Here is a 243,793-nt window from a genome sequence, read left to right as displayed (position 1 = left end):
TGCCTGTTAGGCCTAATCTTGCAACATTTTAATGATATGCTTGATTTACAGAATGCAAGTAGCTCCATTGACTTTAATCTAGGAGTTTTTAATATATTCAACCCCAAATTCCAACTCCTCTTTTTCTTTTACATGTAAACAGTAGTCTCAAACAAAGACTAAAGCGAATCTGGTTTTAAATGTCACTTTCTCAATCTCTTCTGAGCAAAAGGGCCTAGAATAACTATCTTCTAGAATCAGCTCTCTAAAAGTTTTTTCTTCATCTCCTGTGAAACATCTTTAATATGTCCTATCTTACATTTTCCACTTGAGAAAAAGACAATTTTAGGATTTTGGTCTTTAAAGAAAATGCAAGGGCTTGTATGTAAAAACACTCTGTTTCTATTAATAGTAATAGGTTTCAACTTCAGTATTGTTTGTATCATCGCAACTTCTAGAGGAAACTATTGAGACTAAGCTTTCATTGTGCTAGACCTTGTACATACACATAGTAAGATTCAATCTGCTTCACTGAAGTACTTATAATAAACGGGTAAGTCAAGAAGTATCCGCAATGTATTTATTAAAATTAACACAACAGCAATACAGAACTCATAAGTGTATCATTTTTCAACAAAGTTCCCCTGTGTTTCAACACACTTGGTCCAGCGTTGCACAAGCTTGTGTATGCCTTCAGAAAAAAATGTTTTCAGCCGGGTGGCATGCCATGTATGCACTGCCTCCTTCAAATCATGGTCGCTGGAAAAACTACAGCCTCTTAAAACATCTTTGAGGGGTCTCTCTCATGTTTGCTCTCCAGCTCATAGTGGTGGATCCACGTTTCATCACCAGTGAAAATGAGACTCAAAAAAGTGTCACTTTCCTCATTATACTGGTTCAAAAGGCGGTTACAGATGTCCAAACAGTTACATCTGTGCTGTTCCGTGAGTTGTTTGGGAATGCACCTTGCACAAACTTTACTGAAGCGAAGTTTGTGGTGGATGATTTCATAGGCAGAACCGTAACTAGTCTGCAGTTGGTTTGCCACTTCATCGACAGTCACCTTCCTGTTTTCGAGAATCAGCACGTGGACTTGTTCAATGTTCTTTTCAGTAGTAGATGTGGATGGGCACCCTGATCATTCTTCATCAGTGACACTTGTTCGCCATTTTTGAACAAGTCAGTCCATTTCGTACACACTTTGCTGCGGCAAAACATTGTCACCATACTATGCTGATAGTCTTTGAATTTCTGCACCTCTTACATCTTCAGCCCACAAAAATCGAATCACTGCATGCTGCTCTTCTTTGGTGCATGTGGTAAGTGCAGCAGCCATGTTGACCCCGCTAGTGGTGAAAGTCATCTGAATGGTCAAGGCCAAATATGTCACTACAATATAGGGAGGTTCCATGCTTACGGTTGCATGCAAATTCAGCAGTTGGGCCAATCGCAAAAAAAAAGGTATGAACACTTTTCAGATACTTTTTTACTTATCCTCATATAAACAGACAAGACAATAGAGAGTGGGAGAAAGAAATATTTCAGACAGATATAATAATAATAATAATAAAAGTTCCTAACTGTGAAAACTGAAAAAAGACAAATTTTGAAAAAAATGTCCCTTTTTAGCCATCTGTAGCTATGAGCCCCTTGAACAGACAGAAGAAGGAGGAATTAGGGATTTTCCCATTTCAGCCAAAGTTCAGGTGTCTTGCCATTTATTTTAGTGGGAGCAGAATCAGGCCTTAATCAACAACTCATGATTACATAGGAAGCCTGTTAGGGCATGTCTACACTAGGAAATTATTTTGAAATTTGAAATAACTCCCACAAGAACTATTTAGAAATAGCGAGTCCACTCTATAGGGAAGCCTTGAAATTACTCTGAAACAGGTTCCCTTAATGTGGACATGCTACTTGACAGAGCCCCAAGAAGCACTGGGAGTAATTACTCTGAATGACTCTGTGGAATAGTTATTTTGAAATAGCAACAGTGGAGCATCCACACCACCGTTATTTCAAAATAACAATTTCGAAATAAGAGTTATTCCTCATGGAAAGTGAGTTATTATTTTGAAATAACCAGCTCCTTATTTCAAAATAACAGGATTGGTAGTTTCAAAATAACTCCCTACTGTAGACCAGGGCATTCAGAGCCAGGAACTGAACCTACTTCTTGATTCTCCAGCCAATGCTTTGGCAGTAAGATCATCCTTTCTCTTAGTTCCAATGTTAAGCTCTCAACTTAATTTAAGAATCCCCAGCAAGACTGAGCTTATCAGCAGAAAGTGAGGAAAATGATCACCAATTTTCATCTTCTTTTCAGTTGCTTGGTCTGACACTGATATTTCCTCAAGAAAATTTTCTACATAGTTCAGATACAATAATGGAAAACCTGTTTCCATCAGTTTTTCTAGCTTGACATTTTTTGCTCTATTGGCTACAAATGAATTTCTGGTTATCAGTGTTTTACTCATTTCACTCTCTCTCTTTTTTGTTCTGTGCATTTTTTAGAATTTTTTTTCTCTGTGGCGATTTTATGTTTAATGATAGTTTATCATGTAACAAAATGGCAACACTGGTAAGTAGTGGAATCCTCTCGTGTCCCAGTTATCCTGGATTTATTTTTGGCAGAGAACTAGGATCTATACCTTTTGTGGGTCAGAAAAGAAATAAAACTCCTGCAGGTTCAATTTCTTATAGTTCAGCCTTCTGTAGTCCAGCAGCATCTTTGGTCCTGCATCCCCGTAGGTACTGTCAGGCTGGCGCACTCGCTGGGAAAAACCAAGCCCTGCATTCATCCCCTGTCCTTCCAGAGCTTCTGGAGTGCTGCCAATAGCTCATTTGTGTCACTCAACTTCAGGAAGGGAGGGGCAGGAGCGAGGCTGGGGGGAATCTCAGGGGAAGAGTCAGGGTGACTGTGGAGCCCTGCAGCTGAAGACCTGGAGCACAACCACATGGCCAGTGATGGGAGCCAGAAGTACAGCCCCACGGGGCCAGGAACACAATCCTGTGGCCTGAGACCATGGCCGGCAGTGAGGTTTGGGAACCCAGCCCAGCGACTGAGGGCCTGTATCCTAGACCCCAGGATATGGGGCTCCCCAGCTACCCTGCCTCTTCCTCCTAGCACCTTCACCCCATCCTTACTCAAACAATGCTAGCCCCTCTGCTGCTGCTGGAGTGGAGCCCCACAGCTGGTGGCAGCAGAGGTGCCGGCATTGACCATGCTGGGTCCGAGATTTCCTGGTTCAGGACTGGTCAGTTCCAATGTCTCCTCAAATTTTTTTCCTTCTATGTGCAGAATAAATTTTCTTACGTGCACTGAGGCATGTGCAGATGTGCACCACCAGTAGAAACACACCCTCCCAGCTTTGGACAGAAGAGGGTGCTCTGCTAATAAGCTGGGTGGCATCTGACTCTCTCCTGGGTGGTTCCCACGTGCTCAGCTTACAAGGAACTCTGGTCAGTTCCCGATAGTGCCAGACCAGGGAGCTACAACTGGTATTGTGAAAATAATTATCTATTGTACAGTAGGAAACAACAAAATGGCAATGTTAAAAATTGTCACATCATTATTCTCCTCCTTTGTTCTTTATGATGTGATTCTGAGAACAGTGCCCTATTTCATGCTTTGTCTCATTTTCAGCTTCTCACTAGAATGACTTAATCTATGATTGATTGTGATGCTGGCAGACCAGATGCCTGCTTGTGCCAAGGTCCAAGGCCTCACTGAACACTGATGAATGTATCATTGGGAAACAGTCTGGCTTGTCTATATGCTAGTATTATTAAGACAGGTTTTAGAGATGTAAGAATGTTTGCTGTTTTGTCTTTATGAATAGCTTACAGAAGGCTGTATGTATAAGTCTAAATTATTTGTACCCTATGGCAAAAGTTTCCAGTGCAAATCTCTGTAACTGTGTAACTCATCAAACTGGAAAGAAGCCTTCCATAATGCAAATGGTGGCTTCCTACAGTAGATGTTAGATCTTGTCCTAAGAGAAGGCCTTTAAAACCAACTGAGTCATTGTCAGCTATCAAAAGAACAAAGTCTTTATTAATTGAATTCCTCATCCCATTTAGGAAGAGAAACCTGGGCATGAACTCATCCCACCAGCTTGGACTCTGGGGATGAGGTGCTAAAAAACATGGAGAAGAAGAAAGTTGGTTCTTTTCGCTACTTGGACTCCAAAGGCATAAGGATCACTAAGTATAAATAAAAGTCTCCCATCTGGAATTTGCTTATTACAGAAGTTTCTATTAACTTTTGAATCCTAAAACTGTAATTCATTTGTGTGCATTACCTGCTTCAGCCTCTAAATAATGCTCATTTCTTTTCTTAATTAATAAATCTTTAGTTAATTACAGGATGGCTACAAGCATGGTTTTTGATAAGAGAGTTAGGCATTCACTTGACCTGTGGTAAGTGACTGGTCCCTTGGAACTGGGAGTAATAACTTAATTATAGTTGTGATTTTTCTTGAGGATTCAGACTTACGTGGCTGGTGATATCTAACACACAACTAGTTTGAGTTTTGTACCCTGTTTGTAGACAGACTGCCCTGAGGCTGGCACACGAGTGAGCCACTTCATGCAGTGTGCCACTGATATGTTACTGTATTTGTACTTGTTTGATTTTTCCCCTTTGAATACATGCAGGGATTATTTTGGACCTATATGAGAGATCTGAGTTTCTGGGATTTACCTGAGAACTGGAATTAAACTGATGTGATGGGAATTAACTTGTTATAAATGTACCCTAAGCATGTTTGCCCTGTCTGCACATCTTTCTTCTAAGGATAGGCCCACCGATGGGACAAAAGGGGAAATGGTCTGAGGTCCCAGCAGAGGGCTTGAGGCTCCTGGACGCTGCTAAGAACTGGCAAGGGGGGTATGGCTGACACAGCCCAGTCCCTTCTGCCTGAAGCTCCACCCCTTCCAAGAGCAGGCCCTCCCCTTACCTTACCCAGTGGGCTAGCAATTTGGTTGGCTCCCCTGCCTAAGGCCCAATCACACTGAGGTGACTTGCAAGCTAGCACAAGATTGTACAGACCTTTTACCTCTATGGGTATGTCCCCACTGCAGCTGGGAGTAAGCCCCCACAGCTCAGGCAGAGAGACCATCACTAGTGGGGCTTGAGTCTGCTCTAAAAACACTAGTGCGGATGTTGCAGCTCAGACAGCAGCTCAGACTTTCAAGCCCACCCAGTGCTTCATTTGTAATGAAAGAGGTGCTTGGGCTCAAGCAATTATGTGCTGGGGCTAAAGCAATTTTTTTACTTTCATAATTAACACTGCAAGCCCAGAGGTGCTGGGGCTATGAATTACCAAGCCTACAGGAGCCTTCCCACAAATTAAGCACTGAGCCCACATATCCCTGAGTCTGTCTCTCTGCTGGAGCGACAATATCCACACTACTATTTTGACTGTGCAGGTTCAAGCCCTATTGTCACAAGACTAAGTGGGCTGGGAGCCATGCTCCCAGCTGCACTGTTGATATACCTTTAAAAACTGCAGGCCTGATTTTGTGTTCACTTACACTGATGTGACTAAAGGAATAAATCCCAGTGAACTTGACAAACTCACAAATGGGTAGTCTCCATGGTATTCGCAACAGGCGAGATACTGCCACTCTTATGTGGATTAGTACTTTATTCCATTACTATGCCCCTGGAAACACTTAAGGAGGGAAAGAACTACTCAGTGTGAATAGGACAGAAGAATTTAGAGATTTAAAGGTGTAAAATCCAAATTGAACCTTTGCCATGATTTAGTTTGGTTAGGCAGCAGAATCAATAAATGTACTAACAGACATAATGAAAGACTGACCGCACACTCCTAAATTGTCACTGTACTGATCTTTAGCTGCTAGGGAAACAACAGCACTGTAAATGGACCACAATCCCCCTGGCAATATGTAGTTCCATTTGTTTTTCCGCATGTGGGTCCAGAATCTCAGCTGATGTAAACTGATAGTATTCCATGGGCTTCAAAAGCCCTACACTAATTTACACCAGCTGTGAATGGGGCCATGAAAAACGTAGCTACACTTTTTAATGTTTTAATTTGATTTTTAAAACAGTTGTAACCTGTAGGAAATGGATTTCCTGGCAATAAATCTCTATCTGGCAAAGGCTCTTTTAGTCATCCATCTCATCATTGATTGCCAGTGTTACGGCTGGGTGACACCTTGTTACGATTTGAGTTGACGCTCCAAGGAGATTAAAAGCTGGGAACTCACTCTTCAATTAGCATAATGTAAGCATAAACCCCCACCTAAGATAAAAGGGGTGTGTGAACTCACCTAGCAACTTTTGGGTATAGTTATATGTGTGAGTGAGTGAGAGAGAGAGAGAGCACGTACACAGAAACTGAGAGCAGACAACAGAGAGTGACAGAAAGATAGACAAAAAACAAGCAAGTCAAAGAGTGACCAATGATCACAGTGTGACCCTAGAAAAAAACAAGAGAGTTTTTGAGGCTTTGGGATTTAAGCTAAGAAACTGCTACTTCTGTTCTTGGTTTCTTCTGAATTCAGAGACATGGGGCCTCATACATTCCCTGGAAATAAACAGGATTTCATTAAAAATTACCAAACTCCATCAATTTCTACTTCCAGCTGAGACATCCACAAAGCCCTGAAGTCTGACTTGCTGCTTGGATTGAATAAGGGCTGTGGGGGTGGCTGTCCAGAATCACTTATTGCCTATGAACTTTGTGAAAATTGTTGTTATTAAGATTGCAAACTGGGGATAATTTGGTAACTATTTCCAGAAGAGTGATAGCAGACACAGTTGGTTGATTTTGATGTTCACAATATTCTCAACAGCCCTCTGTAATTTCTTTACATATGTATCGAGATACATATTATGAAAAGTTTTTTTTTTAAATGGCTTTCACGTCAGATTTGCAGATAAACAACCACTTGTTTTGATAAAGTCCACTGAAGCTACTGAGAACTGTAGGGTAGATCACAAACTGGGGAGATGCCTTTATCTGTTGGTAGGATTAATAGGGGGAATAAAGACCTGCACAAGAACAAGGAATAGGGCCCATTAGGAAACACTGACCTGAAGGTCTCTTTGGAAGACCCCTTTTTCCCATCATTGCAGTTTATATCTGCTTCTCAGTTACTGTGATTTGGCAGAGAAGGCTCAAAGGAAGAGTAGCCTATAGGGTTGTATGTTATTGAGCAGAAATTGCTGGGGAGACAGGCTTGTGAATATTTCTCAAATCAATGGCCAGAGCTGTCACAGTTCAGAGCAATTACACACGTATCTCCCATTCCATGGTTCCCCAAGGGGACCCATTCCAGGCTCCTTATCCATTTCTCTTAGGCAGAGACCTCACATTTCTTTCCATCCAACTTGGGATTTTCCAGGTTGAACATTTCCCTGCCTGCACTGTGTTATTCCCAGCAAACCAGGTCTGCATCTGCATTTTGCTCTCTGACCAAGTGAAACAAAGACCCGTATTCCGGCTTTGGGGAAAGGTGGAGATAAAGGTGTAAGCCAACTTTCTGTCTCCTGGATTCTGGGGTTGGAACTGCTCTTATTACTGTCTTCCCAATGCCTCCAAGGTGATAAGCCAAGAAGAGCCAGAACATAATTAAAATATTGGCCTAGATTGTCCCTTTCTGCCCTACTATCTCCTCCCCATAATCTAATCCCATTTCAAAGCTAGTTAGATCAAAACACACTAACAGTTAGAGTCTGTCAACAATGTCCACATGGCCAGTTAGCATGTGGCAGGATAGTGTGGGATAGATTCATGCATTAGGTTATTGCAAACTAAATGTTTTTGTAGATAAGCCTGAGGAAAAATATATCTTCCTGCACCTGCAGCAATCTGGCAGAAATTCTGGTAAACAAGAAAAAATGGGAGTGCATATAAAACAATTGTGATTATTAAGCACTGTAGTTTGATTAAAATGGTGAGTAAGCTTAATAAGCCAATCTATATGGATAAGGTTATATATGTTCAGCTGTATAACTAGCACTTAGTCAGTAATGAACAAATGCCAGCAGGGTATTTGAGGGAAGATGTACTATTGTCTCTCCAAAATCCTTCTGCAGGTTCATTTAGAGATGCCAATACCAGATATGAATACCCAGAATTTTGGATTCTAACCCACATTTTATTTCAGTCCTTTATCTTTATAATGACCCAAACAAACCAGCAGATCTGAACATTGCAGCTTGGCCTATGTCCAGTGTCAGTTGGATACTAACTCTTTGTATAGTGTTGCTGTACACTCTTAAAACAGCTCTGTCCCAATGGTGGTCAGTCTACAGAGCTGAGGGGAGTGATGCTTTGCTGTAGGATCTGATACCTCTGACATTATTGTAGCTGTTTAACTTAAGTAAAGACTGCAAAATGTGGAGCTACAGTCTGTGAAACATTCTGAAATCATTTGAAAGGTAAAGCAAACTACTTGCTATCAGTATTGGCTATGGGGAAACAGTAATGTGAATGTCAATGGCTGGCTGGGTCAAAGTGAAAGCAGATGGATGGACTTTTCAAGGTCAGAGTAATGTTGACAACACGTTTTTATCTTTGGTAAAGAGAATCACGGTGAATCTTAGAGAAATATTGAAAGCACAATGAGCTTCCAACTTGACCTTTTACCTAATACTTCCTCAAATGTCATGAAAGAATCAAAGCTGTAAATTATTTCAGCAAGCTGCCCTGAGCTAAGGAAGTGGCCAAGAAGGAGATGGTTGTCTGCAATGATGAATAATATCACTGAAGGCTAGAGAAAGCAGACAATGGGAACTGATTTCTATAGGTCTTTTGTTGATTTTAACTTATGGTATGTATGTTTTTGGATCTGTAAGTCAGTAATTAATAACTCTGCACTCATCAGGTTGCCTAACGTTTGACTACAATCATCACATATCTCTAAATACTCCTTTATTAATATTGTCAGATAAATTCTCCTTTTAAAACTCCTGGGGCTACGTCTACACTAGTGGCTTCTTGCAGAAGAACAGCTGTTCTTGCGCAAAAACTTGCCTAGTGACTACACTGCACGTGCGTTTTTGCGCAAGTAAATTTACAGTCTAGCGTCAGAAAACCGGGCTTCTTCTGGAAGAGTTATTCCTTTCCCCATGAGTAATAAGTCCTCTTGTGCAAGAGCTCTTGTGCAAGATGGCAGTGTAGACAGGCAACATGAATTTCTTGCGCAAGGAACCCCTATGGCTAAAATGGCCATCAGAGCTTTCTTGTGCAAGAGAGAATCCACACCGCCATAGATGCTCTTGCACAAAAGCACATGGCAGTGTAGACATTCTCTTGTGGAAGACTTTTTGCGCAAGAACTCTTCCGCAAAACAGTTCTTGCGCAAGAAGCTGCCGGTGTAGACATTGCACAGGAGTATAAACAAGCCATTCACAAGACAATGATACTGTAGTGAATCTATAGGTTAAGGTTCACTTTAATTATTTGTATTAAGGAAGTACCCAGAGGGCTCGGTCAAGGTTGAGGTTTGATTGTGCCAAATGCTTCAGACATGTAAAATAGTAAACAGTGCTTGAGCTTACAACCTAAGACATTGATCTTGCAAACACTAAAGTGTGTGCTTAACATTAGGTTTGTGAACAACTCTATTGATTTTAACAGTAGTTTATGCTCACCCAGTTGTTTTTTGCCCATTTTCCATTATAAAAAAAATAAATTGAAACTTAGGTTCAATATTCCAAAGGCCTCTTTTTCAGCAGATTTGGCTGCTGAAAGATCATCGAGGCTTCTGGGGGAATAAAAGTAAGGGAGAAAGGGAGTAAATAGTCCAGCATGCCATGTAGAATGGTGCGATTAAGAAAAAAAAATATTAAATAGAGCAGAGGAAAAGCACTAAACTTGTTCCTCCCATATTTGCATATCCTAGGAACTATTTTTCCTAGTGAAAGAATTTGCTAAAACTGGTCTCCCAACCACAAACTCTTCAAAATGAATGTTTCTAAAAAAGTCTCTTTCTGTACAGCACTTGTCCAAACACAGTAAGACTACCACATTAGCGAGGCAGACTCCCTAGCCCCTAATCTACATTAGAACTTTATTTTGAAATTACCCCTCCCCCCAGGTCAAATTTATAAGTGCAGCATGCACACTACCAGGCCTGTTATTTTGAATTCTGCAGCCTATTATTTCAAAATCTGTACTCCTTTTAATCAGGAATAACATTCATTCCATAATATTTATTTGAAAATAATGGTAGTGTGGACACTCCAGTGCTGCTAATTTGTAATTATTACTCCCAGGGGCTCTAAGTCCAAGAACTTGCAACTGGTTAGTGGTAGATCTGGACATGGAATCCATATTTCCTGATTCCCGGTGCAGTAGAGGATCTAGTAAAGACCTGCTAATTCGAATGGTGCTCCTGTTGGTGCCAGCAGTCCTGCTCTTACAAGGAGTAAGGGAAATCAATGGGAGCATGTCCTCCCAGCGACTGCCCGCTGTGTGGACGGCACCAAAACACGATTTAAAATACTTTGACTCCAGCTACGCAACTAACCTAGCTGGAGTTGTGTATCTTAAGTCAACTTTCCCCTTTAGTGTAGACCTGGCCTAAGAGACATGAGTTAGTGGCAGATCCAGATCTAGAATCTCATGTTGTTCGCTCTGTGCAACTCCTGCCCAATTAGAAAGTTATGAATAGGATTCTAATATTTTCCATGGGTATAAACCCTGAGTAACTCCACTGTCTTCAATGGAGTTGATTCATATTTACATTGCTATCACTGAGGTCAGAGTCTGGCCAGGGAATTCACTACATTTATTTAGAAATATTCATATCACAGGTTACATTTTAGTGCTGCCATTTCTTTCCTCCTTTAATTTTGGTACTAGAAGGCAAATCCTGATTCTATGGATTTGGCTCTGAAAGCTTCAAAAATGTTATCTTTTCAATAAAAATTCTTTATCTGGGCTTTGGATTTCCATGCACTTTTTTTTATCTTGCCTCAGACTAAGTGATTAAAGGAAAATCTGCCTGGCTTGAAAGCAGCTTTGAGAATGGGAGCCTAAAGTAGTTACATTTCCACCACTCAGACAGTTTTTGAATTCTAATTTCTGTTACATTTAAAAATTAATTGTGGAAAACAAACTCCTTGGGCTAGCTGAGTGAAGAGGCAATCTTGTCAGTCAATATTAGGCATGAATCTTCTCTGACTTAAACCTCAAATTTATTTTAATGCACCATGCAAAGTATTTTTGAATTATTGCTATAAACTAAGAAGCTGTAAACTGACTGCAGAACGGCTATTGGAAATCTAATTAGAACAGATTAGTACTTTGCATTCTGAACAAACATTGAGTGAATGTTCACTTCAACCTTATTTAATACACACACATATTTGAACTGCAAGTGGAATAATTTTACATACATTAAAGAAGTAAAATTACAAATAGTGAATTTTGAAATATATGTGGTATATGTCATAAAAACTTTGTTATTCAGCATGTTGGGAGAATGAGGGATTATGGTTAGTTAAATATTCTAGTCAACTAAGAGTTCAGATTGTGATAAGGGGCTCCGATCTGAGGCAGAGGAATGGAGGGTGGGAGATGGTACCAGCTCTTGACTGGAGGCTTCAGGGTGGGGCTAGAAATGAAGGGTTCAGGATGTGGGAAGGGATCTGGACTGGCACAGGTGTTTGGGTGTGGGAGGGGGTGATGGCTCCAGCTAGGGCTTTGGGGTAGTGTCAGGGAGCAGGAGGGGCTCCAGGTTGGGGCTAAGGAGTTTGGAGTGTGTGAGGAGGCACAGAGTTCAGGTTCAGGGAGGGATTTTGGGAGCAGAAGAGGGTTTGGGGCATGGGAGGGGCTTCTGGGTGCCAGATCCAGGTGACGCCTACCACAGGCAGCTCCCTGCAACTGGCAACATGTCCCCTCTGCTCCTACACGGATGTGTGTCCAGGCAGCTCTGTGTGCTGTCTTTGCCCACAGGCATAACCCCTGAAGCTCCCATTGGCCACAGTTCCTGGCCAATGTGACCTGAGAAGCCAGCACTTGGAGAGGAGGGTAAAGACAGTGGCCCCTCCCCCTGACCCCAGCCATTCCTCTGCTTAGGAGTAGCAGGGACATGCCGTCACTTCTGGGGAGTCATGTGGAGCCAGATAGGGAGCCAACTGGACTATAAACCTGCCTTTCAATGACAATCAGAAATTCCAGTTAATAGAACTTTCTGGTTGGTACAGGGCCAGATAACGTAGTCTTTACTGTATCCATATTTGAAACAATAGCTACCTTATAAATTGTGTGCGCTGTCAGAGGGGGCATAGCGAAGAATGAATCTGTTACAGTTTAATTGTCATTGTACTTCATCATGTAGCTATTGCAGTTGATTTGCATTATTTTTTTCAGACAGCAGAACAGTAAAAAATGACGATAGGTATTTGCTTAGTTTATTAATAGCAGTTCCTCAATAGGGATTCTGCAGTGTCTTTTCATTTTAATTATGTGGCCAAGGGAGCAGTAACATTACAGCTGGAAGCTATTTCACTTCAAATTTAAACTAAAGGATTTAGGAAATGGAAGAGACTCCAATGTAAGAGAGTAAAATAAAAAGTAATACAGAGAAAAACAGAACGGGTGCGTCTAGACTGGCAAGTTTTTGCAGAAATACTTTTAATGGAAAAGTTTTTTCGTTAAAAGTATTTCCGCAAAAGAGCGTCTAGATTGGCACGGATGCTTTTGCGCAAAAAATGCTTTTGCGTAAAAGCATCCGTGGCCAGTATAGACGTGCTTTTATGCAAGAAAGCTCCGATGGCCATTTTAGCCATCGGGCTTTCTCGTGCAAAAAATTAAGATGCCTGTCAACACTGGCCCTCTTGCACAAGTATTCTTGCACAAGAGGGCATATCCCTGAGCGGGAGCGTCAAAGTATTTGCTCAAGAAGCACTGAATTCTTACATTAGAACATCAGCGCTGTTGCGCAAATTCAAGCGGCCAGTGTAGACAGTTGGCAAGTTTTTGCGCAAAAGCTGCTGCTTTTGCACAAAATCTTGCCAGTCTAGACATACCCAACTAGTTAGAATGATTCATCTTCTGCCTCTCAAAATAGCTTTCATTTTAAACAAACATAACAGGCATTAAGAACTTAGGAAAAGGGGCAGAAGGTATCAGAACGTATGTTGAATTTTGTCAAGCTAAGGCATTTTCTACACTATAGTCTTTGGTCAAAAGTTAAGTCTGCACACTGCTGCCAAAGTGTTTTTACTCTCCCTTCAACACAGGGCCTTCCGAAAGGGTAAGTCCAACCTGTGTGGACTGCAACACCTATATTTATCAACAGAATAAGAGACTCCTTGGTATTCCTCTTGCTTTTAATGTATTTATAAAAAGTCATCTTGTTTCCCTTTATTCCCGTAGCTAGTTTGAGCTCATTTTGTGCCTTTTCCTTTCTAATCTTGCCCCTGCATTCCTGTGCTGTTTGCCTATATTAATCCTTTGTCATTTGTCCTACTTTCCATTTTTATAGGACTCCTTTTTTATTTTTAGATCATGCAGGATCTCATGGTTAATCCAAGGCGGTCTTTTGCCATATTTTCTATCTTTCTGATGCAGCGGAATAGCTTCCTTTTGAGCCCTTAATAATGTCCCTTTGAAAAACTGTCAATTCTCCTCAGTTGTTTTTCCCCCCAGTCTTGATTCCTATGAGACCTTACCTATCAGCTCTCTGAGCTTACCAAAATCCGCCTTCTCGAAATCCATTGTCTCTATTTTGCTATTCTCCCTTCTACCCTTCCTTAGAATTGTGAACTCTATGATTTCATGATCACTGTCACCCAAGCTGCCTTCCACTTTCAAATTCTCAACCAGTTCCTCCCTATTTGTTAGGATCAAATCTAGAACAGCTTCCCCTCTGGTAGCTTTTTCAACCTTCTGAAATAAAAGTTGTCTCCAATGCAGTCCAATAACTTATTGGATAGTCTGTGCCCCGCTGTGTTATTTTCCCAACATATATCTGGATAGTTAAAGTCCCCCATCACCACCAAATCTTGGGCTTTGGATGATATTGTTAGTTGTTTAAAAAAAGCCTCATCCACTTCTTCCACCTGGGTAGATGGCCTGTACTAGACTCCTAGCATGACATCACCCTTGTTTTTAACCCCTTTTAGCCTAACCCAGAGACTCTCAACACTTCCGTCTCCTATGTCCATCTCCACCTCACTCCAAGTGTGTTCATTTTTAATATATAAGGGAACACTTCCTCCCTTTTTCCCCTGTCTATCCTTCTTGAGCAAGGCGTGTCCTTCCATACAAACATTCCAATCATTTGTATTATCCCACCAATTTTCTGTGATGCCAACAATGTCATAATTATACTTATTTATTAGCACTTCCAGTTCTTCCAGCTTATTACCCACACTTCTCGCATTTGTATATAGGCATCTAAGATACTGATTTGACCTTGCCTCCCAGTTCTGCCCTGACCCTCCTTTCTCTGCCATTATAGCACATATTCCCTCCGATTTCTGACCCATCTCCCAGGTCTCCATGTTCTCCACTTACTCATGGGTTGTTGGATCCTAGTAGATGCTTAAGACAGGATTACTAAGCATAGGGAGGTGACAAATAGCTGTTAGGTGGTCATGGCTAACCTGATTCCAATACAGTTACCATATCAGGGTATATCTACACTGCCACTCTAGTTCGAACTAGTGTGGCTAATGTAGGCATTCAAACTTGCAAATGAAGCCCGGGATTTAAATATCCCGGGCTTCATTTGCTTGTTCCCGGGTGGGCACCATTTTTAAATGCCCGTAGTTCGATCTACCTGCCCGCGGCTACACGCAGCACGGTCTAGGTAATTCGAATTGAAGCTCCTAATTCGAACTACTGTTATTCCTCCTGCAAGGTGGTTTAATGGTAGTTCGAATTAGGAGCTTTAATTCAAACTACCTAGTCCGTGCCGCGTGTAGCCACGGACAGGTAGTTCAAACTATGGGCATTTAAAAATGGTGCCCACCCGGGAACATGCAAATGAAGCCCGGGATATTTGAATCCCGGGCTTGATTTGCAAGTTTGAATGCCAACATTAGCCACCCTAGTTCGAACTAGGGTGGCAGTGTAGACATATCCTCAGAGTGGTAATAGAGATGTAGCCGTGTTAGTCTGGTCTTGCTGAAACAAAAGACAGGACTATGCAGCACTTTAAAGACTAACAAGATGGTTTATTAGGTGATGAGCTGAGGAAGTGGGTCTGGCCCATGAAAGCTCACCACCTAATAAACCATCTTGTTAGTCTTTAAAGTGCTACATAGCTCTGTCTTTTGTTATATCAGAGTGGCGTGTGTTGTGGTGATGATGATTCTGATGAAGTAAAAGTCTTGGGGAAAGCAAGCACTGTTATGGAAATCATTGAGAACCATCATCTTTGAAAACAGAGAGGGGCAAGGGAAACACAAAACTTTCCTTACTTGTTTTGTTTCTTGAGGATAGTCCATATTAGCCTAAGCTTCCTCTCTTCCTATGAACTGCATCATATGCTTATACAAAGTGCTCTTTGGACATTTTAAGCAGCTGACAGGCTGCATGAATTGCACGAGCACTCACAGTATTTGCAAACCTCCACATTCATGTACAATAGGTTTGCATGAACAAATAAGGCAACTGCACACACAGGCTGCATGCAAATACCTGATTTAGACATGCAAATTTGTGTAGACAAGTATAGAGTTTTGTAGGTGTTTGTTTTATATGACTTGTCCATTCTTCAAATCTTTGCGGTAACAGCTTTAGAAATAGGAATTAAACCTTTTTCAAAATCCAGGCACAGCTTTTCATCTGCATAACTGGCAGTTAGATGAAGAATTTAAAGTACCGTACATTAAAACTCAGCTATCATATGGAAACATACAATGAGCTAGATTGGTTCAAAGGAACTTAAATATGTGATTACATTCTTTTGAATTGAATGGGTCTTAAAGCAGATGTTTAAGTGCTTTGCTGAACTGAGGCCAAATACTTGGTCTTCATTTCTAAGGCAATCTATAATATGAACTAGAAATTAATCCATTTTAAAAATCTGAATGGACTGTTCTGGACACTAAAAAATGACTATATTATATGCTCAAGACAGCAGGTTGTGGTTTTCAAACTCTGGTTCTGATTTATATCAGTTTAGTCATATCTGGTGATTCATGATTTTTGCAGCAAAAGATCTTTGACAAAATAAAATGCATTTTTAAAGTGCCCATGACAGGCACTTATAACTCTACTTACTAGGAAATACTTATTGGCAATACAGTTCAGCTAACTGGCAGAGAAACCAATTTGTACCTGGAAAAGGGCCAGTGAAGTTTACTAATTCATGGAGTAATTGTGACCTCTTACTCCCAGTGCAGATTATATTCCTGAACTGTTTTGCCTTGAAGTTTTTTCTTTTTTTGTTTTAGTTATCTTATGATGGGTTGGACCCCCTGGGATGCCACCTGAGGCGCTGAAAATACCACTACACGTATCTTTTCTCCCAGCCTGGACTCTCTTCAACACTGTCTTGTTGAGCTAGGCTCTTAAGCCTCCTCCAGCGAACCACACAGGCAGCAGATATAGACTCAGAGAGCAACTCAGGGAAGACTTGCTTAAAGGACTCGACTCAGCACCCAATTGTCCACCTCCCTTGGGGTACAAACACACTATTACATGAATTTTTTTCTCCCTAACTGTGGAGGAAGGTACACACAACTCTCCCCACCAGCTAGAAAGTATATGAGGGGTTATATTATGAATCAGAAATAAGTGTATTAACTACAGAAAGGTATAATTTAAGTGGATAAAGAGGTGACAAACAGAACAAAGCAGATTACTAAGAAAATAATACAAGGCACACATACTAAGCTAGATTCCCTGAAGAAATTGGTTACAAATGATAATTCCTCATCCCGGATATTGTTTCAGGTAGAATTTTTCACAGGTCAGATACCATTTTAGCTTGGGTCCAGCAGTTCTTCCTCCCCCTCCTCCATTTAAATGCTTTTGTTTCCAAGTGTTTTCAAGTGTCTCTTTGGGTGAAGAACCAGAAAAGGAGCAAACTGAAGGCCACAGTTGTGATTGTTTTCTTCTCTCATCTTATATAGTCTTTCCATAAGGTGGGAATCCTTTGATTTCTCCTACCTCACTGTGGAAAAGTTCAGTATTCCAAGATGCATATTAGTATTAGGTGAACAGGTGTATCCCTTAAGGTTAATTTGCTAGCCTGCTATGTCATATAATATGTTTTCTTTCTTAGGCTGATTTATACTAATTTATTATTACATCCTACTGGTAATGAATCAGACTTTTGGGGGCTGTGTTTTATGAGTTCTAGTGAATGTTGGTCTTATTTATTCATTTATCAGAGGTATAGCGGTGTTAGCCTGTATCTGCAAAAGCAACAAGGAATCCTATGGCACCTTAAAGACTTATGGATGTATTTGGGCATAAGCTTTCATGGGCAAAAACTCACTTCAAGATGCATCAGATGAAGTAGGTTTTTGCCCATGAAAGTTTATGCTCAAATAAATATGTTAGTCTTTAAGGTGCTACAGGACACCTCATAATTATTCATGGTTATCATATATTAAGTAGCCCAATGTCTGTGACTCTGAAATGCTGGCTGTTCCCTCTGGGTGGCACTGTTGCCTCTTGCCATGGCGCTCAGCTGACTTCTGCGCTGTTCAGCCAGGCTGCCAGGCGCGGGAGCAAGTGGCGCAAGCGGCTGTTTGGGGTCCGTCCACCCTGTCGCAGGTTTTGCAGTGGAAAACCTGCAGTGTCAGCAATAGGAGTCACCTAAAATAGAAAATATGAAATACAGATACACAAGTCAATATGCCTAACTTCAGATACAAAAATGATACACACATACAAATAGGATAATCAATTTCAGTGCATCAAAACCTTTCCAATGACACCTTGCATGAATTATCTTGCCAAAAACATCTCAGTTGGCATATTCATAGCAAAGTGTATTTTCATAAAGAATATGTAATATAAAGTCATACTTATGTTAATTAGTTCCCCCCCAAACAATTTTAAAAATACTGTAGTATCACATGAAAACTTGTTACTGAACCAGTAAACTTCAGCTATTAACAGAATGTACATGAACCTGGTTTTAATAATTGCTTTTCAGCGATAGGTGTGATAAATGACTCATAGCCCTTGTTTTCTGACTTCAGTGGAAGCCTTGGAGGAAAGAAATAATTAACTAAATTATATGTAGAAAGGACACTACCTGTCACATAGTAAATATTTGTCACTTAATGTTCCAATTTATAAAAAAAAGAGAACCTTTTATAAGGTTTTTTGTTTTTTAAATCTGCCTAAACCTCTTTCTCACGGATGTGTAGGTTTATTTGCATGCAGCTTAACAAATATTGCAAATTCTGGTTTAAGTTATTGTCTGGAACTTGTACCTCATTAATCTAGCTGATTAATGTACTTGCTTGGTCAGTTACCAGCCCAATTTCCAGGGACAAATTGATTTTCAATATTTTTGTCCTCAAAGCTGACAGAGAACTTCTCATAGAGAAGGTTCCATATATAAGCCATTATATGCCTTCCAAAGTATAATTCATGCAGTTTAAATATACTGTGATGAAGCATTCTTTGTTCAACACTCATTGTAACTTACCTTTCGTACATCATAGCATTTTTACTAGAGTGCTTAGACTGAAGCTTGAATTTCACTGTGCTAGGCAATCAAAGCTACTCCCTGCTCTGACTACCATGTAGTTTATATAAACAGGATTCACAAATGGGATGCAGGGGCACAGAAAGGTGAATTGATTTGTCACATAGTAGATCAATGGAAGAGTCTTCTCATTAGGGCCTCTCCGATAACTGGACCACTGATGTAAGGATACTTTATGAAGAACACCACCTCATTAAACGGTGACGCTACTTGTTAGCTTAAGCAGGGATCTGTAAAAATCTCGAAGACGTGGGGACAGATGGAGAAACAAGTGAAACATTGCTGGGCCAAGAAAAAATAAGATTACTGAGACATTCTGTTCTTTAACCAACAGGTACCCAGTAAGTGTTGGGTATCTTATGTAAACTACATTTAAATTAGTTTTCCTGACATTAGGTCCTTCGCTAAAATATTTGGCATTGATGTCCTGACTAGGCTTGTCATTCGGTCTAGATTTTCCTAGATTGTTCAGATTTTGACAGGACAATCCTTCATCCTCTAAGCAATGAACATTTCCCCAGATCACTTCCGGGCCTTTTGAAACGTCACTGAGTGATGCTATTTTAACACAATAATATGCTATCAGCATGTGAGAAGGGTAAAAAATCATAGAAAATCGGTGTCTTCCACACTGAACAAGGAACTCTATTTAGAATAAAGAAAATGGGATTTGTAAAATTACACTCCCCCCTCTCTCTGCTTCAAAGTAGAGTTCCTGGAACCCCTGCTGGTAGAGTGTGGGTCATTGTCCACATTTAGTGGCTGGTTCACATAGAAGGATAAATCTACTAAAGCTACCAACTGAAGTCAGATGAAGTCCTGATTCATCAAATACCTGAGGGTATGTCTACACTACAGCGCTAATTCGAACTAACTTAGTTCGAATTATTTAATTCGAACTAAGCTAATTCGAACTAACGGATCCAGACTAAAAAACTAGTTCGAATTAGCGTTTTGCTAATTAAGTGGACCCTGAAGCGGGGTTAAGGATGGCCGGAAGAAGTGCCGGCAGGGCATCAGAGGAGGACTTAGAGCGTGGAGATGCTGTCTCAGGCTAGCTGAGGGCTGTGCTTAAAGGGTCCCGACCCCCACCCCGGACAGACAGTTCTCAGGGGTGCCCCGCTTGCAAAGCAGTCCTGTCTTGGAGTGCCCTGAGTGCCCACACTGGGCACATCACAGCACTCGGCCATCAGCCCGGCTGCACTTGCCGCAGGCTGCCATCTGGGGAGAGGAGGTAATTGGGGGGCTGCAGGAGAGCTTCAACCCCCAGAAGCCCGTAGAGCCAGCCCAGTCCTCCCCATCGGGGGCTCATGCCCCATTCCTCCCTCACCTCCTTCCACTTACCCTTCCCTAGCCCCTCTACTTGATGTACAAAATAAAGATAACGTGTCTTCCAAAATGGAATCTGTCTTTATTGAACAAAACTGGGGGAGACTGGGAAAAGGAGGTGGGAGAGGGGAAGAGAGAGGCTGGGAGAGGGGAGGGCAACTAAAATGATCAGAGGTTGGGAACAGGTCCCATATGAAGAGAGGCTAAAGAGACTGGGACTTTTCAGCTTAGAAAAGAGGAGACGGAGGGGGGACAGGATAGAGGTCTCTAAAAGCAGGAGTTGGGTGGAGACGGTGCATACAGAAAAGTTCTTCATTAGTTCCCATAAAGAAGGACACCAAAGGAAAGGAATGGGTAGCAGGCTTCAAACTATTAACAGAAACTTCTTCTTCACAAAGCAAAGAGTCAACCTGTGGAACTCCTTGCTGCAGGAGGCTGTGAAGGCTAGAACTGGAACAGAGTTTAAAGGGAAGTGAGATAAAGTGATGGAGGTTGGGTCCATGGAGTGGTATCAGCCAGGGGGTAGGAGTGGTGTCCCTGGCCAAGGTTTGTGGAAGGCTGGAGAGGGATGGCACGAGACAAATGGCTTGGTCACTGTCTTCGGTCCATCCCCTCCAGGGTCCCTAGGGTTGGCCGCTGACGGCAGACAGGCTACTGGGCTAGATGGACCTTTGGTCTGACCCAGGACGGCCATTGTAAGCTCAGGGCTCAGGGTCGGGGGTCTCAGTGGACCCCCTTGATTCTCTTGCACACCTGCTCCCGGGTGGCCAGGCTGGCAGCTCTCCTGCCCAAGCCGGCCACTTTCCTGTGCCTAGTGTGGAGATCGTGGACGAGGTCCACGATGTCCGCACTAGCCCAGGCGGGTGCCCGCCTCTTGTGGTCCCGGGCAAGCTCCCGGGAGCCGCCAGCCTGGTCCCGGGAAGAGGGGGAGGGCTGGGGGGCATCGGGTGGGTGGCTCGATCCGTGTCAGGTGCAGGGTCTGCTGGCTGGGTGCTGGCAGGCTTGCACCTGGCATGGGCACCATAGCCAGCCTGTGCCCCTTTAAGGGGTCTGGGGCCGGGAGGAGGGCAGACGAGTTTCCCTGGTGTTGGCCAGAGTGGCCACCAGGGAAAGCTGGGGAGGGCTAGCCTCCCACTAGTTCGAATTAAGGGGCTACACACCCCTTAATTCGAACTAGCTAGTTCGAACTAGGCTTAATCCTCGTGGAATGAGGATTACCTAGTTCGAACTAAGCGCTCCGTTAGTTCGAATTAAATTCGAACTAACGGAGCGCTAGTGTAGCGCCTATGAAAGTTAGTTCGAACTAACGTCCATTAGTTCAAACTAACTTTGTAGTGTAGACATACCCTGTGTGTTTTTTTCAGTGTCAGTGAAGTCAATGCAAAAGCAAATTTAAGTGCTCTGCTGGTTCATAGCCTTAGTGCTGCAGTTCTTAGTGTTAACTCTGCTATAGTCGCAGGCGACATGCCATGTACCCTATCCCCAGCTCCCTCTGGTTTGTCTTTTTGCTAGAGCAACATTTCTCAAAGTGGGGTCTGCAGAACACTGGGGGTCCGAAAGATATTTCAGGGGGTTCATGGTCCTCTCCCTTCCCTCCCAGCACCTCCTTCATGCTGGGGAATACCGGGGATGAAGAAGATGCTGTGATAGAGGGGGAGTAGCTAGGACATTGGCTATGTGCTGCTTCTGGATGCGTCTGGCAATTGCAGACTCTGAGAGGAACATTGGGGTCTCAACGTGCTGCCCCTGCCCGAAGTGTTGAGGGTGGTGCCTGTAGGCAGGAACAGCACACATAGACCCTCTGCACCAGTCAGAAGACGCCCAAGGTAAGTGCCACCCCCAATCCTCCCTCTCATCCGCACCAACTCCCCCAGGTCAGAGCCTGCATCCAAACTTCCTTGCAGAGCGTGCACCCCTTCTCACACCACAAACTCCTGCCCCAGCTCAGAACCCATGCCCCCTCTGCACCAGACCACCTGCCCCAGCCTGGTGAAAGTGAGTGAACATGGGAGAGAGCGAGGGATGGAGAGGGATAGAGTGTGTGTGTGTGTGGGGTGGGGAGAGGAGACAAGAGGTGGGTCAAGGGCATGACCTCAGGGAAAGGATGGGTCAAAGATTAAGCAGGAAGGTTTGGGGGGTCCCTGAACATTTTAAATCAAAATGATGGTCCTAGTGGTACTAATGTTTGAGAACTGTTGTGCTAGAGAGTTAAAAAAAAATCCCACCCAGATTCCCAGGTATATGAATGCAGTTTCATCTGTTCATCATCATATAATGAGACCTTGTTGTACTATTAACTCATTCCATCCAGTGTTCTATGTACACTGCTGTTAGAATTTTGGCTTGTGAACACATATTGAAGGAGTTCATCACATCTCTCAACAGTTGTATCCTAAGGTGGTTTGCTTAGCTAATGACACACACACAATACTTAGGCTTGAGAAAGGCATACCTATCTATATGCATGTGCTGTTTCTATGTTGTAGGATGTCATTAGCATTCTGGTCCAGAGTCGCTTGTAGTTTCACTACATGATCATTAATGCAATTGCTACACTGGGAGTTATTCTACACTATTTCTTGCTGATGAGGGATTCCTGTTAGATTCGTTTGTTTTTTTTACTAGCATGACTTTCTCATCTTCTAAGTTTTCCTGTCTCTGAATCCCTGGAAGTCAAAAATGCAGAATTTGTAATTAGCATTTTATTTTTATACCAGCAATGCAAACTGCTGTGGAAAAATGCGGAGATTTTATGATGAGGGTCGTTTGCGAACTGGCTGGTTAACCAACATTGCTAGAAGTAGTATCCAGTAAATGTTCTAGTTCTCTGTTATCCAGATTATTTATCTTATCTTCTCATCTTGGAAACTCTTGAGGAATGTGCTCTCAAACTTTAGTTCCTTTGAGCGCACATAGAACTACAGTGTGTTCTGTGAGAATGTGATGTCTTGTGGAGGTCATGAGGTTCTCTTGAATTGGGGTGTATAAATAAGGAAACTGTCAGTTGAAAATTGCTTTAACGATTCATATAATTTTAAACTGATTTGATATAATAAAGCTGTGACTGGAGGAGAGCAGAGTAAAAGTTTCAGGAGGTGGAGCAGAATGTTCCTGGTACAGGTCTCTTGTGTATGTAGCTCAGAAAGAGACAATACCTCATTGTTAAGAGCATGCTGCAAGACCCACCATTTGGCTACTTTTTTCCTCCAATAATGAGAGCTGAACAAGAAGCCAGCACTAGCTTGTAGGATACTGGCAAACAGTTATCTCTGTTATTGGCCACCCTAAGTCATGTATCATTGTTTCTACTCCTTGGTTGGAAGACCGAAACTTTTTAAGCAAGTGAATGTTGAATAGCAAACAATGCCCCTTTTGGTATGAACTTTTGAAAGTTTAATTATTCATGCTGACATTTGTGAAAATTTTAGGAGCTGAGAACATTTCTTCCAACTATGTGGCAGGTGTTTGGTATTGAATATACTCATGAATCTGTTGCTTTTCAGTTCTGTATTTTTTACAGAATGAAGGCATTAACTCCTCAGATGCAGTCCAATAATGTACATGAAGACATTTCTGTTTTCAGGCAATGAAAGTCTGTCTGGAACACAGGTTAACATTCCCTGTGTAAAGCAGAACACCTTTTATAACTTCAAAAAGAGTTGATGTTAGTTTTTAATTATATATTGCCATGCAAGTGCTAATTTGCAGCACTGGAGAAAGAAGCTTCATATGTGGAGAATAAAGTGAAATTTAATTCAAGAATCCCATTTAATTAAGCATTTTTACACTTTAATAGTTGAATTACCACCCCAAATTTCATTTCCATAAGCAAGGCATGCTTAGAATATCATTATACTACTTTGTCAAAAACATCCAGTCTAATTTCCTCTTTCCAGGATTGTCATAATTCTTAAATTAAATTACAATATTTCCATGATGTCAAAAGCCAAGAAAGTTTTAAAACAAAGGAAGGGGAGTTTTTTATGTGCTTCCTGATAACTAGTAAAACTGATCTGTATGATATGACACTTAGCATACAAGAAACATTATTGGTCAGATTTTCAATAGAGCAAAGGTATGGGGAAATGTGTGGATTTTTTTTTCTTTTTAATCACAACACACTATATTAAAAATTCAATTGCCCAATAATGTGCTGTTCAAACAGTGTGTGAAAGAAGCAATTTCCTCAAGTGAATATTAAAAGGAACATTGTCAAATTGAGTGACGCAAAAAATGGTATTTAAAGAAATTCTAAATGGCTTATCAATAGAAGAGTTTGTTAATTAGCGCTTTAAAATCATCATGGAAAACATGGTATTATAAAATTGCCTGGGCATAGGATAGGACACTGGAGTGGGAGCTAGGAGTCTTGGGTTCAAAACTTAGTTATATCAGGAAATGACCTTGAACAAAGTTACATCACCTGTCTGTCTCCTTTTCCCCACCAGTAAAATGAGCACAATGACACTTTCCATTGGAAAGTGCTTTAAGATGGACAGATAGGAAGGGTTTTATAGCAGAGCAGAGTAAGTGACTATGTTCTGGAGTTGCATATAGGTGCAGAATAGAAACTACAGCATGTTCAGAATGCAGCAGTCCACTTGTGAAGCCGGAAAAAGCAGGAAGAATATACTGCATCCAGCACTGACTCCTCACTGACTTCCATTTCAAGTCTTCGGTCTTTATTCTTTCATTCTCTTGACTTGTAGGAACTCAGCTATTTCCTAGATCACTCCCCCATTTTTGACGCACTGAGGTCCTCTCATTCTGAGACAATGCAGTTTACTGTCTATGGCAAAATTCTGTTTTAAGATGTGATCAAGAGCCATACAGTCAAGCTATTCTTCATACAAGTGACTGGCTTGCTACAGAGCGTGATTTCTGAGCATCCTAATTGTGCGACTGTCCCTGAAATGATTCATTACTCACTCCCTTGAACATTAGTGGAAGAACATTGCAGAAGGTTATTTGTTCAGCATTTTGGGATCACTGAAAGGAAGATTTTAAGGACAATCTTTAGCCAAATAGTAAGAGGGATAATTTGGAAACATTCTTGCAGTTTTCAGTACTAGGAGATACTTGTATGAAAGAATAGATTTTGTTTCATAGGTGGAGCATAGGAATGCCTCTTCTGAAATGAGCTAGATTTGATGGAGATTGGAGGAAGCATTATTATGAAAGCTATAATGCAGTTATATGAATCAATCAGATAGAAATGTAATGGGGGGGGGGGGGGGCGGAATAGGTCATTGATGGCCAAGCCATTTCACTCACCAACCCTTTCATGCATTTTATTTTCTACTTCTTCCATGTGACCCCTTCCTCATCCTTCCCCACCAGACACAGATTCCTTAACCTGACATGTAACACCTCTGTTCCGTATTCTCCCTTGTGCCTCCTTTTAAAAATGCACTTCTTCCAAGAGAACGGCAAAAGAAACAATTTACAGCCCCTTGGGAAAATTCTTCTATCTTCCTTCTCCATTTTAAAAGGCAAGAATAATGTCACTTATAAGAGAAGTGTCTTACCTCCCCATTTATTCCTTCTGCCTCCTTTTCACCTTCCTTTCCCTTTGTTACATTTGTATGTTGTCTACATAGACTGTAAGCTCCCTGGGAAGGGACCACATGTTACTAGATGAACATTCTGTTAGTGCTGCACAACTACTCGCAAATAATGATAATAGCTTATGAATGAAAAAACAGTTATCCTTAACTGATCAAGTGTCCGAGGAGCAACTTTCCTTTTCAAGAGGAATCCCAAGATCATTTTCTGAGTGTCATAGTCCTGGGGGACTAGCTCTCTCTGGCAGACAGAGAGACAGACAGAGAGATGCATAGCTCTCACTAGAGGAACAAAGCCAAACTGCATCATTCTTGTATTCCTAGATTATAGAATGGCACACAGGATCTTCCATACTATTATCACTGCAGAAGGTTCAGTGGTTACCATAATGGAAGCCAAATGATCTATAGGACATGAAGCACCTTACATGTTACTTTAATGCTGAAAAACAGCAAAAAAATTGTTGTATCATGCAAGCAAGGTACTAACAAACTTCAACAGGCCTTTATTTAACAAAGGTGAAACCTCTTTACAAAGCTGCTGCTGCACCCCTTTGTAGCGCTCACTCAGCCCTGGCTCATTTCCTCCCCCCTCTTTCCTGTTTTCTGTGCTTCCAGACTCCCAACAGCCAGTGCTCCCAATTCTAATAATTACAAGCAGCATCTAATACACAACAAAAATTGCCTGAGGAGCTCCATAAATAGTCTGCCAATATTTTAAGAACAGAGGAGATTTGGAGGATGAAGGGGGAGGAATACTTTCTTTTGTCTGGAAATCTGAGGTTCATTGCAGCCTTTGGAGTGTTGGTAGACATGATCTGCATGTTCCGTTAACACCAAGACTTCAATGCTTTTGCTGGGCAAGTATTTTTACAAAGGGTTCACTATAACTGTGAAAGTTCTGTTCACCACTGTTAGGCTAAGTCTAGACTGAATCCCTTTGTCAACAGAGGGATGCAAATCAAGCACATTGAAATTGCTAATGAAGCCAGGATTTAAAGATCCCATGCCTCATTAGCATTAACATGTCCGCCGCTTTTTTCTTAAATGGAGTTTTTTTTTTTCGAAATAAACAGCAGTCTAGACGTGGAGCTGTCAAAAATAAAGCCTTTTTCGACAGATCCTGTATTCCTCAAAAATGAGGTTTACAGAATCTGTCAAAAAAGGCTTTTTTTTTTGACAGATCTGTGTCTAGACTGCCGTTTTTTCGAAAAAACTCTGTTTAAAAAAAAAAGCGGCGGCCATGTTAATGCTAATGAGGCATGGGATCTTTACATCCTGACTTCATTAGCAATTTCAAGGTGCCTAATCTAATCTCTGTCGACAGAGAGGTGTAGTCTAGACACACTATTAGATTCCACATGTCTGTGTCTCCACTTCACTTGTTCATCTAACATGTAGACACTAGTATTCAGTCTGTTAAACACATTTCAGGTAGCCTTGTGTAATGACACAGCACATCCTTCATGTTGCCACGAGAACTTGACTTTCTGCTTATAGATCTGTAAAGAGAACACATTCCTTTCTCTTCTCAGTGTTGCCATTTTCAGCTTATACAAGGCACTGCACACTAGGGTTGCAAGTCTGGACGCTTGGCGGTCGACATCAAAGGCTTTTGTCAACTGCCCCGGTAAACCTCATCTCGCGAGGCATAATGGGGCAGTTGACAAATGCCTTTGATGTTGACTGCGGAGCATCCAGACTAGCGTGCTGAGCCAACAAACAGCTGATCGGCTCAGCGCGGCAGCAATTTTAATTTAAATGAAGTGGCGATTATTTAAATCACCACTTCATTTGGGTATGTCTAGTAAACTAATCTACATGGCTCTGGCAACAGAGCCATGTAGTCTAGACATACCCTAGATGATGTAGAGGGCATACACAGCCAATTTTCAAAGCTTACATTTGTCAAGACATGCAACATTTTACCTCCCTGGCCTTTGATCATCGTGCCCCCTTTCTGCTTGTTGACATGGATTCATACACCTAACATGCCATTTGTATAGCCTATTATGTTAATGAGTTGCAAGATCATCTTCTGCAATAATGGCATAAAAAAATGTGTCCTGAAAAGCCCACTTTGATATTATTGCTTCCATTATTGATGCTTTATATGCTTTTCAGAAGACATGACTCAAAATGTAAGGCAAACTGATGAGCTGTGGGCTGGAGAGATACAAACATAAGCAATAATACAGTACTATATTTCCACTTCAGTAGCTATTCATAGGGAAAAAATAGATTATCTTTGCAAAAATCCTAGGATTGCTGCACAACTGACAGTTGTAAGGAAGTGATAAGACAGCTTGGTATTCTGAACACTGAAATTGCAGCAAAAACTGGAAAGGGCTGAAAAATCAGCATTGGGAAGGGAAGGGGATGAGTCACAGGGGGAACAACAGCTGTATTTTGTACAGGGCCAGTTTTGTCTCCTAGTTACAGCAAGCGGTGACTTGGAGACAGAATTCCTGGGCTGTGTTCTGGGCTCTTCCCTTAAGTTACTCTGTGGACTTGGGTAAATCACTTAAATTCTCCATGTCTTTATTCTTCCACCTGTATAACTAGCATAATAAATACATGGCAAAGTATTTTAATCACCAGATTGAGCTTTGATTGTACTCCCTGTAGCTTTATTATGGAGTCCTTCATCTTCCCCAGCTTATTCAAATTACATCTAGATGTCTGGTCCACGGTAAATTTTATGATTCAGGCAGATTCTATGATCAGAAAAAGTACATGGCATATTTTCCAGCAGATCATTAAATCACTGGCTGTCCAATGGTTTTGGTAGCTGTTGCTGGCTTCTGCTTGTTTTGGCTCCACGCATGGCCTTTCAGGGATCTTCTTTTAAACACATGCACGTGTCATGAAATACTATATAAAACTCTCTTTGGAGGTATGGTTTTACAGGGTGCTCTCATGCTTCTTTTTATTAATCAGTGTATCAGGGACAAGCATATATATATAAACTGGCCCAACTTTCTTCACCTCCTATTTTCTGATTCTATGCATGAACTTCTGGACAGAATTGCCATGGTTTTGATGAGCTATAGACAATATTCTGCCTCATCTCACAGAAGTGTGCTGAGAATGACAGGAAGAGGCATGCTCTCCCTTCACTACAGGACACCTGTATGAAGACTATATGAATGCTGAAATAGGATTCCTTTGAGCCATTAGGCAAGGGAACTGACTCATACTACTGCTAACACTTCTTTGATGCAAAGACAAGTAACCAGACAACCCCTTGCTGGTACCTCAAAGTGGCTACACATGGTAATTGCACATTGCTTCTAACTTGATTTTTATTTCAGATCATGTTGTACAAGGTGCAGTTGAATATGCTAACCCCAGGGTAACAACTAGGCTGTACTGTGCAGGATGATTGTCTCACAGAGACTCCACTGATGGTTTTATCTCCAGGTTTTATGATACAATTCTAGATTAGAATAGCCAAGTTTACCCACATACTTTCAATCCTTTGTTAAGAGACCATAGAGCCTTTTAGAATTGGCACCTAACAATTCAATTTTAAATAGAAAAAACATGCCATGACTATGTGTTTGGTTATAAATAGGTCAAAGTCATAAACACATATTGCCAACTCGTGCTGGTTTTTTTGGAGTCTCACAATCCTTCCTTCCCACCTTTCAATTTTTCTTCAGGGACTATGGGTATGTCAACACAGCAAAGTTATTTCGAAGAAATAGCCGTTATTTCGAAATAACTTAACAGCATCTACACAGCTAAACTGCTATTTCGAAATTAATTTGAAATAGTGGAGCGCTTATTTTGAATTTGGTAAACCTCATTCCACGAGGAATAATGCCAAATTCAAAATATCTAAATCAAAATAAGTGCTGTGTAGATGCTTATTTCGAATAGGGGGCCTCTAGCCCTTCCCAGGGTTCCCTGGTGGCCACTCTGGGCCAAACCAGGAAAACTCTTCTGCTCGTCTCCCCCCCCCCCCCCCCCGCAGCCCTGGAGCCCTTAAAAGGGTAGACTCTGGCCATAGTGCCTGTGCCAGCTGCAAGCCTGCCAGCACAGAGCCAGCATTCTCTGCGCCTGGCCCAGCATGAGCCAGCAACCCACTGGCACCCAGACCTACACCACTCCCCAGGAGCAGGCTGGCAACTCCCAGGAGCCTGACAGGGGCCGGAAAAGGCGAGTGCCTTCCTGGTCCAGTGCGGAGATCATGGACCTGATTGAGGTTTGGGGGGAGGCCTCCAATGTCCATGATCTCCGTACTAGATGCAGGAACACAACTGTCTACAGGCGGAAGGCTGACAGCCTGGCCACCAAAAGCCACATGCACACCCAGGAGCAGGTGTGCATGAAGATAAAGTAGTTGCAGCAGGCCTATGCCAGGGCCACAGGGGGCAGCTCCCAACTAGGGGCTGACCCAGACCCCTGCCCCTATTATGATGCCCTGGACCGCATCCTGGGGAATCAGATGGTCCGTGCCCCAAAGGTGGTCATTGACCTTGGGGCAGAGGTCCCTGACCAGGGCATGGAGGAGGCGGAGGAGAATGACGATGGCTGGGAGTCGCAGGAGCCCGGAGAGAGCATGGCACTCACACAGGACCCCCGAGGCATTACATCAGCCATGTCACCAGTTTCGTCCAAGGCCGGGGAGGCCTCGACATGTGAGAGCCATCACTGTCCCCTTATGCGGGGCGGGAGTGGGCGGAGAGCGAGACCAGGGGCCGTGCATGAGGACCTTGCTGACCACAGAGCACTCAGCAACCTGTGCATGTGTCGTGCCACCCTGGGCATGTGGCCCTGGCTGTGGTCCCACCAGTCGCTGCTGGTGTCCAGGCGCCAGATGTGGCGGGGCACACTGGCATCCAAGTGCTGCTGCTGCTCCTCCTTGTCCCCCAGGAGAGTCTGGAGGAGGACCTGGGGGTCAGGCTGCAGCAGATGCTGCTAGGCAGACTCCAGCAATTGCTGCCAGGCTTGCAGCAAGACATCCAAAATGAGCACCAGAGTGCCTAGGGGCAGCTCTGGCTCCATGGTGCTGATTGCTGTAGTGTCCTGACTCAGGGCAATCAAAGCAGGCAGAAACAATAATACTATGCTGTCCCTCAGCAAGGTAGGCAAGCAAGCAGGGAAAGCTGAGAACCGGCTATCCGGGGGTGTCCCTTTAAGCACAAGCCTCAGATAGCCTCTGTCAGCAGCCACACAAAGTAACTTCTGACCCAATGCCCTGCTGGAACCAGTTTCAGCTGGCCTTAAATGAAATTCAGCGTCCAATCAGTGTGGATGTGCTATTTTGAAATAGCAAAAAGCTATTTTGAATTGCATTTTGTGTATAGACACGTTATTTCGAAATAACTTAATTCGTATTAACTATTTTGAAATAAGATATTTCAAAATAACGCTGTAGTGTAGACATACCCTAAGTGATTATGGAAGAACTTCAACTTCCATTTGAAAAAATAAGTGCCTAGTCCTTCTGGGGATGAAGACAATTCTGTAAAACCAAACCCTTGAAGCCCCAAACTCAGAAGACAAATCAAACGAACCCAACATTCGTAGTCTTATGGGATTTTTTTTTGAAATATGATGTTTTCAAACACTTGAGATTGTAAATGCAGCAAGAAATAGTTAAATTTTTATTAGGCTAGGATACAAGGCAGCTCTTAGTAGTTTGTGCTCCTTTATTATAATTGAGCCCAAATATTTAAATATCAGTAGTGCTTTGATATCCGGGATTGCTTGATCCATGACATTTTTCTTTCTATAGACACTAGCTTTCTGGCTGCCTGTCTCTGCAATAATCTTTTCCCTCTTATTTTCTCCCCCTCACTGCAGGAATCTGCAGATAACATGTTTGGTCTATAACTTTACCCCCCAGTTCCCAGACTGGTCATTTATTTTAAGCACAGCTCTCCCTTGTACCACCTTTGTGAAAGGTGATGGTTTGTTAAGTTGGAAAATGTGAGGAGTATTCCAAGATTAACTAATTTCTATGGTCCTTTATAAGAGACTCAAGGAGGCAAAGAATATTTTTTCCATGCTGCCTCTGACCATGATGTACTCATTAATCTCACAGAATGTGCCAGTGAAACAGCTAACAGCTTTTCCTGTTTGCCTGCCCCAGATGGCACTTCTTAGGAAATTGTGAAGATTGGAAGGTGGCTCTGACTGGAATTTAAACAGGACTGTGCTGCTCCAAAGTGTAATTTAAGTTTTAGAAGAAGAAATAAGGGCCATGTCAATCTCATTAATATTTTCAAAATATGCTATCCAGAGATATGTCTATGCTGCAACAAAACATCTGTGGCTGTCCCATGTGCGCTGGCTCAGGCTCTGGGCTAAGAGGTTGCTGGCACAGGTTGCTGGGCTAAGAAATTTCATGTAGCTATGCAGGCTCTGGGTTGAACCAGTGCTCTGAGTCCCATAATGGGAATGGGTCTCAGACCTTGGGCTCCAGTCTGATCCCAGCTGTCTAGGTCGCAGTTCGAAAGCTGTGAAGCCTAAGCCCTCTGTGTTTGTGTCAGTTGATACAGGACAGGCATGAGTGTTTTATTGCAGTGCAGATGCACCCAAGAACAATTGGAAGAACAGACAGATTATTTTCCTTTGTTGCTTGAACCTTGACCTCCAGCTGTGAGAATCCACAATTTATGGTTAAATATACGGGACTTACATTAGTTTGGAAGTCTTCATTTATGCTCTGGGAGGGAGAGGGGATATATAGAAATCATGACTAAAGATATTTGTGACTAAGGAGCCAAGATCATTTCTACAGTACTTAGTAGTAATTCTAGTAAAGTCACTTAGGCAAATAGCAATGAAATATTAAGATATTCCCAGCCTTTATAAAGTTCTTCCTTCACATATTTCTTATATAGGTCTGGACTATTAACACTCACACTGTTACTGTGCTCCTACAATATTAGTTTTATTTCTGAACCATCACTTACCTGCGTCCAGTAGAAGGAAGTGATCCATAAAGCAATGGAGCTGGAATTTCATCAGCAGGGAACTGATCCTGCTGATCTTATATAAGGAAAAATTCCTGTGTAGTCTTTAGGGGCATGTCTACACTAAGAAATTATTTCAAAATAACTTATTTTGAAATAATAACTCCCAAAATAACTATTTTGAAATAGCATGTCCACATTACAGGGAAGCCTCAAACTTAGTCTGATTCAGTCTCCCTTAATGTGGAAGTGCAACCTCGAATTAGAGCCCCAGGAGGCACTGGGGAGTAATTATTTTGAATGACTCTGGAGAGTAGTTATTTCAAAATAGCAACAGTGGAGCGTTCAGACTACTGCTATTTTGAAATACCTATTTTGAAATAAGCATTATTCCGCATGGAAAGCAGGAGTTATTATTTCAAAATAACCAACCCCTTGTTTCAAAGTAATGGGCTTGGTAGTGTGAATGCTCTGTTTGTTATTTCAAAATAAGAGGAATGTAGACAAGGACAGGGAGTCTGTCCTATGACATGATTCCAGGGGAGGGTCTGAAGTGCACTTATTACAAATGCTTGTATATAATTTTCCCAATTGGGTTGAACATCAGTGATTTTGACAGAGTGGACCAAATTCTGTTTACTTGTTTTGGTGCAACACTAGTGATGTTAGTGAAGCTGTAGCAATGAAAAGGAGACCAGAATCTGATTCATCTTCTGTACTAATACTTAGTACGAGCGTGTGAAGGATATAGCTTTTCTTCTGATCTCCTATTAAGTTGATTTATGCAGTCACAGGCTTCATTCAGCCCTATAACATCTGTAGGTTATGAATCTCCAAGAGCGAAAGGTATAAAAGGGTGCGTCTAACTCATGGTGCTGGCGGGGGTCTCATTCATCTGTGCTCTCCTACCTCAGAACAGACCTTTGGTTCTTCTAGTAGTTTAGTTCAAAAAGTTGCCATCCTCATTTTTACCCTTGCACACTGAAGTAAAGCATCAGAGAGATCCAAAGACTTGACAATGCCATTTTCAAATGATAAAATAGCAAGGGAGATCAATCTCTCTTCAGCCATCATCAGTCAAAGATAGGTTTTAATGAGCTTGAGCTTCGAAAAGCCATGCTCACCACTTGTGACTGTGACTGGCAGAATAAGTATAATTCTCAAAACTATCTCTCTATTAGGAAAAGTGTTCTTGAGCTCTGCATCAGGAATGCATAGAGTACTTGGAGCACAGAGTGTTTCCCTTGTTGCAAAATGAGATGGATGTTGTCCAACTTGACACATAGATCTTTATCACTGACCTTTGAACATATGTCAGCATCCAGTGGAGGTCTGTACAATTGTTCAAGACTGCATTCCTATCTGTCAATAGCTTACTAAGGTCATGCAAAACCTTAGTCCCCAGGTCTTTTAGTGGTGCTTCATTGTGTTTGAATCTTTCTTCTATGGACACTTGGGCATTGTCAATGGGCAAGCAAAAAAAAAAAAAAAAAAAAAACCCTGGAATTTTTCTTCTAAGCTTCCCATCACCTCTTCTCTGTCCTCCCAACCAAACAGTCTTTTCTTCTGATGAGTATGAGTTTCCTTGAATACAGGCTCAACTCCTAAGTTTTCCACTGTTTCTTTGGGACGGTTGATGGTATCTTCAAATCTGTCATCTCTGTAGGCTACAACAAAATCAAGGCAGCTTATCATTAAAGCAGTAGCAGTAATGATGCCTATCTACTGAGTTTGTAATGCCAAACCACAACTGAGGACAGAAATATAGTCAGTTGATCTGGTTTTCCAGGCTTAGCACTTTGAGTCAGATTCTGGCCTTTACCTGACCATGCCAGTTCCATCAGATTATGATAAACCTCAGCCACTTGTCAGCTCACTGGCCTTATGCTGTCATTGTAGTTCTCCCAGCAAGGGTCACTTAGAGGCTTCATTGTCAGATTTGCAAGATTGTCTGTGAGGAACTTCCACCTATTATCAGGAAAACAGGATGTATATCCTTTGCATTACTCCGAAGACAGATACTGAATCTAACACTGCATCTAACACAACCAGGTTGAGGGAATGAGAGCCACAGGGTCCAAAATTATCCTTGCATTCAGCACAGAGATTCTTGCTTGGATGTCACTGTTTCTCCCCTTCGTGTTTGTGCCATTGTTTGGCCATGGCAGTCCTGAAGCTTTATTTTATTGTAATTCAAAATGTTCTTAAACAGTTCTGTTAGGCTTTTTTCCAGGAGAGTTCTCCACAGACTGGAAACAGACAAAGTGTTCCTTTACTTAGATACAGCTGTACAGTTAATGTACTATATTAAACCAATGCAATAAAATTGGTGTAAAAGCTATGCATAGACAAGCCTTGAATTTTAGAACTAAATAAAACTCCTTGCTTAAGAGAAAGTTGTCCATAGACATGCATATTCAGTAAATTAGAATCCTGTGCTTGAAGGGTGTCCTACCAAAAATGACTATCCTTCAGCAGCACCCACAGATCCCTATTTCCATGTCTCTTACATATTTAGAATTATAGATTACTTCAATTCATGATGATTTTCGCTGGCACCACTGAAAGTTAAAATGATTGAAAAAGCGTTTAAGGACTGGGCCATATTATCTGCCGATGTAAATTGGAACATCTTCACTGAAGTCAATGAAGATACACCAATATAACCAGGAATTAATTTGATCCTTTAACACAAGGCTTGGTAAGGTGCTATAAGGCAGTGGTATTGATTAGTGAAATGTTATTTTAAAGGCAAATATTTTCTTTGCCTAAATAGTCTTGAATACCTGTGTTTGAATGATGGTACAAGCGCTATTTTTCTGTTGGCTTGACACAATCTACAAGACATACTATTTGGCTTTTCAGTATAAATCATTGAACTGCACTGATTGATTGTATGTTGGATTCCTTGCTTCCATTTGGCAGTAATGAAAGTAGAACCCAATAGATTGAGCCTGAACAAATTTTCAGCATAGTGCAAAACCACAACTCATTTTGAGTATTTAATGTAATAAAATACCCTGATGATGTTCTTGACAGATGAGTATTTGACTTTAATCACTATATTTTCACTATATCATTATAGTTTAACCTAATGGAAATAAGAGGATTTCATGAGCAGGGCAGCAGAGCCAATAGTATCTGTGGGCTGAGGGCTCAGCTCTGTGCTCTCAGAAGGGGCAGGACTAAGAGCAGATGGGGTAGGATTGGGAGAAGCTGGCCCTCAGTGCTGCCCAGAGCATGGCGCATCCTCCTCTCCTGCCTTTTGTGCTACCTGGAGTGCCAATTTAAAGGGCCAAGGGCTCTGACTGCTGTTACTTTGGCAGTTGCCAGAGCCCCAGGCCCCTTTGAATCGCTGGGCCCTGGGGCAACTCTCCCCTTTGTCTTCCATCAGCCAGCTTGTTGTGGATTGAGTTAAAATGCCAGTGAAATGGATAGGTGTGAACTCACTCTTAAATTAACACAACTATAAGCATGAGCCCCTACCTAAGACAAAGCTGAATTATGAACCAGTCCAGGAGCTTTTGGCTGAATATTGTTTGGGTAGTGGGGTGTGTGTGTATATGTGAAGAGAGTTTCCTAGAGATTGAAAACAGACAAGAATAGGGAAAGAGGAAAAGATAAGAAAGCCAGGTAGGAGCCTGTAAGCAAAGTTTGACCATGGAAAAAGCTAGAGAGTGCTTTTGGGACAGGCACTGGCTAAATGGGCTTGGTGTCAGTAAGCTAAGAACCTGATTTTTTTGTTTTTGTTTTTTTGGTTCTTGGTTTCTTTTATGTTCAGAGATGGCGAACTTTATGTTCAGAGATGGCGAACTTTGTACAATCTCTGTAAATAAAAAAGACTGCATCAAAGAAAATTCCAAACTCCATCAGTTTATATTTCCAGTTGGAACATACTCAAAGCTAGAAACTTTGATTAGCTGCTCAGGTTGAAAAAAGGCAACTATTAGTGATTGTGTACTAAGCCATATATTCAAAACACTGCACAAACATTAATGAATATAGTTACATAACATCTAAATAACTGCCAAGGCAACAAAAGAAGCAGCCAAATACAAAGCGATGTATGCAGTTCTGGTGTGGGTTATACAATAAACAGAAAGATGCACAGCTTAGTAAAAGACAATTACGTTTTCCCTTGTATTTCATGTTTGCATTGTTCTGTTTCAGCCACCTGTGATACTATGTTTAAAGCATTAATTAGAATGTAGTAGATGCTCATCCTTTGCCATTTCTGTCTTATAAGTTTTCTCATTACTGTACATTAAAATATAATTATGCTAACTTAAGCTTCTGCTGATTGGCTTTCTATTGCATATCTGCAGGTCTACTGAGGTTTGACTGTTTCTACAGTTGTTTCCTGAATCATCATAATATTTTCACTCAAATTGCTGACAAGTTAGAAAATAACATATTTTGTCTTCAGATGACTTTACTATATTACTGTTAACTTCCATTTTTGCTGGGCTAAGTCACTAACAGGAGACCATGATGCTGATGACCTCCCAACAGGATTGGAATATTGATGTGAAAGCATCAAATTCTTCACTATCTATTGTCAACTCCCTCTCCTAAAAAGCTGTTTCATATTGTCATGGGCTGTTAAACAACAACAGCAGCTACATTCTGCCCCAGAGTCAGCCGCACTGCAGATTTTAAATGGCTATGCAGTTCTGATATACCCATAGCCATGGTCAGTGTTCAAATGACAGTGAAGAAAAGTAGGGGGGTTCCTGAATGTCAAGCGGTTTGCTTTTATTTAAACAATACAGAGAAGTAAAGGGGCCAAAAATGGATCTCATCTGGACCTGGTAAAAATCTGAGAAAAAGAGGCACAATAATTTGATTAGGCTGACAAAGAAGAGTGTTCCTCACCACTGTTGGCATTCCTATATAGCAATATCATACCAGCCACTTCTACAGTGCCTTTGATTGCAAAGTGTTGGATAAACTAAAATGAATGCACAATTTGTGTGAGCAGTTCACTTCAGCCACTTCTGAAATAAAGACACCTTTGCCTCGAAATGTACCACTTCTTATCAATGAACAGCAATGCTGTGCAGCAGTCAAGAACAAGGAGCAGATTATGAAAAGGGCTTTAGGGGCTGCAGTTCAGGGCCCTGGGCTAAGGGAGTCCCTTAACTTGAGGTCCTACGATGCAGCCACTAAAGCCCCTGCGTGCTCCACTTCTGCCTAGTGGAGCAAGGGAACAAGTGGTTCTGTGCACTGATGTTCCCCCATTTCTACCCTGCTGGAGCCATGTGCATCACCACTAGTAGCACTCATCTGTAGGCTCCACTCTTACTGGTTCCCTTGGCCAGGAATAAGAGCCAATGGGAGCAGTGGGGTGCAGTGACTGAAAGTTCAGGGCCACACGAAGCCACCTGTTCTCACCCAGGAGCTGTGCCAGGTAAGTGACCTAATCCCTTATCCTTCTTGCATCCTCCCAGACCCTACACCCACCCCAACCTGCTCCTGCACCCTACCTCTGCTTAGACGTCGCATCCCTAACCCACTCCTGTGCCCTATTTCCCATCCAGAACCCACACCCCAACCACCCTCACTCCCAGAGCCTCACTGGTAGCCCATTCCTGCACCCTACCTTCCACCCAGCCCCCACACTCCCAGGCCTCTTCTGCACCCTACCTTCCACCCACCTCCCGCACATCATCCCATTCCTGCACCCTTTTCCTCACCCAGACCCTGCACCTTCACACCCAATCTGCTCCTGCTCCCTTCCTCCCACCCAGATCCTGACCTGATCCTCACCATTAGTCCACTCCTGCACCTATCTCCTGCCCAGACCATGCACTCAATTCCTCTCCTGCACTCTACCTTCCTCCCAGAACCCACCCCCATCCTACTCTCACATCCTACCTCCCTCTCTCCTGCACCCCACACCTCCACCCCAGCCCACTCCTGCCCCTTACTTTCCACCCAGAGCCTGCAACCCTAGCCCATTCCTGCACCCTGCCTCCTGCCCAGTCTCTGCACTCCCACCCCCAGCCTACTTCTGCACCCGATCTCCCCCCAGATCTTGCTTTCCCACCCAGCTTCCGGCATTGAATCCCTCATTTTGGTCCCCGCATTGGAGTCTAGGGAGCCCCACAAAATTTACTAGCTCCAGGCCTTCAGAAGAGTTAATCTGCCCTGTCCAGGACACAAAGTGAAACTGAATAGTATATCCAACAGACGTTGCTACCGCTCCAAGAACTGCCATGCATATTTCTATAAGCACTCAGAAAAACCTGGGTTTTACTTCTCATTTTGTGCATGGTACCCCTCCTTCCTGCAGCAGAGTACCCCCAGCATTATTTGCTTTTTTGAAAAATAAGTGATGCGTACAATCAAATGGTCATTGCAAATGTTGATTAGTAAATATGTATTCCACTCCATACTAGCCATCGGCTGAGTCATGTTATTATTTATGATCTATTTTTATTTTCTGATACAGAATAGAAATGAGGATTCTTTTGAATGTGTTACTGATAAAAACATAAAATATTTCTAAAATGTACAGATGATCAAATGGTAGAAAATGACTATGGATAAATTTTAGGGTGTTTTTTCTCAGAGAACTGGAAATATAGATTAAAGAAATTCCTATAAATTCCAGTGATTTGTGTGTCATTTCAATGAAGGCATATTATAGCTCTTTCTATGAAGCTGACCTTCAAATTTTCTTTTGCATATTATTCAAGAAACAGCTGCTATTGCTGTCATAGTAATTAGCATTTACAAAGGAACATTGGTGCTATAGTACAATGTGCCTCCTTTGAAACATACCAGATTTAAACTGAATTTGTTCACTAAAAGCCAGCAGGTGTCATAATTTCCCCAGGAAGAGTCTCTTTCATCCTATTTTGAAACAGTCAAGTTCCCTACGGAATTGTGGAATGTTGCATGTAGAACTAAGTCTGTGTTCTTTAATTTATATTCTAGCGATGTAGTGTAATCATCTGTGTGTGCTCTCTTTGTTGCTCTTTCAAGGTGGAGGTTTAAAAATATTTTATAAATGAAAATATCTCTTGTGCTCTACTTTCATGTTGTGAGATGCAATCCAAACTAATGTGGGGTTGTTTTCACCATCTGTTCTGTAACCTTGGTTGCCTCACAATACTTTGCTATTGTGGGTCTCTATGGCCTGGTCTACACTAGGGCTTGACATTAAATTTAGCTGCCTATGGTCGATTTTCTAAGTGATGCGTCCACACTACCAAGCCAGTTGCAATTCTCTTAGGGTATGTCTACACTTGCACCCTAATTCGAACTAGGGATGCAAATGTAGGCATTTGAAATAGTCAATGAAGCGGGGATTTAAATATCCCACGCTTCATTAGCATGATCTCGCCCGCACTTTACTCTGCTCAACAGCTGTTTTGAAATTGAAAGTGAGCTCCGGGACACGTTAGTTTGAATTGAACCCCTTGGTTCGAACTAACATTACTCCTCAAAAAATGCGGGTGGGGAGGTCAGCTCCCCCAGCATGGTCCTTGAGTCCAGCCAAGACACACCAAGCATCAGCCAGGAAGAGAGTGGGTGGTGAAGGGGCACGAGGAGGAAAAGGAAGAAGAGACTATCCAGCTCTGAGAGCCAGGAGCTGGTCATGAACTGCAGCTGGTCCTTTTCCCCCATCCCCTGCCCGACACCCAAAACATCTTCCATCGATGATGGCACTGAGTTTTGAGGGCACTTCTCATGAGTTCACAAACTTTGTCAAACTACAAGAGGGTTCAGGCATTCAGACAATGGGGTATGAGGTGTGGCACACTCTCTCTCTGCCTACACAGTGCAGGGGGCATGGATTAGCTTGTTCCCATGTCTGCAGATGGAGTGGGAGTCTTGTCTGTGCAGCTCCCTGAAACTCTCACAGAGGAACTTTGATCCTTCTCAGAGTGCCTCCATGCCACGCTGAGGTTCATCTTCTTCTTGGTAGATCAACATGTAGGCGCTCTCAAAGTACAGCACCATGAGATGCACCATGAGACATGAGAATGACCATGCTTTCCAACACACTGGGCTCCATGCCTGCAGTGCTCTGGCATCCATGTATCAAGGCATAAAAAGGCATGAGAACATTGCATTCCCTTTATCTCATGCGGTGGGGGTGAGGGAGAAGGACCAGAGGAGTGCCTTATGGGATGCTGCCAACATAAGCCCCTCTAACCAACCATAGCAGAGTTTTGGACCCAGCAGACACCAGAAGTATAGCCCAGACTGCCAAGCTACACATGGTGCCTCATTTTCTGAGTCAATGGCTGTCTTTGTAATAGGGATGTGCTATTTCAGACAACATTCAATGCTTGCCCATAGTGAGGACACAAACCTTCACCTTCTCAAAATTGGGTGCTCAGAAATCAACCATATTAGGTTCAACCTTCATCTCATGTTGTAGATGTGCCCTCTATGAGCCACTCACAATCAGTTTACCAGCATGCAGATCACATCTGGAGCATTTTTGTACTGGATAGCAATGGTTTGGCACTTGTCACTCAGAAGTCTATCTGTAACCTTGCTGTCCCAGTCTGGCTTCCATCAGCCTAGGCTGCAACCAACATGGTGACCCAAACAAACTCCCAATCACAAATTTTCCCAAAACCAAGAGCTGTGCAATGTCCAGCCCTCTCCAGGACAAATCAGAAAAATCCTCTAAAGACACAAAACACTTTACAAATTATTAGTTTAATTGGAAGTAAAGACACCCTTCCTTCTAAACACATCACTGATTTGGTTTATGATAAAAGCAAAATAAATGCATTAACAAAATATACATAAGATTAAGTGAGTATAAGAAAAAAATAGGAGGAGTTATAAATAAAACAAAACAAAATATTCTTCTAATAGTCTGCAATTTAATCTAGCAAGATGCATGCTTTGTTCAAGATGATTTCTCTCACCAATCATTTTTCTTCCCAGCCATGGCTGACTTTCTCTTAGGATCTTCCACATAAGTACAAGTTGATGACTTTGTCATCTTAGGTGAAAGATCTTTGCCTAATCAGGTTTCTCACCTATATTGCTACAGCTTGAGCTAAAGAGCCATGCTCAGGAAGAAAGTTGTAACACATCAATATCCTCTGGATCAAGCACATGTAACAATGAAAAAATCAGAGGAAGTTGATACACTAAGCCTTTAAAATCCTTAGCTCAATTGACTTGTCCAGGATCATACAGAAAGACAGTTATATAGCTAGGAATAAAAACCAGGACTCTAAAGTTCAAGTTCATGGTCTTAACCAAAAATGAACCTCTCCATATGTAACCATCACTGACTTCAAAATAAGATATTTTGAAATAACGAGTCTACACACAAAATGCATTTCAAAATAGCATTTGGCTATTTGAAATAGCGTATCCACACTGAGTGGATGCTGAATTGCATTTAAGGCCTGCCGGAACTAGGTCCAGCAGGGTATCAGGTCAGAAGTTACATTGTGTGGCTGCTGCCTGAGGCTATCTGAGGCCTGTGCTTAAAGGGACCTGCCCTTCTCCCCTGCCCCCGGACAGCTGGTTCTCAGGTTTCCCTGCTTGCTTGCCTACCTCAAAGAGGGACAGCAAAGCATTTTGTCTCTGCATGCTCTGGTTGCTCTCACTCAGGACACCACCGCACTCTGAAATATGGAGCCAGAGCTGCCCCTGAGCACTCTGGTGCTTCTCGTGGATGTGTTGTTGCAAGCCTGGCTGCACTTACTGCAGGCTGCCATCTGAGAGTCCATTGGGAGGCTGTCAGTATCCAGGAGGCCCTGTGGGAGAGCTTCCACCCTGAGGAGCACTAAGAGCCTCCCTGGTCTGCCCCACTGGGGGTTTGTGCGTCATTCCTCCCTCATGTCCTTCCACTTACCCCCCCTCCCAGTCCTCCTTCCTGATGTCAAATAAAATACACATATTTTCATGAACACAAACTCTCTTTATTTAACAAAATGGGGCTGGGGGGACTAAAACTCTGGTGAGACTGAGGAAAGGAGGTGGGAGAAGGGAGGAGAAAGGATGGGAGAGGGGAGTGAGAAACCTGGGAGGAGGGAGCTGGAAGGGGGAAGCAAGGGGGAGAGGAAGCTCAGGGATCAGGTTTGAGGGTCTCGCTGGACCAATTGTCTCCCAGCACCATGGGTGCAGTGGCCTTGGTGTCCCTGGGGGAGAGGTGAGGGGGTTGAGGGTGGTGAGGGTGTGGAGGGAGAAGTGGGAGGGGGAGAAGGAGTGGAAGGAGGAGCGGTAGCTGGGGAGGCAGCAGGCACTGGAGCGGCAGGAGGCAGCATATTCTGCACCAGATTCTGCAGGTGCTGGCAGATGGCACGGCTCTGGACAAGCTGCTCCTGCCAGAGCTGCAGGTCTTCTTGCACCCAATGCTGGAGGGTGCGGTGCAGGGCTTGCAGTGCCCCCAGGTGCTGCTGTTAGTACCTCTGCAATGCATGAGTGATCCTGCAGAACCCTCGAGTGCAGGTGCATGTCCTGTGCAGGGTGGTGCGCTCTGCATGCGCAGCTAGTGCGGCTGTGGAGAAACAAGAGAAGTGGTCAGTTATCCCTGGGGACACAGTGGGTGAAGCCCAGCTTCCCTCTGCAAGGCGAGGATGACCATGACCTGCACCATCAGAGCCAATGTGCTTGCACCGAGGCCATGTTCGGAATGTCCTGCTGTCCCCGGGAGTGGAAGCTACCTCAAGACAACACCCATGCCCCTGTGCTATATATAGTGAGTGTGTGTGTGTGGGGGGGGGGGAGATGTCCCCTGCCTCTATATAAAGTGGCCTTGTGGAGGGAGGGTGTCCTGCTGTGTCCCATCTCAGAGTATGGAGACTGTCATACCTTTTCATACATACATGCATGTAGCTAACAGGGTAAGTCTCCTGTGTGGCAGACAGCTGGGCTCCTGGCCCTCTCCTCATTCTCCTCCTCTGTGCCCTGGTCAGGGCCCTCTGCCCCAGGGTTGACAACCACCTGGGAGGCACGGACCATCCCACACCCCAAGATGCAGTCCAGGGCATCAAAATAGGGGGAGGTGTCTGCCCCTGCTTGAGAGCTGCCCCCTGTGGCCCTGGCATACGCCTGCCATAACTCCTTGATTTTCATGCGAACCTCCTCTTGGGTTCACATGTGACCTTTGGTGGCCAGTTTGGCAGCTATCCTGCCATAGACGGCCGTTTTCCTCCATTTAGTGCAGAGATCATGGATGTTTGGGGGCATCCCCCCAAACATGAACAAGCTCCATGATCTCTGCCCTGGACCAGGAAGCACCCTCCTTTTCTGGCTCCTAGCAGGCTCCTGGGAGCTGGCAGACTGCTCCTGGGGAGTGGTAGAGGGCTGGCTGCAAGTGGCTTGCTGGCTCATGTTTTGGGGCCACTGGGTCAGGGCAGTGACTGCTGATTCTTGGGCTGGAAGGCTTGGAGCTGGCAGAGACACTGTGGCCAGAGTCTACCCCTTTAAGGGCTCCAGGGAGGGGGGAGGGAGAGGAGTGTGCTTGGTTGAGGCCAGAGTGGCCACCAGGGCACCTTGGGAAGAGATGTAGGTCCCCTATTTCGGAGTAAGTGTCTACTCAACACTTATTTTGAAATAGCAATTTTGAAATTGGCGTTATTCCTCATGGAATGAGGTTTACCAATTTCAAAATAAGTGCTCCACTATTTCGATTTAATTTAAAAATAGTGGTTGGCTTGTGCAGGGGTCGATTGAGGAAGAACTCTGTACGTGTGAAGTATAGGGGTGGTGAGGCCTGCATTCTCCCCCCTTTCCCATTCTCCCCCTTTCCCTATTACTGATGAGTCAGAAGCAAATGTCTAGGAACATACCCCATTGTAGATAAGAGCAGGAACGTAACAATCTTGTTTATCTAAATATACTGATTATGTAAACAAAGTCAAAGGACAAGCAGTACAACTGAGCCATACTGTAACAAGCAATGAGTAACCCCCGGGAATTTCCAAACTGCCACAAACAAGGTAGAGACACAGTATTTAAAGCTGCACCAGAGCACAGCAATTTGGACCTCACCGATGGGCTTTGGGTACTGGTGCTTCAGAAGCTGAGACAGTCTCCCACTTGATCCACAGCCGAAATGGGGTTTCTGGCTAGCCAAAGAGATGTAAGAAATGCCGCTTTTCCTATCATTTTGTTCTTCTAATTAAGGGGCACAGCTGAAAGCTGTCAGGAAATAAGCTTCTTGTGTTTGACAGATGCCTGTGTAGCGTTTTTGTACTTTGAGAACCCAGTGTCGGACCATAGACTTACTCTTGCTGGCAACATTTGGCGCAGCGAGAAGGGTTCTCTTGGTACAAATCGCTCAGCATGTGGAAGAAAGGGAAGCAGATGGGTGAGGGAAAGAGTAGGGTAGAGTGCCAAATTCCAGGCTGGCCGTGCACATCAGCCTGGGCTTTGGTTGCTCAAATCTGGTATGATGCGGTTGTGGTTTGAGGGGGAGCTAGCTGATGGGATCAGTCCCACTGGTTTCCAAAAGGTGATGGAGACATTGGAAGTGCATAAGAAGGATAAGGGGGTGTGTCAGACTGGATGGCTATTCCTAAGCGCACTCCACAGTGTATGTGAAGAGGAGAAGGAGTAAACTATGTTTTTAAAGCAAGTATTGAAAAAGTTTAGGCATGGCCCATGGTCTGATAATACTTTAGCTTGTTTATATTATGCAGACCTTGAAAGCAAATTGGCAAATGTTTACCAACCCTTAATCTCACCCAAAAGATAATGCTGCAGTCTGTCTGTTATGAAACCCCCCGTACTGAGTAGTTTTTAAAGAAAATGTAGCTGCCTGCAAAAATGAACACTTGGCTTTACCTGAGTAAAGGAATCAGAAGGTAAGATGGATAATTAAAAAGCCCATCCTTCCTACTAAATTAGTAATGGACAAAACCTGTGTCCATGGAAAGGAGCCATTTAGCAGGAAAAGCAGGTTCAGGTACAGACCATAAGAAGGAATAAGCATGTGTTAAAGGGTTAAGAGGTTTGGGGCCCTGTGTGGGCATAGTAGAAAGAATAAGGAAAGCAGTAGTGCAGGCATTGGAAAGTTAAATTACTGGGAACGAGGAAAGTTTTCATTTAAGGGATAATGCAAGTGTTTAAGGATATGAGAAGGTGGGAAGTTGACTCCTTGGGAGTGTGGAAGGAATTAAGCAATTGTGGTAATGTATTAGAAGGAAATCTGCTATAACGGACTCCTTGTTTCTGTGCGGCCTCTCTCCTAAGCAATGTGTAGATAATCCAGGCAAAGAAACAATCTAATTTAAATAGTTGGCTATGAACACTTTAGTTAAATTTGCTAAATGGGAAATAAGGGATTCTACTGGAATGTAACTGGTCAAATGCATAACGGGGAATGCACTGCAAATTTATGAATCTGTTTGGTAGGTTTCAAATGAATTGGTTTTATTTTGTTTTGGATAATGCCGTCTGACTTAAAATTGCAAACTGTTCCGCAAATAAGCTACCTAAAACCTGTAAAACACCTGATGTACTTCAAAGAGAAAGCCTTTTTGGCTTGCTAGAAAGGTAACTAGCAAACACCTTTTTGTGCTAAGGAAAATCACTATAGCGGTAAAGCCTCTCAGTTACTATCTGTGAATAAATTTGAAGCTTCACAACAGACAGACTATTAAAAAATTTAGTCTGCGGTATAAAATAAGGGAAATAGAGGCATACCATCTTGAGCAGTGAAGTACTTTCCCCAAACCCTCAAAAGCTGGTTTACAAAACAAAAGCATAAGTAATTATTGGGTAACAGCAGACTAATCAAGAAGTCAGCAAGAATACTTGTAACAGAAAGAAACATTTAAAAATATGATGAGGGTAGGAAATTTTTTCTTTTGTCGTTCAGAACATCAGAAAACGCTGGTACCAGCTGAAGAGCAAAAACAATAACAGAAACTGTTTAGCAAGAGAAAAGGAAAGAAAAAGGATCAGGCCCAATCAAACGGCAACTGTAAACAACTTAGTGGAAGGATAATAGTTTAGTACAGGCAGTCCCCGGGTTACGTACAAGATAGGGACTGTAGGTTTGTTCTTAAGTTGAATTTGTATGTAAGTCGGAACTGGTACATATTGTAGGGGAAACTCTAGCCAAACATTTTTTTTAGTTTTGGATAGCATAGGGAAAGGTTAACTCCCCTCTAATGTTTGTTTTGCTGTCTGTTCCCCTGTTCAGAAGATTTCACATCTATTTCTGTCCCTGTGACAAACTCAGGACTAAAGGAGTAACTCATCAAATACCAAACAGCTCTGCACCATGCTTTGAGCTAATAGCTTTATTTCCACACACCACCCAGGGTTCTAGGAGGAGGGTCCTTTTTTTGCTAACACAATGAGGCCAGCACTTTGTTTGTTTTGGTGGAGTCTTTGTTTGCCCAGGGAGCCCAGCATGTATAGGGGGAGGAGGGGCGGAGAGGATGCTTTTGTCTGCTGTTCGGCAGCCTGTTGCTCAGGGGAGGGGGCAGCCTGTTGCTGGCAGGGGGGAGGGGGGAGGCGTGCAGGATGCGAGGCCGCGGGGGGGGGGGGGGGGGCAGCAGGCGTGGGGAGGCACTTTTCCTCTGCCCGGCAGCTCTGCAGGATCCCTGTCCCTGTGGCCAGCTGCTGCAGGCAGAGGCCAGTTGGAGCCGGCCGAAGAGGAGGAGGAGGTGGATTCTAGGACCCAGGTGAGCGAGCCCCGGGGACGCTGCTGCGCTCCGAGCCCGGCATGTATAGAGGGGAGGAGGGGCAGAGAGGCTGCTTTTGTCTGTTCGGCAGCCTGTTGCTGGCAGCGGGCGTGGGGAGGCACTTTTCCTCTGCCCGGCAGCTCTGCGGGACCCCAGTCGGAGCCGGCCCAAGGAGGAGGAGGATCCTAGGACCCAGGTGAGCGAGCCCCGGGAATGCTGCTGCGCATGTGCGGGAGTTGCCTCACCCCGTTCGTATCTAGGGATCCGACGTAAGTCGGATCCACGTAAGTCGGGGACTGCCTGTAACTGTTTAAGCTAGGTGAATGCTATCTATGTCTCCACAGGTAAACAAAAAAGGGACTGGAAGGTAACCATAAGACTGTTCCTGCTGCAGCTCCTGCTGCAGGCCTGACCTAGGCAAGCAGGCTTTAAAAAGCCAGAGCAGTGCGACCAGGGGAGTGAAGCGGACAGGGGACTGCAGACAGGGGAGTTGAAGAGGGAGTTGAGCAGAGGGAGTGACTGATGGTGATGAAGACCCGTAGCGCTTGTGCCAGTACTTCTCCTGTCTCCTCCACCTGTGCCTGTATCCAGATAAAGAACCTGAGCATGGATGCCTCTACCCAGGTCCTGGTGTGGTCTTGCTGTATTTGTGGCTTGCAATTCCCACTGAGTGATCTCCAGGCTGGGGGAGACAACCATTGTGAAAGGTGCCTGCTGGTGGAATCTCTCAGGCAGCAGGTGGGAGAGCTACAGGAGGAGGTGGCCAGGCTGAGGAGCATTTGAAGCCATGAGGAATTCCTGGACAGTATTCCTGTGGAGTCCACGAAGGTCACTGTCCTAGGATGTGGGACTGTTGACCAGCCACTTATGGAGGAGGCGGTGGTGCAGGGTGAGCATTGGCAGCTGGTTACTTCTGGCAGCGGGCAGTGTTCCACCCCTGCTCCTAACCCTCCCACTGTGTTGTTACATAACCGTTACACTTTACTTTCAGCAGGAGACAAGGAGTCACCCTCCACAGTGGAGGAGACCAGGCCTTGCACCACCAAGGTTGAGCAGTCTCCTGCCACCACTGCGAGGAGGAAACGTAGGGTAGTGGTGGTTGGAGACTCTCTTCTGAGGGGAACGGAGGCACCCATCTGTCGCCCTGACAGCTCATCTCGAGAGGTATGCTGTCTGCCAGGGGCCCGTATCCGAGATGTTACGGAGGCATTGTCGAGGATTATCCGGCCCTCTGACTACTACCCCATGCTACTCATCCATGTGGGCACAAATGATACAGCCAGGTGTGACACTGAGCAGATCAAGTGTGACTACAGGGCTTTGGGAGTACGGGTGAAGGAGTTTGGAGCGCAGGTGGTATTCTCTTCTATCCTTCCTGTCAAAGGTAGGGGCCCGGGCAGAGAGAGGTGCATCCTGGAGGTGAATGCCTAGCTGCGACGATGGTGTCACCAGGAGGGATTCGGCTTCCTTGATCACGGGGTGCTCTTCCAGGAAGGACTGCTTGGCGGAGATGGAGTTCACCTTTCCAGGAGCGGGAAGGCCTTGTTTGGACACAGACTGGCTAACCTTGTGAGGAGGGCTTTAAACTAGGTTTGACGGGGGCAGGTGAGCAAAGCCCACAGGTAAGTGCTGCATGTGCGGGACTGGGAGATGGGTTGGAAATGGGGGGGACTATGGCCTATAATGGCAAGGAGAAAGGAGGGTCAGGGCACAACAGGGAGGCAAGATCAAATCAGTATCTTAGATGCCTATATACAAATGCGAGAAGTATGGGTAATAAGCAGGAAGAACTGGAATTGCTAACCAATAAATACAACTATGATATCATTGGTATTACAGAAACCTGGTGGGATGGGTCGCATGATTGGAATGTTGGTATGGAAGGGTACGGCTTGCTCAGGAAGGACAGACAGGGTAAAAAGGGAGGAGGGGTTGCCTTGTATATTAAAAATGTACACACTTGGACTGAAGTGGAGATGAACGTAGGAGAGAGTCTCTGGGTTAAGCTAAAAGGAGTAAAAAACGAGGGTGATATCATGCTAGGAGTCTACTACAGGCCTCCTAGCCAGGTGGAAGAGGTGGATGAGGTCTTTTTTAAACAATTAACAAAACTATCCAAAGCCCAAGATTTGGTGGTGATGGGGGACTTCAACTATCCAGACATATGTTGGGAAACTAACACAGCGAGGCACAGGCTATCCAATAAGTTTCTGGACTGCATTGGAGACAACTTTCTGTTTCAGAAGGTTGAAAAAGCTACCAGGGGAGAAGCTGTTCTGGATTTGGTTTTAACAAATAGGGAGGAACTAGTTGAGAACTTGAAAGTGGAAGACAGTATAGGGGACAGTGATCACGAAATAATAGAGTTCATGATCTTAAGGAAAGGTAGAAGGGAGACCAGCACAATTGAGGTAATGGATTTCAGGAAGGCAGATTTTGATAAGCTCAGAGAACTTGTAGGTAAGGTCCCATGGGAAGCAAGACTGAAGGGAAAAACAACTGAGGAGAGTTGGAAGTATTTCAAAGGGACGTTGTTAAGGGCCCAAAAGCAAACAATTCCGCTGTGTAGGAAAGATAGAAAATATGGCAAAAGACCAGCTTGGCTTAACAAGGAGATCTTGCACAATCTCAAAATAAAAAAGGAGTCATATAAAAAATGGAAACTAGGACAAATAACAAAGGATGAATATAGGCAAGCAACACGGGAATGCAGGGGCAAGATTAGAAAGGCAAAGGCACAAAATGAGATCAAACTAGCTACAGGCATAAAGGGAAACAAGAAGACCTTTTATAAATACATTAAAAGGAAGAGGAAGACCAAGGACAGGGTAGGCCCACTGCTTAGTGAGGAGGGAGAAGCAGTAACAGGGAACTTGGAAATGGCGGAGATGCTCAATGACTTCTTTGTTTCGGTCTTCACCGAGAAGTCTGGAGGTGTGCCTAACGTAGTGAATACAAGCAGAGAGAGGGTAAGTTTAGAAGATAGGATACACAAAGAACAAGTTAAAAATCACTTAGGAAAGTTAGATGTCAGCAAGTCACCAGGTCCTGATGAAATGCATCCCAGGATACTCAAGGAGCTGATAGAGGAGGTATCTGAGCCTTTAGCTATGATCTTTGAAAAATCATGGGAGACAGGGGAGATTCCAGAAGACTGGAAAAGGGCAAATATTGTGCCCATCTATAAAAAGGGGAATAAGAACAACCCAGGAAACTACAGACCGGTCAGTTTAACGTCTGTCCCAGGGAAGATAATGGAGCAGGTAATTAAGGAAATCATATGCAAACACTTGGAAGATAATAAAGTGATAGGGAATAGCCAGCATGGGTTTGTGAAGAACAAGTCATGCCAAACTAATCTGATAGCTTTCTTTGATAAGATAACGAGCCTTGTGGATAAGGGAGAAGCGGTGGACGTCATATACCTAGACTTTAGTAAGGCATTTGATACGGTCTCGCATGATATTCTTATTGATAAACTAGGCAAATATAACTTAGATAGGGCCACGATAAGGTGGGTGCATAATTGGCTGGATAACCGTAGTCAGAGAGTTGTTGTTAACGGTTCTAAATCTTGCTGGAAAGGGATAACAAGTGGAGTTCCTCAAGGGTCTGTTTTGGGACCCGTACTGTTCAATATCTTCATCAATGATGTGGATATTGGGATAGAGAGTACGCTTATTAAGTTTGCAGATGATACCAAACTGGGTGGGGTTGCGACTTCTTTGGAGGATAGGGACATAATTCAAAATGACCTTAGCAAGTTAGAGAAATGGTCAGAGGTAAACAGGATGAGGTTTAATAAAGAGAAATGCAAAGTGCTCCACTTAGGAAGGAACAATCAGTTCCATACATACAAGATGGGAAGCGACTGTCTAGGAAGGAGCATGGCGGAAAGGGATCTAGGGGTCATAGTGGACCACAAGTTGAATATGAGTCAACAGTGTGATGCTGTTGCAAAAAAAGCAAATATGATTCTAGGTTGTATCAACAGGTGTGTTGTAAGCAAAACTCGTGAAGTCATTCTGCCGCTCTACTCTGCACTAGTTAGGCCTCAGCTGGAGTACTGTGTCCAGTTCTGGGCGCCACATTTCAAGAAAGATGTGGAGAAATTGGAAAGGGTACAGAGAAGAGCGACAAGAATGATTAAAGGTTTAGAGAACATGACCTATGAAGCCAGGCTTCATGAACTGGGCTTGTTTAGTTTGGAAAAAAGAAGATTAAGGGGGGACATGATAGCGGTTTTCAAATATCTAAAAGGGTGTCACAAGGAGGAAGGCGAAAATTTGTTCCTCTTGGTTTCTGAGGACAGGACAAGGAGTAATGGGCTTAAAGTGCAGCAGGGGAGGTTTAGATTGGACATTAGGAAAAAATTCCTAACTGTCAGGGTGGTCAAATATTGGAATAAATTGCCAAGGGAGGTGGTGGAATCTCCCCCTCTGGAGATATTTAAGAACAGGTTAGATAGACATCTGTCAGGGATGGTGTAGACGGAGCTTGGTCCTGCCTTGAGGGCGGGAGGCTGGACTCGATGACCTCTCGAGGTCCCTTCCAGTCCTATGATTCTATGATTCTATGATACTCTTATGGCGGCTGACAAAGGGAGAGAAGAGGGTATGTCTACACTACAACGTTAATTCGAACTAACGGCCGTTAGTTCGAATTAACTTTGATAGGTGCTACACACGCGATCCGCTAGTTAGAACTTAATTCGAACTAGCGGAGCGCTTAATTCGAACTAGGTAAACCACATTCTACGAGGACTAACGCCTAGTTCGAATTAACTAGTTCGAATTAAGGGCTGTGCAGCCACTTAATTCGAACTAGTGGGAGGCTAGCCCTTTCCAGGTTCCCCTGGTGGCCACTCTGGGCACAACCAGGAAAACTCCTCTCCTCTCCCCCAGCCCCGGGCCCTTAAAGGGGTAGACTGTGGCCAGACGGCACTTGACACAGCCAGCCCTGCCAGCAGTCTGTGCCCTGAACCAGTGGCCCCAGGATGAGCCAGGGAGCCAGTGCCAGTGGGCCGTCCCCTACCCAGTCCCCCAGCACCCAGGGGCCATCCAGGGGCCGTAGATGGCGCACACCTTCCTGGACTAGTGCGGAGGTTTGGGGGAAGGCCTCCAACGTCCATGATCTCCGCACTAGGAGGAGGAACACAGCTGTCTATGGCCGCATAGCAGCCGCCATGGCCCGAAAGAGACACAGGCACACCCAGGAGCAGGTGTGCCTGAAAGTAAAGCAGCTGTGGCAGGCGTACGCCAGGGCCACCAGGGGCAGCGCCGCAGCAGGGGCTGCCACCTGCCCCTCCTTCCTCGCCCTCGACCGACTCTTGGGGGGCGGGGAGGGGCGATCCGTGCCAGCCCAGGGGACAGCGAGCTGGGACCAGAGGGCCCTGACCTGAGCACACCGGAGGGGCCACCGCAAGCAGTTCCAGCACCAGAGTCGGCAGGGTCGTCCAGGGAGACCGTACCGGGTAAGCAGTTCGAATTAAGTAGTTCAGGGGGAGGGGGGAGAGGCGGGAGGGAGACCAGAGACCGCACACGTGGGCCATGCCTTCCGCGGATCACGCAGACACCTGTGCACGTGCGAGCACGTGCCATGCCACCCTTGGGCAGGTGGCTCCAGCTGTGTGACACCCAGGGGCCATGGCCCAATAGCACATGCATGTGTGAAGAGACCTGACATGCTCCTGACCCCGGGGCAGGACCCAGCAGGATGCTTTCCCTTCACATGTCCCCTCTACAGGAAGGCAGGGGACATCTCCCCCCCCCCCCCCCGCCACTTTGGGGCAGGTCCCAGTCCCGGGGAGAGCCAGACATCCTGACCATGGCCTCTGTACAAGCACAGCGGCTCTGACAGTGCAGGGCATGGTCGCCCTCACGTCGCGGGGGAGGGGGGGGGGGGGACTGGGCATCATCCGCTGCGTCCCCAGGGAGAACTGACCACTTCTCTTCTTTCTCTACAGCTGCACCAGCTGCTCGTGCAGGGCGCACCACCCCGCCTGGGACATGCTCCTGCACTCGCGGCCTGCTCCAGACCACCATCACGGAGCAGGAGTACTGGGACCAGCACCTGGGGTCCTTGCGAGCCGTGCACCGCACAGTGGAGGCCTGGATGCGGGCAGACCTCCAGCTCTGCCAGGAGTATCTGGCTGAGGTCAGAGGGCTGAACTCAAACCTGCAGGCCCTGCTGCAGAGCATGGTGCCTCGTGCTGGTCCTGCGCCTGCTGCCCCCCCAACTACTGTCCCTCCTCCCACTCCTGCCCCCCCTCCCACCTCTTCCTTCTCAACCCCCACACCCTCTTCCTTAATGTCCACACCCCCTACCTCAACCTCTGCACCCTCCACCCCATCCCTCCGGGGACTCCGAGGCCCTCTCTCTTGCCGTGCTGGGAGGCGGTTGGCTCGGCGAGACCCCCACCCCAATCTCTGAGTTTCCCCTCCCCCTCCTTTCCCTTGCCTCCCCTTCCAGCTCCCTCCTCCCAGTTTTCCCCCTCCCCTCTCCCACACTCTCTCCTGCCCTTTCCCGCCTCCTCTCCCCCGTCTTCCCACAGTTTTATTCCTCCCCCCCCAGTTTTGTGAAATAAAGAGAGTTTCTATTTTTGAACACATGTCCTTTATTTTTTACATCAGGAAGGGGGTTTAGGGAGGGGTAATGGGAAGGAGGTGAGGGAGGAATGGGGTACAAGCCCCCGATGGGGAGGACTGGGTTGGCTCTGCGGGCTCCTCGGGGTGGAAACTCTCCTGAAGCCCCTCAATTGACCCCCCCTCCGGATGGCAGCCTGCAGCAAGTGCAGCCGGGCTGATGGCCGAGTGCTGTGATGTGCCGAGTGTGGGCACTCAGGACACTCCAAGCCAGGACTGCTTTGCAAGCGGGGAACCCCTGAGAACTGTCTGTCCGGGGTGGGGGTCAGGTCCCGTTAAGCACAGCCCTCAGCTAGCCTGAGACAGCAGCTCCACGCTCTAAGTCCTAAACTGATGCCCTGCCAGCACTGCTTCCGGCCATCCTTAACCTCAGTTCAGGGTCCACTCAGTGTGGACATGCTTGTTCGAATTAGCAAAACACTAATTCGAACTAGTTTTTAAGTCTAGATGCACTAATTCGAATTAGCTTAGTTTGAATTAACTAATTCGAATTAAGTTAGTTCGAATTAGTGGTGTAGTGTAGACATACCCAGAGTGTGCCATGTAAAAAGGAGGACTGGGAGTGGGGTCCCAACCCCCCTCCACCGGGTTTGCTTTGCTTTAATTGCCACACTAATGAAATATTTAGCTTTGCAAAACTTATGCACTAACCGTGAAAGGGGCTTGGCCAGAGGTGACAATAAATCTGCAAGTGGAACATCAGAAAATGTGAATACAATCATGCTCACAATAGGGAAACTAGTAACCTCACCCATTGTAATAACAGCCGATTACCCATTTACTCTGGTGCCATGTGCCTAATGCCTTAAAAGGCCTCACAAATACCTGGAGAGAGTCATGTAATTGCATGGGTTGGCCATTAATAATTAAAGACATTCTTAATCCATGCTGTGGTCCTCTTAGGGGGATCGTATTTGCAATTAATGCAACCAGCATCCAAATCACCTTTAAAAGAGGACAGCTGCATACTGACAGCCAAGGAAAATACATTTAAACACAACTATTTTGCATTCTGTAACAACACTGGAATTGAAAGAACCACACAGTCCTCTGTATTAGATCTTGAGTGGGATCTCGTAGGTAACAAACCAAACACTGAAATCAAGTCATGCGTTAATTACACAGGTATAGTGCCAGTGGAAGTCAGGCCTGCCAACTCTGGATGGGGCTTCCCACTTAAAGCACAGACAGAGGTCACCCCGGAAGCATGGCAAATCTTTGTGAAACAATGGCCCATGTTGAAGTGCCCTCAGCTGAGAACGATTAACCGAGTTCTCAGGAACAAGGTAAGAATGGGGCAAGCTCTAGCTATCAGCACACAAGGAACTGTAACAGACTTTTAGATGGCTGAGTCCATCCAGCCCTCTGTGGGAATGGGGAAACAGAGAATCCATGAGAATACAAAGGCAGATATAGATGGGCCATAGCATGATCTTTACCCTTGTAGCACCTAGCGCACAACATGGGTAGGCACCCATGGACATCCCTCACACTCAACTAGTGAGAATGGTAACCTCCCTGCTAGTGTTAAGGTGAGGTCACGTTACCAGAATAAAAGGTGTGACATACTCTGAAGTCGCTGGAAAGGCACTGTACCCCAGCGAATGTTGCATCCAATCTGACAAAGAGATTCTATGTACCTGTCCATATAATCCTTTAGCGAATCTGTCTAGGTTCGAGGTATCTGTTACCAAGAAACGAACGCATGGAAAGTTGGTCTAAATGAACGGTACCTACTGGTATGTGACTGCCCAAAACTACTCCATCGAGTTAAATGGAAAGCCCTGCCCCTCAACACACCTATCCATGTGCATGACAGTCCCTCGCAGGGCAATTCTGACTGTTGATGAGGCATGGCTCTATGGGTATGTCTACACTACCCCGCTAGTTCGAACTAGCGGGGGTAATGTAGTCATCCGCAGTTGCAAATGAAGCCCGGGATTTGAATTTCCCGGGCTTCATTTGCATGAAGCTGGCCGGCGCCATTTTTAAATGCTGGCTAGTTCGAACCCCGTGCCGCGCGGCTATACGCGGCATGGAGTAGCTAGTTCAGATTAGGCTTCCTAATCTGAACTAGCTAAATTCCTCATGGAACAAGGAGTACAGATAGTTCGGATTAGGAAACCTAATCCGAACTAGCTACTCCGTGCCGCGTGTAGCCGCGCAGCACAGGGTTCGAACTAGCCGGTATTTAAAAATGGTGCCGGCCGGCTTCATGCAAATGAAGCCCAGGAAATTCAAATCCCGGGCTTCATTTGCAACTGCGGATGACTACATTACCCCCGCTAGTTCGAACTAGCGGGGTAGTGTAGACATACCCTATCGTACTGCACCAATGACGGGTAACCTAACATGGTATTCGGAATGGCACTACGACAGTAAGTTCCTAGAGGAGGGCCTACAGGCGTTGCAAGTGAAGATCGCAGAGTTGGTGGCCGAGGCCCAGAGATGCATTTGAGAAGGCCGACTGAGGTACACTCAGATAGGAGAAACCGTGGACCAGGCTAATACCAAGTATTCCAAGGCCCTAAACCAGGCAGCCCTTGGTGGGTAAAGTACAGGCTAGGAACTATTTAGAAAAGCTAAACGAACACAAATCCATGGGTCCAGACTTAATACATCCGAGAGTACTGAGGGAGTTGGCAAATGTCATTGAGAAGCCTTTGACCATTATCTTTGAAAAGTCATGGAGATTGGGAGAGATCCCGGATGATTGGAAAAAGGCAAATGTAGTGCCCATCTTCAAAAAAGGCAAGAAGAACTATAGACCGGTCAGTCTTACCTCGGTTCCTGGAAAAATCATGAAAGGGATCCTTAAGGAATCCATTTTGAGGCACTTGGAAGAGAGGAAAGTGATTAGGAATAATCAGCATGGATTCACAAAGGGCAAGTCATGCCTGACCAAACTGATTAGCCGTCGGTTTCTAGCGGAGTGCCCCAAGGTTCAGTTCTAAGACCGGTTTTGTTCAATATCTTTATTAATGACCTGGATGAGGGGATGGATTGCACCCTCAGCAAGTCTGCGGATGACACTAAGTTAGGGGGAGTGGTAGATACGGTTGAGGGCAGATAGGGTCCAGAATGACTTAGACAAATTGGAGGATTGGGCCACAAGAAATCTGATGAGGTTCAACAAGGACAAGTGTAGAGTCCTGCACTGGGGACCGAAGAATCGCAAGCATTGTTACAGGCTGGGGACCAATCAGCTAAGTAGTAGTTCTGCAGAAAAGGACCTGGGGGTTACAATGGATGAGAAGCTGGATATGAGTCAACAGTGTGCCCTTGTAGCCAAGAAGGCTAATGGCATATTAGGGTGCATTAAGAGGAGCATTGCCAGTCGATTATTATTCCCCTTTATTCGGCTCTGGTGAGGCCACATCTGGAGGATTGTGTCCAGTTCAGGGGCTCCCACTACAAAAAGGATGTGGGCACATTGGAGAGGGTCCAGCGGAGGGCAACCAAAATGATTAGGGGGCTGGAGCATATGACCTATGAGGAGAGGCTGAGGGAGTTGGGTCTGTTTAGTCTGCAGAAGCGAAGAGTGAGGAGGGATTTGATAGCAGCCTTCAACTTCCTGAAGAGAGCTTCCAAAGATGATGGAGAAAGGCTGTTCTCAGTGGTGACAGATGGCAGAACAAGGAGCAATGGTCTCAAGTTGCGGTGGGAGAGGTCCAGGTTGGATATTAGGAAAAACTATTTCACTAGGAGGGTGGTGAAGCACTGGAATAGGTTACCTAGAGAAGTAGTGGAGATTCCATCCCTAGAGGTGTTTAAGTCTCGGCTTGACAAAGCCCTGGCTGGGTTGATTTAGTTGGGATTGTTCCTGCCTAGAGCAGGGGGCTGGAGTTGATGTCCTTCTGAGGTCTTTTCTAGCTCTATGATTCTATGAGTCTATGAAATCTATGGTCATGCGCAGTGCCATCTCAGGGGACAGAATACCCTGGGGCTGAATTTGGGTGTTGGTTTGCCAAATTATGTAGGGTGTTTCAATTATAACATTCCTACTGGTACTACTGCTCTACCAATGATTCCAAAGTAAGCTAAAAATGTTAAAATTGCTGTATTTAACTTTTTGGGTTAAAGAACCCTAGGTTAAAAAAAGGGAATGTAGGAACAAGTTTTTAACCCACTGTAGCCAGTAGCCCTTTGATATATAGGTAAAACCTTTGTAACCCTTCTACTGGGTAAGTCCGGCAGCAACCTGAGCCGGGTTCAATATCTAGGGGTCCATCTCACACAGAACCAGCTTGAGCCCCCACCCAGTAACCTGGGAATTTTACGCACCCCTGGGCGCCTCTGAGAGGCAATGCTTCCCCGCTCGCAAGCATAGAGTCTGAGTGTAGGAAAAAAAACATTTAATGAAACAGAGAGAGAAGTCATATGTCATTAACTTGGGAAAATATCACAGAGTTCATAGCCCAAACCACGAGCTAAGGCCCACCGCCAGCCAAGAATCACCCAAAGTCCAACATCCCAAAAGTCTCTGTCCCTGGTCAGTGCCGCCCAGAATCCAAAAGTTTACCTGCAGGGTTTTACCTCCCAACCTGGGCGGAAAGGAGGCAGAGGATTGATAGAGGCACCTTACGTGGTCCGAGGCCGACGGCCCCATCTCTCCGTAGGGTTCTTCTGCAATCTTTAATGCGAGCCACTCCGCCACACTCCACCAGCTGTCTCGATCCGCTCCTACCTGCCGCTCAGAGCTAGCATTGAAACGTATGATCTAATTATACTTCAGACTCTTGCTATATGACATTCATTAAGCCATTTAACCTGGCCAGTGTCCCCACATGATGATAAAGGTGAGTTACTGTGACACCCAGGCAATCAGCATTTGTAAAAGGATATATAAAGGTGAAGTTTACCCTAGTGCAAAGTGCACTGAGGCAGGTTCACATTTAATGAAATTTCTTTTCGTGAGGGTTTAAATGAGATGTTAGCATTATGCATAGGCTTTCTGCTGTGTGAATCTCACCCTGCAGGAGAAGGCAAATGTAAAACCAGCGCCTACTGGTTGTCAGCCCAATTTTTAACTACCTAGATTTCAGGGAATTTCTTTCTCTTCTTTAGAAATTCATGCAACTCCTTTGGTTGAAATTTTCACACACGATTTTGATGTCTCTTCCCTGTGCCTTGCAGAGGCAAGATTTGATCTCCCAAAATGTCACAAAAAAATCTGAACACATGAGGTTAACAAACCTCACACTATGAACTGGCATAAAAATGGCATTAATGCCTGTAATTTCACCTCCTTAACTACTCTTAATTGTCCAGGCCTAGGGACTCTTAAAAACATCAGCTCATAAGAAAGCTGATTGCTATGCTCTCATCTCTCCCTTATAATAAACATCAAAGAAGGCCATTGGTCTTGGGATATCTTTCACTTCTATAGCCTTCTTGTGTAGTGTTGCACTCAATGAGTGGCTTGCTCTTTCTATAGTTTCATAAAAATCCCGCAAGTAGCTCTCCATCCCTGCTGTTCTGGTGGAGGCATGGTCAGGTGACACTGAAATAAGCAGGCATGCTGTCTCAATCTGCAGGCACCTCCCCCTGCAGCTCTCATTGTTCATGATATGCAGCATTAATTTCCAATTTTAGACATATTTACTGGTGAAAGTGGGTAACTGGGGAATATTATCTGAAAACATGCATAATCGGAGAGAAATAAATGAGAGAGTAAGAATGAGGGTGAGAGAGAAAGAGAGAGAGAGAAAAATACTGCGATATAGGTCTAAGTCATTTGTTTTTCAGCTTCCCCAAAAGAGTCTGACTTGCTGTCCAGCATACACTCATATGCCTTTCCCCCCCATTAGTTTTAGCTTATACTAAGGATAAAACTTCAATTATGCTCCTAAATTCATACTTACACATCTGAATAAATGACCTTATTTCCTAGAGTTGGTCACACGTGCGCTCCACTAAATATATTACTATTTATATTCAATGAGTATTGGTGTATCCATTTTCTGATAAATCCCAAAGTGTTAAATTAAACATCAGCTCAACTCAGTGAAATATTATTAGGACATCTCATTATGCAGGAACTGATGTTAAACCAAAATCAATAACTGTAAATGTCTGAATGATGCATATTGTAACTAATTGTTGGTTTTCAATTCTCAACCTGCAAATAAAACAAAGGGTAAGTACTTTAAAAGCAGAGAGATTGCTTCTGTTTCAGAGCCTTAGGGAGGAATCAATTTCTGTTCTTGCCCTCTGACACTGTGTTCCTATGTGATGGTGGCCAAATCACCAAACTTTTCATGGCTGGTCACTAATTGTGTGTTGCACATTTTTTAAATACAGTAAAAGCCCTTGTATCCAGCATGTGGGAGGAATGGGGGGTGCCAGTAAATGTAAAATCCGGGTTAACTAGGAGGGAGAGGTTTAGACTGTGATGGGGAGGGGTGGGGCAAGGGCATAAGTAGGGCTGTGGTGCATGAGTCCTTGTAAGGAATTTGGATCTGGGACGAGACTTGGGTCTGGCAGAAGGTTGGGACATGTTGGGGCTCACAGTGCTGGATGTGGGGTGGGTGCTCATCTTCAGTGGGCCCCACAAGTAGCTCTCCATCCCTGCTGCTCTGGTGGAGGCATGGTCAGGTGACACTGTAATAAGCAGGCATGCTGCCTCAATCTGCAGGTGCCGCCCCCTGAAGCTCCCATTGGCCACAGTCCTTAGCCAATGGGCTCAGAGCTGCACAGTCAACACTTACAGAAGGGGAACAGAGCATGTCTGAAGAGCTGCTTGGCCATGACTCTGCCAGCAGCAGTAGGGATGGGGAGCCACTTGTATAGGTTACGAGGTGAGCACCCGCTTCCAGCACTCTGAGCCCTTCCTATGCCCCAACTCCTACCTCCAACCCCCGCACAGACCCAAACTCCTTCCCAGAGTGCACCATACAGCCCCTTCCATACCCCACCCACTGCCAACTCTGCACCAGCCGCACAGAAATGCTGGTTTACTGAGCTTGCCAGTTAAAATGTGGCAGATAAAAGGGATTTTATCGCATTTCATTTGAGATCCTACAGTCTGTTTTTCATAAGGTTTGAACACTCACAACTCCAACAGAAACCAGTGGGAGCTGTGCACTGACAATATAAAGTATTATGTAACGAGACACATTTCAAATGGGTCATGCAAAATTAGTGGTAATGTCTGATCTTAATTTCTCTTCCTGAGATCACCATCTGTAAAAGATGGATAATAATAACCTCCCACCTCACGGGGGTGTTGTAAAAAGAAATCCATTAGGCTGTGTCTAGACTGGCAAGTTTTTCCGGAAAATCATCTGCTTTTCCGGAAAAACTTGCCAGCTGTCTACACTGGCCGCTTGAATTTCCGGAAAAGCACTGACGATCTCATGTAAAATCATCAGTGCTTTTCCAGAAAAACTATGCTGCTCCCATTCGGGCAAAAGTCTTTTTCCGAAAGACTTTTGCCCAAAAGGGCCAGTGTAGACAGAATAGTACTGTTTTCCGTAAAAAAGCCCCGATCGCGAAAATGGCGATCGGGGCTTTTTTGCGGAAAACCACGTCTAGATTGGCCACGGACGTTTTTCCGCAAAAAGTGCTTTTGCCAGAAGTGCATCCTGCCAGAAAATCATGCCAGTGTAGACGTAGCCTTAGTGTTTGTGGAGCACTCCGATATTATAATATTGAGCACCATGGAAAAGCCCATAAGGAAATCACTAATTCTGTCTTCAGGAAAGTGTGAAATAAATAAGGGCTGGAACCATACATGAACCAATGAGAAATAAATAAGGGCTGGAACTATACATGAACCTTTGAGTGAATGAGAGAGAGTTTTTTAGAGGGCATAGCATGTAATCATTAAAGACTGAACTGTAAGGCATATACATAAGGGGGTAAAAGGTAGCAAAATAAGATTGCCTGGGCAACGTGAATCCTGGCATTTCCTATCTTCTGAGTGCTTAACTTTGCAACATTAACATTATTTTAGTGTAGATTTTGTGTCTTACGTCGGATCCGCAGTTACGAACGGGGATTTTCTCGCCCCGGAGGACTGGAGCGGTGGGACGCCTGGTCCCGCTGCCCGTCTCCTCCGGGGCAAGAAAAGCTGCTCCCTGTCTCCCTGGTCTGCTGGGGGAGCCAGCAGACCAGGGAGACGGGGAGCAAAGCGGCGGAGGACCCGGGGCCGGACCCACGGCACTTCCAGCTGATCTGGAAGCGCCGTGGTCCGGCCCGGGTCCTCCGCCACTTTGCTCCGCGTCTCCCTGGTCCGCTGGGGGGGGGACGCAGCTAGTGCCCCCCCCCCCAGCAGACCAGGGAGACGTGGAGCAAAGCCCGGGGCCTGTGGTAGAGCAGGTGGGGTGCTGCCGGTTGGTCCCGCAGCACCGCTCCTTGGCACTACTGGACCAACCCGGCAGCACCCCAGCTGCTCTGCCCCAGGAGCCCTGATTCAGCCGCTGCTGATCAGTTTCAGCAGCGGCTGAATCAGGACGCCTGGGGCAGAGCAGGTGGGGTGCTGCTGGGTTGGTCCAGTAGCGCCGAGGAGCGGCCACGCAACTGGACCAACCCAGCAGCACCCAAGCTGCTCTGTCCCAGGCGTCCCCAAGTCAGCCGCTGCTGAAACTGACCAGCAGCTGACTACAGGAAGCCTGAGGCAGAGCTGATCTGCCCCGGGCTTCCTGGAATCAGCTGCTGATCAGTTTCAGCAGCAGCTGACTTGGGGACGCCTGGGGTTCTTAAGTTGAATCTGTATGTAAGTCGGAACTGGCGTCCAGATTCAACCACTGTTGAAACTGATCAGTTTCAGCAGTGGCTGAATCTGGATGCCAGTTCCGACTTACATACAGATTCAACTTAAGAACAAACCTACAGTCCCTATCTTGTACGTAACCTGGGGACTGCCGGTATATACTGTATAGCTTAGAAGCATTAGCAGAAAGACTTAGAATTACTGTGGTAAGCTTATGGAAATTCTGTCTAAAGATTGCAATATAATGTAATGAATCTAAAGTGGGATGATAACTAGTAATGCATAAGAGGACCACTTTAAGTGGCTGATTGATATATATTACACCACCTGAACTAGCCAGCTGGTTTTGAGCAATCATTTGAATCTTTCAGGGATTCCATAGAACTCAGCTCATTTTCAAAAGCAATTTGTTTACAGGAAATGAAACCAGTGAAGTGCAACTGATATGGGGACCAAACATTTGAATAAGTCTGGTACAAACTACATGCTTTAAGAATATGAACAGGAAAAACATAATGGCAAACTCTGGTGACTATCCTCCTTGAGGCTGTGAATATGTTGCTTCTCATAACAGTCTTCATCCAGCAAAACAATTAAGCATGCACTGATGTAAGAATTTAAATTAACTGAATGAATTCTCCTCTGACAGCTAGCTGGGAGGGAGAGAGACTTGGGGAGCAAACTGTATTTACATGAGCACACCGACTGTGCTTAAAATATCAAGCAGATAGAGTGCTACTGCTCAAAATTATCAACTTTGGTTGGTGTTGGGTTAAAAATCATTTTCATACTTAATGCAGAGGGAGTGAAATACTGTTATCAATGTGGCTGGTATTATTGCATGAACACAGAATAGCAGGACTGCATGAAACCTATCCCAAAGGAGGGGGTGACCCTCAGCTGAATGGATCTTGTTAAGCCAATGGCTTGAATACCAGAGCACTCTGATAAGAGGGGTGGTGACAAGTGTCCCAGCCAGAAGGTGCGGACCCTCCCGCAACAGCCTTCCCTGGATTGATTTAACCTATCCGCCCCCACTATTCAAAGAGCAAAAATAGACTTCATGAAAACAGAGTCTCTTTGTTATTTTAAACTAGAAGATTTACCTGGTGTTCCTCAGGTCCTTAACTCTATCTATCTATCTATCTATCTATCTATCTATCTATCTATCTATCTATCTATCTATCTATCTATCTATCTATCTATCTATCTATCTATCTATCTATCTATCTATCTATCTATCTATCTATCTATCTCTACATTGCATTCCTCTTCCAAGAGAGGAATGCAAATGCAGACAAGCGAAATTGCAAATGAAGCATGGATTTGAATTTCCTGTGCTTCATTAGCATAATCATGTCAGGACGCTATTTCGAAATGCCCTATTTTGAAAAAAGAAATGCTGTCTAGATGCAGTTATTTAGAAAGAAAACCCTTTTGAAAATTACCCTTAAAACTCATTTTATAAGGAATAAGGGTAATTTCGAAAGATGGGTTTTCTTTTGAAATATCTGGATCTAGACAACATTTTTTTTCAAAATAGGGTTTTTTGAAACAGCAGCCAGACGCGATTATGCAAATGAAGTGTGGGAAATTCAAACCTGTGCTTCATTTGCAATTTCACTCAGCTGCATTTGCATTCCTCTCTCGAAAGAGGAATGTAGTGTAGACATACCCTATCTATCTGGAAAATAAAATGAAAATGCACATGCTTCATTTAAATCATTGCTCTGGGGTGAGGCTATGGATGAGAGATTCAGTATGCAAGTTGAGAGAGGGCCAGCTCAGTACTCTCTCACCATAGCAGATGTGAGAAGCACCTGTCCATGGCCGCTGCAACTCCAGCAGGTACAGTTGGGGGAGGGGCGCATGTCACCTGGCTGGGGTAGGTCCAGGTTAGTCTGCCTCCCAGCTAGAGGGAGGAATGGAGCAAACTATGAACTTTCCCCTCACTTCCTGATGAAAGGGGACAACCAGCAATGTTTCCATATGAATCAGAGGGGTGAGAAGTAGGAAGGGAGTTTCACTCCCCCTCTCCCCCTCCAAAGGGCACCTGAAGGGTTGGAAGCTCAGGGCTGGGGCAGTCCTGGACAGGGTGAGGGCATGTCACCAGCCAGCTCCTGTCACTTGTCTGGTGATTCTGTATCTTTTCTGTATGGTTTTATGAGAAGCAATCCCATTCCAGGCACATCCCATTGTCCTGGCAAACCGAAACCCTAACCATGCTTTAAGTTTATGATAAATGGAAGCTGTGTACCAAATTTGGTGATCCCAAGTCTTTCTTTCCATGTAGTAGGAGTTCTCGAATGGCGAGACAGACGGATGAACAGATGGATGGATGGACAAACAGACGGACAGACAGACAGGCAAACTCTCTCAAATATATAGTAGATGCTCAGCCAGAGCTGAAATCAGTTGTGGTAAGACAGATTGTGTTTCTGCCCTGCCTGTTAAGAACTAAGAACCAGTGAAAGCTGAAATCACTTGTTTCTGCCCTGCATACTGAGAGCTAAAAATTACTGTTAGGCTGAGGCAGGCAGAGGTAACAGCAGAGAAGCAGGTGGTAGCAAAAGGTGACTGACAATCAGCTGGCAAACAAGTATCTGGGGAGGCTCAGTGAGGGGATAGCAGGACAGGTGATGGAGAGGTGAGGTAAGAGGCCAGCAGGGTGGCTGTCTGAAAGGCACAATGAAAGTGGTGAGCAGGCAGCTGGCAGGAGCAGCTGGTGAGTGGCCAGCAGGGTAGTGGGCAGTGAGTGCCCAAGCAAGTAAGGTGCCTCTTTACCTTACTTCACTGTGCATGGGATGTGAACTCTCCAGAGGCCCCTTTGAATTCTGGGTCTGCTCTAACCAAGGACAGCAACGGTGAGTGGGGTACAGAGGACAGTTCAGCATGTCAAAGGGACTGTTGGATTGCTGGACTTAAGAGCCCAAGGGAGAAAGGACACTGCCCAACTTACAGGGGGTGGATCGTTTGCTCATGGTTTATGCTGATGAACCCTGTTTGGGGTGTTTCAACTTTTATTCAAAGTTTATTTTCTACACTCAGACTCTGTGCTTCTGAGCAGGGACTCTCAGAGGCACCCAGAGGTGGAATGTAAATTTCCCACATTACTGGGTTGGGGCTCAAGCCAATTCTGTGTTATATTGATTGAAAAAACCTGATAGATATTGATCCCACCCCTTGCTACCAGGCGCCACCTGACAGAAGGTTACACTTAAAGTTAAAGACTGGAGCAGTCTAGTTGAAATAAGTGGGATGACTCCTTTACTTAAAATTAAGCACATGCTTAAGTGTAGTGCTGGGCTAAGTATACAATTACGATAAACCACACACACACACACACACATATATGGTTCCCGCCCCTTTCCCAGTCCAGTTATACCACACGTTCCAAGATGGAGCAGTGTAAGATTGCTTATGTTAGTCCTATTTTTTCTCTGTGCCAAGAAACTTCTCTTTCAGCGCTTTGCTGCTTGCCCTCCATATACTACCAAAGGAGAGAGCTGGCCTGGAAGTATCCCTATCATGTATATAGTTCTCAGCTGTATGATAACATGGAATGGGGATCATATTAATTTTTATTTAAGGAAAGAAAGGATCTTGCACAAAGGGGGGGGGGTTGCACAAAAATGGTGCCGCCTACACAGCGCTTTTTTGCACAAAAACCTCTTCTGCAAAAAGGATTAGAAGATAATATGCAAATGAGAGTGTGAGATATGCAAATGAGCGCTCCATTTGCATTTCTTCTTCCGGAAAAAGTTTGTAGTGTAGCCATAGCTCAGGTGACAGTCTTTTAGTGGCAGGTCAGACAATTGCACCTACTCCTCTCTGGTATCTACAGAGTTTTCTCTGCTTGCTAAATACAGAACCAGCTATCACAACACGCTATTTTTATGGCTCATCCCAATGATTATACCTACTGCAGCAGTGCACAGCAGATTGTCTTGTAGGTATAGCAAACTGCAAGAACACATCACACCAGTACTTTTCCTAGTTGTCAAATTAATTCTGGGTTTAAGATACTGATTCTTATTATTGTTCTTTTGCCAAGTAGATAGCAAAGATCCAGGGCTTTTCAGGTCAGCAAAGGCACCATTTATGATGGGGAGGGGGTGGGAGTGGGTAGTAGCCCCCCTACCGAGTATGAATCCCTTGGATTTTTACTTGAGGTCTGCTTAAAGCCCATGCCCTGACTCCACAAGCAATTCTTAAATGCAACAGAATTTGAGCTGCTTCTTGTTTTGTCTTTGGAGCAGGGAGTTTGTTATAAAAAGAGGAAGGCAAGGTGATTAAGAATAACAAAAGGCTGGGCATTCAGGCATTTGAAGGATAATTAGATCACCATGAAAACATTACCAGGTATTCCACTTAAAAGATAGGGAGAGGGGAATGAGTAGGAATGAGTATTGTGCTGCTGGGATTTGCATTTGGATTACTGGTTAAGCTTACAAATGTTCTTGAAAAACGGGTGAACAGGGACTAATTCAAAGCTGAACTACAAAGGGATTTCACAAAATTGGGTGATTGGGCAATACGAAGGCAGATGGAATTCAGTGTCAATAAGCACATTAGGAAAGGAATATATAATAAGACAAAGTACCATATTGCCTCTACATAAAGTCATTGTATGCCCACATCTTGAATACTGTATGCAGATCTGGTCAAGCCATCCAAAGAGAGATCTACTGGATTTGGAAAAGGTACAGAAAAGGAAACAGAGATGATTAGGGGTAAGGAACAACTTCCATATGAGGAGAGATTATCAAGACTGGGACTTTTCAGCTTGGAAAAGAAATGACTAAAGTGTTGTAGGGGAATATGTTAGAAGTCAAGAAAACCATGAACGGTGTGGAAAAATAGAATAAGTAAATGTTATTTATTCCTTCTCTAACATAACACAAGAAGGTGATCCAATCAAATGTATAGGCAGAAGATTTAAAACAAAATAAATTATTTTGTTCACATTCAAACTGCGGAACTCTTTGCCAGGAGATGGTGAAAAAACCCAAACCACAACAGGATTCCAATAAGAATAAAATAAGTTCAAGGAGGATCAGTCCATCAATGGCTACTAGCCAGAATGGGCAGAGATAGCGTCCCTAGCTTCTGTTTGACAGAAGCTGGAAATGGGCAACAGGGGATGATCATGATGCTTGCCTCTTCTGTTTATTCCTTCTGAAGCACCTAGCATTGGCCACTGTTGGAAGACAGGATACAGGGTTAACAGGACCTTTGGTCTGACCCAGTATGGCCATTCTGGTGTTCAAATCCCATTTTTTCAGAGACTGCTTATGTTATTTTACTTCATCATGTCATCTATGCTCAAATGAGATATTTAGAATGTTGACACTTCAAGCACAAAGTGAAAAGCTTGGGGAAGTCTCTGGCCATGCATGTGGGAGTCTGACTTTATCCATTTATAACTGCTGCTTTAGAATAGCCTGAATTGACAAGATCAGCCCTTTAAATGTAAAAAAACATAAGGTCAGGCCTAACATTTTTTTCAGCATCATTGGGAATGCAGGTTAACTCATTAGGGTTACATATTAAAGAACCCAAATATAATAGAACACATCTAAATTAACTTGGCTGTTGTTTTGTCTTTCTTTTCTAAAAAACCAAGCAATATCCGTGATTCCACTGTGGATGAGCCTGCAAGACTTTATTCCTGTTTGCCATTACAGTGAGAATGAGAGAAGCTAGGTTGATTCTAGCAAATCTTGTAAAGTGTGTTTCTGTGCTTCTGGCTTTGGTCAGTTTTCACATTTTTCTGACTCTTTCCTTTTCAATGTTTCTGATTGTAAAAATGTGAATGACTTTTTCAACTTATACTATAAAAACAGTAGTGGGACCCTAAAATAAGCTAGTAATATAAATATCAAGATATCTGAATATAAAGGAAATGTGTTACTTGGGCTTTTAGTGATCCCTGGTGGCTTAATCAAAAGCATATAGTATTGAAAAGAAATGGGTTGGAAGATGGGGATGATGAACCAATTTCACAAAAATATTTAGGCACTAATTGCCAGTGATTTCAGTGGAAGTTTGGAGCCAAAATACCTTTCTGGATTGAGGTCTTTGTGTTTTTCAGGCTGTTATTACAGAATTTGCAAAGCACTCGTATACACCACTGAGCTAGTACTTTACTTGGGACTATTAATTTATGAAGATAACTTTGTAGAACTCATCATTAATTAAGCTAAAGTGAGCTTTCTATCCCCTGAACAAGCACAGTCTAGGAAGTGGCACAAGCTGCCCCAAACCACTCCACTAATATGCATCAATAGCAATTTGGAAAGACCATATATGTGCATTGTTATTAACTGTATTGAGAGGTCCCAACCGAGACTGGGATCCCACTGTATGAGGGCTGTACAAATACACACTAAGGGATAGTAACTACCATAAAAATCTCATAATCTCTAAATAGACAAGACAGACGAGGGATGAAAGGTGAAAATACATTTTCAAGGTCAAACCAGAGGTTTAGTTGCAGAATGAAAAATAAAACCCAGGGTGCAGGACTGAGAGTCCCATTCTCTATCCATTGATTAGGCCATTCTGCCTCCCTGGACGTGATAGGTTCTGTACTCCTTCAATGTGGCATCTCCACTGACACTGCTAATTGAAGTTCCAATTAATTCCTGTGGAATAAGTTAATGAAATCATAGCTGACGTGCTACTTGGTCTAAAAAGCAAGCCAGGCATTAGCACGTATTAAGGAAAGGCTGAATATAATACGGAAAATATTTTCTTGTCCACTCCCAGTAGAGTCCCAGGAAGAGCGGAGGGCTGGGTGATTTTCTTGTCCACTTGCCAGCCTAGTCCTGGGAAGAGGCAGAGGGCTGGGTGGCAGTGGGTGGCTGGTTCATGCCATGCCAGGTGCAGGGCCTGCTGGCTGGGTGCTGGCATGCTTGCACCTGGCACGGGCACCGTAGCCAGCCCGTGCCCCTTTAAGGGCTCCGGGGCCGGGAGGGGAGCAGACAAGTTTCCCTGGTGGTGCCCAGAGTGGCCACCAGGGTAAGCTGGGGAGGGCTAGCCTCCCACTAGTTCGAATTAAGTGGCTACACAGCCCTTATTTCGAACTACTTAATTCGAACTAGGCGTTAGTCCTCGTGGAATGAGGTTTACCTAGTTCGAATTAAGCGCTCTGCTAGTTCGAATTAAGTTCGAACTAGCGGTTTGTATGTGTAGCGCCTATTAAAGTTAATTCGAACTAACGTCTGATAGTTTGAATTAACTTTGTAGTGTAGACATACCCATATTCTTATCAATAAACTAGGCAAATACCACTTAGATGGGGCTACTATATGGTGGGTGCATAACTGGCTGGATAACTGTTCCCAGAGAGTAGTTATTAATGGTTCACAATCCTGCTGGAAAGTCATAACAAGTGGGGTTCCGTAGGGGTCTGTTTTGGGACCGGTTCTATTCAGTATCTTCATCAACAATTTAGATATCGGCATAGAGGGCACAAACTTATTAAGTTTTCAGATGATGCAAAGCTGGGAGGGGTTGCAAGTGCTTTGGAGGATAGGGTCATAATTCAAAATGATCTGGACAAATTGGAGAAATGATCTGAGGTAAACAGGATGAAATTTAATAAAGACAAATGCAAAATGCTCCACTTAGGAAGGAACAATCAGTTTCACACATACAGAACAAGAAGCGACTGTCTAGGAAGGAGTATGGCAGAAAGGGATCTAGGGGTTATAGTGGACCACAAACTAAATATGAGTCAACAGTGTGACGCTGTTGCAAAAACAGCAAACTTGATTCTGGGATGCATTAATAGATGTGTTGTGAGCAGTTATTCTTCCACTCTGCGCTGCGCTGATTAGGCCTCAGTTGGAGTATTGTGTCCAGTTCTGGGCACCACATTTCAAGAAAAATGTGGAGAAATTGGAGAAGGTCCAGAGAAGAGGAACAAGAATGATGAAAGGTCTAGAGAACATAACCTATGAAGGAAGACTGAAAGAACTGGGCTTGTTTAGTTTGGAAAAGAGAAGATTGAGAGGGGACATGATAGCGGTTTTCAGTTATCTAAAAGTGTTTCACAAGGAGGAGGGAGAAAACTTGTTCTTCCTGGCCTCTGAGGATAGAACAAGAAGCAATGGGCTTAAACTGCAGCAAGGGAGGTTTAGGTTGGACATTAGGAAAAAGTTCCTAACTGTCAGGGTGGTTAAACACTGAAATAAATTACTTTGGGAGGTTGTGGAATCTCCATCTCTGGAGATATTTAAGAGTAGGTTAGATAAATGTCTATCAGGGATGGTCTAGACAGTTCTGGGTCCTGCCATAAGGGCAGTGGACTGGACTCAATGACCTCTCGAGGTCCTTTCAGTCCTAGTATTCTATGATTGAATGATTCTTCCTAGCTGCAGCTAGTTCAGAAAATATGGTCACGATACCCAGTCTGCCCCTTCCCACCCTCCTTTCTCCCCGGCACACAGATCTATGAATAAGTTAAGTCTTGGCACGTCACTTCTGAAAGTGTGCCAACCCCAGAAAGAATGCTGGCACTCAGGGCTTCAGCCACTAAAGCCCTGAGCGCTGGAGGGTCCTCCCCTTCCCACGGGTCTGCAACCCTGATTGACACCCTCCGCATTACAGGGCAGAGGGTATTAAGGAGAGAAAGAAGGGCTCCTAGCAGAGACTAGGCAGAGAAGGGAAATAAGGATGACTGCTAGCTGTTGCTGAGGGAAGGGTTGGAAAAGGAGTGAGTCCAAAGTGGGGTAGACCTGAAGAGGCATGTTTTTTTCCCTAGGAATGGAGAGGTAAACAAGTGAAGGGAGGAGAAAATTTTTCTTCATTGTGGAAGAGGAATACCCCACCTTCCACAAATACAGGAAAAGCAAGAGAAGGAGAAGGGCCATAGTATAGCCGCCCGATGGAACTTGAAGAGAGGAGAACAGGTTTCAGGAGGGAAGAGGTAGGAAATGGCCTCAGGAAGCCAGTTCTGTGTGCATCTAGCTGCAATGCTAGCTGCAGATGCAATATCACTGTAAAACATTGTTCTGTTTCAATCTGAATAGCTAACCAGAATTTGGGACCCTGGTGACATTCCAGTTGAAAGCAAAAATTGAGGAAGTCTGATATTTTCTTTAAGGCAATCTGAAATTTACAAGGAATGTAGAATATCCTGTTTCTTTTGACTGTGGAGTAACCAAACCAAAATAAGTAATTTCATAGTTTACAGCCCCAAACCCCTTTAGCCAACAGATCCAAAATAACTCACAACAGTTGTCAAAAGTTCACAAACACTTTTTTCTGTGTATTGGGGGCTTCTGAATAACTCATACTGAGAGTTATGTTAATTGAAGGATGCATTCACACGCAATCTCAAAGAAGTTTGTGATCTAAGTAATTGCCACTACTCAGCACAATATAACTATGCTAATGAAGAGCCTGTTTATTTTTAGAAATTCTCTTATGTTGATACCCAGCATGCAGTACATAAAACAGACAAGATACATAGGACATCAGAATGGAGAAATAGTGTTAACGTTGCAGACTTGCCATTTGTCATTTGCAGCGTTATTGATGCAAACTTGTCATTTGGTTTTGTTGTTGTTGTAAATAAACGTTATTAAAGGGGAAACACTGAACAATCCATTTTTCTTCTATATTTCTTGTTGCTGTTGCTTACTTGCTTCTTACTGTTTCCTTCCTCGTTTCAGCTTATCATCTTTTCTTTTTTGGATAGCCTTATTGATAGATTCATTATTAATTAATCTGCTTAATCAATTAGTTGCTTAGACTGCACTTGTCAACAAAGATTTGGTCTCCTGAGGGGTACAGCATCAGGGATATTATTAGTAGTATCGTTAGAATCAGAGACCCTAGGAGCATCCGAGAAGCCATTGCAATTTATCAAAAGTCTCTTCATTAATAATTCCACTAAGCAGACAAAGACTAGCATCTTTCATGTCTCCTGCTGGAGGACCCTGGCATGTCAGTCATTATACTCATCCTCACATTCATTAGTCACCCCGGTATCTCCCGCCTGTTTCTCCCCCCACTTCTCCAACACACAGGCTGGCAACACTTTTTTATCCTGAACTCAGAACTGGGAGGATGGGAGCTCCCCTTTGGCTTGTGGGACCAACTGAGAGTATTACTCTTATAACCCAGATTGAGGAGAAGGCTGATAGAACCTTGAGAGCATTCGGTAACCCAGAGACAGAGAAAAAGGCTGTTACCGTGTGAATAGGAAGTAGCTTTTCCATGTTAGTTAGACAATTAAACTAGGCTGTACTGAGGGAACTCAGGGTAATGGCCACCTTTGCCTAAGGAGAAGGAAACCCTCAGCTGGCATCCAAACTCCCTCCCAGAGCCTACACCCCCCACTACACTTCTACCCCATGGTCCAGCCTGGTGAAAGTGGAGGAGAGCAAGTGACAGAAGGAGGGAGGATAGAGAGAGAAGGAGGTAGGGCTTTCTAGAATGGGTGTGGCAGGGGTGTGGCCTCAGTGAAAGGGCAGGGCAAGAGTCTCTGCATTTGTGTGATTAGACAATTGAGAACAATACTAGACAGGCCTGTGAAAGCTCTGGCCATGCCAGAAGAATGTGACCAGCAGCACAGCCGGCATCTTGTTGGGCACCAGACAGGGCAGGCACATCACTGCCCAAATATCAGGCAAATCATGTCCGTGTGGGTGCAGTTTGTGTGTGTGTGGTCCCAGTGACTGTTTTGCCCTGGGGCCTGGAATTTCTGTTGGCAGGCCTGGCTGCAAGGGTTGAGGCACTGTAAGCACAGGGGAGGTGAAAGCCTACTCAGGTCTCTGCATGTGTGTGCAGGCCTCTGATGGCGGGAGGGAGGGTGGCTCCACGCTCTCGGAAGGACAGGAGCTTCTGGCAGAAAGTGTGGAATTGCGGGTAGCCAGCCCTCTGCACTGCACAGAGTGCCCCTCCTCCCCAGCCCTCACGGCCACATGGAGCACAGTGCACACCCTTCCACAGCTCTCAGAGATGCATGGAGTACACAGTGTGGTGCTCCATTGGTAATTCAAGGGGCCTGGGATCCTGGCCACTCCACATAGTAGCACCAGCCTCCTCCCACCCCTGGCCACAGGCCTGTGTAGGTGTTGGCTGCTGATTGTATGTTTCCTGGGCTGGAACCTAGAGTAGTGATTGGCCCCAGATTCCTCTGCTTGCCACTGGGAAAGGGACAGAGAAGTTTGCCTAAGACAACACATGGGCATGTTGTCTGGTGGAACTTGGCTACCCCTGGAAGAGGAAAACTGTATAGTGGCCAGCTGGAGAGGAAGCACTTTGACTCCTAGGGTATGTCTACACTAGCTTGTTAGTTGAAGCTAGGTAGGCAAATGAGGGCAACAAGAGTTGCAAATGAAGCCCGGGATTTAAATATCCCAGGCTTCATTTGCATCTTCCCAGGTGCCGCCATTTTTAAATCCCCCTTAGTCTGAACTCCGTGCCCGCAGCTACATGCAGCACAGAGCAGGTAGTTCGAATTAGGATCTCTAATTCGAACTACCGGCATACCTTGTTCCACCTCGTTCCACGAGGAGTACTGGTAGTTCGAATTAGAGATCCTAATTCGAACTACCTACTCCGTGCCGTGTGTAGCCGCGGGCACGGAGTTTGGACTAAGGCGGATTTAAAAATGGCGGCGCCTGGGAAGATGCAAATTAAGCCCGGGATATTTAAATCCCGGGCTTCATTTGCAACTCCGGTTGCCCTCATTTGTCTACCTAGTTTCAACTAACGAGCTAGTGTAGACATACTCCTAGAGATCAAGAGGAGCTGTGGTATGAATATGTGATGGAAGGGAGTGTCCAACTTGGAAGAACTAATCCCCAGATGCAACCAATCCCCAGATGCAACTAATCCCCAGATACAACCCCAGTACCCCAGCACTGAGTAAAAAAGTTGCACACCCTGTCAGTCTCCTTGAAACAAACACATTTAAAAAAAAGAGTAGAAACAAGATACAGTTTTAAGCTAAAAGAAAAACCCCATCAATAAAAATGGCACTTACTGTACACATATATTTGTCATCAATGTGTTTCAGCCCAGGCTTTTCCTACCTACAGTTTAAAATGCATTAACTTAAAAAAAATCAGGTATACCATTCATCATGCTGCTACATTTTTGCCCTTGGAACCCAGCCTTAAACTTCTCCAAAATAATGAGCAATTTGTCTACTGGGCCTTGTAACAGCTAAAAATCTCCTTGCAGTGATATAAATCTGGAAGCATCTATATAAGAAGAAAAAGCACAATACACAAAGTACCTGGGAGCTGGAGAAAATAAAATATATTTTATAACAGACCTTGAATTAAAATGCAAGCAAGTGAGCAAGAAATAATATATTAGAAACATTGGGTTCAATACTCTTCTTTCTTATACAAGTTTTGCATCAGTAGTGTCACCAGCTGCTGCTGGTTTATACAGGTAGATAGGGAGTGCAGAATTGGGCTCATTGCATTTTTCTATAGATGCTACAAATCAATGGGACTTTTGCCTGAATAACACTTGTAGGAGGAGATCTGATGAGGCTAGCTGCTCCGGAATAAAAAAATAAGAACTTGCTTGAACCTTCTTCACCCAGAGTCTGACTCTGGACTTTACAGCTTGTTAAAAAACAAGAAATGTTTAGTTATTAATACTCTCAGTTTTTAAAAAAAAACTTCAAATGTACGTAGCTGAAATTCTGGGAAGCTACCGATAATATTTGTAACTTTTCATTTATTTGAAGGATAAAATTTTCAAAAGTGCTTAAATCAAGTCTACACTACAAACTTTGGTCAACACAAGTTACTCTGGTATAAAGCTGCTACAGTTAGTATAACGCTTGTGTGCATGCACGCTTAATTCCCTTTTTCTGTGCTGCACATATTCCTTAGAAGTGCTTCTGTCAATGTGTGTGAGATTGACCATCATAATGTGCACTCTCTTTTGAGAAATATTGGCCATACATGGTAGGGCAGAAACAAGTTGTGTAGGGGTGACTGGCAGGAAGGATTCAAGTTCCTTTTATGCAACTTTTTCCATCCCATACTTCCATCGATATTCCATAATTTTTGTGCTTTTTTTTAAAAAAAAAATTCCCTACATCTGTATGACGCTTTTGGCTGGGCTCCTTCTCTGACAGAAACATGGAGCCTATTCCACTTTGCACTATTGTCACAAATGTTACAAACATAGAATGAAATGACCCTCTGGTATTTGCATGATCCACGACAACCAGGAGGTGGGTGGGGATTTTAAGGAGGGCTGATTGCTGTAGCAAAAAAACAGCTCAAAATTCTTGGGGGTATTCACAGTGCAGTTCTAGACAGTGGTACACTGCTACTGGACCTGGGAAATGAGCACTGACTGGTGGGAGTGCATCATAGTGCAGTGTAGGATGATGAGCTGTGGCTGCAGAGCTTTCAAATGCCAAAGACACATTCCTGGAGCTGTGAACCAAACTTGCCCGAGCCCTCCAGCTCAGGGACATCAGAATGAGAGGACTGTTCAGAATGCAATAGCTTGGACAGTCTTTCCTGGCCAAAGGATTACCACTGGTGATGTTGAAATGCCAGTGGTGGTCCGGGGAGACCCAGCCTGCCATTTGCTGTCCTTGCTCATTAAGAGGTACACCAGCCACCTTGACAGCATTAAAGAAGGATTTGATTCCTGGCTTAGCAGGTGCAGAGTGACAATTGAATGTGATTTGGTAGATTGAAGCAACGTTAGCATTGTTTCTTCACAAGATTTAAACTCAGTGAGAAAAATATCTCAATGGTTATAGCTGCCTGCTGTGTCTTGAATAATATCTGTGAGGCAAAGGGGGGAAAGTTGCTACCAGGGTGGCAGTGGAGTGGTTGTCTACTGATTTTGAACAGGGGCAATTAGAAGAGCCGAACATGGTGCTGTGAAGCTAAAGGAGGTCTTGAAAGAGGATTTTAACAGCCACAGTTCTGAGGTGGGGTAGACTGTACTTTACCTGGCCCTGATGTTTGGGGCTTTATGTACATTTATGAATGTAACATAGTTTTTTTATTGGACCTATTAATTTTTTAGTGCTTGCTGTGTACTGTAAACTGATTCTATAAATTCTGTAGACATATATAATAACAAGTAGTGGGTTCTTGTAGTTGTGCTAAGCACTCTGCAGCACATTGTGTGAAGTAAGAAAGATGAATTATTTACCAAAATTGATTTTTATTTGTATATCATACTAGCAGGTGAGGCCTGTAGTTGACTGGGCAGAGTTATTTTGTGTAGATTACACTTACAGGACAGTTCAAGAAATTAAATGTATGTAATAGAATTTTGTATTAACATGTTTTCAAAAGGGAAGTAAAATAACAGTTTTAAATTTGTACAATCTCATCTTCAAACATTATTCATTTTATTGAATTATTACCATACATAGTAAATACGAATCAGAAATAAGTTAATTTCCATTGCTCTTTTCGTAACTAATTTGAATTGTTTTGTGGTTTGTAACAGTAAAATTTTTCTTTGCACTAAGAGGACAGTTGAATAGGGGACTTGATTTTAATTTTGTTATCAAATATTTTTATGAACACTAATCATAATAGTCATGACTTTTTCAGAGGAAAAACAAAAATAATTATTTAAACCTTTCACCCAGTATGTTCCAGTGTAAAAAGGAGTACGTTAAAAATTTGTTATCTCTAGGTAATTGTGAAGTATGACTTTATTTTGTACAAACAAATCCACTAACAAACTCTTCTGCATATATAATAGATTTAAACCAGTGCAAAACCCCATTAAAAACCCATTGTGCAATTAATAAACAAGGACAATAAAAATGTCTGGAATAAATGAATGAAAGAGAACTCAACAAGGGCAAAGAACATTCATGCATTTTTGAGAATTCTTTTGCTAAGCATATGGCAATCCTGGCTCTCACAGGTCAGTGTATGTAAAGTATGGGAACTGTCCCCTGGTGTGTCCCTTGTGGGACCCAACCTATCCCTCAATGGATCTGTATGCCAAACTCTTCCTAATCCTCCAGCACATATATACCTGAACGAGTGCTGCATTGACAGTAGAGAAGCGAGTAGTGATTGCATGGGGAAAGCCTGCAAAAGTAGATTGCTCCCATCATTTTGGAGTTGGAAAATTTACAGTTTAGGCTGTTGGCGTACATGTCAGAACAGAAAGCAAAAGTTACATTTCTGAGCTCCCTTCTCTTGTTCCTCTAAAGTTTTAAACAAGATATGCCAATGGACATGTTAGTTGTGAAGCTCAAAGGGGATAAATGGCCATCAGGATCAGGGTGGGGAAAATGTGGAAGACCTGATCAGCTGTATGAAATAATAACATTTTGGGCCCTGTGTCCATGAGAATGGTGTAGGGCAATGGCACTGAGCTCTGGTGCTATTTTCCACAGGCAGTGGTGATTTTAGCTGATATCTCTATCCTGAGGGCAACAAAGGCACAGAGACCACAACTGCAGCTGGCATCCCAAAGCTGCCTGGGTCCCTTTGCCACTGCTCTGTTTATTGCAAGGGTGGCTGCTGAAGTCATCATGGACAGAAGAAGTAATATAGTTGCTATTCCTAGAAATCTTTGGGAGAGGTTTGCATAGTATCTCCTTGAAAGTTAAATCAAGCTCTCTGAGGAGGATTCAAGGGGCTTCCCTGTGTATATAAACAAAATACTCAGTATGGTCCCTTCTGCTTAACCCTACAAAGGAATGAAAAGTTCCAGGAAAGTGCCAGCATAGTCTCTTCTCCCTACAGGCCAAGGAGACCCAATATTGTCTGCCTACTTCAGGCAGGCGCAGACTTCATTTGTACAAATGAGAACTACAGAGTAGTCAGTGTTGGGCATTGTGGGATAACTGCTGGAAAACTGTTAGGGTCAACAGGTGACTCAGTGTCTGCACTTGCACTGTGTTGACGACAGGACTTTGACCATGACTCAATGCTGTTCATTGAGGTAGTTACTGTGTCATTGTAACAGAGTATTTATTGTACTGGGAGACAAATTTGAGCCTATATGTATACATAAATAGGTTGATTCCAGTGGGCATATATCAACCTAACTTTGTAGTGAATAACAGCAGTTCTTAACCAGGGCTTTGGGGCCCCTTGAGGCAGAGCTATGAGCTGGTTTCAGAGGGGTCTTCCAAAATAAACCAGTGATATGGTGGTGTTAGATTTGCTAGAGCCCAGGGTAGAAAGCTTAAGCTTCCCCACCTAGTGCTGAAGCAAAGCTCCAGCAAATTAGCTTTAGGGGTCCTATGTAGCATGAATGTTTTTCCTGCTTGCTACCCCATAGTCCTGGCCTTGGGTTTTACTCTATTGGATATGTAGAAAAATAGTTGTGGCACGAGCAGTATATGCAATTTTTATAGCATGTTGGCAGTATCTCAGAAAGAAAAAAAGTAAGAATCCCTGATATAGACCAAGCTTAAGTCCCATTTTCAAAAGGCACTAAAGTCTCACTGAAAGTCAACGAGGCTTAATACTTTGAAAAAGGCACAAGTGTCTTGTTGGCGGCCACATGGCAGAACAGTTGCAGAACCATAGCTGGAACTCAGTTTTCTGAAGTCCCGGCTAGACTGGACTAGATCATCTATGTTGTTTAGGGCTTGGGTTCATGGTAAGATTAACATGAATTATAACTTGAATTTTCTCTGTCCACATGTGTAAAGACACAGCGGGGGTGGGGGAAGCAAGTAATCGAGCAGTGACTTGATTACCCAATAAGCCTAAGCTCCAGCTTCTAGCAATCAGTGGTTAGGGACACCAAAAGCATGGGGGTCCCATCCCTGACCATTTTGGCTCATAGCTGTTACTGGACCTATCCTTCATGAACTCACCCAATTCCTTTTTGAGCATATACATGAGGATAATCACTGTTCTGTTCGTTCCCTTTGAACCAGCTGGCTTCCCATGGGTCATTGTGGGAAGATAGAATACTTGGCTAGATGGACCACTGATTTTACCCTGTATGGTCATTCTTGTGTTATTATTGCCAAAATGAAACCCACTGCAAATTGATTTTTTTGTCTTTATGACAACCAAAAAATCTACGTCAGTCAGGTTAAATTATTTTGTTTTTACAGGAAATGTTCACCTTCCCAAACCAAAGTGTTCTGATTTTTTATTTCTGAAAAATGTAAAAAGAAAATGCTTTCCTGTTACTGAAAACTGAAAACTTTTTGGTTTCCAGCTTGTGTTGTGCTTGCTCTTACAGAAATGTGCTGGTTCAGCACAATCAGCCTACTTCTTTAGTGCTCAATCATTCCAAAGCATGCATGAACTGATTAGATGGTGATAATATATCACGTTTCATCCCAAAGGATCCCAAAGCAATTTACAAACTCAACACATAAAAATACCAGTAAATTGTGTGGAAGGATGGAAGTGGTGGTTATTTGGAAGAAGCCCTGGATCTTCCTGTTTTTTGCTGTAATAAAGGATGTAGGGCAATCTTTCTGTTGATTCATGTACAAAAACGTTTATTCAAAAATATACACTGTCTCTGAGACTTAAGACCTAACATTTATTAAGGGCTACATTTTAACTAACGGTGGATGTAATTTGGCAGTGATTAGATATTCAATTGAGGAGTTATGCCTTGGTATTTTCTCAGAGTAATTGATCCTGAAGAATTTGCCTGAGGTTTCTAATCAGGGAGTTCAGCAGATGTTGAACTTCTTCAGTTGTGAATCTGAACCCAGTTTGCACTTCAATGGCCCAGAGCCACAGTTGGGATGTTTCCAATTTACAGGAAGTGCCTCAGTCCTATACCAGCAGAACGTGCACCCAGGTGGGAGCCAATCCATGGACCACTTGTGGAAGATGAGGCACAAATCTGGAGGTAGGTTTTTGAAGTGCAGCATTGTTCTTGGTCACTGCTTTTCAAAGTAGCCATTCCTGTCCACAGCCAGTTTAGAGCAAGTGTGAAGAGTATAGTCTCATGTCTCTTCAGATGCTGAAGAGGAGGGGTAGGAATTGAAGGAGGTGACATTTGTTTCTTAAATTACAAGATAATGGAAATTGTGAGAGTGGCAGAAGTCTCTTAGGAAGTGGAGGGTGAGGCAGAGTGGAGAGCTTGAGTTAGATTTTTCCATTTGTTTTATAACTTTCAGAGGCATTGAAAATGCACGTATTTCCAAATTGCTCTGCAAAGAGATCTGATTTGGTAGAGGACACGTAAGGCAGGAAAAACTTATTAAGTCATCTTCATTTCACTGACCAGAAATGAATGATTCATTACTGTGTGCTCATGAGTTCTTTGCCCAGTCAAATGTTAAATGACTCAGACAAAGTATTTTCCTAGATCTAAAGAAATGGATGGGAAACCTTTGTTAAAGCCATAGTACTTATTTTCATTGCTGTGGTGGCTGGAGGGAGAATGTGAGCATTGCCTTCAACCAAATTCATGTTCACACAGCACCAATTTCTAGCTTTCGTTAGTTAAGTGGTCCTTTAAATTTGAGTGAGCAGGTCCATCTAGGGATATGGCTTGAACTTCACTGCTGCAAATACTCAATCTCTAGTAATGTAGGCGGGACTCAAGTACTTTGTGTTGCTAATCCAATTGCTCATTGCCTCTTAAGAGTTATTTAGCATTATGGCTACTCTTATGGGAGCAAGGCTAACTGAAGAGGCATTAACTCAATTGTTGGTATCAAGCTAATTCTGCAGCAAAGACTTACCCACACAGGCTTAGTCTTCACTACAAAAAATAGGTATAGCGATCTTGATATAACATGCTAGTAGAGCAAGGGCATAGGAACTTTACATCTCGTGTGGTCAGTTGAGGTCAGCCCTATAACCCTCACCCGGGGTTTACTTTGACTTCCAGATAGCCACAGACATGTTTTAATTTCTTGAAGGGTCTTTATTGTCTTGAGTAAATTTGAATGTTCAGTATGCAGTCTCAGGAGGTATGCTCACACTCTGAATAAGAATTAAAAGTAGTTAATGAATAGAATTAAAAATTTGTGTGGAAAGCAAGTGACTAAGAAATTTTCATTGCTAACAAATGCAAAGGACTAAGACAGCCATGGTTTTTGTACTCCAGAATAAACTCTAATTCTCCTTAAACAATGCCTGTGATTTTGAACATCAGGAAAATCTATGGAGCAATACAAATATGAGTGATGAACTTGTGAATGAGTCATGTCTTCTATTTACTTTTGTGGTTGGAAAATATTGTTATGGATGAACTTTGCCAATTCGTGTGTGTGTAGTGGTTAAAAGAGGAGACGGTGGGCCAGGTATTTGGGGTCTTCTTTTTATAGTTGTGCTACTGACTCACTGAGTGACCCTGAACAAGTCACCTGCAATTTCTGTGATTCAGTTTTCATATCTTCATGAAATGATGCTGTGACATGGTATATAGAGATTTGTTAACGTTCAACACATAAGGAGTGTCGCGGGGCTGACTCACCACCCTGGTGCCTCCAGGCAGCAGTCCTGGGAATTAACTCGCCTGCCTAGCTGGGTGCCCCACTCTAGGTGCTGTCTCCCTGTGTTCCTCTTGTCCATGGCGTCCTCTTCAGGACACTGCCTTCAGGCACTGCCCACTCCAGCCTCTCTGCGTCCCCTTCCAGGCGGGGGGGGGGGTGTTGTTTCCTCCTCATGTACTCCAGGGTCCTCCCTTTCCCCGGGCACCCTGTTCTCCCCGCAGGGAGCACCCCGTCCCTCTGTATCCCCTTCACCTCAAGGACCCACTACCAGTCTTCATCTAACCCCTGCCTCAGGGGCAAACTGCAGTCTGTAACGCCCACTCATTCCTGTCAAAGGGTGTGTGTGGACTTGCTGCACCTCCAGGAAGCCTCCTGCTTCCCCAGCAGTCAGGTTCCTGCTACTCTCTGTCCAGTGCCACAGTCAGTTCTCCCATTCCCTCTAGGAGTCCTTCAGTATATAGCCCCCCCCCCTCCGGCTGGGCCCTAATTAGAGAGAGTTGCTTCAGCTGGGGCTTTACTCTCAGCCCTTGCTCTTGGCTGGGGTTTGCCCTTAAAGGGCCAGTGCAGGGCAAGTGCCCTGTCACAAGGAATTACAAGTAGAACCCAGGTTTCCTGCTCATCATTAGATGCATGAGCTGGGGAGGGGATTTGAAAAATAAAATAGATTCCACTGCAGAAAAAGTTATTTAGGAGGAAGGTGTGCTCTTCCTGTTTGCTGAAATTAAACCTTTCATTTAGATTTTCCACAACAGAAAATTCCAGTGAAATTAATATTTTCCCACATAAAATTTTCATTTTGACAGTACTTCATTTGTGTATGGGGAAATAGTTTATTCAGAATTGTTTGATTTATCCCAGGTAAGTTGTTTTTAATGGATGCATTTCACCTTCCTTGTTGCCTCTTGTTCATTGTGTGTGTAGATCCTGATGTCAGGGACGGGCAGTCATAGACAGCAATGCTTAATTAACACAGCAGAGATACACACTCCTGTCCATACAAACCCACATCTCACTTTGTCACTCTTATATCCTCCAGGACATCTCACTGTCAAGTTGTACTTAACTCTCCCCCTCCCTCCTTGTCTGTCTGAATCTCTTACCTTGTTATTCCCCCTCCTCTGCTCCGCTGACAATGCCTCACTTGTCAGCTTCTCTGTGCCCGCCTTCCATGACATGCTGGAATATCGTTCCTATCTGATCTGTAACATCACTACCTTTTCTTCCTTCAGCTTGCTCCTGACATTTCACCTCTGCCACATTAGTGACAAGAAATCAGCCAGTTATGCTAGCATGAGGGGCATGTGAGGATAGGGGGCTTATAATTTATAACCTTAATTGTAACTATAATTAAACGTGTAAAAACAGACTAGACCTTATACTTGTAAATGTAGGTATGGTCACTTTCCTTGGTCTTTATGTGTTCATGGAGATTCTAAATCTGAAGCAAGTAGCAGAAATGACTTTCACTCCATTAAGCTTGAAGCAATAGCCAGCAGAGCGGAAGCCCTGGTGATGTATCATTGCATTACAAAATTCAGTTTAAATAACACGAAGGGCTACATTCCCATTTTAATGTACATCCATTCCCTCAGCACCTTGTCCAAGGTCACACAGGAAATCTGTGGCAAAGAAGGGAATTGACCCTTGGTCTTTTATGTGACTGCAGATCTGGAAGATGCTGTGCTTAGGTGACAAGAGAGTCTGAAGGGTTAGTCCCAGGGGCTAGCTAGTCAAATTAGGGGTGCCCAGATGTCCAGAGGGGGTGCTAGATTGAGGATCTTCGCTAGGACAGTGTCTGGAAATCTGACCCAGGGACAATGCCTGGAGTCTGTTCAGATTCGAGAGACTTAAAGCACAGGGTCCCCAAACAAGGCTGGATGAGTGTCAAGCCAAAGAGCACTTTACCATGGGGAGTGAGTGTAATGTTATACAAATTCATTTTTTTTCTTTGGTTCATTAAAAATATTATGATTCATGTAACACAATTGCTAAGATTATTATAGGAAAAAATGTCAAAGGTAATGTTAGTCAAGGTGGTTAGCTATTGATTTAAAAGGAACATATACTGCACTGTGGAAGATATATTGATGTCCAAATACCCAGCTGACATAAAAATACACAGCAATGATTGCTGACTCATCAATAATTGCAGGTAAGAGAGACGGCACACCAGGCTTAATCAATAATATTGTATCAAGTCTCTATCAGTGATTGTAGCGTAAATGTAACTGGGGCTGTCAACAAATCAGGGGGTGAGGATATATAGCTACACACTGTACTAGCAATGGAAGTGCTGGAATAGACTAATGGAAACCAATTAGGTGATCCAAAAGCTGTCCTCATATAAACTTTTCAGGGACATTCTTTCTGCCTGAACCCTAACAAAAGCAATGCTGAGCACTGCCCTGCAAAGCCCTCATGCTTCAGCTCTGCAGCTGAGACCACTTCACAAGAATTACAGCAGCCTCATGGAGCACTGAAATATTATTCTATTTGTTTTTTTGAATGGTTGAGCTGAGGCACAGAAGGCTCATAAGGGTAGTCTAGGCCTGTAAAGCACTGCTTCCCAGAGATTCCTACTGTATAGAGAAGTGCTAAACTGCTACGTGCATTTAAGTCGGATTAATTAGTCCACTAGCTGCCCTGTTGGCTCCCAGGGGGAACCCATGTCAGTGTGGTCCATGAAAGTTCTTAGCAGTGAGTTCACATTGAGTTTGCTAGAACCCTGGTAGAACATCTACACCCTGAGACTGCAGCTTACAAAAGGCTGTTAACTGAAAAAACTTAAAAAATAATGAATGGTCCTGCAGCATCTTAGGGTATGTCTACACTAGCTCGTTAGTTCGAGCTAGGTAGGGTAATTAGGGCAAGCGGAGTGGAATGAGGAGTAACGGTAGTTCAAATTAGGATCTTTAATTCGAACTACCTACTCCATGCCGCGTGTAGCTGTGGGCACGGAGTTCGGACTAAGGGGGATTTAAAAATGGCGGCGCCCGGGAATATGCAAATGAAGCTGGGGATATTTAAATCCCAGGCTTCATTTGCAACTCCGCTGGCCCTAATTACCCTACCTAGCTCGAACTAACGAGCTAGTGTAGACATACCCTTAGAGACTAACAACCCACTTCAGTTCAGATTAGCTTGTCAAATCACAGATTAGCTTCTGTGACGTCCGCTTCATTGAAATGAGTTTCTTGAAGCTGAGTCCTGAGTTTTCTTCTCTTCTCAATGTGCATTAGCAGCACAGAGAAAAATCTCTAGGTATTGTACAGCAAATATCTTTTGTATGCTGCTGCATATCCTGTGCTTAGTGATGTCGAGACGATGGCTGCCTTCCACAACAGTTTCAAAAGGGCTCTTAACAACACCTCGCTTGGAGAGCAGATATGTAGGACTGTTGCTCATACACCAGTGAAAGTGAGCAAAATAATGTATCTCCAATTCAGTTATTGGGTTCTTTTAAAGATAGAATTTAGAGTTTTCATGTTATAGGTATCAACTCCCTCTTCTCTGATTCCTCTGGTCTTAATAGTGCCTCTACTTTTCTCTCATTCTTCGCTCTCCTACTGCATCCTTCTCATTGCATTTACTGTGTCTTTAATCCCTAGAGACAATTGAGCATAACTCATCAGCTAAATACTTTTAACAATGGGAAACTGGTATGAACTAATGCTGCATATATACAAATGTAGTGATCTTGGTCATCACAAAGATCAAACACAGGACTTCTAGAGCAATAGCTTGTGTTAAGGATTAACTTCTCTAGCTGTTGCAAACACACATCTGCCATTTAGCTCAGCAGATATCTCTTAGGGTACGTCTACACTTGCTCTCTAGTCTGAACTAGGGATGCAAATGTAGGCGAGTGAAATTGCTAATGAAACGGGGATTTAAATATCCCACACTTCATTAGCATAATCTCACCGGCGCGTTACTCCGCTCAACAGTTGTTTCGAAAGTGAGGAGTAACGTTTCATTTTTTGAGGCGTAACGTTAGTTCGAACCAAGGAGTTTGGTTCGAACTGATGCGTCCCTGTGTGCATTTTCACTTTCAAAACAGCTGTTGAGCAGAGTAACGCGCTGCTGAGATCATGCTAATGAAACGCGGGATATTTAAATCCCCGCTTCATTAGCAATTTCGGTCACCTACATGTACCTTACAGATTACTTGGGAAGTGAGAATGTTCTGATATCAATCTTGCATAAGCTTTATTGTCTTGCTATGTACCATAATGAAGATAATTAAGACTTGTCCACGATCAATGGACTGTTCTTCTGTAAGAGTATGAAGTGTAAACAGATGCTATTATTTTAGTGTTCACCCCTTTCAAAAAAGGGGACATGCATATTGTGGATCTATGAGAAAAGTGTTTTATGGGGATCAGTATGTGATTTGACATTCAGAGGCCAGCCCTTTAAGGCATGTTCCCATCAATAAGGTTGCTGAACAGCTAGTAAGACTATTTAGCAGGATTGGCATTACCAATAGAGCAGGATGTAAAACCTAAATCCTGTCCCCATCCCTCCTGAGATTTTTTTTTCAGTCGGGTTCTGGATTGTGGGATTCTCCACAGTATCTTCCTTTCCTTTTAAATAAAGTGTGGGGAGAATCCCACTTTCTACACTACAGGTTGGACCTCCCTGGTCCAGCATCCTTGGGACCTGACTGGTCCTTGATGAGGGATTTTGCTGGACCAGTGGAGGTCATATATGTCTGCCCCTGCTACTGCCCCCCCCCCCCCAGCACTGGACTGGCCACAGGCCTCCTGGCTGGGTCCCCTCCCCACCACCAAACACTTTTTCTCTACCCACCTGGCTTCTGTTGCCCTGCCAGGTTCCTTCCACTTCTCTGCTAATCTGGGCAGCTCAGCTTCAGCCCTGCTGCAGCATGCCAGGCTCCTGGCCCTGCCAGGCAGCCCCTCAGCAGCATACCAGGTTCTTGGTTGTGCCAGGCACACACAGTTGTACCTAGCAGTCAAGCTATGGGGAGCTGGGAAGTCCAGCTGCAGGGAGCTCTGCCACCAGCCTTCCCCCCGGAACTCTCTGGTCCTAGAGCATCCATGGTTCGGTTGCCGGACCAGGGAGTACCAGTTAACAGAAGTTCAACCTGTGCATTTGAAATTGTTTTTTCAGCTAGCATTTGGTATTTGTCTCTGCAGTCATTCAGTTCTACAATGCAGTTCTGTTATCCCTTGTTAGAGATGGAGAAATGAAGCTTGTACAGGCTGTGTCTTGGGCAACATTATACAGGATATCTGTCAGAGCATGGAATTGAAATCCCCCCAGCTAATGCCATAATCACAAGTACCATGCTCCTTTTTGCAGGGTTCAGAAAAATAAGCTACCACTTAATTTGGTAGCAGAGGTAGCAGAGGTAGAAGGTGTGCGGAGGTAGCAGATATAACCCCTGTCAGGCTGCATATTAAGTAGAAACACTATGGGTATGTCTACACTACAGTGCTATTTCAAAATAACTTAATTCAAAATAGTTCATTCAAATTAAGCTAATTCGAAATGATGCATCTATACAGAAAAACTGTTTCAAAATAGCATTTTGCTATTTCTAAATAGCACGTCCACACTGAGTGGTCCCTGAACCGAAGTTAAGGCTGGCCAGAACCAGTGCTGGCAGGGCATCAGGTTAGGACTTAGTGTGTGGGGCTGCTGCCTGAGGCTAAGTGAGCTCCGTGCTTAAAGGGACTCTACCCTCACCCTGGACAGACAGTTCTCAGGGTTCCCCGCTTGCTTGTCTACCTCGACGAGGGACAGCAAAGCAGTCCTGTCTTGGAGTGCCCTGAATGCCCGCACTCGGGACACCACAGCACTCAGCCACATAGAGCCAGAGCTGCCCCTAGGCATGCTGGTGCATCTCGTGGGGTCATTGCCATCAACCCGGCTGCACTTGCTGCAGGCTGCCATCCAGGGGGTCAATTGGGGAGCTGTCAGGATCCAGGAGGCCCTGAGGGAGAGCGTCCACCCCGAGGAGCCCTTAAAGCCTCCTTTGTCTTCCCCACTGGTGGCTTGTGCCCCATTCTTCCCTCACATCTTTCCACTTAGCCCTCCCTAGGCCCCCTTCTTGATGTCAAATAAAAGACATGAATGTTCAAAAATAGAAACTGAGTTTATTGAACAAAACTGGGGGGGGGGATGAACCTCTGGGGAGACTGGGAAAAGGAGGTGGGAGAGGGGAAGAGAGAGGGTGGAAGAGGGGAGGGGGAAACCTGGGAGGAGGGAGCTGGAAGGGGGAAACAAGGGGAAGAATGGGGAGGGGAAGCGCAAGGCTCAGGGTTGGGGGACTCGCTGAACCAACCTGTCTTTCATGATAACCTGCTCCTGGGTTCATATGTGGCCTTTGGTGGCTAGGCTGGCAGCTATCCTGCCATAGACGGCCGCATTCCTCTGTCTAGTGCAGAGATCATAGATGTTGGGGGAAGCCTCCCCAAACCTGAATAAGGTCCATGATCTCCACCCTGGACCAGGAAGGCGCCTGCCATCTCCAGCCCCCGTCAGGCTCCTGCGAGCTGACAGACTGCTCCTGGGGAGCGGTGGAGGATTGGCTGCCAGTGGCTTGCTGGCTCATGTTTTGGGGCTACTGGGTCAGGGGCCCTGGTGGCCACTGCTGGGTCTGGGCTGGCAGGCTTGGAGCTGGCACAGGCACTGTGGCCAGGGTCTATCCCTTTAATGTCTCCGGGGCTAGGGAAGAGGAGAGTAAGTTTTCCTGGTTGTGCCCAGAGTGGCCACCAGAGCTCCCTGGGAAGAGCTGGAGGCCCCTATTTCGAATTAAGTGTCTACACAGCACTTAATTCAAAATAGCTATTTCGAATTTGGCAGTACTCCTCGTAGAATGAGGTTTACCAAATTCGAAATAAGGGCTCCACTATTTCAAATTTATTTCGAAATAGCGGTTTGCATGTGTAGACACTATTAAAGTTAATTCGAAATAACTGCTGTTATTTCAAATTAACTTTGTAGTGTAGACATACGCTATGACAATCAGGGCATTATGGAGACATAGATGCTAAACTGTGATTGCTTCATTCATGCCCACAGCACTACTGACTATCTCTGTCTGACTAAGACAATTCTAGTTTTGGCCTATAACCTTGATTAATCTGGTAATGAACTTCACAGAGAAGAAAATAACAGCTGAGCTGCCAAAGCATTCACTGTGTTTGTCCGTCTGCGTATGTCTACACTACAACGTTAATTCGAACTAACTTAGTTCGAATTAGTTAATTCGAACTAAGCTAATTCGAACTAACGGATACAGACTAAAAAACTAGTTCGAATTAGCGTTTTGCTAATTCGAACAAGCATGTCCACATTAAGTGGACCCTGAACCAGGCTTAAGGATGGCCAGAAGCAGTGCCGGCAGGGCATCAGAGGAGGACTTAGAGCATGAAGATGCTGTCTCAGGCTAGCTGAGGACTGTGCTTAAAGGGTCCTGACCCCCACCCCGGACAGACAGTTCTAAGGGGTGCCCCGCTTGCAAAGCAGTCCTGGCTTGGATTGCCCGGACTACCCACACTGGGCACATCACACCACTCAGCCATCAGCCCGGCTGCACTTGCCACAGGTAGCCATCTGAGCAGAGGGGGCAATTGGGGGGCTGCAGGAGAGCTTCCACCTCCAGAAGCCCGCAGAGCCAGCCCAGTCCTCCCCATTGGGGGCTCGTGCCCCATTCCTCCCTCACCTCCTTCCACTTACCCTTCCCTAGCCCCTCTTCTTGATGTACAAAATAAAGATAACGTGTCTTCCAAAATGGAATCTGTCTTTATTGAACAAAACTGGGGGAGACTGGGAAAAGGAGGTGGGAGAGGGGAAGAGAGAGGCTGGGAGAGGGGAGGGCAACTAAAATGATCAGGGGTTGGGAACAGGTCCCATATGAAGAGAGGCTAAAGAGACTGGGACTTTTCAGCTTAGAAAAGAGGAGACGGAGGGGGGACAGGATAGAGGTCTCTAAAAGCATGAGTGGGGTGGAGAGGGTGCATACAGAAAAGTTCTTCATTAGTTCCCATAAAGAAGGACTAGAGGACACCAAAGGAAAGCAATGGGTAGCAGGCTTCAAACTAGTAACAGAAAGTTCTTCTTCACAAAGCAAAGAGTCAACCTGTGGAACTCCTTGCTGCAGGAGGCCGTGAAGGCTAGAACTAGAACAGAGTTTAAAGGGAAGTGAGATCAAGTCATGGAGGTTGGATCCATGGAGTAGTATTAGCCAGGGGGTAGGAGTGGTGTCCCTGCCCAAGGTTTGTGGAAGGCTGGAGAGGGATGGCATGAGACAAATGGCTTGGTCACTGTCTTCGGTCCATCCCCTCCAGGGTCCCTAGGGTTGGCCACTGTCGGCAGACAGGCTACTGGGCTAGATGGACCTTTGGTCTGACCCAGGACGGCCATTGTAAGCTCAGGGCTCAGGGTCGGGGGTCTCAGTGGACCCCTTGATTCTCTTGTACACCTGCTTCTGGGTGGCCAGGCTGGCAGCTCTCCTGCCCTAGCTGGCCACTTTCCTGTGCCTAGTGCGGAGATCGTGGACGAGGTCCACTATGTCTGCACTAGCGCAGGCGGGTGCCCACCTCTTGCAGTCCCGGGCAAGCTCCCAGGAGCCGCCAGCCTGGTCCCGGAAAGAGGGGGAGGGCTGGGGGGCATCGGGTGGGTGGCTCGATCTGTGCCAGGTGCAGGGTCTGCTGGCTGGGTGCTGGCAGACTTGCACCTGGCACGGGCACCCTAGCCAGACCGTGCCCCTTTAAGGGCTCCGGGGCTGGGAGGGGGGAGAAGAGTTTCCCTGGTGTTGGCCAGAGTGGCCACCAGGGAAACCTGGGGAGGGCTAGCCTCCCACTATTTCGAATTAAGGGGCTACACACCCCTTAATTCGAACTAGCTAGTTCGAACTAGGCTTAATCCTCGTAAAATGAGGTTTTCCTAGTTCAAACTAAGCGCTCTGTTAGTTCGATTTAAAATCGAACTAACGGAGCGCTAGTGTAGCGCCTATGAAAGTTAGTTCGAACTAACTTTGTAGTGTAGACATACCCTCTGTTATTTTAGGGCTGTCAAATAAACTACAGACCAGTTAGTTTAACTTCTGTGCCAGGGAAGATAATGGAGCAAGTAATTAAGGAAATCATCTGTAAACACTTGGAAGGTGGCAAAGTGATAGGGAACAGCCAGCATGGATTTGTAAAGAACAAATCATGCCAAGCCAATTTGATAGCTTTCTTTAATAGGATAACGAGTCTTGTGGCTAAAGGAGAAGCGGTCGATGTGGTATACCTAGACTTTAGTAAGGCGTTTGATACGGTCTCGCATGATATTCTTATCAATAAACTAGGTAAATACAACTTAGATGGGGCTACTCTAAGGTGGCTGCATAACTGGCTGGATTACCGTACTCAGAGAGTAGTTATTAATGGTTCACAATCCTGCTGGAAAGGTATAACAAGTGGGGTTCCACAGGGGTCTGTTTTGGGACCGACTCTGTTCAATATCTTCGTCAACGATTTAGATATTGGTATAGAAAGTACGCTTATTAAGTTTGCAGATGATACCAAGCTGGGAGGGGTTGCGACTAATCTGGAGGATAGGGTCATAATTCAAAATGACCTGGACAAATTGGAGGAATGGTTTGACGTAAATAGTATGAAGCTTAATAAAGACAAATGCAAAGTGCTCCACTTAGGACGGAACAATCAGTTTCATACATACAGAATGGGAAGCAACTGTCTGGGAAGGAGTATGGCAGAAAGGGATCTAGGGGTTATAGTAGACCACAAGTTGAATATGCATCAGCAGTGTGATGCTGTGGCAAAGAAAGCAAACATGATTCCGGGACGCATTAACAGGTGTGTTGTGAGCAAGACACGAGAAGTCGTTCTTCCGCTCTACTTTGTGCTAGTTAGGCCTCAGTTGGAGTATTGTGTCCAGTTTTGGACACCGCATTTCAAGAAAGATGTGGAGAAATTGGAGAAGGTCCAGCGAAGAGCAACAAGAATGATTAAAGGTTTAGAGAACATGGCCTATGATGGAAGATTGAAGGAACTGGGTTTGTTTAGTTTAGAAAAGAGAAGATTGAGGGGGGACATGATAGCAGTTTCAGATATCTAAAAGGGGGTCATAAGGAGGAGGGAGAAAACGTGTTCATCTTGGCCTCTGAGGACAGAACAAGAAGCAATGGGCTTAAACTGCAGCAAGGGACATTAGGAAAAAGTTCCTAACTGTCAGGGTAGTCAGACACTGGAATAAATTGCCCAGGGAGGTTGTGGAATCTCCATCTCTGGAGATATTTAAGAGTAGGTTAGATAAATGTCTATCAGAGTTGGTCTAGACTGTATTTGGTCCTGCCATGAGGGCAGGGGACTGGACTCGATGACCCCTCGAGGTCCCTTCCAGTCCTAGTATTCTGTGATTCTATGATTCTATGATTGTTTCCTCCTCATTAGACTCGAGTGTGGGTAAAATTCTGCTTCCAACTTACTAAAATGAAATTAGAATAATTCCAATGAAAGTAGATGTGGCTCTATATCCTAATCTTTATTTTTGTTGCCAGCCTCTTCTTATAAATGCTTTAGGACCTATGTGATGCAAAAGTTTCTGGGTCTCTTCCCACAAGAATTCCAGGATCCAAAACTCAACTGTTTTCATAGCTTTGATTAATTATGATTAGTTATCATTTGCTAATATTAAAATATTTAAAGACTGTTTACAGTGTTGCCATTCCCAAGCATGCAAGATCACAAATCAGGCTCCACAAAACCATATTAAAATAATGTTGGGTTTCTTTTTTTGCCTTCTAGCTGTTGAGCTGTTTTACAGTTTTCTCCACCAGCCTGAGGGTTAGAAATTTACATATAAAAAGAAATGCTGAGATGTTTGTATAATTGCAGGTCTCTAAGAGCTGGGTCTTTCATTAAAATACCAAGAAGTGTTGAGGTTTGAGAGAAGCTGATGGGAACTGGGAACACTTCAGACCTCCTTGGTTAACAGCTCTCCATTTCTTCCTTCTGCTGTGTAGTTGGTGGGTGGTGTTTTTTATTTATTTATTTATTTATTTATTTTTGCATTTTCTCCACTGAAATTCTGGCACTAGTTACTTGCATGAGAGCTGAGTGGAAAAGTCCTACATTTATAACCTGCTTACAGAAATGGACAGTCTCAAACTGGCTTATGTGGAACCTGCTTCTCTTGTGAGTGACATTTAAGAAATGAAACTTCACATTATTGCTTTATTTTCAAATCATATTAGTCTCACAATAACAAATGCCAATGAATAGACTGGCCTTTGGGGCAAATGATTGAAATAGGTTTTGGTTTTATTTTGGTCTTGAAATTACTTTGCAGTGTGCAGAGGAGAAACTGAAAGGGATACTGTTTATCCACAGCATTATGTTTTGTGGTTCTCTTTTTTTTTTTATTCTAATGAGAGTTGGATCATGTCTCTGGCCCCATAGGTAGAGCACTGAACTGGGTTTAGGAGGCCTGATTATATTCCTGGCTCTGCTGCTGGGCTGCTAGGTGACTTTGAGCAAGTCACTATAAAATGGGGAGGATGATATGTGCTTCCATTGTGAAGAGCTTTGAGTTTTATGGAAGTGCTATGTATGGGGGATGGGCATTGTTATTGCTTCTCTCAGCTTTTCAACCCTACAAAGGAGGTAATTACACTGATTATTCTTGTGTAATATAGATGTTCTGGTAGTATTCATGGCAAGCTAGGTACTGACAATGCACACAAAATGATGCCAATATTGCCTGCTGTAATCACAATTATGCCAATGGGATTACATAAAATACAAATTGGGCCCAGGGGCTCTAAATCCTCTTCATAAATCAGATCTCAGTCTAAGGCCTTGCCAACACTTACTGGGAGATCGGTGCTGAAGGGACTGATGTCTCAGGGTCAATTTAGCGGGTCTAGTAATGACCCACTAAATCTTCACACTTCCATCAATCCAAGTGCTCCAAGGGGAGTTGATGGGAGAGTTTCTTTCATTGACACTCCACAGTGCAGATGCTGCAGTAACTCAAACTATGGTATGTTGACTCCCAGGGGTGGATATACGGCAGAGTGAATGGGGCGGCCGCCTCGGGCCCCGCGCTTCAGAAAGCCCCGCACATGCGCCGTGGTGCCGCTGCACATGCGCATGGCGTCACTGTGCATGCGCCGTGGCAAAGGGGGGGCCCGAGGAAGTATGCTGCCCGGGGCCCTGCAAAACTGTCATCTGCCCCTGTTGACTCCAGCTACACTATTCACATAACTGGAATTGCGTATCTTAATTAGACATTGCCCTCTGTTGTAGACCTGGCCTAAATATACTTAATACATCCTCAGCATGGGGGAATTGACTAGGTGACATCTAAAGGTCATCTTCAGCCCTGCTTTCTGTCACTCCCTGTTTAAGTCAGTAAAACATTAAGTATTGTAATGGTATACGGAAGAAAAAATGGTCCAGGAAAGTTTGTGCTGTAGGTGAAACAAGTAACAAACATCAACCTATACATTTAAAAATGTGTTTTAAAAATCTCTCAAAGAAATAAAATTGTCACACAATTGCTTTTTTCAGTTTTATAAAAAAACAACCTACCGACTCCCAAGTGGCTTCACTGTCTACTATGTCAGCTGGATAGAGAGCAGCAAAGTTATCTTACCCCTTGTTTATTGTACCCAATGTCCATTATTAGCTTAAATGTAGCAGGTAGCTGAAAACAGATGGAAGATTAATGTTCAGCATAACTTGGTTTTGTAGTTGCAGCACATTTCTTTACTGTTTCAGCATGGATAAACTTTGGCAACCCTTACTAGATCTGTTTTGGTCTTGAGCCATCAAGTAAACAAACGGTGGCTTTTACATATAGTCAGAGATTGTCATTTGCCTTAGAAGCAATAAACACTTGACAATTTTTTCTTGAAGGGCTGAATGACTTTCATTTGATCAATCTCACTAACTATTTTTGCAAGTAGCTGATAAGATGTTTGTCAGATTATAGTACACTTTACAATATCTGATTTACCTACAAGAAGTTTGGCTGATTATGAGCTTAAGATGTTCTCCGATGATATCTTCATTGATCTTTGAGCAAGTATTCATGCTGATGTTATCTTGGGAATTGATGACAGATTTACCTAATTTCAGAACTATAGCAACATAGTGTGATAGATTCAGAGATTTTTTTTTAAATTCAGAAGAGACCATATGATCACCCAGAGTATGTCTACACAGCAAAGTTATTTCAAAATAACAGCCGTTATTTCGAAATAACTTCACTAGCGTCTACACAAGCCAACCGCTATTTCAAAATTAATTCAAAATAGTGGAGGGCTTATTTTGAAATTGGTAAATCTCATTCCACTAGGAATAACACCAATTTCGAACTTGCTATTTTGAAATAAGTACTGTATAGACACTTATTTCAAAATAGGGGGCCTCTGGCCCTTCCCAGGGTGCCCTGGTGGCCACTCTGGCCACAACCAGGAAAACTCCTCTCCTCTCCACCTTCCCTGGAGCCGTTAAAGGAGTAGAGTCTGTTTGGCTACAGTGTCTGTGCCAGCTCCAGGCCTACCAGCACAGAGCCTGCAGTCATTGCCCCGACCCAGTTGACTCAATAAGCGAGGCAGCCAGTGCCAACCAAATCTCTACTGCTCCCCAGGAGCAGTCTGCAAGCTCCCAGGAGCCTGCCAAGGGGCGGAAACGGTGGGCTCCTTCCTGGTCCAGTGCGGAGATCATGGACCTGATTGAGGTTTGGGGGGAATCCTCCAACGTCCATGATCTCCACACTACACAGAGGAACGTGGCCATCTACAGGCAGATGGCTGCTAGCCTGGCCACCAAAGGCCACAAGTGTACCCAGGAGCAGGTGCGCATGAAAATAAAGGAGCTGAGGCAGGCCTATGCCAGGGCCACAGGGGGCAACTCCCAACCAGGAGAAGACCCAGACCCCTGCCCCTAATTTGATGCCTTGGACCACATCCTGGGGGGTGGGACAGTCCGTATTCCCCAGGTGGTCCTTGACCCTGGGGCAGAGGGCCCTGGCCATGAGACCAAGGAGGAGGAGGAGGAAGAAGATGGCCAGGAGCCACAGGAGCCTGGAGGGAGCATGCTGTGTACCCAGGAAGCCCGAGCCGTCCCAGCGAGCCTGTCTCCGGTGTCATCCGAGGCCGGGGAGGCAATGACATGTGCGTGCCATCACTGTCCCCTTATGCGGTGGGAGGGGGTGGAGGGAAGGAGGGTGAGGAGGAGAGGGAGCCAAGGATCATGCAGCAACCTGTGCATGTACCATGCCACCCCTGGGCATGTGGCCCCGGCTAGCTGCCACACAGGGGCCTTGGCCTGTTACCCACACACGTGTATGTATGAAGGTGCATGATGTGCTCCTGACCCCAGTGTGGGACACTGCATGATGCCCTCCCTCCACAAGCCCCCTCTACACAGGCAGGGGACATTTCCCCCCTCTCTGCACTATATACAGCACAGGGGCATGGTACGGTCCCGGGCCAGCTCCCACTTCCGGGGATAACAGGACATGCCAAACATGGCATGAGTGCAAGCACATCAGCTCTGATGGTGTGGAGACCTGCCATCCTTGCCTTGCAGAGGGGGGCTGGGCTTCACCCATTGTGTCCCCAGGGATAACTGACCACTTCTCTTGTTTCTCCACAGATGCAGCAGCTGTGAGTGCAGAATGCACCACCCCACCCAGGACATCCTCCCGCACCTGGGCCAGCAGGCTGACCCGTAACCAGGAGTACCAGCGGCAACACCTGGGGATCGTGTGAGGCTAGCACCACACCCTGAACTACTGAGTGCATGAAGACCTGCAGCTGCGGAAGGAGCGCTGGTGGGAGCTGCTTACCCAGGGCCGTGTCATCTCTGACCACCTGCACACCCTGGTCCAGAGATTGCTGCCTCCAGCCACTCCAACCCCTGCTGCTGCCCCAGCTACCGCTCCTCCTCCCACTCCTGCTCCCCTCCTGTTTCTTCCTCTCTTCCCTCTCCCTGCCCCATCCTCCACACCCGGGGACACCGAGGCCCCGCACCTGCAGTACTGGGAGACAGGTGGACCAGCAAGACCCCCAACCCTGAGCTTCTCCTCCCCTTTCCTCCCCTTGCCTCCCCCTTCCAGCTCCCTCTTCCCATGTTTCCCCCTCCCCTCTCCTGCCCTCATTCCCTCCCACCCCAGTTTTGTTCAATAAAGAGAGTTTGTTTTTGTCAACACGTGTCTTTATTTACATGAGGAAGGGGGGTTAGGGAGGGGTAAGTGGAAGAACGTGAGGGAGGAATGGGGCACAAGCCCCCAGTTGGGCAGACCAAGGAGGCTCTTAGTGCTCCTCAGTGTGGAAGCTCTCCTGCAGGGCCTCCTGGATACTGAGCCCCGCGATGGACCTCCCAGATGGCAGCCTGCAGAAAGTGCAGCCAGGCTTACAGCAACGTGTCCAAGAGAAGCACCAGAGTGCCCAGGAGTGGCTCCGGCTCCATGGTATAGAGTGCTGTGGGGTCCCAAGTGAGGGCAACCAGAGCACACAGAGAAAAAAATGCTTTGCTGTTCAGCGAGGTAGGCAAGCAAGCAGGGAAACCTGAGAACCAGCTGTCCGGGGGGGGGGGGGGGGGAGTCTCTTTAAGCACAGGCTCCAGATAGCCTCAGGCAGCAGCCACACAAAGTAACTCCTGACCTGATGACCTGCTGGAACTGGTTTCAGCTGGCCTTAAATACTAGTCAGCGTCCAATCAGTGTGGATGCTCTATTTTGAAATAGTAAAACTCTATTTCCTAATGCATTTTGTGTGTAGAAGCATTATTTAAAAATAAGATATTTCAAAATAATGCTGTAGTGTAGACGTACACTCAGTCTAACTGCTGGTATAATATATAGAACTACAAGCAGTGAAATTGAAAGAATTATTCATCCTCAGTATATCAGTGGACCTCATTGATCCCAATAAATTCTTGTTGAACTAAAAAAAAAAAGATGGATACTTTGCACTACTACTGATAGAAATCCCAATGAACTACTGAGTTCACCAGTTCCATTCCTTGGATATCTATTGAAATATTCACCTTCTTTGAAGTTCCATGATATCATTAGAAGCGTCCTGGTGTCTTTACCTTCTTGCAATTTGTATTTTCCAAATTTACATAATAAAAGCTCAGCGTGAGAGTCCACTTGGAATTTCTGCCCATTTCTTTTCCAGGTGTTGACTGGTAGCCTAAAATTATATTAGTCCAGCTAAGTGTACCAAACTCTGTAGCCTACAGAGCTAACCTGCTCACTAGCCTATAGATTTATATAAATGTATTCTTTCCTCATGGTTTTGATTATATGTTTATTATAATAAATTATGGTAGGTTTATATCAGCAGTTTGTCTGTAACACAAAAGAGTTACAATATGTTGAGCAAAGGCAAAATTAATATTTTTGTCTGGGACCTTTCACCCAGGTAGCATAGTTAGCTCACATATGTTCTGGACCTTTCACCTAGACAAGGTAGAAAGATCGAGGGACTTTCTATGGTATAAGCGCTTCCAAGAATATCCTCAAACTTAGCAGGTACATCATTACTTAGAAGAACTCAAAATAACCGGTTGACACCAGACCAAATAACAGAAATAATAAATGTGATAGCCAACCTCAAAAAGACCATGGTAACGATTTGATGCATATGATAATAAGTTGAGATCAAAGATATACTAACCTATTGGAAAAAAACACTTCATCATTAGTAAGGTGAGGAAACACAAATAAGGAGAAAAGGAAACATCCCCAACTGAATATGCATCAAACATAATGTCAGTATAACATATGATAAAAGTGGCATCCCAGCTTAGAGGTAGTAGAAGAGGGAGATGTAGTTCTTGTGAGGTGCCAGAATGATGGCATCTGGTGATGATGGGGAAAGTACAGTTGATAAGGAAGATGATGGCTAACACCGTGGGTTGTTCTAGAAGGAATTGTGTGAGTATATGATATGGAAATAGAGATGTACATGCCCTATTTATCTTATGAATTTGGGCTGTGTGTGACTGTGCTAAAAGTGTTAATAAAAATATTTGCAATTATATAAGAGTTCCTATAGTGTGTGACAATCTGTGCACATCAGGGTTCTCAACTGAACACTGGGCCTGATCCTGGGACAAAGAACCTGTCAATCCTAATGGTGGCAACTGGAAAATTATAAGCAATCTTAGATCAGGCATTTGAGAATGCGGTTAAACTATACCTTTAATAACTCCATTCATCTGATGAAGTGGATTGTGCTCATGAAAGCCCATGAAACTATCTACATGTTTTGTTAGTCTCTAAAGGTGTCTAGACCACAGGGTTTTGTCGACAAAAGTCCACTTTTGTCGACAAAACTATACCTGCATCTACACTACCACCGAGTTCTGTCCACATAATGTCAACAGAACTCAGCAGTTTTGTCGACGGCTGTAAACCTCATTCTACGAGGAATAACGCCTTTTGTTGACAGAATTCTGTCGACAGACGGCGTTATTGCATCTACAGTGTCCTTTGCGTCTACACTGTCATGTCGACAAAGCGGCTTGCTTTGTGAACAGAACTGGCTGTAGTCTAGATGCTCTTTGTTGACAGATGCTTTGTTGACAGTATCTGTTGACAAAACTTCTTTCGACAAAAGCCTGTAGTCTAGACGTACCCTAAGGTGCTGCAAGGCTATTTGTTGTTTTTTTAAGTTTTTAAAGTTACAGACTAACTTGGCTACCCCTCTGAAGCCTTACACTATTGTGTGATATGGAAAATGCAAATTTGCAAAACAGATACAATGACCCTTAATATAGAACCCTGTTACCTTAGTAAATGATTTTTCAAGAAATGCACTAACTGCAAGTCTAACGGATTTCAAGTTGAAAATTTAACATTTATTGGAAATTTATTTCTATGTATAAATGGAAGAAACAATGAATAAGCACCAAGCACTGATCTTACAGGTGGAAGATTATGAAATATGGTGGAAGGTTGGAAATGTGCTAAAATATTAATGTCTGTATATGAAAAGAACCATCTAAAGCAAAACTGTAAACAAGATGCCTATAAGTCCAAGGGTAGGCAATGAATCAAACCAGAAAGCACTGAAAACCTTCTGTTACTGCCTGCAAACTTCCAATTCCTCAGACATTGTAATGTATGTTCTTTTATGTATGCAGTTAATAAATGCCAATGCAGCTTAGGTACTTGAGGTCTCTTTAATTATTGAGTTACATTAAATTTGAATTAGTAACACAAGAACATTAGTTTTTGTGTGAAAAAGTTCTTCAAAAGCATGTATATTGTGAGCACTTAATGAGTGCACTTCCATAAACATTTGCTCTGGAAATGTCTGTATAGACATCTTATTATTTCTCTTGTCTTCTTTAAAATAAAGATTGGATTAAACTATCCAATCAGGAAGCAGAAACTATTTTATGTGACTTAAGTGATCAACCAAACATTAGTAAGTAAGTAGCAAAGGGACCATGATAATAATTCATAAACAGCCCAGAGACTTTAATATATTTGCATAAAGCATTGGCAAACTACTTTGAATAATAAAACAATTTCATAAGCAAATCAATGTCTGCTCATAGATAATTTGCAAACAGCAGAAAACTTCACACGCCTCAGCTTACAGAATGTGCAATTATTCAGTACAAATAGTAAACCCAAATGTTAGATGTAAGGATTTTAATCTTAAATAGCTTTTGCTCCTTAAAAATATTTGTAATAGTTTAAAAGCAGAAGGATACTGAGTTTTTCCTACACTTCCCAATCTTTCTCTTTTCTAAAATGACAGCTGAGGAAGAGCTCCTCCTGAGGCAATTTTAGATCCTTTAGGATTTAATACTGAAGAATCATTATAATTCCCCAGCAGAGAATTAATAACAGATAAAATAAAAGGCAAAGAAAAACATTCACATTCATTAGAAATTAAAAATGAAAGTTTTCCCCCACTGCTATATTTTATCTGACTGTAGCAGATATTGGAAGAACAGTGAAGGAAGATTTCAATGTCACATTTATCCCCTTGAAAATCATACTATGAATTAAAGTGTACTTGGTGATGCTGGATTCTTCATGGTAGACATAACTATTCTATGGCCTTAATACTGTTATGTAGGATACAGTCCCTTAGGTACTGTGCTAGCAAGCTTTAAAAGACAATTGCAGATCACACAGTAGGCTCAGATACAATAAAATGCTAAAAGCTTTTATTGACTCTGTGTCAGACCTTTAAGCTCTTAGCAACTGTTTCTTCCCCCTAAGGAAACAATATTGTGTACAAAATTTCTTTGCATTTGAAATCACCGTCTTGTCCTCAAACCAGCCCCTTCTGTGGTATAGAATATATCTTAAGTATGCTTATCTTTTATTTTCCAGGTCAGAAACTATAAAGGAGCAACTGTCAAATGGCTTTGGATTGTGGTTTAGATTATAGCATACCGCTATAACCGGGCAAGCAATTTGCAATGAATAACCATCATCTCACATTAACTTTTTCAATTAGTACTTGACTTGCAAAAACAAGTCTTGATTTTAACTTTATTTTTACGAGTAATAATTATTCAGTGCATCTTCTGCACAAAGTATACATTGCCCACAAGCTGTTCAGAGTGAATAATTGGTATGGTATTTGTGACTTGTATTTAGATATACTCCTGCTGAACTACTGTACAGAAACATTTTTCCTGGTTCATGAAAACACATAAGTGCTTGTTTACATCCATCTCTATCCAGGATGGCACTTGGATACATGCACAACTTGAAGCAATTGGTGAAGCCCATATGACATTGAAAGCTAAAAACAATGAGTTGTCCTGTGGTACCTTGCCAGAGTGTCCACAGTACCAACCTTGTTATTTCAAAATAAGGGGCCACTTATTTGGAAATCTGTACTCCTGCTTTTCTCAGGGAATAACACTAATTTTGAAATCGTTATTTTGAAATAGTGTTAGTGTGGATGTTCCATTGCTGCTATTTCAAAATAACTACTCCCCAGAGTAATTTGAGCTAATTACTTTGTAGTGCTTCCTGGGGCTGTAAGTAGATGTAGCATGTCCACATTAACAGAGCGATTGGGCACTTTGACATTGCAAGGTAACAATATATATATTTTAAAAAATTGATATGCCTTATGTTTTATTCCTGTATAAAGTTTTCATTCAGCAGTGTTCAGATATTAAATAATTGTGCTTTGGTACCTAGCTCATTATAAAAAAGTCCCCATGGGCTGGATCCTGAGCTATTGCAAATCAGCATAGCTCTAATCTCCACTGGTTGGTTCTGTTCCTTTAATTCTAGATGAGAATTTTCAAACCTGGAAGCCTAAAGTTCAAGGCCCTTATATCCATAATTAAGTAAGCAGAGTCTGAATGGCTCTCTCCAACATCTAACGATGAGCTGGGGGAAAAGACTCCAGGAACTGACCCTGTTTGCATAGATGAGTCTACTCTGCCTAGGCTCACAGAACGATGATGATGCTTTGTGCCTATGATCACTGCTGTTGGACTGCAGATCCATTTGGTATTGTTTGCATACATAAAATGTGTAGTTACCCCTGTTGTGTGAGTAAAGGACAGCAGAACCATGATTGAGGATGGTCACCCTCTACTAAACAGCACTAACTTAGCAGGGGTTAGAAGTGCCAAAGATTTATGGAGACAAGAGTAAGAGGTAGGAACAAGTATCTAAAGGTGTGCTTTCTGTCTGGAGCATTCTAGGGACTATTGGAGGTTTCCCCAATTTGCCATCTATGTCTACACTATACTTCTTTTTCAGAAAAAGGTATGCAAATTGAGCTCCTCAATTTGTGTACCTTTTTCTGATTCTTTTTTTGGAAGAGGCTTTTCTGAAATTTGGCCTGTCTATACTGGGCCAAATTTCAGAAAAACCTCCTCTTTCGGAAGAGCCCTTCTTCCTTGTGAAATGAGGTTTACAGGGCTTCCAAAAGAGTGCATCTGCTTTTCCAAAAAAACATTTGGAAGAGCAAATGCGTTCCCTGGATGCAGTGGAGTTTTACTGGTATCCCAGAAAATCTCTGTAGTGTAGACATAGCCGCCAGTGACAGAGCTGATCAAAGGGATGTGAAGAGTAACAAGAAAGGTTGCTACAGGCATGTTAGCAGTAAGAGGGTGATCAGGGAGAGTGTGGGGCTATTATTGGATGAGGGAGGTAACCCCGGGACAGATGATGTGGGAAAAGCTAAAGCACTCAATTTTTTTTTTGCCTCTGTCTTCACAGACAAGGTCAGCTTCCAGACTACTACATTAAGCAACACAGTATGGGAAAGAGATGGGCAGTCCTCTATGGAGAAAGAACAGGTTAAGAACTACTTAGAAAAGTTAAACATACACAAATTGATGGGTCCAGATTTAATGCATCCGAGAGTACTGAGGGAGTTGTCAAATGTCATTGCAGAGCCTTTGGCCATTACCTTTGAAAATTCGTGGAGCTCTGGAGAGGTTCCAGATGATTGGAAAAAGGCAAATATAGTGCCCAGCTACGTATAGATTGCATCCCTTTTTCGTAAAAGGGATGCAAATTAGACATATCGCAATTGCTAATGAAGCGGGGATTTACATCTCCCCCGCTTCATTAGCATAAAAATGGCTGCCGTTTTTTTTCAGCACGGAGCTTTGCCGGAAAAAAGCACCAGTCTAGATGCGGATCTTTCGGAAAATAAAGCCTTTTCCGAAAGATCCCTTATCCCTTATTTTAAGAGGGATAAGGGATCTTTCGGAAAAGGCTTTATTTCCCGAAAGATCCGCATCTAGACTGGTGCTTTTTTCCGGCAAAGCTCCGTGCTGAAAAAAAAACGGCAGCCATTTTTATGCTAATGAAGCGGGGGAGATTTAAATCCCCGCTTCATTAGCAATTGCGATACGTCTAATTTGCATCCCTTTTACGAAAAAGGGATTCAATCTAGATGTAGCCCCCATCTTTAAAAAAGGGAAGAAGGACAATCCAGGAAACTATAGACCAGTCAGCCACACCTCAGTCCCCGGAAAAATCATGGAGGGGATCCTCAAGGAATCCATTTTGAGGCACTTGGAAGAGGGGAAAGTGATCAGGAATAGTCAATATGGATTCACCAGGGGCAAGTCATGCCTAACTAACCTTATTAGCTTCTATGATGAGGTAACTGGCTCTTTGGACATGGGGAAGTTGGTGGATGTGATATTTCTTGACTTCAGCAAAGCTTTTGATGTGGTCTCCTATAGTATTCTTGCCAGGAAATTAAGGAAGTATAGATTGGATAAATGGACTGTAAGATGGATAGAAAACTAGCTAGATTGTCAGGCCAAACGGTTGTGATTAACAACTTGATGTCAGGTTGGTGGTCAGTTTCTAGTGGAGTGCCCCAAGGATCAGTTCTAGGGATGGTTTTGTTCAACATCTGTATTAATTACCTGGATGAGGGGATGGATTGCACCCTCATCAAGTTTGCGGATGACACTAAGCTAGGGGAAGAGGTAGATATGTTGGAGGGCAAGGATAAGGTCTAGAGTGACCTAGAGAGATTAGAGGATTGGGCCAAAAGAAATCTGATGCAGTTCAACAAGGGCAAGTGTCCCACACTTGGGACGGAAGAATCCCAAGCATTGTTACAGGCTGGGGACTGAATGACTAAGCAGCAGTTTTGCAGAAAATGATCTCGGGATTACAGTGGATGAGAAGCTGGATATGAGTCAACAGTGTGCCCTTGTAGCCAAGAAGGCGAATGGAATATTAGGTTGCATTAGGAGGAGCATTGCCAGCAGATCTAGAGAAGTGATTATTCCCCTTTATTCGTCTCTGGTTAAGCCACATCTGGAATATTGCATCCAGTTCTGGGTCCCCCACTACAGAGAGGATGTGGATGCATTGGAGAGGGTTCAACGGAGGGCAACCAAAATTATTAGGGAGCTGGAGCACATGACCTACAAGGAGAGGATGAGCGATTTGGACTTATTTAGTTTATGGAAGACAGAAGTGAGGAGGGATTTGATAGCAGCCTTCTACTTCCTGAAGGGAGGGTCGAAAGAGAATGAGGAGAGGTTGTTCTCATTAGTGATGGATTGCAAAACAAGGAGCAATGGTCTCAAGTTACAGTGGGGAAGGTGTGGGTTGGATATTAGGAAAAACTATTTCCCTAAGAGGGTGGGGAAGCACTGGAGTGGGTTACCTAGGGAGGTACAGGTTTTTAAATCCCAGATTGAAAAAGCCCTGGCTGGGATGATTTAGTTGGGATTGGTCCTGCTTTGGGCTGGGGGTTTGGACTTGATGACCTCCTGTGTCTCTTCCAGCCCTAGGATTCTATGATTCTATGGTCAGACTCAATTGGGAGTCTTTAGTTTTGTTAGGGATCACAGGAGCTGAAATTGAAGTTAAGCAGGTATTTGTTAAACCTTAGACCTGCTGTGGGGCAGTATCTCCAGTGGGAGAGATTGTGCTTGCTCTAGTAGTGAGGCTCCCCCACTAACTGCTGAAATCACTAATAGCTGTGGTAAGTGTGGTGACCTCAAGACATTGTAGAAGTTTCCATACAATGCTGCAGTGGGTGAAAGCATGGTGATAGAGTGACAAGTGTCAGTCCGCACAGTGCGCTCTGTGCCCCATGGCGCCTGCCGCTGCAGGGGGGGATGGCCTGACTACTGCTGCCGTGCCATACCAGGCTTCCCCAGTAATACCTGAAGCCTCATCCTTAGGCATGGGATGCCATGCATGGGAGAATGCAGAGTGATGGTAGGAAGGGTGGGAGCTTGTGGAATGGGAACAGACCTTTGGGACGGATTGTGCAACTGCTCCAACCCAGGCCCATGAGTTTGGAGTTTGAGATCTGTGGCCTAGATTAATGCACTAACCACCAGGCTACTGAGCCTTCCTCTCTTTCTAAAATTCGTTAATCATATTCAGACCAAATTTCTTTTGCCATGCCTGAGTTTCTCTGAGTCTAGTCCCAACTAATTTGACCGTCTGCATATCACAGACCATACCACTTCCTGAATTAAGTTAATCTAGAGCATACCATTTCATAAAGAAATCAATCCAACCTTGATTTAAATATTGTCTGGGATACAGAATTCATCACAACCTTTTGGTCAATTACTTTCACTTCTTAAAAATTTCACGTTATTTTCAATCTAAATTTTTCTGGCTTAAACTTTCACTTATTGGAATCATGTTATAGTTTTCCCTGCTTGATTGAAGAACTTATCAAATGTTTTCCCTGTGAAGATACTAATTAACTGTTGTAGCCTTTTATTTTATTTAAAGTAAATTTTTCAATGTGGTGTTACACCAACATTGGTTTAGTTCTGGTGGCTACAGTTTCAAGCTTAACACAGTGAAACTTTGTTACTTGCTTCAAATTTAGCATCTCTAGGAACACATAAATCCCAAAGGTAGTGACCACATATACATTCACCAGTGCATGGGCTAGTCTATTTTATAAGTTTTATTAAAGTTACAATTAAAATAATGACCAGCCAAGTACCTTATATAGAAATTCTATACCAGCCTATGAACATGTTACAAATATAGTTATGCTCACATCCCTGACAATAGTGTTAGGGTCCGATGCATCTATCATGGCTTGATAGAGGGAAGATTCTTGCTGAAATCTCTTAGGAGTTCAATTTACCCCTTTCAGGCATTCCTTTTTTATACTGTGACTCTGTCTACACCTACATTCTGTATATATCCATAAGTGTCCAACCTCTTTTCTCTTATTAATCTGTGTACCTGGCAACTTAAAGAACCCCAATTTTTTATGGTCTGGGTAAATTTCCTTTATTCTCATTAGCACTGATGAAGAACCTGTATCCCATGATTAAGATGATGTTTGAAACAGATGTGCCTTTATGGTATTTTATGATCTAATATTCATCTTCTAAGTAACTTTGTTTTCACTTGGTGCCTTTTTCCCCATAATCTTAGGGCATCAGGTTATTTTCTGCTGACTCATGTCATCATTTCTTGTCTCTGAGCCTTAAAATAGTTAAAATGTGCAGGATTTAACCTAGGGGCTCTTCTGTTTTAGCTGGTCATACTCATGTCTAGTACATGGTTCAGTATTTAGAGGAATTATCTTATATTTTTATAATCCTACAAATTAACTCTAATTAACATGAATTAACAATGAATATATATATATATATATATGTATATATATAATCATAATATCAAACAATAAGTGAATAATTAAAATAATTGGCTACATTGTGGTTTAGTCTCCCCTCAACATTTTGTTTGATTGGTTGAATGCTTTATCACTAGAAGGAATTCTTTCTAACCCTATTCTCCTGATCTTCTCTGAACTCTTTCCATTTTATCAACGTCCTTCTATTGTCAAGGTTCCTTCATTCTTTAGACTTGCCCATGGTTTCCTTTATCTTGGCAGATGGAATTTCTGTATTAGCCGCCTAGTACTACAAGCAGCTTTCATTATTAATTCCGTTGGTAGCCAATGGTTGGGGTTAATTCTGGTAGCCTACTGTTTTGTACTCTTATATCTTCATGGGTCTGTTACTCTAGAGTTCTCCATGGTATTGCAGTGTTTTAGGACAGGAACACAACAGTGTCATGGCTCTGGTGCTAGTTTTGATTCCCCCTCCTCCCCCGATGGCCCATGGGAGTGAGGGAGAAAGAAGTAATTGCCCTAGGGATCAGAAATTCAAAAGGTCCCCGGGACTCCTGCCACCACTATCCCTACTATGATAGCACAGCACTGTGTGCTCCAGAGTCCCGGGCAGTGCACTCCAGGCAGCATTGAGAATGGGGAGGGAGGTCAACATGGATTGGGTAGTGTTGATAGCAGGTTTCCTTGGCTCTGCTACCTCTTCCCAAGGCCCTGCCCCTTCCAGGAGCATAGAGTTGCCCCTCCACCTTGACTTTTCCATTACCATTTCCCAAATCCCGCCTCTTCCTGCCATTGCCCCATCCTCTCCCTCCCCATAGCACCCCATGCCTGAGATACAGCTTTGGGGATTGCCAGAGGGATCCTGGCACCACTAAGCAGCAGAGGTCAACCCCCTCACTCCTCACAGTAGCAGCAGGAGCCATGGAGGAAACAGAGCACACTCTTTGCAGGCTTTTTGCACGAGAAGCTTTTGTCGGAAGAGATCTTCTGCAAAAACTTCTTGAGCAAGAGCGCATCCACACTGCAAAAGAGCATCAAAAAAGCAATGGGCTTTTGCAAAAGAGAGTGTCCAGACTGCATGGTCACTTTCTCGAAAGTAAGCACTGTTTGGTATACACAGAATAGCCACCAGGGCATCTGTGCTTTTTCCTCTTTACTCTTTTTGCACAAAAAAAACCCCTCTTCCCTGTCCACACACAGCTTTTTGAGAAAGAATTATTTTGCAAAAAGGCTTCTTCCTCATAGAAAGAGGAATACCAATTGTGCAAAAAACTCTTTGTTCTTTCAATATTCTTGCGCAAAAACATACATGAGGTGTGGACGCTCCACGAGTTTTTGCAGAAAAATGGCCGTTTTTCTGCAAAAACTCTGTAGTTTAGACATAGTCTGGGTGAGCACATTGTAGTTAGTATCTGCTAATGCCGAAGCCCCACAACAGAGCACTTTGTCAGATTGCTATGTATGAAATTAATCTAAGGCCAGAGCCAAACACACAAACACTCCTGCCTGCCTAACTATTATACACGTTGTTATTTCCTCTAGATTCCAAATAGAAAATTAAGAACTGTGTTGGTTAAACTTGTCCCCAAGGGACACTACGTTCTCTACATCTTGGTTCACTTCCTTTTACTAGTGCACATGTATTAGTTCCTCTTTTATCATTGTCTACACATAAAGTCTAGTTAATTAAAGGAAGACCTATGTGAAAATGCTCTGATGAAAATCTGCTGCTACAATGTGCTATACAGGGCTTGTTTGTTGTTTAAAATTCACAGCAAGCAATGCCAAATCCAAGTTACTTCCCTGACCCCAGAAATACCTGCAGCTCAAACCCTTGAGAACAAATCTGCTTGAACTATAAAACAGAACGAGGCATAGAGGATGGCAGGTTTGTGATAGCAGCAGTAACTCAGCCAGCCATTATACACTCAATATTAATTCATTCCCATACTCCCATCTTATTAGTTAATATTCTGTACCAGTACCCAGGGGCTCCCTGCACTTTAAAATAGCCATATTTCAGGTGTAGCCTGAAAGCCTTGAAATACATCCCATTTGTGTGTATCTTAGTAACTGTGAATATGGCACGCTCATTTTTTCTAATGCAAGTGAGATTCTTTTTGCTAATTCCATTAAATAAATAGAGGCTAAATAGCAAGCAGCTGTGAATGATGGGGCTATAATTGCATTCATAGGTTCCAGTGATACCCTAAAGCTTGATTGAATCTCATGTAGCTTGGAGCTCTAGTTTCGTGCCCTAAGTAGATTTTCAATAGTACTCCCAGGCATTCTCTCTCACTCAGCCATTCAGGAGCATGGGCAACAGAAGCAGCTGCTGCTGCCTTCATGTAAAGTAACTTAAGAGGCTACTGCTGTGCAAGTGGCAGCTATAATGGATGGTATCCATAGCTGACTGGCAGGTGCTAAGAAGGCAGGGGTTCTCTGAGTTGAGGGAAGAAGAGCAAACCGAAGCAGGAAGGAAGTTGATCATGATTCAGTTGCTAGAAAGGAATGTTGCTTTGGGAGAATAGCACTCTATGACATGGTTGTGGTGAGACATTAATAGCATAGTACATAGATGGGTATAATATACCATCTTTTAGTGAATATACCCTGCACCCGAGTATACCCCATTGTTTTTGCAGTTTGAGTAAAAAAAATCTTGTATACCCGTGCACGAGTATAACCCGCAGGGTATACAAGACTTTTTTTCAAACTGTGCAGGGGAGAGGGGACTTCTATGGGTCGGGGGGGCTCCCACACAGCTGCACAAATTCTGGGCGGGGGAGCACTCACCCCCCTGGGTCCCATGCTGCCGCACAACCTCCAGGCGGGGGAATGAGAGTGCCTCTTCCTGTGGCAGCTGCGGTTTCAGCAGTGGGACCAATCAGAATGCAGAGCGAGTTTTTTCTCACTGAGTTGCAAAGTTTGGTTCACAAAAATCCCAGCTATGTTCTCTTATTTGAAAGAATCTGCCTGAGCAGAGGGCAAAGGATCAAAAAAGAAGCAATGTCCAGGAAAACTCAGATGTATGGTAACCCTAGCTCCGATGTTCACTTGGAACTGTTGGCAAAAGGGTCGAAGGGTATCTGTTAGTCAAACTACTCTGTTTGAGTTGTATAATATTTGCACTCCATGTCTTTGGCCTTTTGTGATGCATGCTTGGGGAACACTTCAGAATAGGTTTCAGAAAAGAACTCAAACAACCTTCAAAACCAGATTGCAAAGAGAAACAGCAGAGATGCAAATCATTTGCAAATTTAACATAATCAAATTAGGACTGAATAAAGACTTAGAGTAGCTATCTCATTACAAAGGCAATTTTCCCTCTCTTGGTATTCACACTTGCTGGGAGTGAACCACATCCATCTTTCCATCCTGACTGAACAGCCCTGCCTCTGAATTTACACTCCAAAGCATCTGGTGAAGTGAGTTTTACTCATGAAAGCTTTTGCCCAAATAAATCTGTTCCGGCTTTAAGGTGCCACAGGACTCCTTGTTGTTTTTTTCAGAGTAGGTGTTTTTTTCTCTGTAATGATTCTGAAGCAGGAATATTAATAACTTGTTTAGGGTTTCCCACCCTTGATTGCTTTGACTAACACCCTTCCAAAGAGAGATCTATAGCATTGTATGCACTGGAAATCTTGGTGCCTAGCACAGACACTTTAAAACTTTCTTATGATTGAGTCAAGCTGCAATCTGTTAAGGGATGGTTCAGTGGATTGAACTGAAATAGGCCTTCTGGACTGAGGATCTCAATGCTTTTTACAATCTCTAATGAATTAAGCCCTCATCTCAGTGTAGAGGATATAATATTATCCCATTTTGCAGAGTGGGGAAAGGGAAATGCATTAGTCAAATGACTATTCTGAAATAGTGCCTCTGGGCAATGAAATCCAGATCTCTGGGCTGGCCAGGATGGAGGAGATATGGCCTTTCCTTCTTCCCATTCCTTTTTTGGGTGTTTGTTCACAGAGATTGCTAGGATATAGCTGCCCATCCGCCTGGGGCACTGCAGAAATGGCAATTATGCTTGGTTCATCCTGAGGAAATATAAGGATGGCAGAGACTTTTTATACCCTATCCCCAGTCTTTGCAGACCCAAGTGGCAGCCAAACATAGTGCATTCCTCTCTGAATCTGTGGGTAGAAATTGCCAAGAATCAAGCTGCCATTTAACAACTATCTATCAAAGCTGCTTTTAAGAAAATGCAGAAAAAGCCCATAACTTTTCAACAGTTGCATTTTCTAACCCTGCCGACACCACACTTTTGGCTAAATGTTACCCAAGTGATTCATGAGCCCTTATGAAGAATGGCAGTAAGAGCTAGGAGAAGATGTTACTTCAGAAGCTTTTAGTTACTTTACTACTTTCTGTCTAAGGCTTTTGAAAACTTTTCAAAAAGCCACTATTCACCTCACAGGGAAGCTGATTAGTAGAGGAAGAGATGCATTCATAAAACAGGTCCAAAATGGGACTAAAAATTAAGTTTTTCAGAGGTGCACCTATAATTGCAACCAGGCGAACAGACAGCCTGACTGGGCCCCTGAACAAGATGGGGGGGACTCCATGCTCCTCGAAGGAGCATGATCTCAGATGGAAGAGGTGAGACCAGGGCAGCTGGCCCTCAGCACCACATGGACCATTGTGTGCCCCTCCACTCCTGCCTGGAGTGTGCAATGGCTGCATCCCTGCCTTCCCAGGCTGCTCTAAGAGCCACTCGAAGCATGCCTCACAACATTGGGAGGTGATTTAAAGGGCCCAGGGTTCCGGGTGCCACTGCTCCCGCAGCAGCAGCAAGGGTGGTGGCTGGGAGCTGGGCCCCGGGGCAATTGCCTCGTTGGCCCCTCCTTCTCCCTTTGGTGTGGCAGGCCAGATTCCAACTTACGCTATGTGAGCTGCCTGTGCCTAGCCCCTTGCCCCATGCTAAGAGAAAACTGCATTCAGAAGGACTGCCCAGTCAACACGTTTCACCAGCAACAATTCTGCACAAGTTTTAAAGTTAAAAATTCTTGAGCTGCATATTTTCAACATTTTCAAATTAACCCATTAAAAGTGAACACGGTGTCACACCTAGAGCTGCACAAAGTTTGGCACCTGCGGATCCTGCATATGTTTGCTTCCCCCACCCCAAAATTGTTTGTGTTTGAAGAGAAATGGCTAGTGAAATTGCACTGTGAAATGTGCAAAAGCAGCTAGTAAAAGGGCTTCTTCAAAGAAAGGTCAGTCTTTGCAGTATGAGGCTGCAAACTTTTGCGGAAAGGAACATGGTTTAGTTAACCTGGTCTGGAATCATAGAATCATAGAGCACTAGAACTGGAAGGGACCTCGAGAGGTCATGCTGGACCAAGCACCTACTAGATCATCCCTCACAAATGCCTATCTAACATGCTCTTGACTATCTCCAGTGATGAAGTTTCCACAAGCTCCCTAGGCAATTTATTCCAGTGTTTAACCACCCTGGCAGGAAGTTTTTTCTAATGTCTAACTGTGATAGGGCACTTGCCTGGCACTGACTCTTTAAGGGAAAAAACCTAGCCCTGAGCGAGGGCTGAGAGAGAAGCCTCAGGTGAGGCCGTTGTTGCTAATGAGGGCCCACCTGGGGGCTATATAAAGAAGGGCTTTGGATGGGAGAGGGGAGCTTATTGCTGCTCTGAATAGAGAGCGGGAGGGACCTGGCTGCTAGGGAACCAGGGCTGGGCTGGAGAAGCTCTGGCCAACTTAGTTCCCAGGCTGCAGGGCCTTAAGCAAGCCTGAGTCAACTAGGGCTGCAGTGAGGTATGCAAAGGCCATGGTAGGCAAAGGCTGCAGGTCCACACTCCCTTGCAAATGATGAGTGGCCATTACAGTTTGCCCCTGAGGCAGGGACTAGATGAAATTGGCAGTGGGGCACTGAGGCAAGGTGGCTACAGAGAAACTGATATTCCCTAGGAGGTGAACTAGGTGCCCCTTGAGAGGGGAGGACACTGGAGTGCAAAGTTGGATAAACACTTATCTCCAGAAGGGGGCTCAGGGACACTGGAGTGGACACTGCCAGAGGGCAATGTCCTGAAGAGGACGCTGTGGTCCAAGAATTATACTAGTCTGGACTAGAGAGGGAAGCGAGAACATGGGGAGACACCAATTAGAGGGAGGCGTCCAGTGAGTTGATGAGCTAATTCCCAGGGCTACCAGCTGGAGGTGCCATGGTAGTGAGTCTGCCCTATAGCACCAACATAAACCTCCATTGCTGAAATTTAAGCTTATTGCTTCTTTTCCTATCCTCAGAGGCCAGGCAGAACAATTTTTCTCTCTCCTCCTTGTAACACTCTTGAAAACCGCGATCAAGATCCTTCTCAATCTTCTCTTTTCTAAACTAAACAAGCCCAGTTCTTTCAGTCTTCACTCATAGCTCATGTTTTCTAGGCCTTTAATTATTTTTGTTGCTCTTCTCTGGACCTTCAGTTTCTCCACATTTTTCTTGAAACGTGGTGCCCAGAACTGAACACAATACTCCATTTGAGGTTTAATCAGTGCAGAGGAGAGCGGAAGAATGACCTCTTGTGTCTTGCTCACAACACTTCTATTAATGCCTCCCAAAATCATGTTTGCTTTTTTTTTTTTTTTTTTTTGCAACAGTATCACGCTGTTGACTCATATTTAGCTTGTGGTCCACTATGACCCTTAGATCCCTTTCTGCCGTACTCCTTCCTAGACAGTCACTTTCCATCCTGTATGTGTGAAATGGATTGTTCCTTCCTAAGTGGAGTATTTTGCCTTTGTCCTTATTAAACTTCATCCTATTTACCTCAGATTATTTCTCCAGTTTGTCCAGATCATTTTGAATTATGACCCTATCCTCCAAAGCACTTGCAACCCCTCCTAGCTTCATATCACCTGCAAACTTAATAAGGGTACTCTCTATGCCAATATCAAAATCGTTGTTGAAGATATGGAACAGAACGGTCCCAAAACAGATGCCTGCAGAACCCCACGTTATGCCCTTCCAGCATGACTATGAACCATTAGTAACTGAGAATGGTTATCCATTGTTATGCCCCCATCTTATAATAGCGCCATCTAGGTTGTATTTCCTTAGTTTATTAATAAGAATGTTATGCGAGATCATGTCAAGTTCCTTACTAAAGTCTAGGTATCCTATGTCCACTGCTTCTTCCTTACCCACAAGATTTGTTATCCTATCAAAGAAAGTTTTGCGTGAACTCTCTATTGTCCTTTGTTAATGATGATGATCCTACAACTAGAGATGGCAACAATATAAACCAAGAGCCAAACACTGTTTCCACTGCATTTAGTGGGAGTATGGTTATGATTTTCAGTGGGAGCAGGATTGGGCTCTGTAAAGCCATTTTTCCAGAAGGGAGTATTATTAGCAATTATGATTAATAGGAGAGGAAATCAGTTCCTAATGCAACAGAGAGCAAACAAGAAAGAGTTGGCTTTTTATTTCAAGGTGAGAAAGCAACAAGAGAAGTGAAACAGAAGGGAAATGTTTGATAGATGAAATATGAAAAGTAGCTTCAGTGCTAATATTAGCTGTTTACTGCATGGGCATGTTGAGCTTTTCATGCAAAAGGCAATAATTTAATGTGCAAATGTCATAATGGAGCTCCTATTTCTAGTGTCTATTGTCATAATGAATGACATGTGTTTTATCCAAGAAATGGTATCCTTGAATGGAGCTTGCTGTGTGCATTTGGGGATATTTTTATCTTGACTTTTACTGACAACCCAGTGATTTAGATTTACCAGTGTCTGAACATTTTTGAAACTAGAAGAAACTATGCACAGAAGTTAGAAATGGCAAAGAACTATTTGGTCTTATAACGCAGCTCCCTTGGGATTGTCTCATCCTAGAGCTTTATCCCCAATACAAATGGAAATGCTGACCCTCAAATTTACAATAGCCAGTATATGAGGCAAAGTGCTTCAACAGCTTTGTTCAGACTTTTGTGTGTACACAGCATCCAGCACAATGGGATCCTGATGCTGAGAGATGCCTATGTATTCAAAAGATTATAATTAACTAAAGGAAACTTTCTCCCTGTGGTATCAACTTGCATGATTGTCTTAGACCTATATGACAATAGTGTTTGAAATCGGTGCTCTCCCACCTAGTGAGAACCTAGTTGTCCCTACTTCCTAGAAAACCACAAGAAAGGAAAACCCTGCCACATGGTCATAAATCCTGTTGCAGAACCCAAAGGGCCCACCATGGGAGGAGGGGGGAAAGGGGCAAAAGGGGTAATTGCCTTGGAGCCTGGGAATTCCAGTGCCACTGTGGTAACAGTGGTGGCTGGAGCCCAAATCATCATGGGAGCACAGGCTCTGAGGGTCAGTGTAGGGAAGGGGCTGGGCTGTCTGGGCAACACTGGGGGCTAACTGTACAAGCCGCATCCCTTCTGCAAGAGGCTCTGCCCCTTCCAGAGAGTGGAGTCAAAGCCTCCCGCCCCACACACATTGCCCAGGGATCCGGCAATCCTGCCAACTCTCCTAAGCATCCCCAGCAGAACTTGGGAAACCTGCAGAAAGCCAATACTGCCACATGAAGAAAAGTCAAGCTCCATGAATATCTTCTTCCCATTCCTCTGCATATTCAGCTGGCATGTAGAAGCAGGGAAGAGACAGCAGCAGGCATGGATCGAAAAGCAGAGGACCGTAGGAAGTGGGCAAAGCTGCCAAGCCCTGGTCTTTGCTTCAAAGAGCTGCTTCTGATAGCAGGCAGTGGGAAAAACTAACAGCTTCTTTGACTCAGGCTTCCTGCTGTCCTCAGTTGTATGCAGCAGACACAAACAATTGGGCATGGGAACAGTGTAAGTGGGAATTGGGAAGGTAGCACTTCAGAGAGAGAACACATCAGCTGCACCCTCTTGCCAAGCTGTTGACAGAATAGCAGAGTTGGGGCTGCCTACCAGTGCAGAGCCACCTGATACTGAATTGTGTGACATGGCTAGGAAATGTATTTCGAGTGGGTGGTGAAGGGAGCCACTGAAGCATAGCAGAGGGGGCTCACTTTGAGTTTGTGCTATGCACTGGAATACTTGTGGGTAGAAGGAAGTCACTGTTTGCATAGGTAATGACTTCATATACTTAACAGCTGCAAAAAATCAATTTTAGCTGATCCTTTCTAAGGAGCATCGTAAAATTGCTGCTTCCTGAGAATCCAACCCAGTAATATGCAATTTTTATGTTAGGCAGAATTTCCTGCCCTCTTACTCAAGGATCTGTGCTGGAATGATCCCCCCAAATGCAGCCCAATTCAGAGTGGCTTGGATCAACAACATGGCTAATTAACTTCAGACTTAACAAGATAAAAAGAGAAGCTAAGTCTATTTGCATGTTGTAATTAAGGTACTCTGTAGAAGAAATGTTTGTGGCTTGAAAGCTTGTCTCCCTCAACAACAGAAGACGGTCCAATAAAATATATGACTTTACCCAGTAATGTGATCAGTGTTGGGAATAAGCCTGGACACTCTGGATGTGGTGAAAACAGGCAAGAGCTTTATTACAGCCCTGGTGGAGGGCTATCTGAGGCTAAGCTGGTTAACAGTGGTTAAGCAAAACATTACAATACATTATATAGGAGGCTGATGGATGGAGGGGAAGCAATTCAATAGGTTCTAGCAGCAAGACAAAATGAGCATGTAAACCAATAACCTCTGAAGGTTACACAGCATCTCTGCCCATCGCCAAACAAACTCCTTATCTCTAATACAAGTAGTTTCCTTAACAAGCTAAATAAGCCAAAATCAACAAACAGACAATTAAATGGCAACTTTTGTCTAGTTAAATTATGATGTGTCTGTGAAGGAGTTACTGGTGCCTCCCACTGATGTGATCCATGAGTTTATGGGCCCATTATCTAGGATTAAAGCAAAACATATTAGCAAGGTTGTTTTGGTATCGGTTGGTGCAGCCCCTTGGAATGTGGTTGCCAAGGCGACTGTGCCTTCCCAAGGTCCCTCTACTCAGGCTAACTGTCCGTGCTGTTAAGTTACAGGCCCGTCTCAAATTTTAGGACTGAATAGAGGTTTTTAGTGAAATATCATGGACTGCCTCAGTTTACCCTACAATCAGTATTAAGTTTCAGCCCAGCACAGTTTTGAGGAAGCTCTTGGAGTATTGTATAATGACAGTTTTTGCTTGTTCCACCATGCAAGGAGCAAAGAACACATAGGCAAATAATGTGATTACCTATTTGGAAGTTAATCTTGAATCATCCCTGCTGCAGGGGGAAAAATCTCCGGAAGCTCAGTGAGTTTTAGCTTTCAAAGTCTGAGAGATGACTCCAGAATGGCAAAGATAATGGCTCATCAAACCCATTTGATGCCCACGAAGTCTGTTTGTTTCAGTACATCAATGCAGATGTGCAAATGTCAAACGCTTTTCCTGGCCTTCAATGTCCTGGACTGTAGTGTGACCAGAAAAAAGATCTGAAGCATAAAGTTCTGCCACAGTTTAAAATCTATCACCATATCATGCCCCTGTGCATTCTCAATGGCTTGATTTGCTTCATGAGCTGCACACTCATCTTTCTACTTTCTTAGCTTGCAGTTTTATTTGTTTGCTGCATGCATATTCCTCCTGTCCTTGCAGACCCCTCTCCTTTTGCATTTACTCTTTGACAATTCCAGCCCTGCCATTTTCTCCTATTTCTAACATATACATAGAGCCAGATTCTGCGTGCTTGCTCATGCAAGTTGTCCTGTTTGCAGTATTGTAATGGTTTTCCTTTCACAATGAAGGGTATGGCCCTTCATATCTATCAAGTCTTCTCTTTGCTGCCTGTCCCTTAATTTTTTTCACATGGAATGCACTGTGTGCATTGGAGCAATTTTTTTTTAGCAGGAGAGCTGATAGCAACCATGTATTTAGTGTTTATTATTACTGCTTTGTCAGGGGGTGTGACACCACCCCTAGTCCCTGGACCACTGATCAGATGAATCTGGTAATCATTTAGGCTAGGGTTTTCAAAGCACTCTATCTTAGGCTCTAATAGAAACCCCAACCGTAATCATGTTTTAGCCCTTCTTTTGACTGCCTACCTCTTATCATTCTGAACTATTCTGCCCTGGACCGAACACAATACTCCCAGTATGGTCTGAGGTACAGCTGCTCATGTTCAAAACTTCCTCTTGTATTTTATTACATGGCATGCTGAACTCTCATGTTTCTACTTCCCTTAGTTTGTGCTTTTATTTGTTTGCTCCTTTGATCTCCTCCAGCTGTGTTGGTGTTGACTTGTGTTGCATCTTGCCACAATGTATAAGAGGTATTCAATAAACAGATATTATGGGTTAATATCAAGTCAGATGTATGTCAAAGACAGATTTGTATTATATTGGTACATTATCATTGAGCATATCCTGCAGCCTTTACTCAAGGAAAAGCATGATGTGCCATCACATCATTGACCGGTATCATCTACAATGATCAATGTTACCTCAGTATTTCCATGTTCTCCCACCATCTGTTTATCCAGCTGTTTTCTCTGGTTTAATATTTAGATTGTAAACTCTTTGATGCAGGGACAGTCTCTTTTTACAGTGCCTATCACACTGGGGCATTCCTGTAATACAAATAAATAATAAAAAATGAGTTTATGTACCCTTGTGTTGGTTTTTTATAACAAGGTTATATAAATTTTTATTAACTTTTAAAGAGTGAATGGAGATTCATAATCCATGACTGAGCCGTTATTTCTTTCTGAGAACTGCTGTTGGGATTTCATGAATGTTTACTCTTATTTCACCTCATTTGTCATAATTATATTGATTTAATAATAAAGAAATCCTGTTGTTTTATATTTCATAGTTTCACTTCCAAATAAATACAAAATAAATGAAGGCAATTACACATTACAGCTTTCATCTCACATGTTAGACATTATATGGGCGTATAATGTAGTAAAATAGAGATAATGGAATCATAATTGACTTTGAAAATTAGGTTAGAGGAATAATGACACTAAACGGTTCCTATAACGAAGGAGAAAGTTGGCAAAATCATTTATGCAAGAAAGTACTTGTTATTGAGAAGAGCCGTTAAAGACAAAGTTTGAGACCAGCAGTAAGCATTAGTGGGTACGAAGACTAACAACAGAGGAAAAGAACAGTGGTGATAGCAATATAGCACTGTGGTCCAGCAGAGTCTGGTCAACAAAGAAAAGAACTGTGAGTCAAGAGACATGGATTCTGGTGTTGTCTATGCCACAGTCTGCTGTGCGTGGCCGCAGACAAGTCACCTCATCGCTCTGTGCCTATTTCCTATCCTATAATATGTCTATTTTATCTCATTAAGTTGTAAACTTTTTGGAGCAGGTTCACTGTGTGTGTACAGTGTCTCTCACAACAGGACCCTGGATCTCTGCTGGAGTTACTACTCTCAAAAGATAGCCAATCTGGATTGAAAGTGCCACGTCCTTGGGTAATCTGTGTCACTTGTTAATTATGCTTCCAGTTAAAGCTGTGCCTTATTTCCAGTTGGAACATCATTGCTTAAAACTTCCAGCTATTGGATCTTATTATGCCTTTGTGAGATTAAAGAGCCTTCTAGCAGGATAACATCTCCTTGTGTCTGTAATTCTAGCTCAAATTTAAGAGAGATTTAAATACAGGTCCGGTACCCTTGGGACCTGAGCAGTCCCAGATGAGGGAATTTGCTGGACCAGGAAAGGTCCCCCGCCACCAGACCTCTTAGCCTGCCGTCCTTCCACACCACTGCCTCCTTTGGACCCACTGCCAGCCAGGTGACATGGTTGCCCTGGCCCCACTGCCATAGCTGCTGTTCCAGCCCCACTCATGGCATGGCAGCAAGCAGCACTGGTCCTGCTGCCATAGCACCAGCCCTGCTGTTGGCCGGCAGGCAGCCCCGATCGGACTGCCGATCTGCTGCTTTCCAGTTGGGTTGCCACTGCTGTGGCTCTGCTGTCCCAGCCCCAGATGAGCTTCCCTGCTGGGCTGCCATGTCCTAGCCTTGCTGCCAGACAGGCTGCTGCATCTCTGTCCCCACTGCCAAGCCAGCATGCATGGGCTGCCCTTGGCCCCAGCTGGGTTGCCCGGGCTGCCTATGCCCTGCTACCACTATCACCACTGGGCTGCTGCGGCCCTGACCCTGCTACCACCAGCCTCACCATGTGTGGGGATCTCAGCAGCTAGCCCTGCTGCCCTGCTCTCCTGTTTAGCAACATCCATGGTCCTGCCGGAGCACGAATATTGCTGGATGAGAGAGTCCTGCTTGAGGGAGGTGCAACCTGTACTTCCATTTGACATTCTGTGAGTAGGAGCATGGGCTAGTGGTTGGAGGAAAGGACTATCTTGAACCCCAGGCTTTTGTTTTTGTTTTTGAAGCAGATGCAGCTGTTTATTCTCCATTTGTATATGTGCACCCAGCACATTAGAGCCAGATAATGTTGTCTGGTAGTTCATGTAGAGGGATGTTTCTTGTGCCTCTTGGCTTTAGCCCCTTCCCTGGCTATATGAGGTAAAGCAGCTTTCATCCTGCCTCATTTCCTTCTTAGCTCCCATGGCTGGAGTCTCAGCTCTGTTTGATTTCACACAGACCTCACAACCTCTCAATTTCTAAGTGGCTTTCTTGTTGTCTATAAGCTTCAGGGGGTAGCTGAGTTAGTCTGTTACAGAAAAAAACCAACAAGTGGTCTGGTATCATGTTATAGACTAACAAAACAGGTAGATGAAACAAAAAACAGGACTGTGTAGCACTTTAAAGATTAACAAGATGGTTTAATAGGTGATGAGCTTTCGTGGGCCAGACCCACTTCCTCAGATCAAATAATGGAAGAAAATTGTCACAACCATATATACCAAAGGATACAATTTAAAAAAATGAACACATATGATAAGGACAAATCACATTTCAGAACACAAGGGGGATGGAAGGGAGGGAGAAGGAGGGGAGGTAAGTGTCTGTGAACTAATGATATTAGAGGTGATAATTGGGGAAGCTATCTTTGTAATGGGTAAGATAATTAGCGTCTTTATTCAAATTTGAGTGTAATGCGTCGAATTTAAGCATGAATGACAGTTCAGAGGATTCTCTTTGAAGTGAAGTCTTAAAAGGTCTTTGAAGCAGGATGCAGGTAAGACCCACACTCAAGTCTAATGAGGGGGAAACAACAATAGAATCATAGAATACTAGGACTGGAAGGGACTTCGAGAGGTCATCGAGTCCAGTCCCCTGCCCTCATGGCAGGACCAAATACTGTCTAGACCATCCCTGATAGACATTTATCTAATCTACTCTTAAATATCTCCAGAGATGGGGATTCCACAACATCCCTGGGCAATTTCTTCCAGTGTTTGATCACCCTGACAGGAACTTTTTTCTAATGTCCAACCTAAACCTCCCTTGCTGCAGTTTAAGCCCATTGCTTCTTGTTCTATTGTCAGAGGACAAGATGAACAAGTTTTCTCCCTCCTCTTTATTACACCCTTTTAGATACCTGAAAACTGCTACCATGTCCTCCCTCAATCTTCTCTTTTCTAAACTAAACAAACCCAATTCTTTCAGCCTTCCTTCATAGGTCATGTTCTCTAGACCTTTAATCATTCTTGTTGCTCTTCTATGGACCCTCTCCAATTTCTCCACATCTTTCTTGAAATGTGGTGCCCAGAACTGGACACAATACTCCAACTGAGGCCTAACCAGCACAGAGTAGAGCACAAGAATGACTTCTCGTGTCTTGCTCATAACACACCTGTTAATGCATCCCAGAATCATTTTGCTTTTTTTGCAACAGCATCATGCTGCTGACTCATATTCAGCTTGTGGTCCACTATAACCCCTAGATCCCTTTCTGCCGTACTCCTTCCCAGACAGTCGCTTCCCATTCTGTATGTGTGAAATGGATTGATCCTTCCTAAGTGGAGCACTTTGCATTTCTCTTTATTAAACTTCATCCTGTTTACCTCAGACCATTTCTCCAATTTGTCCAGATCATTTTGAATTATGGCCCTATCCTCCACATTAGTAGCAACCCCTCCCAGCTTGGTATCATCTGAAAACTTAATAAGTGTACTCTCTATGCCAATATCTAAATTGTTGATGAAGATATTGAACAGAGCTGGTCCCAAAACAGACCCCTGCAGAACCCCACTTGATATACCTTTCCAGCAGGATTGTGAACCATTAATAACTACTCTGAGTACAGTTATCCAGCCAGTTATGCACCCACCTTATAGTAGCCCCATCTAAGTTGTATTTGCCTAGTTCATTGATAAGAATATCATGTGAAACTGTATCAAACGCCTTACTAAAGTCTAGGTATACCACATCCACCGCTTCTCCCTTAGCCACTAGACTCGTTATCCTATCAAAGAAAGCTATCAGATTGGTTTGACATGATTTGTTCTTTGCAAATCCATGTTGGCTGTTCCCTATCACCTTGCCACCTTCCAAGTGTTTACAGATGATTTCCTTAATTATTTGCTCTATTATCTTCCCTGGCACAAAAGTTAAACTAACTGGTCTGTAGTTTCCTGGGTTGTTCTTATTTCCCTTTTATTGATGGGCACTATATTTGCCCTTTTCCCGTCTTCTGGAATCTCTCCTGTCTCCCGTGATTTTCCAAAGAAGATAGCTAGAAGCTCATATACCTCCTCTATCAGCTCCTTGAGTATTCTAGGATGCATTTCATCAGGCCCTGGTGACTTGCAGGCATCTAACTTTTCTAGGTGATTTTTAACTTGTTCTTTTTTTATTTTATCTTCTAAACCTACCCTCTTCCCACTAGCATTCATTATGTTAGGCATTCCTTCAGACTTCTCAGTGAAGACCAAAACAAAGAAGTCATTAAGCATCTCTGCCATTTCCAAGTTTCCTGTTACTGTTTTTCCCTCCTCACTGACCAGTGGGCCTACCCTGTCCTTGGTCTTCCTCTTGCCTCTAATGTATTTATAAAAAGTCTTCTTGTTTCCCTTTATTCCCGTAGCTAGTTTGAGCTCATTTTATGCCTTTGCCTTTCTAATCTTGCACCTGCATTCCTGTGCTGTTTGCCTATATTCATCCTTTGTAATTTGTCTTAGTTTCCATTTTTTATATGACTTATTTTTTATTTTTAGATCATGCAAGATCTCGTGGTTAAGCCAAGGTGGTCTTTTGCCATATTTTCGATCTTTCCTATACAGCGGAATAGCTTGCTTTTGGGCCCTTAATAATGTCCCTTTGAAAAACTGCCAACTCTTCTCAGTTGTTTTTCCCCCTCAGTCTTGATTCCCATGGGATTTTACCTATCAGCTCTCTGAGCTTACCAAAATCCACCTTCCTGAAACCCATTGTCTCTATTTTGCTGTTCTCCCTTCTACCCTGTGTTGGGGTATCGACTCCCTCCTCAGACCCTATGCTACCACAGCACACTGTGTGGATGTTTTCAGAGAACTATCCAGAATGACTCCAAGATCTTTCTCTTGAGTAGTTGTAGCCAAATTAGTCCCCATTATATTGTATATATAGTTGGGATTATTTTTTCCCAATATGAGTGAGTTGGGTTCCTACAGAGTAAAGTGTGTTGTTGTGATAGCTGTGTTGGTCCCAGGGTATTGGAGAGATAAGGAGGTAATATCTTTTATGGTCCAACTTCTGTTGGTGAGATAAACAAGCTTTTGAGCTACATAGAGCTCTGCTTTGCGGCTGTGAAAAGTACTCAAGGGTATCCCAGGTACATGCAAAATCAAGCAGAGAGTCAAGCATAAGTAGCTAGCACAAATTTTAGGGGACTGTTCATGCCTGCCTGTCTCCCTGCTCCATGTGGCTAGATGGTTATGCAAAATTAGCTGTTCAACCTTGTATTTGGTTGGAACACAATCTTAACAAGGTGGGGACAGTTACTTGTATTAAGGAAGGAAAGGACTATGAATTAGGCTAATTTTGCTGAATTGTACCTTTTACTGATTGGGAGTGGATGAAATTGCAAAATATTGGCCTAAGACAATATGTATTAAGGAGTTATAGTTATGGTGGGCAACCTGCAACTCATGGGCACCTAGAGTCATGAGATACCTATTAAGAAGTAATAGCTAAGTGTTCCAATAACATAGTGATGGGCAATCATGAATTGTGAGTGGGCCACATGAGTGGCCCTCCTTTGCCTTAGTGGGCCACAGCAGCCCAAAGCCCACTGGGCACCACCTGTAGCATGTGGAACCCCTGGCTGCCCCCTCCCAGACATGTCTCTCGCACAATGGGGTATTGAAGCCCCACACTTCCTACACTTCCCCCTCCCTTCTGGCACTTTTGGAGTGAATGAATCACCTATTCACACTCTGTCTTTGCTCTTCCCCTTTTCTCTAAGACCTGGAATGCCAGGAATCAGCTGCTTGTGGCTACTCCAGTTCTGGGAGTGAGGGGGAAGAGCAGGGATTGAGCGAGAATCAGGCACTTTGCTCACTCCCAAAGTGCTGGGAGGAAGTGAGAGGTGTAGGAAGTGCAAGCCTCTGATGCCCCAGTGTGCAAGAGGCAAGTGGGGGAGGGAGCAGCTGAGGGTCCCACGGGCCACTGGGCCATGAGCTGCTGTGGCCCATTAAGGTGAAGGAGGACCACTCACGATTCGTGGTTTCCCATCACTGTGTCAGAGGGACACTTGGAAATCACTTCTTAATAGATGTCCCATAATTCTGAAGAAAGAGTTTGAATTTGTTGCTTCTCATACTTGAAGTATGTATTCCGGATGAGCCTGCTTCAGTGCCCAATGAAAGCCAATGGCAGCCTTTGTTTTCACGGTGTTTGGATTTGGCTGTATGTTCTACTGGTAAAGTATTGGGGACAGGACTGATAATGCCTTGGTCTAATGATCCCTTTACCAGAAGCTTCGCTTTACTAGGAATAGAGGTTCAGGAAAATATCTCTTCATCAAATAAATGTCTGATTCGTATGATGCTTTTCTGGCTCACAGAGTTTATTCTTCAATATAAGGCTTAATTCCCGTCTCCTTATGGTGCAGTTTGATCCACAGACCTTATCTGACTTAATGATGCACTGAGTACATGGAAGATGTCTGGCAGCAGAGGCAATCAATTATGCCTAGATTGTTTTTATGTATGCCATCTTAAATGTACACAGTCTGACTTTGTGGAGGTGTGATTTATTTTCCCCTAAATTCATCAACTTTTTTATTTTGTTTAATTGCTCTCATTTTCTCAGAAGACTTTTCTCCGCCACTAAGCCTTTTCATTTCCTGGAGGTATAGTTTTTGCTAATATCCTTCTTCAATTGCTTTGTGGCTGTGATACCAGAGTGGCTGCGAAATGCCTTATAATGTGAGCACCTTTTTAATTAATGGGTGGTTTGATTGCCAGGAATTAAATGATAAATATATTGAACCATACAAAAATAACCCATGATTGGTGCACTTTTCCCAGGCTCACTTCTGGTATAACCAGCTGTTATCCATACTGTCCTGAACCATCAGGAAAGTTGATCATCCAGAATTGCATAACATGTGCCCCAGCACCACCTGAATTAAACTTCCTGGAAGATGGCTCCTGGTTTCTCCCAAGGGGCTTTTCCTCTTAAGCAAGTGGGCAGAGGCAGATAAGGAGTAGGGGAACTTTGGTTCCACTTGCCCACACACATCAGCTAGTCATATGGGTATCGATTCATGAAGGTTAGGTCCATCAATGGCTATTAGCCAGGATAGGTAGGAACGGTGTCCCTAGCCTCTGTTTCTCCGGAGATGGGTGACAGAGGAGAAATTATGTGAGGATTATCTGTTATGTTTCCTCCTTCTGGAGCACCTGGTATTGGCCACTGTCGGCAGACAGGATATTGGCTAGATGGATCGTGGATCTGATCCAGTATGGCCTTTCTGATGTTCTTATGATAAAGCACTCCCTAAAAGAGTATTGAAAATTATTCCTCCAGCACCTTTGCCTACTTTACAGTGTACCTCTCAGGGGCAGTGCATCAAAGGCCGTGTCTTATGGCTTGTCTACACTATGCTCTGCAACAATGTAGTGCCTGGTGAAAATGTTACTTTTGTCAGCAAGACGGCTTGTCCCATTGATGTAGGCATTCCAGCTCCCCAAATTGTTTATACTTGAATGCCCTAGTGACTTTGTTATCTACTATACATTTGAGAGAGTTTGTCTGTTTGTTCAAGAACTCCTCCGAAAAAGAAAGAGTTAGGACCAGTACATTTGGTATACAGCTTCCTCTTATAACTTAAAGTAAGGTAAGTGTTTGGTTGTGCCAGGACAATGGGATGTTCCTGGAATGGGATTGTTTCTCATAAAATTGTACATAAAAGAAAGAGAATCACCATGAAGCTGATAGGGGCTGGCTGGGAGTGCCCTCTTCCTCCCCCCAGTATGGGACTGCCCCAGCCCTTAGCCTCTCACCTCTTCAGGTGCTCTTTAGGGAGGGTGGTGGGGTCTGAAGCTCCTCACCCCCAGATTTGTATGGGGACATTGCTGGCTGTTCCCCTTCATCAGAGAGCAAGGAGAAAGTACACAGTTTACTACATTCCTCACTCTGGCTAAGGAGCACAGGGGGCAGACAAGCTGTGCATTTTGCTCTTGGTAGACTTTGTTCTCATTCCCTGACAGGGACAGGAAGGGGAGGAGCAAGCTGCCCTGGTACAAATCTCAGAGATCAGAGTTGGCTCCCCCCACCTCCACTCTCACCCTCCATGCCCAACCCCCTACACACGCAGGCATGTGCACACATGTAACCCACACACCTAGTGTGGTTCACTGTCCCATGCAGTGGCACCTAGACCACAGCAAGAGATAAGACCAAGAGACCTCTCCAGCGTGGGCTGAGAGCCAGTTAGCTTTTAGCTCAAAAGGTAGAGGCTCCTATACTAAGCTCCAGAGGTCCCAGGTTCAAATCCGTCTGGTGGGGGTTACACACACAAATAGCCCTTTGCACTAGCCCTTTGTTAAGAACCTGAGCAATGGCAAGTCAATATGCTATTACTGACATAAATTGATAGCGTAGACCACGTTTTAGAGGAGCAATCGAATTCTAAATAAGGAAGAAAATTTCAATCTGAAGTATTACTCCTGTTAAGTTGATGTGACTCCTAGAATACACCTACCACTAGCAGGCCTCCAAGAAATATTACTGCACTACTATATTAGAGCCCTTAACTCAGCCACATGTTGTGTCCATTTAGTGAAGTGTATCTAGTCCTCTCCTAAAAGCCTTTACAATACAAAGGGGCTGAGAAAAAAGATGGTGCTACAGCCTTGCCTTAAGACTCTCTGGCTTTGCTAGACAGTGTGTTAGCATATTCACATAGTAACAGCTTTCACAGAGAGAAGCTCAACTATCTCTCCTCCTAAACATATACTTAAAAATACAGCAGAAATCAAACTGGAGTGATCATCCCAGTAGAATGTGTGTAAGGATGTGTTTTATCATTTGCTAACATAAAAACACAGATCCCTTGGTGCCCTCCACCTCTCTTCTTGAAATGGGCTTTATCTCAGCAACTTAAAAAAAGAAGAGAGGGAGGTTATTAATATTTTAGGAATCTTCCCCTTCATGCTCATCATCCTGATGAGGTTGGAGTCATCCCTCTGTGCTTCAAAGAAGCTAAAAAGAGAAAAAAGAGAGCCTAAAAGTAATCTTTCTCAAGTTGCTTACCTATCTCACCCTGACATCATTCTTTCATCAGTCACAGGAATGCACTCAGATAAAGTGATTGCCTTCAGATAACTAGCGCTATCAGTTCCCAGCCACCTAAGCCTATACATCCAGTGCACATCACAGTTCTTATCAGTCAAAACAGCTTGAACATGACATACAGCTCCTGGCATTTAGGGAATGATTATTATACAATCCACCACTTTTTGCTTCACTGACACTATATGGCATTTTAGAGTGACGGGGCGGCTTCCGTGAGACCTGGACTCTCTACACTTTTGCTCTCAGAAGGACAAGATAAGTGCAAATATTAATGTTAAAAGTTTTCCATCCTGGATAACAGCCATCTGAATGCACATTTTGCCCTGGTCCCACCTCATCTTGGTACTGTATCCTATATGGAAGAACATAGCAAAAGATGCCATTCATTCCAGTATGAAAAACAAAACTTGTTTGTACACCAGAAAATGTCTGCTGAGAACTGTGAATTTACACACAAAACAAGGAGAGAAGGAAATTAGATTGGGTGCCTGATAAAACGTGAAAGGGAGACTAAAAAGAAAAAGGATGATGTGATTTTTTAAATGGAATGTATGTTCTAGTTCTTACTAATTGTGGGATAATGGCAGGACTGGAAGCAAAACCTATCCTCACAAAATGGAGTGATCACAAGCTGCATCTGCTGCTCTTCCACCACTATCACCTAGGAATGGGATTACGACTGGCCAGTCATTTCACATACACCAAGTGTAATATATAGTACAGGTTGGACCTCCCTCATCTGGCACCCTCAGGACCTGACCGGTCCCAATAGAGGGGATTTGCTGGACCGGGGAGGTCCCTTCCAACATGGCCCATGCTAATTTCCTGCCGCTGCTACAGCTCCAGCCCTGCTCCGCTGCTTCCTGCCCGGCCATGGCTCCCAAGCTGGAGCTCCCTAGCTGCCGCTACTGGACTCTGAGCTGTGTGGCCACTACTGGACACAGCCACTACTGGACCCGGAGCTCCACAGCTGCTGCTGGACATGAGCTCCATGGCTAGAGCTCCCTGGATGTAGCTGGGAAGCCTTGTAGATGCTTCCGACCCCTGCTACCTCCCAGCCTCAGGGGGTAGAACTCACCACTGCTCTGCCCACCTGTGCACGTTCGCACCCAGATGGGGCTTCCAGCTGAGTTGCTGCCCACCCCACTGTACTCCTACCCTCTGGCCTGACGTCCCTATACCTGGGCTCTGTGGGCCAGGAACATCCTTGGTCCTGCCAGACCACGGATGTTGCCAGACCAGAGAGTCCCAGTTAAGCGTGGTACAACCTGTACTTAAGACATTTACCACTGCTCAAAAAAAAAAAAAAAAAAAAAAGTCTAAAGGAAAAGGATCTTTCCCATGTCTCATATTTGAGGATATATTTTGCTTTTGAAGAAGAATACCACTCTTCATTTCTGTCTGTTGCCTTTGCACTCAGTTTCTTCTGTTCTGAGGAATTAATTTCTGGACTGGTGTTTTCTTGCTGAATGCTGCACAGTGAAGCTGTCATTCTAATTTGCTTTCACTTCCTGTTGTGAAAGGTGATAATTAACAATGGGTCTAATTTCAGGTACTTACACATTTCTGCCAGACTTTTATTGACAGATGGAACAGAGTAAATCTGGTTGCAATTTTTTTTCAGGTTTAATGTACTGACAATATTAATGGAAAGTTGTTCTACTAAAGTTAGAATTACATTGGCCATAACTTGTATAGTGAATGTATTAAACTGAAGGGGATAGTTATTATGGTTGAAGCACCCGGGTTGAAATACCTCACCTCCCTATTACGAAAGGTTCCTTCACTCAAAGGTTGGAGTCAACATTTCGTCCTCCAGAAATAAATTGTTTACTTTGACCTCAGTGGGCCAGGATTTCACTTCTGCCTTTTTTTTTTCATATGACCTTAACTTAAATCCTTTCTATTCTCAATGGACATGAAAGATCTAACCTGAGGTAATTTTCCCCGGTACTGGAACAAAATTTGCCACCTTACATCCCCAAAGAAGACCGAGGGATTTCAACATGATGATTTAGATGGATGGGCAGGATTTGTCCTTCAATGTGTGATGTGAAATGCTTTAGGATTAAAGAAGTCATATAAATGCCTGTTGTTGCTAATCTGTAGAGAATTGGGTGATCAGAGAGACATTTAATGTGACTAGAATGCTGAAGAGTTTATACCAGAATGAGTTACTGTATATCAGAATTTTGACACTCTACCTACATAAAGGCTTTTCTATGGCAGTAATTTCAGTGTCTGATCACCTAGTAGTTTTGTCTAAAAAGCAATGGTAGCTTGTGATTAATGGGACTTGAGTCAACTGACCTGTCAGGAAAACCCTGGACTTTAGTGTCTACAATGTATTTTAACCCTACATTAAGAATTTTCTGACCCCTGTCCTGACTTATGGCTTAGGCATCCACACTGCAGTGCAAAGTCCCATGTCAAAGTAAATGTACCACCAAAGTGCCTAGTGCCTCTACTCCTAGAAAACGTCTAGACTACAAACCTCTTTCAAAAAAGTGTGTCTAGACAACAAGATTTTTCAAAAAAAAGGCTTGTTTTTTCAAAAGAGGGTCTAGACGCTCTTTTTCAAAAAAGCCCTTTTTTCATGCAATAGCGCCTTTTTTCGAAAGATGACTTTCAAAAAACCATGTTATTCCTCATAGAATGAGGTTTACCACCGTCGACAAAACTGCCACGTTCTTTCAATTTACTGTCAACAGAACACGGCGGTAGTCTAGATGCAGGTAAAGTTTTTTTGAAAAAAGGCCACTTTTTTCGAAAAAACCTTATAGTCTAGACACACCCCTAATGACAACAGTCTAGCTCTAGGAATGTATAGCACAGAGGGAAACTTTGCTGCCCATCCTGTTCCCTAACTGTGGCAGTTCTACTGATGGGATTCAAGTGCCCATAAAATCATGTGAGTCCATACATTTCACAGGAGTGCAAAGGACTTACTTAGATCCTTGCTTCTACTTAATGCAGGCTCAGCTCTTGGGTCTGAGCCCTAGGTTAGCACATTTGCTGTGAAGATGTAACACCGGGGGGTTGGCTTGAGTTCAGCCTCACACCTGGGCTTAAATTGCCATATAGACATATCCTCTGTCACTAGTGGATTTAGGCTTACAGCACCTCCTGGAACTAGGAAAGTATTATCCTAGCTTATGTACATCCACTGAAACTGTAGTTCTGATGACTAGAAATACTAAGAAACAGAGACTGCACAGTGAATACATATTACATTAGATTTATACTATGCCGTTACATTGTTTTTTATATCAGAAGTTCACGACTGCCACTCTACTAAAAGAAAACCGCAGTGTAAGTGCTCAGATAATTATCACACTAATTTATTTCTTCGTAAAAACTGCAGTGATTTGCTGCCTTAATCTGAGGTATTATAATAATATCCTGCACTATAATTTCAGTTGCAAATGCATTAATTGAAATGATTTCAAGGATAATTACATGAAAACAGCAAACTAGTGTACCCAAACTGACAAGCTAAAATACAATGAACAATTAACTTGCCCTCTGGGAAATGCATTTCCATTCTCTGAATGGCAGGTATTTAAAATGAGAGACTGCTTTGGGACGTGCATGCTTTGGCACCTTCACAGGCAATTGTCTCTGTTTATCAGTTATCAAACTTGTATTATTTTATTATGATTTCCAGAACTGACAGAGTAAGACAAACAATATTTATTATTCCACCTCCCCCACACACTAAGTTATATCTATAATTTCCAGCCCCCCACATCTTTTATCTTACTCTCTGGCTTTGAATCTTATAGAGCTTCTGTTTGTACAAAAAAAGAACAACACAAGCAAACATCCTAAAAAACCTTCCCTCCAAATCAAAACACATTTCTGCAAAAAACTGATTGTGAAATATACTCACTCTTTGCTAGATGTAGAATTAGAATGTAGACATTTCTGGTCCCCAATCTTGACCTCAGACCCTGACAACGCACATGCATGAGCACGTGCGTTTTAGTGCAACTGGTATTATTTTTTTTAATGGTTCAGTAAGTGACACTCCTGCCCCTTTGAACCAACATGCTGACTTTGTGAGAGCTGGTATATTAACCCCATTATCCTAGTCAAATTCCAAAATAAATAACTTGCTTTCTGTCTACTTAAATTTCCTCTTGCAGTTTCAGCGAGAAAAGTTATTCTCTTTCCAACTATTGTATAATGCCACTGGTTACATTTTAACGATGTGGTTACACTTTAGTGGTGGCTAAGCACCCTATGATCTATAACAGATTGCAAGTATCTAAAATGGTGTTACAAGGATGAGAGGGAAAATTATTTCCCTTAACCTCTAAGCAATGGGATTAAATTGCAAAATGGGAGTTTTAGGTTGGACATTAGGAAAAACTTCCTGTCGGGATGATTAAGCACTGGAATAAATTACATGAGGAGGATGTGGAATCACAATCAGTGGGATATTTGAGTGCAGTTAGACAAATCACAAGCAAATCATTTAGTGCCTCAGTTTTCCCCACTTGTAAACTAGGGATAATAACACTTCTCTTCAGTGGGGTGTTGAGGATAAGGTACTTAGCTACTGAGGCAATGATGGCAGCCATATAACTACCGCAGATAAGCTATCTATCTAGAGAGAAACTGCCTTGCAATGTACAGTTCTGTAAATATATAGAGGACTAGGGGATAAGTGCTGTGCCGATATAAGTGTTACATATCTGTAGCACTCTTAGGTTTATATCTCTTATTTTGCTGTGTACAGAACTACCACATCCCTTGGGATTCTGTTGTCTCTGGAGACAAGCAGATGTTTTGTTCTTATTTCTATGCAGACTGTCAAATGTCACATGTGCTCTCACAGAGATTTTACTTTACAGGTTTTTTTTATCAAACAAAGCAGATTACAACTGGAAATACCTCTTTGCTCTTTGTGAACGGGGAAAGAACTTTTGTTATCCAGAAGCAAACGTAAAGCTGTTTTGCAACTGGTTACCACTGGATCAAAGCATGAGGAATGAAGAAAAAAAAATGTGTGTCCCATCTTCATAACAGACCTTCTAGAATGGGATGGGTTTTCCATTTATATCCTGGTTTCAATGTATTCTGAACCACTGCAACTTGTGGAACAGGGTTAGACAAACATGGCTTGCAGGTATATGCTTCTAGAGAAAAAAACTGGATTTTTTTTTAAAGTTTAAAGACTGGAAATTCATGGTCATTTTAAATATATTAAAACCAATTTCATAGCTGATATTTTGAAGGGAGAAACAGTGCTGAAAACCCGAGAGAGATTATTCGGACTTCCTCAACACTGTATCTGACAGCCTCAAATCCTAGGTCTTCCCCAGCTTGCTAATGATATAGACTTCTAGCCTGTGATCATCACTTTGATCCAAAGGACATTAGGTGGCTGCATCTCCATGCAAATGCACCATGTCTGCGAACCTCCAGAAATCTGAGTAGGAGGAAGAAATATTCAGAAAGGGGTTGCATGGCTTGTGTTGCTAGGCAACCACTTCCTTTGCATCTCTATGTTAAGAATAGCATCCGCTGGGAGTCCGGATCTCAAGCTTGGCAGCAGAAAAGAGAAAATTACAAGTGTACAGTATGGGCCACATTGTGTGCTAAATGGGAGGTTGCAAGGGACCGGGCCTTATGGTGGCTGCTTGAGCTCAGGGGCTGCTTTCTTCAACATTCCTATGGATGCTGAGGTCCCCACAGGAGATAGGGAGGAGAGAAGAGAAAGGGTATGGGTGTGTGACACTTCTGTACTGATTAGCAGAGCCAGCTGCCTGTTGAGGGAAATGCTTACAGCACCACAGATATGGCTGGAGAAAGTGCCTTATACTGCTGTGTAATGTATTAGAAAAAGAATAAAATAGAGCTGAGAAGTGATTTAATTACAGTGTATAAATACCTTTCTGGGGGAGACATACTGGTCACTAGAGGTATGTCTACACTACAGTATTATTTTGAAATAACGTGTCTACACACAAAATGCATGTCGAAATAGCATTTTGCTATTTTGAAATGGCGCGTCCACACTGAGTGGATTCTGAAACATATTTAAGGCTGGCCGGAACCAGTTCCAGCAGGGCACCAGGTCAGGACTTATTGTGTGGGGCTGCTGCCTGAGGCTATCTGAGGTCTGTGCTTAAAGGGACCTCCCCTGGACAGCCAGTTCTCAGGTTTCCCTGCTTGCTTGTCTACCTCGATGAGGGAAAATAAAGCATTTTGTCTCTGTGTGCTCTAGTTGCCCTCTCTTGGGACACCACAGCACTCTGCAACATGGAGCCAGAGCTTCCCCTGAGCACTCTGGTGCTTCTCTTGGACACATTGCTGCGAGTCTGGCTGCACTTTCTGCAGGCTGCCATCCAGGAGGTCCATTGGGTGGCTGTCAGTATCCAGGAGGCCCTGTGGGAGAGCTTTCACCCTGAGGAGCACTAAGAGCCTCCCTGGTCTGCCCCACTGGGAGCTTGTGCTTCATTCCTCCCTCATGTCCTTCCACTTACCCCCCCCCCAACCCTCCTTCCTGATGTCAAATAAAATACCCATATTTTCATGAACACAAACTCTCTTTATTTAACATCTGGTGCATCCTCCTGTGGCGCTGTGCTCTGGAATGGCACTTCGTGTGTTCCCACATGCAGAGACTGCTGTGTGATCCCCACACTGCAAAGTCAAGTGTGGAGCATGCAGCTGCCCCTCGCTGCCCATCACTTCCACCTTGTGTGTGTAGGGAACATGATGGCACTCATCTGATGGGCCTTCCCCGGCCTCGGACGATGCCTTGGACATGTCCAGAGTATGGGGTACTGGCTCCAGGATCCAGACGGTGATTGTGCTGACCTTGTCTGGCTCCTCCTCTTCCTTCTCCTCTGCATCTCTGCCCTCTGGGAGGGCAACGATGGGTGTCTCGAGCCCTGAATCCACTACTAGGGGGAAAAGACTGCCCTGCCCCCTAGTATGCGGTGGGGCAGGTATGAGGTTCTGCCCCAGAGCAGGAGCTGAGGTCCTGGGCCTTGGCATATGCCTGGCAGAGCTCTTTAACATTCATCCACACTTGCCCCTGGGTGCGGATGTGCCCCTTAGTGGCCAGGCTATTGGCCATGCGGCCATAGATGTTGGCATTCCAGTGTCCGGTGCAGAGATCATAGAGATTGCTCTCATCACCCCAAACCTCAGGAAGGTCCAGGATCTCCACACCAGACCAGGAAGGCACATGACTTTTCTGTGGTCTTTTCTCCAGACCAGGAAGGCAGTGGAGAGCTGGGTGGGAGCAGCAAAGTCGCTCATTTTGAGCTACCTCAATGCACTGGCAGCTGCTGGGTAGCTCACGACTGTGAGGGCCTGCTGTCTGCTGCAACCCCTTTCTCCTGAGGCTGCAGCTTTAAGGGCTCCAGGGGAAGGAGGGACTACTGAGTTTTGATGAGTGTAGACCAGTATTTTTTAAACTTTTTAAGACCGAGGAACACCAAACAAATTTTTTTATGCGGTACACCAAGGATATTTTTGTTGAGAAAGAAAGAAAGAAAAAAAAAAAGGTTGTGGGAAAAAAGGTCAGGGGGAAGTTACTGAGCAAAAAAAAAAGTGTTGCCTGCCCCTTTAAGGCCATATTTTGAATTCTGTTGTTCTCTGCAGCACACCTCTGACTGCCTCATGGCACACGAAACACAGTTTAAGAAACACTGGTGTAACATGGCACTGTGGGAAGAGCTGGAGGCCAATTATTTTGAAATAATTCCAGCCACTCTGTCTACACAGGCACTATTTTGAAATAGCTATTTCAGAAGAGGCATTATTCCTCATGAAATAAGGTTTACAAATGCCAAAATAAACCACCTGTTATTTCAAAATTATTTTGAAATAATGGGCTAGCTGTGTATTTCAGACATCATTCTGAAATAACGCTGCAGTGTAGACGTCCTCTCAAGTGTCGAAACTTCTGTTTGTCTTGCTTGCTTTTTGCCTGTGAGACTCTGCTTTTCTTTCCCTCTCTTTCACACTTTACCCAAAACACTACTTAGCAAAGCAAAAGCTTCTGCATCCACTCAGTCTAAAATTGCTGCTTTTGTTTTAGGTGGAGGTTTGCCTTTAATTTATCCTTACAGTTATGCTATTTAAAAGATGCATTTACATCCATCAACCTCAATAAGGTTTATACTAAGCTCATAACAATAGTCATTTTCTTCTGGAAAACACAATACACACTTGTAGTTATTTTAAAAGCTTTTTCTGTTTTGTTTTTATCCCCAAGGAATTCTTCCTTTCTGGTATGTGTGGCATTTTTTAAATTGCTGTTGTTCTCCATCTGAATTGATCAGAACTGTTATTAATATTTATTTTTGGAATGCTGACTTCATTCTGTACACTGCAAAGGAGACAAGGGGCTTGCCTTAAAATCTGCCAGGAGCTTAGATTCCTGTAGAATTCTATGGCTGTAAAAAGTACCACTTGCATTTGCAAGCTAACTCAAGCTTGATGCATGGGAGAACCAGCTTGTGGGGGATGGAGGAGAAATCCCATTTTTTCTGTGTGAAGACTGAGCCCTCTAAATGTACTTAAAAACAATGAATAGTCTAGAAGTCCACTAATACTCCAGTCATCTGCAGAAGTGCGTTGTACCCATGAAAGCTCATGATACCATCTACATGTTTTCTTAGTCTTTAAAGGACTTCTAGACTATTCATTGTTTTTTAAGTTTTCTAGTTACAGACTAACTTGGCTACCCCTCTGAAGTTTTTGACCCTCTGAATGTGTCATTGATTAATTGGCATGGAGGTCAGGAGATAAGCATATAGAGTATTCTGTGAATGCACATAAATGAAGCAGCACAGAGGAACTGATAATATTCTGACAAGGCTGGTGACTGTGGCAGCTGGTGGCTATGATAGTAGCTAGTATGTCTGAAAGACCATTGTGCAACTCTAGTGACTGATGGAAACAGTTCAAGTGAAATTGGGATAATACAAATTTTATCTTAACCCTGTGTCTCTGAAGGTACTCTCCAGTGTACACTGTTGTTTGAACTAATTCCTGTAAACTCAAGAGTATGCACCTGCAGATCCCTTTTCAGAATTTGTGCCTAAGATTGTTGCAGACATCCAAAATGTCATTGAAACAGGCACCATCTGACAGGTGTCTGACCCTAGCCTCTGTTTGCCAAAGGTTGGAGATGGATGGCAGGAGAGAGATGGCTTGATCATTACCTGTTTGATTCACTCCCTCTGGGACACCTGGCATTGCCACTGTCGGCAGACAGGGTGCTGGGCTAGATGGACCTTTGGTCTGAGCCAGTATGGGCATTTTTATGTTCTTATGTTCTTAGGTGATATATAGCAGGTCAGAGGACCTTTATATTTTTTATTGAACATCTAGCTTCAAAAGAAACCAATAAGCTGTTACTATTGCCTATACCTATGTGGTACGTGGTCTTAAATTGAAATATTAAGAGACCCAAAATGGAATTTAGAGGTACAAAATTACAAAATTTTCAGTGACAATTTTAAGCAAAAACTTAATTTGGAAAATGTTGACCAGGTCCATAGAATCATAGGACTGGATGGGACCTCGAAAGGTCTTCTAGTCCAGTCCCCCATGTTCCTGGTGGGAGTAAGTATTATCTAGATCACCCCTGAAGATGTTTGTCTAACCTTCTTTTAAAACTCTCCAGTAATAGAGATTCAAAAATCTCCCTAGGCAATTTGTTCCAGCGCTTGACCACCTCTGTAGTTACCTCCTCATCTTAAATAAGCTCTTGGAAACGTTTTACCTGTGGATCCTTCAATTATAGTCCAAAAAATGTACTGTGGTGATAAATTCAAGGTGCCTACACTAGAAAACTATTTTGAAATAACTAAAATCAATTTAATAACTCTCAAAGTAACAAAATCAAAATAGCATGTCCCCAATAAAAGGGAAGCCTCAAAATTAGTCTAAGGCAGACTCCATTATTGTGGACGTGCTACCTGGACTTAGAACCCCAGGAAATACTGAGGAGTAATTACTATTTAATTTAAATCTATTGCTTAAGGCTGATTTCATTGTTTTGGTAAATAATTGTACCTTCTTTTTAGTTTCTTGCAAATCTGAGTCAGATTTTGTATAAATTGGAGCCAACATACCCACAAAAATACTTATAAAAATGCTGACTAGTATCAAAATTCTTACAGCTATCACAGTTTTAAACATGGGTGTTTATTTAAAAGAAAGTTGTGGGTCATGAAAGTTTGTTTTGGATCTTGAATTTGTTTTGGCTGGTTGCATACAACTGGAACATCTTGCCAGAGCCAATTATATGCTGATGAGGAAGGTGACAGCAGCAGCAGGTGGGTTTGATGGCAGCCCATCTGTCTGCTGGTTTTACAGCTCCAAGCGTGAATGGAAAAGTCTGTAGACCAACTGCAATAAGGGTAAGGCAGCTATGGAGGTTTAAAACTTCATGTAAATGGTTAGTTTAGGAACCATTAGATAAAGCACCAGGGTCCTAATCCTTCCCACAGCAGCTGGAGGGTGTGCTATGGAGTGTGGCCAGGAGGTTAGGGAAGCGAATTATCTTTCCACACAAGCTGTGGAATGGTAATGCAGCTTTAGGGCTTGAGTAACCTCCAAATTGCTTACACACATCCTTTGGTAGCCAGATCGTAGCAACTCCCACTCCAACCTCCCAGCTGTCTTGCAGCTGAAAGGTTTAGCTAGAACTGTTTTGCCCAGCTGTTCCTCTGAATTCCTGCTCTGTCCTGATCCATAGGGAACTCTGGAGAGAAAGGCTCTTTGGCACACAGGGAGTGTGCATCCCTTAAATTTCTGAATCCTGCCTCCTTTCCCACACAGTTGGGGGCAGATCTTCTGCTGGTATAATGGAGCTATGGCAATTTTCAAAGAAATTCTGTGAGGAGCCCCAGAGATGGGGCAGGATTGTCCCAAAGGTAGCACCTTCTTACAAGCCACACACAAAAAGGAGGAACTGATGGAAAAAAAACAATGGTACGGATTGACCTCAGTGGGGCTAATTCTCATCTCCCTTACTAAGCTTGTAAATCGTAAGTGACTGCACTGAGGATAATGTAATTCCAACTGGTATAATGACAATTGGAATCGAGCCTTGAAAGACAGGAAGCTTTGGATCACCTGTGCGTGAAAAGCATCAAAATGCAAAGTATCCTTTGCTCTCCCAGGCTATGTCTACACTACAGAGTTTTTCCAAAAAAACATCACTTACACCCACACAGCAATCATGTTCTTCTGAAAGAAAATCGAAAGAACAGAGGGGTTTATGCCACACTGGTAAACCTCTTTCTACGAGGAAGAAGCCTTTTTATGAAAGAGTTCTTTCAGAAAAAGGCGTGTGCGGATGGGGAAGAGGGAGTTCTTTCGAAAGAAGAGGAAAGAGGAAAAAGCACAAGTGCCCTTATGACTATTCCGCCAATAGCTATTACATTGTACATCACATCTTAAATGCAAGATAGCGTACATTCAGTGTGGATGCTATCTTTTGAAAAAGCAGAGCACTGTTTTGATGCACTGTGGCAGTATGGACACTCTCCTTCAAAAGTTTTTTTGGAAGATCTCTTCCAGAAAAGCTTCTTCTGAAAGAAGCCTGCAGTCTAGATGTAGCCCCATTGTAGTAGAATAACCTGTGACACAAGTATGAATAGTGATCTAAATAGTGTTCAGTTCTCCAGCTGGCTTGAAGCTCATGGTTTGGTAACTTTTTTCTTTCCTGGAGATTAAATATAGGAGGGGAAAAGGATGGATAACAGTGTCATTTATTTTTACGCACACTTTGGAATATTCATAGGTGAATTTTTTTGTGTGCCAGTGATGTGTGAGATAGTGCTATTCTGCTCTCATTTTACCTGCTTCATGATTTTAGCAGTGCGGGAAAGATTATGATTATAAATGATGTTGATGATGATGATGGCAAAGCCAGGCATTCCCCATTTTGAGTTATTTGCAGAACATGAGTGCAAGGATGATAAGTGAAATTCAGAAATGAAATATAAGGATGGTAGCACATGTTGAAAAAAGATACATCACAGAAGGGGATGCCAAAGCTACAAAAAAAGTTTTTTGACTAGGTTTCTTCATGCCCCAGGAATAAGATAGACAGGAGGTGGATCACTTCTGAATTAATGAAGATAAGGGACCAAAATATATATTAGATGTGATAGTTACTCATGCTCCTTCTACTCATCCCTCACGCCAGCCACCCCACATGCCTGGCCTAACATTTAGGTTCCAGTTCAGCAAAACACTTGTATGTACTGAAGCTGACAATAAACTCCTGGATTGCAATTGTATGAATGTTCGTCTATGCCCTGTCAGCTGATTCCAGTGGGACTTAGCACATGTTTAAAGTTGATTGCCTGTGTGGAGAGTATCATGTCAAGACTGCAAAGAGCCCAACTATGACCCCAAATGCCCTGACAGATGAGGAATTGGACACTGGATGGAGGTGGATTCTTATGGTACATCTACATTGTAATTAAGAGCCCACAGCTCGAGCCCAAGTCAGCTGGCACAGGCCAGCTAAGGGGCTGCTTAATTGCAGTATAAATATTTGAGCTTGGGCTGGAATCCCTGCTCTAAGATTCTTTGAAGTGGGAGGATCCAACAGCTTGGGTTGCATCCCAGGTCCAAATATATATGTCCCATTTAAACAGCAAGCCTGAGTCAGCCACCATGGGCCAGCTGTGGGTGTTTACAGGGGATACTTGTAGATATACCCTCAGCCCTTAGAGCCCTGGTCAGCTAATGATCAGGGAGGCCTTCCTGCTGCCAGGTCACCCCTCACTGGAGTAGAGGAATGCTGTGCCATCCCTCAGCCCTACCCAAGGTGGACAGGGGATCTGATAGAGGCTGCCTGGTTGGTTCTGGCCAATAGGCAGTTGCAGGGGTAGGGCTGGCAGGTGGCCACTTGGAAGAGGCAGGAATCACATGTTGCTGTTGTTGTGATAGGGAGCAAAGAGACTGAGCCCAAATCTGGGAGGCTGGCCCAGGAAGCCGCCTGGGTCCACAGCAGCAGCCCTGCTGCCACAGAGCTCAAGCCCAAGAGAGGCAGCCTTGACTTTCACTCTGACCCCAGGAAGAGATAACTGGAAATGCAGCAGAGCCTGCACCTGACCTCTCTGAACCACTGCAAGGGAAGGAAGGCTGAAGGCAGCTTGGACCATTGTTTTTCGTTCAGGTCTGGTTGTTCTGTTATGCAAACATCAGGGACTCAGGGCATTGTACTATGGACTGAGTTGACACGTGACTTTCCATAGGTGACCCTAATCAGATCATTTTTAATATCGGTGGTTTTGTCTCTGCCCTCTTGGTGGCAGATTAAATCACTAGAATGTACCTGAGTGAACCATTTATTTCTGATTAAATTAATTATTTCTCAAAGGATCTGGAAGAGAACCAAGAGATATGGCCTGAGTGAGGGACAAATGAGGTTTCTTCATGTCATTGTCCATGGGCTGGAATTTGAGGGCAACTTTTTAACTGACACTTCGCTCACTGCATCATATTTGTAATGCAATTAAGTTGACATTACTCAACGAACAATATGCGTATCTTGGTTTTAAAGCTCTTTAAATGTTGAACCTTTAATTCTGCCTTAATGTGGGACCCAATCCAGCTAATATATAGCTTATGTGTGTGTGTGTTTATATATAAATTATAGGAAAGAAACTGATTAATGAAGTTTACTAATTTTGTGAATCTCCAAAATAGCTGAAGAGGTTTGCAGATCCTGGAAATTAGCCAGGTTCAGCAATCCTCAGTAACAGCCTTGAATAATTTGAACAAATTAGCTTGGCACTGTTTGTACTTTCAGTAAACCAGGTTGACTGTTCTTATGATTGCTTTGCAAGTGTTTCCTTTTGATCTACATTTTTCAAGAATGTTCTCCAATTGATATCAATTAATGTCAAAATGACTACATTCTATTTTCTCACTACGTCTTAAAGCCTTTTAGAATAATGGTCAATGGTCTGTAATATAATGCCTGCTCATATCCACCCAACCCTACACATTCTTCTGGGGTAGCCATCTTAGCAATTCAAGAGATACCTTGACTAGTGCTGGCAGCCTTGGAAAAATTCCGGGTGTGTTGCTGTAAGTGGAATGTCTACAGAGAAATAATTATTACCGTATTTTCCGGCGTATAAGACGACTTTTTATACTAAAAAACATCCCCCAAAAATCGGGGATCGTCTTATACGCTGGGTATAAACATACAGGCAGTCCCCGACTTGCAGGTACGAACGGGGCTTTTCTTGCCCCGGAGGACACGGACTGCGGGGAGAGAAAAGCTGCTCTGTGTCTCCCTGGTCTGCAGACCAGGAAGCCACGGAGCAAAGCCGCGGAGGGGCCCCGCTGCTCGAGCCCCTCCGCGGCTTTGCAAAGCCTCGGGGGAAGCCGGCAGCGGGACAGCCCAGACGCGCTGCGGCTGTCCCGCTGCCGGCGTCCTCAGAGGCTTTGCTCCCGGTGTCCCTGGTGTGCTGGAGACGGTCCCCAGCAGACCAAGGGCACCGGGAGCAAAGCCGAAGTGGCCGCAGGGTGCCGCGCTTCTGAGGCTTTGCTCTGGCAAAGCCTCAGAGGCGCGGGACCCCGCCATGGCTGCGGCTTTGCTCCCGGTGTCCCTGGTCTGCTGGGGACCGTCTCCAGCAGACCAGGGACACCGGGAGCAAAGCTGGGGAGGCGGAGGGGTCCCGCGCCTCTGAGGCTTTGCTCTGGCAAAGTCTCAGAGGCGCGGGACCCCGCCGCGGCTGCGGCTTTGCTCCCGGTGTCCCTGGTCTGCTGGGGGGGGGGGGCGCAGTTAGTGTGCCCCCCCCAGCAGACCAGGCTTTTGTTGTGGACCCTGGGGTAGAGCAGCTGGGGCGCTGCTGGTTGGCCTCTTAAGGGGGGGTAGTCTTATACGGCGAGTATAGGCAAAAACCTATGTTTTAACTAGAAAATTAGGGGGTCGTCTTATACGCCCAGTCGCCTTATACTCCGGAAAATACGGTAGATGGAAGAAAGGTCCATTTTTCTTGAGCAGATTAAAAAATACTAGTTTTAAAGCCTAGAATTAGTAAGGCTATGCCTTTGGCAAGCACTGTTTTCTCCACTTTCTCTTTCCTATAGAGAAGAAAGAGACCAAGAAAGGTTTTGCTATTTATGATTTTTAAGGCAACCACTTATAGCTATTTACTCTTACTGGTAATCTGTACATTTGAGAGAGCAAGTACATTTTCTTACCTTTGCTCATGAGACTGAAATGAATGAGCACAGCTGGAATAAAATGCTGAAATGGAAATGACTTCCTGTCAGAGGCTAAGCATGACAATCTTTTGCAGTGGTGCCTTACATGGTTATTTTTGTAATTGTTTCATGTTCCCAGAATTGGAGAGCTACAAGCATCTAACGACAAATCCTTAGAAATTATAGGGAAGGATTTGTTTAGTTTCACTCTTGCTGCATGTGGTTTTGATTTCTACCTGTCTAAGAATAAATCAATACACATCTAAGGCTGTGAGGATAGAAAATCTACACTGACATTTCCCAGTCTACAGAAAATACTTTACAAGGGGAAGCTTCAGTAAGGGGACAGTGATATTATAGCTGTGGAGCACAGTGCTAGGAGTCAAACTACAAGAGCAAGGGAACATTCTGTTAAATTGCAAGTCCATAAACCTATAATTAGTAGAAGGTTTCTTTACTTCAGAACAGAAGTGAGCAATTCAGTCTTATGCTTTTCAAAGCCGAACAGAATAGGACCCAGGAATCATGACTGGCTGTGGAAGCCTAAGTAGACAAGACCTAGGAATGCAAAGGAGGTAGCTTGCTCAGGTTTGTGAGTAGAATGGGGACATAAAACCTTTCCAGTCAGTCCCTTAGCTCTGTGGCTCTACAGACCGCTGCATTCAGCACTCTGAAATCAGGATTTCATTCAGCATGATGTGCAGTCTTTTGTGGAGAAAGATTAATAAAAATTCCAACAATTCTTCCATTAAAAACAAACTGGGTGCTATTTTAGCAAGCACGCCTGGAAACTGCCTGTGCCTGCCACCAGACCACATAAACCAGAATGATTTCCAGTGTGGTGAAAAGCTTTTGATTCAAATGTGTTGATTTTCTCCACTCTCTCCTAATTAAAATTCTGCATGCTGATGCTCCGTGAAACAATATAAAATATAAGACAAAGTAATAATCCAAGGTCATGTTTTGTGCAGCATAAATAACTTATTAGAAGTGTCATGTTGCTTAGGAACATCTAGTAGAGCACACATGTTCTTTCCCTGTGCTTACAACTGTGTGATTTATTAGCTTGAAGGACAACTTTCTGCCTTTGTCAAGCAGACTTTTGTTAAGGGAAAGGCAAGATATCTTGAAGTCTGAGCAGGAATCTGAATAAGTAAGAAAAGCTTCTATAATGGGGAAATCAGCAAAACAATGCATCTAATCTTTGAAATGCATAAATGATGGGGAATGTGTAACATTAATAAAACATGCTACTTGCTATATGCATGAGTTTAATGATCGGAGTACACTGACCCCTCTATGCCTTCTGGGCAACCCTAATGTTACAGGAGGTGGGATTACTCAAATGAAATAATATGTGAATTAAGCTCTAATGGTTACGTATAAAATAAAATGTGCTACAACAACAACAACAACAAACAGGTGGCATTGAAAAATGAAGGCCATCAAAAATGAAACAATGTAAGGGCAAAGTACTACATCATCAAGCGCGAGACATTTATTCTAGTATTTGTATTAATTCTGGCATGTCATTCCAAAAAATTAGATTGAAACGATGAAAAATGAACAAATACTCCAGTGTAGCAGTAGCAACACCATAAATATGATTGGAAAATCTCTTTCATTATCAACTCCTGTTTTCAGACTCAAGTTTCTAAATATTTCACTTTTTGGGATGAAATTTTCTATGCTTATTTTCAGTGCATTGGACAAAGTTTGGGAGAAACATTGGTAAAATTCAGAATAGCTGTCTTTGAGAGAGGTGTTGTTTTGCACACAGTTAATATTATTTCAGATGCTCTTATTGTGCTAAAATTATTTTTAAAAGCTTTATTTTGAAACCCATTATGAGGATTATTTATAATTTCAGTACTCCAACTGAAATTGTACATTCACACAATTAGAGACAGTTCTGTCCCAAAGAGATTACAATCACAGCAGATTTTTTTTCCAGAAGTAGGTAGTACTTCAATAATGTGTTACTTCAATTTCCTTTTTCTGCAATTCCTGCAACCACCTCCTCTAATTCTCTACCAGGTTCCATTCCCAACCTAAATTCCAATGGCTTTATTCTGATGATAAAGATGTAGCTTTTTATGTCTTAGTTCTAGTAATATGACAAGGGCCAAGTTTACCCTCACTTCTGTCCCCAACCTCAAGGGTTTACAAAGGTTGCAGGTCACAGAGTTTCAATGCTAGGTGTAAATCCATCCTATACATTGCCATAGGGGAAAATGGGACTTTCTTTCCCTTCCAATCTCTGGGGAATTCCTCACTGTAAAAGAGCTCTCGGCTCTTAAGCCCTTCCAAGTGGTGGCATGTGATTCTACACCTTTTTTCTCACCTCAGCCAACTTCAGCTGGTCTTCTATGACTTGGTCCTCAAGTGAAATCACAAATTCTATATGACGCCTTCTGGGATATAAAAGGGTCCAATAAATAAACAGACTATTTGCCCTTGTTAGAGCCTTCAGGCCTGGCTCTGAGACTTTTAAATTAAGTCCTCTGTGTGGACTCTCAAATAAGGCCTGTCCCTTTCTTGTATCTGTAGCTGGTAGGGGGAGCATGGCACACCCACTTCTCTGACTTCCAATCCAGGGAGCTTATGCATTAAGCTATAATGTACTGCTTACTCCAGTCCTTCACTGCTGTTTCCATGCACTTCTTCCCACTAGGCCCTTTTATCTCAGGCCCTTGTCATCTGCCCTCTCTCTCTGCAATCCCAGCTATGAAATTGAACCAGCAGTATCCTCAGTCTGTCAGGTTCCTCTGACCAGAAAGAGGCACCCTTCTACACTTTTCTGGACCCAGACAGACACTGACCTTTGTATAAGGGCCAGCAGGGCCCTGATTGGCTGTGGCTAGGCCCTCTAACCCATGAAGAATCAGGTCTTTGTGACTATCAAAATGACTGCTTCCAAAGAGTCCCCTCTAGGCAAACTTTGAGGACCCACCTTTACCGTTCTTTTCCTCTAAGCTTGCTGATTCTTGGGCTGGGATATAGTAGGATTGCAGGGCCCCCACAAAGAAACCTCAAGGCCAAATACACCCCATCATACCCTCACACTCCATTTTCTATTGCTTTATACAGGAGGAAGCAGGGAATGATAATCCTGGCAAGTGACCTGCATCCACATGCTGCAGAAGGTGAAAAAAAAAAAGTTACTCCCAGTCTGACCTAAATGAACAGATCCCTTGCTACTTCTTCAAACTGCTGACTCTTGCACTCCCCAACATTTTGCTGGAAGATATCTGGCATGTGTGGGGCTGAATGTCCTGGTTGCGGCAGGCCCTAAGGAAGTAAGCGGGAGGGGGAGAGGGCTGGGCCACACAGCCCTAGCCTCAACCCCAGCTAGACATGTGGGGAGGAGGCAGAACTACAGGTGCCAGTCTCGGCATCTCCTTGGGAGAGGTGGGGCTGCATTGGTCAGCCTCGGTGGTGCTCCTAGGGAGGATGCCACAGTGGTGGGACAGCTGGGCAATAGGATCCCCCCACCCACCCAGTCTGGCACTGAGGATTGGGGGAAAGGACTTTTGGGGTTGGGGAGCCATTTGCCAGTGGCCAGCAATATAGAAAGCTCTGGCTCCAGCTGGCCACTTTCTTCCTGGTACAGCCTCCCCCTGTTGTCACTGTGCAGTGTAAATGTCCCCTGCACTCACTGCCTTCCATGGTCATTGAAGAATATAGCTGTTCCTGCTCCCAGCCCCCTCCCTTTCTGTGTTATGGAAAACAATCAGATTTTAGGTACATCCATTTCCCTGGCACAATCAAACCCTGACATTGCTTTAAGTTGGGATAAGAGAAAGTGGAGTACAAAATTTGGTCATCCTAGCTCTTAAAGATTAGGACAAGGTTGGGCAATAATTTTTGATGGAGGGGGCCAATCCCAAGATTTTGGAAAGTGGTCAAGGGCCACACTCTTACATGGTATCAGTGGAGGAGATGCAGGGTCTGGGATGGAAGTTGGGTGCAGAAGGAAGCCTGGGATAAAGGACGGAGATGCAGAAGGGAGAATGGCATCTAGGAGGGACTTTGGGCAAAGGAGGTAGTTGTGGCCTAGGGCAGAGAACTGGGGTGCGGGGATTTGGGTTATGACATAGGGTAAGGGGATTGTGATCTGGAGCAGGAGATGGAGTGGCAGATCTGGAAGGGGGTATGGGTGCATGTGGAGTGTGGCAGGAGTGTGGGGCAGAGGACTGAGGAAGGGAGGAGCTAAGGTGCCAGAGGCAGGTTCTCGCCAGGACTAGGGTGGTAGTGTAGACATACCCTGAGTGAGCAGTAGGGTTGAGCTTTGTGGCTGCCTCTTATTCAAACAGGCAGCTCTCTTTGGCCAGTGTCTGTCCAGAAACCGGATAGTAAGATTGTGCTGGGGGCAGGACCAGGGTCTGAATCTTCCCCCCTCCGCTCCGGACTCAAAATTGCCTCAGAGCCATGTTTCTGAGAGGTGTGCGGGGCTCCTCTGCAAGCAGGAAAGCCTGCCTGGGCCTCCACACTGCCTCTGTGGGCCAGATCCAGTGGCTAGGCAGTCTGGATGAGGCCCGTGGGCTGTATTTTGCCCAGGTCTGGTTTAGGAGGAGCTCTTGAACAAACAGACTCCCAGACAGATGGATGGATTCATGGACAAACGGACATGCACAAACTCTCTAATATATGCATATGTAAATAATAATAATAAAACGAACAGATGATACTCATTTTTTCAGGGCAACATCCTGAAATATCACATGGTGGGAAGAATGAGGAGATAGTCTCTTTGAGATTACATATGTGAACACAGTAGATGAGTTTTAGATGTTCATAAATTTCTTTTTGATATTCAAATCACTTGGATGAACTAATTCTGTAGGAGACTGAAGTTCTTCCTTGTTATGTTTTCCATAAATTAGACAAACACTTTTTTCTGGTGCCTACAGCCTGAACAAACTAGTAACCATCAAAGACATAGAACATAAAGGAAAACTGTTCTTCATGACGGCATAGCAATTAGAACACATTTTCCCCCTTTTCTTAAAGAGAAGACATCAAAAGTTTCACCCAGGGGTTATGTGCTGTAGATGCATTGGGTATTTTGTTTTTTCTTCTCCTTCTTCTGACTTAAAAATTTCCTGCTGTCTGGCACCCCTCAAAGGAGTCTCATTGAAGTGATAAATTGGATTTTTTCACTTATTGAACAATAATTGGATGTTTTGCTAATCATTTGTAACGAAGCAAATCTTGTTAACGACAGGTCTGTAAGTAAATCAATGCACATAATTTCATTCGAAGGAAGGACTTTTACAAATTATAGTCAGGAAGCTGAAACGTTGCTTGATAAATACATAGGAAGGGAAAATCCCGTTCACTTTTTAAATCTTGTAGAAAAACTTCAGTTCTCACTCAAAAGCCCCATTAAGCTTATGGTGTTTGGCTGAGTCAGAATTGAGTACTAGACGTACCATCCCTGCCCATCCTAGCTAATAGCCATTGGTGGACCCATTCTCCATGCATTAATCTATTTCTTTTTTGAATTCTGTTATAGTCTTAGGCTTCCCAATGTCCTCTGACAAAGAATTCCACAGGTTGACTGTATGCTGCGGGAAGAAATACTTCCTTTTTTTGTTTTAAACCTATTGCCTATTTTGATGACCCCTGGTTCTTATGTTATGAAAATGAGTAAATCCTCATGAACTTTCTCCGCATCAGTCATGATTTCATAAATCTCTATATCATCCCCCCTTAGCTGTCTCTTTTTCAAGCTGAAAAGTCCCAATCTTACCAATCTCTCCTCATGGAAGTTTTTCTAATAATTTTTGTTACCCTTTTTTGAATCTTTTCCAATGTCAGTATATCTTTTTTGGCATCTGCATACAGTATTCAAGTTGTGGGTGTACAATGGATTTATATAGAAGCAAAATGACATTTCTGCCTTATTAACGATCCCTTTCTTAATCATTCCCAACATTCTGTTTGCCATTTTGACTGCTGATGCACATTGAGTGGATATTTTCAGAGAATTATCCAAAATGACTCTGAGATATATCTCTTGAGTGATAACAGCTAATTTAGAACCAATCATTTTCATATGTATAGTTGAAATTAAAGTTTCCAATATGCATTACTTTGCATTTTTCAACATTGAATTTTTTCCCCATTTGTGAGACCCCTTTGTAGCTCTTTGCTGTTTGCTTTGGCCTTAACTATCTTGAGTAGTTTTGTATCATCTGCAAATTTTGTGTTGTCTGAAAAGTTTGCCACTTTTCCAGATCATTTATGAATATGGTGAACTGAACAGATTCCAGTGCAGAGCCTTTGAGGACCTGGGTATTTATCTTTTCACTGGGAAAACTGAACATTTATTCCTACCCATGGCTTCCTACATTTTAACTACAAAAATCCCTCTTATCTCATTACCGCTTACTTTGCTTATGAGCATTTAATGTCAACATTTCTGGAAGTCCATACTATTAACTGGATCTTCCTGGTCTACTTGCTTGTTGACACCCTCCAAGAATTGGTGAGGCATGATCTCCTCTTTGAAAAAGGTGTTGATTCTTCCCCAACATATCATGTTCACCTATGTGTCTGATAACTGTCGTCTTTCCTATAGTTCCAACTGGTTTGTCTGGTGCTGTAGTTAGGTTTACCAGCCTGTAATAGTCAGAACTGCCTCTGGAGCCTTTTTTTAAATCAGTCTTACATTAGCTGTGCTCCAGTCATCTGGTACAGAGGTTGATTTAAGTGTTAGGCTACATACAATTCACAGTGAGGAGTTCTGCAATTTCACTCTTGGGTGAATACTATCTGGTCCTGGTAACTTATTACTATTTAATTTTCAATTTGTTCCAAAACCTCTTCTACTGACTTCAATCTGGGACAGTTCCTCAGATTGTCACCTAAAAAGAATGGCTCATGTGTAGGAATGTCCTTCCCGTTCTCTGCAGAGAAGACCAGAGGCAAAGGATTGATTTAGCTTTTTCTGCAAAAGCTTTGGCTTCCTTGAGTGCTCCTTTAGCACTTCAATCATCCAATGGCCCCATTGATTGTTTGGCAAGCGACCTGCTTCTGATGTACTTACAACAAAATCCTGCTGTTAGTTTTTGTGTTTTTTGCTAGTTGCTCTTCAACTTCTTTTTTGGCCTGTCTAATAACACTTTTACATGAGACTTGCCAGAATTTATGTTCCTTTCTATTTTCCTCAGTAGGATTTAACTTCCAGTTTTTAATAGCAATTAAATCAATTATATATATATTTCTGCTTTTTTCTATTTTTTAAATTGACATAGTATATATATATATATATATATATATATATATATATATATATATATATATATATATATATATACCTTCTACTATATATTTGAGAGTTTGTGAGTAAGTAAGTCTGTCTGTCTGTCCATTGGTTTGTTCAAGAGCGCCTCCTAAACAGTAAGAGCTAGGACAACCAAATTTGGTATACAGCTTCCTCTTATCATAACTTAAAGCAAGATAAGGGTTTGATCATGCAGGAGTGGGGGGAAAGCTTCACCCTGCTCCGTGCATATGGGGACATGGAAAACCATATAGAAAAGAGAGAAAATCACAAGTCAGGTGAAAGAGCATGGCTTAGGGCGCACCTTTCCCATCTAGGCCTGCCCCGGCCGAGAGCCTCCCATCCCCAAGAAAATCCTTTTGGGAGGGAATGTGGAGCTGCAGCTTCCTCCGCCGTCATTTGTACAGTAACATTGCTGGCTGTTTCTCTTCATCAGGGAGTGAGGGGAAAGTGCACAGTTTGCCCCATTCCTTAATATGGCTGGGAAACATAGGGGGCAAATGAACCTGGACCAGCCCCAGCTGGAGGACATGCAGCCTTCCCCTGGTTGTGTCTGCTGGAACTACAGCAGTCATGGAGAGGCGCTTCTCAACTGGCCCTAAGCTGCAGCAGTGAGAGAGGGTTCTGAGAGTCCTCTTTCCCTGGGAAACTTGCATACTGAACACCTCATCCCCAAAACTGCCCCAGAAAAAATTAGTTGAATGAAGAAAAACAACTGAGTTAAGGACCTGAACATCACCTGCTAAAATTTATCTTCCACTAAATGTTTGATAGAAACTGTGTGTTTGTCCATCTGTCTAGGAGTCTGTTCAGGAATCCTAAATGGTAAGAGCTAGGACCAGCAAATTTGGTTTCCAGTTTCCTATTCTCCTAACTTAAAGCAAGGTCAGGGTTTGGTTGGGCCAGGACTATGGAATGAGTATAGAATGTGATTGTTTCTCATCAAACAGAAAGAGAGGGCTATGATAGCAGGGACAGTTATACTCCAAAATCATCACAGGGGGGCAGCAAGCCTGGAGGATAGTTATACTTCGGACTGACCACAGGGTAGCAGCAAGCAAGTGCTCCCTCATGTTCCTGACAACTGCAGAGAGTTGCAAAACAGCTGCCAGCCAGGCAGCATGGTCCCTACTGCCACGGGTTTACCCAGGACAGCAGCCAGCAGCTAGGCAGCATGGCCTCTACCATACCAATCTGCCTAGAGAGCAGCTGGCGACTGGGATGCATGACACCAGCCACCCCAGTCTGGAGAGCAGCTTCCCCACCCTCTCCACTTAGCCCCTCACCCCCTTTGCTTAGCCCCCTTACTCTGTCAAATGAACCCCCTGCATTTCCCAACCCCCTGCCCTGAATCTGAGCCCCCCACCACCTCTCCTGAGTCCTCAACTCCTGCCCTGAGTCCTGAACACCCCATGCCTCCTGCTCTGAACCCCCTACGTTCCCAAGCCCCTGTTCTGACTCCTACACTTTCCCCCACACCTCAAGCCCCATACCCTGAAGGACGTGAGCAATGCCGGGTAAATCTTCTACACAGTGTGTATGTAGGCTTTTTGTTAAATTGAGTTATAGTTTATACGTTATATACATAGACTAAGCCTGTGTTATGATAGTTTATAAATAGTTTCCATGCAGTTTAGAGATATTTCTAGCTTGTGACTGCAGGAGGCCCCCACTTGCAGCCACCTGAGTTCTGACCCTCCACACTTACAACCATTTTTGTAAGCGTGGAAGGGGCTGAAAACCCCTGACTTACGTCCTCGGCCCGCATTTACGATGGTGCACAGTGCCTCTCATAAATGAAGGTTCGAGTTACGAAGCCCACGACTTGTGACACTTCCCCACGAACCAATCACGTCGCAAGTCGGGGGCCTCCTGTATTCCTTTTCATTTCTATTTAACTAGCCTCTGTAATTTTTATGTAGTTCCCCTTTTCGAAGTTAAATGCTCTTGTGATGGGTTTATTTGGAATCTCTCCCTTACAACAAAATTAAATTTAATTACATTATGGTTACTGAGTGATTCAATTTGGACAAGTTCCTGGCCACCAGTTAGGACTAAATCAAGAATTGCCTATTGCCTTGTGGGCTCCAGGACTAACTCCTGCTGGCCATCATTAGAGGTGTCTCAAAATGTTATTGCTGTACCCTGCCATGAGGTGACATGTACTCAGTCCATAGGAGGGAGAGTTGAAATTATTATTAGGCTTTCTGTTTTCGTAACATCTCTAATCTACTTGAACATTTCACAGTCAATGTCACCCTCCAGTTCAGATGGTCAGTAGCATCTCCTATACTGTACTATATTGTTATTAATCAAACATGACATTTTTATCCATAGAGATATATTATGTGGTTTGATTCATTTCAGGTTTTTGCTATTGGTGTGGAATTGTTGTATCTCATGGGTTGTTAACATTCCATCAAGTTTCTGTGATGCCTATTATATCAATATCACTGAAGTTCACCAGTGTTAATATGTAAGCTTCCCCCCAATCTCCTCCTCTTCAGAATCCTAAATCTGCAGGTTATCCACAATCAGAAGCTAATTCTTAATTTTTCAAAGGAAGGTGAACCCAACCCCAGACAAACATCAGTGATAGAATACTCTATGTGGGAGACACTTCTGCACTATTCATCTATGGTCTTGAAACATGAGGACTTCACTAACCCATTTTTATCCTGGACAGACTCATAATACTTCCCAATATTTTTAATCTCCAGCAACTGTGCCAAATAGCACAACCACCTGCAGCCAGAAAACCCAAAGCAGTTCTGGCCACGTCACTAGGATGTTACCAACAGTGTTGGCTTTTTTCCAAGCTAAGTAAATCACACTGACATTTAGTGTTCACCTAGTCCAATAACTTTATAGACTTAATGATAGGATGCATTAATTGTTCTGTTTATCAAGGGCTCACAATTACAACTATGGATAAACTCCACTTTTCATGGAATAAACCTTGTGGAGTGAGAGCACCTGACTGTCTCTTTTTCTTAATCAAACAGAAAAATTGTAACTCAGTTCTTGGTCCCAGGCTTCAGAGCCACTTCTCCCAGGGGTCTTTTGCACTCCAGCTCATGGCAGTTCCCCAGTCTCAGTCAGTTCTACTCCTTTCTTGGAGGGCGACTTCTCTGGCCCTTGTTCTAGGGATCCACCACAGGAACTAGCTCCTCTACAGCATGGGCCTTTCCCATAGCACAGCCTGTCTCAGAAGAATTTCTTTCAGCTAGCTGCTACCAGCCAGTGGAGCTGACAGCCACTCCAGGTCCTGGCAGCATGGGGAAGGAGCTCCACACTCCTGAAAGACATGGGGCCGAGGGTAAAAGAGGTGGGGTCCTGGGCAGCCAGCACTCAGAGATCAACGTATCCTTTCCCAGCCCTTAAAGCTGTTCAGAGTGCACCACACTCTGGCAGTGATTTAAAGGGCCCAGGGCTCCAGCTGCCACTGCTGCTACTGCGGCCTCAGCGGTGGCCGGAAACCCAGAATCGCTGTGCACTGGGGCAGTTGTCCTCTTTGCTGCCCTGGTATCAGCCCTTCATACGCTCTGGTGTAGTCCGGGCCACTTTAATTGGCTGGATTGAGTTCCCCTGGACAGCTGGTTTCAGATTGTCCACAGGGACCAGCAGCCCTGAAATACATAGCTGCTTGGCACCTCCTTGTAATGTCCAGATAGGCCCAAGCAACTGCTACTGACAATTCTTGGCCTTTTACAGACATGAACTGATGAGGATTTGATCCTGTGGAGACTTGAAGGGTGCAGTAGGGGTCTATGCTTGCACACAGATAAGATGAATCAGACCAAAAGGCAGCATGGTCTAGTGAAGTGGTGTTTTGGGGTCTATTCCTGGCTCTGCAGAACATCTGGGCTTGTTTCCCCTCCCATCCTTTGTCTGTTTTAGCGATGTAGATTGTGAGCGCTCAGAGACATGCTCACTTACTGTGAGTCTCTATGATACCTTGCACAATGGGGTTCACAACTTAGGTGTTACCATAATATATATATTAAGTTCTGCGCAAAATCCACAAGTTGGTTCCCTGACTTGTGCATCCCAACTTCTTAATCTTTTTCCTTATAAAAAATAAAAGTAAAATGGTGAGGCAGTAGGTGCACCTGGGGAGATCATGAAGTGTGATCATCTTCTCATTAGCATGATGTTTAGCTGTGCTCCTCTTAAGCCTCCTACGAGATAGGAGTAATTTGATGCTTGAACACAGCCTACTGTCTGAGTCTTGCTCTTCACTGTTTTCCTTAAATGTACAACATTCCAAGTTAAGCAGAAGTCACTGCTGAATTGGAGACTTTAGAGCCATCCCTGTGGTCATGTCTACCCTACAGGAACTATATTGGCATAGCTATGGTGCTGTAGCTACGGTGGCATAACCATACAGAGTGTAGACATAGCAATGGAAAGGGTTTTTCCATTGCTGTGGGAACACTACCTATCTCAATAACAATAGCTAAGTTTACAGAAGCATTCTTCTATTGTCTAACTAATGGTTCCACTGGCATAGCTACAACACAGGGGTAAAGCAGGGCCTCTCATGTACTAAGCACCCCACATTCCAGAGACATTGAGCACAGAGTTGGAAGTGTTTGGCACTTCATTTACGAGCTTAGAGTGACTATGACTCTGCAGGACATTTTTGGAACCTCTCTTCTACTGCAGCATGGAGCTTAGCTGTCCAAATTAAAACAGCCTTTTTAATATATCTGTGTTGCTTTTTCCTTTAAAGTGCATTGCAATTAATTTAATTTCATGGACTCTTACTTTTGGCTGGTAATTCTAAGAATCCTACCGAAAGTAGAGGATTTCCCCCCAATCTTTGCAAAGCAAAAATTGGCATGGCCACATAGTGCTAGAAACATTGTAAGAGGTGAGATAGGGCACATGAAAGGCTGGTTATGTCTGTATATTAATTGCTTAATTATGTGAGGCTGCATAATGCAGCTAAAATCAACACTCCACAGTAGTAATATTCTCCAGTTGGTATAGTCAGAAGATATGTTCTGTTTACTGCATCTATGTGTTATGATCGTGCAGTTATGAAATGGGTGTGACAACAATAAAATGAGAAAATTGTCTTATCAGGAGGCCATTGTTGTATTTAATGTGCATATTTCCATGTTGTATTTGCTGTCAGAGCTGCACAGATGTATAAACAATGCATAACTTTCTCTCAAAGTATTAAATGTTCACTTTGTTTGCAGATCCATTGTATGGTTGATTTCAGCTGTCATGTCTGAAACAGGAGAGAATCTTATTGTTCAAATGAGTGTTCTAAGGAGTACAGACTGTTATATGCCAGCATAGCTGAAATGACAGATGGTCCAAACTACCTGCAGTATCACGTGAAAATCACTCTGGAGCCCGTCGATATGCCTCAACTTGGCACTCACCTCCACTTTTGGAACATCTGGAATACTTGGGAGACATCACAATTCTTCTAGAGGCAGGTGGGACTTCTCCTTTTTCTGGATCACCAATCAATCCCTAGGCTCCACTCCAGAAAGGTAAGAATTCTACTCTCACCGATCTTATCAGAGGTTTCTGAGCAAGGGGCTATGGCCAAAATCCTCCGAGAGCCCTGAACCAGGTCTTAGATGTGAATGCAAACACTTTATCAGTTAGTTGTCAGAGCGCTTGGTTTTTGTGTCTGTGTTCATCCAATGCAAACACTGTGAGCAATGTGCAGATATGGTTTTATTTCATGGTTTCTATGAATGGCACTTCTCATTTATACTAAGGGTGAAATCCTGGCTCAGGAAAACCAATGGCAAAACTCCTACTGATTTCACCAGGACTGAACTGGTCTGTTTTGATCTGACTGTACAAAAGTTGTTTAGTTGTTGTTGTTGTTTCAAAGCTCCTGTAAGACGAAGAAAGACCCAACCCAAACTGGGGACCCATTGAGCTAAGTATTGTCTGGACACATTGTAAGAGACAGTCTTTGCCCTGAAGGACAAGGAGTGAGAAACAAGAAATACTGTTATTCCCATTTTACCAATGTGGAGCTGAGGCCCAGATGGAGTTAGTGACTTGCCCAAAGACACACAGTCAATCTGTGGCAAAGTTGTGATATGAAATTAGATCTCTTGAGTCCCCATCTGATGCTTTAACCCATCACAAGGCTTGAAAACGAGTTAGTGTGTTACATCAGTCACTTATATTCAACACACTCTCATATCCTGGGTGACCAATTTCAAAGTTTAAGTGTCAAATAACTAGTAAGAGCAGCAGTGGCTACCCCACAAACAATATCTAGATTGCTATTTACTTGCTTGTGGTACCTAACAAATATTCCCTCAGATTCACAAATAATAAAATATTTAAAGACAAAATTAACAGAATTTTGTATTCATACTAAACTCCTTGACTGTGATGAATCATGTTTGGAGTTAAGTTTAGGTTAGATTGATGCATGAGTCACACTATATTGAAATTTTAAAGACACACTCATTATTTTTAGAATTCTGCTTATAAATCAGCAGCTTTTCTATTTAGTGCCCAAGGGTGAAAGTAGCTGTCATTTCACTGACAGAACACACTGTACTGTATGTTCGTCAGTGGGACTCCTGCAAAGTTTGCTGGAAGAGGTAAATGTGAAACAAAACTTTGCTTCTCTTTCTTTGCCTTTTAAAGCATGATCCCTTTTAGAGAAGTGATTAAACAATGCTGTTATCAACTACAACAGATCCTGGAAGATTCAGTCTGAGGAAGGGAATGAATTCATTTGTGACAATTCCATTTTCTCTTACTGGTTATAACAATGTCGAGGCTTTTTCTTCTTTGTCAGAGATTGCACAATAAATCTACAGGACACTGTATAAACTAGCAATAGAAAGTCTAATACTCCCAACTTCCTGTCTTATCATTAGCGGCAGTCTAGAGGAGTCAAGGAGGTTTACAGGATCTGTTGAAAAAGGCTTTCTTTCTCGACAGATCCCCCTCTAGACTGCCGCTTTTTGCCGACAAAGTGCTGAGTTGGCAAAATGCGGTGGCCATTTTAATGTAAATTAGGAACGGGATATTTAAATCCCTGCCTCATTTGCAATGTTGACCTACATTGGGATTGCCAACAGAGGGATGCAGTCTAGACATACCCTACCTGATCTATCTGCAGAGAAATATGAATAGAAGTGTTTGCATCCTGTATGAATGAAATGAGTGAAATATTGCTTTGGTTCTTAATTATATATATTGTGTCCATAAACTGCACTGTTCATTGGCTAATAAATGTCTGGATCACTGATATTGCTGCCACTTCTTGTGATTTGAGTGTGTCTTGTGGTATTTGGTGCTTTTCCCCCAAGCTGCAATTCTTGAATCTAGGAGATTTTGTGACAATCCTAGTTTCCCTTTTATTAGTATATTTCTAGCCCTCATGGCTGCTGAGAAAAGCTTGAAAATGTGACATGAGTGCATGCAAAGTACTCACAAACCAGAAGGTGAATAAAAAGAACCCCCCCCCCCCCACATATTTTATTTTAAAGATTTCCAAGCTAATTTCCTGATTTTGGAGCATTTGACACATGACAACATTGCTAGGAAACATAGTGTTCTGTAGTAATTGATACAGAATCCTTCAACATTGTATGTACCACATCAGGTATAATTATTTTAATATAAGGAATGCTTGTTCCTATCACCAAGTTAATAACTCACATTGGAAGTTTTCCTGAGTTTAACTATGGAAATAAGGCACCCACACAAAGAAAATCTTATTTTCCTTAATGCTACCTGTCTAACTATGGACTATAGGGCTGCGTCTAGAATGGCAAGTTTTTCCTCAAAAGCGGCCACTTTTGCACAAAAACTTGACAGCTGTCTACACTGGCCGCTTGATTTTGCACAAAAGCACTGATGTTTTACTGTCTGAAATCAGTGCTTCTTGCGCAAATGCTTTGATGTTCCCATTCAGGCAAAAGCCCTTTTCCGGAAATGTTTTTGCACAAGAGGGCCAGTGTAGACAGCTAAAAACTGTTTTGCGCAAAAAAGCCACCATTGCAAAAATGACAATCGGGGATTTCTTGCGCAAAACCGTGTCTAGATTGGCACGGACGCTTTTCCGCAAAAAGTGCTTTTGCGGAAAAGCGTCCGTGCTAATCTAGACGGTCTTTTCCGCAAATGCTTTTAACAGAAAAACTTTTCCGTTAAAAGCATTTGCGGAAAATCATGCCAGTCTAGGCGTAGCCTAGAGAATTAACTAGTGGATCATAAAGAACTGTTTGGTCTCTTGCTGGCAACTAATTTCCTTGATTTTCAGTTGCTAAATTGCATTAAAAAAAGCAAAAAAAATCATACTTGTCCACCAAAGAAATTACTGTAGCCGCTACAAAGGATTTTATGTGACTGTGATAATAATACTTTGCATCTATGTAGAGCTTGCCATAAGCCAAGAAAAGCAGGCATGTTTGAACTCAACCTGTATAGTAAACTATTTTGCTCTTATTTAATTATCATTAATATGTTTCTAATGCATTACTATGAAATTCCTGTGGCTGTGAAAATAATAGGCCTGATTTTCTGCACTTATACCTGGAAACATTTACATTTATACCAGGATAAGAGCATTGAAACCAATGAAATTACTCCCCTGTGAAAACGATTGAGAGGAGTACTATTTGGGGGGGGGGGGAAGCTTCATTCCTCTTGAAGAGCAGTTGTAATAAAAGAGAGACAAAATTGACTACATTGTTCATTATGAATTATTCACCTAATCCTAATTTTAGCAAAGATTGTCATCTCTCTCTCCCTCTCTCTCTTGGGAGCTAGAAAATGGCTAATACCAGCATGTTTCCTCTATCAGGAAAATCCCACCTACACATCAAATAGATGTTAGTCAAACAAGAAGAGAGGCTGAGAATGTATTTGTAAAATTAGATGGTGAAATATTTAGGAATGCAAAAAGCTGATTCAGGGTAGTTAGCATGGGGACAGGAGAAAAAAGGAAATTAAAAAAAACATTTAGAAGATACTGTCATAGACAAATGACATTTTACAGGAGGGAACCAGAACATCTTCACTGTATGATTCATATTCCCTACAGTGCTAATAGATGAAGGAGTTTCTCTTGTTAACTTAAAAGGCAGGGGACTGTGCTTTTGGAGCAGCAAACTCTAAGTCCTAGCTCCACTGCAACCATGTAATGGTATATGCAATATAGAGCCACGTTAAAGTCCTCAGATTGCAATAGTTTATTTTGCAATACTTCATCAAGGGAGTAAGAAATACCAATAAACAGGCTTTGAGCTTGTCTGCACAGCAAGTTACTGCATAGCAAGCCACAGAGTGACTCTACAATGTAACAACTTGATGTGTAGGAATGACCTATGTGGACAATGATGCAGAGTCCTAAGGTCTGGAGTGTGGTTTGGCTTATTACAAGTATTACAAGTAGTAAGCCAAACTGAACGCTGGGACTTTCACTACACAGTGACAGTAATTCCAGAGGACGTTGCTACACAGCAAGCTGGTATGTGATAGATTCACACCTCATGATGCCATGCAGTGACTTGCCATGTAGACAAGCCCTTTTGTATGTAATAGAGAACAGACCAAATGCATCCCTTGTTAGACAATAACTTGTAATAGGTAATTTCTACACCAGGACACAATCACAAAGAATCTTTGAGTTCCTCTCTCCACATACCTCTGGTGCACAGGACATAGAACCTTATAGGCACAAGCCAACAGTGTTGGCTTTGAGCCACCTCCCCCCCTTCTCCCTTAGGAACGCCTAGTATAGGTTACATGTTTGAAGCATATTTGGGCAGACCAGGACAAGCAGGTGATATGGCTGACGCTCTTTTCCATCCAGCTATTGCAGCTGCCACAGTGTTATCAGGGTGACACTGGCAAACTAGGTACCAGCTCATGCCAAGGCCCTTTTGCCTCACTGAACACATGCAAAGGCATAGCTGAATACTAGTCTGGCTCTCCTGTGTGTTAGCATTGTCAAAATAGATATTGGATGTTAAGTTAATAAGACTCCATTTAGTGTTCAGACTTTATGAAATATTTGTAGGAGATTGCATGTATTGATCTCACTCATAGCCTCTTAGCCCATGGTCTAAAGTTATATTGAGCATCTGCATTGTAAATCTCTGTAACTGCGTAAATCACCAAACAGGAAAAGAAGCATTAATTAAAGTAAAATGTGTGCCCTGCACAATAGATGCCTCACTGATGCGACACAATACCACATTTGCCTTCAAGGGACAGAGGATCTTCTGAATACATTCCTAACTCCCTCCAGGAAGGGGAGACTTAAGCAGGAACTCATTCCATCAGTTTTAGATGCAGGAGTGGGGGGAATAACAATCCAGGTCCAGGAATACCTGAGGCCATATTTACAGTACAACATTATGCTAACCTAATGTTGGCTTTCAGTTGCTGCAGTTATGAAATCACTTGTGTGTGTGCAAACTTGGCTCCTTAAGTCAGTGGTGCACATCATCACCAGGAACACTTGTATGGATTGTATTGTCGTATGGAGCATTGTGGGATGACTCCCGAAAGCCAGTTGCAGTCCCTCCCTGTAAGCAACACAGTGTCTGTCTGTGCCATTTGGGGAGATGAAATCACTAAATCGGCACAGAGAGGCACTTATATCAGTGAGAGCCTAATTTAAGTAAAGACACTTCCACAGCTAGGTTGACATAAGGCAGCGTATGTCAACCTAACCTAGTAATGTAGACCAAGCCTGGACTGCTTTGCTTTTTAGACTCTTGCACAGGGGCACTGGAACAATTTTTATAGTGTGGGTACTGACAGACATGGAACCTAACTGTAAGTCCTTTATATAATGGAAAACACTTCAAGCCAAGGGTTGCAGCAGCACCCTCACATTCTGCACCCTGAGTTCCAGCACCTATGCTCTCACAAGAGCTGAAGCTTAAAAAAAAAAAAGAAAAGGAAAAAAAATCCCAGAGCTCCTGGATTAACTAGGGTTAGCCTTAAAAGACATTCAGTGGGCAGATTACTACATCTCTGCCACCTGCTGGAAACCTGGACTAGTAACTCATTTGTGCTTATATGTTACCTGCTTCAAATAACTCTCTAATTTCTTTTCTCCAAGTTAATAAATTCTTAACTTATTATAGGGTTGGCTACATGCACTGTCTTTGCTGTGAGGTCTAAATACAAATCCCCATCTGCTGGAGATGGGACACTATGGGGTACGTCTAAACTACATGCCTCTGTCGGCAGAGGCATGTAGATTTGTTTTTTTGGCAAAGGCAAATGAAGCCGCAATTTAAATGATCGCAGCTTCATTTACATTTACATGGCTGCCGCGCTGAGCCGACAAACAGCTAATCAGCTGTTTGTCGGCTCTCGCGCTAGTCTGGACGTTCCCCCTGTCGACACCAAAGCCCTTTGTCGGCAGCCCCGATAAACCTCATTCCACGAGGAATAACGGGGATGCTGACAAAGGGCTTTGATGTTGGCAGGGGAGCGTCCAGACTAGCGCGAGAGCCGACAAACAGACAATCAGCTGTTTGTCGGCTCAGCGCGGCAGCTATGTAAATGTAAATGAAGCCACGATCATTTAAATCGCGGCTTCATTTGCCTTTGCCTATGTGTCTAATCTACATGCCTCTGCCGACAGAGGCATGTAGTCTAGACACAGCCTAGGGGTGTGTCTAGACTACAGGGTTTTGTCAACAAAAGTGGACTTTTGTCGACAAAACTATACCTGCGTCTACGCTGCCGCTGAGTTCTGTCAACTCAACATCGACAAAACTCAGCAGTTTTGTCGACGGCTGTAAACCTCATTCTACGAGGAGAAACGCCTTTTGTCGACATAGTTCTGTTGACAGAAGGCAGTTTGCTTTGTCAACAGAACTGGATGTAGTCTAGATGCTCTTTGTTGACAGAAGCTTTGTCGACAGTATCTGTTGACAAAACTTCTGTCGACAAATGCCTGTAGTCTAGACGTACCCAAGATGGGAAGGGCTCTGAGTTACTATAGTGAATTCTTTCTCAGGTATCTGCCTGGTAGGACTTGCTCACATCCTTAGGGTCTAACTGATGCCCATATTTGGGGCTGGGAAGCTATGTCCTCCCCCCCCCCCCCCGTCAAATTGGCAGGTGGGTTTTTTTTTTTTTTACTTCCTCTGCCATTTGGGTCTGGGATCATTTGCAGGTTTAAACACGTATAAATGGTGAATTCTTTGTAACTTGCTATCTTCAAACCATGATTGGAGGAGTTTAGGGATCTATTTCAGAAATGAGTGAGTTTCTGAGGCCTGCAGTGTGCTGGAGGTCAGACTAGATGATCAAGATGGTCCCTTCTGATCTAAAAGTCTATGAGCTGGGGTGACCGGTCTTTTGGGACTGGGGGCAACTTGAATATTTTGTGATTTAGGATATAAGTGACCATTTATCACTAAATCCATCTCACCTTGATGTCAAGAAGTGTTCCCCAAAAGCTGAGCATTTGGGTGGCCACCCAGGACAGATTCATAGGCTGCTCAGCTTATTAACATAGCACCCACAAGCTGGCAGCATGTGTTTCCATTAGTGGTGCACTTTCGCATATGCTTTGGGACACAAAACAAAATTTACCCTGCACATGGATGGAAAAAATTAGAGGGAGCACAGGTGGCAAGCTAGACTGAAATGATCAGTCCATAGTAAGACTGTTACAGTTCTTCAAAAGTTCACATTTGTTATTGGGTTGTTGAAATTTTATTATAGAACGTGGCACCAATTTGGAGTATCTGCCCTGCTTTTCAACCATGTGCCCAGAAACTGGCACTTGTGGTTGTGAACCACTCCAGACAGCATGGCAATAATTAGGATTATATCTAGGACACAAGGTAAGGTAAGAGCTCAGGGCAGATCTAACCTGCATTGAGTAGGGGTTGATGGAGGGACACAAGCCCATAACAGATCCAGATCTACTGCTTCCCCCCCTGGACTCATCACTGGCACAGAGATGACTCAGGCCCACTGTGGCTATGTTTACACTGTGGAGTTATTTTGGGATAAATAGCTATTCTGCATCTTAAGAGCAAGCCCGTTATATCGAAATATAACAGGCTCACTATTCAGGTGTCCCTGTAAACATCGTTGCACGAGGGTTAAGAGACGTTTCAGAATAGCGCTTTATTTTGAAATTTTTGAAATAATCTATTTCTAAATAAACTTCGCAGAAAAATGCGGAGCTTATTTCAAGGTAAGGGTGCTGTGTAGATGCTCTGGCTATGTCTACACTGCAGTCTTCTTGTGCAAGAAGCCTTTTGTGCAAGAGTTTTTCACAAAAAGTTCTTGCGCAAGAGCACGTCCACACCTCAAAGCACATCACAAAAGTGATGTGCTTTTGCGCAAGAGAGCATCCACACTGCATGTACGCTCTTGAGCAGGAAAGCTCTGATTGCCATTAACAGAATGGCCATCAGAGTACCCATGCTTTTTCCCATAGGGGTTTCTTGTGCAAGAATCCCCTCTGGAGTGTCCACACTTGCCTTTTTGCACAATAGCTATAGAGCAAAAGGGAGTTATGCCTCATAGAAAGAGGTTTACGTACACTGGCAAAAGCCCTCTGTTCTGCCATTTTACTGCTGATTTACTTGTGCAAAAGTGCATTTGATGTGTGAACGCTCTGTGGGTTTTTGTGCAAAACCAGCCATTTTTGTGCAAAAAACTTGCAGTGTAGACATAGCCACCCTGTGTGTGCTCATTCATGGGGATTAGCATGTGTTCATTGTTAGAGTTATTCCTTAACCTCAAATGAAATTCCTCCATCTTGAAAGCTTGTGTGTGAAAAAGAAATAGCAGACGCTTCAAGAAAAAAGTGGCTAATGAAGGCATACTTGAGAGATGTTGAAAAAGCCAGGGCAAAGAAAGAAAAGGGCTGGTCCAGAGCACTAAACATCTAGGAGGTTTTTTTTAAAGTTATTTTCATATCACTATTTGCCAGTCCCTGAATGGATAAAAGGCGGCCAAGGGAAGAAATGTGACTTTAAGTGCTAGATGGAAGCTTGCTCATAAATCCTCTCTGGTCACGTCCAGCAATTACTGAGGTACCCTCAGTTTGTTCAACATTTCCCTCCCTCGGGAGTTGTTAAGCCATATCATATTACTTAGTAAAGAATCCTGCAATCCACCAGCTTTGTGAAAGTTCTGCCTTATGGAAGAAGTTTGATAACAGGCTGGAGTGAAAAGTGACATACTCCCAATAACAGGTTTGTGGCTAAGAATTTTCAACTGACACATTTTGCTCTAAAAAGATTAGACAAGTCAACATATTTTAGACCTACAAGACTATGTTATTAAAGCTTTTTTTAGCCTTTTTTAATCTGTCATTCAGCTTAAATCCAGTTATGCTCCACAACCTGTTATTTGACACATGGTGTTATCATTAGTTATTAATAATATCTACATATAGCCAAGCAAGATTTATTTCCCAGTCTGGAAAATAAACCAAAGGTAGCTAGAATAAATCCATATTATTTGTACACTTCAACAGAAGGTTATAGAAATTAATTTGTAGCTGTTTTCCTTTAGATACCTAGAGTCCACATTATTTATTACTTCCAGGTTTTCATCTTTCATTAGTTTATTGCCATTCATTTAGATGAAACCCAGTAAACATAATCTGGGCTAAAGGATTAGTATTTATTTGTGTAACTTCAATCCCTAGATGCCCCAGCCGAGATTGGGACCCTGATGTGCTAGATCTTGTGGCTTGCAGAATGGCAATGCCAGGACTCTAAAACAGCATAGGAATCTTCCAGAAATAGGGAAGACATGCAGAGGGATTCTTCCACGGAGGCTCAGTCTGGGCCACTAAGCAAATCCCCATTCAGACAGAGTGTGAGTAGAATGCACTGTAAGGGTATGTCTACACTTGCCCCCTAGTTCAAACTAGGAAGGCAAATGAAGCGCAAATGAAGTTGCTAATGAAGCACGAGATTTAAATATCCCATGCTTGAGTAGCATATTCGTGGCTGGTCGCCATTTCAAAAAACTTGATAGCCCTAATTAACTTGCTGCGTGTTGATGCGATAGTCCAATACAAAACCCTTCCTTGAATTAACTGTTACTCCTTGTTCAATGAGGAGTAACAGTTAATTCAAGGGAAGGGTTTTGGATCAGACTACCGCGTCTACATAGAATCATAGAATCATAGAATAATAGGACTGGAAGGGACCTCGAGAGGTCGTCGAGTCCAGCCCCCCGCCCTCAAGGCAGGATCAAGCTCCGTCTACACCATCCCTGACAGATGTCTATCTAACCTGTTCTTAAATATCTCCAGAGAGGGAGATTCCACCACCTCCCTTGGCAATTTATTCCAATATTTGACCACCCTGACAGTTAGGAATTTTTTCCTAATGTCCAATCTAAACCTCCCCTGCTGCACTTTAAGCCCATTACTCCTTGTCCTGTCCTCAGAAACCAAGAGGAACAAATTTTCGCCTTCCTCCTTGTGGCGGAAGTTACATGTGGCGAGTTAATTCATGCTACCGGCTTTTTAAAATGGTGACCAGCCACGAATATGCTAATGAAGTGCGGGACATTTAAATCTCGCACTCCATTAGCAACTTCGGTATGCTTCGTTTGCCTCCCTAGTTCGAACTAGGGGGCAAGTGTAGACATACCTTAACTCTGTAGAAACAGGTGCAGGCTGTAGCAACAGGAGCAGGACAGCCCCTCTGGCATGATGAGACTGTGAGGACTGAATTTTGTCACCTTGAGCACCCAGGGAAAACTTCTGTGCAAAGCCCAGATACTCATTCAATTTTTATGTAGAGTTCTCGGCCTCTGGCTTTTTAAAAAGAAAGGAAAATCTTCAGGCAAATCTCTTTGCAGTCAGTACTATATTTATTTAGCTGATAAAAGGAAATGATTGCATTGTATGAGCGACTGAATGATTGTGTCTTTCTCCTCTGGGGAAGCTTTAAGAATAGTAAGTGTCACGTTTATTATGTTATCTTGGCTAACAAACTCAGTAAAACTGTAAGTAAATATATACAGTTCATTTATCAGCAGAGCCTTCTCAAGAGCCAGGACCAAACAGGAGGAGCAGTTATGGTAAGTTATGTTCCTTTTCACTGGAAATAAGAAGAAAAAGCCATGTATATTGGTCATGCCACTGTATCTTATGATTGGCATGGTGAAGTACATTTTGCTAAGTATCAGAGAAGTAGCCAGTTTGTCTGAATCTGCAAAAGCGGCAAGGAGTCCTGTGACACCTTGTAGACTAACTGAAGTGTTGGAGCATAAGCTTTTGTGGGCAAAGACCCACTTCGTCAGATGCATCAGACAAAGTGGGTTTTTGCCCACGAAAGCTTATGCTCCAACACTTCGGTTAGTCTATAAGGTGCCACAGGACTCCTCGTCGCTTTCACATTTTGCTAAACATCATAAAAACATACAGTGGAATAACAGACCAGTTTCTGGTCACGCAGTGAAGAAGCTGGCAGATTGACAACATTTGACAGCCAGGGTGCACAGCAGTTTAGCTACAGTACTCTGGCCCAGTAATGCATCCATCTCTTTGGGGTTATCATGTTAAATCTGCTCCAGAAAGCAGCTGCTGAGAGAAGCTTCCATCCTAGAGCTGGTTGGGAACTTTCTGGCAATGGTTTTCCAGTGGAAAACAGTTTAATGTTTTTTGACAAATTACTTGGGTATAGAATGGAATTTCTGGATAAACTGAGAAAGGGAAAGGAGGGGAATCTACCACAAAATAGCCAGTATTCCAGTGGTATGGCCACCTACCTGCTCTGCCTGAGCCATATGCGGTAATGAGCTGGGAGGGAATGGATCATGGGTAAGATTCATCTGGGCAGGAGTTAAGATGTCTGATTGGGACAGGCCAGCTCCAGGCCAGCTCAAGGGGCACGCGTAGCCATGTAGATAAAATTACTTATTATAAAGTTACATTACTTAGTATAAAGCTACATTTTAGCTACCTGGCTTTACATGGAGTAGCCAATACCGATGAACCAGAGAGAGGAAACACAATAGTTTATCCTCATGTGATCCCTCTCCTATCACCCATTTCCAGACAAACAGAGGCCAGGGACACCATTCCTACCCATCCTGGCTAATAGCCATTGATAGATCTAACCTCCGTGAATCTATTTAGCTCTTTTTTGAACCCTGTTAAAGTCCTAGTCTTCACCATATCCTCTGGCAAGGAGTTCCACTGGTTGACTGTGTGCTGAGTGAAGAAAAACGTCAATTTCTTTGTTTTAAACCTGCTTCCTATTAATTTCATTTGGTGACCCCTCGTTCTTAGATTGGGGGAATAAGTAAATAACTTTCCTTATTCACTTTTTCTACACCAGTCATGTTTTTATAGACCTCTATCATATCCCTCCCTTAGTCTCCTTTGATCTTCTTCCCTTCTGATATTGGAAGCTTCTCTGAGATCAGCTGCCCTTTAAGAATGGAGAATCCCCCTCAGAGTGGCTCAGCTTTCTACTGGGCTGTAGAAAACAAAAGAGAAAATTGGTGCCACTCCCTTAAACCTACACTTGGATCCATCAGCTGTACGCAAGTTTTTCAGAGCAGAGAATGTATCTGTCCTCATACTTAAGCAAAGTCAACATTTTAATGGCATAAAAGTTTGATGTTTGCTTATATGACGTGGCAGTAGCCCCGGGATACTTGATCCCTGTTATGTGACTGACCATTCTATCACCTTAATTCAGTGTGTGATTAGGGCCAGTATATAAAGACCAGTTTCCTATCTGTACTTCTATTTATCAGACTTTTTATTATATATGATGTAGGAAGGGGAAGTGCTGATTATCCCTCGGTTAACCAATGTCACAGCCATAGTAAAAAAACCTGATTATCTACAACTCTGACTTCAAACAGCTTCTTGAAGTGTGGAAGCTGAAATTAAATAAAGCCTGAGCTACAGACTATTTTTCTATGGAAATCTTTAATAAGCCACATTCAACCACTGTCACTTACAACTGTTAGATAATGGTACAATGATCTGTCCGGGCCTCTATCTTCACACCCCTTAGGTTTCATCATCTGCTAATTATTTCCAAAAGGTCAGCATATATTATGCTGCCTATATTTTTAACAGTCAAAATAAAATATGTTGTGAAGATTAATCCTTTAGCCAGAAGAAGAGAATCTGTTCTATCAATCAAATACAGCTGGACAAAAAAGACTAATTTCAGCTGCAGCTTCAGCTGCCACAAAATTCTTGGTAAGCAGTGAAGGAAGTGATGGAAACCCCTTTTCATAGGGATGCAGTTCAGCCATCTCCCGGGTTGCTCCATAAAAAGGAAGAACAAGAATAAAACAGAATTAAAGTGCCAGAAATGAGGTAGAAACACTGCCCCACCCACAGACCACTGAGGGCAAACCCTGGGCTTCACACCTTGGCACCTCATCAGTGTTAGTTCTGCTCCTTCCTAAGTCCTGACATTCTTAATATTTGATCAGCCAGTGTGGCTACACAAAGAGCTTTTTATCTATCTAAACCCCAAAAGGGTTACATATAGGCTATGTCTAAACTGCAAGCCTCTTTCGAAAGAGGCTCTTTCGAAAGATACTTTCAAAAGACCCTCTTTCGAAAGAGAGCGTCTAGACTGCACGCGGAATTTCGAAAAAGCAAGCCGCTTTTTTGAAAGAAAGCAGCAAGTGAGTCTGGATGCTCTCTTTCTAAAAAGCCTGTTTGCTGTCAAGAACGCCTTCTTTCGAAAGAGCACTTTCGAAAGAAGGCGTTCTTCCTCGTGGAATTAGGTTTACCACCGTCGAAAGAAAAGCCGCATTCTTTCGATTTAATTTCGAAAGAACGCGGCTGCAGTCTAGACGCAGGTGAAGTTTTTTCGAAAAAAGGCTACTTTTTTCGAAAAAACCCCTGAGTCTGGACACAGCCCTAGAGAATGGAAGGAGGGCATGTCACCAAGGAAGCAAACATGGGAATAGTGTGAGCTTGCAGGGACATATCAGGAAAGCCATGGGGGAAAAAAAAGGAAAAAAAAGAATTAAAGCTGGGAGGGAATATTTTATAGTCAACAAGAAGGGATTCTGCAAATATGTGAGAAAAAACAGAAAGAGACGGGATGGTGTCAGTGACTTGCACGATGGAGAAGGTGGGCTGCTAATGAAGGCAGAGCGGCTTATTGGTTCGGGCTTTCCTCAGTAAAGAAGGTGACCAGGGAACTAGCAAAGGTAGCATAGACCATAAAAGGGTAGGCATGCAGCCTGACACAGGTAAGGTACATGTCAGAGATCTTCTGACTAATTTGAATGAATTTGGGTGTCATCCAGGGAGGCAACAACATGTGAGTGCCATCACAGCCCCCTTGTGGGGGGGGAGGGAGACCAGGGACCGTGTGCGTGGGCATCGCTGACCATGGATCACGCAGCAACCTGTGCACGTGGCCCCAACTGGCTGCTAAACAGGGGCCTTGACCTGTTAGCCACACATGTGTGTGAAGAGACATTACATGCTCCTAACCCCGGGATGGGACACAGCAGGATGTCCTCCCTCCACAAGCCCTCTCTACACAGAGGCGGGGGACATCTCCCCCACACCCACACCCACACCCACACCCACACTATATTCAGCACACGGGCATAGGTGCATTCCCGGGGCAGCTCCCACTCCTGCGGATAGCAGGACATCCCGAACGTGGCCTCTGTGCAAGCACATCAGCTCTGATGGTGCAGAGAACCACCGTCCTCGCCTTGCAGAGGGGGCTGGGCTTCACCCACTGTCCCCAGAGATAACTGACCACTTCTCTTGTTTCTCCACAGCTGCACCTGCTGTGAGTGCAGGGTGCAGCACACCACCCGGGACATCCTCCCACACCCGAGGACTCCTCGGGCCCACCCGTGCAGTGGAGGGGTACCAGCAGGAGCACCTGGGGGCACTGTGAGCCCTGCAGTGCACCCTTGACCACTGGGTACAGGAAGACCTGCCGATCCGACGGGAGCAGCATGCCCTGCATCTGCGAGCACCTGCAGACTCTGGTGCTGAGCTTGCTGCATCCTGCTGCTCCAGCCCATGCTGCATCCCCAGCTACCGCTCTTCCTCCCACTCTACCCCTCCCTATTCTTCCTCTACACCCTCCCTACTCCACCCTGGGGACGCCGAGGCCCCCGCATCCACGGTGCTGTGAGACAGTTGTGCTGGCAAGACCCCCAAGCCTAATCCCTGAGCTTCTCCTCCCCCTTCCTCCCCTTGCCTCCCCCTGCCAGCTCTCTCCTCCCAAGTTTCCCCCTCCACCTCCCACTCTCCCTCTTCCCTTCTCCCACCTTCTTCCCCAGTCGCACCTCAGTTTCATTCCCCACCCCCGTTTTGTTCAATAAAGAGACTTTTATTGTACAGCAGGAAGAGGGGTTGGGGGGGTAAGTGGAAGGACGTGAGGGAGGAATGAGGCACAAGCCCCCAGTGGGGCACACCAGGGAGACTGTTACTGCCTGCAGAATGTGCTGCCAGGCTCGCAGCAACACATCCAGGAGAAGCACCAGAATGCCCAGGGACAGCTCTGGCTCCATGCTGCAGAGTGCTGTGTTGTCCTGAGTGAAGGCAACCAGAGCATGCAGAGAAAAAAAATGCTTTGCTGTCCTTCAGTGAGGTAGGCAAGCAAGCAGGGAAACCCGAGAACTGGCTGTCTGGGAGGGGTCCCTTTAAGCACAGGCTTCAGATAGTCTCAGGCAGCAGCCACACAAAGTAACTCCTGACCTGATGCCCTGCCAGAACTAGTTCCGGCCGGCCTTAAAAGTGATTTAGTGTCCAATCAGTATGGACACACTATTTCAAAATAGCAAGACACTATTTCGAAATGCATTTTGTGTCTAGACACGTTATTTTGAAATAACTATTTTGAAATAAGATATTTCGAAATAACGCTGTAGCGTAGACATACCCTGTGATACCTGGGAAGCTACTTGAGCAATTTGTGAATACCTGGAGGGGTAATCATTAGTATCCAACGTGGCTTTACTAAGAACAAATCATGCCAAGCCATTCTTCAGCACGGTAACTGGGTTGGTGGATGTGGGAACATGGTGAACATAATATGCTGGGACTTCAGCAAGGTCCTTGGCACAGTCCCATGTGACATTCTCATAAGTAAGTTGGAGAAATGCAGTCCCAGCGGAACTACCATTAAATGGATACATAATTGGATAAACAACCAAAAAGAAAGAGTAACTATTAATGGAATGATGTCAGATTGAAGGGAGGGGTTATTCAGGGATCATTTCTGTGTCAGGTGGTATTTAGCATCTTTATTAATAACATGGCTGGTACAGAGGACACAAAGCTGGAGCAGGATTCCTAACGCTTTGGAAGATACAACTAAGATTCAGAGGGATCTTGATCAATTGGAGAACTAGGAAATAGACAAGAAAATAAAATTCAGCAAAGACAAATGTAAGGAAAGACACTAAGGGTGTGTTTACACTGAACAATTATTTCAAGATAACAATGTGAGTGTCTACACAGCCATTTCATTATTTCAAACTACTTTTGAAATAATGGACAGATTATTCTGAAATCTGTAAATCTCATTCTACAAGAAATAACACCTATTCTGAAATAGCTATTTCTAAATAATGCATGTTTAGATACTCCACTACTGCTATTTTGAAATAGCCCCTCACCAGGGCCATTCTAATTATTCCTCCCCAGTGCTTCCTGGGGCTCTAAATCAAGATAGCACATCTACATTAGGGAAGCCCGCCTCAGACTAATTTTGAGGCTTCCCTGCAGTGTAGACGTGCTATTTCGAAATAAGCTCTTTCAGAATAACTATTCCAGAATAGATTATTTCAAAATAGCTGTGCATTGAAAACATACCCTAAGGGAAGATAAACCAAATGCTCAAATACAGACCGGAGGATAACTGGTGTGGCAGCAGCACTGCTAAGAAGGACCTCAGTTTGAGTTTTCAGTCCAGGAAGAACTAAATACTGTACTGTCAATTCTCACGGCGGTAGTTCAGAATCAGTGATTGACTACATAGCTATAATTTTTAAAAAAGATTAATTCACTAGTGACCTAAATATTTACTGAGTGGCAAATTGAAAAATTGTTACTAGGCAACAAGAACCTATTGACACAATGAACATTCCTTCTTCAGAAACTATTATCTGAAGCAAAGAGGCAAAGAATATAGAATAGATTCCTGACTGCGAGGAGTGAGGAACATCACCAACTTGACTACATTCATCATGAATGGGAAGGTATTGTTCTATTTCTCGTAGGAGAGACCTCCAGGTACCTTCCCTCTCCCCCTGTAAGGGCTGAAGGATGTGGTGTGAGAGAAAAATGCTAACTGCAAGTCAATACTGAACCAATACCCAGCATGAGAACAGGAGTAGTGCGCAGCTAGAGCTACTGTCTTTCCAATGCGATCTAGGAACTAGATTTTAAACACTTGTGATTATTAAAGATCCCACCTCATTTTTCCCAAGAGATGGGAGCTGGACTTTCACTGCACTGGTGAAATTTGTTGTGTTTACGTGTGTTTCATACATGCCTACATGGACTTCAGCAGTAGGTGTAACAATCACAATACAGACAGTATTTTAAGGGCACCACTCATGGCTCCATAGTTAAGAATGAATTGAGATTTGCACTTAAAGTAGGGATTCAGCCTCTGATACATACAAAGAAAACACTTCATTCTCCCCAGACTTATAGCACCTATTGTTTGGACATTCAAAACATTTCTATGAGACATTACAAATAAATGCATTCGTTTATGGCTCAATTTTTGTAAAGTGTCCTTGGCAGGGAGAGAGATCTGTTGCAATAGATTTTTTTTAAATATATATATATTACATTAATTATCATTATTTCTGTTCCTCATAATTCAAGTTTTCTCCTTCAGTAGAGACTGAAAAACTATGTTCTCCTTCAGCAAGACTTATAGAGAATTGCCCTCTTTTAAATTGGCAGGGAACACTGGCATTAAAATACATTCGTTTTAATTATATGGAAGTTATTCTGTATGATTGGCAGCCAGACATGAATTTCCTTCAGTGCCTTCCATTTGGCATTTCCACATATCAGCATTACAGCTGACAATAATGTGTCATGTGAAACTTTTTAAAAACAATTATATCTGTTCCTTTTAAAAATAAACAAAACATCTTGAACCTGTATTTTCAAAATTGGGTGTTTTACATGAAAAGACAATAAAATAAAAATAAATTTACATTAAAACCCCTCTTCTCACTTTTCCCACGCCCTAGTTTTTCAGTTTTTTCACTGCACAGTTTTAATTCCCCCCCCCCAAAATACATTAAAAACTCAGCTCTAATCCATGTATCTGGTTTTATTTTAGGTTTAATTTAAGTTTGAATTTCCTGGGTTTATAATAATAGAGTGATAGAAATGTTGAGCTGGAAGGGAGGTTATTTAGTCCATCTCCCCTGCTGAGCCTGGACCAAGTATACCTAGACCAGTTGTTTGTCCAGTTTATTCTTGAAAATTTCTGATGATGAGGATACTATGGCCCCCTTAGTAGCCTATACTAGTACTTAAGCAGTATTACTCCTTGTCCTACTTTCAATGGATATAGAGAACAATTGCCAACCATATTCTGGATAACAGCTTTTAATATAGTTTAAGAGTGCTATGAGGTCTCCGCCCTCCTGCCCCCTAGTCTTACTTTCGTTAGAGTACACATGTCCAATTTTTTACTTTTCCCTCATAGATCAGGTGTTCTAAACCTTTTGTCCTTTTTGTTGCACTCCTTTGGACTCCCTGCATTTTGTTCATATCTTCCCTAAAGGATGGTACCCAGAATTGGACACAATATTCTGGCTGAGGTCTTGTGAGTGCCAAGTAGAGCAGGATAACTCCCGCCCATGTCTTACATATGGCATTCCTGTTAACACACCCCAGAATTATATTAGCCTTTTTTTCTACCACCTCACATAGTTGGCTGATATTCAATTTGTAATACATTGTACCCTCCTAGAACCTTTTCAGCGGTGCTACCACCTAGCCAGTTATTCTCCATTTTGTTGTTGTGCTTTTGAGATGTCCTTCCTAAGTAAGGTCATTTGAACATGTCTTTACTGCATTTCATGTTTGTTGAATTGAGTTCAATTCTCCAATTTGTAGAGGCCATGTTGATTTCCAATCCTGTCCTTCAAAGTGCTTGCAACACTTCCCAGTCTGATGTCATCTGCAATTAAAAAAAAAGGAAAAAGATAATCACCATTCTATTATCAAAGTCATTAATTAATGTTGAATAGTACCAGATCTCTATGGGATGCCACTGAATATGCCTTCCCAGTTTGTCAGTGAACTCTTGATAACAACTACTCTTGAGTATGGTCTTTAAAGTAGGTGTGTACTCACCTAATACTAATTTCACGTACACAACATTTCCCTAGTTTGCCTTTAAGAATATCACATAGGCTACATCTAGACTGCATCCCTCTGTCGACAGATGGCTGCAAATCAAGCACATCGAAATTGCTAATGAAGCAGGGATTTAAATATCCTGTGCCTCATTAGTATAAACATGGCTGCCGCTTTCTTTCAAAACAGAGTTTAAAAAAACCCCGGCAGTCTAGACGTGGATCTGTCAAAAATAAAGCCTTTTTCGACAGATCCTGTATTCCTCAAAAAATGAGATTTACAGGATCTGTCAAAAAAGGTTTTATTTTCAACAGATCTGTGTCTAGACTGCTGTTTTTTTCAATAAAACTCCATTTCAAAAAAAGTGGTGGCCATGTTTATGCTAATGAGGCACGGGATATTTAAATCCCTGCTTCATTAGTAATTTCAATGTACCTAATCTACATCTCTCTGTCGTCAGAGAGGTGTAGTCTAGACACACCCATAATGACTATGTCAAAAGCCTTATTAGCTCTAATTTTTTGAAATATTTGATCAAGTATGATTTGTGAACCCTAATTTATGAATAAGAAATTTGCAAACTTTAGAATGTAACCAATTACTTCCATCATCCCTTTCCTTTATATAGTTAAACTAAAATGAAGGAGAGGTTGTTGTTTTTTAAAAATTGTGATTTAATGCACACATTTCCAAACCTACGTGGAATTGATGCATAAAAGAGAGAGATTATGCTGTGATAACAAGACCTCCAATCTATCCAAATGGTGAGCTCACCTGTAAAAAGCTTATAAAAGTTCATTAGCTATTACAATATCCTATAAGAAATACGGATGGGAAAAGTTAGAAAAAGGGAGACAAAATAACTAAATTAGTCTAAACAAAAGGCCAAGATGATAGGCTTTTGTTGAACTTATTGAAATTATGCTTGTTAGGAACGGGCGTGTGAAGCCAGATGTTAATGAGCTACAAGTGGTATGTTGAAAATTGAAACTAATTGGTAGACAACATAATGAGGGAACAGGCTATTCCAGTCATTGCTCCCTTTTTGGGGTCCTTAAAAGAAAGATTTTGTGTGGGAAGTAAGAGAGAACAACAAAAACAGCAAAAGAACACTTGACAGAACAGATTAAGACTATTGCACCAAGCTTCACCATCATGACTGCTAACCCCTCTATTTTCAGAGATCCTGGGCCTTCCATATTCTGAGCTTGAGAAATGTCCTGTTCAGACTGAGATGAAAAGAGAGAGTCAGATGACATCACCAGCTTACCAGCTCCAGCTGAGTCCCAAACATCAGCTGGAAGGAAAGGACTTTAATAGCTGCTGCAGCAGCTTTGGTGCCATCTAAGAGGCTGTCCAACGAGGGGGCTCTCCTTTTAAATCTCTCTCTGGCTACCGGGGAAGGAAGCAAGACATGTCACAATGAAAGCTTTATTAAATAATTTACATTTCAAATGCTTGAGCTGTTTTTCCTTCTTTCCTATATCTGTAATACAATGTAAATAAGAATTTTAATGATGCATGTGCCATGGTACTAGGCAAGCTGTTGTCTGTGTATACCAACCCCTGGGCCTCGTTTAATGCTGAACACTGAGGGTATGTCTACACTAGCTTGTTAGTTCAAGCTAGGTAGGCAAATGAGGGCAACCGGAGTTGCAAATGAAGCCCGTGGAACAAGGAGTATCAGTTAATTCGAACTAAGGATTTAGTTCGAATTAATGTTTAGCTGCCGCGTGTAGCTGCGGGCAGTTAGTTCACACTAAGGGGGATTTTAAAATGGCGGCGCCCTGGGAACACACAAATGAAGCCCGTGATATTTAAATCCCGGGCTTCATTTGCAACTCTGGTTGCCCTCATTTGCCTATCTAGCTCGAAGTAACGAGCTAGTGTAGACATATCCTCAGTGGTTTATGTTAACACATTTTGGCCCATTTATTACATCTACCTAAGTGTAGTAGTGATTGTTCTCAGAACCCAAAGCAGCGGCAACTTAACTGTTTCAATCCAGGTGGTGTCAGGAATAAATCCAGGGGAACTCAGAACTTTTGGTGGATGAGAGACACTTAATTCAAATACGTGTTCTCTTATCTAATGCTGAACACTGAGGGTTCGAGCTAGGTAGGCAAATGAGGGCAACTGGAGTTGCAAATGAAGCTCGTGGAATGAGGAGTAACAGTTAATTCGAACTAAGGAGTTAGTTCGAATTAATGTTTAACTGCCGTGTCTAGCCGGCAGTTAAACATTTATGATTTATTAGATTTTAGCACAGAGAAATTTATTAGATCTATTTATTTTAGCACAGAGAAATTTATTAGATCTATTATCTATTTATTAGATTTTAGCACAGAGAAATAAGCAATAGGTCTAGATTGTGCCAAATTATTATCTAGAATCTGAGATGGTATTGAGTGATTAGCAGCAAATCAACAGTGGCCTGTCACTACCTTACCAGGGAGCATGGTGTTAGAAAACATCTTTCAGGAGAACTTCAGAGACCTGCTCCAACATACACTTTTTTATCTAATCTTTTTAGAGCTTTTTTTTTTTTTTTTACAAAACATGTAGCTCATAGTAACCCATCACTGGGTCATCACTTCTGCAAACTTCAGTTAACTACTAATTATCAATATGTTCCTAACAATGTCAGTCATAATAAGCTTTTCTATCAAAGGTGCCCAAACTCAAGATCTCCTTTCATTCACTTTTTTTCACTCTCAAGTTGTTGACTCTTTCTCCCCTCCTCCCATTCTCAAGCTGCAAGCCTGAAGCTAATATTTGAGCTTGCCCCCAGAAGTCCAACTTGTTTAAATTAATCGTTAACTAGATAGTCAGGCCAACAGCTCCCACAGGCCCCAGGGCAGAATATGGGGGGAGGAGGGTTGTGGCTTTGCATCCTGGAAGGGGTGGGGCCTCTAGCAGAAGGGTGAGGTCAAAGGGCAGCCATCAGCAATGCCCAGAGCATGGTACTGGGCCCTCTGTGCTCAGAGCTGTCCAGAATGCATGGCATAGTGCTCTGGCAGCAATTTTATGGGCCCAGCATTCCAGCCATCGCTACCAAAGGAGCAGCAATGGCAGCCAGGAACCCTGGGCCCCTTTGAGTTTCCTGGCTCTGGGGCAACTATCCCCTTTGCTCCCTCCCCCTATTTGTGTGCCTGTAGGCAGCATTCTAGTTCATTAATTCATGGCAGCTGGATGCACAAAATATGGTTGCAATTAGCTTGATCAAATTCCCTTCAATTCCAGGCCAAAACACTGAAATTTAATTTTCATTTTTAATTTCTCTTCCAAAAGAATAACCCTTTTGTATAGAACAGATGTCACAGAACTTACATCTACATTGCAATTGGAGATCTGATTGCTGCTCATGAAAGCTCACCTACGCTAGTGTTAATCTAGTTAATGCTGTCTGACCAGCAGTGGCAATGTAGCTGGGTGGCACAAGCTACATAAGGCAGCCTGAAACTCTAGGCATATACATGTATTGCTAGCATATGCCAAGTTCTGTACCTTCATTTTTATTTTTAGATTAAAAAGCTAGTGCAGGTATGCCTTCCTGAGCTGCAGTCATATCATCAATTGCAGAGAAGAGGTATCCAGAGTGATTGCTAAATTCCATCCCAGAGGCAGCTTCATTTCAGTAGTCATCGAAAACAGCCATTTTAGCTGCTGAGTAGCAGAGATCTCTTTATAAACTCTGTTTTAGCTTGCATTCCTTTAGTACTGTACTAAATTGGTCATAAGATACATCGGAATGTTGCAGGTTCATCAGTCCTCAACACTTGTAAATCCTGTCTGCAGACATGCTGGAGGAAGATTTACATAGCAACAGGATCTCATGAATGGTAACCTGAAATGACAATGCTTTATGACAATGCATGGCATGTGACTGGAGAGGAAAATATTTGATTTTGTATCTGCTTAAAAGCAATTCAATATTGTTCAGTTTTAAAAAAATCAACACAAAACAACCAACAACCTTCTACAGTCTGTTTAATCTGATTTATATATAAATCCCAATTAATTATCCTAAAATGATTTGGACTCTTAATTTTAAACAGGAAATTAGGAACAGCTTTGAATCTGTGACTGGTATGCAAAATAATCTGCAGGAAGACACTTATTATAAATTACTTAAATATAATGCAAAATGGAAGATTATAAGCATTTTTAGTAAAAATATGAATTTTCTTGACATGAGACATGCTGTTTTTAGTAACTATAGACCATCTGTGTGGTTGTGCAGTGATAAAATCTTCTTAATTGTCACAGACCTCAAAGGAAACAGAAATATTGAGTCCCAACTTCTCACTTGTCAAAAACTTGTAGGAAAACACTGTGTTGAATGTCTTTAAAAGTTACAATTGCACAAAGAATTTGAAATATAGCTAGGTAATAGCATAAGAGTTTTAGTAGAGAGAGAGAGAGTGTATATGTGTGTAAACAGATGTTTTAGTTGGTATTTATGTGCAAAGGCGATGATACATAATTATCATTGCAGTTTAAGGAAAGGGTATAAGAACTGTGCAGGGTATGCCTTGCATGAAGGGTCACCATGACATTGTCTGCTTATGGGCATGTGCAGGACCATCAATAATATCCTGCTCTAAAAGACTGTGACTCTTGGCAACATGCGTGAAATTGCTGATGGCTTTGCATGGATGGGCTTCTCAAACTGCGGTGGGGCGATAGATGGCACATACATTCAAATTTTGGCAGAGACCATCTACACTCTGGGAACATTAATCACAAGGGGTATTTTCCCTAGTTCTGCAGGTGCTTGTGGATCACCATGGGCATTTCACAGACATTAATGCCGGCTGGTCCAGAAAGGTGCATGATGAATGCATCTTTTGGAACCCTGGCCTGTTCAAGAAGTTTCCTAGATTAGAAGATCGCTATGGGAGAAGTGGAAATGCCCATTGTGATGCTTGGTTTTGTATGTGCTTCAGTAAGGCAACTTAATATCGTTCAGTTAAATAAAAACACCAGCAATAAAACAACTGGCTGTGCCTTCCATAATATTTGTGAAGGGAAAGGTGAAAGCTTCACTCAGGGCTGGACCACTGAGGCTTACAGCACCTGGAGGCCAAGTTTGAACAGCTCCAGACCATGGCTATTAGAGGAGTACAGTGCAGGGCCTTGATGCCTTGAGGCAGTAATTTGATGCTGAAAGTCAGTGAAACTTGTTGTCATGTATGGGAGTGCAGAGGCTGCATTGCTAGGGGGTTACTGATTGATCCGTGTGCTACACTTTGCACTACAATGACAGTAGCTTTTCTTGGGTACACTTGCTTGCTTGTTTTCATGTAATGGGATGAAGATTGCTTTGAAAAAGATGTATTTAATTTATTAAACACAGTAAAAGTAGGACACTGGTGATGCCTGAAACATCTGCATTATGTGGGAGACACAGGAGGTGAGGCGGTCAGAGACACAGGAGGTGAGGCATGCCCCAATAATTTCACAGGGTTTCATATGCACACTTGGCTGCTTACATCAGTGCTGTGAGTACTCACCAGAAATGTTTATATTGATGTTAAGTGCAGTGCATCATGGGTAGTTATCTGATTGCGTCATGCACCACTATCTAGTGTAATGCCTTTGTGGAAATTTTCCCAATGTTTTGTGGGAGAGAAATGACTTGCAAGGGATTTCTGGGAGAGAGGTCAATTTCCCAGCACAAAGTTTCTCCATCCCGTAGTGCCACCCATATCTCATAATTTCCATGCATTCCTTTAAAAATCCCATAAACTCACATGACACCTTTTAGTCTCTGCCATCGCTGATAGAAGCATGGAGCCCAAAGAGCTCTGTACTTTCTCATGAACAATTCAGACACAGGATTCAGAAATCTCCTGTGTTTACAGACCTTGAAGAATTACTACAACACCTAGGAGGCATTACAATTTCATTGAATACTGTTTGCTGAAGGACATAACAAGTAGTTCAAGGTTTGTGGGTGATGTTTGCAGAGCAGCAACAAATGGTGGAGCACTACTTCTGGTCCTGAGAAATGATAACAGACTGGTTGGTTTGCATCAGAATGTAGGTTTGGGATGATGAGCTATGGTCCCAGAATATTCTGGTGTGAAAGGTGGCATTCCTGGATCTGTGTGATTAACTAAGCCCAGCCCTTCAGCACATGGACATCAGAATAAGAGCATAAATGACAACACAGAAGTGAGTAGCAGTTGTGCTGTGGAAGCTTGAAATGCCAGATTGTTACTGGGCAGTGAGAAATCATTTTGGAGTAGGAAAATCCACAGTGCAGGCTGTTACCATGCAAATGTGTAGGGCCATTAATCATCTCCTGCTACACAGGCTTGTGACTTTTGGCGATGTGCAGGAAATAGCAGATGAATTTGCAGGCAGGAGATTCCTGAACTGTGGCAGGGTGATAAATGGCATGTATAGTGCTATTTCAGCACCTTGCCTCCAAGTAGATCAAAAGAAAAGGGTAACTTTTCAACTGTTATGCAAACTGGGTGGATCACTGAGGACGTTTCTCTGATATCATATCAGTGTGGTCTGCTCAGGGAAGATGCATGCATCTCATGTGTCCATGAAGGCACCAGGGCCTATATGCCATGACCCACAGAGCCAGATGAACTTATCATAGAGCAGCATGAAAAAACATCTTACTGTGGAGTCAGAAATAAGGCTGCCATCCCTAGAAATCTTTGTGAGAGGATTGCAGAGTATCTCCATGAACATTCACCAAGTCCTTTCAGGAGGATAAAAGGAACATCCCTGTGTACATCTGCATGGTCCTCTCCACCACCTAACCCAATAGGATAATGAAATGTACGTAACTCCTATTTCTTTGTTGTGCCTGTACATCATCTCATGCAATGAAAAGTTGATACCTTTATCTTGTTAACTTGAAGCTGTCTTGTTAACTTAAGGCCCATCTTCAGATAATGAAAAAATAATGTGGGGGAGCCAATACATTTTGTGAACCTGAAAAACAGCATATCACCTCAGATGAAATTGTGACATGAGCAGATGGGGTGTGTCCGCTCATGCCAAGGGCTCAACTGAACACTGACAAATGCATAAGTGAAACCCAGTCTGGCTCACTGCGTATTACTATTGTTAAAGGAGGTGTTAGATTTAAGAAAATGTATTTCCTGTTTGGACTTTATGAAATGCTGGTAAATTGGTGCATGCATTCATTTCACTTACTGTATCTGTAACCCATGTTATATGGTAATATTTAAGTGTTTTCTGTGTGACTGTAAAAGTGTTTATGATGAAAATGGAATTCCTGCAGTCAGGAGAGAGGCATTCCCAATCTGAAATAATAGTTTACCACAGGAAGTGTTAGATCCTGCCCAGAAAAAGGCCCATTAAAACCAAATGAGCCATTGTGGAATTTTGGAGGACAAAAGATTTTGTTGGCTGCTCCTGCCAAACCCATGAATAGCAAATGTGCAGGTAGACCTGATCCATAAGCTTGAACTCTAGGGGAAGGGAATAAAAATCCTTGACAACAAGAAACTATATCTCTATGCTGCTTGGCCTGTTACAAGACAAGATTTCTAAGCATAAGCATGAGATTCCCAACTGTCTAGCCTTAGTTATCCCTAGAGGACATGTAGTGCTTGCATATTATTCCATCTTCTATCACCTTTTGAAACCTAAGATTGCAACTCATTGGTACATGTATTTTTATCTGCTTAACCTTTTGAACACATTTCTTACTTCCTTTTCTTAGTTAATAAATCCTTAGCTAGTTTGTTACAGGGTTGGCTTCAAACACTGTCTTTGCTATGAGATCAAAGGTGAAATTGAACTGGAGTAAATGACTTATCCTTTGTAACTGGGATTAACCTGAACATTGCTGTGATTTTTGGTGTATGGGACCAAAGGCAGGCTTGCCTAGGTGGCAAGATAGATTTGTGCGCCAAGGCGACTGTCTGTGACTCCATGGTTAGGCTGCTATTATGCCTGAGAAGTTTACACTTGATACATATTTGGTGAAATCCAAGTATGGAACTCACAACCAGTTTGGGCTTTGTGCCCTGCTTACAGTCTGCCCTGAGATGTCACACACACTCGGGAGTCAGTCCAGATAGTGTGACAGAAAATTTAGTGAAGTTGTAATTTTATATAAGCCCACTTCACTCTATCCTGCCATTAAAGCAGCATCTATAATAACCTTTTTCCTATGCTTTATAAAGATTCCCCACAGACTCCCAGAAATAGCAAAGATTCATTTATAAAGAAGCTGATGTATATCAAGTGTCAGTTGTATGCTAGTGTGATGGGGCGGACAGAGCCCCATCTTCCACTGGAAGCTGTTCAGCACCCTGGCCAGCAGAGGGGACAGTGGAGAAGGCCTCCAAGCAGGGCAGAAGGGCAGCTGGCCCTGCAGACAATTAGGGTTCAGCAGCTTGGTATATAAGGAGCTGCTGAGTGAAGGTCAGTTAGGGTATGTCTACACTACCACCCTAGTTCAAACTAGGGTGGTAATGTAGGCAACCGGAGTTGCAAATGAAGCCCGGGATTTGAATTTCCCGGGCTTCATTTGCATCTTGCCGGGCGCCACCATTTTTAAATATCCGCTAGTGCGGACTACGTACCGCGCGGCTACACGCGGCATGGACTAGGTAGTTCAGACTAGGCTTCCTAGTCCGAACTACCGTTACTCCTCATTTCACTAGGAAGCCTAGTCCGAACTACCTAGTCCGTGCCGCGTGTAGCCGCGCGGCACGTAGTCCGCACTAGCGGACATTTAAAAATGGTGGCGCCCGGCTTTATGCAAATGAAGCCTGGGAAATTCAAATCCCGGGCTTCATTTGCAACTCCGGTTGCCTACATTACCACCCTAGTTTGAACTAGGGTGGTAGTGTAGACATACCCTTAGTTCCTTCCTGGAGCTCAACATTGCCAGAACTCTGGGCTGTCTGGGAGCATCAGCACCTGGGCCAGCTCCAAGTGGGAGCTGGACCTTTTCAAGGAACCAAGGCTAGATCCTGCAACTGGAGACTAGCCTGTGGTGGCATGGAAGAACCCCAGGCAAGGGGGGAACCCTGGATCTTGACAGCCAATTGGACTGTATCTCACCCCACGTGGGAGAGGTCATTGTTGTGAGCCCCCTTGTAGCTGCTAAGGGGCGCTCACTGACAGGACTGAATCTGTTACAGCTAGTGACAGACTTTATTTATTGAGGGTAATAAATACTGATGAAGTCCATAGAAAATGGCAGATCTGAATACTCATGGGCCAATTTATAATAACAAAAAATTTGTAACTTTCACCCAACGATTAAGGATGCATCTAAACAGCACCGTTACGTAATTTGCTCTACACTGTGGCTATGTCTACATTGGCATGATTTTGCACAAAAGCAGACACTTTTGCGCAAAAACATGCTGCTTGTCTACACTGGTGGGGATTTCTTGTGCAAGGAAACTGACGTTCTAATGTATAAAATCAGGGCTTCTTGCTCCAGAACTCTGACGCTCCCACTGAAGAAGAAGCCCTTTTGCACAAGAGCTCTTCCAGAAGAGGCCATTGTAGACAGGCAACATGAATTTCTTGCGCAAGAAAGCCGGATGGCTAAAATGGCCATCGGAGCTTTCTTGCGCAAGAGAGAGTCTACACTGGCACAGATGCTCTTGCGCAAAAGCACAGATTCTCTTGCGCAAAGGCACATGCCAGTGTAGACGCTCTCTTGCGCAAATACTTTAATGCAAGAATTCTTGCGTTAAAGAGTATTTGCACAAGATCATGCCAATGTAGACATAGCCTGTATGTTTACACAGCACCATATTTCAAAATAAGGCACTATTCTGACAAATCCCTTAACCCTCATGGAATGAGGGTTACAGGGATGCCGGAATAGCGTGCCCGTTATTTCGGGAAATAGCGGGCATCTTTAAAGACACAGCATTGCTATTTCGGGATACTTCTAATATCCCCAAAAGAGCAATGCAGTCTAGATGTACCTAAGCAAGCTCATGTTGGATAGGAACAGAAATGAATGCATTTGATTTAACATTGAAAAGTTAAGAAGTAATTAGACATACTATCTTGCTGAAGGTCTTTTATAATACTGTGAAATCTCTTTTAAGCAGTCACTCAAGGCAACAGCTAAAATCAGTTGCCTGCAGACATGTGCTTTTACCAGGTCAAAAAAATGTATATAGGCATCCTTGGACTGATTTTAATATGATGGTTTAAGACAACAAGGTCCCTTTTGGAGTTTGTCCACCATTGTCGGGGATGATAGTTTTTGGTTTGGTAGCACTTTGTTACAGTGAGTGCATGAATATTGACAAACTAGCTTTAAAAAAGCTAATGGCACAATGTGGCTCTTTGCAGCCCTATAGCATCCTTTCAAAAGCAACTTTGTGCTCTCCTAACTCTGACCCATCCTCTGGAGATTGTTTCTGAAGTTCAGACACCAGCACTGGCAACAAAAGCACTCTGGTGTTGATATGAAAGCAAACACACCAAATTATATAATCCCACCACTGTAACCCAGCTAGCTCTTCCAGCTTGATCTCACAGAAGTGCTGGTGGCACAAATCTAGGAGCAAACTCAGCTTCACAACGCATGATTGTATAAATTGAATGTGCTTTCAGCTAAAAAACTGTGGCAGGCTTTCCCAACTCTCACCCTCTAGGGCCTCATTGAGTAGGATGACTAATGTAGAAAGCATAAAGCACTTTTGATTCTCTTCTCACTTGCACTGTGATAAATCAGGATTAACTCCACTGCAGCTAGCAGAGTTATGCTTGTTTAAAACCAGCATAAGTGAAAGGGGAAACAGGCTTTAAACTTTAAAGTCAGGTGGCACCTTTGACTATTAATGTGGTTTAAAGCTGTACATATACAATACTTCCTTATTACACAAATCTGATATATTCCTTAACTACAGTAAAGTAAGATTTATTTTCAACCACAGTTGAAATGAATCTGTTCTACCTAATTTCTTATACTGCATGCATCACTTTTAGGGGTCTCTGCACAGAAGCATCACTGTAACACCTAAATGGTTAAATTGTGGACATCTGGGATTAGCCACAGCCACAGACAAGATTCCGCACAAGGTGGGCCTATGATCTGAAGTGGGGCAGAGAATTCTTTTTCTGACAAGTCTTGCCTGAGAGACAGACCTTTGCCTTTCTTTGTATTCATGCCTTTTCTCATAAGGGAAAGAGGAGAGATGACTGTTATTTTGCCTGTTTGACTCAGAATACTTCTTGTGTGCTATAGACTGGTAGTAGGCATGATGGAAGGCAGGATGTACAATGGATAGCAGAGTCTGAGGGAGCCTTTGACCCTACAAACTGGCTGAAAGTTTTCCCAGAGAAGAGTTAATTGTCAAATCATCATTTTCTGCCAATATTGAAATATTTCACAGGACGCATGGATTTTGACAAATTTATCAAAATAAAAGCCTTTGATAAAGTCAAAATGAAACACTTTGAACTTTTATTTTCAACTGTTACACAATACATTGATACATTCATCTGACCATGCCTTTTCTCCTCTCTCCTTGCAGGCTGTTTCACAAGAAGTGTACAAGTTAGCCTAGAAGGCAGCCTGCATTAGAACCTGCAGAAGCATCACTGTAACACCTAAATGGTTAAATTGTGGACATCTGGGATTAGCCACAGCCACAGACAAGATTCCGCACAAGGTGGGCCTATGATCTGAAGTGGGGCAGGAGGGGTGGGCAAGATAAGGCCCACAGGCTGGATCCAGCTCATCAAGTTGTTTGATCCAGTCTGCAGCCTGCCCTGCCCTGCCTCCGCCCCCGGGCCAATCGAGACCCAGGGGCAGGGGAGTATGTGAAGTCTTCTCCCCGCACCTGAGGCACATAGTATCAGAGGGAACCGCCAGCTGTTCAAAATGGCTAGCAGTTCCTATAGGTTTTGCACGCCCCAGCAGGGCCAGGGCAGGAGATTTCACTCGCTCTCCCACCCCCAGGTAAATTGGAGCCTGGAGGTGAGGGATGGGCGAAGTCTCCTCCACCCACCAAGGGCACGTGGCTCCATAGGAAATTGCTAGTTGTTCAAAATGGCTGGTGGTTCCCCCTAGGCACGGCATGTCCTTGGCGGGGGAGGCGGTGTGAGAGACTTTGCATGCTCCCCCGCCCCCCAGGGAAGTGTGCAAAGTCTCTCCCACCTCTGCCACAGGGAAACGCGGTGCCTAGAGGGAACTGCCCCTTCCTCCCGAGGCCCCACCAGCCTGCCAACACAACCAAAATTGGTATAAGTGCCCCACCTACAAAAATTATTGCCCACCCCTGACTTAGAGGAGTTGGCTTAAACTGGCTTCTGTGGCTGAGTCAAACTCAGTCTCTGCACTCCTCCTGCCTGACACACTAGCAGCGCTCTAGGCTCAGAGTGTTCCACAATGTTGGATGGACATGATGTATATAACTAATTGTGACGGAAGGCAGGGAAATGGACTTCCGGAGATGCCTTACATCTCTTCATTTCTCTGATTCTAGATATCAGACCCAGAAATGCTATTTTGTTGAAATTCAAATTTTCCTTTCTGGAAAGGCTGATTTTTAGAAACAAAACTTCTTGAAAGAGTTCAGTGAATAGCAGATAAGAGAAGATGAATCATGCAAAAAGAAGGTTGGATGTGGATATTTTATTACCCAAGCATCTCAGATTATTGAAATATGTTTAAAACTTTTTTCTTAAAGTGATTAGTGATGCTACCTATGTCGGCTGCTTCTGTGAAGTATCCTTTTTCAAATTTAAGTGGAAATGTATTGTGCATTTTAACAAAGCAGAAAAGGGGGAAATTTCCTACAGAATTAGTTGGCATGGGAAGGATTTAGAAAAAAAACCCTACTTATTTGTATTAGTTTTAAGAATGTAGGACAGGAGTGGGCAATAATTTTGATGGGTGGGAGCCACTCAAGAATTTGGTAAGTGGTCAAGGGCCACACTCTTCTATTAGTGGAGGAGGTACAGAGTCTGGCATGGAAGTTGGCTACAGAAGGGAGCTCGCAGTAAGAGACTGGGATGCAGGAGAAGGTGTGGGATCTGGAAGGGTGTTTGGGTGAAGAAGAGGGTTGTGACCTGGAGCAGGGGACTAGTGTGCAGGGTTTGGGAGGAGGTGCAGAGGGTTTGGTTGTGACCTAGGGCATGAGGAGGGATGTAGGGAGCTCTGGGTAGAGGTAGTACCTTTGTTTTCTGGTAGCTGCACTCAATTTTTGAGTAGACGGAAGCACTGGTCCTCATCCATCTCCTAAATCTCTCACGTCTGGCTCGTAGTGCCACACCCCAGTAAACCGCTTCAGCTGGCGGGCTAAACGACGTGAGGGGGTGACGTTTACACTGCATCACTGGGCGAATGAACTCCCACGATGGAGTCATGTGCAAGGGCAGAAGGGTCTCGTTAGGACCCAACGGCCAAGTGTTCGGGACCAAGGCGCGCCACTTCGTTATTGTGGACTGCGGCTGTGGCCTACCAGCTATGGTTTGAAATAGCAGGGAAGGTGGATTTCTTCAGCCCGGAAGGCCGTCTGCCTAGGAGAAGGAAACTCTGATGTAAAACCTACGGCCCAAGGACCTTGCTTTCACCATCCCAGCTTGCTAGGCCATGGCAGCTGAACCCCGGGTTTAAAGGGTGGAGCCAGTTCTGCACACACTGCACTCCACTTGAAAGCTCCTTTGCGCAGGCAAGAAGGAAATACTCATGTCTACTCCCCCCGGTCTCACTAAGTCCTGTAGCGATGGGAAAGGGGCGAACTCAGCAGGTGTAAGATGACACTGGCAGCCGCAGTCTCAATCCCGCATGCAGGCAGCTCAGGTGCTAGTGGTCGTCTGATGATGACCTGGAGACGACATCATCACTCAGCAGCACCCTGAGCGACCAAGCAGCCTTTTTTAGGGACAGCACTGCTTGCTCCACATGGAGAGGAGCCTAGAAACGGTGGCCTAAACAAAGCTCGTCTCCTTCTCCCCCAGTTGGCTTACCGCGGTCAACGGGCATCTCCATATGCGGTCGAAATATATCAAAGAATCAACGGCGCATCCACTCGCCTTAAAAGGTGGGAAAGGACTTAAACTCGCATGCTGGAACATCAGAACCATGTTAGGCTCAGCCAACAGCACTCGACCTGAGCGACGATCCGCTTTAATTGTACACGAACTCACTAGGCTGAATGTTGACATCGCCGCACTCAGCGAAATCCGCTTTTCAGAGGAAGGCAGTCTAAGAGAGCATGGCGCAGGTTACACCTTCTACTGGTCAGGCAAACCAGTGACAGAGAGACACCTTTCAGGTGTCGGCTTCATGATCAGGGACTCCATCGCTATCAAGCTTGCAAGCCTGCCAACCGGCCACTCTGACCGCATCATCTCAATACGTCTACCACTTCGTGAACAGCAACACGCCACACTGTTTAGTGTGTATGCTCCAACTCTCCAGGCAGACCCTGCTGACAAAGACAAGTTTTATTCTGACCTACACAGCCTTCTGCAGGATGTTCCAGCTGATGACAAGATTGTCATCCTGGGCGACTTCAACGCCAGAGCGGGCAGAGACTCGGAAACCTGGAAAGGCATACTTGGAAGGCATGGTGTGGGCAGCTGCAACGATAATGGACGCTTGTTACTTGAACTCTGCGCGGAACAGCAGCTTTCCATTACCAACACTATCTTCCAGCAGAAAGACAGTCTGAAGACAACCTGGATGCACACTCGGTCAAAACACTGGCATCTCATAGACTACATCTTAGTGCGCCAGCGTGATCTGAAAGATGTCCTTCACACCAGGGTATTGCCCAGTGCCAAGTGTCACACAGACCACCGCCTTGTCCGCTGCAAACTCAGCTTCCACTTTGAGCCCAAACCAAGGAAAGGTGGCACCCCGAGGAAGAAGCTCAAAGTCTGCAGCCTTCAGTCTGCCGTGGTCAAGACGGTTTTCCAGGAGAGCCTACGATCCAGGCTAGAGGAACCGAGCTGCCTAGCAGACTCGCCTCCGGCTCCAGAAGTGCTGTGGGATCATATCAAAACCATTGTTCTGCAAACATCTGAAGATATCCTCGGATTCTCCACGAAGAAGAACAGGGATTGGTTCGATGAGAACAACTTAGAAGTCCAAGAGCTGAGGTCAAAGAAGAGGTCAGCACACTAGGCCCACCTGGCCCAACCATCCTTCCCGCACAAAAAAGCAGCCTTCCGCTGGAATGCAGAACTTTCCAGCGCAAGCTTCAAGAGATTCAGAACGAGTGGTGGACCAACCTCGCAGTAAGCTTTGCGCTGATACTGGCGACTACAGGGAATTCTACGAAGCTCTAAAAGCGGTATATGGCCCCTCATACCAAATCCTGAGCCCCTTGCAGAGTGCAGATGGGAAAGAACTGCTCACCGAAAAGGACTCTATCCTGAACCGCTGGTCTGAGCACTTCTACATCCTCTTCAATGCTAGCCGCTCAGTCCAAGAACCAGCGATTGACCGCATCCCACGACAACCAGTGAAAACCGAACTGCATGTGGCACCAACATTACAAGAGACTGAGGAAGCCATTGAACAGCTGAAGAGCGGTAAAGCTGCAGGAGTTGATGGCATCCCTCCTGAGGTATGGAAGAACGGAGGCCCAGCACTGTACACCAAACTCCACGAATTCTTCGTCTGCTGTTGGGAGCAGGGTAAACTCCCTCATGACCTCAAGGACGCAGTCATCATCACCCTGTACAAGAACAAAGGGGAGAAGTCAGACTGTTCCAATTATCGCGGCATAACACTTCTGTCCGTCGCTGGCAAAATCCTCGCAAGAGAACTACTGAATAGACTGGTACCCGTGATAGCAGAAGATCACCTCCCAGAGACACAGTGTGGCTTCAGAGCCAACCGGGGAACCACAGACATGGTGTTTGTCCTGAGGCAGATTCAGGAGAAGTGCCAGGAGCAAAACAAAGCGCTGTACGTTACCTTTGTGGACCTGACAAAAGCGTTTGACACCGTGAGCAGGCAGGGACTTTGGAAAATCCTGGAAAAACTAGGCTGCCCACCGAAGTTCCTCACTATGATCATCCAGCTTCATGAAGACATAGGACAAGTCAGACATAGTAGCGACCTCTCGCAGCCTTTCCCTATTGCAAACGGCATGAAACAGGGCTGTGTTCTTGCTCCCACACTGTTCACCATTTTGTTCAGCATGATGCTCCAGCAGGTCACAGAGAACCTCGACGACGCTGATGGCGTATACATCCGTTTTCATCTCGACAGGAGCATGTTCAACCTGAGGCGCTTGCAGGCCCACACAAAGACCATGGAGAAACTGATCAGGGAGCTGCTGTTTGCTGACGATGCCGCCCTCCTTGCTCACACAGAGGCAGCTATGCAGCGAATTACGTCTTGTTTCGCAAAAACTGCTCAGATCTTCGGTCTTGAAGTCAGTCAGTTCTTCATCAGCCCGCACCGCACGAGGAGCACCATCCACCAAGCATCTTCATTGAACAAACAGAACTGAAAGTTGTCTACCAGTTCAGCTACTTGGGATGCGTGATCTCGTCGGATGCCAAGATCGACAAAGAAGTCGATAACAGGCTGGCCAAAGCAAACAGTGCATTCGGCAGACTATACAAACGTGTCTGGAACAACAGCAATCTCAAAAGAGACACGAAGGTCAGCATCTACAAAGCTGTTGTGCTGACCACTCTCTTGTATGGCGCTGAGTCCTGGGTCATGTACCGTCGTCACCTGAGTCTCCTCGAGCGTTTCCATCAGCGCTGCCTCTGCACAATCCTCAATATTCATTGGAGTGACTTTTTTGCCAACACTGAAGTCCTTGAGTTAGCGGAGGTCACCAGCATCGAGGCCATGGTCCTCAAGATACAGCTTCGCTGGGCAGGGCACATCGCCAGGATGGAGAACCACTGCCTACCCAAGATCGTGCTGTATGGGGAACTGTCCTCTGGCTACCGTGACATAGGGGCACCACGAAAGCGGTACAAAGACTCCCTGAAGAAGTCCCTCACTGCTTGTTGTATCGATCACCGCCAGTGGGCAACACAAGCAGCTGATCGCAACTCCTGGCGGTACACAGTCCACCAGGCCACCTCCTTCTTCGAAGATACCCGCAGGGCCTGTATGGAGGACAAAAGGAGAAGGAAGAAGAACCGTGACCCCTCAGCACCTATCCCGGATCAGACCTATATTTGCAGCCATTGTGGCAGGACCTGCCTGTCCCGCATAGGCCTCGTCAGCCACCAGCGTGCCTGCAGAAGATGTGGATTTCCTTCCTAGATCTTCATTCGCGAAGCCAAGCCATGAACGAGGGCATGAGGAAGTTGTTATCTGGGGCTGGAGATTGAAGCGCAAGGTCTGGGTGAGTGTATGGGTACAGGAGGGGGGCAGAATGTTTGGGTTATCTAGGCTAGGAGGGCAGGAGTGAGGGCGGGAGGGGCTGGGGTGCTAGAGGCAGGCTTTGGCCAGGAGATTTCCCTGGGTGGGTCCCAGTCAGCAGTGCACAGGTTTCCTGCCTTCCATGCCCTGGCAGGCCACTCAGAATACCCGGCTTCAGGGCCATGTGCATCTGTGAATAGCTATAAGCCCAAGAGGAGGGGGTGGAGGAGTACTTTTCACATTGCGTGTTCTTTCAATAGGCAGCTCCCATTGGCTGGACACTTGCCAATGGGACTTCAGAATTGTGCTGGGAGCAGGGGCAGCACATGAAGCCAAACAGGGCCCTGCAGCCAGCTTTTCTGAGAGGCATGTGGGGGCAGGGCAGGCAAGGAGCCTGGCTTAGGCTCCCACTGTGCCCATAAGCTGGATCCAGTGGTTTTATGAGGTCTGTACTAGATAATATTTTATTTTAAGAGTTGCGTGAGCAATAAAGCAGTTCCGTTTACACCATCTGCTCCTGGGTTGCCTGTTTCTTCTCTCACAGCTGCAATGTTTTTTACATCTCAGTCTCTGAGTAATCATATATTCCACCAAAGCTTAGTGTGTAAATCATCACTCAGCAAGCGTAATGTTTTATGGGAAAATGCTAAAACCTTCCCACGCATCCAGCTAAAAATATTGTAGACATGTTGTATAACAAGATCTTTGCCATAGGTGACCAATTAGACTATGTGAATTTAGTTGGAATGGTCTTGAACTGCCATTGATTTTATGCATTCACTTTTGCAGTTGTGTGGGTAGAACAAGAACAAAGATAATGTGCCAAAATTACTAACATTAAAATTGCAACAAGGATTCCATTTTTTCTCAATGTTACTAGAAGGGAGAGTGATAAAACCAGAAGATGTTTGGTTTCTCTGGCAGTCTGCTACTTAGCATTTTCATGACAAATCTTGGAACAACTGAATAGCTTATAATGTGGCAGATACTAGGAGATTTGGTGATCTATTAAATATAGAAGGTGGGGTTGGCATTATTCTTGGAAACTTAAGGGGGGGGTCGAGAAGAAATATTGAATACAACTTTTGCTACATATCACCTCCTGTAATGTCCTAACACTAGACAAGGAAGGAAATAAGCTTAAAATAAAAATGTCTTAATTACGGGTTATACAGACTAAGTAATAATTTACACTGAAGGTTTCAAACACTTTCACTGGGAATGTCCTGCGTAGAACGCCTGATTTGTCTTTGATTGCAAAGTGTTTGGAGGTGGAACCTTTACCTTTATTTTGTGTGTATGTGGCTGACCTTTGTGGGTGCTAAACCAATATAATTCATAATAGGGAAATATAGTGATGAAAATTTTGTTCTCTCCCTGGGTTTAAGGAGTTAAAACTCGTGTTTTAGACTGACATACAATATGCTATCTATGATGTCAAGTATTTTTGCAACTTGATTTTACAAACATTAATTCTTACAAACAATCAATTATACGAACCATTTTTTACCAATGAAGGAAGTGAACAAAAATGATGTCGACGAAGAACAAGTTGACAGCCCCTCAAATTCCAATGCCTTCAATGTTCTGGAAACTGCTATGCAGTGGTTGAAAAGGACAAGAAGAAAAAAAGTGATGCAGCACACCACACTGCCTCTTAAGTACTGTGCCTACTAACTTTGCGATTTTTCATTTTCTGAACTCCTCAATCCTCAAAACATTGGGATTTCCTGTAAAATCAGTTTTTCTTGTTTTATATGTTTAAAAAAATCTCCAGATTTTGATTAACTAACAGTGGTTTGTTTGATTGTAGCTTGGTCCAAATAATTATCCATGTCTTTGCAACCTTGACAACACACTATTATCACACACTTAGCATATTAGATTCCTAGGTAAGAAGAGATCATTGTCAGAATTTACTCTAACCTCCAACACAGACCATAGAACTTACCCAAAATAATTCCTAAACACATTAAAAGAAAATTGCTAGTGATGGAGAATCCATCCCTACTGTTGGCAAAATGTCCTAATGGTTATTCTAACATAATGTATACATAATCTTCAATCTGGATTTGTCTAGCTGCTGCTTCTAGTCAGTGGATCATGTTAGACTGAAGAATCCTTTATTAAATATTTGTTCCTATGTAAGTACTTAAACTACAATCAAGTCATCCCTTAACCTTTTCTTTATTAAGCTAAATAGATTCAAAGAACTTTCACTAGAAAACACATTTTCTAATCCTTTAATCACTCTTGTGTTTCTTCTCTGAACTCTCTGCAGTGTATCAACATCCTTCCTGAATTGCAGACACCAGAACTGGACACAGCATTCTAGCAGTCATCACACCAATACTATATACAGAGGTAAAAAAATAATCTTTCTTCCCCTACTCAGGGTTCCCCTGTTTATACATTCAAGGATCATATTAGCCCTTTTGGCCACAGTATCAAACTAGGATGATTATCCACCCACATCTTCAAATTGCTTTTAGAGTCACCAATTCCCGGGCTAGAGTCCTCCATCCTAAGTATGACCTACATTCTTTGTTTCTAGATACATACATTTAACTACATTAAAGCACATATTATCTTACACTTCATTCAGCATCTTAGTTCGGCACCTTAAGCTGTGCAGGTCATAGATTCCTCTGTGTCCCTTTACTTTCCTTATCAACTAGCTTCTGATCTATGTTAATTACTTTAATTTTCCTTTCTTCCATGTGTTATATTTATTATTAATTATTATTAATTATTATTATTATTGTGGTGGTGATGATGATGATGATGTATGTATAGCTGTCCTCTAAACTAGACCAGTTTTTAAACCAATATGGTTTCTTCTTCTATTGTAGTTTTTTTGAAATCTAAAGTTTTCTTAAATAATTGCCACTTATCATTCACATTTTTCTGATTACACTCTTAATTCAAGATGATCTGGCATATAATTGTTTTCACCTTTGTGAAATTGGCCCCCTTAAAACATCTTATTGGTCTGGAATTTATTGTTTTTACATGCTATATAACTATGATTGAGTGTTTATCACTTGTACCTAAGCTACCACTCATTTTTAATTCTGCGATTTCCTCTTCATCTGTCTATACAAGATCTAATATAGAATTCCCCCATGTTGGCTGCCATGTTTTTTAAGTTAGGAAATTGTCCTCTAGAACATTTAAAAATTCTAAGGATGTTTTGGTATGGGTAGCCTGAGACCTCCAGCACCTAGCTCTCAAGTTCAAGTCCCCCATGAGCATGCAGCATTTTTCCCCTACACATTATAGATAAATGTATAAGGCACCGATCCTCCTGTTTACTGGTGTGATTTGGTGCTACAAAGCAGACCAACTAATACTCCATCTTGTGTTTTATCTCTTTGATGTTGATCCATATGCATTCAAGATACATTTTCATCTAAGTTTTCAAGATTCAGAAACAACTAATGTCATGTTTGACATAGGCTGTGTCTACATAACACCCCATTTTGCACTGCATGTAGTGCACATGCCTCAGTGAAGAGCTGCTGTGTCCACATTCTACACTTGTCAGTGAAAGGCTGAGGCAGCAGGGAAAGGCTGGACATTTTCCCAGCTGCCTATTCCACTGCCAGAATTTTTCCTTAGGAGGGAGAAAGTCTCTAGCAGTAGAGAGCTTGCAGAATTTCTGTCTTGCCCTCCCAACTCCTCCTCTCCTCCCCCAGTTGTTAGAGTCTGTTCATGTGGAGAAGAAATGCTCCAGCAATAGGAGGCAATAGGATACTACATTGCTAAAAAACTGTCACTGGGAGGCACAGAGTGGGCCAGGAGAGAACATGTAACTCTTGGAGTTGGTAATACTGACAGTGTTCTATCTTCTTGCTTAAGAAAAACGCTTTGCTGGAGACGAGGATGCAGGTAAAGGAGCCGTCACAGGTGAACATTCTGCCAGCAGTCCCTTCACATTTCAAGAGAGAACTGTAATTTGACAGCGGCTGAGGATCACAACTGTGGCAGTGTCACAAGGAATGAAGTGTGTATGTGGAGGGAGGTCTCAGCTCGTTCCAAGCCATGCAGGACTTGCTAAATCAAAGTTGACACCTGGAACGCTGCTAAGAAATCAACTGACAACCAAGTCTGTGTTGCCAGTTTTCTGAAATGTAGTCATTACAGTAGGTTTGGCCCCCTTTCTGTGGCAGTCTAGTGGTTCAGAGCTTCCAACTTCTCCCCGAGCCACAGCATGGCAATGCTTTTCATGATAGGCCCATATCTGCCCATCCCCTAAGCCAGAAATCAAGTTCTGTCACCCCTGCCCCCTCATCGAGTCTTCCTCCTCAGCATTTAATTATGCACCTCCACCCCCAATCCTTTCTACCCATTAGCTGCACATCTGCTCCTCTTGCTACTTCAGTGATTCATCACCCTCTCTCCCAGTTCTGGGCAGGTGGTGGTGGGAAAGAGGCAGCAGGGTCCCTTCTCTTCTTTTCCAGGGATTTTTCACACACACGTTTTCACCTCCCTGGCCCTGCTGTTTTGGGGATGGAGCTGATGGGAGGAGCAGAGAGCAGATTGATGCATCACTCTCTACGGAAGAGCGGGTAGCAAAGCCTCCTGAGCTGCTGGGTTCTTTCTGCTCTCTTCTCCCCTCCTGTGAGAATGGTGCTGAATCTCAGACATGCCTGAAGCTTCTACAATCAGGGGCAAGCTGGCTCCAGTCCCAGCCAAAATCTCAGTTCTCATGAGAAACTATGAGAGTCAGAACTCTATGTGCTCCCTATCCTGGCAAAGGCTGGTTGGACAACGACTAGGTTTTGTGGTTCTCCTGGGCTACCTGTGTTGCCTAGTGTCACTGCACATGCTGTCACTTAAGTCCTGGCCTGTATTCAGTGGTCGCGGAAGAGAATGCTGACTGCTTGAAAGGTCCACCAGGTCTTGGATCTGTTAATTTTCTAGACATACGAGAAGATCCATCTTTTCTCTTGGGCACTTTGGAAGGAGCCTTATGCTGAGGGACTTGAGGTCATAGAGTTTAAGGCCACATGCAACAATCAGATCATCTAGTGTGACCTCGTGTGTAACACAGGCCACACAACACCTGCACGCTCACCTCAGCAACCAGAATTAGGCCAAAGTATAACATTCCACAGGAGACTACATTATTATGTGCCACAGGCCAGAGATAGGAGGGACTGAGGTGCACCAGTGCCTGAGGCCCCTGCAATGGCAGAGAACTGATTAAGTGATATATACCCAGATAATCTTGGCAATTGACCTAGACCCATAAGCTGGAAGGATGGTGCCACTCCCCCACACACCCCAAGTCACTGTCAATATGACCTGTGAGAAAATTCTTTCCTGATCCCACATATGGCAGTTAGTGGCTTGTGAGCAGGAACCAGCCAGCCCAGGACCTGAGAGAGAGGATGCTCAGGACCACCTCAGGGCTATGCTCAGGGCTACCCCATCCAATGTTCCATCTCAGGCCATGGCCATCCCTGACATTTCAGAAGAAGGGGACAAATAAACAAGCAGAATATTTTGGAGAGAAGGGGAATCCCTGCCTGACTCCTCCAGATGACCACCTGAAAATATGAAGCATCAGCTTTTTGGAACATAAGCCATAAACCAAAAGTGAGCCCCAGAGCAGCTGAGCCTTGTTCCCTACCTCCACAAGCAATCCCCCTCACACAATCATATTAATAAATTTGTCCAGAAAAATGTATCAGTGTAAAAAAATTAGTTTATCTTGTGGTAGGTAGTTTTTCTGTAAGATGCAAGGGCAGTTGAGTTTGCTATACTGGTTCATTGCATTTTGTCATAGATTCGATTGCATGGATTGCAGAAGGAAGCACTTTGGAGGAAGCACTTGCAATTCAGTCCACAGGCACATGGCTGCAGTTAGAGCAACTCTTTAAATAGCTGCTTTATTAAATGAGAAGCTTAGTTTAAATAAGAATGGAGTCTTTTCATGTTAATACAGCATGTAGTACATGGAACACTCTCTGGGACAGCAGTCAGGCCCGTCCATTGTTCTCCAGAGTCGTACAGGTTTCATTTTAGTCTCTAGCTCTTATGGGTGCAAAGAAAATCTTCACACTGTGAAGTTAATGCAACTGAAACAGATGTGTCTTCCTGAGTTTGCAGGATCACTAGTTGTGAGGGGATCTAAGGGTATGTCTACACTAGCCCCCTAGTTGGAACTAGGGAGGATAATGTAGGCATTCAAAGTTGCAAATGAAGGCCAGGATTTAAATATCCCGGGCTTTATTTGCATGTTCCCGTCTGGTCGCCATTTTTAAATTTCACTAGTCCTAAGTAACTGCCCATGGCTACACGCAGCAGTGAAATGGCAATTTGAACTAAATCCTTAGTTCGAATTAACTGTTACACCTCATTCCATGAAGGACTTAGTTTGAATTGCCAGATGGGAACATGCAAATAAAGCCTGGGATATTTAAATCCTGGGCTTCATTTGAAACTTAAAATGCCTACATTAGCCTCCGTAGTTCAAACTAGGGGGTTAGTGTAGACATAGTCTAAGTGACTCACCAGGGTCCAAGTCTGAGATGGACACAGCTGTTATATAGTCTCCATTCTAGCTGCATGTCTTCCTATATGACCAGGTATCATGCCAGGGTCCAGAGTCAAAGGCACCATTTCAGGAGGGTAGGGGAGCAACAACTGTGTACTCTGGGATGTGGTTTGCTTTTCATCCCATTCCCCGGACTATCATGGAGTTAGGTGAAAGTGCTTACATTCCATGCATGCCTCTCAAACCTGGGCTTTGTCTACACTGCATCGTTTTTGCGGAAGGGGAAATGCAAATGAAGCACTCATTAGCATTTCTCACACTCTCATTTGCATATTCTCTTCCGATCCTTTTTGCAGAAGAAGTTTTTGCGGAAAAACTGCAGTGTGGATGGGGCTATTTTGTGCACAAAAAACCTTTTGCGCAAGTACTCTTACTTCTCAAAAAATAAGAAATGCTAATGAATACTTCATTTGCATTTCCTCTTCTGCAAAAATGATGGAGTGTAGATGGAGCCCTGGCTGGTGAGCTCCCTTAATCAGTCAGGTGTGAGGCATGCATGGAATGCAAGCACTTTCCCCTCACTCCCTGATAGTTGGGTGGAACTGGATGAAAAGCATGCCATGTCCCAGAGCGCATGTCTGCTGCCTTCCTCCTCCCCTCGAAATGGCACCCTTGTCCGGAGTCTGAAGTATATTTGTTCATTATTGACCTGTCTTCATGCATCATACCTATAGCATGTGAACACAGCATGGATCAAGGAGTGAGAAGTTTTACCTTTCCCCATGTCTTTTCTCTTTTGCTTTTGAGGAACATTGTTGTGACTGTAGGAACTAACTTAAAAACTACAATCAAGCCAAAAGCATTTGTAGAGGATTTTTTACTCTTCTCCCTGAATATATTTTCATAGAATCATAGAATCATAGAATAATAGGACTGGAAGGGACCTCGAGAGGTCATCGAGTCCAGCCCCCCGGCCTCAAGGCAGGACCAAGCTCTGTCTACACCATCCCTGACAGATGTTTATCTAACCTGTTCTTAAATATCTCCAGAGAGGGAGATTCCACCACCTCCCTTGGCAATTTATTCCAATATTTGACCACCCTGACAGTTAGGAATTTTTTCCTAATGTCCAATCTAAACCTCCCCTGCTGCACTTTAAGCCCATTACTCCTTGTCCTATCCTCAGAAACCAAGAGGAACAAATTTTCTCCTTCCTCCTTGTGACATGTCCCCCCTTAATCTTCTTTTTTCCAAACTAAACAAGCCCAGTTTGTGAAGCCCGGCTTCATAGGTCATGTTCTCTAAACCTTTAATCATTCTTGTCGCTCTTCTCTGTACCCTTTCCAATTTCTCCAATTTCTTTGAGATTTTGGTGCCAATGGGAGCCTTTAACATATTAATTTCCCCTGCAATATAAAACAACTTCCCCACAACGAAAAATCACTAGCTCTATGAAATCTCTATATTTTTTCCTATAGGTGTCTTTCTAGCTGTGCAGAAAATATTTTAAGATCTGGTTGCTATGGCAAAAGGAGGCCAGAGAGTTTTTTTGCTCAAAATCTATGAACTACAATTAGCAGTTCAATATGCAATAGAAAATAAGTTAGGATCTTTACATCTTTGAGCCCATTGTCACAACCAGCTAAACCCAAAGTGTTTATATGACAAGGATCCCACTGATTTCCAGGTAATTCTTTGAGATAATCAACATATTTCAAATTAGTTTTTTTAATCCCAAAACTGATGTTTTTCAAAAACTGAAATATTTGGTAAAGAAATGTCAGTTTCACTTTAAAAAAAAAAACTTGTAAAAGCCTCCCCAGTTAACTTCTCCAATGACAACTCACGTGACTTATCTTGTACAAAATACTTGATAATTGTGCTAAAATCATATCCTAATAATATCACTACAATGATTAAGGGGTACAGTGTCACACCCTGTACTCTCTTGACCCTCCTCATGCATCTAAGGGTCAATCAGACTGTCCTTTTTGTTATGAAGTGGAACTTTTTCCACATGACCGGATTGTGCCTTAGCATTTTAAACTGATTGTCTCTTAATTTCTTACTTGCTGCTAAACCATTGTCTCTGCTTTTCATTTCTAATAGCACTCTGACATGCCTCAACAAATTTAAGCTTGTTAGGACAAGTATAATTTAGCCCCATTTTTACTTATTCACAAATGCCTTTGAGAACCAGTAAATACATAATCCGGGTAGGAAAAGAAAAACGTGTCAGAATTGATCAAAATCAATCTTTTACATTTTTCTTATAAACTAAAAGTATGTTTAATAATCTTCATTGGAATCTTATCTTGTAATTCCATATTGTTTATGCTTCAGGGTTAATTTTTTTTAATTGCCCGGGTGGGTGATGTTTATTTTGTAAGAGCTATCTCCTGTAAAATATATGATTTTACATATAGAAAATTAAGCCAGGATCAGGGGTGAAATGTTCTTGATTTAACACCACTGGGCATCTTTAAAAAATAAGTGGGAAAAGCTGGTCATGAGTCATTGTGTAGGACGTTCAATTTCTTTAAAAAGATTTAACAAAATAAATCAAGAAAATAAACCACACTTTGAAGTAACATTTAACCTCGTCAGACCATTAGGGTATTGGGAAGAAGACCATAAGACTTGGGTTTGAAAAAAAAAAGGTGCTCCTAAAATCCAAACCTAATATAAATATATACACATAATTGTACAATGCTCTCATGGAAAATTGCAGATATTCATTATTATTGTACCTAATAAAAACAAAGGTGGTGGTGTGATGAGCTGCCTAACCCTATATGAGATATTATGCATTCATTTGTCAATTATCATAAGCATGCCATATGTCAAGAAGCTTTGGGGTTAAATATGCTTTACTCGTAAGCATGCAGAGCAACATAAACATGGGAAGTCCTGGCTCTGTTAAAGTACAAGGGAATCTTGTCTTTGATTTCAATGAATTCAGTATTTCACCCACAATGTCTAGAACTGGAAGTCATGACATAGTAAAACATTTATTACACATAAATGAACTGAGAGCTAATGCATATTTTACCCAGGGAAAATTCCCTTTAAAGTCAAGTATAGCAGTGGGAGCCAGGAAATCCTGGCAGGGACATTTGCTTTCTATGACCCTCGGGTTTAGGCCCTCATCTTCTACATCTTTAAGCCTGCGAGAAATCTCATTGACTTCACTGGGACTACTTGTGTTGCTTTGATGTATTTGGCAGAGTTGGAGGCCTTAATAGTCTAGCATTATAAAGAGATGATGATTAGAGGGGAATGATCATAAAGAATCTTACCTCAGATGAAATCTTTTAAATTTAAAATTGGGAAATTTAATGTGATAGTTTCTCATATAATTTTTGATGTATTCAAGCTGTCTTAAAAGGACTCACTTGTATAAATTATGCTGCTAGATGAGCCTTAGATTTTCATAACTCAATCTGATAAAAGGTTGTTACAAGGAAGAGGGAGAAAAAATATTCTCCTTAATCTCTGAGGATAGGACAAGATGCAATGAGCTGAAATTGCAGCAAGGGAGGGTTAGGTTGTATATTAACAAAAACTTCCTGTTAGGGTGCTTAAACTGCTGGCGGGTCGCAAGATGCTTTGTTTATCTAAGCATCCAAAAGTACAGAGCCTCACAGCTCCCATTAGCTGGGGTTTGCCATTTCCTGCCAGGGGAACTGTGGGAAGTAAAGAAACCGAGGCCCATGCACTCTATTGGATTCCAACTCAGGACCCTTAAAGGAAGCAGATTCAAACCTCAGCAGCTCAACCTGCTCTTTCCTACCTATCTTGGATCTGTAGGCTTCTCCAGTCTGTGGCTCTTCTCTGAGGCACTGTCTCTGAGCAGCTGCTTGCCAGCTGCCTGGCAGAACTTTCCTTCTCCAGCCTTCTTGATCATCTGGCAGCCCCACTCCCATGGGTAGTTTGTGCAGCTGAGGCTGGGGGAAGCAGGCTCCCAGCCCCACCTACAGCCCTGTCCCCTCTGCTGAGTCCCCACAGGGAGGAGGCAGGGCAATGCTTTAAACGTCCCCCTCCTTTCCTGACAAGGAGCAGAAGAGATTGGACAGGGCAACCATTCATGTGCTCTCCAGACTCCCTGGAGCACCAAGGGAGGGAGGAAAGCAAGCAGCTCCAGCCTCCCCAGCCGGGAGCACTGGGAGGGCAGGGACTGGGTTCAGCAACACTCTTGTCCCTAGACTGCCTACAGTAGGCATTCTGGGGGCAGAATGTGGGTGGGGCTGTACCTGGCAATGCCTTCCCCCACCATCTTTCACCTCTCTGCTTCTCATCTCCTTTTATTCCCCCAGCTGTTCTGAGATTTCCAATCAGCCACTGGGCCAGGAGATACTGCACTCTTCGGCTCTCAGGCCAGCATGGGGTCTCATGACAAAACCCTACAACTTCCAATAGAATTTTCAATTCGAATTTCAGTTTGCAATATCAGACACTTGGCATTATTTCTTGAAAAGCTTAAGTGCAACTTTGCAAGTGTAGTGCAGTGGACAGATGCTGTGATTTACTTAAATCTCAGCTCATACACTCAGGCCACTAGAGATCTGAGAGATGCCCACTTTGATGCTACTTTGAAATAACATGTTAGTTATCAGCAAATCATGACTGCCTTGCCTGCTAGTGGCTATAGGCCTGGGAACAAGTATATTTCCACTATTACTGTTGATAGGTATTTGGAGAGTCGTACTATGCAACTGCTAGAGTTTGCTATTTTGGGATCTAAGTACTTCTGGTGCAAATCCCCACAGGCATTGAAAGGGCATTCATTACACTAAAACAGATGATTTGATTCTGTTATGTAGGATAACACTAATTTGCCACAAAAGGGACTCAAAGACCTACAAAAGCTGTTCAGGGATTGTTGTCAGCATGATCATGTTGATACTAACCTGGCAGAAGATTATAATCAGAGACAAATATCACTGATAGAATTAAAGCTTTGTGAGCAACACAAAAAGCTAAGATGTCCATCCCATGGGCCAGAGTCCCATATAGTGCAGCTCTGTCAACTTATCTCCTGAACGGAATCTAAAAATAACCTTATGGACTGGAGGTGAACATTTAATGTGTCAGATTATGTGCTAATTGGTTGCTGTCTTTCTTCTTCCAACCTTCTCTCTCTTGAGATCAACTGGTGAGCATGCACTGACATCCACAGGGGAGGATTTCAAGGAAGACTCAGCAGCTGGTGCTAGTGGAAAGGAAAATTTAAAAAAATCCGTTGCCTAGTGTATGTTCACAAATCCACACTTCCCAGTCTCTAACTAGACTAGAGATTGATTTGTTCCGCGTACAACGACAGACTCCTTCTATTTCCATTCAACTTCAGATGCAAGAAAAAGCCCTTCATGGCAGGGTGGGAAATCCTTTTTTGAGAATCTTTCCTACTAGGCTTCCAAAGAATGCAGGTTTCCTAGTGCAGTTGTTTGTCTTGGCACAGTTGCCAAGACTTATAGCCCTGGAACACTTGAATATTCTAACCGAGACCAGTTCTCATGTGCTATCCCCAAACCACTTCTCTGCCCTGGCCATGGTGTCAGCTTTCAAGCCCAGATGAGAAGAGAAGCGATCATGCTCTTTTGGCATGCAGCCCAGCCTATCTGCAAATAGTGCATCTCCAAAGAAGCATGTAGTGAATCAGAAAAGCAGCCTGTTCACACTGAGAACTTCTGCTCTTAGCTGGGATATTTTGATATGAGAGCCTTTGGCCCAATGCTCAGGTTCCTTCTCGCTGCTCTCAGAGCATCTGTGCTCTGGAAGACATTCTCTTTGGCCTGACCTGGTCTTAGATGCAAAGGAGTGATATTCACACATGTGATCTAACATGCTTGAAAAGTCAAGTCTATTTGTACAATATATGTTGTCTTCAGCACATATTAAAGTACTTGAGTTAAAGCCAGGACTCTCCCTTTGGGTTTAGCTTACTGTTTTAACATGGACGTGTGGTCCTGTTTACACTAGACTTTTCAAACATGTTGGCCAGAATGTGCTGACATTACATCTGTGGAGCAAACTCAGCTGGTCTACTTCCTGTTTCTTGCCAGGCCTGCATTAACCACTTCTCTGTTCTCCATAAGAATAGATTTATACAACCTAGGACTGCAAAGGTGCAGTGCTGCACTGATAGCACAGTGAGGTGTGTAGGATAGATGGCTGAGTAGTCCACCAATATCTTTATAATTTCCATTCTGTTGGGTAAAATGAACACATTCTTCCACTTGGTATGTGCATTCAGCCTTCTGTGTGACTTCTATGCAAATGAGACCAAAATCTATATTCTCTCTCTTGGGAGTTTCTCCCCTTTCTGCCCATTCTAGGTTCCCTTCCTCCTCCCCACATCACAGTTTGAGCCATTAAGAGTCAGGAAGAGCAGACTGTCTTGTCCTAGTTCTCTTGGGACAGCATAGCCCAAAGGTGACGGAGGGAAAAAGCCGGGGCATAGCACATGGAGCAGATCCAGTTTGCAGGGAAGCAGGACAAGCTGTAATAGCAATAAAAAGTGTAGAAGTGGCTCTATATACTGACGAGCTCAGGGAGGCTCCTTTTCATGCTTAAGTAGCTGTGCCCTTATGTTGGACTGGGCATGCCCTAACAGACACTAGCCTTTAATTTGTCTCTTAGCATGTGTCACGTAGCCTTTTGACTGCACCAGAATGACTAATGCACCACTTGCAAGCCTGTGAAAATCCTGTTGCAATATGTCAGACACAACAGTAGAGGGCAATCTGTGATTTTTAATCCTTTGTCTTTCACTGCACATAAGCACTGGGTAATTAAAGTAGACTCTCTCTGGGTAAATGATTTCTGAAAACATAATGCCTAACTATTACTGCACATGTTGAGATATATTTTTTGCAGTGGGGTGCTCAGAGATTTAATGAAGCAATTCTCATTATTGGTAATCGAGGGGGAGGATGGAGGGGGAGGGGGACAGGGAAGTGAATGCATGGATGAATTCCTTGGGATTGTGTTAAAATTCAACTGTTTCTGTCTATAGCAACAATTTCTTTCCTTCTATTTGCCATTCTTTTGTTGTACTGCACAAAATGTACTGCAACACAAATCGGGCCATTTTCTATTTGTGTTTAGCAGCAGGTTCTTCTGGCTTGTTCCCTACTTTATTTTTTTATGTTGATCTACTTTGTAGCTAGGAAAGATGTGAAATTTATTCAAGAATGAAATTGTATTATACATCGTTACACAGTTCTCATTAAATCTATTATTTGCACATCATTGCCCAAGAAAATACCCAATTCAGGAATTCTACCAGAGTTCACTTCCCTAATTCACAGGACAATTACCAAATTGTTTTTACCACAGTGGGAAATCTTGACTGCTGGGTCACTTACTTACTTTTTTTTATTATGAGAACGTGAAAAAATGTATTATATTTTATAAATCTAGAATACAGCAACACAGCCAGAAGGACTGAGTGTATTTTTGTAATTCTTCAAAGAAAACAGGTTTCTCAAGAAGAAAATAAATGAGAATTTAGCTGTTATTTTTCAAGGTCCCCATATCAGCCTCAAATAAAGTATTGATTATGTCTAAATACACAGCAGCATGAGATATAAGCACCATGTACAAGCATTACTCTGTTCAGGTCTTCTCTTGATAGGAAGCAAGTCCTATATTAGAATCTCTTCTGAAAATACTATAAGAAAAATAAAAACTATAATAATAACCTGGTTGGGAGACTAGTCATGTTGTGTCCTTATTTTTTCTCTATCCATGTGCTAATTACAAGAGCATTCCAGAGACATTTCACTATTCTAAATATACCTCTTGCAAAGATTTGAGTACTTGTGTTTAAACAATGTATATATGAGTACACCCTACTATGATGCTAAAGCTATTGAACTCTGAGTAGCTGCTGGATCTAGAGTATTCTGATTGAGGGTGGGCTTTTTTTTTACTCAGTGGTTCTCAACAGAGTTAATGACAAAACTCCAACTGACTTCAGTAAGAGCAGAGTTAAGACAGTGTTGAGTGCTCGGGAAAATCCCATTCTAATTGATAATCTCTGTGCTGTGCAAAATAGCTCTTTTTGCCTTAGTTCTGCACTTAGAGCTCTCACTGCTTTGAGTTTTTTTATACAGCACTCATCACCTGGAATTTGTGCTATCCCTACTGACTGCCCAGTCTTTGCATCTTTTGTGGTTTCAGTCTCTGGGGGTCACCTTTGTTGGTTATTCTGTGCTCTTCCATTTTTCTTGGAGCTCCTTCCACTGCTACTGTGATTGCTTTTGGAAGATGATTTCCCAAATGAGGCATCTTTTTGTGTGGAAAGACTCTGACCAGTTATGCCCTGCCAAAAGGAACGGTACATGGCTTAGGGCCACTGGCCGCATTTAAGAGACCTAGATTTAATTCCTTGCCCTACCATACTTTTCTGTGTGAAGGTGAGTGAATCACTCAGTTACACAGTTCCCTCTCTGTAATCTAGCCCTCAAAGCAGTTCCCCACCTCCCAAAGGTGTGTGGATAAATATATTAAATATTGTGAGGCTCTTTGGCACAACTGCACAAGTCTCACAGTTGAATAGTTAGTCTTGGTTTACTAAGCAGCTCATTATCCTTACTCAGATCCCTCCAAAAGACCCAATTCCCTCCTAAGTATTTTCTTGTGCATCCTCTTTTAAATCCTGATACTGCTGTTATTCCTCACAGATTGACATCTGCCTAGAGTGCCACTCATTCTGCTTAGGTCCAGCGGTCCACCTGTGGGGATTATTTCTGTTCTAAGGCTGTTGGCTATAAACTCTCCAAACCAGGAACTATATATTTTTGTATTCTTGCACATACCTAGTAGCTTCTACTACAATAGTTCATAATAAATAAGGCAATAATTTTGTCTCAGAGATTGCAGAAGTCATAGAATCTGAGACTTCCAAAGATCTCTGAGATTTCAGCCTACATGCAGCTGACAGTGGTTGGGTATCCCTTCCACCTGAGGCAGCAGGAGCCCCCAAACTCCAAGCTGCTGAGGGAGGTGGGGGTACCTTGAGGTTCCTGGCTGCCACGGACCTCAGCTGAACCCTGCAGCTACAGCAGAGGGGACTCTGGAGCTACTGGCCACTATAGATGGGTGGAGCCCCTTGTAACGCCCCACAATTCCTATTTACTACAGGTGGTGGAAACCCTGAAGCTCTGAGCCACAGGAGTAATGGTAGTGGGAAAGGGAAATGGAGAAGTACAAGTAGCCTCTGGCATGGAAGTTAGAATGGAGGAGAGGGAAGAGAGAGGAATGAGGCACACAGCAGTAAGGAGGCCCCTGGAGCTTGATTTTGCAATGGATATTTTTAGTTAATGTCAGGGAAAGATTGCAGTCTTCTGTGACTTTTATCTTTATTACCTCTGACCTGTCCATTACTTTTCCTATAAACATCCAGGACAAAATCTTAGCCTTAATAATAAAACATTGGGGGAGCCACCTACCAGTGTCTAGAAAACACCATTTTCATTCTGATTAACTAGTGTCTATAGCATACAGGGGTTAGTATGAGGTGATGACACAAGATGTCTTCAGGATACACAAGTTTACAACTGAATCAAATATTGAGTATCTGATGTGAAACCTATGCATTAACTTAATGAGATTAACTGGGAGCAGCTGGGTAATTTATTGGTAATCTTCCTTAAGAATTATTTTCATGAGGCAAGTGCAGGTACGTGACAGAAAAATGCATTACGTAAGTTACTGAAGAGTAATATATGGACAAGAGAGACAATATTACAGCTATTGGCATGTGTTCATATTAAGAGGGAGAAAAATAAGGTTCAATTGTTCACATACAAATATTGTACAATCTGAGCTCACTTGATACTCCACAGATTCCTTGTGTCTTTCCATCCCTCCTCTTAAGTTCCCTGTGTGTTGACTTCCCATCTCTCCTGGCAGGGACTCTGTGTATTTCCCCATATTTCTTTGCCTCCATTACTCTTTCCACCCCTTTCAGGATTCCCCATCTCCCCCACCACAGTGACTCTGTGTGAACTGAATTTTCCCTACCTCCAAAGCAGAGACTCTGTATGAACCTGCATTACCACCCATTGGCTTGCACCTGTGCCAGAGGCTCAGTGTTCCCCTCTTGTACCAATCCCAACCTCCCCCTACCATCATGAGTGCTGTGTGCCTCATTCCTCTCTCTTCCCTCTCCTCCATTCTAACTTCCATGCCAGAGGCTACTTGTACTTCTCCATTTCCCTTTCCCACTACCATAATTCTTTTTTGTGACTGTGAGATACATCATGCAGGAGGTCAAAATGTTGAGCTCTGTTGAGAACATTGGCAGGGTTGATTAGTAGTATATCCTGGAAGGTGTTGAAGGGTGCTACCAACTGGTTGTTGGATCAAAAGACAGCTATAGCGGATTTTCAGGCTATGGCTGTGCTAAACAGCTGCCGGGATCCTTGTGTTCCTCATCTTCCATGTTGGATTTTCCAATTTCCTCCAAAATCAGTATGGTTCTGATGCCTCGAATTGACCCTGAACTTTTGAATTGATCAGATGCAGGGTTCAAAATTTATCATGTCATTGTTATGTACTTGCAGACAAATAGACAAGCATCAATTCTGTCAGACTGAGTGAAGGACCTTTATGAGCTCAGCCAACCAAATGGTAATTTCTTTTTGTATTTAATATGAAACTATTACTCTCTTGGAGTCAGACTCGGATAAACACAACTACAAAAGTGCACTTGTAATAGATTCTAGGGGAGCTAATAAAGGAGAAATGAAATCAAAATATATGCACACAGTTCAGGATGACTCAATTAGCTGCCTCAACTGATTATTTTGAAAGAGAAATGCATGAGAATTTGTACAATATATATTCCCAACTCCCGAAAATTCAATTCATCCCTTCTTGGTTTCTGTCCTAATACTGTATATACTGCCAGCAGGGCTAGGCAGTTTTATGCACAGTAAACCACAGGGAAACCACTTCTAGTGCCTTTGTTTATTAGAGAATTGCTGCAAATCTGTCCCTATCCTCCATGAAATTAACTGCCCTGTTACTCATAAATGCCTCATTTCTTTTCACACTGCTGTGATATGCCATTTTATGTGTGACTGTAGCAGTGGGGGCGGTTCCTATAGAAATCCTGCCATTGTGTGATTTTTGCTGTTGTTTCTCTTGTTATGTCTTTTCACAAATACAACCTAATGTTTTCTCTGCCTCTCTCAGTTTCCAGAAGAGATATTCTGGGTTAAGGAAGTGATCAGGCTTCTTTTTACAGTGATAGGATAACTTCCCCTCAATTGAAAAGACTGTGGTATCTCTGTGCTGTATCTCTGTTTTAAAAAATTCTTTAGGTGTTCAGGAAAATATTGGCATTTGTGAGGCTTGGAATTGTATATTATGGGAAATGTTTACGTCAGAGGACAGGACTAGGATGTTAATTCCAGCATCAATTTTTTTATAAGAGAACAGCTGTATGTATTATGAGGGTGGTATCTAAATCTGCAGGCCATAAAATATTTGTATTTGTACAAGATATGATAAGGAGGGTGCACAGATCGTGCAAATAAAGTAAATACTTCAAAATACCTCTTTTCTCAGTTCTATAGGAGCAAACAAAATATGCATCTTCTGAAATGAATAAGCTATGACAAACTTTAAGGAGCTCCATTACAATTAGTTTTATGTGGTCTCCCAGAAGTCATTGAATCATAGAATCATAGGGTTGGAAGAGACCTCAGGAGGTCATCAAGTTCAACACCGTGCCCAAAGCAGGACCAATCCCAACTAAATCAGCCCAGCCAAGGCTTTGAAAGCCATGACTCAAAAAACTTTAGGGATGGAGATTCCATCACTTCCCTAGATAACCCATTCCAGTGCCTCACCACCCTCATAGTGAAATAGTATTTTCTAATATCCAACCTAGACCTCCCCCACTGCAATTTGAAACCATTGCTCCTCGTTCTGCCATCTGTCATCAATAAGAACAGCCCCTCTCCATCCTCTTTGGAACCCCCCTTCAGGTAGTTGAAGGCTGCTATCAAAATCCCCCTCACTCTTCTCTTCTTCAGACTAAATAAACCCATATTCCTCAGCATCTTCTCACAAGTTATGTGCTCCAGACACCTAATCATTTTTGTTGCCTTCCACTGGACTTTCTCCAAAGCATCCACATCCTTTTTGTAATGGGGTCCCCAGAACTGGATGAAATACTCTAGATATGGCCTTACCAATGCCAACCAATAAACCAATGACTTGGTTTCTTCAACCATGGGACTCTGTTCTGGGCACAAGGATTGCTAGGAAGAGATGGGATCCACCTAACCAAGAGAGGAATGAGCATCTTCGTGGGCAGGCTTGCAAACCTAGTGAGGAGTGCTTTAAAGCAGGGTCATTGAGAGATGGTGACCAAAGCCCTGAGGTAACTGGGGAAGTTGGATATCGAGAAGAAACACAAGGAAGAACGAGCAACAAAGGAAGATCTCTGGTTTGAATGGAGAAGGTAGGGCAATCAACTGGTTATCTAAGGTGTTAGTACACAAATGAAGCCTAGGAAACAAATAGGAAGAATTAAAAGCCCTGGCCCAGTCAAAGAACTATGATTTGATTGGAATAACGGAGACTTGGTGGGATGACTCATATGACTGAAGCACTGTCATGGAAGGGTATAAATTGTTTAGGAAGAACAGGTGGTGGAGAACAGGAGGAGGAGTTGCACTGTATGTAAGAGAGAAATATGATTGCTCAGAGCTCCAGTATAAAGAGGGAGAAAAGACTGTTGAGAGTCTATGGGTTAAGTTTAGAGGTAGAAGCAACAGGGGCGATGTTGTGGTTAGTGTCTGCTATAGACCACCAGATCAGGTGGATGAGGTAGACAAGGCTTTCTTCAGACTACTAAGAGAAGCTTCCAGATCACAGCCCCCTGGTTGTCATGGAAGACTTCAGTCAGTCTTCAGAGGGTAGCCGAGTTAGTCTGTATAGGAAAAAACAACAAATGGTCTGGTAGCACTTTATAGACTAACAAAACATGGAGATGGTATCATGAGCTTTCATGGGTCAGATGACAGGTCATCTGAAGAAGTGGTCTGTGCCCACAAAAGCTCGTGATACCATCTACATGTTTTGCTAGTCTATAAAGTGCTACCAGACCATTTGATTTTTAATCAGTCTGACATCTGTTGGGAGACCAGTATAGCAGTAAACAGACAATCCAGCAAAATGCAGGACAATGTAGCACTTTAAAGACTAACAAGATGGTTTATTAGATGATGAGCTTTCGTGGGCCAGACCCACTTCCTCAGATCAAATAGTGGAAGAAAATAGTCACAGCCATATATACCAAAGGATACAATTTAAAAAAATGAACACATATGAAAAGGTTAAAGTGCTACATTGTCCTGCATTTTGCTTCAGCTACCCCAGACTAACACGGCTACATTTCTATCACAGACAATCCAGGAAGCTTTTGGAGAAGGTTGGGGATAACTTCCTGGTACAAGTGCTGAAGGAACCAACCAGGGGCCATGCACAGCTTGACCTGCTGCTCACAAACAGGGAGGAGCTAGTAGAGGAAGTAGAGTTTGGTGTCAACCTGGGAAGCAGTGATCATGAGATGGTAAATTTCAGGATCCTGATAAAAGCAAGAAAGGAGAGTAGCAAAATACACACCCTGGACTTCAGAAAAGCAGACTTTGACTCCCTCAGAGAACTGATGGGCAGGATTCCCTGGGATGCTAACGTGAAGAGGAAAGGAATCCAGGAGAGCTGGAAGCATTTTAAAGAAGTCTTATTAAAGGCACAGGAAGAAACCATCCCAATGCACAGTAAGAAAAGCAAGTATAGTAGGCGACTAAATTGGCTTACCAGGGAAATCCTAATGAAACCTAATATTCAATTCACCTTCTTGGCTGAAAGGAATCTTACAAGAAGTGGAAACTTGGGCAGATGACTAGGAAGGAGTATAAATATATTGCTCGAGAATGCAGAGGAGCTATCAGGAAGGCAAAAGCACTATTAGAATTGCAGCTAGCAAGAGATGTGAAGGGTAACAGAAAAGGTTTCTACAGGCATGTTACCAATAAGAGGGTGATCAGAGAGGAGGTGGGGCCCTTACTGGATGAGGGAGGTAACCTAGCGACCGATGCTGTGGGAAAAGCTGAAGTATTCAATGCTTTCTTTGCCTCTATCTTCACAGACAAGGTCAGTTCCCAGACTACTGCACTGGGCAACGCTGTATGGGAAGGAGGTGGGCAGCCTTTGGTGGAGAAAGAACAGATTAAGAACTATTTAGAAAAGTTAGACATACACAAATACATGAGTCCGGATTTAGTGCATCCGAGGGTACTGAGGGAGTTGGCAAATGTCATTGCAGAGCCTTTGGCCATTATCTTTGAAAACTCATGAAGATCAGAAGAGATCCCGGATAATTGGAAAAAGGCAAATGTAGTGCCCATCTTTAACAAAGGGAAGAAGGACAATCCAGGGAACTACAGACCAGTTGGCCTTACATCAGTCTCCGGAAAAATCATGGAGGGGATCCTCAAGGAATCCATTTTGAAGCACTTGGAAGAGGGGAAAATGATCAGGAACAGTCAACATGGATTCACGATGGGCAAGTCATGCCTGACCAATCTGATTAGCTTCTATGATGAGGTAACTGGCTCTGTGGATAAGGGAAAGTAGGTGGCTGTGATATACCTTAACTTTAGCAAAGCTTTTGATATGGTCTCCCACAATATTCTTGCCAGCAAATTAAGGAAGTATGGATTGGATAAATGGACTGCAAAGTGGATAGAAAACTGGCTAGACTGTCAGGTCCAATGGGTAGTGGTTAACGGCTCAATTTCAGGTTGGCTGTTGGTTTCTGGCACTCAAGTATCAGTTCTAGGGATGGTTTTGTTCAACATCTTTATTAATGACCTATATGAAGGGATGGATTGCACCCTCAGCAAGTTTGCAGATGACACTCAGCTATGGGGAGAGGTAGATACATTGAAGGGCAGGGTTAGGGTTCAGAGTGACCTCAGTAAATTGTAGGATTGGGACAAAAGAAATCTGATGGGGTTCAACAAGGAGAAGTATAGAATCTTGCATTTGGGATGGAAGAATCCCAAGCATTGTTACAGCTGGGTCCGGAATGGCTAAGTAGCAGTTCGGCAGAAAAGGACCTGGGGATTACAGTGGATGAGAAGCTGGATATAAGTCAACAGTGTGCCCTTGTAGCCAAGAAGGTGAATTGAATATTAGGTTTCATTAGGAGGAGCATTGCCGCAGATCTAGAGAAGTAATTATTTCCCTTTATTTGGCTCTGGTGAGGCTACATCTGGAGTATTGCATCCAGTTTGGGGCCCCCCACTATAGAAAGGATGCGGACGAATTGGAATGGGTCCAGTGGAAGGCAACCAAAATGATTAGGGGGCTGGAGCACATGACCAATGAGGAGGCTGAGGGATTTGGGTTTATTTAGTCTGGAGAAGAGAAGAGTGAGGGGGATTTGATAGAAGGCTTCAACTTCCTGAAGGGAGGTTCCAAAGAGGATGGAGAGAGGCTGTTCTCAGTAGTGATGGATGGCAGAACAAGGAGCAATGGACTCAAGTTACAGTGGGGGAGGTCTAGGTTGGATATTAGGAAAAACTATTTCACTAGGAGGGTGGTGAAGTATTGGAATAGGTTACCTAGGGAGGTGATGGAATCTCCATCCCTAGAGGTTTTAAGTCTCAGCTCGACAAAACCCTGGCTGGGATGATTAAGTTAGGGTTGGTTATGCTTTGGGCAGGGGGCTGGACTTGATGACCTCCTGAGGTCTCTTCCAGCCCTATGATTCTATGAAATAAAGGGGAATAATCACTTTTCTAGATCTGTTGTCAATATTGCTCCTAATGCAGCCTAATATACCATTAGCTTTCTTGGCTACAAAGGCACATTGTTTACTCATATCCAGCTTCCCATCCACAATAATCCCCAGGTCCTTTTCTGATGAAAGGCTGCTCAGCCAGTCCGGTCGCCAGCCTGTAACAGAGCTTGGAAGTCTTCTGTCCCAAGTGCAGGACTCTGCACTTCTCCTTTTTGAACCTTATCAGATTTCTTTGAATCCAATCCTCCAATTTATCCAGGTCACTCTGCATCCCCATCTGTACCCTCCAATGTATCTACCTCTCCCCGTAGCTGAGTGTCATCTGCAAACTTGCTGAGGGTGCAATCCATCTCTTTATCAAGGTCATTAATAAAGATGTTGAAGAAAACATCTTTATTAATGGCATGGTCAGCATGACCTTAACACAATTAACATGATTTTCTGAAGACCCCCTAGAAAATGAGCAACACAAATAAAAAAGCATATATGACACCTCAGTAACATACTCCCTTGAAATGAGCTGTTAAGGTTTTTGAACTTGACTGGCTGTTAACATTTCAGTAATAGTTACACAAAAGTTGTTGGAAAGAGAGTGCTTGTAACTGTAGAACTTTCATGCCAAACTCTGGAGATGCCTCAGAACTTCACATCGAATGTGACATTACATTTTCCTGCTTCAGGGTCTTTACTTAATTAGGATTGAATCATTTTTCCCAGTGCTTCCAAGAGCCCATGTATCACCCTCTTCCACAAAGACTTCACATCCTTGTCTATACTGAACACTCTGCAGGATATACAGATTGTATGGTTGGAAATGAGGCAGCTTCAAATAGGCCACCTTTTCATTGGTGATGTTGCCACCTGATTCTAGATATCCTCCTTCCGCAATGACATGATGAAAAGAAGTAAACATTGTCTGTCATATTAAACTAAAATAAATTTTGCGAATTTTCATGTGAAACATAAGTTGATGGCACTTGAAAAAGTCCCCGTCTATGATCCAAAAATTGCTGTAAAATTGTCACATACTTTACAGGACTGACTGACTAAACTTACATATAGATTGACTGGGATACGGCCTTGAGGCTTGGAGGTTTTGCTATGCACGTTGCCTGAAGTCTGGAAGCTGAATATATATCTGGGTAAATATAACTGGTATTGGTTGTATTCAGCAAATGTATTGATTCACCCATTGCTGAGAAATCTTTAGAACTGACCCCACATCTTCTTAGAACCTCATTAATGACTGGAAGGTTTCCTTCCATTTAAATAATCTATTTTCCCTTAAATCAGTGGCTGTCAACTTTTCCAGACTACTTTACCTTTTTCAGGAGTCTGATTTGTCTTGTGCAACCCCCAAGTTATACTTCACTTGAAACCTACATGCTTACATAATCAGGAATAAAAATACAAGTGTCACAGAACAGTATTACTGGAAAATCGCTCACATATTTATGAAATAAATCAACTGAAATACAAATACTGTCCTTACATATAAATACTGTACTTACATTTCAGTTGTATGAAATTTTAGCTTGTTCTGGATTTGCTTGTAATTTTTATGTAGCCTTTTATAAAACTAAGCAAATATCTAGATGAGTTGATGTACCCCCTGGAAGTCCTCTGTGTACCCCTGGGGCATATATACCCTTGGTTGTGAATTCCTATCTTAAACCATGTCTCCCATACCTGGTATTATACCACCAAAGACCTAATACTGTGTTCTTTTTGTCATCCATACTGAGGCAATTATATCAAGTTTAGATGTTCCTATTCAATGTTTTATTTAATCACATAAACAGGCAACTCCTCTTGCCAAAGGCAGTTCCTTGCTGAATTCATACTGAGCAAGGATCTCAAGACTTGGCCTGTGTACTTCGTTAGGAGTTCTGTCTGAGTAAATAATATGTATTAAAACCCTATGGCTTGGTCTATACATACAGTTCAGAATTCTGCCATACTGTTCAGAATGCTGCATTTGAAAAAAATGGATGCAATTTTTATTGTATGGAAGGATGAATATTACCTGCCTTTCGTGATGCAAACAGAACAGAAGAAATTAATTTTAAGTACTTCCGGTAAGAGATACTCATTAAGATCTTGATTGCTTTGTGAGATTAAATGTATCTCTCTTGCTTGAACAGATGCCCCTTAGCTATGCTCCTTTTGTCTTTCAAGTTAAGGATCTAGGGAATAATATGATTCATATACAGAAAATCCATTTGTCATCTTTTGATGATCAGAGTGCCCCTGGAACAGACAGTGTGGGGGTTTTAGATATCTCTCTCTCTTAGAAATGACCTTTTTAAGATTTTTCTACACTCAATCGGAAAGTTTAAATAGCATTTAGCTTTCACTTAAGCTTTGACTTGTCTTCTATCTTTTCTTTCATTCTAATTTCACTACCAGCTTATGCACTGAGGACATGGGGAAGTAGCTTTGAACTTCTACATTGCTGAAATGTTATTAACATTTCAAATGACGGAAGCCTGTAAATATTTTAGTACTCTAGGTTTCTGTAAACATTGGTATTTCTAACAACCGCAGCAAATCTCAGCTCCTATATATCAGATTCTCCGGAGCAGCATGTAAGATGTTACTCCTAGATTTCACAGGTATAAAATATATGAAAGACTCAAAATTATTATTAAACTAGGATTTTAGTAAAACTATTTAGAAGTTAAAGCAAAATGAAGGACAATGTAGCACTTTAAAGACTAACAAGATGGTTTATTAGATGATGAGCTTTCGTGGGCCAGACTCACTTCCTCAGATCAAATAGTGGAAGAAAATAGTCACAACCATATATACCAAAAGATACAATTAAAAAAAATGAACACATATGAAAAGGACAAATCACATTTCAGAACAGGAGGGGGATGCGGGGGGGAGGGGAGGAAGGTAGGTAAGTGTCTGTGAATTGATGATATTAGAGGTGGGGAGAGTGGGATGTTTGTGAGCTAATGGTATTAGAGGTGATAATTGGGGAAGCTATCTTGGTAATGGGTAAGATAGTTTGAGTGTTTGTTCATTCCTTCCCAGAGAGGCAAAACAAGCAATGAGAACTTCAGCTTTTCCTACATCATCTGTCACTGGGTTACCTCCTCATCCAGTAAGGGCCCCACATCCTCTCTGATCACCCTCTTATTGGTAACAAGCCTTTAGAAACCTTTCTTGTTTCCCTTCATATTCCTTGCCAGCTGCTATTCCAATTGTGCTTTGACCTTTCTGATTACACTTCTGCATGCTCAAGCAATCTATATTCCTCCCTAGTCATCTCTCCAAGTTTTCACTTCTCGTAAGCTGCCTTTTTGTTTTCAACTCTCCAAGGATTTCAATGTTAAGATAAGCTGGTCATTTACCATATTAGCTTTTGTTACTGTGCATCAGGATGGTTTGCTCCTGTGCCTTCAATAAGACTTCTTTAAAATACTGCCAGCTCTCCTGGACTCTTTCCCCCTCATGTTAGCATCCTAGGGGATTCTGCCCATCAGTTCCCTGAGGGCGTCAATGTCTTCTTTTCTGAAGGCCAGTCTGTGTATTTTGCTGCTCTCCTTCCTTCCTTTGATCAGGATCTTGAACTCAACTATCTCATGATCACTGCTTCCCAGGTTGCAACCCATAACTACTTCCCATACTAATTCCTCCCTGTTTGTGACAGTAGGCCAAGCTGCACATGGCCCCTGGTTGGATCCTTCAGCACTTGTACCAGGAAGTTGTCCCCAACATTCTCCAAAAACTTCTTGGATTGTCTGTGTACTGTTGTATTGGTCTCCTAACAGATGTCAGGGTGATTGAAGTCCTCCATGAGAACCAGGACCTGTGATCTGGAATATTCTCTTAGGGTATGTCTACACTAGCCCCCTAGTTCGAACTAGGTATGCTAATGAGGGTGACCGAAATTGCAAATGAAGCGTGGGATTTAAATATCCCATGCTTCATTAGGATGTTCCCGGGCTGTCGCCATTTTGGAAATCGAATAGCCCAGAATAACTGCCCGCGTCTACATGCGGCAGTGAAATGGGAGTTCAAAGTAAAACCCTTAATTCGAATTAGCTGTTAATCCTCATTCCAGGAGAAATAATAGCTAATTCGAGTTAGGTCTTTACTTCAAACTTCCATTTCAGTGCCGCGTGTAGACGTGGACAGTTATTCTGGGCTAGTCAATTTCCGAAATGGCGACCCCGCCCGGGAACATGCTAATGAAGTGCGGGATATTTAAATCCCGTGCTTCATTTGCAATTTCGGTCACCCTCATTAGCCTCCCTAGTTCGAACTAGGGGACTAGCGTAGACATACCCTTAGTTGTCTGAAGAAAGCCTCATCTAAAGAATGGTCTATAGCAGACACCAACCATATCACCTCTGTTGCTCTCACCTCTAAACATAACTCAAAGACTCTCAATGGGCTTTTCTCCTACTTTAAACTGGAGCTCTGAGCAATCTCTCTTACATATAGTGCAACTTGTCCTCCTTTTCTCCCCTTCCTGTTCTTCCTCATGCCCTGCCTTATACCCTTCCATGACACTAGTCCGATCATGCGAGCCATCCCAAGTCTCTGTTAATCTAATCAAATCATAGTTCTTTGACTATGCCAGAACTTCAAATTCTTCCTGCTTGTTTCCCAGGCTCCTTGTGTTTGTGTACAGATACCTTAGATAACTAGCTGATTTCCCTACCTTCTCTGAAGAAATCAGGGGTCCTCCTCTGTCCCACCTTCCTTTTTGTGTTTCTTCCCAGTATCCCACTTCATCACTTACCTCAGGGGTATGACTATTGAAGATCATGGAGGACTTTATAAATTGCATGAACAAGACTTGCAAATCAGTCTCAGAATTGGCCTGAATCCAATTGGCAAGATTTAAACTAGTGTTCTCCTGGTAGGACCTGAGAGTCTAAATTACTTTCCAATGCAAGCTGTGCTACCTGTCAGTTTTCTGAATTTGAAGGCACCTGTAGTTTCTAATCCTCTTGCAAATGTGTAGCAACCTATAAGTTGGTAGGCTTCCCATTCTTTATTGCTAAAAGTCACCTGCTGAATCATTCAAATTATATCAGTTCTGGGAGAGAGCTATAATGCATATGAAGCATCAAAATATCAATTTCCTGATAAATCAGAAGCCTTCCCAAACTCAGGAGATGATTCTTCTTCTTCATTATTTATTTGTATTTCTTGAGTATCTTTAATGGTCTTTCCTCATGGATAGGAAGTTACAGACTTGTCCTGGAAGAACTCCCTCTTTGCCCATTATTTCAAGCAGAAAACTGGCCTTTTATACTTTGGCTAAATTCCTTTACTGTCCATGTATTTGATAAAATTAAATTAAAATAAGAACATATTATGTTGGACTAGCAGTAGAAGCAGGTTCTTTTTAGGAGGTGCAGGGAAACATTCATCTGCTATTTTTATTTGTTCTGTTTTTATTTTGAAGCTATTCACAAGTTTGGATGGATCAGTAGTCTGGATGGATGCAGATAAGAGAATCAGAATAAAGGTAAAGACATAAAACTGATTAATAAATGTTTATTACATAAATATATAACTTATCACATGGATATCACTCATTCATGGATGTCAATCAGTAAGGGAAACTATAGGTACTATCCAGTGTTCCCGCTAAGATTTTCCATCCATGAGCAGAGTGAGTTTTGTCTTGTGCACCAATATTGAAGTTACATGCGTTTGTTCAGATGTGTGACACTGTGGCACCAAAGTTATTAACAAATATCTTATAAACCTCTCCCTTATTCCCTGTGTTACCATGTCTCCCACCCTCCCCTCGCCCCATCTGCTCCCCTGGTGCTTGCTGCTGCCCCACCCCCACCCCTCACCCTCTTTTGCTGTCCTGGCTCCTGCCCTTCTCATTTCCCTCAGTCCTCCTGGAACCTGTCCCGCTCCCCATCCTCTCTGACCCATGTACCTGCCCTTCCTTTCTCCCTGTGCCCACCCTTTCTCTATCCCCCTCTCCTAACATGTCCCTCTACCCACATGCCCTCCCTCTCTCCTTTGCTCTCTGATGCCCGTCCTTCCTCTCCCTCCCCTCACCATGTCTGCCCTTCTGCTTCACTCCCACAATCCCCGTCACCTGTACCTTCCCTTATCCCCTGCACTCTCCTGGTGCCTCCCCCTTCCCTCACTGTCCCTGTCCTCCCAACATCTGCCCCCCTTGCCCTCTTTCTCCCTGCTGTCCACCCCCTCACTACCCTCTGTCCCAGTTCTCCTTATGCCCCTCTGTGCCCTCACATGACTTGCTCCATCCCCTGCCTTCTTCATGCCCACCACTCCTTTCAACCCCTCTTCTCTCATCATCCACTCCTCCTCCTTCCTCTTCCTTCCTCTTGCTCCCATTGCTCCGCCCCTCTGCCCCCCCTTTTCTTTCCCAGCATCATCCTGTCCCCTCCCTGCTCCCACACCTACAGGCACCTTTCCACCCCTTGTCCTCCTGTCCTTTCCCCTCATTGTCTCCTCTTGCCCCCCTGGCATTTGTCTGTCCTCCACCCTGCCTCTTGATGCCTTCCCATTTCTTCTCCTGCCCTGCCTCCCCTCCTTTCTGGCCCCCTCCTCTCCCCTCAGCACAAGCCCCTTCCTCTCCTCATCCCCACCTTCCTCTTAGGTCTCCCCATGACCCTTCCCTTCCCTTCTACCTTCCTGACACCTGCACCCCTCAACCCTTTCTAGCCCCCAGTCCCAGGGCTGGGCTGCATGGTGGGCAGCTGCCTCGTATGCTGGGTCTGGAGCCAGGACCACAGTGCTATTTTTAGTACTGTGAGCCTGGCCCCAGAAGCCTCCATGCAGCCCCAGCCCCTGCTGCTCTCAGTACTGGGCCACATGGCAGGTGGCTGACCTGTGAGCTGGGGCTGGAGCTGGATCCCCGGCCCAGGACCAGCTGCACTGTGGGCCTGGCTCCAGTCCCAGCACGTGGGGTAGCTGCCTGCCACACAGCCCCATTCTGGAAGTAGCTGAGCAGCCACTGCACAGCTCTGCTAAGGAGGTGGGCAAGATTAAAATTGTTGATGCTGGCCCACACAGACGCACACCTCAGAGGGAACTATGGTAATATCATCTACAATTTGTGTTGTACAGGTTGAAGCTCTTTAGTCTGTCACTCTCTCATCTAGAACATCCATGGTCCAGCATGATGTTAGTTAGCTCTCTGATCAATTTCTAGCTAGGTGCTTAAGATGATCTAGCTGGATATTCAGAGTGTCCATCACTGGCAATTTTATATGCCACCAAGGCTTCTGGCACTCATGTCATTGCAGCCCCGGAGTGGCATTCCTTAGTAACAGAACTGTAATTTGTTGGTCTTCTTTCCTAACAATACCTCTGTATGCAGAAAGCTGCTGAACATGAATCAGAGCTGGCAGAGGTAGTTGGTGGGTTTGTCTATGGATATCCTTATTGCTAGCTTGCTCTGCACTAATGTGGAACAGCAAAGTAAAGACACCAGAATTAATAATGTCACACTGGTGCTCTTCAGCATTCCTCAGTGCCCACGTTTCACAGCCATACCATAGAGTTGGTGGGTATCTTGATCTGCAGCTTCCCAGTTAGCCTTGTGTCCCCATGGAGGCTTCTGAAAGGCTGAGAACATAGCAGTAGCTGCTAGTAGGCAAGTATTCACATCTTCTGAAATCCCTCCAGGAGTGCCTATGATGTTGCTCAAGTATTTGATAGTTGCTCCCTGCTTGATATCCCCTCCAGTCAGGTTAATACTGAGCTGGTTGTAATCTAAAGCTGGAGGCTGCTTGTTGATAATGGCCATGGATTTAGAGCTGTCAGATGAATAACTAGGTTGGTATGTGCTGCTTCTTGCCTGATGGAAGCTGTCCTCAGTTGCAGTGATTCACCAGACTGAACCACAAGGCAATGCTGTCAGCATGTTTGGGGTCTTGAAGCAAATAATTTTCAGCTCAGCTGCCTCTTCAAACTTATCTATCAACCAGTCAATGACAGTATTGAACAATGGTGGTGACAGGACACAGATTCAAGAAATGCCCCTGGAAATAGGAAATTATGCCATTTACTGCCACTGACTTGAACACCGGTTTTGGGTCTATTATGGAGCTCTTCTATCAATGACACTATCTTCTTAGGGATGCTGAGTCTCCTCATCAGATCCTGCAAGCTTGCTCAATGCATTGAACTGAAGTCATGGTGGAAGTCAACAAAAAAGAGCTGTCTATGACTTAGAAAATTCAGCTGTATTTTCAAAAAAGGTGTTTGTGTACTAGCATAGAATGTGTGCCTCAAATCTGATTTCTCTTGAATGTTATCTCTTCCCCCACCCATGATCATAGAGAAAACCTGCATAACCAAACTTCTTTATGCACTGAAGTCACTCATCAGTAGCAACTTTACTGGCAAAGACTAGCAGCATTTCCTTTTGCTTCATCAGAATCAGACCTTCAAGCATGGTCTCTTTTCTTTCTAATGAACTATGAAATTAATGGAGAGTTCTGTCCAATGTTTCAGTCTCTTTTGAAAGGTCTGGGTATTCACCAGCTGATATTGCTTTTCTTTGGAACCGCATTTGTCTGTTATGTTTGGTGGTGGATGTGGAGATATTCACTGGCACAGAGACAACGTGCACTAGGAATCAATTCACATAGTCTGTTCGGGTATGTCTACACTACAAAGTTAGTTCGAACTAACGGACGTTAGTTCGAACTAACTTTAATAGGTGCTACACTAGCGCTCCGCTAGTTCGAATTTGAATTGAACTAGCGGAGCGCTTAGTTCGAACTAGGTAAACCTCATTTTACGAGGACTAACGCCTAGTTCGAACTAGCTAGTTCGAACTAAGGGCTGTGTAGCCCTTTAGTTCGAACTAGTGGGAGGCTAGCCCTCCCCAGGTTTCCCTGGTGGCCACTCTGGCCAACACCAGGGAAACTCTATGCCCCCCTCCCGGCCCCGGACCCCTTAAAGGGGCACGGGCTGGCTACGGTGCCCGTGCCAGGTGCAAGCCTGCCAGCACCCAGCTAGCAGACCCTGCACCTGGCACGGCACAGAGCCACCCACCCGATGCCCCCCAGCCCACCCCCTCTTGCCGGGACCAGGCTGGCGGCTCCCAGGAGCTTGCCCTGGACCGCAAGAGGCGGGCACCTTTCTGGGCTAGTGCGGACATCGTGGACCTCGTCCACGATCTCCGCACTAGGCACAGGAAAGTGGCCGTCTAGGGCAGGAGAGCTGCCAGCCTGGCCACCCAGGACCAGGTGTGCATGAAAATCAAGGGGGTCCACTGAGACCCCCGACACTGAGCCCTGAGCTTACAATGGCCGTACTGGGTCAGACCAAAGGTCCATCTAGCCCAGTAGCCTGTCTGCCAGCAGCGGCCAACCCTAGGGACCCTGGAGGGGATGGACCGAAGACAATGACAAAGCCATTTGTCTCGTGCCATCCCTCTCCAGCCTTCCACAAACTTTGGGCAGGGACACCACTCCTACCCTCTGGCTAATAGGACTCCATGGACCCAACCTCCATGACTTGATCTCACTTCCCTTTCAACTCTGTTCTAGTTGTAGCCTTCACAGCCTCCTGCAGCAAGGAGTTCCACAGGTTAACTATTTGCTTTGGGAAGAAGAACAACTTTCGCTTACTAGTTTCAAGCCTGCTACCCATTCCTTTCCTTTGGTGTCCTCTAGTCCTTCTTTATGGGAACTCAGGAAGAACTTTTCTGAATGCACCCTCTCCACCCAACCCCTGCTTTTAGAGACCTCTATCCTGTCCCCCCTCCGTCTCCTCTTTTCTAAGCTGAACAGTCCCAGTCTCTGTAGCCTTTCTTCATCTGGGACCTGTTCCCAACCCCTGATCATGTTAGTTGCCCTCCCCTCTCCCAGCCTTTCTCTTCCCCTCTCCCACCTCCTTTTCCCAGTCTCCCCCAGTTTTTTTCAATAAAGACAGAGTCAATGTTGGAAGAAACGTTATCTTTATTTTGTACATCAATAAGAAGGGGGGCTAGGGAAGGGTAAGTGGAAGGAGGTGAGGGAGGAATGGGGTACGAGCCCCCGATGGGGAGGACTGGGCTGGCTCTGCGGGCTTCTGGGGGTGGAAGCTCTCCTGCAGCCCCCCAATTACTCCCTCTCCCCAGATGGCAGCCTGCGGCAAGTGCAGCCGGGCTGATGGCCGAGTGGTGTGATGTGCCCAGTGTGGGCACTCAGGGCACTCCAAGCCAGAACTTCTTTGCAAGCGGGGCACCCCTTAGAACTGTGTGTCCGGGGTGGGGGTCGGGACCCTTTAAGCGCAGCCCTCGGCTAGCCTGAGACAGCATCTCCATGCTCTAAGTCCTCCTTTTATGACCTGCCGGCACTGCTTCCGGCCATCCTTAAGCCCTGTTCAGAGTCCACTCAATGTGGACTTACTAGTTCGAACTAGCAAAACGCTAGTTCGAACTAGTTTTTAGTTCTAGATGCGTTAGTTCGAACTAGCTTAGTTCGAATTAACTAATTCGAACTAAGTTAGTTCGAACTAGCGCTGTAGTGTAGACGTACCCTTCTTGAGAAAGGGTAACTGCTCTTGTTAAAATCTTTCTTAGTATATGTACATGTGCTACAGAATATACATCATGTTACAGAATAATCTGGATTGAAGAATCTGCCAAGGGTTATAGTGTTGTTTGATATTGCATGTATATCATAGTCAGTAAAACTATTAACCTTGGCATGCTGATAAGTAGAGCCCAAAATTTGTATCCATCTCTGTATCTGCAAAATTGAGCCCTGGATATCTGCATTCCCATCCACAGCTATGAAGTGGATATCCACAAAATACAAAATACATATCTGTATCTGCATCCATATCTGCACAACTGAACCACAAAAATCCACATCTCCAGATTTGCTGGGCTCTACTGACGAGTATTTGTTTTTGTTTTCTGGTGTGTGCATAACTCCTTTTATTAGGTCCTAGAAATAAATTGTTTCCAATTCTGTCTGATGATTAGTTATGCTCATACATCCTCGGGCACTTTAGTAGAATCCTAGGAGTTACAGGCTGGTGTAGTCTGTCTTTTGAACTGTTAGAATTATGTTTTGTGACTGAAGGTGGATTTGGGGATAGCCTCTCTTCCAGTGAAGGTGCAATTTTGCAATTTGACTCTTTTCTCAAAGCCCTGCTCTTCAGGAAGGGCAGGTATGGTTGTCAAAATCTGTAACGGCACTACTGTTGTTAGTAAATCGCATGTGTCAAAGGGAACTCTCTCTCTCTCTCTGTAGGCAAAAGTTCAACCAAAGGGCTCTGTCATAATGATGCTAGTCAAATCTTGTGGTATATTTGACAGTGAGCTCCATAATAATGCAACAGAATCATAGAATACTAGAACTGGAAGTGACCTTGAGAGATCATCAAGTCCAGTCCCCTGCCTTTACAGCAGGACAAAGCACCATCTAGATCATCCATGAAAGATGTCTTTCTAATCTGCTCTTAAGTATCTCTAATGGTGGAGATGCCAGATCCTCAGTAGGCAATTTATTCCAGTGTTTAACCACCCTACAGTTAGGAAGTTTTTCCTAATATCCAACCTAAATCTCCCTTGCTGCAGTTTAAGACTATTGCTTCTTGTCCTATCATCAGAGGCCAAGGAAAACAATTTTTCTCCCTCCTCCTTGTAATACTCTTTTAGATACTTGAAAACTGCCATCATGTTCCCCCTCAGTCTTCTCTTTTCTAAACTAAACAAACCCACTTCTTTCAGTCTTCCCTCATAGCTCATGTTTTCTATACCTTTAATCATTTTGTTGCTCTTCTTTGGACCTTCTCCAATTTCTCCACATCTTTCTTGCTATATGGTGCCCAGAACTGGACACAATACTCCAATTGAGGCCTATTAAGGCCACAATAAAGTCAGTGCTACAGTATGTTCAGTAGCAAATAATGTCATATCTCTCCAGACTTTCTGTTAGTCCTGATGAAATATAGACAACAGGTTGACACTCTCTCTTTCATTTGAAGTCGATTAAGAATGACCCCAAGCCATATGATCTGGTATAAAACTTCACCATCTTCAACATCTTTGCCTCTGTTATTTCAGAACAGGTGACTGTGAATAGCTTTGAGTGTCTTCATAACTTGTACAAGTTTGGATATAATTTTTCAGGTACATTCTAAACTTCTGCAATCTTCTTATTATTCCTGCAGTACCTTGAATGTGTATAAAATATGTGATTTATACATAGACCACGAGCTAGTCTATTGTCAATATTTAACATGTATTCCTCACATCTGATTTTTATTAGGTGAAATCATTCCTTGTTTGCACAGTGAGATCATCAAGCACTGGTGTACTAGTGCATCTGAGTCATACCTCTTCTTTGCCTATGGCACACAATTATTTAGTCTTCTGAATGCTGATATGATTTGTTATATTTCTGGTTGTTGGATTTAGTATTTGCGTGGCTGGGTTGTGTCGGTGGCCTCTGACATACAGGAAGTCAGAGTAGGTGATCTGCTAGTCCCTCCTCTGACTCCATCTGATGAAAAACCTATGTAAGATACTTGTTTATGCACCGGAGCCTCTCCTTCATTTTCAAAAGCAATTTTTCTAGGAAAACAATGGTATCATTCTTTGTTGATAGGAGGTCTACTACCACGGCCTGAACTGCTTCCTTTAAAGCAGGGATGGGGAACCTAAGGCCCGGGGAATGGATGTGGCCCTTGGCTTGCCTGGATCCAGCTTCCAAGCCTTGCGCTCATCCCCAGCATTGGGGATCCTAGCGCTCCAGTCCCCTCACCTGAGCCCCCTTAGGCTGTAGTGTGCGAGGGGAATGTGAAGAGTGTTTCTCCTTCTTAGTAGGGGCCACATCAGTGAGGGGCTTTTTGTTTTTGATTTGTTTTGGTTTGCTTCTCATTCGTGTGTGACCCCAACCCAAAAAAGGTTCCCCACGTTTGCTTTATAGTATAAATCCAACACACAATTGTTGTGTGTGTGCCCACATATTCTACAAGATGTGGATAGTCACAAGCTATTGTTCTGTGGATCTGTAAGTATTTGTTGTGGTTGCAGGTGATTTAAGGAACTTTTCTCATTCAGCAGGCACTTGGACTCATTTCTCAACATCCTGCTATTCTTCAGAAAAGGTAATTGTGTTATATATGTAACCCTTCTGCCAGTTGCATCCAATTTCTCTTTGGTTATTTAATCTCTTTATGTATTTGGTTTTTTTTACAATAAGATGGGGAACTTATGCTTCTTTATGCACTGGAATCTATCGTCCGTTTTCGATACAAGCTTTACTAAGAAAATTGTGGCAGTGTTCTGTGTTATTTCATTATAATAGATATTGCTTCCAATGAAGAATGAAATCAATGAATAGTTCTGTCTTTTGACCTCTCCTCCCACTGTTGCAAGGTATGGTAGCCACATAGCTGATGTTTTCTGTCCTAGGAATAACAATTGTTTGTTGTGATTGGGTGTGGATTTTGTGCTATTATGTCTTTAAGACAACATACACTTGGACTCATTTCTCAAAAACCTGCTTTTTAGAAAAATCAATATTGTTGCAAAAGCCTACCGACATTAATCTACAATGCATGATTGAAGACAATTATTCTTGTCAAAGGCAATATTATTTTTATTATTACTTTTTATTTCTAAGGCAGAAATTTGTTCAAGCTTATTTAGGGAAGAAAAACCAATCAAGGCTTATAGTCTGATTTGACAGTGAACTCCATACCCATGCAATAAATGTGAATACTTGACATACTTGGAAAAGGTTAGCTATAATACTCGTGATCCACAACTGTCTTATTACTTATGAAGTATTTTTACGTTTGAAAAGTCTGTAGCCATGTTTATAAATCAAATATTAGTACCTTACTAGTACAGAGCATGTGTCCTCATATCCAATTCCTGTTTGTGAGTTAATTTTCCCACATAGAGATGAGGAGCTTATTTATGCACTGAAATGTCTCTTCAGTTTTCAATAAAATCTTTACTAGGAAAGAATGATAGCATTCTCTTTTGTTTCATTATAAACACACATTTCAGTGGTCTAAATTGCATCCAATGAGGTGCAAAATCAATAGACAGTTCTTTCTTATTTCCTCAGCCTATTTTTAAAGATTGCAGTCGCCAAAGGCTTATATTGTCTTTCTTTGGTATTGTGTTGTGATTAGAGATGGATTTTGAAATGTTTTCTGTCAGAGTCAGCATGTACTTGGAATCACTTCTCATAGTCTTTCTTCTTAATTACCAAAAGGAAAATTATGTGCTCAGTGTCTTTTGGCTCAGTTGTACAATGTTTTTTTTTTCCTGGAAGGCTGAAGTTCCTTCAAACATATCTGTGATAGTAATCTTCCTACCAAAGCAGCAAAGTTGAATGCTTTGACATACTCGTGTTTCTTTTCCAGTACATTTTAGTAACTCTATTCTATCTGTGTGGACTTCAAAAGTGAAAGCAAATGTTTGCCACTCCCATTTTGTTTTAAATTTGGCAGTTTTAGCTCAGACCATATGAAGAGATATACTTTCCCATAAGCCTAACTTTGGTCTCTCTCGTGACAAAACAGACAGTCATGAGACTTTGGAGTGATTGCTTTTTGTTTGTAGAGACTACATTTCATTTTTCCTCACAAATATGCTCACCTTTTGCAATCATCTTATTATTCCTGGAGTTTCTTTGATGTTTGGAGTATCTTTGACCACGTGTTTCCCCCTCATGTCAGATGCCAGTCCATGTAATGCAACAGAAACACTTTTTTTTCCTTTTGTGGTGAAGAAGTTCATCCAAGCATTACTTCAGAAAGGCTGCAAAACTAGTCTTCTGATACATTTTGACAGAACTCCAAACCTTTGCAATAAATATGAATGCCTTGGAAAGCTGATGAGTACTTTTTTTCAATATGTTATATCTCTAGTCTTTAAGTTGGAAGTATGCATGACGTATATCTGAATGTCTTGATATGCTATAAAGTTCCCCTCTAAATTGTTCATATCACTCCTCTTAAAGAAATGAAATGAACAGTTGATTCTCTCATTCTATTTATTTAGCAAATATATGATGAAGCAACATCTCTATCATCTGCATCACTTTGGTCTTCCTCATTCATGAATAGGTGGAGTCTCTAGCTGACTGAATGGTTGCAATAGTCCTCAACCTGTCCACACTATTTAGCCCTTTCAGGAGTCTGCTTTGTCTTGTGTATCCCAAGTTTCACCTCACTTAAAAACTAGTGCTTAGAAAATTAAAAAAATACAAGTACGAAAGTGTCACAGCATGATAGTACTGAAAAATTGCTTCCTTTCTCATTTTTTTCTGTATGAAATGTTAGCATTGACTTTTCGAATGCTTTTTATGCAGCCTATTGCAAAACTAGGTAAATATCAAGATAAGTTGATGTATTATTTGGAAGACCTCTATGTACCCCTAGCTGAGAACCACCGGCATAACTTGTGCAAGGTTTCTTTCATATATATGTAACCCCCTTTTTCCTCCCCGGGTTACTGGGGAGCAGGTCACACTCACAGGTGTGCCTGGGTGCCTGGTGTTTTAACCCAAAAGAGATCCTGAGTACCCCAGTGGTGATGGTGTTTATCTGGGGAAAGCCCTATCCACGCCCTTGCTGCAGTCCCTTGCTGGCAATGCATGTAAAGTGGCGGTGCTGACACCTGGCTGGCCTTGTACACACATTGGTGCCTTGAGAGCCTCCAGGAATATACTCATTCCAACATAAAGCTGGATCTAATTCCAGAACAACTACAAATCATATACATCTAATAGAATACTTTAAAATAAACCATCTTTACTTAACTAAACAAGGATTAACAGATTAGCAAGGAATAGCATTAACAAAACTCATAACAATAACTGAAGCTTATATAGCTAGACAACAGTTACTCCACCCCAGAGTGGACACTTGCTTGCGTTGGCGCGCTGATGTTGCAGCTGTAGTGAGGATTTGGTCCAGGCTAAACAGCAGCTCTGTCCCAGGCAGCACTCTTCCAGCAAGGCCCAAACTTACTGCCTCATGCTGTGCCTATAGGAAGCAGCCTGCTAACTCCCAGTTCCAACAGGCATGTAGTAGCTGCACTCCAACAGCCCCTGCATTGGGTCAATGTCCTTGGCAGCAGCCTGGCTCCCCCTTTGGTTCCAAACTACATGGCAGAGTCCCAGACTGCTAGGCCTCTTTCTTCAAGCACATGGAGAGAGCCTCCTCTCTCTCACAAGAGTCCCTCCTACCTCTTTTGTTCCAAGGGCTCATGGGAATTGTAGTCTGGATTGTAGCACACAGGGTCTTTTTAGAATAAAACAGTAAGGGGACTACATATATGTTAATTTTCTGCAATCATTTTATTACATCTGGCATATCTTTGATGTCTTGAAAGTTTGAAACATTTTTTTCTATATCAGACAGCAGTCCATTATTAGTGGCAAGCACCTGTTTCTCATGTATAAATTCTTTTTTGATAGGTAAAATCGTATTTTTAGTCTCACAAGGAGGTGACTAGACCATGAACAGTACCAGTGCTTTTTATGTATTAGTGTCACTTCAATTTTCCTTAGCAACTTTACCAGGAAAGACAGGTAGCACTTGCAGTTGTTGCAAACAGAACTTTTTACTATGGTTCTCATTCTTTCCACTGAAACATGAAATCATTTGAGAAGTCTGTTCTATGTCTCTAATCTCTTTTGCAAGTTCTGTAGATTCACAGGTTAACACCATCTTTTGAACTGCAATTATTTCCTGTCATTGAAAGTGAATTTCAGTATACTGTTAGTCACACTTCCAAACCCAATTCCAATCATTTTAGAGCCATGTTCTTTTTCAGAAATGCCAGTATGTTCTATAATTGTTTCCTGGAATATGTAATCTTTTTAAAGGAAAAAGCACAGATATTTAATGCAGAATTTTCGGGGCAAGGGAGTTGACAAAAAAAAAAATCATCCAAATATATCTGGAAGTAGAGTCACCCAACATAAGACTTTATTTTTATGGTTAACTGCATACCCCTACAATCAAGTTGCATGACTTTGTAAGTTGGTGAGTAGGAATTTTTAGGGGGTGAGGGAGGCTGTTGGTTGTTGTTTTTAATATGTTCCTAGTGCTCTCTTACATGTGTGAGGTCTCAAGAAATGAAGGCTAGTGGTTGTCGTTCTCTTTTGTTTGAAGCAGATTAAAAACTGTCCTGAGGCCTTTGAATGAAACATTTATTAGTGGTTGCATAGCTTATAGAAGCTGGATATGATTTTTCTGAAAAACGTGCTTGTCTTCTTCAATCTTCTTTTTACTCCTGAATTATTTATTTAATGTCTGGAATGTGTACATCCAAGTTTTTTTCTTTCTAGACCAGTTTCCAATCCACTAATAATCCTGAGCTTGTGTTCCTCATATCGATGTCTCTGCTGAAATGTTTTTTGAACAGTGAGATGAAGAATCCATTTGTTAAACTTAATTATGCACTGGAGTTGATCCTCAAATTTCAGTATCAACTTACTAATAAAACTGCTGTATTTTTCTGTGTTGGTCAATCAAAAGGAGATTTACTGTACCATGAACTATGGGGTTCCTAATAAGGAGGGGAATCAATAGCCAATTCTGTCCTTTGACCCCAGCTATTTTGTAAGTTCTGGGTAGTCACAGGTTGATTGTGTCTCGCTTTGTTCTTCCATTAGCTACTGTGTGATATTTTATGGGAACAAGCAAAATAGCCAAATTATTATAATTTATAGAATTTGGGCAATAAAATGTCATCCTTTGATGAATTTGAAAATTTTGAAAAAAGACAGAACACATACAGTACTCAGATCTGTAACCAACGGCAAATACTTAAAGGGAGCCATTAGAGAGGAAAAAAATATTAGTGTTCTTGCCTGGTAAGTAGGTAGTGAACAATGTTGTCCAACCTCTAACACCTATATACAGGGAGCAGGATGTTATACTTCTTTTGGAGTATCTGAACACAGAATGTGATAAGAAAAATAAATGATACCTTGAAGCATGTGGCAGAATTTCCACATATTATTGGCCATATGGTAACCGATAAAATAAGTTAAAAATCACTAGATTTCAATGTTGGCTTTATGATAATAGTACTTTAGAAATAGTCGAAAACAAGGATGGGTAGACATAGTCACAAATATACTATATATTATACTGGTCTTTGAACTGTTCACTTTTTTAATTTTAATTTTTTCCATATTTTTACAATTCAGATTTCTGACTAAAAAAAGTTAACTGAAAATAAACATTAGAAAAATTTCAACCCACTAATCTTAGGATTTAACTAACTCTGCATCTTCAAAATGATGTCTAAACATTAAATAAGCATGTTCAACTAAGGGCACATTCTATCAATGACTGTAAAATATAATTATCTTTTGTCTACATCCATTGATAAAGTAGCCCTAAACATCTTCTCTCCAGATGCCACATTCACAGATCTTCGTGCTACACAGATGACTGGTTGTAAATGAACCATGTCAGACAGGGGTTCAAGTGATGGTGGCAGACATCTTGTGCCAAATGTATTCCATTGCAAAATAAATCGCTGTTGTTGTGTTGTGCTACAGCTTTATGGAGATGTAGAAAAAATTCTTATTCTTCATCATACCAACTGCAAAATTTGAACTAACTGCAGTGTTCTGAGTTGCAAATGCCAACATGTATCCAGACAACCTTAATTTGGAAGTTACAAAATGTTTCTCACTTCAGGGACTTTTCTGTCTGCATTTTTTTTAGAATTGATTAGATTCTGGCACTGGCACAAAGTCAGATAAGATGGCCTAAAAGGTCAATTCCATTTCTAATGTCTATGATTCTGTAGAGATTTCCCTCTTCGGCGCATTCCTGTACTGACTATTTTAGCTAAAACTTTTCAGGTAAGTATTTCCAGTGAATTCACTTTCCTCTTATTAATTATTCAGAGAACTGGTTGCAGTATTATTCCCTCTCTAATTTGTGTGTCTTCAGAATGTTATATTAATTGTGCCCAATAGCATAAATATAGCTAAGCAACCATCAGCTTTCCCATTATAATTCCCAGTTAACGGGATTTTATAATTCAGGATGTTAATTATGCTTTGAGCTAAAACATGGCATACAAGGTCAAATCAGGGATCACCTGAAAATCATTGATTATTAGAGAAGAATAAGCCAGAGTTATATAAAGTGCCTAAGCACAATTCATATGCTACAGGGTTGAGAAAATATGTATAACCCCCTTTTAAATTTAACAGGGAATACCTGAAACATTAATTGCTCAATTTTAACTCAATTTTTGGATTCTGGCTGCCAGAAGTAAGGTCTGATTGGAAACAATTTCTCCTTTGTTGATTTCTCAGCAGCCTATGAATGGAATGACTCTAGGTGTCAGGTCTTTTCTTTTTGTGGTTCAGTAAATTTTAATTCATGGATTCGTTTCCTTAGAGATTTTTTGTGACTTTTTCTGAGTTATTCACGTTTGCCCTAAAATCTATCATTAGGAGATGGTCACCATGGAAGCTCCTCCATAGGGATATGTTTTTTTAATCAATTTTTTCAAAAACATCTCAGTCCTATTGAGAATCAGTGGACATATCTACACTGAATCTGGGAGCAAGCACCCCAGCCCAGATCAACAGACCCGTGCTATTACTGGTACAATGGGTTGGACACTGCCAGGCTGACAAGTCTCAGCGGCAACCCAAGCCAGTGTCTTTGCATGTGCTCATTTGCATGCTACTGTGAGCCTCACCAACATGAGTCTGTGAACTTGGACAGGAAGGCTCACTCCCAAAAGCAGTGGAAATATAACCAATGGGACTTAGACTATAGGCACGGACTTCACATTTTTCCCGGAAGTGCGTGACCCACACCACAATTCCAGGCAGTGCCCACACTCCACTCTTTATTTTCAGCTTCCATCCCACCTCCTCCTACCCCTGCTCCACTCCCACATTGCCTCTTCCTTACCTCCTCCCCTGAGCATGCCCATTCCCCACTCCTCCCTCCTTGACAGAGCTTCAGTGCTGCAAATCCGCTGTTCTCGGCACTCCAGCAGTGTTGGGGGGAGTGGGAAAGTTGGTAAGTGAGGGCTGCTAGTGCACAAGAGGAGGGTGGGAGTGTGGGGGGCAGCTTGGCATTGGTGGGTGCTCTGTACCCTTTCATTTTGCCCACTCTGAAAACACACACTAGTGACCTTATTTTTGTTTCTGATCTTTCCATGAATAAGTGCTAATTTCATATGACTGTATCCACAATAAAAGTTGTGCTGTAAAGTGCTACTCATTATGTGTTAGGGTGGTAGGATCAGGCCCAGATTTGGATATTCAATGTAAATGAAAGTGGTAAAATCAGACCTCTAGATTTTAAATTCTTCAGTGAAGAAACCATGATTATGCTGATCAAATTGTGAAGAGAAGAAGAACAAGGAGTTTCAGGGTCAAACAGCCTGACAGTGGCAGTAGTGGGACAGCCTGTGATAGTTGGGGGACTAGATTCAATGATCCAGGAGGCCCCTGCCAAGTCTGTGTTCCTACATTCTGTGTTCTCCCCACTTCATTAAAATAAAAATGGCTGCTGCGCTGTGCCGATGATCAGTTGATCCGGCACAACGTGGCAGTTTAGATGCAGCACCGTCGACAAGGGAAATGTTTGTCGACTGCTGTGATAAACCTCGTTTCACGAGGCATACCGGAGCGGTTGACAAAGGCTTCCCTTGTTGACCGCGCTGCGTCTAGACTGCTGCGCTGTGCTGGATCAGCTGATCGTTGGCACAGCGCGGCAGCCATTTTTATTTTAACGAAGCGGGGATTATTTAAATCCCCACTTCTTTGACTATGCCGAATAAACTATTTTACATGGCTCCGTCGATGGAGCCATGTAGTCTAGATGTAGGCCATGTGTCTATCAAAATTTAGAAACTACATAAGTAATAATAATATACTAATCCACTTGTGCAATTTTAAAATACATACAATTGAGGGTAGTTAACTATCCCAGATAACTGATTAATGTTTAATTAGTAAATGAGCATCTGGACCTAATAATGACTTCCCAAGCTCAGTTAGGAGAAGCACTCCCAAAGAGAAAGGAATCTTCCAGGAGGGTTGAGAAGAAGGTATGCTTCTAGAACAGGGAGCTAGAAGGAAGGAACCTAGAGACAGAGAGCTTGTTTGTGGAGCCCACGGGAGTAGGGAAGTCTAGAAGATATGCTCACAGAAATAGGTGATCCCTAGAGTGAGAACTCCAATAGGTAGAGATTCAGGGGGGCCTGGTTTCAGTAAGGGCATTTTCCAGACAATGGCAGGAAGCCCATACATGCTGCTCTGGGGAAGAACAGTCATTCACAGGTCTCCATGAATCCATGACTCCAAATATGGACTTTACTCAGATGGTGATAAGAAACTGGCTCTAGAAGCAACAGAGCTGAGTCAAGAGGACTTTGGGAGTCAGTGTTTTCCCCAGGAATTGAAATTAGGGGGGGAGTTTGAATTTACACGGGGGGGGGGTGTCAGGGCCAATGAGGATCACTTGATTACCTGTTCTGTTCATTGCCTCTGAAGCACCTGGTCGTGACCACTGTTGGAAGACAGGATACCAGGCTATATGGACCACTGGTCTGACCCAGTATGACCATTCTTATGTAAAAATTAATTATAATAATAAAAATATTTAGTACAGAAACTCCCCCCCAACATAATGACTTCTCAAGATAGAAAGGATGTGAGATAATAACCTTGGCAAATAATGAATTTTAAAAATCTTGGCCTACTAGGAAACACATTCATATAAGTTTCCATTCCCAGTCACAAATCTAGCATTCTGGAGCAAAGTCACTATAATGTAGTTCAACAAACAAAGGTTTATTTAACATGCCCCTCATTTTTCCCTCCACCTCACCCTGTCACCGGTGTTGTCCTTGGTCAGTGGAGATTCAGAGTTCAGAGGTGCTTTCAAGTGAGTAAACTTCCCAGGTGGGGGGCAAGAAGGCACTTTGCTTGTTCCTCCAGATGCTCACTGTTCACACTGGCCACTGTTGTTCGTTATGCCACTGTTCACTCCATCACTCTGTTTCCAATGGCCCTGCACTGTCACCTTCTGCTGCCACCTGCCACTGTGACCTCTGAGAGTTGGTCTCTTGAGGTTCCACCCAGCTCTCAGTGATTTCAGCTGAGCTCTCAGTGGGGGAACCTCGCTGCTAGTGCAGTCTGGGCTGTCTCTTACACAAAAACACTGTCCCCACAGGAACACTGTCCCCACAGCAGGAGTAAGCACTTAGACCTGATTATCAGTGATTTCAGCTGTAGTGGTCACTTAACAAAACAAAAGACTATCTATGGAGCCTAATCAACTCTGTCTTTAAACAGTGGACAGGGGCAGGTCAAATAGTACTCAGACAGACTATCAAACAAAATATCTGTCCCCACCCTCTCTCTTGATGCCCCCAATCAGTACAGGTTAAGTACAGTTCTACTGCCCTTTACTCATACAATAAGAACAACAACATTTCATTCCCTGTCCCCCCTCCTCCCCCACACACACCACCGCATTCAAGTGATTTGTAACCCAACCCCAGCCAAAATCTGTCACTTGGGCAACACAGCTCTGTTTGCTGGATACCTAGGTAAATTAGGTGTGAATGTAAATACAATTTGGTCCTGAAGCCTTTCCCCCCAGCCCCCAGCTCATCACTAGCTGTCAGGGAGAGCTCATTTGGACTTTGTTTGCAAATCATAATGTGTAATTATTAGGTTGGCGAACATCACCAGAATGAATGCACTGACATTGTCATAAAAAACAACAGCTGTATAAGGAAGCTAGTCTATGTTCATACTTTTCAAATCTATTATACTTTTTCAGATACACATATCTGATCATACACTGTATATGCTTTTAAAGTGTATATTAATGTTTCAATTTCAATTCAAATTTCCAAACAATCACTAAATTGGCATGTAACTAGTTCACAAAACTGGAGGGCGTGTTGGGAAAATTCAGGGGGGGAGGTATGCACCCCCATAGGGTGTGTGTAGGGAAATCCCAGCTGGGAATGGAGGACCAGACGGAGGTAAGTAACAGACTCAAATAGGACAGAAAAATCAACACTGCCTCAGTTTGCCATCCAAGGTGCATGGGCAAAGGTTTTGTTTACACTTTGTGTTGGATTTTCTGTTTGAAATGAGACCCGTCAGAAGGGGACACTGTTTGATATGTAAAGGCCTGCCAGGTCTTGTTTATACCCTAAGTGAGTGGAAATCAAGGTTTATCTGTGGTGCCACACCTGATTACAAAAGCGCACTCCCAGGCAGGCTGCTTTATGACATGGCGTGATCAGGTAGATGTGCTCAGAACATGCCTATAGGATTGAATCTTGAAGGTGAGCTCACCCCAAATGCCTAGTGGAGGAGGACCTCAGTTACACTCTGATGCACCCCAGAACAGCAATTCCAAAACACACAAAATGGGAAACAAGACACAGTAAGATTGTCAATCAGTGGGCACTCAGTATCTGCACACACCAAAATTTGAACACACAAAACCTTAAACAGGAACAGGCAGGCAACACACATACTCTTTTTTATAACTTTTAGCCAGAAGTTAGATACTCATCTAGTCCATTAATTGCTATTAGCCAGGATGGGTAAGGAATGGTGTCCCTAGACTCTGTTTGTGAGAGGGTGGAGATGGATGGCAGGGGACAGATCGCTTGATCATTACCTGTTCGGTTCTCTCCCTCTGGGGCACCTGGCATTGGCCACTGTCAACAGACAGGATACTGGGATGTATGGACCTGATGTAGTATGGACATTCTTATGTTCTTATTTGGGAAACACCCAGTTCATGCCCTTAGTTCCACACTGGCCCCTTTTGTAGACCTGGCCTTAGGCTTTGTGTATCATAGTCAGTGTCTGTGATTTTTTTCTCTAGTCACCTAAAAATAATGTGTTGGGACATTGAACATTGCACCACCTAATTCTCTTTGTTCATCTAGGCCTAAAAATTCTGTGAGTGGTGATTGCTCAAATATTCACACAATTGTTACTCCCCTAAAAATAGTGTTTCAGACTTCATTCTGAGGGCCAGATTTTTAAATCTGAGCATAATAGGTGCTCCTATTCCTCCTCCAAATTACCCAAATTGACTGAAATATAAGCATGTGGAAAATTGTAGCTGCATATATCAATAGTTGTTTGAGCTGTTAGATGTATGTCTGCAGATACAACTCTTCTGTGTGTTTTTCTTTTGGGTGCACAGATTACACTCTGATTTCACTTGTGGGTGGGATTCAATCCCTATAATACAGGTTTTTATGGCTGACCTACAAGTCTTGCTAAATGGCAGCTATCAGTTATAATATGAACTTCTAAGAACTTTTTGTTTTTGCATATGCATATTCTGTTCTACTCTCTGTTTATAGAGGATTTAATTTTCTCATAAATGTGTGATAAAGATGAGGTTTGTACTCATTTAATTTTTGCCAGTAATTTGAAAATTGGATATTATCTTTTGTATTTGCTTTGGACCTCTGACACAAAAACATTTTGGATTAATTCCTTCACTTTTCTATTAATTGCAGTCCTGTTGTTCTATAGTAATTTCTCCCAGTTATTGGCAGATCTTATATAATGCCCTCATCTATTGTGCCAACTCAATTAATAAGTTTTCCAATCATATTTTTCTTCCTGAGGGAAATTTGCAATCCATATTTGTGTGTTGCTAGTACATTTTTACAAAAGCAATAGCCTTGAAGGTTTTCATGTAATTGCCTATTATATTACTTGGCCTTAATGCCACGCAAAAGAAAAACTAAAGTTATTCAGAACTCATGTCTGCACAACTGATCTCTCTCCTTTAAAATATGTAAAGCATAGACAGTATTATTTATTCCCATTTATCAGTATTCAAGAATCAGCAAGTGCCTGCTGAATAGAATAATCTCTTAATTGTTGTGTGTTTCTGTAGCTTTTAAACAACTAGTACTAATCAACAGCAGGGATATGCCATTTAGTATATTTCTCTCCAATGAGATATTTTTATTGTTGTACAATACATAATAATGAGTTAATCCAAAAGGATTAGAAAATACTCCAGGTCATTCTTATGTATATCAGTATATACATATACATATCAGTAATTGGCTGTGACATTTCAATTCCTTGCTGGAAGTGGTGGATATCTCACAAGAAAGACAGCTCTTAGGAGTCATTCAGCCCAGTTTTACAGACTTAAGAAATTCTGATGTACCTGCAGAATGTGCCAGCTGTTGGCCCACATCCAAGCTCCCAACATTTTGAGTTTTGTCCATCTCTAGGATGATACAGGGTCCACACTGGGGTTCGTCCTCCTCATTCTCATCCTCATCCTGCTGGAACAACATACAGCCAGGGCTCATCTAGACTACGCTAAAGTGTCAAAAGAGGATATGCAAATTCCGTGAAAGTAGTTTGGACACGGCTTTTTTGGCGAACCCCCCGTTTTTCAAAAATCTGCATATCTTCTTTTGACACTTTAGTGTAGTCTAGCTGAGCCCTCAGATTGGAAGTACTGTGCCATAAGATGCAGCACAATGCCCCTGAGCATTGCACTGCTTTGCAGGAGCTCTGTCTGCATGGTGTCAGTGCTATGTCACCTGCACAGGCAACCAGGGCACAAGAAGGTGCATGTCCACTGTGTCCTTTTTCTGTCCCTCAATGGGGTAGGCAGTGGAAGTGTGTCTTGTGAGACATGGCCATAGAGAGGAGCCCTTGTAAGCACACATTGCAGGTTGCCGGACCAAGCAGCTACAGGCAGTATCCATCCTCCTGGTGCCCTTCCCAGCATGCTTCTGGGGGCTCTAAGTATGGGCAGGCTCCGTCCAATGTAGATGCTCAATTCTGGACTAATTTGAACTAATTTTCAGGCTTCCCCATAGTGAGGACATGCTAGTTTGAATTTGTTATATCAGGAGTTATTAAGTTGAATTTAGTAATTATGAAATAATTTCCTAGTGCAGACATGGCCTTCCAGACTAAACAAACCCAATTCTTTACATCTTCCCTCAGAGGTCATGTTTTCTAGACTTTTCACCATTTCTGTAGCTCTTTGAACTTTTTTCAGTTGCCCAGGGAGACTGGAATCTCCAACACTGGATATTTTAAAGAGAAGATTAGAGAAATACCTGTCAGGAATGGTTTAGATTGTGCTTGGTCCTTCCATGAGTACAGGGGAATGGACTAGATTAGTGAATGCAATAATCTTCTCACTTGGAGTAATGAGCACTGCCCAGAATAAATCAAAACTAGAAAACTATGAAAAGGCAACAGTCCTAGTAACCAAATAAAGGATCCAAGATGAACTCTACTATTAATCCACAGCTCAACACTAGAAATAAATTTCACAAAACACAATCCGAAAAGGAAGCCAAAGGTTTTCAGCCTCTTCCAGGAAGTTGCAATGGACTCAATTTGATGTAGAAAGGAGAAAAATGCACCCAAAGATCTTTGAAGGTCTTATCTCAAGATTAAATTATAACATCCAAAAGTTCTGTCACCATAATTGTCAAATGCTGCTATGGGTACCAATAAAGTGTCTTTTCCTGAGGAATGATATGAAGTCACAGGACTGTAGCCCTGATCAAGCTAGAGAAGCAGTAATGAAATTCATTCAGCTAGATTAGTTGAAACAAACAGGTGGTAGTCAGTTCAACATGTGGCCTGGAAATGTTACCAGAAAGAAGTCTAATGAGACCACCATTTTAGTGGCACACTACCAAATATAAGGACGTATCATCCCGAGGCAGTTGTATTGAAGGGAGAAAGAATATGACCTCTTTAAAGTGAATATCTGACATCTATCTAAAGAATGCAATTCAAAAATAGAGTTAGTAAAAGGCTTTATTGCAAACCAAATGGCTATGAATTAGGAGGGCCTACAAAATCCAAGGGATATTTGGAGTTAATGTTTAAAATGAATAGAACTTTCAATATAAATTATTGTCTAAAATGTCTGTTAATTTTTATTTCATGCTAATTCAACCTGAGCTGATGGTCTCATGAACTTTTGAGGGCAAAACCCACTTCTTCAGATGACCAGAGTATAAGAAGTCCAGATCCATGCTTCCCTTATTTATTCTTGGATCTGGACTTATTATACTCCAGTCATCTTAAGAAGTGGGTTTTGCCCACAAAAGCTCATGATGCCATCTACATGTTTTGTTAGTCTTTAAGATGCTACTTGGCTATATCTTGTTTTTTAAGTTTTTCATAAAACAGTGTGTGAGTGTTAACACACTATAAAGGTATGTCTACACTGCACACTTATTTCAAAATAAGCTATTCCGGAATAGTTATTCTGAAATAGCTTATTTCAAAATAGTATGCCTACACTGCAGGGAAGCCTCAAAATTAGTCCAAGGCAGGCTTCCCTAATATAGATGTGCTATCTCGAGTTAGAGCCCCAGGAGGCACTGGGGAGGAATAACTTAGAATGGCCCTGGTGAGGGGCTAATTCGAAATAGCAACAGTGGAGCATCTACACACACTTTATTTCAAAATAGCTATTTCAGATTAGGCATTATTCCTCTCAAATGAGATTTACAGATTTCAGAATAAACCAGCTGTTATTTCAAAGTGATTTTGAAATAATTTCAAAATAGCAGAATGGCTGTGTAGATGCCTGCATTGTTATTTCGAAATAATGCTCGTTATCTCGAAATAATGGTGCAGTGTAGACGCACCTTAATAGAACAAGCCAATGACACATTTGGTGAGAGAGGCTATTTCTGAAACTGGCTAGTGCTGGATAGTTCAGAGGGTTCATCTTATATGACCTATGGCTTGCAGATCAGATAGACTGGCCCAGACTTTGTGCTGTTACTCATTGTTATCTATCTATCTATCTATCTATCTATCTATCTATCTATCTATCTATCTATCTATCTATCTATCTATCTATCTATCTATCTATCTATCTATCTATCTCACACACACACCTCTGGCCCTATAAACACGAAATTAATATTACAATTAACAAGACTAAAAATGTTTGGTCAATATAATAAATGTTGTATTCACGTGAGGTCTCATAGAAAGCCTTTTGAAATTAATGGGAAAGGTTCTCTTTTGCTTCAGTGGGCTTTGCACCATGCCTATAGAAAGAGATTTATTCTGATAGTACTGTCCTTCCATATCACTTGGTATCTTTTCTATGAGTTAGTATATAAACATATACAATGTATTGGATTCAAGTAAGCAAAATATTTCATTTAAAAAAAAACACAAAAAGACCAGCTGTGAATATATAAAATCATCACCAACTGTGAACAATGCCTTGGCATATTTAATAACAAATGTATCCCTTGATTATTTTAGTAATGGTGCAAAATGATTTTTTTTCCTAATGGCAATGATGCTTCAGGAAGAGAGGGAAAATGCAGAGAAAGCACAGAATCAGGGGAATTGAATTGTTGCTAGAATTACAACTGTCAAAGTTTAGTTGTAATTTCTTTAACAATAAAAGAAACTTACAAAATAATGTGTCATTAGCTGGCTTTCCATTTTTACCTCTCATTAACAATGTCAACATGAAAAAAATATTCTGTCAGCAAAATTTATGTTATGCATTTAAATTTGAAATTCAGGTATGGAGCACTTTTCTGAAATTGTTTCAAGACAGCTTGTCTGCCTGCACCTTGTGATCCTCCCTATAGACCAACATACCATCTGTGTAGCAATGTTTCTACCAAGGACCAGTATTACTCTGCATTTGCATCAGCAGCAGACCTTTTGCCATATGGATATGGCTACATTCCTGCCAACAGTAAGAGTTCTGTCTAAAGTTCCCAGCATCTTTTGGAAAATCTGAGTCAGAAGCAGATGCCCTCTGTCTTTTGAACTGCCATCTGTTTAAATTGGCTGGTAGATGCTTAGATATTTTCAGTCACAGAATCAGTATGAACGCTCTTCTCAAAGTCTTGGTCCTCGTTTGCCATAATGGTGCAGACCCTGAGAGGATAATTGCTGTCATCAGAATACCAATGCTCTCTCTTAATCCTTTTAGAAGGAAACTGGTTGTTATACCCTTTCATGTTGAATGTGGCTAAGAGTGGTCTCCAAGCTATAAGATAAAGAGCACACCATGACCATCTTCTGCACCTTGATACATTGCTGTCAGAACTGCTGGGCTCATTCATTTTGTAGTCATTCTATAGCTGGCATATGGCTGAATGTGATCATTCATATGGATGATCTTCTTTCTTTTTTAAATTCAGGAGTCATGGCTTTGAAACCGGAGGAGCTTTCATTCGTGTCTCTACTCAGTTCAACACCATAGACACTGATAGTGTATCACAAATTTAATTTCTCTGCTGAAAGTTCACAGTTCTTCAGCAAGTCATTCTGACTTTTTGTTTGGAATCTTTCAAGGGAACAAAGAAATGCAGTGCATGTGGCTTTTAGTCTTTCTTAGAGAATAAGCACATCATCAATGTGACAGAAAGCACTGTTGAATTATTCTCCACGTCCTCTGCATTAGTCCTTCTTTCGCATGAAAAAAATTCTCCTGTGATCACTATATTGGGATGTGATAGGGTGGACCAGGCCCTGAAGCCCTCTGCCAGAAGTTCTGCATTCCTTCCACACTGTGTCCCAAAAAGACATAGAGATGTCCTCCACACAGGCTAGAGTGGTGGCAGGGGAAGTGGACAATCAGGAGTCAGAAAGGCCTTATAAAAGGAGCTGGGGAACAGAGCAGCAGTCAGTGCCTCTTGACATGTCAATGAATGGAGACTGG

The 243,793-nt window shown here is 43.3% G+C and overlaps 2 long non-coding RNA genes across 4 annotated transcripts; one reads left to right on the top strand and one right to left on the bottom strand.

The window, feature by feature from the left end:
• Window positions 1–16,723: 16,723 nt before the first annotated feature.
• Window positions 16,724–131,736, bottom strand: LOC142826559 (uncharacterized). 3 transcript variants are annotated; one of them, XR_012900768.1, is made up of 4 exons: window positions 131,509–131,736; window positions 118,414–118,539; window positions 117,165–117,379; window positions 116,698–116,832 (listed from the first exon to the last, which is right to left on the bottom strand). It is a non-coding gene; the product is annotated as an uncharacterized LOC142826559 (long non-coding RNA). The 3 variants fall into 3 exon arrangements; XR_012900767.1 differs by lacking the exons at window positions 116,698–116,832; window positions 117,165–117,379 and adding an exon at window positions 16,724–17,747 and having other exon boundaries at window positions 131,509–131,731; XR_012900766.1 differs by lacking the exons at window positions 116,698–116,832; window positions 117,165–117,379 and adding an exon at window positions 41,207–42,959 and having other exon boundaries at window positions 131,509–131,731.
• A 23,600-nt stretch (window positions 131,737–155,336) lies between these two features.
• LOC142827156 (uncharacterized) lies at window positions 155,337–175,849 on the top strand. The gene is made up of 3 exons (XR_012901622.1): window positions 155,337–155,636; window positions 166,120–166,164; window positions 175,618–175,849. It is a non-coding gene; the product is annotated as an uncharacterized LOC142827156 (long non-coding RNA).
• The last annotated feature ends 67,944 nt before the right edge of the window (window positions 175,850–243,793 follow it).

The sequence above is a fragment of the Pelodiscus sinensis genome, chromosome 1 (assembly GCF_049634645.1).
Source record: "Pelodiscus sinensis isolate JC-2024 chromosome 1, ASM4963464v1, whole genome shotgun sequence".
Lineage (NCBI taxonomy): Eukaryota > Metazoa > Chordata > Testudines > Trionychidae > Pelodiscus > Pelodiscus sinensis.
This window is presented reverse-complemented; position numbering and strand designations above follow the sequence as displayed.